Here is a 288358-nt window from a genome sequence, read left to right as displayed (position 1 = left end):
TAAGGGCTTTCTTCCTGATTTATAGACAGCTGCCTTGTTTTATTATCACATGGGGAGAGAGAGAAGAAGCAAGAGCCTCTGTCTTATTAGGGCACTAATCCCATCATGAGGACTCTACTCTTATGACCTATTACCTTCCAAAGACCCATCTTCCAAAGACCCAGCTGTAAAACTGGGAATTAGGGTTTCAGCATATGAATTTTGGGATGATACAAGCATTTAGTCCATAGTATCCCATACATGGTCCCCCAAATGACACACTCATACTCCTTAAGTGATCCATCAAGTTAACTCTATAGAGTCAAGGTTTTAAGAATTTAAATCCTGTTAAAAGGGTTGTAATTTAGAATAGAAAATATGTGAACATGGTGGCAAATTTACTCTCTTAGATAAAGAAATAAAATGTACAATGATTGAAGAAAGGTTATGATCTGATCCTGCATATCCTAGCAGGGGATCCAAGGCCTTTCACAGTTGCATGGATGAGATAGTCTGGAAGTAGTGTAAATTTCTGGTAATTACTAGTGGGCAGTGATCCCACAGGAGAAGAAGAGAATGCTCTTATGGGGCCATATGTGAAACCTACATGTCACATAGAGGTGGAGCTATAGATTTCAAATCTACAGCTATAGATTTGAAAATGTGACTGGAGAATATATTCCAAGGTTCTGTTGCCCTTACTTGAATGTGAACTTGGAATTGATATTATGTGCAAAAGGGACGCTATCTAGTTTTAATTGGACATGCTGGATGGGAATCTTTGTATTGCCTAAGCACTTTTCTGTAATAAAATTAAGCAGTGTAGAATTCTAAAAGTACAAGAACATTGTTCTTATGAAGGAAATGATCAAAGTAGGAACATTACATCCAATTCATTTACGGGATATGAGAATAGCTATTGGAGGATATAACAAGGTGGTTCTCCTCATTGTTTATACCATAGCCAATATAGTAGAGACTGTAAAAGAAGTGTAACTGGCCAAAGATGATTGGTATGCCATAATAGATTTGGCTAATGCTTTCTTTTTAATATCTTTTTGGAATCCAGTATAACACTATTTTCATTTTAGTGAAATTGTTTTCAACATACATGTATGGATTTTCCACAGGAATATTTAAATTCAAAGCATATATAATAATTTAATGTAGTGACCTCTGAACTTTGATAACCATCAGGAGCAAATTGGTTCTTTGTACTGATGATATCATAATTTCCTTCTAGACAGAAAGAATGCAGGAGAATTTATGTCTTTCATATGACAAGAAATGTCTTTCTGATAAACACAGCTGAAATATAAAGCTGTTCCAATGTGTTGAAATTTGAGGAATAAAATTGCATGGAGAAAGAGATATCCTGCAAATGGTGAGAAATGAATGACTATCTCTATTGATTTTGCCACTAAACAGAAAGCCCAAAGACAGGTGGATCTTTTGGGTTTTTGTGAAATCACATCCCCCCCCCTTTAAAGATTTTATTAATCCCAATTCACAGAGACACCAGAAATAAAGTGAATTTGAATGGAGCTCTGAACAAAAACAAACACTGAAAGATCCACTTGAAACTTCTCACCTGATAGCCAGCTGGTTTAGTAATGTCTGCAAGTAGGATATGCTCTCTGGTGACTTTAGCAGAAACTGGATGTTGTGATCAGCAGAGATCACTAGGGATTTGTGTTCAAAAGCTGCAGATATCTCAAAAGATGCTGAGGCTTTTTCAGACCTTTTGAAAGACAATTGCCAGCTTGTTACCATGGACATTTGTGAAAAGTTACACTAACAATGAATAACAACTGGGACCGGCAATACCTTTCCTGTTTTGGGTGATATTAGGAAGCATAGAGGAGTCACCCAGCAGAAGTCACTGATGAAATGGGAATATTATATTCAACTACATGTGACAAGAAGAAATTCAGGAGACATAATGTACATATATGAGTAGCTTATTTCGCTGGCTCCAAGGCCAATAATAGAGCCCTTTGCTGATCGCCTACCTCTCTATTTCCATATTACCTATTTCTATATGCACTGATTTGCTTGCTTTGCTGATGGGAGTTCTTAAATCTAGGATTGCATAGCAACTGGACTTTGGCCACAATACATCTGTTTAAAAAGTAAAAGTAAATCTGCAGAAGGGGCAGAACTGAGAGCTGTTTAATTAGGAATAAACAGGAGGAAGAACTAGGCTTGGACTTGAGTATATATTCTTGTGCCAGAGTTAATGGCATTTCCACGTAATCTTAAACATTTGAATAATAACCACACCCCTTTTCTAAATATAGAATACTTAGTGTCTATGAGATTTTGGATGAGGCAGAATTAAGGTAGGCTAAATAAGATGCCCACCAAAAAGATGGGGACACCATGCTGGGGCAAGTGCCTTAAGCAGAACTCTAAAGCTAGCTCTCGGGATTCATGAAGTAAATTGGCAGGGTGCGGAGAGTGGGATGCCTGACCAGACACATTTGAAGTAAGGAGAATACATTTCTTTCATATCTGACTGTGCCAATAATGTGGGAAGGACCTCTACTCACTTCCAATTGGGGAAAAGTTATACTTGAAGATGGACCTACCCAGAATTACCAACTTGGCACTCGACTCCTATCACGATCATTGTAGGGCTACCAATGTATATTGACTAGGTAACATTATTTTATTCTAGGTGTTGCCTATTTTGAAAAACAAGGAACTTCAGAGATACAAGGAAAACTTAGAAATGACAAATAGTTGGGGCACCTGGGTGGCTCATTTGGTTAAACGTCTGACTCCAGACTAGGTCATGATTTTGTGGTTCGTGAGTTCCAGCACCACATCGGACTCTGTGCTGACAGTTCAGAGCCTGGAGCCTGCTTTGGATTCTGTGTCTCCCTCTCCCTCTTCCCCTCCCCCACTCATTCTCTGTTTCTCTCTCTCTCAAAAATATATAAACATTAAAAATAAAAAGAAATGACAACTAGTTGATCATTTTTGTGCACATGAATGTATTTCCTCTGATAAAAGTTTATACTTCATGCCAAAAATAGGATATGAAAAATAATGTTACATAGACTTATCACCTAACATATAACCCTCAGAGTAGTATTCTTATTAGGAAATGGAATTAGCAATTAAAATATCTGATACTTAAAACTCAAGATGGAGATTTTGATGTTGGTAAGGCAATGGAGCAACATAATCTCTCAAATAGTTGAGGAATTGAAATTTGTGCTACTCTTTTTTAAAAATTGACTTCTTATTTTTAAGAAGTAAATATAGACCCATTCTCTGTCTCAGCAATTTTATTTCAGTAGAAGTGCATGTATACATGCACAATGAGACATATGCAGGAAGGATCATTACAGCATTATTCACGATAGCTCAAAACTGGAAACAGAGATTTCCACTAATAGTAAAATAGCTGGTGAGTGGCAGACCAATGATTTAGACTTAGTCAATTAATTATAAAATCCACATTGTATCTACCACACAACAATCTTTCCAAACTAAAAATCCTTCTATAATAGGTCATTTTCATGTTTCTAGAATGCCATATAATTACAACATAAGTAATCCAGTCTTAAATTTTGCATTTTAGAGCATGTATGTATTTCTGCTGGTGGCTGGCCTTGAATCTCTCCATTCAGCCTCTCCATATAGCTAACCTGATCTTCCTTACATTATGGTAGTCTTTTAAGTAAATGCCAGGCTGGGCTTCTGTAGGCCTACATTTTTAAAAACTTTTGCACAAACTCTGTCCTGATTGATTTTGACCTTCAGTTATCCTTCTCCAGGAAATGATCGTTCAACATTTCCTTTTATGTATTTCACCTGTCACTGGTCAACATATTTCTCCTTACAAATTTTGTTAGCAAAATAAAAATTAAACTATTTCTGTTTAATACGTCATTACAAAATATAATGGTATAAAGCAAAAGTACATTATCATCTTTCATGATTTTGTGCTTTGACTAGGTTCGGTGGGGCTGTGCTTTTGCTCTAGGTTTCTCATGTGTTTGCAGACAAAGTGTGATGAGTTTCAGTAATCTGAGTGTTTAATTAGATAACTAGATTTGCAAATTGTTTCTTCCCTTACAGTTCTGGCGACTAGGACAACTAGAGGTGGCCATTTATCTTTTCATGTAAGCTCTCTACATAGCTAACTTGAGTTTCTTCATTTCATGATAGTCTTAGAGTAAGGAGACTTCCTGCATGTTGGTCAGCTTCCCTGACAATATTCCAAGAGACCACAGTAGAGTTTTCAAAACTTCCTCTAACCTAACGCCAGTCATGAATTGCCACTCCTGTTATTTTAATCTGGGCCAATCCAGATTTAAAGAGAGGGAACACCTACACAAAGCTGTAAAGATACACACTACACAGAGATGTTCATTGGAAGGTGATTGAGGACTAGCTGTCATGGTACACCTCTGATTTGCAATCATTTACACCACTCCTACATGTAAGAGTTGAAAGTCCCCAAAGCATTTTCCTATTATAGCATGAGGCTCAGGATTTAAATCTAGAATGTCATTGTCCAAATAAGATTCAGGCATGGGAGAGTTTTCTCAGGCAGAATTCTTTGAATAAAATTTATCTCACATAACACCTGGAAAGTAAGGGGATGAATTTTATACGACATATATAATGGTGATACATGGATATCATAGACTATGAAAATGAGACATCCGTAGGGAGCTTTGAAAAGCTCAGGGCCATCTGGGTGGCTCAGTCAGTTAAGCATCTGACTTGGCTCCAGTCATAATCTCACATTTTATGGGTTTGAGCCCCATGTTGGCTCCGTGCTGACAGCTCAGAGCCTGGAGCCTGCTTCGGATTCTGTGTCTCCCTCTCTTTTTGCCCCTCCTCTGCTTGTGCTCTCTCTGTCTCTCAAAAATAAATAAATGTTAAAAAACGATTTTTAAAAAGTGCCCACATATTCTTGGGTATCTATAAGGTCACACACGTGTGTAAGACAGCCCACATACCCAGGCCAGTACACATGCTCAGTGTAGACCTAAAAAGGTCCTGTGGTCTCACTTCCAGATGACCTTATGGTTGGGAATGAACAGGAAGTACAGACTAAGTCAGAGTTGTATACTTTTTGGTCAAGTGTGTAAGGGATTTCACTGTATATATACCCAGCACCTCAGCAGAGACTGGGCATTTAACAAAATCTCTGTCCACTAAGACATTAGCTGACCACTTATCTTTTTATGTAGCTGACCACTAAGTTAACAGAGAATTCAATGGCCACTCAGGACAAAGAAGAGACTTCAGAGATTTAATGCAGAAAAGTCACAAGACAAACAACTACTACAAAAAATAGCAGCAAAAACAAAACCCTGGAAAGGGAGAGAATCTGATTTCCCACTTAGTCATGGTATATAAACCTTTTTTTTTATGTTGCTGTATTTGCATTACTAGCATTTTGTTGAGGGTGTTTGCATCTATGTTTATAAGAGATACTGGTCTGTAGTTTCTTTTCTTGTGCTATGTTTGTCTGGTTTGGTATAAGTGTAATGAATGACCTCTTAGAGATGGAAAGTGTGTACTTCTCTGTTTTAGAAGAATTTTTGGTAAATTATGTTCCTTGTTATATACCCAGGAGAAATGAAAACATATCCATGCAAAACTTGTTCAGGAATAGCAGCACTGTTGACAGTAGCCCACAGGTGGAAACAACCCAAATACATGAACTGATGAGTGGATAAACAAAATACCTTATATTCATGCAATGTGATATTTTTCAACCATGAAAAGGAATGAAGCACTGATATATGATATATGATATATGATATATGATATATGATATATGGTATATGATAAAACACAGGTGGACATTGAAAGTGTGTTAAGGAACAGAAGTCAACACAAAAAGCCACACATTATACGATTTATAAGAAATGTCCACAAGAGGCGAATAGAAAGCACATAGAAAGCAGATTAGGTGTTGCCAAGGAATAGTTTAGGGGGATGAGAAGTATCTGCTGACGGATGTGGGATGTGGATATGGGGTTTATTTTTGTGGCTATGAAAATGTGTTGAAATTAGGTAATTACTTATACAACTTTGTGAATATACTAAAACCTCTGAATTATACCCTTTAAAATGTTGACTTCATGGCATATAAATTCTATATTAAAAATCCTTGTAAGTACTTCTGTCTATCTTAAATGTTGTATGTTCCATCTTAGACCTTTCTGAAGTAGTAACAAAGGTGGACCACATAGCTCCATCTGGGATTTGATTTTTGCTCTGGACGCATTTCATACTTTGCAAATATTTGGTGAGGAGAGACTGTGAGGAGAAACAATCTTATTTTTCAACTTAGGAAACCACATTTCTTTATATTTACTTCACATACTTTTCAAAATTGAACATTTTATCATTTAGTTCATAATTCATTTTCAAAAATATTTTATTATAGACATATGAAAGATCCTAGACATTATAATTCTGTATTTTTCTGGAAAATCTCCATAGGTCCGTGAATTTATTAGACATTCATGTGAAGTGACAGTATTGCCACACTTCCTGCCATTACATGGAATGTGTTATTTTGCCATTTCTGGTAGCATTGTCTTATCTGTCCTTCAAGTTCTAATGAACCATTTTCTTCAGGCTCATCCAGTTGACATTAAAAGCTATCTTCAGGCTTTTGTAGCTCATACTTACTACTCAGTTTAAAACTCAATGCTAAATGTTTTAGGTTTTGATACATGGACTGCCCATTTCCAGGCATCAGATTTTATCTTAGTTTATCTATTACTGTGTAACAAAAATGTGTACAGCTAAAAAAAACAACACTTTGGAGTATGAGGAATTCAGGTAGGGATTGGCTAGGTGAATCACTTGTTCCATGTGTCAACTGAGACCATTCACTGGTACTTTTTAGGCTGTCTGGAGGGTCCAAGATGGAAGAAAAGCTTGGCTGGTTGGGCAGTTTTTTGAATGAAAGCATCTCCATGAGGTAGCTTGGACTTGCTCACAATGTGAGTAATGACACGGTAATCAAACTTTTTTTCATGGTGTCTGGCCTCCAGTGGGATTCTAAGAGACTAGGGCAGAAACTGTAATATATTTTTTTCTGAATTGGCCTCCTAGGTCACATGCTATCACTTGTAAACAGATTGTATTCTTTATAAGAAAATCATAGACAAACCCAGACTTAAAGGTTAAGGATGAGAAGAGTCTGTGAATACTGGGAACTGTGTTTCATTTGGGGAAATGGGCAGATTTGTGGAGACAAAGTTTTTCCATATTTAAAATTCCATGCTATTATCTTATGGATATATATGCAGATAGATATATAAGTTCCTAGAGCTAAACTTGCAGCTTCCTTTACTTTTAGCAGCTGGCCTACCTTTGGTTCCTTTGAACCATCTACACCCTACCCAATTTTTTCTTTTCATATTTCTGGTGTGATAGGGATTAATCAAAAAATAAAGTAACCTCACGTCATTGATTTCATTCCAAGCTGTAGGTTCTCTTTAACATCTAAGTAACAGTTTTGTTTTTGTTTTGTTTTGTTTTTTGTTTTTTGGGTTTTTTTAGATCAGCCTTAATGGGAAAAAACATTAGTTAGCTTCCTAAATGTGCAAAATCCTGTAAGATAGTTACCATTCATTTGAAAGATTCTCTTTTACACCAATATTAAGTGTAGCAAATTTTCTTTGTTATAAATAGTGTAACAAAATATAGTTTCAGTGAAATCCATTTAATCAAATAGCCTTTCACATTGTAGTTTTGGTACAAAATAAAATACATTATGTCATCATTTGAAAAAAAGGTCACTGGTCTTATACACGGTGATTTTCTGTTGTTTGGACATTTTCTTATTTTCATTGTCACACCTGACCTTTAGCTTAGAGGTAGCTTTCAGCCTTTTGCTGCTGCTCTTCCACTAAACACCTTTAGAAATAAAATGGAAGTATATTGCAAAAGCTGGCATATTTAGGGAAGTGCAGGAATACCAATGCAATGTAAAAAATGTAGAAGAGAAAGAAAATAAGGTGATTATGTATTGTCTTACCTTCTAAACATCTCAGGATGACAGAAGGTATAAAAAATAAAACTAATTGAATGTTTCTTTCAGATCTTTGTGCTCACAATTTTATGAGGTGTTGTTGTTGTTGGCTTTGTTTTATTTTGTAAGAGAAATGCAGTGCTTTCAAAACCTTTGATAGGGAAGGAAAGCTGCGAGGAGAATATATCTGCATGTGAGTAGCTATTACTATATGCAACCACTAACTTTCCTTCACAAGTATATAATACACCAAAGGGTAGGTGGACAGATTTCACAAGTCCCAATTGTTATAAAAGAGAGGAAAGAGGTGACTAACTTTTATTAAGAGACAGATGTCAGCTAAAGATAAAGACATAAGAGGTAGGTAAAATAGGTTAAATGGGCCTTAATATGTAGATTTTTTGAGCCACTAACAGAAACTTACACATCTTACACAAACTGGACTTTTGAATAAACATTAAAAAAAAAAAAAAAGCTAGTGTGGGAAAGTAAATCTATGGGTTATAAAATTTTTGGTCTGAAAATATTACTTCTAAATTTAAAAAAAACACAAGCAACAGTTGTATCTTCATTGATATCTATCATCTTTAAATCATATCTTTACATACTGTTGTAACAAATTGCCTGCAAACTTAGTATCTTAAACAAAAGTCCATTATCCGACATGTTAGGTGAGTCAGAAATTTAAGGATGGTTAGCTGGGTGGTTTAGTTCAGGGTCTCTCATGGAGTTATAATCAAGACACTGGTCTTGGAGGTGGAGGATTTCACCCTCACTTGCATGGTTACTGGCAGATGTCTTGGTTGCCCACCAGATGGACCTGCCCACAATATAAAAAGGCACCCGGCTTCTTCTAGAAGGAGGGAGTGAGTGAGAAGGTGGGTAGGACATTACACAAAAGGGAAACTGCAGCATTTTTTAATAATCTAATTCACAAATGACATAAAATTATTATGCCATTTTCTATTGGTGGACATACACAGACCAACCATGATGAAATGTGGGAGAAGACTATAGAAGCTATGAGTACAAGGTGGGAGTGGGTCATTGGGAACCATCTCGAGGTTAGCTACTATAATCCCAAATAAGATATTTAAACCACAGTACCTCTTAAAACAGACTAAAATGTCTTTCTAAAATCTCTATTTTATTCAATTTATTTTTCTGTAAATATGATAAATAATGATGCATTATGGTGGTAAGTGTAAGTCAAATGTATGAATATATATATATATATATATATATATATATATATATATATATATATATTTGTATGTGTGTTTGTGTATGTTATATGCTATTCATTCTATATTCTTTATGTAGTTTCCTCTTTCTTTTGTTCATGAAAAGAAACAGGAAGTTCTTGCTGTATAAATTTTTACATCTGAATAGAAAGTCATAAACTATTACTTGATCAGTAATTACACTTTATGAAAATCATTCCTTAAAATTAAACAATTTTTTAAGAATGATATTATATATTTATATTATTTTCTGAGTGAAGGGACAAATAGTCTCTTGAATTTTCCCCGGGCATGCATAAAAATACTCTAATACAACATCATTGTAAATAACATGTATTTTAATATGCAGTTATATTTTAAAAGATAATCTTCTCTTCTATTAACCCAAACAGTGATTGACAGGACATTCATCATGGACAATCAGACACATGTATTTTTAGGCTCTATTCAACAATTAACCACTTAATAGTACCTCTTAATTTAAAAATATCATGGAGATAAATACAGTGTTTTCTTTGAGGGATGATTCTGTGCAATTTTGTTGAATTGTAGGGTATGACAAATTAATTTTAAGCTAGCATATGTCTGAGTTGATTAGCTTATACATTATATCACTGCATTTTAAATATTTTAATTAGCCATAAAATGCCAATAACTCACAGATTTTCTTAATTTTCAAATAGTTTACAGGTGGCATTTAAAAAGTTTCTTATTAAAGAGTGTTTTTTCTTTTTCATGAAATCAGTTCTTGTGCACTTTTTTTGTTTTTGCAAATTATTGTATAGCAATAATTGAAATCTGAAAATTCCAGTAGAAAGTTAAGACTTAAATCTTAGCTATGTTAGGTATGATTTAGCTTTTATCACACATATTATCATACCCTTCCTCAAATTTGATAAGACTGATTTAAGTTTTAACTGGGATTATTTATTCTCTGTCATTACTGAGAGGGTAATTGTTGAAATAAACTCTTGGTGCAGTTTCCATGTGCTGCTTCTTCTCTCATATTGAGCACCATTTTATGGAGATAAGAATAATATTTGTACTACTGACTCATACTCTTTCTTTGTGAAAATATACCTGAGTAGCAAGTTTGCTATTTGTATATAAGTGTATAATGAGTTAGAATTTGTATTATTTATTTGCATATTTACCCATTTAAGGAGTAAAAATTAATTGCAGAATTTCATTAAGTAAAGATGTTATTTTTAGAATTAATTTTCATTTTCTCCAAAATATTTCTTTAAGAAAATTAAGATACATCCAATAACCAAATAAGTCACTTTGAATGTTACTGGATGGTGCCCAAACAAAAAGTTTAATTAGATAAGTATATAATTTTTAGTACACATGTATAAATACCTGTCTAATCCATATTGAAATTTATTTATTCAAATAAGGACATTTATATTTCCAAAGACTATTAAGTTAAACTAAATTGTCAGCCACTTAGAAAATTGCCTTACGTCAACTCCAAACATTTCTGAGGTAAATATTATTTTTTAAATTTTTTTTATTTATTATTTTTAGTTACTTTTAATATTATTTTCAGTAGACAAAATGACTTACTCAAGGCCATGCCGAAAAGAAATGGTAGAGACAGAAATGGTTGTTCTAACTTTTTGCAGGGTTTTCAAAACATCCAGAATACCTATAGTAGAAATGTCTCCAGTGGGAGAAAATAATGCATTTTCCAGTTTGAAATTACTTCTACTCATACTAATCCATCAAACTTACTCTCATGAAAGTCAAACAGACATTTTTCATTCTTTATCTTATCTGACCTACTCTTCCAATGAGGGGCCTCCTTCCTTCTTGAGACTCTTAGTATCCATATTGCAACTCTGGGTTTCCTTTGCTAATAAAGTCTTTTCTTCATCTTTTTCACTTTCAGTTTTACAAGTTGTTGTTTTGAGAAAAGGCCCATTTAATTTTCTCTTGCAATTCTATAAGGAAACTGGCTTTTTGTCAACTTCTAATTTTCTGTCCACCGTATTACTATCCTTGCATTCTGATCCTTCTCAGTTTAGAATAGGAAAAGAAAGAAATTGTTTTATGCTCCATGAAATGTGGCAGGATTTTAAAGATGGCGTATATTCGGTCGTTTTATGGTTTCTTTGGAGACAACCCGTCCTGGGGATGCCATGCTTCCTCATGGCAAACATCTGTATCTCTTTTGACTGGACTTCATCCACAGCCCTGGACATCCAGTGATCTTCCACCCTTTACCTTATAAGACCTCTTTACCTTTCTAGGAAGCCTTTTGCACACAACACAAGAGAAGCCTAAGCTGTTTGTTTCCTAGGTAGCCTGTGTCTGATTCAGGGAAATGTGCCAGCTTCCTTGCTTCAACCATCTCTGTGAATGGAGTACTTTCCAGGCCTTTTGTCTGGTGCCACAGTTGTTTCAGCCTATTGCTCTTTAGATTCCTCTGACACTGTTCCACCTCTCTCCACACTGAAAGAGAAACATACCAAGTCCTTCAAGTAATTGCATTAAACTCTTTTGTCAGAAATTCTTTAGGGAGGCAACACTCCTTCCTTTTCCTCTGGAAGCCTGGACTCAGAGTTAAATTCTTGCTAAAGAAATATTCTTTAAAAATATTATCTCCCCTCACCCTTTCATACCATTTGGACATGTGGCATTTCTATGGTTATTTAAAATCTAGTTTACCTTCTCTTAGACTTTTTTGTGTCTTGCAATATAACTTATTTAGAATGTGCCTCATCCAATATCTTTATTTTACGTTTGATTATAGTAAATAAAAAGAAATTTATGAGTAAAGGAATATCTCAATTTATTTCCCAATTCCTTCTTATGTGAAAGTTCTTCCATCCTTTCTGTTTATGAGGCAGTGAACAAAAGGATTTTCTGTTAATGCTAACGTTTTTCAGAATTTGTTAATCTCTTTGAAGACAAAAGCTACAGTAGTAAACTCAAAGACACTCGGGAGCAACGTTTGAAGTGGGGTTGTTGATACAGAGTCAGGAACACCTATAAGAAATTCAGGAGTCCCTGAGGTAACATGAAAGAGCACAGAATTTGTATTCATAGACTATCCCCACTTTTATCTTTTCACAATTAATACTTAACTTGTCTATGATATAAAAATATTTCAAGAAAATTTAGAAAAAAATACATTTTAATGAGTACTTTTATATTTTAAAGTTAAAGTAAACATCAATGAAGCATAACAGTTGTAACCAAGTATAGGTTATTAGGTAACTAGTCTCCAATATTATTATTAACATCATCATCATTGTCCCAATTTGCACTGGACATACAAGTATTAGAATATACTAGATGCAACAACAAGAGTTAATATATCAGGAACAGACATCTGTTTATTTAGTTTTGTCCCTAATAGCATTATTAGAATACTTCATTCATAGTTCCATTTACTCATGTTTTTTTTTAAAGGAAACAGATTTAACTCCTGTTAGATAACTCCTGTTATCTAATTAGTATGGCCGTATATTTAAATAAAAATAATGAAAAGAAAGTTCCCAAATATGTAGCCAAGATTGCCAGTAAGGCTGTCATTCAGGAGAGATAAAGAGATAAACAGTTTCCAAAACAAGCAAAAACTAAAGGAGTTCATGAACATTAAACCATGTCTGCAAGAATTATTGAAGGGGAAACTTTGAATGGGTAAGAGTGATCAAAAGCAAAAAAGACTAGAAAGGAACAGAGAAAATATACAGGAACAGCAAATTTATAGGTAAACAATGGCACTAAATTCATATCTATTGATAATTACTCTGAAGGTAAATGGACTAAAGGCTCCATTCAAAAGACATAGGGTATTAGAATGTATATGAAAATGAGACCCATCTGTATGCTACTTACCAGAGACTCATTTTAGGCCTAAAGACACCTGCATATTGAAAATAAGGTGGTAGAGAACCATCTACCATGGTCACAGATGTCAAAAGAAAGCCAGAGTAGCCATACATACATCAGACAAACTAGATTTTAAACCAAAGACTCTAATAGGAGATGAAAAAGGCACTATATCATAATAAAGGGGTCTATCCAACAAGAGGATCTAACAATTGTAAATATTTATGCTCCCAACTTGGAAGAAGCTAAATATATAAATCCATTAATAACAGACTTAAAGAAAATCATTGATAAAAATACAGCAATAGTAGGGGTGTTTAGCACTCTACTTACAACAATGGACAGATTATCTAAGCAGAAGATCAACGAGGAAACAATGGCTTTGAATGACACACTGGGCCAAATGGACTTAACAGATGGATGTATTGCGAGATTTCTTCCTAAAGCAGTAGAAAACACATTCTTTTCAAGTACACACGGAACATTCTCCAGAACAGATCACATATGCAGTCACACATCAGGCCTCAACCAGTAGAAAAAGACTGAGATTATACCATGCATATTTTCAGACCAGAATACTATGAAACTTGAAGTCAACCACAAAAAAAAAAATTTGGAATGACCACAAATACATGGAGGTTAAAGAACATCCTACTAAAGAATGAATGTGTTAATCAGGAAATTAAATAAGTAATAAAAATATATTTATGTATATATATGGAAGCAAATGAAAATGAAAACACAATAGTCCAAAACCTTTGGGATATAGCAAAGGCAGTCATAAGAGGTCATATATAGAAGTACAGGTCTTCCTCAAGAAGCAAGGAGAGGCTCAAATACACAATCTAATCTGAAACCGAGGGAGCTGAAAAAAGTATAGTAAATAAGGTGCAAAACCAACAGAAGAAGGGAAATAATAAAGATTAGAGCATAAATCAATGATATCAAAAATAAATAAAAAAAACCAGTAGGATGTTCAGTGATATTAAGAGCTAGTGCTTTGAAAGAGTAACAAAATTTGTAAACACCTAGCCAGACTTAACAAAAAGAAAAGAGAAAGGACACGTATAAAAAAACCACAAATGAAGGAAGAGAGATCACAAATAACATCAGAGAAATTCAGGCCATTGTGATAGAATATTATGAGCAGTTATATGCCAAAAAATGTACAATATTGAAGAAATGTATAAATTCCTGGAAACATAGAAACTACCAAAACTAAAACAGGAAGAAATAGAAAATTTGAACATACCCATAACCAGTAAAGAAATTGAATCAGTAATCAAAAAATCTCCCAATAAATAAGAGTCCAGGGCTGGATGGCTTCCCAGGGAATTCTACCATACATTTAAAGAAAAATTAATAACTACTCTTCTGAAACTGTTCAAAAAAATATAGAAATGGAAGAAAAACTACCAAACTCATTCTATGAGGCCAGCATTACCTTGATTCCAAAATCAAAGATCCCACTAAAAAGGAGAATTACAGACCAATATCCCTGATGAACATGTATGCAAAAATTCTCAACAAGATACTAGCAAATTGAATCCAATAGTACATTAAAAAAATTATTCACCATGAACAAATGGGATTTATACCTGAGCTGCAGGGCTGTTTCAATATCCACAAAACAATCAATATGATATACCATATTAATAAAAGAAAGAATAGGAAGTATATGATCCTCTCAATAGAAGCAGAAAAAATCTTTGACAAAATACAGCATCCTTTCTTGATAAAAACCATGAAAAAAGTAGTGATAAAAGGACCTCAACATCATAAAGGCCATATATTAAAGACCCACAGCTAATCACCCTCAATGAGGAAAAACTGAGAGCCTTTCCCCCAAGGAGAGGAACACAGCAGGGATGTCCACAGTCATCACTGTTGTTTAACATAGTACTGGAAGTCCTAGCCTAGCAATCAGACAATGAAAAGAATTAAAAGACATTCAAATTGGCAAGGAATAAGTCAAATTTTCACTCTTTGCAGATGACATAATACTCTGTAGAAAACCTGAAAGACTCCACTAAAAAATTTCTAGAACTGATACGTGAATTCAGCAAAGTCACAGGATATGTCAATGTACAGAAATCTCTTGAATTTCTATACACCAATAATGAAGCAACAGAAAGGAAAATGAAGGAATTGATCCCATTTACAATTGCACCAAAACCATAAGATACCTAGGAATAAACCTAATGAAAGAGGTAAAATATCTGTACACTAATAACTATAGAACACTTATGAAAGAAATTGGGACAACACCAAGAAATGGAAGACCATTCCCAGCTCATGGATTAGAAGAACAAATTATTGTTGGAATGTCTATACTACCCAAAGCAATCTACACATTCAGTGCGATCCCTATCAAAATAACACCAACATGCTTCACAGAGCTAGATCAAACAATTATAAAATTAATATGGAACCAGAAAAGACCCCAAATAGCCAAAGTCATTTTGAAAAGCTGAAGGCATCACAATTCTGGACTTTGTGCTATATTACAATGCTGTAATCATCAAGACAGTATGGTACTGGTACCAAAACAGATGCATAGACCAATGAAACAGAATAGAGAACCCAGAAATGGACCCAAAACTATATGGTCAGCTCATCTTCAACAAAGCAGGAAAGAATATCCAATGGGAAAAAGACAGTCTCTTCAACAAATGGTGCAGGGAAAACTGGACAGTGACATGCAGAAGAATGAAACTTGGCTACATTCTTACACCCTACACAAAATAAATTCAAAATGGATGGAAGATCTAGATGTGAAGAAACCATTAAAATTCTAGAGGAGAACGAAGGCAGCAACCTCTTTGACCTCAGCTGGAACAGCTTCTTAACTAGACACATCTCCAGAGGCAAGGGAAACAAAAGAAAAAAATGAATGACTAGAACTTCATCAAGATAAAAAAAACTCCTGCACAGTGAAGGAAACAATCAACAGAACTAAAAGCAGCCTGAAAAATGGGACAAGATATTTGCAAATGACATATCTGATAAAGGGCTAGTATCCAAAATCTAGTAAGAACTTATCAAACTCAATACTCAAAAAGCCAATAATCCAGTGAAGAAATGGGCAGAAGACGTGGACAAACGTTTCTCCAAAGAAGACATCCAGATGGTTAATAGACACATGAAAAGATGCTCAGCATCACTCATCATTAAGGAAATACAAATCAAAACCACAATGACATACCACCTCATACCTGTAAGAATTAACAGCTCAGAAAATAACAGATTTTAATGAGGATGCAGCAAAAGGGGAACCCTCTTGCATTGCTAGTGGGAATGCAAACTGGTGCAGCCACTCTGGAAAACAGTATGGAGGTTCCTCAGAGAGTTAAAAATAGAGCTACCCTTCAACCCAGCAGCTGCAACTCAGTATTTATCCAAAGGATGCAAAAATACTGATTTTAATGGGCATATGCACTCTAATGTTTACAGCACTACTATGAACAATAGCTAAATTATGGAATAATTTGTAATAATATAATAATTGTATATATATATATACATACACTATTAGCGATCAAAAAGAATAAAATCTTGCCATTTTTAATGATGTGGAGGGAACTAGAGTGTATCATGCTAGGCAAAATAAGTCAGAGAGAGACAAATACCATATGATTTCACTCATATGTGGAATTTAGAAAACAAAACTGATGAACATAGGGGAAGGGAAGGAAAAAATAAGATAAAAACACAGAGGGAGGCAAACTGTAAAAGACTCTTAACTATAGAGAACAAACTGAGGGTTGCTGGAGGGGAGGTGAGTGGGTGATGCACCAAATGGGTGATGGGCATTAAGGAGGGTACTTGTTGGGATGAGCACTGGGTGTTACACCTAAGTGATAAGTCATTAAATTCTACTCCTGAAACCAATGCTATACTATATGTTAACTAACTTGAATTTAAATGACATCTCAGGGGAAAAAATAGCTTCCTGTTATTGATCCCATGTCAGGTACTCACCTAAGAGCTTTGACTGCATCTCCCCATCTAATTCCAGAAATCAATAAGATAGTTACTAGTACTATTTCTATTTTACATGAGGAAACTGAGGCTTACTGAGTTTAGCACATTGTTGAAGATTACACATATGGTTGAATGGGGAAGTAGGATCTCATGCTTGTTTTATATGTGGGCACAGCACATTTAGTAACTACAAAACTCTGAATATAATTCCCTATAACATGTGTTGTTATTTCAGAAACACTTCATATATTTTTTGAATATTTCTTTATTTTGAGAGAGAGAGAGAGAACCCATGCATGTGCATGAGCAGGGGAGGGGCAGAGAGAGAGAGAGACAGAGACAGAGACAGAGAATACCATGCAAGCTTCATGCTGTCAGCATAGAGCCCAACACAGGGCTCAAACTCACAAACTGTTGGATCATGACCTGAGCCGAAACCAAGAGTTGGATGCCTAACTGACTGAGCCGCCCTGGCACCTGACACTTCATATTAATGTCAGGGTGTTTGTTGTAAGGATATTTTTAAAAGTTGAATTTATACTAAATTATCTTACCGAATTATGCAGATAATTTTTGCTTTTTAGCACAAAGGAAAATTTAATCAGACATCTACCTATATGTTTATACACATAGTTGTAGGAAAACAGGTCCTGCCAATATATTTCATTCATTTTTTAAAATTCAAGATAAAGTTGAATTGATATTTTTCAAGGTGTAATAAGTATACTTATTAATCAAATACCCAAATTATTCTGTGATTATACACACACACACACACACACACACACACACACACACACATACATTGGTCCATTAACATGAATGAGAAATAGAAGTCTGGGGAAATATGACTTAGTCAACATTGTGCAAATGAAAAATTAGGTTCTGTTTCAATCACTTGAGCTGAAAGAGTTTACAGAGTTCTAATAATACCTGCAACATTTACATCTGATCTGAATCATGTTTAGTTCTGGTGTATAAAGCAGGGAAGCTAATGTGACACTGTAGGGGGAAAATCCACATGATGAGTGATCAGAGAGCCTAAAGGGCTCCTGTTATATGTCTTAGATTTCATTTTACTTCTCATTTATGTGTAGCAATGAGGTGTGAAAATTGTTCTTTGGTTGTCTTAAGTATCTGTAAACTGCATCACACCACACTTCTTTACTACTTAATGGGAATGAGTGAGATTCACTTTACAATTAATTCCTGCATTTAAATGAAGAAAAGGTGATACCCAAATGATGTTAAACTTCCTGTTCAAGTGAGGTTTTCCAGTGAATGATTCATTAGTTCTTTCAAGTCTAGTTAGCAATAACTTCTTTTTTGTAAGATTCTTTTTTTTTCTTTTTTTTACATTGAAGAGCTTTCCAAGTACACAGTTGTACAAATTATACCCAGTAAAGATGAAATCATCTAATCGAATATATTTCACTGGAGTGATAGGTAGTCAGACCAATATCCAGTGATAATGTTTCTAGATCTAGTTTAGGGGCAATGTGAAATTCTCACCCAATAAAGAACTAAAAAACATGCAGTTTTTACTGTTGCTATTACTAAATAAAGTCCTTTGCCATGTCTAATCTCTAGAATTCATTCATAGGTATTAAATTTGTGGCTTATTGACTCTTTTCATTTCAAAAGAGATTAATAAATTTTTGCTGAATTACTGAGTTCTTGATCCTAAGAAAATGAGGATTTCAATCCCTTTACAGATGGTCAGTATTATGGATTGCCTCCAAGTTTAAAGGTATAATGAGAAATGTTTGTAAGGCTTTAAAGCGATAACATAAATTTAAATGTTTGGAATTACTGCCCTTTTCATCCCACTGCTCCATATCTTCTCATGATTATGCCAAAAATTACTTTATTTAAAAGAATAATACCTTGTCAAAGAAGTGACTTTGTCAAGTGTCAAAGAAGTATGTTCTTCTTTTTTATTTTTTAAGCTTGTTTATTTATTTTGAGAAAGAGTAACAGAGGATACAAGCAAGGAGAGGCAGAGAGAGAGAGAGAGAGAGAGAGAGAGAGAGACAGAGAGAGAGAGAGAGAGAGAGAGAATGAGAATGAGAATATCCCAAGCAGGCTCCATAGCTGTTAACACACAGAGCCTAACCCAGGGCTTGAACCCATGAACCGTGAGGTCATGAAACAGTCGGATGTTCAACCACTGAGCCACCCGGATGTACCAGAAGTAAGTTCTTTGTTAAAGGAATCAAAATTCTTTTTCCTAGACTTTTCCTCCCAAGATCTCACAGGTGTATTACAATCCTAAATTATATAAAATGCTGTTAAATAAATACTCTTTCTCAAAACATGTGGGAGTCCATCTTTAAAAAGTCTGAAGACCCTAATAAAAAATATGTATATTTGAACAATCTTTACTAATAAGAATTGAGAAATGTTTATAAAAAGTTTTTTCTCAATTGCTCCAAAGGCAATTTTTTGTTAGTTTAGAGTAATAAATATTACATTTTAAAATATTAAATGATTTTTTCACAAAGATATTCAGAAATAAATATGTGCTCTCATCTTCATCAAAATGCATATTTACAGTAAACTTAGCCTTCTTTTAGACAGAGCTTGGGAATAACACAGTAAAGGACACATTGCCCCACTGTTTTGTTAGGAAGACAAAGAAAACCCTGGATTTTTTCCTCAACTTCCAAAACACAGGTTCATTTAATGAATCTATGTCTTTGAATAGGCCATCTCTTAAATTCAAACTGTGCAGTTTTTCTCTAAATATTAATCTATTGTCTGTAATATGCTAATTATGCTATGCCAATATTTGCAAGTAATTTGGGGGAATTATAAAATGCACTCTGCTAGCTAGTTAAAATATGTTCTCCAAGACTTCCTATTTGGTGGCATTTTCTTTTCCATCACAATTATTCAAGAACCTATTTCATAATATTTTGCCACCTTCTCTTCCAGTCACCACAGTTATCCAAATATTATACTTTTTCTCCCTGTAGACATGATAAATACCTTTTTCTTTGTAGATGAGTTGTTTCCATCCTCTGTCCCTTCCTCTTATATTTTGTAGGCTTAATATTCCGTCTAAACTATTCATAGGTGATAATGAAAGTGCATAGCATGTAATGATTTGTAGTTTTGCTGAAATCTAGTATGAATCATGTGCATTGTGAACTGATACAGTGGAGCACATCTTTGGGCTAGTTACAGTAGTTAATGGAGTCCTCAGTAACTGACTTTCGTGTACTGTTTTTGTTTCTTCTTTAAACTAGTCTTCCTAAAGTTATTTTTTTTTAAGAAGGGAGGGAACTTTGATTCTTTCTTAATATGGCCATAAAATGAGAGCTAAAAGTTATTACCATAAACTGTAGGTATTTTTTAAATCATTTACGTTAACTCCCATAAACCATCAAGGTAGAGTCCTATTTTAGTTCTCTAGAAAATAGTATTTAATTTAGTTCAGTACTGTAGCTCAGTCCTTACAAAAACAGGAGATTTTCCTTTTTTTTTCCCTTTTTTTTAGGGTTCACTTCAGATGAAAAAGCTCTCCTTATGGCCATCTAATAAGTGAGCCACACCTCTGTATTCTGGATGGTCTCTAAGAGAGCCCTTCAAAGAGCCTTTATTGTGATTCTGAGCAGATAGCCCATCCATCAATTGCTTTCTTATCTTTGTTGACATGATCAACGTTCCTCTTCCTTTTCCTGAAAAAGTATTTTTTTAGTAATTTTCTTTCAATAATTAATTTATTTCATCATGAGATTAACTGTATACTGCAATTGATTCTGAGTATATTATTTTAAAGTGGATTCAGTGGAGCTGAGGAAATGCCTGAAACAAAAATGGACAAGGGACGTAAAGTTATTGCTTCTGGAGAATAAATTATTTTTCCTTTTGCCTCTACAGGGTTTAAAAATAAATGTGTAAAAAATTTGTCCCAGACAGAAAATTTTGGTGATTAGAAAAGAGAGGCTGGGGCACCTGAGTGGCTCAGTCAATTTGGGCTCAGGTTATGTGAGATTGAGCCCCACCTTGCATTCTGTGCTGGTTGTGGAGCCTGTTTGAGATTTTCTCTCTCTCTCTCTCTCTTTCTCTCTCTCTTCACCCCCCACCCCATGCCCCTCTTCTCTGCTCCCATGTGCTTTCTCTCTCTCAAATTAAATAAACATTAAAAAACAAAAGAAAAGAGAGGCTTCTACTTGGAAACTTCTGTGGAATATGTCCCATTTTCATGCCTCCATACGTGAACAAATCTAGTATCTGTAAAAAATAAGCAATAGTGATAGTGGAGATATACAGTAATAACACAGTTCATGAGTTGTATGAAATTAAAAGCTAATGTTGTTGGCAGAATCATCCCTGTGGATATAAAAAAAAAATTGTGAGCCATTAGTAATACTAAGATTTTCCCACAAGTCAGCATAAAATTTTTGATACTAGTGATAAATATAATTAACAGCGAAGAACCATATAAACAAAATCGTCGTAACTTCTACTATTTATCTTCAAAACTTGAGATTGCAATATTAAAACATTTTCTATATCTGCTTTTAAAAGAATTGTGAATAATAATCAGAAACATTCCATAAATGGGAAAATCACAGAAATACGGGGAAGGAAATAAATATTAACTACAAAAGGTTATAGTAGATACACAGTATTATTTTTGTTACAAAGTGATATTTTGAGTAGAAGAAGTCAATGCATATAATTGGAACTGTAATTCAGGGTTTGAATTAAATATAATCTATCTTACAGATACATACACAAATTTACCTCATTATGTTTCCTATCTTGTGCACTGTATTTCAAATACAATTCTAATTGTCTTGTTTGACTTATTGAAGTAAAATACATGTGCATACTCTTGAGTCACATATATGATATTATTTACTCACATGTGCAAAAGAGACAAAATTTGGACAAACACTTGCAAAATAATGGTTTTAAAATATTTTTGGCAGTGGAACTTTTTTTTTTTTCAAATAAAAATCTGGCTTTTAAAATCCATATGCTAAAAAGAAAAACAAAACAAAACTATTTAAATACTGCCGGTTCCACTTTCTCCTCTGATCTTCCTCCTCATGGTGGGGATCTCCTCAGAACTTTCAGATCTGAAACTTAACTTGAAAGCCCCTTCCCAGGTACATCCTTGAAGGTAGAATTGATCACAACTACAAAGGTGCAACAATTGACTTACTCATACAGAGCTTCGCCCTGAGCCCATTAATTAGTAAATATTTACTGAACCTTGGGTCCTTTAGTAGAATTCATAAAGGAGCAAGGAAGAAAGTACAAGTGAGTAACAGCATTAACTCCAACGACATTGGGCATAGTATATTAGGTATTAGTCCTAATAAGATACAAGTACCAAACAGAAATAAGGATAGAGAAAAAAAAGGCTTGAGGAAGAGGATGAAACAAAACAAAACAAAACAAAACAAAGCAGAGGTTCTTGAGTGCTATTTAGAGCATTTTAGTGTGGTAAAAAATATAGAAATGTTTAAAGTATGAAATATGATGGAAGCTGAATTTGTAATGTAGTATGCATTTATGTATGCTAATGGAGGAGAAGCACTACGCTTCAGCCAGCCAACCAGACATCATTAAATGTCATTTATCTTGTTTAGCTTTTGGATTGCCACGGGACTCTCTAATTCAGTGCATTTTCGATTTTCCCCTGTTCTGCCTGTGTCCTTCTGAATTCGCCCTGAAATGGGGAAGCAAGTCCAGTGGGACACTGTGTGATATCCTGGTGGGCTTCGCTGTGTATGAATGATCTTTTAATCTGTGGTGCATCCCTACTTAGCTTCTGTTGTGGAAGCTTCCTGACATTGCTGTTTTTTTTGTTTTGTTTTTTTTTTTTTTTAATTTGATTTTGCTATTCAGTGATTCCGTCACTCATGTGATTTACATTTTTGATGAGTAGACTCTTGGGAACTCTGCATACTTCAGCATTGAAGGAAGGAATGTTTGAACGTTTTTAATAGTGACTATTATACATAGCTGACAAACCAAGCAGAAAATGTACTTTATTGCTATACATCTCAGTTGCTATCATGGACATATTATTTAAGAAACAAGGGAGGCATTCTAGCTTGTATGGTGCCACAGCTCACTTGTAGGGTGGTCCTTGGTTGGGGAGGGAAAAAGCCTAGAGTCAGCAGCTGTGTGACATCAGGAAGCTTAAGCAGGGAATGTGATAGGGAGGAAATCAGAAGCTAGTTTTAAAATGTGGGATTTTTATTGTGTTTTTCATTATACTTATCCTAATATTTTTAAATAGTGTGTATTTTCTTTTTTTAATTGCAAAAAAAATGCTAGGATTTTCTCTCTAAAAGGCAATGAGGACTTTTTAAAGGCCTTAGCACATGAAGTAATTTTATATTAATCATTGCTTAAGGAGTTTTTGGCAGAATTGCTGCTCAGGTTTTGATTCCTTTACAATTACAATACTCATCTTATTTAAACTTCTAGATATTTCTTAGAATTTTCATTGCCAGTTGCTGCTTATAACCGATTTGGTAGTTTAACCATAGTATAACATAATTTTCTTCAATTTCAAATATATTTTAGGAACTCTTAGAGACTATGCCATGCTTGTTACAATTTCAGATGGGTTCATGATGTCCTGAAATTTCCTCATTAATTTGTTTAATTTAATTGACTGTGCTTATGCTTCAAATGAACTGTATATAATCATGACCATAACCATAGTTAAAAATATAATTTGAATACTATAACATTTTTAAAAAGAAAATGAATATGTGATAATAAAAATCTCAAAAGTCAGACATTTTAAGATTCTTTTTTCTTATTGGAAAACTCCCTGAAAGTTAAAAAAAACAAGCCATATATTTCTAAAGTATTTAATGGAACCCAAATTTGCTAGGAACTTTAATAATTTATGTCACTTTTAATGGTTTAATAAAATACCACAGGGAAATTAAAGTTTCTCACAAGTCCTGAGGAGGTATGGCATGCTTAAAGAGGGCACATGGGAAGTGGGGTCCAGGCAGGAAAGGGCAATGGGACCTGGAGCATGTGGCTCTGTTAGGGTCCATGGTGGAGGCCTTTGCGATTCCTGAGCTAAAGCTGGATTGGCCAATTTAAACCAAAAAGAGAGGGAGGCAAACCATAAGAGACTCTTAACAATAGAGAACAAACTGAGGGCCGCTGGAGGGGAGGTGGGCAGGGGGTGAGGGCTAAATGGGTGATGGCTATCAAAGAGGGCACTTGTTGGGATGAGCATTGAGTGTTGTATGTAAGTGATGAATCATTACATTCTACTCCTGAAACCATTATTACACTATATGTTAACTAGCTAGAGTGTAATTAAAAACTTGAAACAAAAAAATAGAACCAAAAGGAGTAGGGTTTTGGTAAGCTCCACAGGGATCTTTTCTAAGGGGCATACAAGGGGAAGACCCTAAGAGGCATGAGAGACTGTTGCTCACAAGGGGTGTTGGAGTAGTTGTGTCAGGAGCTCACATTTGCTGTGACTCTGTGGGCTGCTATCTTGGCATGCAATTATGGGATGGCTAGTCTTATTTCAAGACCTCTGTAGTCTGCATGGCCACATAAATGGATGCTAAGGCAGCACTCTCATGGAGTGGTTTAACTAAACTCTGGACTCACACATTCACCCAGGTCAATAACAAGTGAAACTGGAGTACTTGAGTAAGACTGGTGAAGTGTATAAATATCAATATATCGGTTGTAATATAATACTATAGTTTTGCAAATTTCCTTGGTGGAAATAGGGTAAAATATACACAGGATCTCTTTGTATATTTCTTAGAGCTTTGTGTGAATCTAGAATTGTCTCAGTAAACATTTTAATTAACATGGTAAAAAAATACATGTTCATTATAAAATATTTAGAAAGTACAAATAAATCCAAAGAGGAAAGTTGCCTCTGAATACATATTTGTGTTCACTGTTTTCCTCATCCTCTTCAGGGCACTTTCCAGACAGTGAAATAGTGTGATCCAGTTTCCAAATACCTGTCCCAAATAAGATAACTGTGCTAGGGTCTAAGCAAATAATATTAACAGAGAAAGAGAAAGTGTGGACTATTAGAAATATTGTGAAATTATTATAGCTTTTTTTTAAATGACTGTTGGAAATACTTCCATATACATCATAATTTATGGGGGAAACTGTAACACTTTGGAGTTGGAATGCACCTCAGTAGTCCAACCGCTTTATTTCTCATATGGGGAAACAGGTGTACAGAAGTTCAGTGATTCTCCAAGAGTGCACAGCTGCTGAGCGGCAGAGGTGGGATCATCAGTGTGGCGGTCATCCTGTGACACCATACAACCCATAGTGGTATCTAACAGCATTTTTTTAATTTAAAAATATATGTATTTTTTGTTTTCAATATTTAATTTATTTAATTGTTTTGAGAGAGTGGAAGAGAGGGAGTGAGAGCAGGGGAGGGGCAGAGAGACGAAGAGAGAGAGAATCCCAAGCAGGCTCTACACTGTCAGTGCAGAGCCCAACACAGGACTCGAGCTCACCAACCCTGAGATGCTGACCTGAACTGAAACCAACAGTAAGATGCTCAACTGACTAAGCCATCCACAGGCCCCCACATAATAGCATTTAAAAAGCATTTTTTAGGGGCACATGGCTGGTTTAGTCAGTTGAGCATTTGACTCTTGGTTTCGGCTCAGGTCAGCATCTCAGGGTTGGTGAGTTCGAGCCCTGTGTTGGGCTCTGCCCTGACACTGTGGAGCCTGCTTGGAATTCAATAAATAAACAAATAAATAAATAAGCATTGTTTATACTTAATGATTGTGCAGTTCTTATATTTCAAAATTTCACTCTCGGGTTAAGAAACACACTTTTAAACCGGAGGCCTGTATTAAACTTCATTTTAGAACATATTAAATGATTCTGGAAATGTGTGTTCTGTTGAGATCTTCAAAGTTATCAAAGTACAGCGGATGCTAGAGTTTGACATTAATTTCTCAAAATGAAATGGCAGTGTCTTATGATGGTGATGAATACTCATCACCTCATTCATAATTATTTTAAGGAGTTTGTTACTACTCATTTATTTTTCTTTTCACACAGTCTCTCATTTGAGCACTCACCTTCATGGTTTCATTCATCTGACACATCTTAGAATATTTCTCAGAATTCAGTAACTGTTTGTGAAGCTTTACAATTACTTAAAAACTATCTGTCAGTGTGTGATTAACATTAGTCAGCTATATCCTAGTCTGAGAAATTTCACTGTAAAAAGATCACATAATGTGAGGATTAAAGAAATAAGGGCATTTTTCTAAGCACAGCATGTGCTTTGCTGCATTAACATATATGCTCCCATTGCAATAAAATGGCTTATCCAAAAATGTTGACAGGTTTAGCAGAAAAACAAATTATAAATATATTAAAAGTATTAAAATACAAAACATTTAGAAAAATCAGTATTAAAAATATTTTTTAGATATATACAAAATTGAAATTTTAAATCATGGGAGAAACCTAGTGTAATATTAAATTCTTAATGCCCAGCCCCAGCCCCAAGTCTGTCTGCTTTTCTTCATTTCTATTGCCAGTTTTTACCTCTCACATTTCCTAATGCAAGAACTCTTTTTTTTTATTTTTATTTTTTTTTTTTCAACATAATACTTTATTTTTTTTAATTTACATCCAAATTAGTTAGCATATAGTGCAATGATGATTTCAGGAGTAATTCCTTAGTGCCCCTTACCATTTAGCCCATTCCCCCCTCCCACACCCCCTCCAGTAACCCTCTGTTCTCCATATTTATAAGTCTCTTATGCTTTGTCCCCCTCCCTGTTTTTATATTATTTTTGTTTCCCTTCCCTTATGTTGATCTGTTTTGTTGCTTAAAGTCCTCATATGAGTGAAGTCATATGATTTTTGTCTTTCTCTGACTAGTTTCACAGCATAATACCCTCCAGTTCCATCCACATAGTTGCAAATGGCAAGATTTCATTCTTTTTGATTGCTGAGTAATACTTCATTGTATATATATACCACCTCTTCTTTATCCATTCATCCATCGATGGACATTTGGGCTCTTTCCATACTTTGGCTCTTGTTGATAGTGCTGTATAAACATGGGGGTGCATGTGTCCCTTCAAAACAGCACACCTGTATCCCGTGGATAAATACCTAGTAGTGCAATTGCTGGGTAGTAGGGTAGTTCTATTTTTAATTTTTTGAGGACCCTCCATACTGTTTTCCAGAGTGGCTGCACCAGCTTGCATTCCCACCAACAATGCAAAAGAAACCCTCTTTCTCCGCATCCTCGCCAACATCTATTGTTGTCTGAGTTGTTTATGCGAGCCAATCTGACAGGTGTGAGGTGGGATCTCATTGTGGTTTTGATTTGTATTTCCCTGATGATGAGTGATGTTGAGCATTTTTCACGTGTTGGTTGGCCTTCTGGATGTCTTCTTTGGAGAAGTGTCTATTCATATCTTTTGCCCATTTCTTCACTGGATTATTTGTTTTTTGGGTGTTGAATTTGGTAAGTTCTTAATAGATTTTGGATACTAACCCTTTATCTGATATGTTGCTTGCAAATATCTTCTGCCATTCTGTCAGTTGCCTTTTAGTTTTGCTGATTGTTTCTTTCACTTTGCAGAAGCTTTTTATTTTGTTGAGGTCCCAGTAGTTCATTTTTGCTTTTGTTTCCCTTGCCTCCGGAGATGTGTTGAGTAAGAAGTTGCTGCAGCCAACATCAAGATCATTTTTGCCTGCTTTCTCCTCGAAGATTTTGATGGCTTCCTGTCTTACATTTAGGTCTTTTATCCATTTTGAGTTTATGTTTGTGTATGGTGTAAAAGAGTGGTCCAGGCTCATTCTTCTCCATGTCACTGTCCAGTTTTCCCAGCACCATTTGCTGAAGAGACTGTCTTTATTCCATTGGATATTCTTTCCTGCTTTGTCAAAGATTAGTTGGCCATACGTTTGTGGGTCCATTTCCGGGTTCTCTATTCTGTTCCATTGATCTGAGTGTCTGTTCTTGTGCAAGTACCATACTGTCTTGATGATGACAGCTTTGTAATATAGCTTGAAGTCTGGGATTGTGATGTCTTTCTGTTTTTTTTTTTTTTTTTCAAGATCGCTTGGGCTATTTGGGGTCTTTTCTGGTTCCATACAAATTTGAGGATTGTTTGTTCTAGCTCTGTGAAGAATGCTGGTGTTCTTTTGATAGGGATTGCATTGAATATGTAGATTGCTTTGGGTAGAGATTTTAACAATATTTGTTCTTCGTATCCAGGAGCATGGAATCTTTCTCCATTTTTTTATGTTTTCTTCAATTTCTTTCATAAACTTTCTACAGTTTCAGTGTATAGATTTTCCACCTCTTTGGTTAGATTTATTCCTAGGTATTTTATGGTTTTAGGTGTAACTGTAAATGGGACCTTCCTGTCGCTTCATTGTTGGTGTATAGGAATGCAACCGATTTCTGTGTGTTGATTTTCTATCCTGCAACTTTGCTGAATTTATGAATCAATTCTAGAAGTTTTTGGTGGAATCTTTTGGGTTTTCCATATAGAGTACCATGTCATCTGCAAAGAGTGAAAGTCTGACCCATTCCTGGCTGATTTAGATGCCTTTTATTTCTTTGTGTTGTCTGATTGCAGAGGCTAAGACTTCCAATACTATGTTGAATAACAGGGGTGAGAGTGGACATACTGTCTTGTTTCTGACCTTAGGGGAAAAGCTCTCAGTTTTTCCCATTGAGGATGATATTAGCGTTGGGTCGTTCATATATGGCTTTTATGATCTCGAGGTATGCTCCTTCTATCCCTACTTTCCTGAGGGTTTTTATCAAGAAAAGATGTATTTTGTCAAATTCTTTCTCTGCATCTATTGAGAGGATCATGTGGTTCTTGTCATTTCTTTTGTTGTTGTGATGTATCATATAGATTGTTTTGCAGATATTGAACCAGTCCTGCATCCCAGCTATAAATCCCATTTGGTCGTGGAGGATAATTTTTTTAATGTATTGTTGGATCCAGTTGGCTAATTTCTTGCTGAGGATTTTTGCACCCATGTTCATCAGGGAAATTGGTCTATAGTTCTCCTTTTTAGTGGAGTCTCTGTCTGGTTTTGGAATCGAGGTAATTCTGGCCTCATAGAAAGAGTTTGGAAGTTTTCCTTCCATTTCTATTTTTTTGGAACAGCTTCAAGAGAATAGGTGTTAACCCTTCCTTAAATGTTTGGTATAATTCCCCTGGAAAGCCATCTGGCCTGGGACTCTTGTTTTTTGGGAGATTTTTGATTACTAATTTGATTTCCTTACTGGTCATGGGTCTGTTCAAATTTTCTATTTCTTCCTGTTTCAGTTTTGGTAGTGTATATGTTTCTAGGAATTTGTCCATTTCTTCCAGATTGCCCTTTTTATTAGCATATAATTGCTCATAATATTCTCTTATTATTGTTTGTATTTCTGCTGTGTTGGTTGTGATCTCCCCTCTTTCATCCTTGATTTTATTTATTTGGATCCTTTCCTTTTTCTTTTTGATCAAACTGGTAATGGTTTATCAATTTTGTTAATTCTTTCAAAGAACCAGCTTCTGGTTTCATTGATCTGTTCTGTTTTTTTGGTTTCGATAGCATTAATTTCTGCTCTAATCTTTATTATTTCCTGTCTTCTGCTGTTTTTGGGTTTTATTTGCTGTTCTTTTTCCAGCTCTTTAAGGCATAAGGTTAGGTTGTATATATGAGATCTTCCTTCTTTAGGAAGACTTGGATTGCTATATACTTTCCTCTTATGACTGCTTTTGCTGCGTCCCTGAAGTTTTGGGTTGTGGTGTTATCATTTTCATTGGCTTCCATATAGTTTTTAATTTCCTCTTTAACTGCTTAGTTAGCCCATTCATTCTTTAGTAGGATGTTCTTCAGTCTCCAAGTATTTGTTATCTTTCCAAATATTTTCTTGTGGTTGATTTCGAGTTTCATAGCATTGTGGTCTGAAAATATGCACGGTATGATCTTGGTCTTTTTGTACTCATTGAGGGCTGATTTGTGTCCCAGTATGTGTTCTATTCTGGAGAACATTCCAAGTGTGCTGGAGAAGAATGTATATTCTGCTGCTTTAGGATGAAATGTTCTGAATATATCTGTTAAGTCCATCTGGTCCAGTGTGTCATTCAAAGCCATTATTTCCTCGTTGATTTTTTTATTAGATGATCTGTACATTGCTGTGAGTGGGGTCTTGAAGTCTCCTATTATGGTATTACTATCGGTGAGTTTCTTTATGGTTGTGATTAATTGATTTATATAATTGGGTGCTCTCACATTTGGCGCATAAATGTTTACAATTATTAGGTCTTCTCGGTGGATAGACCCCTTAATTATGATATAATGCCCTTCTTCATCTCTTGTTAGAGTCTTTATTTTAAAGTCTAGATTGTCTGATATAAGTATGGTTACTCCAGCTTTATTTTGTTGACCATTAGCATGACAGATGGTCTCCATCCCCTTACGTTCAATCTGAACGTGTCTTTAGGTCTAAAGTGAGTCTCTTATAAACAGCATATAGATGGATCTTGTTTTCTTATCCGTTCTGTTACCCTATGTTTTTTTATTGGAGCATTGAGTCCATTGACATTTAGAGTGAGTACTGAAATATGTGAATTTATTGCCATGATATCGCTTGTAGATTGGAGTTTCTGGTGTTGTTCTCTTGTCCTTTCTAATCTTTTTTGCTTTTGATATATATGTATGTATATTTTTTTCATCTTTTCTCTCCTCAGAGAGTCCCCCTTAAAATTTCTTGCAGGGCTGGTTTAGTGGTCACAAACTCCTTTAATTTTTGTTTGTCTGGGAAACTTTTTGTCTCTCCTTCTATTTTGAATGACAGCCTTGCTGGATAAAGAATTCCTGGCTGCATATTTTTCTGATTCAGCACATTGAATATATCCTGCCACTCTTTTCTGGCCTGCCAAATTTCTGTGGATAGGTCTGCTGCAAATCTGATCTGTCTTCCCGTGTAGGTTAAGGATTTTTTTTTCCCTTGCTGCTTTCATGATTCTCTCCTTGCCTTAGTATTTTGTGAATTTGATTATGATAAGCCTTGCTGGTGGTTGGTTTTTGTGGAATCTCACAGGAGTCCTCTGTTCTTCCTGGATTTTGATGTCTGTGTCTTTCCGCAGGTTAGGAAAGTTTTCCACCATGATTTGTTCACATAACCCATCTACCCCTATTTCTCTCTCTTCCTCTTCTGGGACCCCTATGATTCTGATGTTGTTCCTTTTTAATGAGTCACTGATTTCTCTAATTCTTAAATCGTACTCTTTTGCCTTAATCTCCATCTTTTTTTTCTGCTTTGTTATTCTCCATAAGTTTGTCCTCTATATCACTGATTCTCTATTCTGCCTCATCCATCCTTGCCACTGCAGCATCCATTTGTGATTACTGCTTAGTTATAGCATTTTTTATTTCATCCTGACTAGTTTTTACTTCTTTTATCTCCACAGAAAGGGATTCTAATCTATTTTTGACTACAGCTAGTATTCTTATTATTGTGATTCTAAATTCTGGTTCAGACATCTTGCTTGTATCTGTGTCGGTTAAGTCCCTGGCTGTCATTTCTTCCTGTCTTTTCTTCTGGGGTGAATTCCTTCATTTCATCATTTTGAAGGGAGAAAAGGGATTAATGATGTAGAAAAAATTAAAATTAAAAAATTAAAATTAAAAAAACATTAAAATTAAAAAAATAAAAAGACACACACACAAAATTGAATAAAGGATGTTAGATCCTAGGTGTGTTTTGGTCTGTGTGTTGAAAGTGGCTTGATAGATTAGAGAAAAAAAGGGGAAAGAAGAAAAAAAAAAAAGAAACCTTTGAAAATTTGAAAAAATGAATACCCTGGGGTAGAGTAAAACGAAATGATGGAAGTAAACTAGAATTTGCAAAAATTTACACAAAGTAAAAAATATAGTAGAAAAAATTAAAGAAAAATATTTTTAATAAAGATGAATTTTTTCTCTTTCTGTATTCAAGAAGAAAAGAAACGAAAAAAAGGAGAAAAAGAGAAAAAAGGGAAATCATTTGAAAATTTGAAAAAATGAATACACTGAAGTAGACTAAAATAAAATGATGGAAGTAAAATAGAATGAAGAAATTTACACCAAAGTAAAAAAATACAGTAAAAAAATTAAAGAAAAATATTTTTAATAAAAATTGAAAATAAAAATAAATTTGTTCTCTTTCTGTATTCTAGAAAAAGAAATGAAAAAGAGAAACAAAAAGAAAAAAAGAAAATTGAATAGATAGACCTGCTAACAGACTGAAATATGACTGAAATTAGTTCGTTTTCTCCTAGAAGTCAGACTATAAAGCACTTTATAGTCCATAAACTAAGCGGGCAGTGAGACTTCTATTCTTGAAGGACTAGGTTTGCCTAGTTGGGCGGGGCTTAGTGTAATGACTCCATTCTCCACTAGATTGTGCTGCTAGCCTACTGGGGTGGATTGCTGTGCTGCTTGTAGGTGCATATGCGCATATGCGGGAGTGGTGAAAATGGCATCATTCATCTACCCAGTCTCTAGTATCGGAACTCTGTATTCCCAGGTCAGCAACCATGCACCCATCCTTTGTCTTCAGCTTTCATCCACTCCCCTCTTTCACGATGTCCGTGACCAAGCCTCAGGTAGTACCTCTCTCCCAAATTTTGTCTCAAATGTGGCCGTTTTCACCGGCCCCTTACTTCTGAAGGACTTCAGCTTTGACCCATTCTGCCCCTCTGTGGGAGGGTCCCACCGAGCAATGGCCAAATGCCAGCCACATCCAGGAAAGTTTGCATTACTGTGCTGCTACCGAAGCCCAGAGACTGAGGCCAGGTGCCAGCCCGCCCCAGAAAAGGTTCATGAGATAGTGTAGCAGCAGCGTTTCAGGGATTATGGAAAATCACAACACACATCGGGGCCCAGGCTTCACCCTTAACAACCTTGTTACAGCACCAGCAAATGCAACAGTTCTCTGGGGTCTGCCGGGCCCAGGTTGCCTCACAGCCACTTCCAAATGTCCTTCCAGCAGTGGGACCGCTTCTCCTCATGTGGCCTTAGAACCTCCCAGACTCCACTCTGCTCCTGGGTATTTACCCTTCCCACCAGAGCACCATCAGGTATTGAGCTGTGGAGTTGCAGACTCTGTGTACTCCCCCTGTTTACAGTCTTAATGGAATTTAAACCCTCTACTTTCTCTCCAGCTGCTTTTGAGGAGGGGTCCTTTTCCTGTATTCTCCCCACCGTCTCCATCCTCTCTCCCCACGCAAAAGCACCTCCCTGCCCTCTACAGCTTCTCTGTCCCCAAGTGCACCTCTCTGCGCCGTGTACCTGCTGTACCTGTGGTTCAGGTTGTGCAGATTGTTGTGTTAATCCTCAGATCAGTTTTCTAGGTGTGGAAGATGGTTTAGTGTTGGTCTGGCTGTATTTCATGGATGTGAGACACACAAAAAACTTCCATGCTGTTCTGCCATCTTGGCTCCCCCCCCCCCCCCGCCCATGCAAGAACTCTTAAGGGACCCTCCTTTTTCCACGATTATCCTGCCTGCCACTTTTTTTAATCCACTGTTCTCTTGGCATCTTGATTCACTTTTTATCTCTTTCATTAAAAAAAAAAATTAAAAAATAAGGAAACCAGGGGTAGAGGACCTGGGAGGTGTTGAATATGTTTTATATTGGTTGTGATGGTGGCATTATGGGTGTTTGCATATGTCCAAGTTCACCAAATTGTATACAGTAAATATGTGCATTTCTCTGTAAGAAACAAACAAAAAACTACTCCTGCATTCCCATTGTCCTGACAGTAAAATCCAGAATCGAGCTTTTCACAAGGTACTGTATTAAGAAGCCCCATTTACTTTTCTGATTTCATCAAGTGCCCATTTTCCTGCCTTCACTATGCTCCAGACACACCAGCTTTCTTTTTGTTTTTTGTAAATGCCAAGTTGTTTCCCATTGTATGAACTTTGTACTGATACTCCTCAAGTTTTTTTTTTTTTTTTTCTCATCACTCAGATCTGGGATTATATGTTTCCTCATGAGAGAGACCTCCTTGATCATTCTTTCTAAAGTCATTTGCATAAACTCTCACTTTATCTAAAATAGATATCTGTATCTAAAATATCTAAAAATATTTCTGTATCTAAAATAGAAATAATGGTGTATAATTACTTGTTAATCGTTAATTATCTCTCTCCCTTTCCCCCAGTCAGGCTCCATTAAGCAAGGATCTTTTATGCCATATTTATTGCTGTATTCTCAGGATCTGTATCAGGGATTAGCACATATTAGATACTTAAATATTTCTTAATGGATGTGTACCATCTTCCAACCCTTGGATTTTATTCATCTGCCCTATGAAGTAAATCTATATAGAACAATGAAGTACTCCATTTTAGAAATAGCGTTTAAAATAATCATTTTTAACATCCCACATGATCATTGATGTATTTTCACAATTGTTGATTACAGACCGATGAATAGAAATATTGATAAATAATATCAAAAAGTCACTGCAGGCTTCTCTCCTTTTTTCATCACACACATGATACAGACAAATGATCTTTTGGAACTTACATCTATAAGGAACGTAATGGTAGAGAAAGGTCATAGCTATCAGCTAACTAGATTGAAAAGGAAAAAAAAAAACAAAAAAAATATTTTTCTCCCTAGGATTCTGGCAGTTATTTTTTTCTATTAATAATTTTTCTATTGCATATTGTTTCTTTGTCAGAGATATTCTGTGAGTCACTATCATATCTAGGAGACAATTTGACTCAAGGACTTCATGACATAGAGTTACACCATTAGGTAATTGGAAATCATTCGGTATTTGCACAAAACTAAAGACTACCCTTCAAAGGAAAATTATCACAGCTTTCAAACAATGATTCTTTTATATTCTGTATTACAGATACTAAATTGTTAGGACAAGGCACTCTCCCACACACAAAACATTACCTAATCAATTTTCCACTCTTTTATCCGCTTTCCCCAAGCACTGACAAAAAGTATTCTTTGTCAGATGCCACAATTTCATAGTTATATTGAAGCTTTCTAAAATCATCAAAATCTTACATGAAGTCAATTAAATATTATTTTTAGAAGTAATATTTTCTTACTTTGGATAAAAATGTATATTGATTGAATCCAAACAGTAGGCACAGTGTTTAGCAGGTGAGAGCAAGGAACATCATGAACATGGAAATTTTGTAAAGAAAACTTCATTATCTTATTAAGGTTCAAAGCTATTTCTTGGGGCACCAGGGTGATTCAGTTAGTTAAGCATCTGACTTTGGCTCAGGTCATGATCTCACAGTTTGTGGGTTCGAGCCCTGAGTCAGGCTCTATACTGACAGCTCAGAGCCTGGAACCTACTTCACATTCTGTGTCTCCCTCTCTCTATGTACTCCCCCACTCATGCTCTGTCTCTGTCTCTCAAAAATAAATAAATGTTAAAAAAATTAAAACAATTTATTGAATGTTGATATCAGAGAAACATGCATGTACCAAAGATTGGAGGTTATTCAAATACTTGTGTGGGTATTTATAAGGGAGGACTGTGGAAGTGGTTTTGTTTATTTGTTTTATTATTTCAACAATTATTTATCTTTTAATTGTCTAATATTTAATTTTCCAGTTCATATTTATGGCATAACTCAGTTAATGGCAAAGTTGTTTTTGGCTGCCTGCTAAGTATAAGTAGCTGTGTTTAAAAAAAAATAACAATGACACAATTAATTTTCTTTCTTTTTAAAAAAAATTAACATTTATTATTGAGAGACAGAGAGAGACAGAGCATCAGCATGGGAGGGACAGAGAGAGGAGGAGTCACAGAATCTGAAGGAAGCTCTAGGCTCTGAGTTGTTAGCACAGAGCCCCACGTGGGGCTAGAACTCAGAAACCACGAGATCATGACGAGAGCCGAAGTCAGACACTTAACCGACTGAGCCACCAGGCACTTTCTGTTAATTTTCTTTCATGATAAATTTAAGGTTATATGCACACCTAAAATGAGAAAGAAAAAATTACAAGTCGAATTTTCAAAAAATTACAAAATGCTGTAAAAATGGATGGTGATGATCCTAGTAGTAGAGACCTCTTAACATGGTTGGGAGGGCCTTTCTGAGAAGTTGAAATTTCAGGTGAAGCTTGCATAATGAGACGTCATCAGCCATGTCTTCATCAAAGCAAAAAAGCATTTCAGGCAGTGGAACCAACAATTCAAAGACTCCAGGACAGGGAAGTATTATGTAGATTCAAGGAACTAAACACTAGAGTGGGTAAGCCATAGTGAGTGAGAGAGGAACCACATTGGAGGAGATGGTGAAACAGAGACCTGTTGGCAGTTATGTGGACTTTTATATCAAGAACAATTAAATTATTTAACCAGGGACTACAGAATATGACTTTTTCTTTTGTAATTATAGTGTGGGTGTTCTGTGCAGAATTAATTTGAGTGAAAGGAAAAGGAAAGAAAGTCAGGGGACTATTAGAATACCATGGTCTTAGAAGAAATCACAGTGGCTTGGTCTAACATTGTGGGCAGTGGATGTAGAGAAAAGTGAACTGGCTCTGGTGATATATCTGTGGTAACCATGATTTTATGTAAGCTGGGGGTAGAAAAGATGGAGAGTTATTGGGAAAAGCAGTTTTGCACATACAATGTTTAAGCTTTTGCTGGCTGCATAACAATGGGCCTGGGGCTTGAGACACTTTCTCAGCAAGAGATAAAGAGTCTACAGAGCTTGTGCCAGACTTAATACCTTGTGTGGGGATATCTTTTCTTTTGTTCAGGCTTAGTGAATGCTCTCAGATTGTCTCTTCCTAAAGGATGTGTGTCACATGGCACAAGGCCAACCTCACTGGTTACATCTGTCATCTGAGAGGAGACCGGGTTCTTTTACTGTGGCACAAGGTGGGTAAATTTAGGCAAATTGCCCCTGAAATGACCATCTGGAAAGACCCACTAGCCACAGGGGACCAATGCCTACTATTGAAGCTAATCTTGCTGTGTCTTCTCTATGTAAGGTGTTATTCCATCCTGTGCCTGATTGTGTTGTGTTTCCTTCGTTAACTTCTATATACCAAGATGCAGTGAGCAGAAGTATTTAGAGTCCTACTCTGGGATTGATAACTAGTACACAGTACTCTATTCCTCTGGGATTGCTAACTGATGGATGGTACTCTTCTGGACAATAATGTGAATACTTTAAACTTGAGCAACTGAATAATGAGAGGGGCATAGTTTGGAATTGGATAAAGTCAAGAGTTTAGATTTGACTATGTTGAGTTCAAGTACGTAGGTGTATGTACCTCAGAGAAAAATGGGATAAATCTCTTAATCATCAGTAAGTCAACAGTTTTAATGTCATGAGAATGAGCTCATCTACAGAGTGAGCATAGAGAGAGAAGTTGGGTCCAGGACCAATTCACAAGAAATGGCAGCATTTTAAGGGCTGGTTAATATGGAGAAATTTTCAGAGAACAATGTGAAAAAGAAGGCAGAGAATTATATAGGAAGTTAAAATTGCGTGTTGTTATAGAACCGACGAGAAAAGTAGTTTGTTAGTAATCTGAGATCAAGCAGATTCATTGAAGTAGTTGGTGGGGATGGACGAAAGCTAGTTTGGAGTGGCATGAGAAGTGATGTCAGAAAAGGGAGGTAAAAAAATGCAGGCAATTTTTGGAAGAAGTTTGTGGAGAACTTTTGCTAGTAGAGGTATGAAGTCAACAGAGGCTACAAAATACTTAACCTAGAAAACCACAGACAGCCTGTTATGTGAATGAGAATAATCTAATTAGGGAGATATTGATAAGTCAAGATAGAAAAAAAAAAAAAGAGAATATGATATTTTTATTGAGTGCTATGGAGGAAAAGATTTGCCTATGATAGGGAGAAAAACAAACAAACAACATTTCATTCATTGTAAGGGAAGAAGTGGAAGGTAAAAGCAGACCCTGGTAGGTTCTCAGATTTTGTCATGGGGAAATGAATGAGCAGTAGTCCAAAAGTTTGTGTTTCTCAAATATGGAAAACCAGTCAATAGCAGAAAGTAAGAGGGAAGCAGAATCAGAGAAATGAGACTCTAGGAGAGAGCTCATTAAGTAACTGTGAACGTATCATGGCAGCTATTATATAATGCCTTATTTCATGATCTGCTCTAATGGTATTTGGCTGCACAGATTGATAGCAATCTTGACCTAAGTATATTCGCCAAAGTGGCTGGTAGGTGGGGTCCCTGGGTAAAGACATGGAGAACATGGATGGCTAAATTCATACTGACATTCCGACTCTTTTATGGTCTGGCCATAGTTGTTTAGTAGACATGAAGTGCTAGCAATCTAAATACAACTTTCTATGCTACTGCTATGGCATGAATGTCTGTAGACCCCCAAATTCATATGTGGAAATCTTAATGCTCATGATGATAATATTAGGAGGCGGGATTTTGGCAGATGATTAGGCCATGAGGGTGAAGCCCTCATTAATGAGATTAATGTCCCCTTAAAAAAGGCTCTGGAGAGTTCCTTGCCCTTTCTACCATGTGGGAATATGAGAAGTCTCCATCTCAGAAGAGAGCCCTTATGTGACCATGCTGGGACCCTGATTTCAAACTTCCATACGCCCAAACTGTGAGAAATGCATTTCTGTTGTTTATAGGCTACCCAGTCTGTAGTGTTATGTTAGAGCAGCTCAAACAGACTAAGACAACTACTGTGAGTTACTTGGAACATTTAAACTGTGTGCCTCCAGAATTATTAGCCAACTATCTGAAAAGAATCAAGATATTCTAAATATCCCTGCTTCCACAACTTCTACAATCACCTCCTCTCTTCCCTCACAAAAAGTATCTGTGTGAATATATGCACATATGTGTATGCATATGTCTATGTGCATATACATATCTATACCTATCTGTCTTATCTATCTGTCCATCCATCCATCTATCCATCCATCCATCCATCTGTCTATCCACACAGAGGAGAAAGACCTAAGATAGAACCTTAAATAATCAGTTGAAAATACGCAAATCTTAGGATCCATCTAAAATGTAGGGTGATCCTCAAATGATTAAGAAATGGGAAACTGCTGGGATATCTAGATATCACAGATAAAAGTACAAAATGCTTAAATTCTACTTTTTAAATATTTTCTTTTAAAATTTTTAATGTTTATTTTTGAGGGAGAGCGAGAGACAGAGCATGAGTTGGGGAGGGGCAGAGAGAGATGGAGACACAAAATCTGAAGCAGGCTCCAGGCTCTGAGCTGTCAGCGCAGAGCCCAACAGGGGATTCAAACTCAGGAGGCTTGAGATCATGACCTGAGCCGAAATCAGATGCTCAAATGACTAAGCCACACTAGGTGCCAAAAATGCTATTTTTTTAATAATATATTTTTTATATCATTCTACTCATTATCTCTATTTCTTCATCAAAGTTTTCTCCAGGTTCTGTCATATTTTCAGCCAAACCTCTAATTGATTAGAAGTTTACAGTATTCAATAATCAGTTTGTTGCCTATTTCTTGTTTTTATTTGGACAATTGTGATTTTCATCTGATGTGTTCTTTGCTAATGCCAGGTGGCTCCCATTTCACAATGTATTCATGTATTTGAGAACACACATGAGATCATTTTTCCCTAAGTTTCCTCTTCCTCCTTTGGGTCCTGTTGTTTGATAGAGGAAAGTTGACTCAGAGCCATTCTCAATGACAGTACTATTCATGCAACTGGGAACATAGTATGTGGCTATTTAAAAAAAAATGGGCCACTTTTACAGATCTATGTGATGACGTGATATGATAAATAGAAAAAAGGCAAAGGCCAGATCCTGAGAATAATATGCTAACATTTATGATTCACAGTATATGTGTACTTGTGCCCATATGAATAGAATGTCTCTGAAAGTACACTCAAACAGCTATTGACGACATTAGTATGTGCTGAGGGTGGACTGCAGGATGAGGGACATGTGTGTGGAAGAAAAACTTTATTTTATGAATCGTATCATTGAATAATCTGTTTATTATCATATTTTATTATTTGCATGCACTTACGATTATATTATATATTTTAGGGGTGACTGTGTGGCTCAGTTGGTTAAGTGTTTGGCTCTTGATTTTGGCTCAGGCTGTGATCTCACAGTTTGTGAGTGCAAGCCCCTCATCAGGCTCTACACTGTCAGTGCAGAGCCTTCTTGGGATTCTTTCTATCTCTCTCTCTCTCTCTCTCTGTACCCCCCCCCCCCCAACCTTGTGCTCGCTCTTGCTCTCTCTCTCAAAATAAATGAATAAACTTATAAAAGATAATAGTAACTATTTTAAAGAAAAAGGAGATAAAAATTACAGATATTTAAGAACCATGACACCTTGAGCATGTCTGACTTCGTTTCCCTGTTCTCAACTTCCCTGGGTAAGAGTAAAAGCCAGGGCAGGCAAGTTGCAGTTGCTGGGTCATGCGACTATTAGATTCACTTAACCATTCAGATCTGGGAATGCCTGTTCCTTGGCACTAGGGGAGAGACAAGATGAAAGCATCCAATAGCCGGACTTCCCTTGATTCTCCGCTTGAGGTGAGAATTAACCAATCAAAATGTCCAGACAAACTAATGAAACTAAATCATCTTTAACTGCCTCAGTCTGCTGAGTACCATTTCTGTTAGAAATGGAGAAAAGTACAGCATGGCTGAGTGAGAGTTGCCACCCACAGGTTGGGATTCTGGGAGCACAGATGCTACCTCCATGTCTCTTAGCACAGAAATTAGAATTTGCTGTTTCTCTTTTGTTTTGTTCTCCCTACCAATCTTCTAGAGCACAGACTACTTTATTTCATTCTCTTGTTCTACTTCTTGAGAAATAGACTGACCTAGCACTGAAGAAATGAAAAGTCATGACAAGGGAAAGAAAAATGAAAACTCACTTTTGAGTTCTAAGGCATCAGATGGAAGAAGATAAAAATACTGAAGAGTTTGTTTTTATGAGTTTTTGTTTGAGTACTTTGTGAAATGGATAAGGTCTCTCAAGGAGAAGCAAATAGAGTACAGAATATTTTCTAGCTGAAAGCTAAACATTTTTGAGGTAAAAATTCAATACATATAGTTAAAAAAAAGATAGCCAAGGAAAACCTAGCCAAATAGATGCTATTATGCTGTATGGAAAATTATTAAAGTCGAATAAGTAAAAACATTTTTTGAAGAAATTGAATGAATAACAAAAAATATCCCTAACCAAACTCCCTCAAATTCAGATGGCTTGACAGGTGTGTTCTACTAAACTTTAACATTCAAGATGACCCTTATGTAATATGCTCAATTTTAGAAAAGAGAAATGGAAGAAAATGTTTCAAAGTTAAGATCTGAATAAAACAACCATTTTCTAAAATCACATAAACACAGTGTAACCAAAACAGTTTTAGGACCATTTTACTTAAAAATATTTTATTTCCTTTAGAAATCTTAAATCCAAACTAGAAGCAACAGTATAATGAAAATAATAGTACATCACGGCCAAGTAGAACCGACAATGTTTTAACACCAGAAAATCTGTTGGTATGGTCTATCTCAGTGATGGGTTGAAAGAGAAATGCAATCATTCTCTAAAATAGTGGAGAAAATACATGATAAAATAAAAAGTAGTTATTATAAAATCTCATCATATCAGAGAAAATTCCTTAGTTTGACAAAGCCTATATAACAACTAAAATTAGGGGCTCCTGGGTGGCTTAGTCAGTTAAGAGAACGACTTTGGCTCAGGTCACAATCTCATGGTTCAGGGGTTCAAGACCCACATCGGGTTCTGTGCTAACAGCTCAGAGCCTGGAGCCTGCTTTGGATTCTTTGTCTCTCTCTCTCTCTGCCCATTCCTGTGCTCTGTTTCTCTCTCTCTCTCTCTCTCAAATATAAATAATCATTAAAAAATTAAAAATAATAAAATAAAATATCATTTATAAAATATAATAAAATTAAATGTCATACTTTATGGGAAAAATGTTCATTCATTTGGCAACAAGAAGAGAATACCTGATATTACTTCTAGTTCATAAATGAAACACTGAAAGCTCTGACTTAAGCAAATAAATAAAATAAGAACAAGTGAGAGTATGCAATGTGAAAAGGAAGGGGCAATACTTTTCCATGTCTGAAAAAAAAAAAAAGCACAAACGTAGAATAGTCACTGTCCCAGAAAAAAATAAGAACTAAGCAAAAGTTGTAGCAAGTTTTCCAGATGTAAGAGCAACATAAAAGTCAATAGTCCTAAAAAATAGCATAGAATAAGATGTACGTTTATAAATCTTGTGTTTTTTTTTAATTTGTTTACTTTTGAGAGAGGGAGAGAGAGAATACCAAGCAGGCTCTATGCTGTCAGTTCAGAGTCTGATGAGGGGCTCAATGTCATGAACTGTGAGATCATGACCTGAGCCAAAGCCAAGAGTGGGACATTTAACCAATTGAGCCACCCAAGTGCGCCTGTTTATAAATCTTATTAATGAACCAGCAATTCTGCCCTTGACTATAGACACAGAGTATATCTAAAACTGACCCAGAAAGAGTTGTGTTAATGGAAACCTACTCCTTTGTGTTCCTACATTAAGGAAATGGGTAGGTAAATGTGTAAAATAGAACAGATACTACTTGAATTAATAGCCAGCAGTCAGAAATAACAAACTAAATGTACCTTACACATCATTGATAAATCTTAAAGAAGATCCCATGGGCCAAGTATTAAGAAATAACCTAGATCAATGGCACAATACTATGTACATAAATTGAAAACTGTAAAGATTTCTACTTTTAAAGGGTGGAGATATTCATGACACAGACAAATGTTCCTGACAAAATAAACTGTAACATTTATGTTAGAGAAGGTTAAAATGCTGCTGAATAAAGGGTTTTGAGAGTCATTAAGATTCTAGAGTTGGAGAGCCAGAGATTTGAGTTAATAATCTGCAGCCACTTTTATTGCTGGGGGCATACCTGATTCTGGGTGCCATGAAGAGTGAGTATCTTGTCATTTTCCTAGGAGATAGGACCAAGTTTGAGGTAATAGAAACAAGCCATGTTTTGTTGTTGTTGTTGTTGTTTTTATAGTCTTGCATGGAGGGATGAAGTTGAACTTCAGAGTCAACAAACACATGACTGGGGTTTTCTGAAGACATTTGCACGTATGTGAAGCTTGTGGGGAGGGATGTTAAAAACAAAAACAAAAACAGGCTTTACAAGCTGAATGGTGATTTGTCAGTCTGTGCCATGGAGACAGGGAACAAAGTTCAGGGTATGCTTGGGAGAACAGCAGTGATGGGCATATCAAGAAAGTTAAGAGCCCTGGGAGGTGAAGCCTCCGGAGCAGTAATTTTATCAGGAGAAGGAACCCAACTGAAATCCTTAATTGGGTGTTGATAACATAACAAAGAGTAACCATTACATGAAAAGAAGAAAGGGTGAATCCTGCCTGGAGAAAGATACATCAGGCACTTCTACATTTTTTTGTTTTTGTTTTTATATTTTCACACTACGAGTCTATAATGTTAGAAGTCAGGATAGAGTTTATATGGTCAGGCCTATGACTTGTGTCAGGAAAGGGGATTCTGAAATATATATATAAGCATTCAATCTGCGAAGTTTTATCAAGCTTTTCATTTGAAAACTTTTGTACTTTCATGTATGTTATACTTCATTTAAAAACTTACATAAAAAATCACACATGAATAAAATAATTTTAGTTCCAATAGTTTTGTACCTGAAGTAAAGGTATTCTTAAACTTTGCAAATAGGTGAGACAATACATCTTTTGATAGACTTTAATGTTCTTAATGATGTTGGCATCTTTCCATTTCTCAAATAAACCCTTTAAGTTGTGTTATGTTATTTTAATACATTGCTTGATTTAATTTTCTACTATTGCACTTAGATTTTGGCATCCTTGTTTATAATTATTTTTGGTGATACCTTCATCAAGTTTTCTTACTAACGTTATGTGACTTCTGAAAACCATTTGGCAGATTCTCCATTTTTTGTTGGGGATCAGGGAAAACAACCCTCTAAATATTATTGAAAAGTTTTGTTTTCTATTTATTTTTATTTTTATTTATTTTTTATTTTTTAAAATTTACACCCAAATTAGCATATAGTGAAATAATGATTTCAGGAGTAGATTCCTTAATGCCCCTTACCCATTTAGCCCATCCCCCCTCCCACAACCCCTCCAGCAACCCTCAGTTTGTTCTCCATATTTATGAGTCTCTTCTGTTTTGTCCCCCTTCCTGTTTTTAAAATTTAGATAGAACTTGAAGCAGATCATTTCAGGTAAGTGGTTAAGGGAATGTGCTGTGCTGAATTGCTCAGGCCTAGCCGGATGTTCCATCACTGGGTTCTGCTTTGTTTAGAAGTACCTGAATTGAGAGTGAGGAAGGAGCTTAGGTCCCTGGAGAAAATTCTGGGCAAGGTTACCAGAGGGTGAAAGAATGTTTGATGGCAAGATCAATCACCATCCAGTAAAAATAATCAAGACAGTTTTCAATTTTTCCAGTAATATGCAAAAATACATATGGTTGTTGATTTTTTGGCATGTTTTACTATAATACCTTAATTATCCACTTTATTTAAAATATATAGTTATGCTAAATCACACAACTGTTATTAGCATAGCTTCTTTTAGTAACATATGAAGAAATTTGGAGTAAAGTCTTTATTCTAGGTTCCCCATGCCCAATGTTAGTACATCCTAGAATATCAACACTTCAACCTACCCTCTTAAAATGCATGGTAAACAGAATAATGTCCCACCAATTATGTCCACACCTGAGTCCTTGGAACCTATGAATGCATTATGTTACAGGCAAAAGAGACTTAACAGATGTGATTAAGGACACAGACCTTGCAATGGGGAAATTATCCTAAAGTATACAGGAGGCCCAATATAATCACATCAGTTTTTAAAATCCAGAAATTGTTCTGGCTGGGTAAGAGAGATGAGATGGAAATGAAGGAATGCAGATTTGAAGCATAAGAGGGACTTGATATTGCTGGCTTTAAAAATGGAGAAAGAAAACCTTGAACCAAGGAATGTGGCAATGTTTCGACTCCGGAGAAGGTCCCCATCAATAGCCAGCAATGAAGTGGGGTCCTGTAATTTCTAGGAAATGAATCTTGCTAACAGTCCAATTAAGCAGGAGATGGATCCTCCTCTTGAGTTGCAGAAGGTGAATGTAGACTCAGAAACCTTTATTATAGCCTGGGAAGACTGCAGGACTTCTGACCTACAGAACTGAAAACATAATAAATTTGTTCAAGCCCCTACATATGTAATAATTTCTAATGGCAACAACAGAAAACCACCACAAAGTATTTTATACAATAAATTCTGTGAGAACTTTGCACATCCATTGCACTTCTTAGAGCTACCAGAATTCAGTATTTCATAGAACTTTCTGATACTAATAACCTACCTGAATAAGTGATTGCTATGTTGTGTGTTTAAAGAAACTAGAATTCAGCTCATTTCACAGGATGTAGAAGATTCAGATTTATGCGGTTTTTATCATAAATGGTATCTTTTCTACTCCATCTTGGTCCTTAAATTAATGCTAGGCTCTGTAGAATACACTCAATTTCCAAAAGCAGCGAATGTAAGAAAAGAAGAAAAAGGTTTTGTGAAGACTAATGTTCCTTATTTTTATGTCCAAAATTATTGGACACGAATCCATTCTGTGAAAGTACAATGAATACTTTAATCATGCATTATTTTTAATGTCAGTTGTAAAGCTACATGAATAGCATATGACTCTTAAGGCGAAAAATTAAAGGAAAGGAAAAGAAGAGAATGGAGAAGAAATTTTCAATTCAATACTTTTCATTGTGTATCATTGAAAACTCAAAAGGGAAGTTAAAGGTTAATAAACAGAAATTTAATGCCTATCATTTTAAGACTGACTAGGCAGTTATTTTAATGACTGTCATTATCACAACATCTCTCTGTCAATATGAGGTCTGTAACAGGCAATGTAACTCTCTCTTAATGTGATGCTTTAAAGAGTGAGTGCCTATATAGATTTAAATTTCAGATGAAATCCATTTAAATGGTGGCTCACAGTATTTAATAATCTGTTTCTTTTGTATTTAAAATGTACTAAAAAGCACCATTCTTATAGAGGTCATTTATTTCTGGAACTCTTTATTTTACTTCTTGTAAAGCTATCTATTATTCATGCTTCTCTCTGGTATATAACTTTTTACTACAGTTGCTACACTTTGAACACTCAATATCCTCGTGGTCTGAAAGAGTTAATGTAGTTCCCCAGGCATCTAATTTAATACATGAGAGTGACTTGGGTAGTGATGATGAGCTAGCTCAATATATATTATAGAGAATCAGTCATCTTGTGAAAGTAGCGGTTAAATACACTTTAATTGAGATTTTTGTTACAAGTGGGGAGTTTTAAAAGTGCTGATGAATTAAGAATTCCACTTAGAGTCAGAGTTAATGTTTGGCTATAGGGCTAATGTCTAGGGTATATTTAAGGCACCATGAAAGTGGATGTAGACATAAGTAGGAATAATTCATGCATCTGATGGATGGTTGAACTAGATGACTTTAAGGTCTTTTTTAACTCTGAGAGCGCATGATTCTATGCACTATGCATATTAGTAATTTAGCCCTGGAACAAATATGCATGAGCAGTCACACTGTAAAATCAGAGCATAAAGAGGAAACTATAAAAATAACTAGAGTGTGGGGGAAGACGGACAGTTAAAATAAGAGCCCTGCTTTGAATCAGAGATTTAAAATAACTTTAAAGTGATCTAGTCTTCTGGCTAGTGATTTCCAGGTTTTTAGGATAAAGACCGGTCTTAACAGACAGTTTTATTATTTCCTAAAATGACTATATGCTATTAGTATCTCTTGAGACAATGTTATGAAAACAAAAAAAAATTTCATGTTTTTAAGTGATTTTGTGTGTTGTTAATACTTGTATGTGTGCCGCATTCTTGATGCAATCAGCAGACCAGGACACATGTATATGATGTTTTATAAAAATAATCCCAGGCTCTCCTAAAGGGCCTGGGACACAGGTTATGAGTCACCTTTTTAGAGTAACCTTTCTTAATAATATGATTATTTTAATGTTCGAGGTTGGTTCCTCAGTTGAAATTCAGAAGGTGAGTATGAAGTCCTTAGGAACCTGACATGTAGTAAATATTATTAGAAAACACACACACCCCATCCCCCTATCAACAAAGGAAGGCAACTAACAGGTTTTCCTTATACCCCATTTGCCAGGAATAGTATGAAGACCTTCATATTATACCTCACAAAAATCTTTTTTTTTTTCATTTAAAAAATTTTTTTAATGTTTATTTATTTTTGAGACAGAGAGAAACAGAACATGAACAGGGGAGGGGCAGAGAGAGAGGGAGACACAGAATCCGAAGCAGGCTCCATGCTCTGAACTGTCAGTACAGAGCCCGACGTGGGGCTCGAACTCACGGACCGAGAGATCATGACCTGAGCCGAAGTCAGACACTCAACCGACGGAGCCACCCAGATGCCCCTACACCTCACAAAAATCTTAAGAATCATTATTTCAATTACTTTGAAGTTGCCACAAAATAAAACCTCAAGATGTTAAATAACTTACTTAAAGATAAATATGTAATTCAACTCCCAAAATCTATCTGTTCCCATGTACTTTATTCCCTTCACTAAATGATACGTCTATAATGTACAGTGAAATATAACCACCATTAGAAAATCAACATGAGTATATTGGGGCATAGTGCCTTATGTTTGCAAACACATGAAGCTTAAATTAGCAACTTTCAGTAATATTTTCAGTTATGTAAGGCTTTTGATTTTTGTGTTGTAATTTATATAACACTTTTCATGTGCTACTGGGGATTATACTATCCATTTTAACACTTTAAATTATCACAGCAACACCTTAAGCTAGGTGCTAGCTTTATCTTCATTTTACACATGAAGATTCAGAGGCATAAGGAGGTTAAATGACATCTCCAAAGTCTTATGGGTAGTAAGTGGCAGAACCCAGAATTTGAGCTTAGATGGTTTAATTCTAGAATCTGTTCTCTTAATTCTTTGCTCATTGCTTTAAATAATCATATAGAATGCCTGAGTCCATACCACAAATATGCATAAGAGGACACCTGAAAAGCAATGAAAAAAACAGGTGTCCAAGAAACCCCATTTAACACCATCTGGCTGGGTGAAAAAAGGCAACATAAATACCTTTCATTGGATTGGAATTTTGCAATTCTCAAGAGATTTAATATATATTATAACATTTAGTTGCAATTTTTTGAGGGTGATGCAAGTTATTTTTAACTCTATTTTATAAATGACTGAATGTAAAAGAGGCGAAGTCTCACTTTAATAAGTTGACCTTTTCTATGGATGGATTTTATCCCTACCCAAGTCCTCTATCCATCAGGTAAGTTAGGCAAGTATTACCTTAATTGATTTACACATTTTAAGATCTCTGGGATTGGCATCTCTGGATTTGGAGATGTGTGAAATAGAAAACTTCTGGCTGAACGGATTTGACTAAATATTTTGAGACAGCAAGAGTTCTAAAGTGAAAAAGAGGTAAAATTAGTGGCTGAAGTAAATCTATTGACTCAGGTATTACCATAATTTTGGTGAAATAACAGAGCTATATATGTATGCATATAAAAGGATGTGACAACAAAATCTTTATTAAATATAAGTTTTTACATGTTTATTTTGCCCTTTTCCCAGCCAACTCCACACAGTCCTTTCCTTACCTTGTAAGGAAAATTGTCTCTGTAACTAAACTTTATTGAGTTAATGGTGCAGTAAGTGGAGATAAGGAATTTGAGATGCCCAGGGGTGAGGTGTAAAAAATATATATTCCTGGGAAAATGGAAAACACCTGGAAGGGAAAGACTTATGACTTATGATGCTAGATAGCAGTGGGATAAAGATGTGAGGAGAGACCAGCAGTATAGTAAAGAGAAAAGAAATTTTTGAGAAACAGGAGAGGGAGGCAAGAAATGAAGAGATATCAGCAGCTGCTGTTAGAAGTAATTTTGAAGAAAAGGGAGAAACTTCATAGGTGTTCATCAATGGTAGTTAAATGTGTGTGTGTGCGTGCATGTGCCCATGCTACAAGGTTGCAGAATTTTCTATTGGTTTATGTGCCTGTATAGCATTTGATATTTTTGTGAGCTTGCCTTATATATAAACCAAGAAAGGCTTCTTTTATTTAAGTAAAAAGTAGAGTGATTAAAACAACAGAACATTTGTGAGGTCTTGCTCTCCTTTGTTTTGTCATCATCCGTGTCCACTGATTTCTTAGTGTCTTTGCTTCCCTATCAAGTGTAGAAGAATTGCTATTTCTTTCCACAGTGTAGGAATTGTGTAGATGAATTAATACCTCTCAAATGATATTCTAGCTTTCAAAGTCTATTGCTCTGTGATTAGGCTATTGTTCCATATTCCCATTCAGCTGAACAATGTACTCTTATCTGTAGGGATCATTACACAAGATGCTAACCTGATTTCAGTCTCTGGTGACAGAAAGGCAGGGACACTACTTTGTCTCCTTTGGATAAGGAAGATGTAATATCTTGTATATAGAGAACAAATTGACCTTGAATACTATAGTTAATTAAATGAAGACCATAATTGAATGCCAGTTTGCACTAAAAAATGGTCTGCCACCTTCCAAGATTCATCTAAGAGCAATTGAGACAATGTGTAGGTGTTTATGGGCTCGGCATTAGGTCATTGCAAGTATTCTATTAGCAATTACCACCTTTATTATACTGCTTACAAAGAATGTTAAGCTTTCTTCCTGCTGCATGTGCATATTTCTTAATATCATAGAAAGTATGCTGAGCATTGATTTAAAAGTTACTATGGACTCAAGTCACCTGTGACAACTAAGTCACTGATTTTAGGAAGGATTCTGGAGAAATCTATACACCCTACAATTTAGAGCATAAATTTCCTGGCATATGCCATTAGTAATGTTTTCTACTGTTGAAAATAGTGGATACTTACAATGTAATTATTAATTCTAAGGAACAATTGCCAGCAGTAGTGCAGTTTTGTTCCATAAGATGTTTGTTAATACTTTCAGGTGTACAATTCAGTGATTCAACACTTCCATACAACACTCAGTGCTCATTGCTAGTGCACTCCTTAACTTTCATCACCTATTTCATCCATCCCCCACCCACCTCCCCTCTGGTAACCATCAGCTTCTCTCTGTAGTTAGGAGTCTGTTCCTTGGTTTGCCCCTCACTCTTTTTTCTTCCTTTTTCTCATTTGTTTTGTTTTTTTTTTAAGTCCACATATGAGCGAAATCATAGGTATTTGTCTTTCTTTGAATGACTTATTTCACTTAGCATAAAACTATCTAGCTCTGTCCATGTGGTTGCAAATAACAAGATTTTATTCTAGCTCATGGCTGAGTAATATTACATTGTGTATATCCATTTCTTTATCTTTTCATCAGTTGATGGACACGGGCTGTGTCCATAATTTTGCTATTATAAATAGTGCTGCAATAAACATTGGGGTGCATGAATCCCTTTGAATTAGTATTTTTGTGTTCCTTGGGTAAATAACTGGTAGTGCAATTGCTGGATGATAGGGTAGTTCTATTTTTAACCTTTTAAGGAAACTTTATACTGTTTTCCAGAGGGACTGCACCAGTTTGCATTTTCACCAACAGTGCAAGAGCCTTCCCCTTTCTCCACATCCTCACCAGTACCTATTGTTTTTTATGTTGTTGGTTTGAGCCATTCTGATAGGTGTGAGGTGATTTCTCATTGTAGTTTTGATTTGTATTTCACTGAGGATGCGTGATGTTGAACATCTTTTCATGTGTCTGTTAGCCATCTGGATGTCTTCTTTGGGAATGTTTATTCAGAAAACATATCTTCTGCCCATTTCTAAACTAGCTTGTTTGGTTTTTGGGTGTTGAGTTTGATAAGTTCTTTATACATTTTGAATACTCTCCCTTTATCTGATAAGTAATTTGCAAATATCTTCTTCCATTCCATAGGTTGCCTTTTAGTTTTGTTGATTTGTTTCCTTCACTGTGAAGAAGTGAAATCCTAATAGTTTATTTTCACTTTTGTTTCCCCTGCCTCAGGAGACATAGCTAGAAAGAAATTGCTACAGTTGATGTCAAAGAAGTTGCTTCTATGTTCTCCTCTAGGATTTTTATGGTTTCATGTCTCACATTTAGGTCTTTAATCCATTTTGAATATGTTTTTGGGTATGGTGTAGGAGAGTGGTTTAGTTTCATTTTTCTGCATGTTGCTGTCCAGCTTTCTAACACCACTTGTTGAAAAGACTGTCTTTTTCCCATTGGATATTCTTTCCTGCTTTGTTGAAGATTAATTGACCATATTGTTGTGAGTTCATTTCTGGGTTTTCTGTTCCATTGATCTATATGTCTATTTTTATGCCAGTACCATAAATTGACAAGGAAGGAGTAAAACATTCACTATTTTCAGATGACATGATACTCTATTACCGGTTACATTTTAACTTAAAAAATCAAATGTCATCTAGCCTGGGATGTTCCTCAAATTAGGCTAAGCCATTCTTAGCCCTGAAATATTGGTGGCCTAAGTTTATTTCTCCAGAGAAGCTCCCTTCCAAGCGAATTTTAAGGTTTTTCAGTATAAACATGAAGCTTTCAAGGTCATTGTCATAGTCTGAGTAAGATAGAGAGTAGATCAGGTATTTTTAAATGTCTCAGCCAAGAAGTGACAGTTGTGAGTTTTGTTTATAATTCACCAGCAGGAACTAGCCACATTGCCCTAATTGTAAGCAGGCTGGAGACTTTTGTCTTCTGGGTGTCCAGGAAAGAGAGGAGAAATGAATAATGATGAGAGTTGGTAATTGCCATCACCCCCAGAAGGGCATCACTGCATTTATCCCAATAAAATTACATATGATTTTTGCTTGCTATTAGCCAAGCTTATTGGACTTGTGATTTTTTTGAGCCCACAGAAGTAAGTTCTATAGGATTGGGATATCTTGGTTTTCTCACAAACTTCTTTAGGCTGCCTTGATCCTGTTAATTCCTAGTTACTGAAGGTTGACTAAACTTAAAATTTCCTTGCTTTTGCTATCATGGGGATTAGGAGATGAGAACTGAACATTTATGACAAAATTCACATGACAGTTTATTTTAAATTATTATTTGTATAAGGAGAGGAAACAAGTGTTTATCATTATTAACCACTAATATTTGATGAACACCTATTGGGTGCTTATCATTCTAAGAAGACTTGATGATGGTAGTAGACGGTTTAGAAAAACCTGTAAGATTAAAAAATAAACTGTTTTAGGCCAGGAGTTTTATTTTATTTTATTTTATTTTTATTTTTTTCTACATTTTATTTATTTTTGAGAAACAGAGTGAGACAAAGCGTGAGCGGGGGAGGGGCAGAGAGAGAAGGAGACAGAATCTGAAGCAGGCTCCAGGCTCTGAGCAAGCAGTCAGCACAGAGCCTGATGCGGGGCTTGAACCCACAAACTGTGAGATCATGACCTGAGCCAAAGTCGGATGCTCAACCGACTGAGCCACCCAGGCGCCCCTAGGCCAGCAGTTTTAAACTATGGTATACCTTATAGCATCCAGATGACTTTTAGTGGGGTACATATGAGACCCTGAAGTTGTATGCAAAATTTTGTAGATGTGTGTATATGTATATTTTTTCCAGTATTCTCAAAAGGATCAGTGATTTTAAAAAAAGGCTTAAATATGTTTAATTAGGAGAACATCTTTGTTTTATATTTAAGGACACAGGAGAAACAGAGTGAACAGGATTTGAAGTAAGAAATGAAAATGTCTTGCAATCGTCTTAGGTCACCAGCTTTTATGTTTGGTATTCTATCTTTTGAGTAATTATTTCATGATATCAGTATGGAGCTTAAGGCTTGGCATTCTCATTGGGCTCTATGGTCCAAAAAAATACTCCTTTTAGATTTTTTTTTTTTTTTGACCCAGCAATAAACTGTTTGCTTTTGGATTAAGCTTTTCTGTATTTTTTTACCCTCAGTGGCTCACTTATATCTTCAGCATTAACTTAGCAGTATTGCATTTATACGTAAATTTAATAAAATGAGGGAAAATATATTCATAGATATTTTAGGTTGCTTTAAGAATAAAATATTTTAATACATTTATTTTTGTGTTTCTTTTAATATGAAATAGTTCCACTTTTTCTATTAGCAATTCAGGAATAAAATATATGGTATGACCAGTAAGACTTGCCTAGAGCATGAATAAAACAACATCTGTGAATCTGTAATAGTAAATTAGCTTTTGGGTCTTATAGGGACACAGAAACTGGGTTGAGAATAATGCTGTGACTAGTTAACAGAAATGACGAATTTGAACACCTTTTCCTTTCCACTGATTAAAAAAAAATTACCAGAACATCTCTACTTCAGTTCTTACAAATTTATCTCAGTGTAGGATATCTTTTCTGTGACTACTTCCTTCAAAGCATGAAAAGGCTCAATTTTCAGAGTAACATCCTTATTTTTGTCCCCAGTGTGCTACTACTTTTTAAGTCTTACCTTTTGAAAAATAAGTACGGCAATTAGACCTGACTCATACTCACATTGACTAGTTGAAGTAAATCCATGGCAGCTGTTTTAGAAGCAAAGACAATACATTATGGAACTGGTGAAGGAATAGACCTATTTGTAAACATGTGCATATTGAACAAAATTTATTGGGAGGGAAAAAAAGAGAAAAACTGAAGGTAAAATTATTATATATAATTATTTATTTTTTTAGGTTTATTTATTTATTTTGAGAGAAAGAAAGAGAGAGAGAGAGAGAGTGAGAGAGAGGGAGAGAGCAGGGGAGGGGCAGAGAAAGAGGAAGAGAGAGAATCCCAAGCAGGCTCTGTGCTGTCAGCACAGAGCCCAATGTGGGGCTCGATTTCAGGGACTGTGAGATCATGACCTGAGCAGAGATCAAGAGTCAGACATTTAACTGACTGAGTCACCCAGGAACCCCTAATTCTTTCTTTTAATTTTTTTTTTTACCACAACCATTATTTCTTGAAAATTAAAAATGAGACCTTTATCAAATCTAAATATGATAGTATTTAGATTTGTGCCTTCTATGAGATGAGTTTGTCATTACCAGAACACTTGTGTGGAGACCCAAAGACATTTCCTCATGCCCAGAAAAATATTGTTTAGTTTTATAATCAGATAACAAGAATAGATAGAAAGATAATGTTTATGGCATGGTTTCTTTTTATTGCAAGATACTCTATGGTAGTTATTAAAATGCTGTGTAATATGGGTCAGTCTCCCTGTCTCTCTAATTTAGCAGTTAATATTGGACACATCCTGAATACATTCTTTTTTTAATAATAAGAATTATAACAAGACTTCTTTCAAAATCAAGTAATGTAAATATTAGTCACTCTCCTCAGATAGGAAATATAAGATCCAAGCATTTTGCTAACTTTAATCCTATTAGATAATTTTGTCTTTTTTATTATACTATGTGTCTATAGTGCACATATTTTTCATATTCAGTAGACAAATAGAATACAAAAATCAAAACATGAAAATGTGTCTACTCATTTCTGATATCTCAAATGATGATTTGGCATGGACCTACCAAAGAAAAGCAGCTAAAGAAAAAAAAATCATCAAGCTTAGTGAACGGTCTTTCTCGTAACTCCAATTTTCTACATATGTTGCTTAATTGGTGTACACTATGCTGTTATCTCAAAATTGTTTACTTTTCTGACAAAGGTGTTTAATGTAGCCTCTCACACATGAATGAGAGTGTTGGTTATGAGAATACAAATAGTGAACAAAAGGGAAAGACTTAAGTAATGAGAAAATTTAAATAATAAAACACTTTGAAAAAAATGAAGAGGGAATCAAGCCCGAAGAAATCACAGTTTTATGTGAGACAAGGCTACAAAAATAAATTAATTAATAACAATGAAAGATTCACACATCACCGTTATCATATCCTTTAAATGGAATTGAAAAGCTTTTGCAGTAGATTGAAATTAACAACTATAAAACCGAGTATAGGAGGATGCCATTTTGTAGCATCTGTTCTCACTTGGCACCATATGAGCAATTTCTTTATGAGGTAATTGGCCAAACAACAAATGTTGAGTTTCTATTTTAAGCCAATACATAAAAAAAAGAAAAACAGGACAATGAACTATAGTTATTCACCTATAAGGTTAACATAATATTCTTCTTTCCAACTTATCTCTTTCCATTTCAAATAGCCACAGTGCTTACTACATATAATTCCACCAAACAATGTATAAGAACTTTTTAAAGATAAAGCACTGCATTTATTATAGTGTTATTTATTAGAAATTTAGGATGTTTAAAACTGGCGATTTTTTACTGGTTGGTTTTTACTTAAAGTACTATTTGTGAGTCTTTGTAGGTTCTTGGTGCTCTATATCTGTTTCCCATAGTTACTTATTTGCAGAACTTTATAAAAAATATATGTACATATACAAAATGTTCATATGTAATTATGTAATATATATTACAAATATATATTACATATATGTAATGTATGTAATATATATGTAATGTAATACATATATGTAATGTAATATGTATGTAATACATATATGTAATGTAATATGTAATATATATTATATATAATATATATATTATATTTATATATATATTATATATATATTATAGATATCATATATATATTATATATATCATATATATAATAGAAAAATAGTATTTGGGTGACCAACCTAGTTTTTTGATAAAAATATAGTTTTTATATGTGGGGAGAAAAAAAACATAAATATAATTACAAATCTATCCTAACTTTTGAATATATATTCTTCATTAGATTATACATTTTTTGTAGGACAAGGTTTATATTTTGTTCCTTTTGCAACTTAAAAAAATTTTAATGTTTGTTTATTTTTGAGAGAGAGAGAGAGAAAGAGAGACAGAGTGCAAACATGGGAGGGGCAGAGAGAGAAGGAGACACAGAATCCAAAGCAGGCTGCAGGCTCTGAGCTGTCAACACAGTGCCAAACAAGGGGCTCCAACTCATGAACTGTGAAATCATAACCTGAGCTGAAGTTGGATGCTGTTAACTGACTGAGCCACCCAACCCCCCACCCACCTCCCCAGTTTTGCAACTTTAGACACTGCTCACCAAATAGTAGTTGCATATTGTTTTTAAATGAAATTAAAGAGAAAAAGACTTCTCAGCAAATACATTCCTCCCATTTCACAAACTATGATTGTTGGCCATTTTTAGAGGTATACATTATTGGAAGCTCTCAGCAGCATCTCTGAATAACTCATCATTGATTTTCTTTTTTCTCATAAATTAAATGGTTATAAGTTGATGGCCCCCTTTCTCTAACTATAGCTAAGAACTATAATATTCCCTTGAGATCCTACAGGCATCTCAAATTAAGCATGCTTAAAACTGAATTTCTCAATTATTTCCCAAATTATATGTCAATACCAATTATTTAATCCACATCTCTGGCAATATTTTGACTATTCCCATTTCCCAGTCTCATACAAATCCTAATGATTCTGCCTTCCTGTCACCTTTCAAATTCATGTACTTCTTTTTATCTCCTATTATTCTAGCTGGCTGTCTACTGATATCTCTTACTTAGGTAACTTCAATAGTATGACTAAACTTGAAATAACTTTGTCTTTTTTTTTAAAGTTTATTTATTTATTTTGAGGGAAGGAGGGGTAGAGAGAGAGAGAATCCCAAGCAGGCTCTGCACTGTCAGCACAGAGACTAACACAGGGCTTGATCTCATGGTTTGTGAGATCATGACCTAAGCCAAAATCAAGAGTCAGACGCTTAACTGACTGACCCACCCAGGTGCCCCAACTTCTCCTTTCAACATAAAACAAGTTACTTATTGTTAATCTCCCACTCTGTCTAGTGATCATGTGAGATGCTCTAATGAACCCTGTCTTCAAAATTCTGGTGATTGAATAGCTGTTTCAAGGGACAGTGCAAAACTTCACTGAGGTTACATTAGATGGCCAGGGGAGAAATAGAAAATGTCTTACCCCTAGCTATTAATGATATGATGATGCTTACATTTATTCACTTATCTTCTTAAGATAGGTAGTAATTCCAGCTGAATCTTGCTCAGATATTAAACAAAGCATACTTACTGTCTGAACTCAGGCAACAGGGAAATATATTAAAACTAACTATCTAGCAATTTTCTACTAACAAATTTCTCTACAATCATTGCCTTCACTTCCAACACACTCGTAAGGTCAACACAAATATAAAACTAAATATTAAATTTCAGAGATAGAATAGGGATTTTCAAGGTACCTGGGTTGCTCAATCAGTTGAACATTGAACTCTTGATTTCAGCTCTGGTCATGATCTCACAGTCGTGAGATTGAGCCCCAAGTGGGGCTCTGAGCTGGCTGTGAAGCCTGCTTGAGAGTCTCTCCCTCTCCCTCTGCCCTTCCCCTTCTCTCCCTTTCTCAAAAAATAAATAGGGATTTTAAAGTTCTCTAAATTACACAGACAACTCTGAAATAAATACAATTATTTGAACTAATAAAGATGGCAATTCTAGGAACACAGAAGCAATGGAACTCAGCTTTCGTGAAAATGGAAGTCAAAATTAACTCAGTTAATAATGTCTCAAAATACACTTATTTTTATCACTATGGCAAAAACTCAAAAAACAGAGTCAAGATAAAGTATAAATGTTAAGAGAACATTTAAAAGTATGAACTTCCAGTTATGAGACAAATAAGTATTAGGGATATAATGTACAACCTGACAACTATAGTTAACATGGCTATATGATATATAGGAAAGTTGTTAAGAGGTAAGATACTAAGAGTTCTTATCACAAGGAGAATTTTTTTCTTTTGTTTTGTTGTATCTGTGTGAGATGATGGATAGAAGCTAAATGCGTAATGTTAATCATGTCATAATATAGTTAAATCAAACCGTCATGCTATTTACCTTGACTTATACAATGATATATGTCAATTATTTATCAAAACAGGAAAAAAATTTTAAGAAGAGTAAAAGGTATGTTAATGGACTATGTAAATTAAAAAGCAAATCCTACATTGGATGGTTCCAATCAGAATATTTCCATTGAAGACATCTGTATAATACGATGCCCTATATACCTATGACTGAAAGCTATATTTCATTAAATTATTTGTAAGGTTTGATGTTCTCAATGCTTGAAATGGCATTATTTATTTGTTTGTTTTTTTGGAAATAGTCAATTTTTACTCAAAAGAGCACATATTCAATATTCCTTCTTGTGACAAATTTTAGCATTCAGTCTAATATTGGCTTCTCCTGCTTGTAGGAGGACCTCTTTGGTTACTGTCCCACAAAAAATCATCTTTTGATACTATGACCAGGATTTCTGCTCTTGTTTCCTTTCAATGTATTTGTTCTGCAATGTCAGGCAGGAGTGACAGACAGTGGTGCAGCTAAGATATCCACGTGAAAGGGCTGAAGCACACCAGTGATTTTTTTCTGCAGGATCCTGGACCACAGAATAGTACATTTAGGGATGAAAATTTCTTTTTTGATGCTCTTCCTTTTTAATGTAGATGTGTTTCTGAACTATATTATTTTCCTTCTCTCTGAAGAACTTCTTTTAACATTTCTTCTAAGGCATAAATATCTCTCAAATTTGTTTGTCTGAGAAAGTCTTTATTTCTCCTTCACTCTTGAAGTAAAATTTTGCAGGGTACAGATTTCTGTTGTTTTTTTTTTTTTCCCTCTTAACACTTTTAAATGTTTAGCTTACTCTGTTTTGTTTTGCACGGTTTCTGAGAAGTCGAATGCAATTCTTATCTTTGTTCCTCTACAGGTAAGCTGTTTTTCCCCCCTGGTTTCTTTCAGAAGACTTTTTTTTGTATCTTTGATTTTCTGTAGTTAGAAAAAGATATGAATATATATATATATATATATATATATATGAATATATATATAAGTATATGTATATATATATATGAATATATATATATGAATATATATATAAGTATATGTATATATATATGAATATATATATAAGTATATGTATATATGAATATATGTGTGTGTGTGTGTGTGTGTATACATGCATTTATCTTGCTTGATGTTTGTGTGTCCAGTGTCTGTGATTTGGTATCTGACATTAGTTTGGGGAAATTCTCATTGTTTCAAATATTTCTTCTTTTACTTTATTTCCTCTCCTTCTGGTATTCCTATTACACATATCTTTTGTAGTTTCCCACAATCCTTGGATATTCTGTACCTACCCACCCCACCCCCCCACCCCGCCCCGTTGACTTCTGTTCTCTTCGCTTTTCAGTTTTGGAGGCTTCTGTTGAGATACTGTATTCTCAAGCTCAAAATTTTTTCCTCCAGGTACCTAGATGGCTTAGTAGGTTAAGTGTCCACTCTTGCTTTCAGCTCAGGTCATGACCTCAAGGTTGTGAGATCAATCCTATGTCAGACTCTGAGCTGGACCTAAAGACTCCTAAGATTCTCTCTCTCCCTTTCCCTTTGCCCCTCTGCTTCTGTGCTCTCTCTGAAAGAAAGAAAGAAAGAAAGAAAGAAAGAAAGAAAGAAAGAAAGAAAGAAAGTCTTTCCTCAGTCACGTTCAGTCTATTAATAAGGACACCAAAAGCACTCTTTATTTCTGTTACAGTGTTTTTGATCTCTAGAATTTCTTTTTTAGTTCTTAAGATTTTTGCATTTTTGCATGCTATCTATTTTATCCATTAGATCCTTTAGCATGTTAATTATAGTTGTTTTAAATTTCTAGTCTGGTAATTTCAACATCTCTGCCATGCCTAGTTCTGATGCTTGCTCTAGTTCTGTGACATGTGATTTTTGCCATTTAGTATGTTTTGTAATTTTTTTCTTGATAGCCAGACATGATGTACTAGATAAAAGGAACCACTATAAATAGGCCTTTAGTGATGTGGTGGTTCAGTATTGGAACAAGGAAAGCATTCTGTAGTTCTGTGATTAGGTCTCAGATTTTTAGTGAGTCTGTGCCTATAGACTGAACTCCACGAGTGTTTCTGTTTTGTCTGCCTATTTAGTGGGAGAAGATGTCTAGAGTGGGCTGGAGTTGGAATTTCTCTTCTTCCACATAGAAGGCTAGAGCTGACTAGAGGTATTTCCCTTTTCTCAGTTTGGTAGGCCCTGATAATACCATAGCAAGGTAGGTTCTAGGTAACTAGTTTCTCCTGAGAGTAGGCCTTGATAAGAACAGAGTGCTGTGGCATGTTTCAATATTATTCCTCTTCCCTGCTGGAAGCACAGACAGATTTTTCTGAGATACTTATTGAAGGAAACTGGTCAAGCATCTGGAGATAAATCTCAAAGAATTGTGAGGCCCCAGGCTGAAGATTTTAAATCTCAGACTTGTTTACACTGAGCCTTCTGCAGTCTGACAATTATAAGTCAAATTTTTTACCCTATTTTTACAAATAGGCACTGGTTTCTGCCTACTTGTCAGTTGGTTCCTCTCTCTGTCTCTGCAATCTACCTTTGAATTGGGGACACTGGTTTGCCCTGTGTCATCACCTCTCTCTCGGATACTAGAATATCATTGATTTTTCAGTATGTTCAGTTTGTTACTTATTAGGATGGTGTGGTGACTTCCAAGCTCCTTACCTGTGAAACTGGAAAGTGGAATTATTCAATGACACTATTTTCTAACACTAGTTTTCTCATTTCTGTTGCTAGAATTTAGATAAAATGTCAGTTTCTGTGCAAATACCTTTGCACCTTTGCAAATACCTTTGTTGAATTCAATTATTAATTCTAATAGTTTATCTGATTTTTTTCAGCATTTACAATCGTATGCCTATGAATAATATTTTGTTTCGCCATTTTTATAGATTATTCCATTGTTGCTACTTAAACCTGTTTCTGTGAAAAAGTCAGCCTGTAAGTCTTAATGAGACTGCTTAAAATAATTATTTTTAAACCTCTTGAATTTATGACTTTCTGTTTGTATTTGGTGTTCATTGATTTCACAATTATGTGTCCCATCGTGGTATTATTTTTACTAACCCTGTGAGTTTTTCTAGTACTTACTAAATCTGTGTCTTTAAGCCTCTTAATTTCTGGACAATGTTGGACATTCTTACTATAAACATTTCTTTTATATCATCTGTCTCCTTTTCTGAGACTTCAAATTAGCAGATGTCCAGCATTTTCACCATGTGCTATATGACCTCTATGATGTTTTCTATATTTTCTCTTTTGGGTTAAGTTGGATTATTTTACTCTTAATATCTTTTAGTTTTATAGCCATTGGATTCTCTTCTGATTTAATGTTATTATGCTCATCTGTTTAATTCTTATTATATTTTTCACTTCTAAAATTTCAGTTGATTTTCTAAAATTTTAAATTAACTTCTAAAATTCTCCATATTATCTAATTTGCTAAATATTATGATTTCAATAATCTAAAATATCTTTCAAAAGATACCACCGTATAGATTCTTTATAAATCTGTTTCTCTTTCTCTCTCTCTCTCTCTTTGAGTGTGCTTTTGTTTTGTTGAGTGTGTCTTTGTCTAATAAATTATTTTTGAATGCTGGGCAATTTTTACAAGAATGAAAATCTGAGCTATTATAGACTCTGGATAATGTTATTTTCCACAGAGGGAAATTACTTTTTCTTTTGTCAAGCAATATGATAGCCATAGTTCATAGAAACTGGAGCTGAGCTATTTGTAACTGGTTTTAAGTCTTAGTGAAAGCTGTTCTCTATCGATTATCCTTAATCTTAGTCCATAGGCCTCTGTGTACCCCAGGTCACAAGAAACATAAAAGAGTGCTGAAAACTCTTCTCAGTCTCATAGCCAAGTCAGCTTATTAGTCCCCTCTCCCACCTACAACTTTATAATCAGTATATACCTCAAGAAGAATATTTCATGAGTGCTACTTTCACATTTTTGTTCCTCTCTCTTAGTTCTTGGCCCCTCAAGACTTCCGTATTTCACTTTTAAGTTACATATCTTCCCAAGAAGATAAGTTATGTGCAAGAAGATAATTTATTATGAGTGGAACAGAAACTAATATAAATCAATATGAGTGGGACTAGGCCTCAGAATCCATAATACTACTAGATGTTGTGATTTTGATGATGTGATGTTTTGGTATTGGTGATTCGTACCCAAGACATGAAAGAGGTTTCAACAAACCCCAAGACAAAGCGGGATGCAAAAACACTTATGAAAGAAAAATGAAGGTATAGAGGAGTTATTCATTTTGTATCAGCTGTTTAATATAGCACAAATGAATGGAAGGTCTGTGGGTAGAAGAAAATACACTAGTTACAAGGGTTTATCTCATCCCATGCTTATCAAGGATTGTTCATTTTAAATCTAATGACTATTAATAACATAAAACAATAGGTTTCACTAAAAATTTACCATAAAATGTATTTGGTAAGTATAAAAGCATAAGTATATTTTGCGAAGGACAATTATAGCAATATACAATCTGCCTCTTGTATAGATAACATTATAATCAACATATAAGTTTAAAAGTCACCAAAATTTTCACTAAATTATCATTTCCTTGAAAATAATTTGAGAACAAATTGAGAGTTTCTTTATAAGAGTAATTTCCTTGTTCCATTGTTTCTTTCTTGTTCCTTCCTAGGCATATATATTTATAGTTATATAAAGTTGTATATTTATAGTTATATAATTATTTTTGTAATATTCTATTGTGAATTTTTAAAAACTTTTAAATTCATATATATATATATATATATATATGCATATATTATTTTCTGCTGGATGATTACCATTGTATAAGTTTACACAAGAAGGATAATTTTATGGTTTAAAAACATGGCCTTTTTTCTTTGGATATTTAAATATAATGTTTAAATTGCTGCCATCAGTAAAATTTGAATGTGTTAATTTCACCATGATCAGGTAGCATTAGGCATTATGGTTAATTATATTAATTTGATGTAATACAATACTTGTAATGGTTTAATGAAATTTCTTAGATAATTACTGATTGTTAAAACATATATTAGAAAGCTAGCTAACTATCCAATATTCAGCAAGGTCCACTTATTTAAGCTGCCAGAACAGGTACCGATAGAATCCTCCATATGACTACTTGGGATTAGAATCATCAGTATAGATAGCACATGTTGACTTGATGATAATTATGTGAGTAACCTTCCATCTTTAGTTTACTGTATTAAATAAGCACTGGAAAAAATATTCCTACTTTTATATACTATAATTCTTGCCCAAATTCAAGACAAGTTTCTGTATGAACATATTTAGGAAGCACAATAGGAATAAGGAAGCTCAGAAAATGTAAGAGAAATCTGTTTTCAAATTGAAAATTTTACAGTGGTACAGCTTGATGAGGAAAACTATTAAAACAGTTTTGATGATATTCTTATAACTGCATTCATTACATATAGAAGCCCTGGATAAAAAATCAAGGTATTAATATTTTTAGGAACTTTTCAATTTTTATTTCCCTTAAATGTCTGATTTTTAAAGCCTCCTTAGTTTTACTTTTTTGTTTTTAATGTTTCAATTTATTTTTGAGAGAGAGAGAGCATGAGGGTGCGGGGGGCAGAGAGAGAGAGAGAGAGAGAGACAGAGAGAGAGAGAGAGAGAGAGACAGAGGATTTAAAGTGGGCTCCACACTGACAGCAGAGCACCTGATGTGGGGATCCAACTCGAACTCACGAATTGTGAGATCATGACTTGAGCCAAAGTCAGACACTCAACTGACAGAGCCACCCAGGCACACCCTACTTTTTAAAAAAATTTAAGTCTGTTTAGGAGCACCTGGGTGGCTCCATCAGTTAAGTATCCAGCATCCGACTTTGGCTCAGGTCATAATCTCGCAGTTTGTGAACCTGAGCCGTGCATTGGGCTCTCTGCTGTTAGCGTGGAGCCTGCTTGGGATCTTCTGCCTGCCCCTTTCTGCCCCTCCCCCACTCACATGCCTATTCTCTCTCAAAAATAAATAAACATTAGAAAAATTTAAACCTTTTTAATGTATTTACAAATTTCTAAAACCTCAAAATAAAAAATTCTATAAAGTGAGAAGTCTTCCTTCTACCCTTGGTTTCTTTGTTAGTTCTCAGCATCCCTTACACTATTATTTATTTCTTGTATATCATTCCTGGAGATTTTTATGACAAGCAATTTTATGTATTGATTTTACTGAAATAGAGAGGTTTCATTTAACACAAAGTATCTGTTTTTCTCTCTAATGTGAAAGGCATTTATTGAATAGATTAAGCAATTAAAATTATTTTCAAAAGTTTTATGATGAAGACAACCCAACTAAGTGTAAAACAAAAGATTTCAATTTCTGACTATATCTACAAATTAAGAGGTAATTATCATATACAATTATTAAAATTCAACTCTTTGCTTTTTGAACAAGAGGGGATTTATCTTCTTGCCTATGTCTGGACATAAGAAAACTCTAGTTCTGTTTAATTCAAGGTTCAATAATAACCTAAGACTTCTAAATTATTTTTAACTTACTGCTCTATCAGTGTATCTGTTTCCATGTAAGAAAGTGATCTCATATTTGCAAGAAGCTAACATGGTTCCAGACTTCATATTCACAGACAATAATGACTAGGCAAGGCCAAGGCCACTCATTTATGTTTCCCCTATTAAAAATCAGAAACCTTTTAATGAAGCATTTTCCTCCCTAACACATTTACTATCACATCTGATTGATCAGACTATCTCACATGCCCACCAATATACCACTAACAGTAAGGGGATTACTTTCAGAGATCTAGACAAACACACTTTACCACAGAATTATCATGTAGGAAAGAAACACTAGAATAAATTCCAGTCTCTTCTAGTAAGAAGGAAGTGTAGAATAATAACCAACAGTGTTTTCTATACTTCCTGTGATCACTCTTTTAAAAAGAAAGAAAGAAAGAAAGAAAGAAAGAAAGAAAGAAAGCAACATGCAAAAAAAAAAAAAAAAAGATTTGATTAATGAATGGTGAAAAATCACTGAGTAAATGTTTAAATAAAACTGGCTTTGAGAAAGAAGTGTGATAAACAGATGTATCTTCATTATCCACTCAATAGATATAAGTACTAATCAGCTCAGGTTGCTATAACAAAATACCATGAACTGGGTGGCTTAAAAAACAGAAATTTATTTCCTTACAGTTTTAAATGTTGGAAGTCCAAGATCAAGGTGCTGGCCAACTTGGTTTCTAGTGAGGACTCTTTCCTTGGCTTGAAGATGACTGCCTTCTCCCTGAGTCTGCACCAACCCTTCTCTGTGTTCATGCAGGGAGAGGGAGAGGGAACTCTCTGACGTCTCTTCCTAAGAAAACACAAATTTTATTGGATCAGCACCCCACCCATATGACCTCATTTAACTTTAATTACCTTCTTAAAGGCTCTGTCTCCAAATACAGTAACACTGGGGATTAGGGCTTCAACATAAGAATTTGCGGAGGTCATAATTCAGTGCATAACAATGTACTACTCTTAATAGAAATATATATTTTAGCATATAATGGTTGACATATAGATTATGCTATAGAGGGAAGTAAAGATTGCAAAACATGTTTCCAAAACTTAGAGCGGAAAAAATTCTCCACTCTTGAATTAAAGCTAAAAAGTGACTTTAAAAACTTCTCACTAACAAATATTACCATAACGTCTTTGGTAATGACGACTTGGTGCTTCCAGCAACAGTAAATGATTTAGATAGTGTTAGTGATACTTCCAATTTACCCTTTGACTGGTTTTATCACCCAAACATAAACAGGGCATGCTGCCCCGGAGCTGAGTTACTTGCTTTTTATTCTGTAGACTTTTAATGCTGTAATTCTTAGACACAAGGTCAGGAAAAGGAGAGGCCCTGTGAGGATTTCTAAATCATTGCCTTTTTCTCCAGGAACACAGCTTTAATTTCTGATCAGTTCAGTGCAGAAACAATGAGCCCTCGGAGACCTAAGTCATGAGTTCAACTAATGGTGAGTATTTGGTTGTGTTCTTCTTTAAACTATTTTAGAACAGAAACCATTTTTGTTGAAGGCTGAGCCAATAACATGTAGGGAGACAAACCCCAGGATAATATTGTTTTCCCATAGAAAGAGGCATAGTTTCAAAATTTGGAGCATCAGAAGGGGCAGTGTGGGTAGATAGTACTATTTGTTTCATGGTTTATTTACATAACAATCCCTAAAGGAGTTGTTAAATGTCACCTAGGAATTATATCCCATGAATCATAATGAGGAAAACATGAGTATTCAAATAAGGCAAAAATAAAAATAGAAGAAAAGAAGCTATTAAATTATTTAAAGAGTTGATGAAAAATCATACTGTTTAATACTTTTATAACCCTGGTGGAGCTAGAGGCTAGTCAGCAGTTTTCTGTAAGAGCTCATAATATGAAAACTTTTCCATTGGCAGGGGTGGAGGCTTCCAGTTTTAAGAACCGAGCATATTCAAAGGGTTCTAATTTTCACTTCTGGAAATGACACAGCATTTTATATCTTAAACTGGAAAAGCTCTGAGTTACTTGATTTTATATATATAAAATATATATTATATTTTTTATTATATACATATAAATATATATTTATATGTATATAAATATACACATATATACATATATACATATATACATATATGTATACATATATACATATATGTACGCACATATACATACATGTATATATGTATACATATACATGTACATACATGTATATACATACATATATACGTATATATACATATATATACGTATATATGTATATATACAGGCTTATTTTTAATCACTTTTTTTCCCTTTCAGACTTAACCCTCTCACATCAGATAAATATCTCAAAAAGAAAAACAAAAATAATGTATATGCAGCACAAATTACAATATAGCACATGATTTATATGAAAATTAGCCTTTGGAACAGGAGGTGAATAGAGATAGCATATAACATAAGCATATAGGTTAGCAGCCTAAGAAGTGTTATTTGGTATTCTGGAAAGTCTTTGTTTCTTGAGTAATATCATGGTTTACACAAATACAACTGAAACATTAATAATAGAGAATTATAATATTATTTGAAAATTCATGAACTATATTTGGATTACTTCTTTATAAACTACAATAGTGAAATTAGCCCATATCTTGTAAAATAAATTTCCCCTTGTATGTAATTTTTTTTTTTTTTACTTCAGTAAGTAGGCATTTCTGCAAAGTGTTAACATGCTATTAGTTTGTGATATGCTTATTGTAGAGATTTCCTTAATTTTCATAGTTTGGTATGATTAGTATAAAAATACATCCACTTTTACAATCCCAAGCAACCTGATATAAAATAATTACATGAATATATAGCATATAAAAGGATTTTTTTGTTATTTATTTAGTTGCTTTAGCCTATATGGTGTGACATTTCCTTTCTGTTTCAGTGGCTCATCCTAGAAACCACATTACTTGTATTTGTTATATCTCCTTAGGCTCCTGTTGGCTGTTAACCATTGCTCAGACTTTTCTTGTTTCTAATGACCTTGACTGTTTTGTGGTGTTTAAATGGGGTGTCTCTCAATCAGATTGGGGGCCCCCAAATGTGGGGAAATGATCAAGTGGAAGCCAGTGGCGTGGGAGGTGAAATAATTCACCTGGGGCAGAACAAAGGAGCTAGAAGTTTATTGAATACACTGCAAGGGAGTGGAGGGCAGGACAACAAAGGAGAGTCTATCTGCAAGGAGGCAGTGGGTGGGGGCTGTTTTTAAAGTGGAGGAGGTGAGGAGGTATGGCTACATATGGAATTCTCCCCTTTGGGGTAACTGTGACTGGTTGTAAGTAGTCCATTGGTCTGTTAGGGCCTATGGATATTTTGAGATGCGTTGCCTGATGGGCCAGTCTGTATTCAGCCAGGGGGTCTCTGTGGGCCCTTTCTACATTCCACTGCTCAAGCATGTTTGCCTAAAAGTGACCTCTATAAGTTTTGAGAATTATAGGTTAAATATTTTTTTAGAATGCTTTTCTAGAATTTGTCTGACATTTTTCTCATGACTAGATTGGTGTGAAGGGTTTTGGGGAGCCATGTGACTATCAGTAAAGGGTTATTTTGATCACATCATATTAAGGGTACATAATATTAACATGACTTAGTACTGTGATAGTGCTCTTGGTCATAGGGCTTAGGTACTGTTTGTCAGGTTTCTCTACTACAAAGTTACTGTTTTCCCCCCTTTTCATAGTGTACACATATGTATGAATATTTCTTTTTTATTTTATTTTAATTCCAATATAGTTAACATACAGTGTTATATTAGTTTCAGGTGTACAATATAGTGACTCAACTATTCCAGTGCTCACCATGACAAGCACACTCCTTAATCCCCACCACCGAGATCACCTGTCCCCTCATCCTGAATATTTCTATATGCAATCATCTGTATCTACATTATGCTAACCATGGGTTTATACTGATGTCTCCAACTCTAATCATTCTCACATGAATTATTATTTTAGCCTTTTTCTTTTCTTTCTTTTTCTTTTTTTTTTTTTAACTAGAGAGTGAGAGACAGCGTGAGTAGGGGAGAGGGACAGAGGGACAGAGAGGAGAGAGAGAGAGAGAGAGAGAGAGAGAGAGAGAGAGAGAGAGAGAATGAATATTAAGCAAGCTACGTGCCCAGTGTGAATCCTGATGAGTGGCTTGACCCCACGACCATGGGATCAGGACCTCTGCCAAAATCAAGAGTTAGCCCCTCGACAAACTGAGCCACCCAAGTGCCCTTTAGCCTTCTCTTAGCTACACATCCTCATTCCAACAGTGAGAAATGTGGTTTATATCATCTGTACATTGAATTGGTCAATTGCACTATACTTATAGAGTAGTATTAAAATATTTATCCATACTACTTTGGGACACAATTTTATCAACTAAAGTACAGTGCTTATGAGCGGTTCCTTTTGCCTTCAGTCTCACAGACTCTTTACTTCTAAAATTATGTTGGTAAGCACCTTTTCCTGCAACACCCCTCCCTGAGGTTATCCCATGCATTTGTAATACAATTAGATTCCCTTATCACAATCTGCATTCCTGCCTGGGACCTGCAATCTCCAATGATCTTTTTCTTACTTTTTACACATAAAGCCTCACTCTGTGCTACAAATTTCTATAGAATTAAAGAATGCATGTCATTATCCATCATTAAAATATCATACAAAATAATTTCACTGTCCTAGAAGTACTCTGCTTCATCGATTCAACATTCCCCTCTTACCACTAAATCTGTGTGTGTACCACTATTTCTCTCCTGTCTTCATCGCTTTGTCTTTTCCAGAATGTCATTTAATGGGAATCATACAATTTGTAGTCTTTTCAGATTGAATTGTTTCAACTACCAATATGCATTTGAGGTTTATCTGTGTATTTTAGTGGCATGATAGCTCACTTTTATTTGTTTGCTTGTTATTTATTTATTTGTTCGTTCATTCATTCATTTATCTATCTATCTATCTATCTATCTATCTATTTATTTATTTATTTATTTATTTATTTATTTGCTGGATGATATTTTATCCTAAACCGAACCTTATTCACTCATGGAAGATCATCTTGGTTTATTCTTACTTGGGAAATTATGATTGAAGTTACTATAAACATTGTGGTCATGTTTTTGTATGAATATAATTTTTCAAATCAATTGACTAAATCTGTCAGTGGTATTGTTGGGTCCTGTGGTGAGATTGTGTTTAACTTTGTAAGAAACTGCTAAACTTTCTTCCAAAGTGGCTGTACCATTTTGTCTTCCAGCCAGTCAGAGCTACACAATTGCAGGATTAATTTGCATACCCATAAGTGATTTGTGTGAACAAATTTAAAATCCCAGAGATTAATAGGTAGCCATGAAGTAAGACACACAGAGACCAAATCATAAAAGTGCAAGTGTCACAATCAAACTATGGAAGGATGGAATCCTCAATGAAAATTTTTGATTAGTTGGAGGGATATAGTTATTTGTATGTTAAAATTATAACCTTTCAGCAATGTTAGGAATAGAAATGTGAGATAAAATTTGGAATAAGAAAAAGCATTACATTGTCAGACAATGAAATCTGAGTCACAGATGATGATAGAAACAGTAATGTAAGAAGGAAAAATCAAGCTGGAAAGGTAGAAACATTCTAAATTGTTATGGAGATGTAATTGATAAGTTGGTTGGGTGTGGGAGATGAGTGAGGAGAATATGGTTTTGAATCTCTGGTATCTCTCTGGGTTTAGCAGCACTCTTAACTAGGATGCTGAATAGAAAAGTTTGGCATAAAACATACAATAAGATCAGATATATATTGAATTTAATGCGGGGTTATCCACATTTCATATAAAGATTTAGAAATCAGAAGACAATTCTTGACTGGAGAGACAGATTGGAGAAGCATCTTTCCATTGATGTTGTTTGAAGTCATGGATTCTAAGTAAAGAATGTGAAGGATGAGGTGGGAGAAGGCTGACACAGTGGTTCTGGTTTTAAAACAACTTGTAAGAGATTGAAACAAACCCATTAAGAAGATTAAGAAGTTGTGACAAACAACTGAAAATGATCATGCTTAAAGAAAAAAAAAATAGAGAAAACCACAGTAGGTACTTGTAAAAAAAATCTGTATTACAGATTTACTGTATCACAATCTCTGAGGCTTTGAAAAATTGCAGTAAATATAGTCTATACTATGAAAGACTATTGAGAGTAAATGCCATTTTGTAATGAATTGAGGGTATGCACAAGATGAGGACATTGAGACACTAAATAGAATTTATGTACTCATTGTAAAATTTGTCAGCAAAAGGAGAAAAACTGAAAGCATAGGATGGGTGAAGAATAAATATGCGTTAAATATGAAGAGGTAAAGGATGAAAGAAGATGAAGAAAAGGGACAGGATTCCTGATGGGAAAAAATTCAATTTAAATGTGTATATATTGATAGATTTACATTATATATATATATGTATGTGTGTGTGTGTGTGTGTGTGTGTACATATATATACACATACATACAGAGAGGCTAGTGGTTAAGAATGTAGGTTAAAGGGGCATCTGGGTGGCTCAGTCGGTTAAGTGTCCAACTTCGGCTCAGGTCATGATCTCACGGTTCGTGGGTTCAAGCCCGGTTGGGCTCTGTGCTGACAGCTCAGAGCCCGGAGCCTGTTTCAGATTCTGTGTCTCCGTTTGTCTATGCCCTTCTCCCACTCATGCTCTGTCTCCCTCTGTCTCAAAAATAAATAAACATTAAAAATTAAAAAAAAAAAGAATAGGTTAAAGACTCTTAGCTTTGGGAACACCAGCTATGTCACTTTGAGCCCATAACTTTACATGTGTTTCAATGTCTTCATAAGAGAGAATAATACCTACTTCCTTAAGTAGTTTGGGGGAACTCAATAAAATTAAATAGAAAAGACTTGGTGCAGTACTAGCTACAGAAGTGAACGTGAATTAGTCATTTTGTTAGTGCTATGTCTTCAGCTCCTCAAAAGGCTCTGGTATAGGAAAGGGAAAAAAATCCAAAAGTCAACACCCATCCTTTTTGTCTTTTCAACATATACTAACTAGAAAGAAAATAAACTTATATAGTCTATACCTTCATCCTTTTTCTTTTTTTATATAACTTCATCCTTTTTTTCAATAGAAATCCTCTTCTTAGTAATACTATAAAGCCCTCAAGAACAAATCCAGCATTTCTCAGCTAGCATTCCCAGAAAAAAAATCCTTAGCAGCAATACCTACACCTCTATAACTTCAAGGGTGAGTTTTTCTTCTACTTGGGGAAAAACATGCTCTTTCTGTGCTCTCTAAATACGTTTTGGCTGATGGAAATGTTCCACTTTTCAGCAATTTCAAACATTGGTTGATTTCTAGAAATGCAAATGTTTAAATAACTGGATTTTGCATTGTTGTATTTGTTAGTCAAATGTGTAAACAAGCCCATGAGGAAAAACTCACTGTGAAAGTTTCTCAATTATAATTAAGGGAAAACCTTCAAGAGTAGTTGCCTTTAGGAGCTCACCCAAGTAGAGAAATATTTAACTCCTGACTGAATCACATGAAAATTATGCTTGAAGATTAGTAAACTGCTTCTAATAATAAAGTTTCAAACCTTTTCTCTCTCTCTCTCTCTCTCTCTCTCTCTCTCTCTCTCTCTCTCTGCTGCTCTATCCTTGGCTAATGCTTTACTAGCAGGGATAAATTTATAATTGATAAATGCACAGGACGTACGTAACACACAGGAGTGGAAACAAATCTCTGATCCTTACCAATGATCATTCCAGATAAGCACACACTCTAATTTATACTTGGGTTTGATCTTTAATTATGTGAATAATCATGTTTACTCTTATGAATAATATGTAATGATTTCTTATGTAAATAAAATGTTTGTTCTTACCAAATGCCTTAGTTGTATGGTATTCACTTAATAATAAACTTGTGGATGATTTAAAAATGATATTTTACCATATTTGCATGATTGCATGTACTTTAAATTCTAATATAATATCTTTATGCTACAAAATTCGGTGTAATTATAAAACAATTGTGAGTTAAATTTAGCAGTAGGAATAACAAACCAAAACCTTTTACTACAGTGAACTATTAAGATTATTTGTTGAGTATGTGAGTGATTTTATAATACATACTTTATGATCCCTATCATTAGGAAAATATACATTTTATTTTTATGTATTTTTTAAGTTTATTTACTTAAGAGAGAGAAAGCACGTGCATGAGAGTGGAAGGGGCAGAGGGAGAGGGAGAATCCCAAGCATGCTCTGTGCTGTCAGTGTGGAGACCCACACAGGTCTTGATCCCACAAACGAAACTATGAGATCATGATCTGAGCCAAAACCAAGAGTTGGACACTGAACCAACTGAGCTACCCAGGCACCCCATGAAAATGTACATTTTAAAGAAAGCATTGTATCAACAAACTTCTCTAAATTACAAAGTCACTTTACATTATAGACACCTACCTGCAAAATGTCTATTTTTCATGACAAATGAGAGATTTGATTATGTCCATAGTATTTGAATGTCACTTATTTTTTCTTGAAATTAGAATGTTTTATATACATTGGGATTCCAGACTTGATATAGTAATTTTAAGTAATTAATAGAAATTCTATTATTCCTCAGACTCAAGTGGGCTTGCATCAGATATTTATTAACAAAGAGTTTTAGGAGTTGAGATAATTTTAATACTGTAGAAATGGAGTCAGGGAGCTGAGCTAGCTTGGGTTTTTTGTTTGTTTGTTTGTTTGTTTTGCATGTGTGCCAAAGTATACATAACATTTTGAGTATTTTTAAGTGTAGAGTTTAGTGACATTAAGTACATTTACATTATCATGCTACAGGTTTGGGTTTCGAGGATTAAATATCAAGTCTTACAGATGCATTTGTTCACAATTACTTTGTGCCTTTCAGAGCGTGTGCACTGTTAATTAGGATGATTTAACTAATTAGTTATGTTTTAAAGATATTTTAATGCTTAAAAAGGATGGGATAGAAATATTGCTTGTTAAGTAGGAAGACTTGCTTCAATTACTTAAAATAGGGTAAAACTAGGCATCCTGGACTCAGTGCCATCTGTACCTGATGTCTGGAGCCCAGGCCCCAGAGGGAGGGCCTCAGGCCTTCGGGCCAAGAGGGTTCTTGGCTTTGCACGAGAAAGAATTCAAGGAGCTATCCATTTAGAGAAAGGGACAAAAAATAATTAAGTGTAGAAGTAAGATAGGAGCTACTTCATAGACAAAGTAGCAGTCTCTCTTCCCAGATGAGAAAGAGAACCTTCTTTTGCCTGTAACAAAGAGTTTTATAAGTTTTTTCTTTTAAGTAGCTAACCATATAGGGAGAAGCTTACTCTTTAACTATGGGTTTATCATTCACATTGAGCAGTTAGTTCTTTTTTTTTTTTTTTTTTCCTTGTCTTAGGGTTGTGGAATTACCCACAGGGGGCAATTTTAAGTATGTGCATCCCAAGGGAGTGGGGTCTTGTGGTCTTCCAGAAGTCACATCTTGTGGTTCCTTTTATGACCTGCTGACTTTTAGGTTAACAGTCAGCCTAAAACCAAAATGGCTTTACTTTGGTCAACTTGCCTCCTGAGTCTCCCTTCCCTCCTGCCTCATACTCATTAGTAGGAATGATAATATGTTAGTTATCTACCTGTTAATACTTTTGTCTTATTTCTAAATTGTTTCTAAACTTGGGAAAATCAATTATTTCTATTTATTACTCCATATTCAGAGTAATACACCCTTAACAAACCATTTAAAATGGATAATATGAGAAATTTGCTATATTATTACATTGAAAGGATTCATGGTAACAACTGCTTTACCACTTCCATGTTGAGCTGCTTCTGGGAAAAAAAAAATGTAGTTCAACTGGGCTCAAGGCTAGGAAAGAAAGGACAAAAAATAGTTTTTAGAGTAGTGAATATTTATATCCAAGATATTTAATAACATGTTTTATTTTTATTTATTTATTTGAGGGGGCGGGGAGAGTGAGAGCAGGGAGGGGCAGAGAGAGCAGGAGAAACAGAGAATCCCAAACAGGTTCCATGCTGCCAGCGAACAGAGCTCAATGCAGGGCTCAATCCACAAACTGAGATCATGTCCCGAGCCAAAATCAAATCAGATGCTTAACCAACTGAGCCACCCAGGCACCCCTAAGAATATGATCTATTAATTTGGAAATGGAATCAATGTGACCACTAAGGATTGATGAAAGATGCTATTGCTGATTCTTGAAAAGGTAAACAAAGAGCCATATACTATGCTTTAGAATACTGTATGTACAATTATCACTTTTTAAAAAAAAATTCCTTACACATCAGATGTATTTTATAGGTGAATTCACTTTTCTTGGCAGAATAGAAATCTCATAATGTCATGAATTTAATTGTTTTTTTCTCTCTTCTATATTCATGGAAATTCATCAAATTAATAATTTAAGTTTTATTCTACCAAATGAGCACTCACTGTCAAGAAAATCAGGTTAAATAGATTATATATATGTATATATATTTATATATGTAAAGTGGCATGATGGGAATTTGTGTTACTGTTGAATTTACTTCAGAAGTTTTAGAATTCTCTTACATGACCGTTCATTGCAGGCTGAATAAAATGCCCCTAACCTTACCGGTCCCTTTGAGACCTGGCGACATATATTTTTCATTCTACTAAGGACATTTTGTATTTCCCACAGTGTGAGTGAGTTATCTTCAGTAAGATTATTGTATCTTTAGGTAAGACATATTAAAACTGGCAAGCATTTTAAACTCATTAGCTCAGAGTGGATTTCTACTTATTACCGCTGAATACTGCTTCCTGAACACTTATCTACATGGTATTTCCTTAGAGAAATCTTGTTGAAAGATTGTCTAAATTTGATCCATATTTAGGCTGACATTGCCATTATTCCAATTAGGAAAGTATCAGCCATTACAGTTCATTTACTGAGTGATGGCTACTATTGATGTTTATAGATTTTTTTCTTAGTGTCTTTCTTGGTCCATCAGTTTTTTGTTTTTGTTGCTTTTTAATAGAGTTTAAGTATCAAATGCAAAAAAATTCTCTTGTAATTCCCAAGGCTAATAGGAAGCAGTATGGTCTGAAAGGATGGCAAGACTCACAACAGGACAGTATTATTATTATTTATTATTATTGTTATTATTATTATTATCATTATTATTACTAGTTAGCAGGCCTAGCCTACAACGAAATGGTAAACAGTTGAAATTTGTCTCCAGGCCATCTCTTCTCTTCTGCCACCTTTCTGTTCATATACATTCCTTGACTCCTCAGATTCTCAGGGCCAGAGATGCCAGAGTCCATGCTAGACTGTATTTGTTATCTACCTTCCCTGGGAGGGACTTATTCTGTGTTCATCTGTTTCTTTGTTCCTTAGAAAAATAATAATAATTATGTAGTTACCCTGTACTCTACCTACTCAGCTAATGTGAATTATTTAATGTAGATGTGTTAACTTGAAGTAATAAATTATACCACAGTGAGGTGATCTTATCATGCTTCCCCCTCTCGCAAAGGGGATTTTCATCGATACCTTACCAGAAATTGAGTCCAATGCGTTGTCCTTCATGTCACAACTTAGCCTCTCCAGATTTTTAGTCTTGATAACTTAGTTCCAACTATAACTCCTGCTTGATTGTAGTAGCCTTGTAACTTGTTTGTGGTTACATTCTCCAGCCTCTCAGTTGGTGTAGACATTCTAAATTCTGCCGGAAACTTGTCAGTCTTTCTTTGTGGCATTTGGTGGTGATTTTTAAGGCAATAGGGCTGATTGCACATCCAACAAAACTAATGCCAGTACAGCTACTAAAAATACTAGATAAAGTATTTTTGAAATCAACTTTATGGAGCTATAACTTCTATTCATGAAACCACACCTCCATCGGTAGGGCATTTTCATTGACCTGAAAAGTTTTCTTGTGTCATTTATAGTCAATCACCTACCAATACCTTGGCCTCAGGCAACCCCTAGTGGATAAAATGTTTTTAAAAATTATTTTTAATACATTATTCATATCCACTGTGTATAAAGGTACTTAAATTAGAATATGCAAAAATATATTTCTAAGTTATTCAGAAATCATAAAAGAAATTATAACAAAAAATTTCAAAAAGGAATTGAGTTACTTTTTTAAAATCTCATATTTAAATGGATGGGATATACCTAAATAATTTTAGAAAAGGAAAACTGTATTTCTAAATGCTCATTTTTAAAGAAGAAAGAGTTTCTGAATTAAGAAAGTAAAAAAAAGATAAGTATATTACACTGGGCATAATCTGCCCCAGGAAGGTGATGTGTGATCTTGAACCAGGTACCACTTACATTTCTGAAGGGACACTTGGGCAGTGTATCATGACATCCATCCAATCCTCACAATTATCCTAAACTCCTTCATAATTGTTTTGTCTTACTTGTCTAAACTGGAAAATCCTCTCACTTGCTCTTAATTCTGAAATAGACCACAACTTAAAATCAACCATGAGGGCTTTCTTCCTTTGGAGAACTTATCTAACTGTAAAAGGCCAGGTCATCTTTGAAGAGTTGCCATTTGACTTGAGTCAAAGGAAGACAGTCAGAAGGAAGAGTGGAAGTAGGAAGTAATAATGGTGTATTACGTTATTGGAAAGAGAGTATATGCCAAATATAGATTCAAGTTGTAGTTTAGGGTGATCCAAATGGAACACAGTTTTAAGTTTTCCCTATTATTTATTTGTCTTAAGGAATCCTTAAGGAAGCAGTTTTGGAACTTGAGTTTCTTTTTTTTTTTTTTAATATTTATTCAGTTTGAGAGACAGAGACAGAGTGTGAGTGGGGGAGGAGCAGAGAGAGAGGGAGACACAGAATCTGAAGCAGGCTTCAGGCTCTGAGCTGTCAGCACAGAGCCTGACAAGGGACTTAAACTCAGGAACCACAAGATTATGACCTGACCCGAAGTCGGAAGCCTAACCGACTAAGCCACTCAGGTGCCCCATGGAACCTGAATTCTGTTTTTACAGTCTTCCTTATATTAAGTCTGGTTCTATAGCCTATATAAAGGTTATGAAGAAACTTAATATTCCTTAAATCCTTTTTTGTTTAAACTGCCTAGATTAGATCTCATGTCTCTAACTACTATTCATAAATTGATACAGTATAATTCCAGTAATAGGGAACAAAAAGTGACAAACCAGAGTGCTGTACAAACTATTTGGATTTACGGCCAGTATCCTGAATAAATATATACTTTCATTAAGATGTAATCCATATACCATATAATTCACCCATTAAAAATGGGTGAATTAAATTCAATGAACTAAATTCATTGAACTAAATTCAATGAACTAAATTCAATGAACTAAATTCAATGAACTAAATAAATTGAACTAAATTCAATGTTTTTTAGTATAGAGTTGTACAACACCAAACATCATAAAAATGTAATTTTAGAAAATTTGTTACTCCAAAAAGAAGCCTGTATGTATTGCCAAATATTTTCCATTCCTTCCAGCTGTAGGCAACCACTAATATGCTTTCTTTCTCTGTATCTTCGTCTATTATGGATATATCCTACAAATGGAATGATATAATATATGGCCTTTTTGTCACTGGCTTCTTTCATTAGCATGTTGGGTTCAAGGTTCATACATGTTACAGTATGTATCAGTACTTCTTTCCTTTTTACTGCTGGATAATATTGCATTTTATAAATATACTACATTTATCCATTCTTTATTTTAAAAAAATTGAGGGGTGTCTGGGTAACTTAGTTGGTTAAGTGTCTGACTCTTGATTTCAGCTCAGGTCTTGATCTCAGGGTTGTGAGTTCAAGCCCTGTGTTGGGCTCTGCACTGAGTGTGAAGCTGACACGCACACACACACACACACACACACACACACACACACCCATCCATCCATCCATCCATACATAAGATAAATAATAAAAATATTTGGGTTGATCCAACATTTTGGCTATTGTGAATAATGCTGCCATGAACATTTGTATACATGTTTGAGTGGATGTGTGTTTTCATTTCTCTTGGTATATATGTAAGATCACATAGTAATTCTATGTCTAACATTTTCAGAAAATACCAAACTGTTTCCAAAATGGCTGCAGTGTTTTAGTTTACATAACCACCAGCATTATATGAATGTTCACATTTCTTCCCATCCATCTGTCTTTGTTATTAGTCATGTCTTAGGCATAAAGTGGTATCCCATTGTAGTTTAAAACTGATTTTTCTGATAATTAATGGTGTCTAGCATATCCTCGTGTGCTTATTGGTCATTTGTAGATCTTCTCTGGTGTAATGTCTATTCAGAGGCTTTGCTCCTTTTTAATTAGTCTGTTTTTATGCATTGCTACTCCCAATTCCAAGTTCTATAAGAAGATTTTAAGTGAACATTTTTTTAATATATTGAAAGTTCTACAATGTGATAATTTTATTGTAAATTATATTTGCTATATTTTGCTATTTAGAAATAAAAGTGTGAGAATTGGAGTTATAATGAGAGACTTATAAGAGGCAAGAGTCAAATCAAGAGGAGGACATGTACATAGATTAATAGAAGTCCATGAAAATATCTGATCAAATATGTTGCTTTAGTATCATATATCTGAAGTTCACAATCTAATAGTTGGTTCTTTCCAGATGGAGAACTGACAAATATGCAGCCTCTGATTATAGAAGATGATTAAGTGGTTCTTTGCTGCACCCAGACTCCTACTGAAAAACAAGAGTCTGAGGAAAATTTCCAATTATTTGAGAGATGACTCAAATGGAAGATTGATCTATAAGGACAGTAGGCTAATGCAACCTGTCACTATTATTCCTTGCAACTGACTTGAAAGACAAACTTACTTGACCTACATTTTTCCTTTGCCCTGTGAACTTCCTCTTAAAGATTACCATCTGAAAGAGATGAGGGCAGGCCGACTGACACGTGATGTCATTAATAAGAAGACACATTTTTACAAAGTATTAATTTTCAAAACTTATTAGCTTATCAAAAGTTTCTTAAAATATGAATATACATTCCTAGGATACACAATAAACTCAGTTTTGGGACTTCCATAAATAGGAGTTTTTATTCTATGTAGAACAAAGCTTATCATTGCAGAAGGTGGGCTCTAGAGACCTCAAAGGTGGACTCAGATTCTGAAGAGATGATCTTAAGCCATGGTGGCAAGGTGGATTCTGCTAGATCTTGGTGGGTCTCTAGAATTATTGAAGACACCCACCCCACTACAAAATCAACAGGAAAATCTATTGATCAAGCAAAATTAAATTTATTAAACTCACTGCAGCAGAGTGAACATGGACTTGGTGAGGATAGGAAAGGTTATAGAAAGAGTTTTAAGACCTGGTTTTGGTGATTTCAGGTGGATTTTTCAAGGTAAAGTATTGACTGGAATTAAACTGACTTTATGATAGAATAGCTTTGGTTTGGTAGGCACAGCAAGGCAATGTTCTTAAAATGAGTCTTGATGATTGTGTTTTTAGGTTTGACATGTAGGCTAATGTGGTTGTTACAGACTTATTTTCTGAGACGATATACTTCCTTGGGCCTCTTTGGTCTCAGAGATGTTTAACTAGGAACCTGAAAATTTGCCTGTTTTCATCTTTTCCTGAGAGACAGTATATATAGGTTTCATTTCTCACTATCTAACATCCTTTTTTAGAGAAGGAGTGTGGAGGAAATAACATGAGAAAAAAATTGGTTGCATTTTGAACATTTAGAACTTGATTACATTTGGCTTTCATACTTTCTATGTGTAATAAATATATTTTAATTAACTTTGCTAAAATATATTTTAATTAACTTTGCTAAAGCAAGGCTTAAACTTTTAAACTTTTCTATCAAAGTTATGTATTTCTTATGGAAGTTATACAGATAAAAACCTAAGCTCATACCTCTTTTTAGGTTTCTTTGAAATGTGGTTATTTTAAAATTGTTCCAAGTACTTGAGTTTATTCTTTGGTCCTAATAATTTGATTTAACCATATGATATTTTTATCCCCACCAGTTTATTATCAGTTTTCCTATTTCTCTTATTAATGGCATGCAAATAACATGTACAGACAGCCAGTTTGGGTCACATACATAATTAATAGGATTTGCATTCTAATGATTAAATATTGTTCAATTCAGAACCAAAGGATATACAGTGATATATATCTTTTTTTTTTTCCCTGCAGTTCCTACTATCACCCTATCTCCAGAATTATTTATGTATTTATGGCCTATATTTATCTTTTATTTCTTTAAATAACTTACACTTAAGTTGTGCTGATGTCTCAAGCTTTGACATTACTTGGTGTTTTTGTTCTTTTGTGTTTTTCTCCTATCTGTAGAAATTTTAGAATCCCTTCCTTATCCTCAGTGCTGTGCTCTAAAATTTCACTGCAATGTATGTACATGTATTTCTTCGTCAGTGTGAAGTGTGATTTTAAAGAAGCCTATGTCTCTCTAAATCCAGGAAGTTGGTTTAAATGTGTTCATAGCCTATCTTCATTTGAATCTGTGGGGCTTTCTGAATTTTTCTAGTTATTCTGTATTTTCTATTTGTCCTTTATTCTACATTTTAGTCATTTCACCATTTGGATTTCTAATTTTTTTGTGGCATTTTAATTTTTGCAGTTGTATTTTTAAAATCCAAGAGATCTTTCTCACTCTCTGATAACTCCTGTTTCACCGTATCTTCTGCTTTTATTTTATCATGAAAACAGCTTCTGTAATGTACCTGAGACTACTAAATAAGGTTTAGTTTTAGATGTTTTCTTTTGTTTTCTGCATTACTTCTGTTTAGCCTAACATCAAATTGTGTATTTTATTATCTGAGATTTTTCTCTTTTTTCTTTCAGTTTTCCTCAAACTTTGGGTGACCTTCAGTTTTCCTCTCTTTTTGATAACAAGTCAATAGAAATACTCGGAAACTATGCATATGGGTCAGGCTCATCTGGGGACACTTATCCAGTAATAAGTTGTGTTTTAAGGAATATTCAAGAATTAGTTTGTATCCTGTTCTCCACTATGAAATGTTAAAATAGTTTGAGCTTTAATTTAGGAAGCCAGATCCCTTGTTAGATTCTACCATAGATTCTTCTCTCCATACTTTATACCAGGCTGTATTTTGGTCTCTCTTTTTTATTGTTGTTAGTTTTTTTTAAAAAAGTATTAACCTATAACTGGCAAATTCTAACGTGGTGACCATTTTGGACAAAGGACCAGGAAGACATGTGGGGAAATTTGACTTTTTCAATATATCCTTTTGATAACTGTGACGCCTCCTACTCCTGCCCTCCACTGAAAGTACATTCATTGATTTCAGGTCTCACAGACTATAAACTACGTAAGTGACCAACCTCATTGCTCTAACCCCTTTTTGTGTGGCATACCAATCAATACCATTCCCTCAGTTTTCCATCTTTGAGAAATTTGCTGATATCTTTTACTGCTGAGAGCATGCAACAATTTCCTTCCCATTTTCCTTTTGCTTCTATCTTACCCACTTTTTACAAATTGCTTTAATATTATTCAGTTGGGTCTTTAATAGGACAGGAAATAAACTCATAAGTTTGGCTTGACATTCTTAATCTTATGTTTTAACATTGTGCATATACCTCTATTTAATCACATTTAAAACCATTTTCACCTATGATATAAACAATGGTTAGAATGTATAAATTGTACTGTTATTGTTGAGAGGGAGTTGAGATCGATATCAGCAATCTGCTTAGAGCAGTCTACATTGTTATGGCATTCCTGGAAAGAAATTTGCCTATGTGGATCAAGATAATTAAAGATTTGGGACGCTTCAGTGGCTAAATCGTTTAAGCGTCCAACTTCGGCTCAGGTCATGATCTCACAGTTCATGAGTTTGAGCCCCATGTTAGGCTCTGTGCTGTAGGTACTGAGCCTGCTTTGGATCCTTTGTCTCCCTCTCTCTCTCCCCCTCTCCCACTCACATGGTCCCTCCCTCCCTCCCCCACCCCAATACAAACACTAAAAAAAAAAAAAAGATACTTAAAGATTTGATGCCTGGTAATTGTAACAGTCTTTCCTAAAGAAATATCTAGGGACTTATTTGAAGAACTCTGAAAAAGGCTGTTCATCACATAAAAAATAAGTTTGAAATAATTCAAATGCTAAAATATTAGGAAATTATTAAATAAGTTGTATCACTCATGCAAAGGATGTTTAAACAAATAAAAATCAAAATATGCTTAAATGATGACAATATAATATTAAATGAGAAAGCAGGAAAAGATACTATGAATTCAATATAATATACATTTTAACTCAAATATATTGAAATATAATTTTTATCAGCAGAACAGTCATTGGCAATTTTAAGTTAAAATATATAGGTATTATAAGCAATTATAATAAATATAATTATACACATTATATAATTACATAAGTTAAAAGGAATTGTATAAAATATAAATAAAAATAAACACAGGAAAGGAATACCAATCAATAGAGGTTATCTTGAGATGATAGGATTTTAGTTGAATTTTATCTTTCAAATTATCTATAATGTACTTGTAATCAGAATAAAAACTGATGCTTTTATCTATGTTTTGGGGTTTGCACTGTGAACTAATCTTAAACTTCAGAATGTCTTGATTACTGACTATTTACTGGAATGAATGAAATGAAAAAAATATAGATCTATTCATTACACTGTTCCTTTAATTTGCATGAATTTTATCATTCAGCTTTCAGGGTATTTACACTTATATCAGTGTATACAGAACAAGTGCATTGCTCTAAGACAGGATTTAATAATACAGATTCACGAATAACTGGGACTCTATCCTATTGAGACAGTTGGGCTTTATTGTTATTTGGCTTATTTTCTGCTGCCGTAGGCATTTTCATCTACTGCATAGAAAGCACCTTTACTCTGCTAAAGTTCAGCGCCATTCTGAAAGATATGGGCCTAGAACGGAGTTTGGGAAAACAAGATAAGAGCCTTTTAAATTAATACATTGACAAGTTTGAACTAAGTCATCTTCTGATATGCTTGCTGAGGAAAAAAGTTCACTTGACTGGATACTTTATTCATTGTATAAGAAGCCCTACTCGTCTTCAACTAGTCTAAATGTTGATGGCCCTGTTTTTTGCTTGTTTGGGAGCTATATATAAATATATCATATTTTCTTTTAAAAAGTATCCTTTTTTTTAAAGTGTACTTTTAAACCTGTAATGTATTTTAGTATTCTCAGAAAACTTATTTTTGTAATGAGCCTCTATTACATTTTCAGACACTGCCAAGTATATAGCAGTATTATGACACTGCATAGGTTATGGACTGTAAAGCACACTTTATGTCAGTCATTTGCAGAAAACAATTTCTGACAGTAATATAAGATAGATTATGCTATTTTTATAGAAAATTAATAATTTCTTAGTGATTAGACCTTTTTTCTTCTGACCTTTAAAATTGTTATTCAGTACAACTGGGGAAGTTTGTGCATATGCATATATCTCTTAGATCTGAATTTAAATTGCATGAGGTTTTTCTTATACAGTCTGGACACTGTGGTAGGTTTTCCAAGCTAGCATCAAGTTTTGCAGAAAGTCCTTTTAAAAAACAGTCACATGTCTACGAAATTAAGCTGAAAGGATTCAGAGCAATATAAAGAGAGCTATGTCTGTTTGGATATAATAAGATTAACTCCTATGCAATTAACATGATTCAAACCAAAAAATGATGGCAAGAATTTTTTAAAAATTTTTTAACAGTTTTTATTAATTTTTGAGAGACAGAGCCAGAGCATGAGCTGGGGAGGGGCAGAAAGAGAAGGAGACACAGAACCCAAGCAGGCTTCAGGCTCTGAGCTGTCAGCACAGAGCCCGACGTAAGGTTTGAACTCACAAATAGCGACACCATGACATGAGCGCAAGTTAGAGGCTTAACTGATTGAGCCACCCAGGTGCCCCAAGATTTTTTTCTTAATTACACTTGTTTACTTTTAAAAAATCTCAGTTTTTCAATTGTACATTTTTGGAAACCTACAACAACACCTTCAACCATGGTGTGAAAAGAGAAAAACAGTATGGCGGATCTCACGTGTCATGGGCAACCTCACCACCTTCCCTAGGAAGCAGCTATTACCAGCAAGGTCCAATGGGTAAGACGTCACTGTTTTTCAGGTGTGTTTGGGGGAAACACTTTTTAAAGAATATGCCTTTGGGACACCTGGGTGCTCAGGTGGTTGAGCATGTGACTTCGGCTCAGGTCATGATCTCAAGGTTCTTGGGTTTGAGCCCCACGTTGGGCTCTGGGCTGACAGCTCAGACCCTGGAGCCTGCTTCAGATTCTGTGTCTCCCTCTCTCTCTGCTTCTCCCCTCCTTGAGCTCTCTCTCTCTGTCAAAAATAAATAAACATTAAAAAAATTAAAAAAAGAATATGCTTTATTTATAGTATTAACTCTCTATTTTTCATAACCCTACCTGGTACCTACTTAATATCAAAGACAGTATGTGAAGTAGTTAGCATGTATGGAGAGGAAAAGAAACGCTAAGACTCTAGAATTAGGTAACATCATTACAGTTTTCTTTAAACTTTAATATTATTATATTTTTAAGACATGACCAAAATAAAAAGTCTAGCTGCTAATGTTTGTCCAACACAAACTGACAAAAGGTTGTTTAAAGTAATGGCTGATGGGAATTTTTATCCTGGAAAAACTTTATAGTAACCAGATACATTAATCACGTTCATTCCTGGATTCAAGTTAAAAATAGCTTTCCCAAGGGAGGATATTTTGAATGCCTGTGTAACATTACTAAATAAAGCATCCCTTCTCTACCAGCTGCAGGAGGTGTTTCTTTTTATTCTTTATGTCTTAGTTTCTTTTTTTTTTTAATTCCTATTCTAGCTATATTTAGATTTGAAGTTGTTTTATATTTATTTTATATGGTTTTTTATCACCTCAAGTAAAATCCTTAGAACCCGATGAGTGAGTTTCAGGATTCAGATTACTTTCATGTTTAATTGATGAAAATTTTGAAACACATTTCAAATGTGGAGAACACCTCGAAGTAAGTGACATTAATAGTTCTGCATCAAAATGTACAAATAATTACATAAAGTGGAATAAGTAAATAACAGAATTGGCTTTACATGACTTCTAGTCAAGTGTTAGATCAATTATGAAATAATGTTGAATCTTTAGAAAGTTTTGGTTTTAAGAATTCTGGATAGAAATTGTGTACTTATGTGTGTGTGTTTATTTTTATTTTTATTTTATTTTTTTGTCTGAGAAGTTTATATTGAAATTGAGTTCCTAATTAAAAAAAAAGAAAGGAAATGTGTCAGATTAGAATGTTCAAACTAATATAATGGTCAGTCTTTTAGTAAAGAAGAATCACCAAATTAAATGTTTCTTGTTTAATTTTTCATTGTTATTGGAGAATTGCAATTCCCAAAGCATTCCAAATTCAAATGCTTACATCCTGGGAATAATCAGGTACCATAAATGTATGAGGTGGTCAGATGGTCAGATATGATGTAATAGGGAATTACAGAGAATGTAAACTTGAGATGCCTTGCCTAAAGGCATCCACAGTCTCTGTCTCTGTCTCTGTCTCTCTCTCTCTCTTTGTGACACACACACACAGCCAGATGTAATCTCTGAGTCAGAAAACTATGTAACATTATAAGGAAAGAGTGGAAATAATTTGGAAGAATTTCTGATACCTCAATATTCTTTCATGTTTAGCTTACATGTGGTTGCCAGTTTTTTCTACTTCTCTAAAAAAAGAAATACCTAACCTATCATTTAATTATTCATTCATTTATTCAGTTAGTCGTTAAACAAATAATCATTCATTTTGTACTCTATGAGTGTAAAACTCTAGGGAAATAGAAATGAGTGAGGCAATTCATGCCTTAGAGATGAGCTAAACAATATGCAGTTACCATTCAGAGGTAAGAGCATGGTGCTGCAGGATTCCAAAAGATGTGCACCCATTTTATGAGTCTGATGATGTAGAGAAGCATTCACAGAAGTGACAACCAGTGGCTTAAAGGAAGAGTTAAAGCTAGTCAAGCAATGAATGAGGCAAGGGATTTCCAAACAGAGAGAAGATTGAAGGGACAGGGGTAATTGAGGAACCAAAGAGAATTTCTTAAGGGAAGAACCTAGGATGCAAATTTATTTCCTGTTTTAAATAAGCAGGGCAAAAATATAGCTACTTCTATTGTTGAGCATGTTCAATATTTTTGTCAAGTCCGCATTTTGTTTTCCCTTTCATCAGTTAAATGCAGTGTGATTTGGATGCAAATACTATTTACGTTTCTGCTCTACCTATTTTCCTTTTTCAAAAAGTTTCTGTACATCCTACACTCTGAAAAGACCAACATATGCAAAGAAAAAAACGAAAAACAATCCTCTGATTATATTTAATAAGTGTACATCAGAGAGAAAGACAGGAAATAAGAATATAAAGAGAAAATGAAAGTGAGAAAGTGACTAGTTCTTTCCTAGCCATAATTTCATAGTCATTCTGTCTCCTGTTTCAAAGAGCAAATGCAATTCGTTTTACGTTTAGGATTCAGTATTATTTTCTCCTGTTAATATATGTTAATTTTTAATAGAAACCTCCTCATATAGCTTGAAACACCAAAAGAAAAGGATAAAACTAACTCCAAAGCAAGGCGTTCAACTACAGTTTTAAACTTTCGTACAGTATCTTAATGAAATAAATTGACTTAAACAAAATTATATATTTCCCTCTTATTAAAAATTCATACAGATAGAAAAGAATATTTGCATTCCAAATGCATCCAGTGTTATGATATGAAAACTCTAACAGAGCAACAATAGCTTGAAAATCCACCGGGAGAAACTTTACACTGACCTGGGTAAAACTGCTAATTTAATTTTATCGTTTCAAATGAAAGTGACTTGAAACCAAGGGAGACTAATCTGAACAGTAAGCCTAATTGCAAATGCCTCAGTACATTATGTAGATAATAACAGCTCCCATGTGGATAATAGAAGTTAGAAGAGAACTGAAAATTACACTTTCTTTTGCCGTCTTGAAAATGAACCGATATTGAAATCTTATCTCCCGATCCACATACTAAAATGGAAATTGCTTTCCAGGTTTTACTAATTTTACTTACAGGATATTATGTGAAGTTTTTTCCCCCCCTTATGCACTTATTCTGATTAAATATAAAAATAGACTCACAGTATTTGAAACTGACAGAAAAATCAGAAAAGGGAATATCTAGTCTTGTACATGTCTGATTTCCTATGGCTTTATCATCAGCACTCATGGCACTATATAAAATATATTGAGAAGATTTCTGTTTCAAATCACTCTACATTAAGCAAAAGATATTTTGTTGATGAGCCTGTGAAATTGAATGTATCCAAAATTAGCATGAGTGCTAAAGCATACACACAAACCTTACACTATGTAACTAAACACCATAAATGCCATTATGAGTTAGTATTGAGATGTTTAGTATTTGCATTTAAATTTAAGTCATTTCTGGGGCGCCTGGGTGGCGCAGTCGGTTAAGCGTCCGACTTCAGCCAGGTCACGATCTCGCGGTCCGTGAGTTCGAGCCCCGCGTCAGGCTCTGGGCTGATGGCTCGGAGCCTGGAGCCTGTTTCCGATTCTGTGTCTCCCTCTCTCTCTGCCCCTCCCCTGTTCATGCTCTGTCTCTCTCTGTCCCAAAAATAAAATAAAAAAAATAAAATAAAATAAATTTAAATCATTTCAGCAAGTTATATCTCAAATTTTAAAAAAAGGCTTTCATACCTCAAATACAGAGATTAAAAACCAAGCGAGCTCTGGGAGAGATTATACAACTACATGTGTGGGAGTCCAATCCTACATTTTACAGCACAGCCTTCTAATCCTCACTGCAGTGAGAACAGCAGACTCTGACTCCGAAGACTTCAGCTCCTGTCCTCACCCAGACTAGGGCTACTTGCAATGCACAGGGGCAATATTAATCAATCGATGTACTAATTTTACTTTGCATTTGTTGATGTGTGCAATGTTCTCGATCTACACTCATCGGCACACATATGCACATAGAGGTGCAGATGTTCAAGAAAATATTCTTAAACAAGTTTCTTGTTTGCAAATCACAGCTATAATTCATGTCATGTTTACTGTGTTTAAAATTTTGTTGTACACGACGGTACTACTTGGGGCAGTTATTATTTTTTATTGTTTTTTTCACCAAGCTTTTTAAAAAAAAACTTTAAGCAAGTTAATGAAACATAGGATATTTTAAATTAGGTAATAGAACAGAATACTCTTGTCTCTTTTAAAATTCAGTCGATCCCCAAAAAGGTATTTATTGAAGTAAAAATTCTAGAGTCTGAGAAATTCTGGGAAATTCCAAAAGATGTTCCAAATTGGTCTATTTTACATCATTCTGGAAATCCATTCCCCTTACCCCCATCTAATAATAGGCACTTATATTCAAATGCAACTTATAAAAAGACGCAAGAAAAGGCTTGAGGGCAAAAACTTTTGTACCCAATATACTTGGGCTTTATTCAAGGGATCCACTAAATTTCAACAGTGGTATGATAACCTCAGAGCAAGTTACATAAATGAAATAATGTTTCAGATAGAGTATTTGGTTTATTTTCTAAAAGTTGTCTTAAGGCTACAAAATTCTTGAAGTATTATACTTTTACCACATTCTGTTATACGGATAAATGGGGAGGGAAATCTTACCATAAGTCTATGACATTATACATGATGGAAAAAAATATTTTTAACCAAAGCACATTTTGCCCAGATACCCTAGTCAGATTAAAATGTTTTTTATGTGTTGATACTTTCCTACTTAATATGTGAAAAATGTTGTACCAAGTAATGGGAATAATGTGTAAAACAGATACCACCCCCATCCTCATGAAGCTTACTGTCCAGTAAGGGAGATGGATAATTACACAATTCTGTAAACAAATGTAAAGGCACAGCTTGCTAACTACCATGAGCAGGACATGGTGCAGTAAGAGCATATTGGATCTGACATAGGCTGTGAGATGAGATATGGCTCTTTGGATCATCTGCTGAGGAAGTGTAATCCTAAAAATGTTTAGATAAATCCATGTCTGCAATTGTAAGGGGAGAGCTGTTCTTGCTGCAGCTATAACTTTCGATCACATACATCATTATGGACGATCTTCACAGCAATTTGATCAGCACACACTGCAAATTTAGGCATTTTGTCTGTCCCTTTTTGGCTACACTGAATACTTTAATAAGACATGTCCATAATGAAAGTTGATCTTATGTGGTTAATGCCCACACACCCTAAGATCCTGCCTTCCTACAAGCTTTCACACATCCTTTCCTAGTTGTTGAGTGCATAACTATTCAATGAGTTTCTTCAGTATAACTATTCAAGAGTGCATATGTTGGAAAATCTTAATATTTAGAAGTGAATATTATTTTTGGTTGATTTACTGGAGAAGAAATGTTTTCATATGTTCTACTGCCTTTCGGAAAACAATATATTTTGAAAAAACTAACAAACTGTTGACAATAATTGTAACTTTGTAATAGAAAGCTAGAAATTCAAACACTAGTCTCATTTTTATAGTCAGATTTGATTTTTGGTATGACTTGGGAGTAATCTCAATGCCTTGGCTTCCTCGTCAATAAAGAAGTAATAAGAATAATTACCTCTCTCTATAGGAGTCTTATGAGGATTACAGAATTAATGTATTTGCATTTTTTGAGAGTCTGAGATGAAAGTTTCTAGATGAGTATATTATTCGGACAAATGCTATAGTTAATCTCACATTCAGGTTAATAAATGTCACCTTAGATCAAAGGTTTATTTTGTGCATTTCTACAGAAATATGAAGGAAATTATTTATCTTCAATATTCTGCTGACAAGAAATTTTTTAGGTGTCAAGAAATATTACTAAAGAGTAAAAGAAATAGTCTTTGACATTTTTCAATTCTGTATTTGTGGCATTATCTACAACAGCTATACTTTACAAATGGTTTTCAAAATTAAAAGCAGTAGTACTTCTGGATCAAAAGAAAAGAAAAAAAGTACCTATCAGGACATGAACAGTTTATGCAATGAGAAATTAAAATTAGATGATATGGATCAAAGAGAAAGAAAAGAAAATGAGATCATTGGGAAGATTATAATGACAAGTTTTAGAATTTCTGCATCTCTATTAAAATTTAAGTGTCATAGCCAAATAAAAATTCTTTAATTTTTACTGAGATCAATGAAAATATCACCAAGAATCACTTATTTTAAGCAAAGATTGATCTCCCTTTTAAAATTTGTATCTAACACTAATTTAGACTCTACATGGTTTTCCATTCAGCAGCAAAAATATTTCATAATCAAACATTAGATTGTAGGTCACATGATCTTACCATGTTTTCTCTATATGATTTTACACACATGACATATCACACATACAGATATAGTGCCACTATAAATACTATATAACAGAAGTAGTCTCAACTTTTCTCAGAGTGAGAAATTTCTGGCTTAATTTTTTAAAATGTCATGTGTACCTTATTGACATTTATATTTTTGTTGGCTTTGTAAGGAATGAAATCCAGTGGTCAGACATAAAAATAAGAAAATTCCAGGGGCACATGGGTGGCTCAGTTGGTTAAATGTCCAACTCTTGGTTTCAGCTCAGGTCACGATCTCATGGTTTGTGGGTTGGAGCCTCAAGTTGGGCTCTACACTGATGGTGTGGAGCCTGCTTGGGATTCTCTCTCTCTTTCCCTGTTCCTCTCTCTGCTCCTTCCCCACTCCCTTTCTTTCTCTTTCTTCCTCAAAATAAATAAACCTAAAAAAAATTACAGCATCCATATATGCCCCCTCATTGATCTGAATGAATGTAGTTAAGCAGTGTGTTATCCATCTATTTGTAGAATTTTGTCACTGGTTCAAAAATAAATAAGGTGTACGTTCCCAAACACTTCCAGCCTGTGATGCACAGTTTTTCCAGGCTGTCACTGGTAAAGGCAGACCTCCATTGGTGAACTTGAACTAGGGTGCTAGAGTTGTTGAGGCTGTCTCTGCTGCACATTAGAGCCATGCTGAAGTTCTTTAATTCTGGGGACAGTCTAAGAATAGCCAGTAGTATTAAAAAAAATAATAAGGCAATACTGGGAATATCTGGATCTTTTATGACTGTAAGGTCTACCATGATCTGGGCAAACCAGCCTTGTGGCCCCTGCAGCTAGGATGTGGGGCAAAGTGACAAAATCCAGGGTTTGGTAGGTCCTGTATAAGTGTAAGATCTGGGATGTGTTTACACTGGTCCCTGTGTACCTCCCTGGACCCTGGCTGAATTCCACAGCCCTCACTTACTAAGTGAGCATACTTCTTCCATGCCATTTTTCTCCTTATTCCCTTCACATTTATCATATTATATTATTATTATATATTAAATATTATATATATATATTATTTCTTTTCCTCTAGTAAAATTAAATTCAATGAGGAAAGAAAATCTTCTATGATTGTTTCACTACTATTTGTTCAAGACCCAGAACAGTGGTTGGAATATAGTGGATTGTCAGTAAATGTTTAACTATTGGAGGAACAGAAGAAATGCTGAATAATACTTGACTAGTTCAATGTTAAAATAATAAGGAACTTTTTACATGCCTTTAAGAATTAAAGAATTCTTAAATTTAGACTATTCTTTTTAGATCACTTATGCAATAGCAGCCACATTTGCATTACTAAATTCTATTGATAAGAATTAGTTTTAAAGAAAACACCTGTCCCCTTTTTATTAATATATATGTATCTAATTGGAGAGAAAACTTAAGTGATTATTTTTAGACATATGAAAATCATCTAACAAGATTACTTTTTTGATTATTATGTAATCAGTTATTCACTTAGCTCACAAATTTAGGCAAAAATCTTGATTAAAATTACCACTGTTATTTTAAAATAATGTAATTCTGCTTCCTACTCTGAACCAGACACCCATTCTGCCATACCCACCAGGGGGATTTTCTTGATTAAAACACTGAGTTAACTAATCACTTCTGTGCCCTATAAATGTATAGCATATGTTGAAAATGTAATAGCATGTGGTTTTTTAAAATAGATTTTCTACTTATCCTACTTACTCAAAAACTTAACCCATATTACTTACATGTCTTTACTCAAGCATTAAAGATGCCTAACAAACTGTATTATTTGTTCTCCCATGTTATATTTATTTCCATTTTTGGAAATACTATTAATGATGCCTGCACACACTTATGGCAGTAATATCAAGGAAAAGGTTATAATCTCCATAGGATAACTGATTATCTCAGTTGTGTCTTGTTCCTTTAATTTCAAAAAATTTTTTTGATTACATGATGATTTCATACAGTCTAGAAAAAATAGAAATCATCAATGTACATATAAATATGACTGATCAAATAAATGTTAATTACCTTTGTGAATCCCTATTATCTAGCTTTATTTGTATTTCCCCACAGCATTTCTCAATAATTGTGCTTTTTTTTGTGGACGATAAAACTTATAGTTCCTGAAACACCCTTTTTAAAAATTATTTATTTATTTATTTATTTATTTATTTATTTATTTATTTATTTATTTAGAGTGAGCGTGAGCAGGGAGGGGCAGGGAGGGGGTGCAGAGGATCAGAAATAGGCTTTGTGCAGACAGCAGGGAGCCTAATGCAGGGCTCAAACTCATGAACCATGAGATCATGACCTGAGCCGAAGTCGGACACTTAACCAGCTGAACCAATCAGGTGCCCCTTTTAAATGTTTTTTTTTTTTTTTGCTTGTTTTTAATTAAAAAAAGTTTTAATCATGTTTATTTGTATAAAAGGTATCCCTTTTGAATTTTATCTCTATATGCCTATGCATGTGTGTGTGAGAGACAGAAATTCCAATTTGAGAGTAAACTGTGTTAAACTTTGTATTTCAGAAATGATGTCCAGATATGTCTATACTTCATTAAGTAAGAGTCTATTTCATTGGGAAACCAGATAAATTTGGGAGTAAGCATTAATTCTAAGGGAAGTAGGTATCAGAACACATCGACTATTGTATATAAATTTCAAATGTAGCCAATTAAACTTCAGTTATTGTTTTTAAAATTTGCAGATTGTTTAAAAATTTCTAGGTGAATGGTCATATTATCTGCAAAACAAACAAAAAAGCAAGTTGTATTTTTTCCTTTCCAATGCTTCTGCTTCTAAATTCTTTTTCTGGCCTTATACTATTGACTAAAGGCTACAGTATTATATTATTGTATGCTATGGCTTGTTAAAAATTAACATTGTTAAGTAGAGACCCAGAGTGTTGGATAGTGAGCCTTGGTTCAACAATAGATTAAAAAGGAAATGAAATAGAGAAGTTTATAAGTTACAGGTCCTGGAGATGTTAGAGGGCATGCCTCCAGGGGCCACAAGGATACATCAAGGCAGAGTGTAGGCAAAGAACACATCAGGACCCGGGTCTTGTGCCCTCATTATGAGGGTTCTCAGAGTGTTTTGGGTTACCTGAGCTAAGGCCAAATTAGTCAGTTTAAACCAAAAAGAATGGGTTTTGTAAAGCTTCATGGAGGTTTTATGAAAGTGATGTATCAGGAGAAGGCCCAGGGAAAGGGTGAGGAAGACTGCTTATGCAAAAGGCATTTGGGTCAGGTCATAACGTCAGGGTGCAAGGGATGGAGCCCTGTGTCTGGTTCCTCGCTGAAAGCATGGAGCCTGATTGGGATTTTCTCTCCCTCTCTCTCTCTGCCCCTCCTCCGCTTGTGCGCTCTCTAAAAATAAATAAACTTTTTTAAAAAGGGGCCTTTGAGGGAGTCATATAAGGAAGTTAAATTAACTTGTGACTCTGTGGGTTGTTATTTTAGACAGGAACTAGTATCAGAAGTCCCTGCAGGCCACTTGGCGACACAAAACTATTGCCTAAGGCACCAATATTATGGAACAGTTTAGCTAAATTCTCAACAGTGTATAGTTGGAATTTCTCCTTATTTCTGATTTTAAAGAGAAAGTTTATAAAGTTTCTACATTTAGGAAACAGCTCAAGTTTTTCTTCTTTATTTGTTTGGTTTTATAGTTATTTGTTCACAAGGCTAACAAATTTCCCTTAACCTAGAGATATTTGTGTGTGTGTGTGTGTGTGTGTGTGTGTGTGTGTGTGTTTAATAATGACTTGGTAGTGTGCTTTACCAAGCAAAACTTTCATTTCCAGATATTTAAAAAGCTACACATTTGGGGATTATATGAAAACATAAAAATAATTAGAAATAATATTATCTAAACAACTTCCATAAATCAATTAAAACACACACACACACACACACACACACACACACACACAAAAGCTTGATAAAGTAGAGGGAAGAAAAGGAATAACCATAGAAGAGAAAACACTTGTAGTCAGCAAACACATAAAGAGATGTTCAAAATCACTAGTAATCAAGAAAGATGAGAGAAAATCAAGATCACCATGAAATACAATTTTATGCTTGGGGCTCCTGGGTGGCTCAGGTCAGTTAAAGCATCTGACTTCAGCTCAGGTCAGGTCAGATATTTAATTGACTGGCCACCCAGGGGCCCCTCCCAGATACTTTAGTATATGTTTATGTCAATACCCTATCTTTTTATCTCGGTACTTGATTAATAGGTGTTTATTTCATTATTTAACTAACAATGAATAAAAGTAGACCATACATTGAACAATGCTTGTGTCATGAAACAAGGATAAGGATTAATCCAGTTTTGTACAGGTGTGATCTATAGACAAACCAAATTTTGTCCAGAGGCAAAAGTGAATTCCAGAGGCAAGTCTCTTTCTAAAGCTCTTTCTTGGCTTAGTCTTGTGAGAGCGTGATGAGATACTATGTAAATGTGGTCTCCAGAAAGACAGAATGCTGAGTCCTGATGGGATTAGAATGACTTGGATTCATTTCAAATTCATTCCTTGGAGAGATCCTTTCCCTGCACTCAACAATAGTGTGAGGAAGAAGGGTGTGACTGAATGACCATTGACATTTTTGGCTCTCTTCCCATTTCCCTTCTTTTGACCTATAGTTCTCAAAGGGAGTCCTTAACCAGAAGCATAGGCCTCACTTGGGAATTTAGAAATGCAAATTCTTTGGCCCCATTCTGTGTTCTCTGGATTAGAAAACTTGGGAGTAAACCAAGCAATTCCTATGATACCAAGTCCTGATGGTCTGACACTTGCTCAGGTTTGAAAACCACTGCCCTTGTCTCTGCTTCCTACTCATTTTCTTTATTGGGTACTCTTATTAACCCTCCCATTTCTATAACATTTTAAATTGTATTCAGTTTCTCTGAATTCAGAGCCTCTATCTTCCAATCTTCTCCCGTTTAGAGAGTGATCTTCTAAAATCTGAAAGCATTGTGATTTTAATGCTTCAATATCTAACAGTTGCCCTGAGCATAACATCTACACTCTTTATCACAGCATACAAATTGTTCCACATTTTGGCAGTGTCTTTCTTTGACCTTCACTTTCCTTCCACCATTAAGTTCATTTTTCAACAAAGTAAACTCTCACCACTTGTGTATGCTCCTCCATTTCTAGTGCTTGGCATTTTCTGAGACCTTTCCCACTTTTCTCCTCTTTCACTTCTTGTTCTCCTCTTCTACTTTAAGTGGTCACTTCCAGGTCTGATATAATCCTGTCTGTACAATTCCTTATCCTTGGAATTCTTGATCTCAAGTTGATTATTTCCTCTTGCTGTCCATTCTCACCCCTCCCCATTATTAACATTCATTATACTTAATTATACTTAATTTTTAAGTTGTTTGTTCTCATACATCTTAGGTTAGTTTTTATGTGCTTGAATTGTCAGCATCAGAGCATTAGTTTTCTCATTAAAATAAAGATTTAAATGTATTTCTAGAATAGATGTAAAAATAAAGTGAAATCCCACATTTAGCCCAGTGCCATTATTAGTGCCTATAATGTATTGAATGCATGAAATTTAATTTTACCTAATTACTGTAAGTTGTAAATTTCATACTTAATACTACTTTAACCATAATAGTAAATGTTCATAATTATTTTGGTTATGGTTAGATATTTGTAAATTAGAAAGACAGCTATTCAAAGAAGTTGTATATGCAGTGAATGGTGTCTTTTTTTAATGTATATCAGAATTGTTCACTTTGTTCCTATATATAATATGTAGGGTAATTGACATGTGGGATTTACAGAAATCTCATTGGAAGCTATTTTTTTTTAAGTCTGTCTGCTGGCACATTGCCAAGTGAGAAGCATGATGCAGTGAAAAACAGTCAAAATAATGCTTCATTTGACACTGCAATCACAGATTCTTGAATAATGAGTCTAGCTACTTTTCTTGATGATGTGCTGGTCTTGGAAGCACTGTGAAATTTTATTCAGAAGAACTTAGAAGTTGTATCTCATAATTAGCAGGTGCTAAATGGCTAGAATTGAATCTGGAAAATCAAGGTAAACTTGATGGGTAAACATTGGAATGTGCTATAGTCAGTGCATTAGTCTTAAACTAAGCTAGCCAACTTCTAAAGCTGCAGGAAATGAGTTTTATATATAAATATATATATAAATATATATAAATATGTATTTATATTTATATATACAGATATATATCTGAGTGTATATATATATATATATATATATATATATATATATATTCAAGAATATTTCTTTTAATGTTGGATTTCTTTTCAAAAGGAATAGAATATCTAGCGGTATGCTTATAAACATTGAAAAACCAAGAGAAAGTTTTTATTTTCTTTTTTCTCATGAGTTTTTCAGTAGTGCAATGCCTTTTTTCTGTCTACCCTGGAACTTCATCATTTAAAAAGTGTCATGTTATGATAAATTGTTTGGTGTTGAATCAATTGGATTTTGTTGTGCTTTTCCAGTAAGCCAGTATGAAGTGGCTGATAAAATCTGACATGACAAATTACAAAAGATGAGTCACCTGGGGTTGACAAAGATCAGTATTCATTTGTTTACTTCAGAAGACAGAATCTGTTAAAATGAACAATATGCAGCATTGGCTGTAAAATGTATTAAGAGAGGAAGTATGAGGAGGGGAACTCACAGTATAATAGCTAGTAAAGTGATTTGCCTAAACAAAGATATCACAAGTAACTTAACGTATTTTCTATTTGTTAAATATACATTTCTAAAAGTATCTCAAAGATTTGTGTGCAAATTTACATGCAAAGCACCACACACCTTAGCAACTGGAAAACAGTCACATTCTCTACTCCACGTTGACAAGGCAAATACTCAAAAGTTGAAGAGGTTTCCCTCTGGATACCAGAATTAGATAAGAGATGGAGGTACAAATTTATATACATAAATGTGTCCCTACAAGGGGACTCTGAAAGCACAAACTTCTCCTGTTGCATTAGGCTGTTTGTCTTCAAGTTATCGGGAAGAAAGTTGTTTCAAAGGCCCTGAGGCCTTTAGACTTTGCCCTTTACTCTGGATTGTAGGTTAGTGTTCCCTGGAGGCTATACTGCTCCCTCTTATTCTGTGTCTTAGAATCCTTTTCCTGCCTTTGAATGTGTTTTGGAAGTGAAACTGACATCCCAAAGAAAGGTAAAGGGACCCCTAAAATTAACTTTGTAAAGTTCCAGTCAAATATGTTCTTTCCTCTTGCTCCAACTTTAGCTTCAAATTCACTTTTTTTCTTTGTGAGAGAAAATGTTTGCAAACTATGCTGTGAAAGAGCTTTCATGGTTGATGATATATTTCTTTACAGAAGATTAGTGTTTGAGTTCTTCCTTTCAAGGAATTAATATCTTAAACTTTCTTTCAACCAACTCTAGAGGATTGTTCAAACATCTCTGTGATAACTGAAAAACTGATAAAATATGTCTCTAATTTTGAAATAGATACAGATATTTACCATCACACCAAGACCCCCATGCTAGTATAAAGCCCCACAATTTCTTTCCTGAATTAGTTCAATAGAATCCAAAATACCTTTCATCTGCCCTGGCCCCTCTTCAGTCTATTTTTAAGAAACAAGCCAGTGATACTGTTAAAATGTATTAGTTTATGCCACTCTTCTGTGCAAGCTTTGCCATGCTTGTAATCTTAGAGTAAAACCAAGCTGCAAATATATCTGAGAGTCTGTGTTATCTGGCTCCCCAACCCCTCTTCCTTCATTACTCCTCTTTTCCTCTCATTGACTCAGCCACATTGACTTCCTCTTTATTCTTCTGATATAACAGGACAACCCTCAACTCCCAGCCCTTACATTTGCCATTCCTTCTGCAGGGAATGCTCCTCCATAAGATGTACATAAGCCCCACTTCCTCATTTCCTTTAGGTCTTTATTCCAAAATTAGATTCTCAGTGAAATCTTCCCTGCTTGCCCTATTGACAATTATAACCACCTCACTGACCCTACTTTACACTTTCCAGCTCCATTCCTTCCTTTGTTGTTATCATTATCGTAGTTCTCTGAATTTATTTATCCTATTTACTGCTTGTTTCCTTCACTACAATGTAAGTACTCTGAGGGCAGAGATTAGTTTTCTTTCCACCTCCTAGAAGGATTATTCCAATCACTTAATACATATCTCCTTAATGATTGAAAAGATTTATGACTATTATTTTTTTTAATTTTTAAAATTTTATTTATTTTAGAGAGAGAGAGAGAGAGTGAGGCAGAGGGGCAGAAGGAGAGAGAAAGAGAATCCCAAGCAGGCTTCATGCTCAATGCAGAGCCCATTGTGTGCGGCTCCATCTCATGATCTGGGATCATGACCTGAGCTAATTCGGTAACACCAGTCTCCCAACAACGCAGGTCAAATTTCAGTTGCTGGGATATATTAACTGTGAGGAATTGCATGAAGCACAAATTTGACTTCTCTACCTCAGTCCATAAATCACTATGTCGATAACATAGATCTGCATTATGATCAATACAATCATGTCACTTCTTTCAAAGTCTGTTGAAGATTGGTTACCACACACACAGTTTATGCACAGATACTTTGCATGTAGCTATACTATTTGCCCCAAGTGATAAGCCCATGTGATGTTTGATAGAAATGGGTCATTGAATTGGCCAACAAAGATGAGAGTGTAGCCAAGAAATTAAAAGTGATGACACCGGAAGTAAATTTGGAATCCATGTAAGGGGAATTACAGAAGAAATAGCTGATCGTGGGAATGTTGGCACTGCTGTTGACGAGCTTCTAGATATAACGCCAACAGAAGTGAGTGAAGGCATACTAGGAGACACAAAGGAGGAAAGAAGTTGTGAAGAAAAGGATGGAGAAGACGCAGAGCAAGTGATACTGGCCACAAAAATACACTAAAGAAACGCTTGGAAACATTTCAGGTCACGGAAAGGGCAAAGAGTAAAATGTTAGCACTGACCAAAGTTACAAAGGCAGGTTCCAGTTTCCAAGATGTATGAGAGATGCTCTTTCTTTCTTTGTGTCCTAAATTATGTGACTAGAAGGCAAGCACCACATGGTTTAAACTATTGCTATGTAAGCAAAGAAATAAAACACTTTAATCTCATTGTTTCTAATGTTGTAAAATACAAATAAATATTAGTTGTATTTTTAAAACTTTCTAACATAGTTATAACTGACAGGAATTTTAATATTTTGACAACAATTTTAAAGTTCACCGAATAATTATTAAGATTGTAAACTGCACAGTAATTATAATGGTCCCGTACTACCATGCAAAGTGGGGAATGCCTACAGTTAGTGATTGGTAATTTACAGATGTTTATTATTTATTTTATATCAGTTGATACAAATTGGTAGAAAGAAATTGGAGGGACCTTTTATTATATAAGAGTTAGGAGCACAGTTACAGAGGTGAGAACACTTAGTCTCTATTGATCTGATGTTTTTATCTGGTAGCAACTTATCATCATAGTATCAAATATTTCAGCCATTTTTTTATGTGCATTTTCGTCTGTGGAACTGTATTACTAGATCTCTGAACATTTTTACTCGTGAAGCTTTAAACCAGCTCACAGACCCTTAAGTCAGCCCAGTTTTAAGCACTTTGATATACTGTGTTTACTAAGGTGATCTTTTACCTCTATCATTTGCCTGCAAATTCAGGATCATAGATGGTCTGTATATGGAGATTAAAGAAAATACTTGTTATTTATGATTTTACTATTTAAAAAGTACTCGATATACATTATTTAATTTGATCTTGTAGACTTGGAAATGAAGTGACTAAAATTTGGGGATATTCAATGCCATGTCATCAGCTAAGTTAATAAAGTAGCATGGGAACATAGAATTTTCTTTTCTTTTCTTTTTTTTAATGTTTATTTACTTTTTGAGAGAGAGAGAAAGAAACAGCATGAGCAGGGAAGAGAGAGAGAGAGGGAGACACAGAATCTGAAACAGAGAGTGAGCAGGGAAGAGAGAGAGAGAGACAGACAGACAGTATCCAAAGCAGATTCCAGGCTCTGCACTGTCAGCACAAAGCCCAATGCAGGGCTTAAACCCACGAACCATGAGATCATGACCTGAGCCGAAGTCAGACCCCCAACTGACTGAGCCACCCAGATGCCCCAGAACATAGAATTTTCTGAGTATAATTGTCATACGCCTTCTAGTATGTAATTAATGCTAACTGAACTGTAATATATAAAAAGCTTTTTTTCAGTCTAGGACATAGTCTACATGTTGCCCTGTGGTGATCTCAGGTTTTTTAAATTGAGATTTCTGAACTGTCTGTTGTTGTTTGTAACATTTTAGATGATTTCAGATAAGTTCCTTAGTCTCGTTCCTTCTTATAATTACTGCTTATTGACTCTATGCTAATTTGTAGAATAGAGGTTTATCATTAGGGGATCACGTATCTCCTCTACATTGATCTTTCTCATTTATGATATATCCACATAATCCAAAACAACTCCGTCCAGATTTCAAACCATAGTAATCAGGCATTGAACAATAATGTTTAAATCATGCATTAAAAATAAATATATTTCTAGGGGCGCCTGGGTGGCTCAGTCTGTTGAGCGACAGACTTCCACTCAGGTCATGATCTCTCCGTCCGTGAGTTCGAGCCCCGCGTTGGGCTCTGTGCTGACAGCTCAGAGCCTGGAGCCTGCTTCTGATTCTGTGTCTCCCTCTGTCTCTGCCCCTCCCCCACTCATGCTCTGTCTCTCTCTTTCTCAGAAATAAACATTAAAAAAATTAAAAAAATAAAATAAAAATAAATAAATATATTTCCAGCACAAAGAGGTTTTTATTGAATTCCCAGAATCACTGTTGGTTTCTATTATTTTTTGTTTTTAAAACTAAGGTTTTAATTTTATTTTTTTATTATTTTTTTTTAACGTTTATTTATTTTTGAGACAGAGAGAGACAGAGCATAAATGGGGGAGGGGCAGAGAGAGAGGGAGACACAGAAACGGAAGCAGGCTCCAGGCTCTGAGCCATCAGCCCAGAGCCCAACGCAGGGCTCGAACTCACGGACCGTGAGATCGTGACCTGAGCTGAAGTCAGACGCTTAACCAACTGAGCCACCCAGGCGCCCCTAAGGTTTTAATTTTAGAATTGATTTAGATTGATAGAAAAGTTATAAAATAATACAGAGTTCCCATTACGTTGATACCTAGCTTCTCTTTTTATTAACATATTAGCATAGTACATTTATCACAGTTAAACTGATATTGACACATTTTTATTAACTGAAGTATTTGCTTTACACATATTATTTTAGGTTTTTAAATTTTTGATCTCTCTTTTTGTTGTTGTTTTTGTTTCAATATCTTGAGGTTATGAGTTTTGGTAGGAAGACCATGGAGGTCAAGTACCATTTTCATCACATCATATCAAGGGTAAATGCCATCTATATGACATTACCGATGATGTTTTTATGGTCATCCAACAAGTCATTTTTGCCATTTTTATTCACTGTAAAGTTATTCTACTTCTCCCATCCCATGCTGTATTCTGTAAAAGAATACAGGAGGACACTACATACAGCCCATACTTAAGGACTGGGGAGATATGCGTGTCCTCTTTAAGTGTGAAATATCAGCATAGATTATTTGGAATTCTTCAGGATGGGAGATTGTTTATTCTTCTACTTTTAAATTTTTATTTTATCATTTATTTATATCACTGTGGACTAATAAATACTTACTTTATACTTTAGTTATAATTAAATTATCCTTTAAAAAAATGTTGCCTAATTATATACAACCTTGGCCATTGGGAGCTTTTAGAGTTGGCTTCTGTGTTTTGTTTTGTTTTGTTTTGTTTTACATACTCATCATTATTTTTTTTTCTTTTTGAGTGTTTCTTTATTTTCTGGCTCAAGTCACATCTCATACAAGATGCTCAAGTCACATCTCATAGATCCCATGCTCTCCAGTGCTAGAATCAGTCATTTCTCCAAAGTGTTTCTGTTCCCCTTTTTGGAGATTGGTATTAAAGACCAAGATCTGGGTAGTAACTGTGATCATTGCTAGTGGGATTTTGTTGCTTCCAGGTTCTTTCGGGTAAAAGAGCAAGGAAATGCATGTATGAATACTAAGTCAAGCATCCACACATGTGCATAAAGGTTTCTTGTGTGTATATCCATCTACATCTGTGTTAACCTAAACATGAGCCCATAAGTGAGTTGTTATTTTTATGCTTTTTAGAATATTTAATGTCTGTTTGAATTTTATTGATGAAGATTATGTTCAGTAACATATATGATTAAATCTTTAGTAGAAAAATTGAATATATATTTATAATTAAGTGTGGGTGGAACTAACATACTATTTTTGGAAAACCACTGAACTAGGAGTTAGGATTTCCAGGTTAAGGTCTCTGATCTTTTATTAATAACCTATGCTTACCTCAGATCAATTACCTTAACTTTCTGAATCTCAGTTTTCTCAGAAAATTAACTTGGCTAGATTATCTCAAAGTGACTGTCCCATTCCATGGTTTTCTATACCATGGAATCTTTGCCAAGATTAAGCTTGCTATACGTATTATACTGCTGTCTGTATTTCTGATATTAAAAGATGTGATATAGACAGAATAAAGAGAAGAGGTAGATTTAGGATTTGGAAAGACATTATTGTAGTTGTAGGAAGTACTGGATACTGTAAACTTCCTTCCTATTATCTTGATTTGACTTACTAAAATTAAACATAAGTGTTCATCCAGGTATTTTTATTTGTGAGATTACCAAATAATATACATTAAGAATTTTTATTTCACATAGCTGATTTGGAATGTTATTTAGCTTGCTCTTTTGTGGTATATAAAGTTATCTGGATATATCTGAAAGGCTTATAGAGTGACATATATTCCTACTTTCATTAAAGCAATTTATTTCTTTGTTATCCTTATAACTTAGTAAGAAATATTAAGGGTAAATATTAATTTTTTTATGTTATTTGTAGAAATGTGTTTCCAATTAATCTCCACAATACTGTTTGTGATTGATAGTATCACTCTTTTAAAGATGAGGAAACTGAAGATTATAAAGTACAGGTAAATTAATCAAAATCAGCTTTATTTATGCTTTCTATTATATTAATCTTTCCATTAATCTCTACATGGTGATATTAATATGGGAGTTATAGGCACCAGTGCCAATGAGGGCAGACAGATAATGTAAGTGATGCTTATTGGGTGAAAGAAAGATAATAAAAGCATCATGATAAATGGTGACTAATAAATTAGCCTTGGGCCATTCTTGCCCATTTAAAGATTTAATGTTTTTCAAATACACTAGAGTGTCTTTTCTTTCTTCTCCTCTTCATTCTTCTTGTAAAAGAATGAAATCAAAAAAGCAGTCATGTATCTGAAATATTCAAATTATTCAATATTTGCAGCTAATTCAAAAAGTTTGGATGGACTAAATAAGTCTGATGTGTTGTCTGGCTGCAGTTTGGGTGCTGGTAGTTTATGACATGTGCTTTAAAGAAATAGCAGAAATCACTGTAATACTGCTTTTGGTCAATGAGCATGTATATTGACAGTTGCCCCTCATGGAGCACAGGATATGCCACACTGTACATATACCTCCATTGTGCTCATGTTTTGTCATTTACTTCACACTATTTGTACTTTATTCTATCAGAACTATAAAATGCTTGATCAATACATAACAGAGGGTTCAAAATTCCCATGACATAAAATGGAAAAAAAATCATTTAAAATGTCACCTTTAGATGACTAAAATAATAGACATTTAGAAATTAAATCATGCTCGATTTATTTTTAAAGCACTTTCTCAATTTGTCACAAAAGATACATAAATAAAACAACAGGCAAAAACAACAGGCAATAGAATGATAGTCTTTCTGATTGGTATTTCTTGTCAACAACTTTATTAAAAATGAAAACTCAGATGCCTAGCACATACTAAATATTTCATAGTGAGACATGCTCTCCTCCAGAGTTCTTGGCACATATGATCAACTTTAATGCATTCATCCACAGCTACCTCTTCCAGATAGAAAAACATAATATCTCATTTTATTGATAAGGGATTGCTACCAGAGAAGTAAAATAACTTCCTAAAACCACACAGAGATTTTTTTTTTAATGTGGTTACTGTTATTATGGAGTAGAAACTCAACTATTTAAATATTATCAACACAAATAATTCTTTTTAATTTTGCCTTTAAAAAAATTGAGATCATGGATAATCTACAGAAACATCAAAGATTTTACAAGTTTCTAGGTTAGTCTTCATTTTAATTACAAAGAGGAGTAAATCTATATTTATTTGGGAAGAAAAGTATGTAAGAAGACAGCAAATAGGATTGTCTTAAACTGTAGCCATGTGTGTGTGGGATGGTGTGTGGGTGTGTGTGTGGGGGGGGGAAGTGGGGGTGTATTTTGGTGTTACATGGGTGACAATTTGGGGTTTTTTGGACAGAATATAGCTTTCACTGACTGAGAAGGTTACCCAGATTTCTTGATTTCCTTTCTCATTGTCTACCTGATCTTGTAAGCTTCTGGTTTTAAATGGCCTCTGTAATTTTGCTAGGCTGCCCATTCTGAATTCAATTGAAAAAGTAATTTCTATTGAATGATTTCTTTCATTTTCATTTATCAATCTGAGTGGTTCCTGATTTTTGAATTATTGTAGTATGAACTACTTTCCCATCCAATTTCATACCAAGATTTGGACAGATTGAAGGCCCTTTTAAAATAAAATCCTTTTGGTCACTTCTTTCCCTATAGATGCAGTTTTTCTCCCTGTTAAGCCTTTCACATATCCAGTACTGCACATATCCATCAGGAGATTAATCTGTGAATTTAACCACAGGATCTTTAAACAGTATGAGTTGGATGTGCTATGAATTATACAAGTATCTAGTTTATTTAAGTAATCTGATAAAAATATATCTCAAAGCTTATTAATATATCCTTAATAGCTGGAAACCTGCTTAGATTTTATTAAAAGAAAATCATAAAATCATAACTGCTCTATAATAATTTATCGCACCAAATATTCTGCATAATATTGTTCTAATATATTAAAAAATCTTCCATTTCTGTAACTGTTAACTAAACCACTGATACCAATTTTGTTTTTACATATAAAAATAATTACATACACAGTTATAACTGAAATTTGGGAATATATATAAATAAGTATAATGATACAAAACTTTTGTATAATACTTTGCATTATTTTACTTTATATTAGAGCAAGCAAACCAATTTTTTAATATTTGCTCTTATCTTTCTTGGTGATTTTCTGTAGTCACTTGGTCAAATTATCAATATGAAGTTAAATTTCCTTAATACTCCAGTTCAATTTGAAAGAATCCATTCTGCTTTATCTTTGTGTTCAGAACTCACCTTACCCTTGTTAAACTGCCTAAGAGTACATAAAGAGTTTTTTTTTGTTGTTGTTGTTGTTTTTTCTTTGTTTAATACCAATTTATTTCCTTTTCTGTAAGACAATCAGTTGTGTTTTCCTCGGATTTGTCTTCTAGAGTCATCGCTTCTCCTCCTCTTTACTGCTCAAAAAAGAGAAAAAATATTTCCAAAGATCTTTGATTTTTTATTTTAAGGAATGCTATATTAGAATGAATACTTGGGTTTGTAAAATATTAGTCTTAATGGGATGATCCTGAGCAAGAAGAGAGGATATATTGAAAAATAATGATTGCAAATTGAGATCTCCATACAAACAAAGACAAAGTGTAATTGAGGTCAGAAAGGAAAGAACTAAAAGGAATTAAGCTAGCAGGTTTAAAAAAGTGCAGTGAGTTGATTACCAGGTGAGCCTAAACTGGGATTCAAGCCCCTAAAAAAACTGGGATTCATGCCCTCTGTGAATGCATGGATATGCACAATGATAGTGGATGAGAGAGACTGAGGGCAACTTCTGTGTGTATGGGTCCTTTGCTGTGGCATGGGGAGACAGAGATCCACTGATATTTCCTGCCACCTAAGTCTCAAAGACAATGCCTATTTTCTACAGAGAATGAGATTAACCACAGCTAAACAGCCATGGTATATGCATGAGTCTGTAAAATCCAAGATGTGGAAATTAGGCCAGGTGACACAGATTTCAAGAAATTGACAGATTTCACCCTTTTTTCAGGACGGCAGTATGGTCTCAGCAATGATACAAAAGGTTTGATTAGCAATTAAGTGTGTTTCAACTTGAAGAACATCCTAGAGAAGAAATAAGAGCTACTTTTAAGCTCAATGGTAACTTATTAAACAAAGTTCCATTTCCAAAGTACACTATAATTCTTTCTGTCCGAAAACAATAATAGTATACTGGTTTTGTTAGAATAAGACAATTTATTGTGATCTACTGGAAAACCGTCATAGAAAATATGCAAATCTGTTACATCTAAGATGTGCATTCAGGTGTATGCAGTACAGTGTAGGGGTAAGCTCTGGTGGCAAAGAAGCACTTTCCCAGAGGAAAGCAGCAACAAGGTCAGGGGCATAGAAGGAGGTCACCTGCAAGTAGCTTATAGACATCAATAAGACAAGCAGAGTGGAAAACCTGAGTATGTTTTTTTTTTCTGTACATGGGTCTGACTCTTGTTAAATTCCAGAAACAAGGGAGATAGTAAAAGGCATCCCAAAAGAAGCTAACTATTGAAATTAAGTATTAATATTACATTACTATCTGATGACTTTGCTAGGCACATTAGATCTTCTTTCTCTATCACCGGAGGATTTAAGTCAACTTTCATGGTGTGCTCCACTCAAAATCTTTTGTTACAAGATTATCAGGACATAAATGAGACTGTGTGTCATACTAATGATTTAAGGTAAACCCTTGGGTGTTTATTCTCATTCATTTAACTCCAAGTGATTCCCATCAGGTTAAGTGTTACATTCATTGTTTATATATTAGATGACTGTTAGACAATTGTGGACAAATGGAAAAAATACACCATTTTGTGAATTTTTGTCACTTGGTTTACACAGCTAACAGGTTAAAAAGAGTGTATTTAGTTGATTACCAGTTGATAACGGGTTTCTTTTTTTTTTTGCCTTTTTTTCCCTATGGGCATTTTTAAACCTCTTTTATTACAGACAATTCTAAATTTGAGAAGCACTTTGTTTTTCTCATAACTTTTACAGGCACAGACGCAAATATGGTTGGGGGAAACTGTATAGAAGGTGCAGTGGAATTTAAGTACCTGGCACACTGCCTGATCTATGCGGCACAGTCCTTTCTTCCCAGGGCCCACCTAAATAAATGTTTTCAAACTGGTAATTTAAGAGTGAAGAAGTTCACATGCTTTCATTTGCTTTGACCTGCTTCTTCAGCAACGCATTTTGTTACTAGAATTACTTGGTAACCACAGAAAGGCACTAATGAGAAGCTGCCATGGCGATCTTGAGAATTCTACAAAAGTCTTGCTTTGAAAGATTCATTAGGGCTGCATTATCATATTGTGTTCATCTTGTTGAAAACACTGTCATTATTTCCTTTTTGGTTACATAGAATGAAAAGCCAAGAATCTTGCCATCCAAAGAAATAAAAGTTGTTTCGTTTTGTTTTTTTAATACTTGCCTCATGAACTGGAAACATATTTTGGTATTTCTGACCCTAAAGAGCTGTAGCAACTCTTTGGCTCTCTCTCTAACACTAGATGCTTCATAGACTGTAAGGCAATCACAAATTCTAGTGACAGCAGACCATTTTGTACTCCATGGTAATTCTCACCTCGCACGGGTAATGCATTGCAGATGCACCATTGTCACAGAGCTGCCATAGAGACCACATCTTTTGAAATCAGGATGAGGCTTTATGGAGATTCTAACTGTGTGTGTCATTTGCAGTGTTCTTATCCTGATGATTATTGTCATTTATGTAGTGCAGTTTAAGTTGTTTCTAAGATGCTCTGTATATTCGGCCCAGTTCATTTCAGTGTGAAACTTCAATTCAATGGTTTCAATTTGGAGCTTCCAGAGTTTAGCAAATAACCCTTTCTTGTCACACAGGTTATTTTTTAAATACAATAAACTAGATGTGTCAGTTACTCCAAGATCTGGTTTCTCCTATTCTTTTTCCATCAATCTTACGTTTGTTTTTCTTATGGTCTTTAGTCACATATTATTAAACTTTTTCACACCAGGATCCTTATAATCCTTATACTTTTCTTCTATCTTCCATAGCATCTATCACAGTTTAAGACAATGATAACAGCCCAGCAAATCAAATTCCTCTTCCTCTCCTCCTTTCTTCCTTTCTTTCATTCCATTGAACATTTTCTTACATGTAATTTGAGTATTGACATAGATTTAAAGAGTTACCAAGCTGAAATGATCACATAATCCACTAATGCTTAGCAGGGGTAAAAGACCACAAGAATCACTTGGGGGAGGGGCGCCTGGGTGGCTCAGTCGGTTGAGTGTCTGACTTCGGCTCAGGTCACGATCTCACGGTCCATGAGTTTGAGCCCCGTGTCGGGATCTTTGCTGACAGCTCAGAGCCTGGAGCCTGCTTCAGATTCTGTGTCTCCCTCTCTCTCTGCCCCTCCCCTGTTCATGCTCTGTCTCTCTGTGTCTCAAAAATAATAAATAAACATTAAAAAAAAAGAATCACTTGGGGGAGCAAAGAAAGGACAGAATGAGTGGGGAAGATAATGCATATGTAGTGACTCAGATACACTTTACCTATTACTAAAAGAAGTGTTATTAATTTATTCCCATGATTCTCAAAATATGGCCCTAGATTTGCAGGATCAGCATCACCTGACAGTGGCTTGACATACAAATTTTTGAGTGCCCCTCTAGAACTGCTCAATTAGAAATTCTGGGACCAGGGACCAGCAATCCAGTTTCTAAAAAGCTCTCTTGGTGATTCTGAGGCATGCTAATGTTTGAGAACCGCTGAAGTCCAAACGTACATTTGCACATAGGGAATGAAGGACAGAGAAGTAGGGTGGTGACTCAAGGTCATCTGGCTAGTCAGTATTACTGTGGTTGTATATATTCCAGGTTCCCTTTGCCACACCATGAGAGAACTAGTTCCAGGTTTAGATGTGGTTTTGCTTGGCAATTATTGCTCCTCCCTGAATTCAACATATCCATATAATACTTAACTTTATGTATAGCAGTCATTGAGCATGCAATAAACATATACATAATACTTCAGAATTTGAATTGGCTGAATGATTTCTGAATGTTCAGCTCTCAATCTTCTATTATACTTCATTTGACAATTTGTTTATTAAAACCTAAAATCTTCTTACAGGTATAGCTAATGTAAAATTAAAGCAGAGCTACTCATATTTTCTTTTATTAAGACATCTTGATTCTTTTTTGATAGCACACTATATTTTCACAAATCGCATCCCCTTACTCTTGCATGGTGGCATCATAAACACTTATATTCCCTTTGTGCACATTTTCCTATATTATGAACTTTTCTATTTTTATTTATACAGGTCTGCCTATAGGTTATGTTTATATTTACTTGAACTACCTGGTAGCAGAGTGCCTACATGAATACTATAGAAATGAACATGAGAAAAATGAAGCCCTAATGATTCTTACCTTAGAAATAACACTATTGATGCTGAAAATTGCACTGTAATATACCTGCTGTGGATGGCTATATGAGCATCTTTCCTTCCTCTTATTTTTTTATACTCATGAGGAGAGAAAAAATGTTTGGTTTATGAAATAAGTTTTCCAACAGAAAAGGTATGCAGACAATGGCTGAAACCTATCTGAAGATAACTTACAACCAATAAATGACTATTACATTTTCTAGCATCTTATCTCAAAAATTCCTTTAGATCAATTCATAAGTGTCACCATTAAACAGGTGGTCCAGGTCATGAAGCATGCTGTATAATGGTTAAAAGCATGGTTTTAGAAGTGCAATAAACAGAATAATGCCCCATACCCCATCCCAAGATGTCCACATCTGAATCCCAGGAACCTAGGAATATGTTAAGTTACCTGGCAAAAGGTGATTTAAGATTGCAGATAGAATTAAAGGCTGCTAATTGCCTGACACTAAAATGGGGAGATTGACACTGGAAGGGTTCTTATAAGTCAAAGGCAAAATAGTCAAGTCAGAGGGAGATGTGATTGTGGAGGAAAAGTCACAAATGCATGTTGGCTTTGAAGAATGAGGAATGTAGTCATGGGCCAAGGAATATGGGCAACCTCTATAAGCTGAAAAAGGCAGGCAAACCATTTCTTCCCTAGAAAATAACTTGGTCCTGTCAGTACAGTGCTTCTAGTCCTATGAGACCTATGTAGGACTTCTAACTTACAGAACTGTGACATAAATTTGCATTGTGTTGAGCTACTAAATTTATAGCAATTTGTTATAGCAGCAATGAAAAATTAATACAGTAAATACTATAGATCTGGACTTGAATCTCAGTTTTATTTCTTCCTAGGTGTATCCTTGAGCTACCTTCTAAAACTCTGAGCTTTAGTTCATCCATCAGCAAAATAGGTATAGAATAAGTGGCTATTAATTATATTGCTTTAGATATTTAGTAAGAAAATGTTTTTAAAATGCTTGTCATTGGCCCTAGAATATGCACACATCAGTTATTATGCAAAGAAGTAGAATTTTCTCTGATAAATGATTAAAAGTCAAATAATTTCTTTTTTAATATTTATTTTGAGAGAGAGAGACTATGAGCAAGGAAGGGCAGAGAAAGAGGGAGAGAGAATCCCAAGCAAGGTCCACGCTGTCAGCATAGAGCTCGACGTGGGGCTCAATCTCACAAACTGTGAGATTGTGACCTCAGTAGAAATCAAGAGTTGGATGTTTAACCAACTGAACTACGCAGGTGTCCCAAGGCAAATAATTTCTGGAAAAAAAATTGGGTCCTTTGAATCATGAGTGTATCACGTAAGTATACCTCAATAGAAGGCTCATAGAAAATAAACTTCTATGCCAAATGCTTGTATAATTAGATCACTCAAAATAGTTTATCATAAGGATATGCCGTTAAGTTGATTTTCTTAAGAACCAATATCATTTTGAATGAGAAGAGCACTTTAGAATTTATATAATCCCAGTTAACTAATGTCATCTTTGTTTGGGTAATTCTAGCTGTTGTCACAAATAAAACATCATTTCTCAGTGACTTAGAATTTTAAAAACTCTGTGCTAATACTCCAATGCATGTGTTGTGTTTCATTAGTGGCTTTATTCTAGTTGATTATACAAGGAAACAGTATCTTCAACTTTAAATCTTTATTAAGGCTTTGGGTTCCTCTGAATCCAGTCGGAATTTGGGAGAAAAGAGGTGAAGGGAAATATTTCCACTTTTCAACCACTTTTTTTTCTCTGGAAATTACATATTTCACTTGTGATCGTGTTTCCTTTACAGAATTATTCATATAGCCACATCTACATGTAAGCAGGGCTATAAAATACAGTTCCCAGCTGGTGAATACTGTCTGGTGACAATTCTAAACTATGCAAAGAGAAGCGTACCTTTTTGGTGAGCAGTGAATCTACCTTGACCTCTTTACTGTAGAGAAACAAAGACCCAAAAGAGGGTTCAGAACTCATCTACTGAGGACTTAAATCTGTGTATACTGGTTAGATTTTCCCATTATCCAAAAGAATAGGCAATATATTGTCCATCAATAAATACCTATTGTACCATAGTCTTAAGATGTTAAAATGATAAATAATATATATATATATATACATATATATATAATCATTTTACTCATGCTTGCCATTTTTATGGTAATATATGTTAACAATTTAAATATATATCCATTAATTTTTCATATTAATGACAGTGACCAGTACAGGAGTATCTTTTGCCTACATGAACCAAATACATAGAGATAGGTATTTTTTTTTAAAGGGTATATTTAGCACTGCTAAAATAGAGAATATTCATCTAACCTTTATTTGGGAAAGAGATATTTAGAGGCAGTAAACACATACCTGATTCTAAAAAGGATAAGTGTTTCAACCACTTCCAAATAAATGAGAGCTACATATTTATTCAATGTTAATATCACAGCTTATGAGGTTTACCTCAAGCATAATTACTGGTGGTAATTAGGAGACACAGGATTTCAGTTTTTCAGAAAAATTTCACTTCTTGAAATGTAGTGCAATCTGTTGTTTTCTCATCATTAAGCATATGTTGTTTTGGTTAATTCATAATGAAAATAAAGACCCAAATTAAAGTATCTTTTATTTATTTGCCAAGTTTTAAATATATTTTCCTTTTATCTTAGCATGAGCTATATTTGTGCAAGTCCCTTTTGACTTATTTTTAGAAGATGAATAAATACCTTAAGCAACTAAAGTGCTCTGTATTCTTCTATATCTTTCAAGAAGGTTTTTTGCTTGAAGCAAGAGTTGACATAATATTACGTATTCAACAAAAGGAAGTCACAGGAAGATAACATTATCCATAGAAGGAGGTTTACTGTGAGAGTTTTTCACCGTGCTTCCTCATTTGCATAGCAGTCTTCAAAGATGCAGTCATAGGATTCTTATAAATATGCAAAAGTAATAAAATTTAACCACATTGAATTATGATCACTCTGACTTTCAACTGTGACCCTTCATCATGCTTCGCCTCCTAAACTCAGATATACATAAGTTTGTTTTGATTCTATGCCTTTTCCCATTTTTAAAATCTTTAAAAAAGTAAGTTCCTTAAAAATAATTGCATTAATTTAGGAAATACTAAAGTTTCCATAAATTATATCAGAGGAAATTCTCATGGACTATGATTTTGCCTCCAGCTTTCAATAGGGGCATCTTGTTGTTATATGCTTTTAGATAAACTATGAGTTGTTAGTATCTATAGATCTTTATGTGCTGCAATTGCTGCCTTAATAATTCATACATGTTCTTTTTGAACTTTTAGAAATCTTTGGACATGAACACTCCACTAGAGATTTTTCTGCATAGCGGATGCTTTTAAGTATTGTGGGGGTTATAATAGAGAGTGATATAAATTATTTAAGTTGACTGGGATTCTCATTCAATAGTGTATATGTTCCACACTTCTTTTCCTGAGCTAGGAACCTAGTTAGGGGTATGTGAAAGAAGAAATAAGAATGAGAAAGGAATAAATAGTCTTTTTAACTTCTCAAGTCCATTCCACTTTCAGTAAATATATGGTAGGTATGTGTGTACTTTGTTCTTGAGCATTAGATCGGGTTTCATGCTGTGCAGTTGGCTGAGAGTTGGAGGGGGATGGGAGGAGAGGACACTTTTCTTCCCATGAGAGAAACTCATCTTGGTAGATGCAAACTTGGCTGAAGGAAATAATTTCTGGGAGATTTTCTGACAATCATTGATTCACTAGATTCTTGTCTTCTTTAAATTTGCTTCCTGCTACCTTGATGAGTCAACACCCTCTTTTTAAACTGCTAACTAGGATCTGTATATTCTTGATTATCATATCTCAATCTGACATCTTTTTAAAAATTTTTTTAATGTTTATTTATTTTTGAGAGAGAGAGAGACAAAGCACAAGAGGGGGAGGGGCAGAGAGAGAGGGAGACACAGAATCCAAAGCAGGTTCCAGGCTCTGAGCTGTCAGCACAGAGCCTGAAGGGTTGTGGGAGGTAGGGGGGAGGGGTGAAGTGTGAGGGTGGGTGGCGTGGCTGCGAACTCACAAACTGTGAGATCCTGACCTCAGCTGAAGTGGGACACTTACTGACTGAGCTATCCAGGCACCCCTCAATCTGATATCTTTACCTGAGAATGAAGCTAGATGAATTTGGAGTAAAACTGGCAATTCATATGTTCACATTACTCTCACTTTAAAATATCTCATTCATCACACATATTTAGGTAATATAATATCTTAATATCTTAAATGTGTAATATCTTAATGTGTAATATTCTTTTCTAGCATTCAATTGCTTTTGAATTGGATTATCAGAAATAAGAAAATGTTTTTTATATGAAGCAAATATTCTTATTGTCCTGGATAGGAACAAAGAAAGTTAGTTGGGTTTAATACTTCTAATTGTCATTCTTTTCCATTTTAGTCCCTCAAATGGGTATGAAATGTATCAGTTCAGATTTCCATTAAAATTTCCCTTATGACGAATATTCTTAGGGGCTCCTGGGTGGCTCAGTCAGTGAAGCGACTGACTTTAACTCAGGTCATGATCGCACAGTCCATGAGTTCGAGCCCCGTGTCAGGCTCTGTGCTGACAGCTCAGAGCCTGGAGCCTGCTTCGGATTCTGTGTCTCCCTCTCTCTCTGCCCCTCCCCTGCTCATGCTCTCTCTCTGTCTCAAGAATAAATGAAAATATTTTAAAAATTTAATGAAAAATTTAAAAAAATTTCCCTTATGACTGATATTCTTGAGTACTTTTTTGTGTATTTATTGGCCATTTCTATTTTCTCTAATGAATTGTTTGAATTAGGTCTTCTTTTTCCTTTTTTAAATTGGTTGTTTTCTTTATTCTTTGTTTGATTACTTGTAAGATTTCATTGCATATTATGAATAATAATCCTTTATTAGAAATTTGTATTGTGAAAGTTTTCCAGTCTGTGATTTGCCTTTTCATTTTCTTCAAAGGGTTTTTTGATGAGTAGAGGTTTTAAATTTGAAGAGGTACAATATATTCTTATCTTTTTAATTTTATACTCAGTGCTTTGTTTTTTATTGTCTTTTAGGAAATATTTGCCTGTTCCAACATCTTGAAAATTTTCTCCTATGCCTTCTTTATTTTTAATTTTAAAATTTGGATATATAACACATCTTAAATTACTTTTGGTAAAATGGGTGAGGTAGGGTTTGAGGTTCAACTTTTTTCATACGTTTGTCTAAATAATGTATTATATTTTTTTGTTTCTGGACTCTCTATGCTGTTCAGTTTTTTGAAATATCTAGGCTTATATCAATATCATGCTTGCTTCATTATGTAGCTTTATAATAAATCTTTTACTCAGTTAGCTTTCTTAAATAACCAAAATTCAACTGAGTGACTTTTAAAAATCTTATTGGTTTCATAAATCAATTCATGAATCAGGCAGCATCCCATCCAGCAAATAGAGGGGAACCCAATAGTGCTACAGAAAAGAAAAGGCGTTACCAAGGAGTCATAAGCAGAAAAAAAAAATAATCATTTCATGTGAGTTAACCTTTATTTGGGGACAAAAGGGTCTTATTAGGTGGATTACCTCATCTTCCTCTGGAAGATGGAGAAGATTCATGTGACAGAAAGCCTTATTGGTGATGACTACAAAAGTCCTAACCAGATAAGACTCTTTCCTGGGAAGGTTGAAACTGTAAATAGGTTACATATTAATCCCTGGTTTGGTAATGTGGCCTAGCATGAATGACTCCATTTTGGACATGTGGTTTTTCTTTTAAACCTTAAATCTTCTAACTTTGTTTCTCTTTCTTCATCATTGTTGTGGCTATTCTAGTTCCTCAGTGTGTTGTGTCATTTATTAAGTTCTCTTGCCTTTCATTTTCAAACAATCCTACTCTATCTTTGTTGTGATGCTGCAAACTACATTTCTCTTTAACAGTTATGTCCCTGTTAAGCAATGCCCATTGTGTGCACTACAGGGATATTGCAAGGTGAGGGGCTATGCATTACTTCCTTTTTTCTGGATAACTTTCCGAAATCTTGCAGTTTCTAGAAACAGCATTTCGGAATATCCACAGTGGCAGCAGAGCCCAGGCTTATACCCTTTCATTTACTCTCCCAGCTCCATTTGCACTATAAGGTCCTCACAATCAAGCTTTACTCAAATCCCTCTATGTGGCCACCACTCAGAAACTGATATGCCCTCATCTGTGGCACAGCATGTCTTCAGTATGGTCTAGAGAAAAGGACAGAGATGCTTAGAGTATGGTGTGAAAGGGTATCTCAGGCTCAGGTCCAGTAGTCAATTTGATCACATAAACCCCTTACCTCAGGAAGGTGAAAGAAAGCAGTAGTGTTCTAGAGCACAGAGCCCAGGGCCTGCCTTTAAACATGATTCTGCTTGTAATTTACCTTAAATATTCAAAACATGTAATAAGGATTACACATTTTAGGACTTGCTTTGTATAATATGCTGATTATTCAACACCCAACAAGAAATAGCCCTATTTTTCCATAAGTATTCAGGAAGAGGCAATTACTTCTACTCAAACTGCTCTATTGTTTGGTTTTGTTCTAATGAGTATATACAAGCTGTATAAAAATAAGCTAAAAAAATACATTTTCAATGCTTAAAACTTATGGTGGAATAATACAGAGAACATCCAAAAAACTCCTGTGATTTAAAATGAAAAGTAGAAATATCACAAAAGAAGTTGGCAAGGGATATGAGCAATTTAGAGAAGAAAAAAAGCAGAGACCTAACAAACATAAGGAGAAAATCTCAAACTCATCCACATTCAGATAATGCAAATTGAAACAAAATTAGCTATCACTATTTATTACTAGATCATCAAAATTTAGAAGTGTAAATAATCCATCCTAAATTATAAAAATATCTCTGCATCATAAACGTGGGATAATGATAGGAAGTTGTCCATCAAATCATCAAATAAGATTTTAGGCAAATAGTTTCAGTGTTGCATGGGATATAAAAAAGGGCAGAATATAGGACATATCCTGTAGGTGTTTGTAGACTTAGTGAAGGTAAATTTAGCACATCTATAATAGGGAAGGGGAAAATCAAATGGGCTAGGGAAAAAAACATGTGGTTTCAGTTTGAGCTGTATCTTGATGAAAGTTAAACATAAATGATCAGATAAAGGAGAACAACCAGAAACCAAAAAAGCAGGAGTCCAGGGGGAAATTAATGATTCAGATTAGTATTTGTGTCTAAATACAACAAAAATATTAATACATGTGAGAATTCCATGATAAGATTTTATGGTAAGAAAATGAAGGACAAATTCCAGGCACAGAGGAAAGTATTATATTTACATAAGAGAAGTAGGGTGTCCATTAGATAATTATAGTCATTTGCTCAGATTTTTGGAATCTTTTTTTCCTCCAACATTCCTTTCTCTCTTCCTTTGCTCATGCCTGAAGTTTCATCGGCTGTTGGAGTTAGTCTTACCAAGCCAGCACCTAACTGTACACCCCAAACAAAGATCTCTATCAGGGGACATACACAAGGCTCCAGGAAAAAAAAAAATAATAATACATGCCTAAAATATGCAAGTTTTAAAGACCAGGATTTTACTTTGTTTTTCTGTGCTTATTCTCCTTCATATTCCTTTGTTTTATATGATCATTTTATATATCCACTATTTTGTGCACACACACACACACACACACACTTTCTAAACAAGTAAATGGATTAGCCACTTGCATAGTTTTGATTCTGTAATGTATCAATTCTAAGTCTACTGATTACAAACATTCTGTGGGAAGAGTCCTAGAAAGTCATTTTACAGATACTGTTGGGTGTAGAATTCTATTAGTTCAGTGCCAAGAGTCTGTACTCCTTTGGTCACATTTTAGTTTGTTGCTCTAAGAATAAGATGAATGGAACCTTCTATGCTTCTAGAATTGATCTGAAGTACTTAGTGTGGATTGCTTTTACATAGATTTGTCTCAGTGTTAAGATGCATGTATGTAAAAAAATGAAGAAACTTGTTTAGTTGAAGACTGATTTCTGACAAGTGCATTTTGTAGTTAATGATTAGAGCTTCAAAGTTTTACTAAATTGAGATTGGCTTTCTAGTTACTATATCTCATGCATCCACTCTTACAGTTAAGTATTATAGGTCAGAAATGCCTACAGAGAATGAAGGGTGGGGTCAGTTATAGGAATTGATTTGAATGAATTATTAATATAACAAAGGTAAGAATGCCATGAAAAGCACCCATTTGCATTGTGTGATTAGTAAAGAATCAAAATGGAAAGTCATTTTAGGAAAAAAAAACAAAAGCTGCTCTTAGCATCATTAACAAGTGATAGCATCATAACAAATACTGATTGTGCCCTATGTATCCATCAGTGTTTTCCTGGCCAAGGCTTGTGTTGCCAATACATATTCTTCCAATTATTGTCTTCACATGTTATTGAGTTTTAAGATAGAACAAAATTCTTCATTTTGTACCTGTAGTAGCATTTGTAGCATTTAACTAACATACGTAAGTAATATTATCTTAATCTGTTGGGGTGCCTGGGTGGCTCAGTTGGTTTAGCGGCTGAACTCAGCTCAGGCCATGACTTCACAGTTTGTGGGTTCGAGTCCTATATTTGTCTCAGTGCTGACAGTGCGGATCCTGCTTTAGAGTCTCTGTTTCCCTCTCTCTCTGCCCCAATGCCATTCATGCTCTCTCTCTCAAAATAAATAAACATTAAAAACAATTAATTTGTTAACATTCTCATTTGCCCAAGAAGAAAATTTTTCACCCAATCATATTTCATTTAAAATTATTTCTATCCGGGACGCCTGGGTGGCTCAGTCGGTTAAGCAGCTGATTTCGGCTCAGGTCATGATCTCGCGGTCCATGAGTTCGAGCCCCGCATCGGGCTCTGTGCTGACAGCTCAGAGCCTGGAGCCTGTTTCAGATTCTGTGTCTCCCTCTCTCTGACCCTCCCCTGTTCATGCTCTGTCTCTCTCTGTCTCAAAAATAAATAAATGTTAAAAAAAATTTAAATTATTTCTATCCACATGCTCAGAAAATGCTTTTATTTCATTATATTTCATAAAGTATTTTTAAAAGTTCAAATGTGTGTTAAAATATATTACTATTTCACTCACATAGTAATGTCCTGTGGTTAGAAAAGTCAGTTCACATTTATTGCATTCATTTTAGTCTCTGATTAGATCTTAACTGAAACATTTTGAGTTGCTCTAGGCTAGAACACTGAGAATGGAAACAATGCCTCTGCTTATTTCTTTTCCCATTGTATAACTAGAAAATATCTAGTGGGATCCTTGTTTGTCTGTACTCCTGGGGAAAAACCACATCAGGGTCTTTTGTTGCCCAGGGGTCAGTTTCTGGCATCAAGTACAAGGCCATGTAATAAGTGACACTACCTTTATTATTATTACTTCCTGTTTTCTTTTAAATACTCAAGGATATACATTCCAATTTTTTTTTTTTTTTTTTTTTTTTTACCAGTTGCTAGCCTTTGCTTCTTTTTTAACCAATGGAAAGGACCACCTGACCAAAACTTGTAGCTAGTCTTGTCCCAGATGATATAAAAAACCCAGATCTTAGGTACTAGAAATTTAAGGAGTTGTAGTGTAAAACTCCAGGTATCAACATCAAATGGCTCCTACTGATGATCTGTTTCTAACCATGTGGTACAGTGATGATAATTGGCCTCCTCTCTTTTTCATTGTGCCTACTATACCTTCCCAGGAACTGTTGCAGACATTTGTTGCTTTGGCCTACTCTGCATTGTTTTTCCTTCTGGTTGAAACGTACCTGCTTACTTTTGGAAAAACATATCTTTTCCTGTTGCTTGCGCTCTTGGGCTACCACATTGATCCCTTATTTTCAATCCATCAGCAAATTCTGTTGGCATAATGTTCAAATTATATCCATAACTGGCCCCTTCTTGTCTGCACAGTTACCACTGCCTCTTACCTGAGTTATTTCCAGAACCTCCTTACTTGTCTCCTGGCTTCCCAAGCTTAGCTCTCTATAATCTGTTCTCCAAATAGCACCAAATATGATTTTACTAAAAAGTAAGCAAAACCATATTATTTCTCTTCAAAATTCTCCATTCTTTTCTCATCTTACAATAAAAATCAAAGTCCTTGCTGCGACTTCCAAGATCAGGCCTCCTGCACCCTACACTGCCCATTCTCCTACTACCCTTCCAGTCACCTGGGACATTTGCACTTCTTATTCCTTCTGCCTTAAAAATTCTTGGTCCAGATGTATTCATGAATTGCTCCCTTACTTTCTTCAAGCTTTTATCCAAGTATTGAACAGTGTTCCATATCAAGAAAGCAATCATCACATGTTTGCTGAGGTCTGAATGACTGTCAGTCAAGGTTTTCTGTCCTCCTCTGACAAGGGATGGTCACTTATCCTAAGAATATCAATCTCCAGCTTTGGTCTTCTTCTTCAAAATTACTTTGGCTATTCGGGCACAAAAACAGACACAGAGACCAATGCAATAGAATAGAAACCCCAGAACTAGACCCACAAACGTATGGCCAACTCATCTTTGACAAAGCAGGAAAGAACATCCAATGGAAAAAAGACAGTCTCTTTAACAAATGGTGCTGGGAGAACTGGACAGCAACATGCAGAAGGTTGAAACTAGACCACTTTCTCACACCATTCACAAAAATAAACTCAAAATGGATAAAGGACCTGAATGTGAGACAGGACACCATCAAAACCCTAGAGGAGAAAGCAGGAAAAGACCTCTCTGACCTCAGCCGTAGCAATCTCTTACTCGACACATCCCCAAAGGCAAGGGAATTAAAAGCAAAAATGAATTCCTGGGACCTTATGAAGATAAAAAGCTTCTGCACAGCAAAGGAAACAACCAACAAAACTAAAAGGCAACCAACGGAATGGGAAAAGATATTTGCAAATGACATATCGGACAAAGGCTAGTATCCAAAATCTATAAAGAGCTCACCAAACTCCACACCCGAAAAACAAATAACCCAGTGAAGAAATGGGCAGAAAACATGAATAGACACTTCTCTAAAGAAGACATCCGGATGGCCAACAGGCACATGAAAAGATGTTCAACGTCGCTCCTTATCAGGGAAATACAAATCAAAACCACACTCAGATATCACCTCACGCCAGTCAGAGTGGCCAAAATGAACAAATCAGGAGACTATAGATGCTGGAGAGGATGTGGAGAAACAGGAACCCTCTTGCACTGTTGGTGGGAATGCAAATTGGTGCAGCCGCTCTGGAAAGCAGTGTGGAGGTTCCTCAGAAAATTAAAAATAGACCTACCCTATGACCCAGCAATAGCACTGCTAGGAATTTACCCAAGGGATACAGGAGTACTGATGCCTAGGGGCACTTGTACCCCAATGTTTATACCAGCACTCTCAACAATAACCAAATTGTGTAAAGAGCCTAAATGTCCATCAACTGATGAATGGATAAAGAAATTGTGGTTTATATACACAATGGAATACTACGTGGCAATGAGAAAGAATGAAATATGGCCTTTTGTAGCAACGTGGATATAACTGGAGAGTGTGATGCTAAGTGAAATAAGCCATACAGAGAAAGACAGATACCATATGGTTTCACTCTTATGTGGATCCTGAGAAACTTAACAGAAACCCATGGGGGAGGGGAAGGGAAAAAAAAAAAAGAGGTTAGAGTGGGAGAGAGCCAAAGCATAAGAGACTTAAAAACTGAGAACAAACTGAGGGTTGATGGGGGGTGGGAGGGAGGGGAGGGTGGGGGATGGGCATTGAGGAGGGCACCTTTTGGGATGAGCACTGGGTGTTGTATGGAAACCAATTTGACAATAAATTTCACATATTGAAAAAAAAAATAATTAAAAAAAAAAGAATATCGGGGCGCCTGGGTGGCGCAGTCGGTTAAGCGTCCGACTTCAGCCAGGTCACGATCTCACGGTCCGTGGGTTCGAGCCCGGCGTCGGGCTCTGGGCTGACGGCCTCACGGTCCGTGGGTTCGAGCCCCGCGTCGGGCTCTGGGCTGACGGCTTGGAGCCTGGAGCCTGTTTCCGATTCTGTGTCTCCCTCTCTCTCTGCCCCTCCCCCGCTCATGCTCTGTCTCTCTCTGTCCCAAAAATAAATAAAAAACGTTGAAAAAAAATTAAAAAAAAAAAAAAAAAAAAGAATATCAATCTCCATTTCTCTCTCTCTCTCTTTTTTTCTCTCATTCTCTTTGTTTCCATGGAAATTGATTATGGCATGTAGTGGATAAGATCAAAAAGAAGTAAAACTCATTCATGATAAAAATGCTGTCTTTGATATTCAGAGATTAGAGTTTTAAACATGAGCCCCATTGTTTTCTGGGTAGTGTCAGATTTTTAATTGCCACTTATGTACCTTCAGTATCATCTCTTCTTTTTTCCCAGTTACTCACCCATGTGTGTAAACAACTCTAGAAGTATCGCAATCCCTTTATTCTCTTTCCAATTCTGCCTGTTTCTTAGGCTCTCTCTAATCTTTAAGGGCAATAGCCCAGCCAGTAGCAGAGGCAATCACTATATAGGCTTGCTTTTCACATTAGGACAAACATTTTAGCATGAGTTGCCACATACAGACTATTGGCAGTTATGATGGACTGTAAGAAGTAAAAGTATGAAAAATACCAAAGATTTGGTTAAAAATGTGGCAAGTTCTTCTATACATAAGTAGGTAATGTACATATAATATGCCAATATACATTGAATTTTTAACCATACATGCATTCTTCTAATCCGTATTTTTTTCTCATATTAATTGCTATACAAAGTCATTATATTTATGCGATGGTTTCCCCTTTTCCCTTGCTCAAAACTCCACATTAGAAAATGTGAACTTCTTTTATTTTTCTTTGAGTTCACCATTTTAGGTGGCCCAAAAGGTATATAAATGATCTTTTGAACCTCTATCAAGTGAATACTGGCTACAAGTGAAGACATGAGATCTTTTAACATAGAAAGTCAAAAGGCATATATTCATCAATTCACTAATTTAACAAATATCAATTAGCCCTGTACTATATACCAGATATTCTTACAAGTGCAGGGATACAGTGGTGACTAAGAAATGGTCTGTGTTGCCATTTTGCTTGATAGATATTTGCCCACTTGGAATAAAATACTCTATCAATTTTGTGACATTTTTCCTCAGAAGATAATGTATATTATTAATATTTTACCTCTGAATTAAGTATTCTTTTTGTAATTTATTGTTTTTGTATTTTTCCAATTTTATTAGAAATAAATAGATTGTATCCCCTTTCAAACTATCTTTGCTGTGATAAAAAGAGTTATTTGTCAACCTTATTTCTTTTTTTCTGGAATAAATATCTGATTTTATCTAAGGAAAATTGGAATTAAAGTAATATGCACTACTTCTAAAAATAGATGCTCAATCTAGTGGAGGATAATTACATGGAAAAAATATTTTTAAAAGATTTAAGTAATTTTAAATGCAATTATGGATTATCTGAATCCATAAAGATTAAAACCATAATATTTAGAAACTAAAACATAACATCAATGTTATTGCTAGTTACTATTGTTTTAATTTTGTATAGTGCTGGACTTTGGTAAAAACAAATTAATAGACTATGATAAATATAAATACATTTTGCTTTCTAAAGTCCATAACTATAAAAAATGAAAACCTATTTTTTTCTCCAAAGTTGAGTGTTTGCATTTCTAACAAAATTCACTCCTAGATCAGAGCATACTTTTCCAGTATAAGCAATTCCAAATTCCCCTGATGACAGCATGAATACGTATAGGAGTGTGAATAGACTGAATAGGCAAGTTACAAGCAACCAGACAAGTGTCATCATGTCCAATCTGCCATCCTAAAATAATAATTTCCAAGAAATTTAAAATCGTGTATATTGATTCAAAAATTCTTTTATCTCAGAGAAAATAACCACATTTTCTTAAATGACTTTAAAACTGTTTCTTCAGAAATGCATTTTCCAAGTGTAAGTGATTTTGAATGTCAAAAAAAGAAACTTAACTTTCTACAATTAGAGTTGTGATAAATTGAAGATGGATGAACTCAGTAGATTAAACAGTAAGTGAAGAAGAAATTTATTTCAGTGTTTTGCAATGATACTGAGCTAATGTCTAATTGAGATGATATATTTTAATGTTTCTGTTCTCCAAATTTTACAACAGTGTATTGATTTGGAATTTTCCCTGAATAAATGTCAAATCCATTTGACCCCACTTTGTCAAATGCAGAAATATTTCTAATTCTGAAATCTTCACTGCTTTGCATATATGAGTTTGAAATGAATCTTAACTACAAATTTTTGGTTTTGAGGCTAGTCCAACAGCCAATACCCTGTGTGATAATTTTCTTATCATTCATTTACTTTCATAGGTCTCATTAGCCCCTGTAGTTTTGATAAAATGTGGAAAACTTTAACACATGCATATTTGTGTCTTTGGAAGTTTCCCAAACATAAGGAACAATAACAATAACCAAAACTAAAAACAAGTATCACAGAATTGGCCCCACTAGTTTCCTTACTCCATTACCTTTCAGTAATTTGTCTCATCTGGCTTTCAAAATATTTCTTGTATAGAAAGCCAAATAAATAGGGTTTTGATGATTTTTAATCTTTGAAAATTCATTAAAGAATAATATTTTCTCATTTTATATTGGATGGGTTGGGGCCGGTTTTGTTTTCTGCATGTTTTATTTCCAATTTAGACAACTATACAGTAATTTGTAATATTTGGCATCCTTTTCCGTGTCATTATTTTTCATTGTTCTTCAAAATAAAACTTGAATATTTTTTTTTCAGTTTCAGAGCTTTTTTAAAAGGTAGATTATTCCTTTTTTATTTTGTATGGTTTATTTGGGTTGAGTTTTGGAACTCACTAATGTTTTTGTGTTTCTCAATTTAGTGCCATTTATACCCTTCATTTATTTTTCATTAGTAATTCTAGCCCATTTATCACATATTCAAAACATCGCATATCTCTCACTAAATGCTGAATAATATCTACTTGTAAATCTCACAAATTGAACACAAAAGATATGTTTGGCTTATTGAAGATAGAGTGTCAAAATCAGTGATCACACGAAAGGTTGAAAATTTATAAAGCAAGTCAGTATCATGGACTGTGATCAGGGAGGAATGGTGCTCCTTTTATTTTGCACATAGAAATAATACATATAGAGATTTGTAGAAGGTGGGCTGAAACAATATTAGAAAGATCAGGATTCTCAGAAGACAGGGCATCTAACCACATTCATAATTGTAGGGAATCTGAGGAAGCACATATCACAGAACTACTGTTGACATTTTGAACAGTGGGACTTGCTCAAACTGGCATTGAAAAGGCATCCCAAAGGGAGGATGTACTGGGTTTCCAAGGGCCCAAATGTCCATCATCTGTCAGACATCCTTTCTCATCTCTGACTTGGGTTCATTTCACTTTATTTCTGGGACTCCAACACCATGCCAACCATGGCATCTGACAGAAAACACAACAGATTGGGAAAATAAAAATAAATTTTTATAGCTGAACTTTCAAATCACTTTTGTGTTCTTTTGAAAAGTCTGTCATTTCTGTTCGAATGCCTGTTTACTAAATCCCAGATGTGCTGGTTGGTATTCAAAAGGGGTTACCATTCAGTGCTTGATAAACAATATGGATAAGTGATATCTCATTCACTGTTCCTCAAATTGAGTTGCTTTGCTTTACCAGTCTGCTTTAGTAATCAGCCCCCTGACTTTATGGGCAACCTGTCTAAGGCATACCTCTTTTAGCCACAGAGTATTTATCTTATCACTATATGATAGGTAATGACCCATAACTGCTTAGACATAAAGTTCCATTGTCTATTTTTACCTGGTTTTGTTTATGTCTTGTTTTAATTTCATCTATACGACTGGTTCAGGGAAGTTCCTTTGCATATTGTTTTATATTGTAATAGATCTGAATATAACTTAAGAGTTTTCATTAAAACCCCAGAATGGATAGAGTCATGGAAATCTTTTTTTTTTTTTTCCTTTTAGAGAGAAGGAGAGCATAAGTGGGTAAGAGGGGAAGAGAGAGAGAGAGAGAGAGAGAGAGAGACTCTTAAGTAGGTTCCATGCTCAGTGAGGAGCCCAATGTGGGGCTTGATCCCATGACCGTGGGATCATGACTGAGCCAAAATCAAGAGTCAGATATTCAAACAGTTGAGCCACCCAGGCACCTTGAACCATGGATATCTTAAGAAAATAATTTTGACTCCTCTTTTCCCAATACTGTGTATCACAATGGATTGTACAATACTGCCTATAAAATAACATAAAACAGAGATTTAAGTTCTTTTAGTAATTTTTTTCTTTTGTAAATGTTGTTTCTTGGATATTATGACATGTTTGCTGTTGTGTATAGATTGCCATGTTTTAGAAGGGATTTGTGGTAATTTTCTTAGTGTATGATTTATAGTTAGTTATTATTTTCTTATCTTTTTGTTGAAGTCTTTCAGTTAACCAACCATTAGCATTGATTACTATGTATTAATATGCAACATCTTAATTCTCTGGTGTTTGATATTGTTATAAACTACCCAAATCTCATTTTATTGTGATTCTTGGAGTTAGGTCCATATCAGGAAAAAATGTATTTCATAGTCCTTAAATTCCCTGCTACTTTTATAAACCCCAGTGCTATTATTACTTCATTGAACTATGTGAATCAACTTAAACAGCCAACAACTCTGAGCAGCATGTGGTCCACAGATAAGTTAAGATGGGTCTCAGCATTCTTATCATCTATTGAAGGTGACAAGCCATGAATAAAAGGAATCAAAGCAAGAATTGACAGAGGACTAAACATGATACACTGATCAAAGAGAATTGGAAATAAAGGTTAGAGGTACAAAGAACAGAGAAGAAGTTGAGAGGGCAAAAGCAGAATGCCAAGACTGATGATTGATACAACTAAACCTTAAGGGACAGGGAGGTGCATTTTGGCAATTTGAGGAGATGGAATATGAGGAGGTTGATCCTTAAGGGTGGAGGACTGGAAGACTGTGCAAAAAGGCATAGACACAGGCGAGCAAATGGAATTGTGAAAAGATATGATTAGGCCATTTTTCTTATCCGTGATTGTGTATATAATAGGAGGTAAATCCAGATGAAGAGTTTGGGTGCCAAAACTCTGAGTATTACATATCAAGTTAGGTAGCCTAAGTTGTATGAATTCCATATGATAAAACATGATTCAGAATAACTGGTAGGTGGCATGTAAGTGAATCCTAATAACCAGGTTAGAAGCAGGAAGAAAAAGAATACTCCTTTTAGTAATTCAGGTGATACACAGAGGCCTGCAACAGAGTGTTAGCTGAAAAAAAAATAGGAATGGCTGAGAGAGAAGTTACTCAGAAACCAAAAAGTAGATAATTAAGGTAAGCCTGAAATTGGTTTGTCAAGAAAATTATGAATTCAGTTTTTGAAATGCCAAATTTGAGATGAAAATGGACCATCTCAGTATGGCTTTTTAGTTATTTTAGATAGAAGGTCAGCATCCAAGGAGATTAAAAACAAGGGACATAGATTTTAGAGTTGAGCTTTGAGGTTTCTATGAAATTTTGAGAGCAAAGCTCAGTTAATAATTACCAGTGAAGTTTACTGTAATGCTAAATCCTTTCACAAATGTTTGTATTGAAGAAAATGTCTTTTCCTTCACAAATGGCTAAATTCCAAAACCTCTCCCCCATTCCAGCTGCCTGGGAGATCCATGCCATAGTTCACAGATTCAAAACCATCACTGAAAAAATGAGCTCCAAGAACTCTTTCTACTGCCATTAGAGTAGCAGCAGGGTTTTTATGAATTTCTGTATGACATAAACACATTCCCATATGATGGGGACATGTTTTCTTTTTAAAAGCACTTATCTCAATATCACACACCATTTATGTTCTTTATGTGTTCTTCCACTGATTATTAAGAATTTCCACAGGTACCTCATTGTTTACTCATGATACACGTACCAGGACAAGTATTTCAAACTCTCATTTTATTTCTTGGTAAATACCCTATTTTTATATATTTACTCAGTCCTTAGAGTAACAATCAGTGTTTCTCTTTATTTACAGTAAAAGCTCTTTTGAAACAGTAAAAAACAAGTAAAAATGTAATGTGATATATCTCATTTAGATTTAGAACTCGTGAAATCTAAAATGCTGAAGGAAATTCTGGTTATTTGAAATTCACTTGTCTTATAAGCTATAACCCCTATTAATATTATTAATTTTAACATTGCTGATACCAGATATATTCCAATATTAATTATATTCTAATAATATTATTAATATTAAATATCACTGATACCAGAGTTGTGCAAAAGCTTTATCTTGCTCAAGGAGCCTAAATTAGATTAAAACTATTTTATAACCTATGGAAGACTAGGGAGGCCCTTATTTGACTGTCATCATCTTTAAAGTTGAAAGCCATATTTCTGGTCTCAAGGATCCTAGGGTGAGTGAATCCATGCTAGACTCTTACAGTGATGGCTTAAATAAGGATGCAAATTCTGTTCCATTCCTAACATAGAGAAATGGAGCTATTTTTCTCTCTCTCTGAAACTGGGGTAGCCTTGTGACCTGACTGGACCCATAGAATGTGATGAAGTGACCTTGTATAACTGCTGAGACTGTACCTTAAAAGCTCTGCAGTGTCCACCTGGAACACTTGACATGTTCTCTCTTAGAAGCCAGCCACGTGTCAGGTGTCTGACTGTGTTGACCCCACCATGCTGTGAAGAGGCCATCTACGTGACCCTAACCAAGTCACTTAGCATGCTAATTTAAAAATGAGAATAACATCTTCTCTACTTTCTTGATATTATGAAGATTAAACAATTGGTCAAAATGAGAATGTTTATATTAGTGTATATTTATTCTTTGTATATATTTCTGTATTTTTTGAGTATGTATTTAAAGGTAAAACTTAATCTGAATACATCATGGTTCTTTTAGTATTTAAAAAGAAGAGCACTCCATTTATTTTTACCAATAATTTTCACATTGGATACGGAAACTAAGCAAATGAGTAATAATGAAAAACACAATGAGGGAAAAACATTAAGTGTATATCACTATATATTTTTTGGCATGTTGCATGTGTGTATGTGTGTGTATATATACCTCATATATTATGTAAAATTCTGTACAAATCATTTACAGCTAAGATTTTTATAAAATTCTATATGATTCCCTCTTGAAACTTTACCTCCTTCTTGCATTTACTTTTTGCTTCCGTCCATATTTCAAATACCTGAGTCAGTACAACTTTATTCTAGGCCATTCTACCAGCATACCTGTCACTTCAGTTTTATATACATATATGTTATTCTTTCTCAAAAATCTCATTACTCTGGATATAGATTTTTTAAGTTACAAGATTAAGGAGTAATGCTTATATATTTTTAATTGAAAACAGTCAAGTGTTATAATTAAAGCACAAATAAAAATGATTAGCCACCACACAGAGTTCAGTATCTCAGTGCTATGTCCTAATAATAGTTTTTTACATTAGGAAATCCATGCAGGGATCTTCAATATCTCAAAAGCAGAGGTTATAATGTTGTTTTTGAACACAGTACAATCTTGACTCAGCACATTAGTGACTGTGTGTTCTCTTCTGCCTTATAAGTGGAGTAGTGGTGTGGTCATGGGAAGCTAGTCTGTGAATATACAGGAGGCCTGGGCTTCAGTCCTCATTCATCTGCTTTCCAATTGGGTAGCTTTTCTGGCTCTGTTTACTCATTTATATAATGGAGAATATCATTACCAAAGATTTATAATTACAAAACAGGAAACGTTACCTATGAACAGGTAGGAGTAGGTAGGGCCAAATAGGATTCTCTGTGGTGTGGCAGTGACATTTTTAGCATAGATCACTTGCTAATAGATAGACCATCAAGATGGACTGGAATGATGCTCCCTGGGGTGTGATCACCATTGATTATCTTATTCCTCTCTCCCTGGTGATAATCTGAACAATTTATACAATCAGAAAGAAATGATATTACCTGAGTTAAAAAATTAAGAAGATAAAGAATTGAACATTAGGAGGAAAATAGGCACTGGAGGATATTTGCTTATTGGATAAGACCATAACAGTTTCTGATTTAAAATTTACATCTTTTATTCTCAATGTACACTGGAGTTATTTTATTTTGTCAGTTTGTGACCTTGAGAATCCATGGATTTAATGGATCTTAGTATAAAATGTAATCTAGAATTATAGAAATTTGCACACCTACATTTGCAAAAGCAGTTTATCTTGGCCAAGACTATGCTGGCAGATGTGGCATTGGTTTTGTATTTACATTATTTGTAAATACCAGAAACCAACATGAGTTTAATAAAAGAAAACTTTATTTTTAGGATTCCAAATGCAAAAGGCCAAAATATATTTAGGACTCGGAAAACAAGTAGAATAGGAAATGGAAATGCATTGCAACTTCAAGATATTCCTACCTGTGTTTCTCAATATTTACTGTATTATTGTGTGTGTTGTTTTGTTTTGTTTTTTTTTGTAATCTGTTTTTTGGGGTTTTTTTGTTGTTGTTTGCCGGCAACTTTGTCAAAGTCCTGGAGGAAAATTGGGCTATAGTACCCAAGTTTTTAAAACTTATTTTTTCTTTTTTATTTAAGAGACCAGCATATGTTAAAATACAATCCCTTAAAAACCTATCACCTAATAGCAATTTCAAATTGTGACAAGTGGATTCTGATTGTCTTGGGCCGGGTCACCATTTCTTGTGTAGGTATTTGTGGTTTGGGGATTGGACCCGTTGTACCAATACTACCAGTGAAGATTTAAGCCAGTAAATTGGAGGGTAGAGGCATGGATTTGACAGGAAAAAATGGGATATTGGCTTGGACTGGAAAGTCAACCTAAAAGTGTCTCCAGGTCACTATTAATGGAGACCTAGAGGATTATGTTGATTTGTCCTATATCAGGATCTCTTTGAGACTATCATTATTCTAATATTATTTCTGATGCCTTCTTCCTTTATCATTAAGGTTTCCGTCAGAGAGAAGTGACCTATTTGATTTCTAGCTGAGAAAGCATGTAATTAAATAATACCCTTGGGCTCATTCTATTTTCCTGCCTTATCATGAAATAAGAAAGAAAGGTCTCCTGAAGGAGAATTAAAGAAAATGCTGATACATAGCAAATGATAGTTCAGTTTGCTTCCAAGGGCAATTCTCTTTCTACAAAATAAGTGAATATGCTGCATTAGAGAACTTTGGGGTGGGGGAAACTATATAAGCATTATAAATGTTGTAATGTAGGTATTTTTTCATTGTTTCAGAACAAAAAGAATATTAGGTTTTTTCCACTGTTTCTGTTTCATTATCAGTAGCAATGCCATTAGTGGCAGCAGCAGCATTTGTGATTTCAATAAAAACAGTACTAATGAAGTAAATATATGCTGCATACTTGGGATTACCTCAAAAATGAAGATTTTATTTAAAAGTCTTATTTTAAAAGAGACTTATTTTAAACTTCAAATAAGGATGGATATACTATCATTAAAACAGAAAACATGTAAAATAAAAGATTTAAATGTAAGGCAGAAATTTGAAGGTTATGATATTCATACTACACACCAAATGGAAACTATATTTTAATTCAAATTTCATTCTTTCTCATATTCCCCTACTTTTTATATGCACTAGTAGGAGATGAACAAAACCAAAAATAACATTAGTAGTGAATTAACACAAAAATATTGCTTACGAGGACTTTGGTTGTAAAGAGGAGATTAAACAAAAAAGAGACATGAAATTAAAAGCTACCTTAAGGAAAGATCCAGAAGGATCTTAACAATAAGCATGACAGTTTCTATTTGTAAAAAGTATCATGCACATGGTTATTGTGAAGACATACTGATTCAGTTAGTTTTAATTTCTAAGCACACTGAGATATTCAAGGTGATGAAAAACAAAAATAAAAAAATAAATAAGCAAAACAAACCCTAACAAACAAGAAAATATACTTGTAAATATTTGGAAAGTAAAAGCATTAGAATTAGATTAAAATTGAAGGTGACTCTGATTGATCATCCTATAAAATAAATAGACTACTGGTTAATTGACATTAAGAAATGGTTTAATTCATGTATTTGTTAACAGCTTATAGATTACCTGCTCAGTGAAGCCCTGAAACAGATAATTTCCAGTTTAATATTGAAAAATATTAAATTATTTTAAAAATCCATTTTATAAGCCAATAGTATCTTTCACTTTTGTTTTTATTAGGATATTACAACTAACATTACATCACAAAATAAATTATTAATAAGATAACACGTTAGTTTAATATTCAACCAGTATTTACTGAATACCAAATAGTTATAAATCATGTTATAAATCCTGGAAAGCCATCAAAGATATAAAAAGCATACAACATGTATGAGTCACTATAGCATATTAAAATAGCAAATGTATCCAATACACAAGATTAGAAAAGACTAGCGAATAAGTGCTAATGTACTTAATCAAAAGTTCTGGTCCAAGGTATAGGTTGACGTGCTAATTGAGAAGAAGCACTGGATAGGTAGATAGGTAGCACTGGATAGGTACCTCTTCTATTGAGAAGAAGCACTGGATAGGTAGCACTATAGGTAGATAGGTTGAAAGCATTATGATTGGTTATGATATTTGGCCTTCTCCAACTGGTCATAATGTGAAAGTGGGCACAAGTATGAGGTAAGGTATCAGTTATTGATTTAGGGCTGACTGGGGTCCATGGCCATACTGTGTATGGTTCAGCTTCTTGGATTGGTTCTATTTTTATACGTGGTCTGGCATTGTCTGTTTATATATTCAGTCTCCCATTACTACGGCAATGACATCCTGTCATTATAAAGGTTCTCAGGAAGACTTATAATTCTTTTATATCATCATCCTCATACACTTTTTCATCACACATTAACCTATTTTATCAAACCCTGCAGCACATTTGAAAAAAACGGTAGTAATAATAAATGCCCAAAATAACTAAGTTTAACATTATGGATTAGTTATTTGTGGTTTAAATGGCTTTATTTTCTTTACACTTATTTATCTATTTTTGAGAGACAGAGAGAGACAGAGCACAAACAGGGGATGGGCAAAGAGAGAGAGGGACACAGAATCCAAAGACAGGCTCCAGACTCGGAGCTGTCAGCACAGAGCTCAATGCAGGGCTGGAACCCACAAACCGCGAGATCATGACCTGAGTTGAAGTCCGACTCTCAACCGACTGAGCCACCCAGTCGCCCCTAAATGGCTTTATTTTCAAAGACGGACATCTGCTTTATGGGGAGGGAAAGAATTAAAGTTAATTTTAAAAATATGTGTAATATAATAGATTTTTAAATTAAATATATTCAAGTCACTAGGACTTCTAAAAGTCACAAAACACATAGAGCAAATTGATAGAATCATGAAAAGGTTTTGCATTCTTTTCACTGAAGAAGTGAGAAGAGTCAATGAGAGAGTAGAAATTTACTACTAAGGTTTAATAGGGCTAGGCTCCATGTTGGACATGTTATGTACCCTGATCACTGCCCTCCTCCTCACCTTGTGATAGTGAAAGGTAAACAAAGTATCCAGATGATATAGGTGGAACCACTTTTCATCTCTGTAACTCTGAAAGTTCTAGAGGAGATTTTGGGAAACCAAGGTAAAAGGTAAATTGGTAAGGTCATAAGAAAATTTATTTGCATTAAGAATGTAGGAATTACCTTACATTTTTATATTCATGAGCATTTCTGAATTTTGAGAATTTACTCTTTCACATATTCTGGTTATGTTAATGTTGATATGATTGTATATATGCATTGTTTTTCTTGTTTTCTTTATTGGTAACAGTGCCCAAAAAAACCTTTAACTGAAAAATTGAAGAGGCTCATTCTCCTTGTTTATTATGTAAGTTGCTCAGGGACCTGGAAATTTAATTAGCCAATTACTTGGATGACCCTCTCTATTCTTACTATTACCTAGCTTTCAGTACAAACAGACCATGATAATAGAACAGAGTCAATATTCACTGTCAAGTGTTTGTTAAAGCTATATAGTATTAAGTACTCCTATGATAATTTAGCATTGAATATTCTATAAGAATTAAGTACTTCTAAGTGGAAGTCCTGCTATCCATTATACATAAGAAATAATCCCTGTACTCCAGTATATGAATGTTATGGAAAGCTAGTCATGTGAATGCATAACTCTCATAAAAGATTAAAAGTGTGTAATGTCTAGAGGAACCATAAAGTCATATGTTTTCACATCAGACAGCATGTGTTTTCACTGGAAGTCAAAGAATTCATGGATCAAAGATAAAACTTTATGGAGAGGCTAAGATTCAACTAGAAATTAAGAAAAGAATAAATTTCCATTTGGAAAAATATGAAAGGGGCTGAGGAAGGATTTTTTTTTTAGAAGGAAACCATGTGATCAAAACATAGAAGCTAGAAACTTCTTTGGCAGGAATTTTGATTTTTCTGGGGTAGAGTGATAAAACACCTCAAGAGAGACAGAATATTGAAATCTGAATGCCCTAACAAACACTTGTGATGGTTTCTGAACTACTGAAGTGACTTGAGCTTTACAAAACATGTTTGTGTTTGAGGAGATTCACATAATGCCCATCCCTACCTCTCTAACATTTAACTTGGGTGATGATAAAGTCAGTGCACAGAAAACTGTGCCACAGATAAGATAGCTTACATGTTTGAAGGAACACATACTTTACTGATTAAATCTATGGTTTTGCCATAACAAAATTATTGGAATATTTTCTACTTTCGATTTCAAATAAGATCAACAAATTTTATTTTCTGTAGTGTAATTTTAGAACTTTGATTAATACTGCTTTTAAAAATTCTGTATTGTGTGGCACTTGGGTGGCTCATTCGGTTAAGTGTCCGACTTCGGCTCAGGTCATGATCTCACAGCTCATGGATTCGAGCCCCATGTCTGGCTCTGTGCTGACACCTTAGAGCCTGAAGCCTGCTTCACATTCTGTGTCTCCCACTTTCTCTTCCCCTCCCCTGCTTATGCTCTGTTTCTCTCTGTCTCTGTCTCTTTCTCAAAAATAAGTATTAATTTTTTTTTCAAAATTCTGTATTGGTTCATAGTATAACTGGCAAAAAAATACAAAAGTTTCAAATCCTTGATGACCAAACTCTGTGCACTGTCTTATTCCCAAAAGGACCAAGAGTGCAAAATACTTTCTGTTGCCATGAAATAATTGTTTTTGAAGATACTGTAGTCAAGGTAAAGTTGTCTAGAATTATTTGTTAGGTCCTCATTCTGGGTGAGTCACATTAATAACCATCATTACAGAAGCAGAATAGAATTACAAATAATGGTTGTTTTGAAAATAGAGATTTAGCAGAAACAGCTAATGGGCAGCTTCTATTCAACTTGCAGTTTGTATTTCTCATCTCATGACAGAATGTTACTGCAAAGAGGATGAAAAGGAAACATGTAATTTTTATGATTTTATATTTCAAAGAAAAGGTAAAAATTATAAACCTCTGAATGAGATTTGTTTTTTTAACTGGTCATGGCTGTCCAAAAGCAAGGATGTACTAAGGTAAGAAGATTACCATATGTGGTCTGAAGCATGTTACAAGGAATAAGACTTTTTAAAACTTGGGCATAAAAAGCTGTCTATATTGTTGTTGCTTAACATTACACCTAAAAATCATAATTAACTGAGAAAAATGACATTAACATTTTGACAAAGAAGTACCAACGTCTTGTCTTTCATGAGGTCTGAATGGCTTCACCCCCCTTCATAACCCTCTGTCCATCTGTCTGTTGTACAGTAAAATCTTGGTTTGTGAGCGTAATTCATTCTGGAAGTGTGCTTTTAAGGCAAAGCGCTTGTATATCAAAGCGAATTGCAAGAACCATTGGCTCGGTTGTGATCACGTGACAGTCGGTATCACATGCTACTCATATCGCAAGACATCACTCATTTATCAAGTTAAAATTTATTGGAAATGTTTGCTCATCTTGCTAAACACTCTCAGAGCAAGTTACTCTCAATCCAAGGTTTTACTTTTATTTTGAACCCACCCTACCAAATGCCCATACGTCATATGTTATGGCTGATATTTCTGTCTGGAAAGTATTGAATCTTTGTTTACCTTGAAGGAGAGCCACACTTACCAATGGTCATGCATCAATATGGAGATAAGACAGCTGAGGGTGTCAACAGTCCAGAGGAGAAAATACCAGTGCTCCAAAGAGAAATCTCATATAGTAATTTGTACAAGGTCAACACACAACATGATTTCCTCCTCCTTTGTCTCTAATCAGGTCTTCTAACCCCCATGATTCTTTCTCCTAATGACACCTACTCTGAAACTTCTGAGATGACAATAAGCTTATTTCACAAATGCCCATTCTCTTAATTTAAGGAAACTTGCTTTGCTCATACCCAATAAATTATTTTCCTTTTACTTCTATATGTAGTCTGTCAAATTATACTTTGCAAGTTATTTACACCCATATTAAAATCCATATAATATTTTTTCTGAGGTAATGATTGTACATATTTTTCCAAATCTGTATGCTTTGATTTTATTCTACTAAAGTATACATAACATAAAATCTACCACTTTGATCATTTTTAAGCATAGTATATAATATTTTTAAAGAACTGTCTTTAGGTTTGGACTTGTTGAATGTTTAATTCTGGTATTTACTAGCTGTGTGGCATCTGCCTTAATTTTTCTTTATCTCAATTTCCTCATCTTCCAAATGAGCATAACTGCAATTGATCTCACTTACAAAGAAAATCACAATCTCTATCAGTTCTGTTCTCCTTCTACAAATCATGCTACATTTCTGTGGCTCATTCAGTTTTCCACTCTTCTAGATGACGATTTCATTCTTTATTTCTCTTGTCAAACATTCAACCCCTTTTCCCTCATCCACATTCTGAACTGTTGACCTTCTTTCTATTTTGCTAAGAAAAAAAAAATTAGAAGAAAGTTTCAGCAAGCTCCCATCATCACATATACCCTCATTTGTATTTTTGATCTTGTAATCTGTCTTCCCTCTAAATATCTTATAATCTGCCTTCTCTCTAAATATTTTTGAGTTCTCTGCTCTTCACAGAGGACAACTGCTTCATTTGTATACCAGATCCTTCCCATCTCCTCTACTCAAGGCTGTCACTCCAGATTTCTCCCTTCTTTTGTACATAATTATGTATTTATTTCCTCCCCATCAAGAAACATACAAGAAATATATAAAAAATATTTTTTCCACTTTAATAAAATCTTGTAACCCATTGTCTTCCCCCAGCTACTACCCTGTTTCTTTCCTTTCCTTTCTTCTTGAAAGTGTTTTCCATATTTGCTCTCTTAATAAATCATCTTCTATTTACTGAAACATTCTACCAAAATTGTTTTCTCAAAGTTAACAATAACATTTGCTTTGCTAAATCCATTGGTCAATTTCGTCCTAAAATACTCCCTTCACTAGCATTCTGAATTCAACATTCTCTACTCTTCCTCTCCTCCACTGGCTACCTTCAGTAAGTGTTTTGCTGATTTCTTCTTTATCTTCCCATGCTCCAAACACTAGTTGGCCAACTCTTGGACTTTCTCCTCTTGCTCTTATCCAGTCTCATGGTTCATTGAGTATCATCTATTTGCTAACAACTCCCAAATTTACATCTTAAGCTTTGATCTCCCCCTGAAATCCAGGCTTATGTCTGCAGCTGCTTACTTGATATTACACTTGGCTGCTTAATTGGCATCTCATATGGAACACATCAAAAGATAAACTTCTGAGAGTCTCAGTATAGTCTTTCCCATCTCAATAAATTGTAACTTCTTCCTTCCAGGTGCTCAGTATAAACTTTTCAACTCCCCTCCTTCCCTCACATCTGATATTCAAACCTTCAGCAAAGTTCTATTGACTCTGCCTTTTATCCAGTTGGAGACTACTTCTAAACACCCTCTTCTTCCCCACAGTGATTAAGGTCACTACTCTGAGCCATCTTCAGCCCTGAATGAGTTATCACAATAGCTTCCTTTCTGATATCCCAACTTCCCTTCTCCCTTCAGTCGTTCTCATCATGGAGCCAAAGTCGTTCTCAGGGGGTATATGTCCCTCTTCTGCTGAAATCACCTCAAAGCCTTTTTATCTCACTCACAGTGAAAACCAAAGTTGTTAAAAATACACATGAATATTTTGGGATCTTATAGCTCTTTCCCATTTTTTCTTCATCATCTGAAACACTTTCCTGTGCTTCCTCATCTTAGGCTACACTGTCTTTCAAGATACTCTCAAACAAGCCAGACATCCTTCCTCTGAGAGATTTTCCTTTTGTTGGGATGCTCTTTAGATATTTGCATTACTCAGTCTCTCATCTCCTTTAGATTTTTATTAAAATATCTTCTAATTAAGGAAGACCTGCTCTAACTATCCAATCTAATTTTCTAAAAATAACATCTACAAATAACATTTGGTATTTTAATAATTTTTTATGTTTGTATTCTGACTCTTCCTTCTTCCCACCACCACCAGCACATAAGATCCATGAGAGTGGAAACTTTATCCTTTTTTTTTTTTAGAGGTGTTATGGAAATTGTGAAAATTTAAAAGTATCTGTAATATAGTTATTATACATAGGTATTATTTGAATTGTTACCTATCTTAAAGGTTGTTGAAAAATTAGAGGACATAATGTGCATAATCCCTGAGTGCATATGGGATGTAACAGAAATTTAGTACATGCTTTCTATTATTAGGACATGCCCTGAAATCTCACACAGGTAATCATACTTTAGGATATAAAGCTGGACACCTCAGTCCATTGAGAGAAGGAGGCACATTAATCTCTGTGTTGGTACATTGAGGGGCATTTGATTGACAGGGTCAACAGTAGAATGGTTCTCTGTTTAGGAAAACAAAGTAATTTTAAACTTAAGAGACTAGGTCACTGGATTGCATATTTAGATATTTTTCTAGAATAATTACTTTCTGTGCTTCCATTAAATTAAGCATTGTATAGAAGTCTATGCCATTTCATTATGGTTTTGTATCTGTAATACAAATTTTGTAACACAGGATTAATGTTACTAAAGTTATATCCAGTCTTTATTATACATACATTATTATACATTATTATATTTGCCATCTACAATTAATGTTTAAGTTTTCAGTTTAAAATTAAAAAAATGATATCGTCTACTTTTCAAACAAACCCTTTATAAAGATTATTTCAGGCAGTTTTGTATCAGTTTTTGTATATATTTAATTTTATGAAATGAGAAGTAAAGTAAAACCCTATTTCTCTATTTTAAGATTGATACCCCAAATCCTTGTACCAGTTAGTGGTGACAAAAACTGAAATGTGATGGATAGCAAATTAACACCTAATAGGTTGGATGGGTGGGATAAAAAAAGTAAAATTCTTTTAATGTTTTCAAATTGCTCTTCTAGCAAATTAATATGTTTAATACATAGAGATTATAGTTTGATTCTAAAAGTATTTTACTTAGTAATTTTATGAAGTATTGCCACAATCAAAATGAAATAACACGTATATTTAAAAATTTTTTAAACATATTTAAAAAATATATTGTTATTTTCTTTAAAATGGTTTTGATGGGAGTGTTAGTCAGCTCTTATAAGTATCTTCAGGTTAGAAACATATGCCTCAATACTCACAGCATCTAATTTAAAATCTGGTACATTCCTAATGATCAGAAAATTTATTTGATGTAATTTATTGATTTTTTTTAAAAGTCCCTTTTATAATATGGCCAAGATATGTTTTTATACATTATAGTATATGTATAATTTCCTTACTCTTCCTATTCTCTTTATCAAAAATATAAAGGCTTAAAATTATTTTAGGATAAATATTTGCAGATAAGGGAAACTTAGTTATTTAATTTGTTTATAGAATTACTATTTTTGGGTAGACTAAATGCTGACTAAATAACAGGCTATGTGCCTCCCTAAAAAATGTTTACAAGTCAAAAAGATATGAGGCTTATTTAATTTCTATCAATAGTGTTGTAAAACATATGTTATTGGAAATAGCCAGATATTTTTACTATTAGTAGAAATTAAAGATATTTTGAGCAAAATAACTCTAGTGGAAGAGAAAATGTAGCATTTTTAATTTTTTTTTATTATTTAGTTTTGAGAGCGAGAAGTGGGGGGAGAGAGAGAACAAGCAGGGAAGGGGCAGAGAGAGAAGGAGACACAGAATCCAAAGTTGGCTTCAGGCTCTGAGCTGTCAGCACAAGAGCCCGACCTGGGGCTCAAACCCACAAGCTGTGAGATCATGACCTGAGCTGAAGTCAAATGCTTAACTGACTGAGACACCCAGGCACCCCTAAAATATAGTATTTTTAAACCTGAAAACCCAGAAAAGGAACAAATAAATGTTTTTCTTATGTATTAGATTTATAAAGGCAAGTATTAAGGTTTTAAATTTTAAACATGAGTAAATTCTAAAATTCTAAATACAATGAGTAAGAGTTGTGAAGAGAAATGTCTTCTAACTTACTGTGTCTACAGTATAGTTACAGTGTTTTCTACGTTGTATTGCCACAATATCCTAGCTAGAAATTGGCTAAAATAGTTTTTCCAGGAGTTTATTGGTGTTTTGTTTTGTTTTGTTTTGTTGTTGTGTCATTTTTGTTTTGTTTTGTTTTGGTTATTGTTAAAGCATATTCTCCAAATAGGTGATGACTTAGTCAAGGGCATCCTGACACTTTTACGTAGATAAGAAAGAAGGGGCATAGGGACTTCCTGACCCATCGTAGGTGTGATATTTAGGTAAGAGTTAGGTATAGTATTCAAGTAAGAATATGTATATCGATGTATACATTCATCTATAGTGAACAAACTGGTTACGGGGAGTGGGAGGACACATGGGGGGAGGGATGGGTAAAATAAGAGATGGGAATTAAGGAGAGCATTTGTGATGAGTACTAGGTGTTGTATGGAAGTGTTGAATTACTAATTGCACACGTGAAACTAATATTACATTGTATGGTAACTGGTATTTAAACAAAAACTGAAAAAAAAACTACGCTGTAAAAAAAAAGAGTAGGTGTAGTCATTCTATTTGAAACTTTAATCAAAATTAGACATTTTGCACAACACGTTAAAATTTTACAAAATTAATATAAAATTGTAAACTTATATAAATATAATTTTAATCATCTACCAAGAAATCTAGCAAGCACTTAAATATCTGTGCATCAAGAAAGCACCAGTCATGGACACTTTTTTTTAAATTTTTTAATGTTTGTTTCTGAGAGAGAGAAAGAGAGACAGAGTGTAAGCAGGGGTGGGGTAGAGAAGCAGAATCTGAAGCAGGCTCTGGGCTCTGAGCTGTCAGCACAGAGCCCAACGCGGGGCTCAAACTCACGAGCTGTGAGATCATGACCTGAGCCAAAGTTGGACGTTCAACCGACTGAGCCACCCAGGTGCCCCTCATGGACATTTTTACATTGAATTTTACCAGACTTCAAAGAAATGAGATTCCCTATCTTATACCATTTCTTTTCTGATATAATAGAAGAAGAAAATCTCCCACGTTGTTTATAATGTTAATTGTAATCTCCAAAAATGTCTGCACAAAATAATATCTTCATTAAAATAGAAGTATACTTAATTCATCTATGTATAAATAAAATAATACATTGTGACCAAGTACGTTTTACATCAAAAGAGCACAGGTGATAAAATAAGAGAAAAGTATTCATACATATATGAATATTAAGGGAATGTTACTTTCTGTTCATGTTAAAAACATTTACGTGCAAACATGTTTTTTTTTTAATTAATCGAAATGTCTACCTAAAACCTCTAGTAATTGTGATTTAATATTGAAACATTAGAATCATTTTCATGCTGATTAAAAAATTGCGATTGAGAAAAGAATGTTAATTACCAGAGCTTCTATTCAATATTTAATTTCTAATTCTAACCAACATAATACAACAAGAAAACAATGTTATAAAGGTTAGAAAGCAAAAACATAATCATTTGTAAAAGGTAGAATTATGTATCAATAAAACCAATGTCTGCATAGAAACTTACTTCAATGAATGACATTCTAAATGTGTGCACATGCTGAAAAATCACTATAAAAAAGTCAGTTTTTTTTATATACAGTACACATATAAGAATAAATAAGCAAATAAAAAAAAGTTTAAAATCTGAATGGCCTCAAAATACAAAATAAACAAATAAATAAAAAGTTAAATACTTCTTCTAGGATGATCTTCTTGGAACTCTCTCTTGGCAGACAAACTATGAAATATATGTATATGTTACACATGCATGTAAAGAGATGTATGTGTGTATACATGTACACTCTTGTAAATGTATGCTATATATCACTCTACCTATAGTTTTTTTTTTTTTAATTTTTTTATGTTTATTCATTTTGAGAGAGGGAGAGAAGGGAAGGGGCAGAAAGAGAGAGGGAGAGAGAGAATCTAAAGCAGGCTTCATGCTGTTGGCACAGAGCCCAACCCGGGGTTCCATCTTACAACTGTGAGATCATGATCTGAGCCACAATCAAGAGTCAGAGGCTTAACTGACTGAGCCACCCAGGCACCCCAGTCTACCAATATTTTAATGACTTTATTTTATGGCATACATATAAAAAAGCTGTTTCAGACTTTTATTCTCCAAACTCCAGCTGCAGAATCAGCTTTAAAAAAGTTGTCCATTTGTTTTGATGTATAAACTGGTAATATATAGAAACTAGTATAGAAACTAGTAATATGGGTCCAAAAGTAAAACTTGTGCAGAAAGGAATACAGACAATGTCCTCTTACCCTTCTATCTTTTCACCCTTCTTGCCACCCACTCTTTGTAGGCAATCAGTACCATTAGTATTTAATTTACCTTTATTTTTATTTTTGCAAGAAAAAGAGTAATACATTTATATTTTTGCCACTTTTTTATTAAATGTAAAAATTACTCATTATAGATATTCTTTTGTACTTTGCTTCTTTCATTTAAAAATATTTCCTGGAAGTCACTCCCCATCTTTTCAAAGAGATCATATCATTTTTTAAGGCTACACAATACTTCATTATGTGGATGTACTGTCTATTTAATTACTCTCTTATCATTGGGGATTGTGTTACTTTTTTTTTCTTTTTCTGTTTTTAATTACAGATAATACTGCCTGAATAAGTATGGAAATGCATATTTTCAATTTGTTTGATGTATCTTCAGCCTAAATTTATGAAGTGAGTTTGCTGGGTCAAAACTTAAATGCTAGTGTACTTTTGTTAGATGTTGACAAACTCTTCTGTGGTTTGAAGTATATATGACACCTGCTTATCCACAGATTCATGCTCAGACTATGTTGTTATCCATATTTTTAATTTCTAATAGATACTTAAATTTTTTTATCAACCTGACAAATGGAAGTTAAAAAACGAATCAAAGTGTGATTTAGTTTACATTTCTCGAATTATGAGTTAGATTTTTGTTATTCATTTTATTTTTGTTTTTCAAATACATTCAGGAGTCAGCCTGAAAAATAACCTACAATGATTTTGCCTTCTGCTATTAATTATATCCTTATATAGTCCGTTTCCACATGAAACAGGACTGACTTTGTAATTAGTAGCATACTAGATAGGTAGTGGTGCTGGAGTTCTGAATGTATGCCATAAAAGGCAAGCCAGCTGTCTTCTTGGACTCCTGCTTTGTTCAGTCTGTGAGAATCCAACTAGTATGCTGTGAGAACACATAAGCTATCTATTGGAGAGTCCCTTTTCAAGGACAATTGAGTTCTCCCATCAACAGCTAATTGTAACTTCCAAACCTGTGGGAGTGAGTCACCTCAGAATCAGATCATCCAGCCCTATTTCAGTCTTCAGATAACTGCAACCCTGGCTGATATCTGAATACCACCTCATGACTCAAATCAGAAATGCCCAGCCACTGTGTCCTGTTCTTGGTTCTAGGTACGGGGGTTCCCCAGTTTCTGTTTGTCTGAAACTGTCCTTTATTTGCCATCATATCTGAAAGCTATTTCCCACTGGAAATAAAATAGTATATTCCCAGTTATTTTAGCACTTAGAAGATGGAAATGCATTTCTCTTGTGAATACAATGCTCAGTTATTTTGTTGCTCCTTTAAATGTGAATTGTAGTTTTTTTGGTTACTTTTAAGCCTTTTGTTTTGATTTTCTTCCTAAACAGTTTCATTATGATTCTAAGTGTGGTTTTCTCAGATTCCTCCTGTTGAGTTTTATAGAACTTCTAAAATCTTTGTAAATGGATATCTTTTGCCATTTTTTTTTTCAGTTTTATCAACTGTTTTTCTGCTATCTCTTCTAATAGACTACTCCATTATCTTTCTCCTTTCCTTCTGGATCATATATTTTCATTTGACCCACTGTCTAACCTTTTTATTTTTCCTACTGATCTATCACTCTGTTCAAATATTGTGTCTTCAGTTATATCTGATTTGCTCTTAGTTTTGTCTGTTGAATTTATAATTTCAGTTACTATATATTTCAGTTTTAGAAGGTCCACTCCATTTATTTTATAAATCTCAACTTATTGCTGAAATTTTGCTTCTTATTTATATTTTAACCTTATAATTAATGCTATTATTATGGTTAAAGACAATATTTGAAAATAATGATGATCTGGTTCATCTAGGAGCCTTTTTCTTTTCTTTTTTTCATCCTTCCTTCTTTCCTCTTCTTTTTTTTTTTTTCTGGTGTTTCTCTTGGTCTTATTTTCTGGTATGATTCTAATTTTGTATTAATGTAGATATTGCATGTGAGTTTCTGAGTAATGTCATCTTCCTTACAAAAGTGTTTATTTTGGTTCTGGAGGCATTTTGAGAAGGGGATGATGATCAGAATCATTCCTGGATTGGGTGATTCTAAGGAGTTTTGTTTTTGTTTTTATTTGTTTGTTTATTTTTTGATTGGTTGATTTCCAAATTGCTCTTCCTTTAATGTGTCTCCCTTCATGGTCTGTCCTGAAACCTTACTGTTTTTCTAAGGATCCTATGCCTTTTATGCACAGTGGTCTCCATAAGAATCTGCCAAAAGCCCTGTTTGGCTTCTGAGATTCTTACCTACTACACTATACCTAATTTTCAGCCTTTTTAAGTTGCTACACTCAAATAAAAACACATTGTAAGGGAAAAGTGGTACAAAACGTAAGATTCCTTTTGACTTTTTATTTTCTCCGAGATGTTATAACTTCAATTCATAAATGTCATAAACATCAACTTGTGTCTCCTCAGACTCTGAATGCAGGCTCTTACTCTCTTAATTACAACTTCCTACTCAGCTCTTCACATCTTTACCTGATATGCAAGTATCTTTGGGGGAAATTAGCAAAAAAAATAAAATTTGCCTCATTTTGTTTCTTCCTTACCATTGGGATATCAACTCTTAATTCCATTTAAGTAAGAATTCATCCTACAATGTACTCTTTTGTAACCAGAAGTAAAAGTTTTCTTACTGCCTTGTTTGTAAGAATCATAGCATTAAATTGTAACTTATGATTTTCTTCTTGATTTTGTGAATTTGTATATTAGTTTGTATATAACTTTTAAAATATAATTTGTATATAACTTTTAAAAATTATTCATTTAAATATTGATAAGGGAGGTCTTCATCTCTACCTCTTTCTATATTCTTTGTCAATAATTCTTTATTAAGATGTCACTTTTTTTTAATTTTTTTTTTAACGTTTATTTATTTTTGGGACAGAGAGAGACACAGCATGAACGGGGGAGGGGCAGAGAGAGAGGGAGACACAGAATCGGAAGCAGGCTCCAGGCTCTGAGCCATCAGCCCAGAGCCCGATGCGGGGCTCGAACTCGCGGACTGTGAGATCATGACCTGAGCTAAAGTCGGACGCCCAACCGACTGAGCCACCCAGGCGCCCCAAGATGTCACTTTTTTTTAAGAGAATCACCTTTCAGATCATTCTGCATCATTGTCATTGTCCATTTCCTTTCTTTGTAAACCTTGTTAGTGATTTTCTTTTTTTTTTTTTTCTTTTTTTTTTTTTTTTAAAATTTACATCCAAGTTAGTTAGCATATAGTGCAACAATGATTTCAGGAGTAGATTCCTTAAAGCCCCTTACCCATTTAGCCCATCCCCCTTCCCACAACCCCTCCAGTAACTCTCAGTTTGTTCTCCGTATTTATGAGTCTCTTCTGTTTTGTCCCCCTCCCTGTTTTTATATTATTTTTATTTCCCTTCCCTTATGTTCATCTGTTTTGTCTCTTAAAGTCCTCATATGAGTGAAGTCATGATTTTTGTCTTTCTCTAATTTCACTTAGCATAATACCCTCTTGTTCCATCCACGTAGTTGCAAATGGCAAGATTTCATTCTTTTTGATTGCTGAATAATACTCCATTGTATATATATATACCAAATCTTCTTTATCCATTCATCTGCTGATAGACATTTGAGCTCTTTCCATACTTTGGCTATTGTTGATAGTGCTGCTATAAACATTGGGGTGCATGTGTCCCTTCGAAGTGATTTTCTTTTTTCTGTTGAGGCACATTAAAAATTTTAATTTTCTTACTTGTATTGGATATTTAATTGTGTTGTTTTTGTAGTGTTACAATTTTTAGGGATATAGCTGTCCTGAATGCAGTGAGATAAATAATCACCACTTTATACAATAGAAAAAAATATACATAATAGTGTATCTTTTGATCCACTATGTAGTGATAATGTTGGGTGTTGATATTGATATGCCATTATTTGTAAAGTTAACTCATTCAGATGGAAGTAGCACTTTATGAGTATCAGGAGTTTGTCCATGGTTCTTACTGCCTTTATAGTCTAGTCCATATTAATATTTCCGAAACTCAATTTATAACCATCTCTGAAATTATTTTAAAGAGATATGTATGATTTTTAACAGTAATTACATACTTGAAAATTTGAATCATGCTTTAGAACAAATCAGAATTTGTTAGATGCCATTATTTTTATGCATAGTGATTTCTCTCTATATATAGTCTAAGAAAACATGTAAGAAAGTAAAAAATAACAGTAGACACTACACATCTGTCAAACTAAAAACAACAAAATAACTGGAATTTATCTACATAATTATTTTCCCAGACTATCTTAAATACTGAATTTTGTGGGGATTGTATAAACATCACTATCTATCCTTTTATAATTACACAGTGCTTAAACTTTTGCTTGTATGCAGTATTTCCAGAGCAGAAATTTGTATTTGTTCACGGGACTGCTTATTCAGTCTTATCCAACTAGAAGAGAAGTAACTTCCTCTCTGTTATGCTCTAATGGACACTATTTGGCAAGTGTTTTTCAACAAGCTTCACCCTATTCCTAAAAGAATCAGGCATTCTCTAGACAGACGAAAGACAGTAAATCAACTATAGTGTTAATCAATAAAAGTCATCAGCCTCTGAAGCAAAACCTGTCTATTGTAATATGTAACAACTAGCTCTTAGGTGGACTTTAAAAATACAGCTTAAACAGTGAACAGAGTTGCTCTGCTATGCTATTTTTTCCACTTTATTCCAAGTAGCATTAGAATTTCAGATGAGACTAGAGTTTAAACAGATTGTTTGACAGTATGTGCACAGATGAGTATGAAAAGAATATGGAAAAGAACAAAAGAAGCAATGGAAATTGTGAAAAAAATATTCTATGCAATGTGATGTAATGAAAGAAAGTAATAAGCCCTGCAGTATAATTCCAAATAGGACTTTGCATGTGAAATAAAAATCTGTTTTTTTTTTTTTGTGGCTTGTATGCCATCCAAAGATTTTATCTAATTTCCACATCATTTTCTGTTGGGTAATTTCTCATCCTGTAAGTAACTGTTGATTTGTTGATACAGTTCTATTTCCTTTTGAAAATTTATGTTTGCTTGAATTATTTGCAGCTTAGGCTTCAACAACATACGTTTTCAAATTAATTGATTTCATGAAGTACTTAAATTAGTAGAAAAACTAGAATGAGGATCTAACATTGAATAATTAAACAAATTATTAAATTAAAGAAATCATTAAATTAAGGAGATTATTAAAGAATTTACTAAATAAGATTTAAAATAGGTATGTTTTGAGGATGTTTGGGGAGAAAAAAATGAAAATCAAAAATAGCAAAATCTACAGTGAACCCATGTAATAAAGAGTGGATGAACATTTATTTGGGACATATATTATTTTTATCAGTTATTTAAAAATTTTTATCATGAGAAATACAATTATTTTAACTGCTTTCTAATGTAATGAACTCCTCTAATGCTAAATACAAAAATTTTAATGGAAAGTTATTTATAAAATGAAAAGTCTGTGATAATTACACTTATGATTATCAAAATTTCTAATAATATTCAACTTAATAAAATAACATTAAATAGGGGCTCCTGGGTGGCTCAGTCGGTTAGGCGTCCAACTTCGACTTAGATCATGATCTCACAGCTAGTGAGTTCGAGCCCCTTGTCAGGCTTTGTGCTGACAGCTCAGAGCCTGGAGCCTACTTCAGATTCTGTCTCTGTCTCTCTTTGCCCCTCCCCTGTTCATGCTCTGTTTCTCTCTCTCTCTCTCAAATATAAATAAACATTTAAAAGTTTCTTAAAAAATCATAAACATACAAAGATTTCTAAATGTTAAATCTCTAATGTTGCTAAGCCAGAATGGAATAAAACAATAACTATGACAAAAACAACTAATACCATTGTTTACTTTATAACATGTATATATTTTTTGACATGTAGTCTCTACATTGCAAGTCTGTAAGTAGTCTTATATTTGAAAAACAAAACATAAAACTTTAGGGTATATTTGGCAATATTCTTGCATCTGATCTTCAATTATCTAGAACCCATAGGAAGCAAGATAGGTTTCAGACTAAAGGACTCATATGAGCAACAGTCGGTTTGGGGAGTAGGGGGATGTAAAGTATAAAAACATTTGCTGTGATGATCCCCTTATATCACTAGCTACTTAACAACTAGGCAGAAAGAAGCACTGGGAGTAGCGAAATGTTTGCAGTGTTCTATCTGCTGGTTGGTTCAGGCACAGGAGAGCTAGGGACCTCTCACCTGTTGGGACCTCATAACCTGGCTCTTGAAGGAGCTGTGCCAGCATTAAGCACTAAACTGTATTAACTCCAAACAACATCACAATTGGAGTATGGAACAAAGTTGTATATTGTGATTTGTCAGATTAAGACCTGATGATGGCTGAAGTTCAGGAGTTATACTGTGGAATTGCTTTTTTGGTTACTGTAAGATTCCTCAATTAAGGATTCAGTTAACTTACTTATTTGAGGGGTGCCTGGGTGGATTAGTTGGTTAACCCACTGACTTGGGCTCAGGTCAAGACCTCATGGTTCATGGGTTCGAGCCCTGTATAGAGTTCTCTGCCACCAGTGCAGAGCCCTCTTCGGATCCTTTGTCTCCCTCTCTCTCTGCCCCTACCTCCATCATGCACTCTCTCTCTCTCTATCTCAAAAATAAATAAACAGTAAAAAAAAGTTACTTATTTTTGTAATCAAGGGATATATGTAAAATCTGATAATATATGTATAGATATTCATATTCAGTGTCTAACAGTTGATATGTATCCTCTATTCCACTTTCCCAAGAGATTCATTTCTTGGTCTTTTTCCACTACTACACATGATAGCCTCCAGGCTTCTAGAAAAAAAATGGTCTGTAAACATGTTCTTGCAGAGAGACCAAGTGTTGTCTAGAAAGTATTTACAAATCAGATTGTTGAGTGTTTGTTTAATGATCTTATACTTCTCAGAAACAAGCTCTTTTAAACATGTTTATTCACTCCTTAATATGATATAAAGCCTTGTTTGAAATAAGACTAATGGAGTTTAATTCTCCATCGCTGCTAAAGTGATTGTAAACTTTCACTTAACAATATTACGTCAGCTTTTTCTGGGTTAAGAAATGGGCCCAGCTAATAGTTGAATCTTAATTACTTTCCTTACTATAGTTCTCTCTTTTCACACATTTAACCATTTAGAATCACTGTGAATTATTCATTTATGTTGGTGTATGGCTTTTATTTTTTTTAATTTATTCATTTTTGAGAGAGAGTGAGAGAGGAGAGAGAGAGAGAGAGGGAGGGAGGGAGTGGGGAGGGGCACAGAGAGAGGGGGACAGAGGATCTGAAGCGAGCTCTGCACTGACAGCAAGTGAGCCTGATATGGGGCCCAAACTCACAAACCACGAGATCATGATCTGAGCTGAATTTGCATGCTCAACTGACTGAGCCACCCAGGCATCCCTGATGTTTGCTTTTTATTTTATTTTTATTATTTTTATTTTTTAAATTTATTTTTAATATAATTTATTGTCAAATTGGCTAACATACAGTGTGTACAGTGTGCTCCTGGTTTTGGGGTTAGATTCCTATGATTCATTGTTCATAATACCTCCAGGCAGGCAGAGTTTTTTACTAGTTTTCACTGTCATGTTCTCTCTGTGGCACTTGGAACACACGAGTCAGCAACTGTTTTCAACATCATTTGGACAGTTCACATCCAAGGTCACAGGGTAGTAAGCTTAATTATAAGACTTAAACTTCTATCATGAGACCAGTAATTTTTTGTCTTGGTTGTTAAACTCTACAAAAATAACATGTCTTTTCTGTCCCAGCAATTGAGTTAGTTATTTACTGTTTCAACTTACATAGCTGACTGACAAACCCTAGGGGTTTCTAAAAAGTCTATAATACAAGTGTTAACAACCATGCTTTAAACTTCTAACTTGAGTATAAAATGACTGTAAATGATGATAAATCTCAGTGTGTGTGATATGACCGATTTATAGTGTCAAAGCACAGTCTTCTGAGGCCGAATCCTGTCATGTATTTAAAAATAAAAGCTCTGAAAACTCCAGAGTGTAAAATGAAACTTAAGAAAGATCTTGATAATATAAATCTCCCTGAAACTTGTGAAAATAATTTACTTATTTAATTTTATCTCCCCTTTTTTTGCATCAGCAATGAAAGTAGCTTTAAGTGAAACAGTGAAATATGCTAACACTTTCATATCAATTCTGATGGAAATGCCTTCTTAAGCAAATTTCTTATTAAGTTGGATAGCATGATGGCCATATGCTTTATTTACAGTAGTATTTCAATTATTTTTTAGTAGTAATATTTCATTTCTATACTTTTCATTCCTTCATACACAGTTGGAGTAATAAACATGTATTATAAAGAAAGGGAAACACTAGAGCAGAAAACTAGTTGTAGTATTTTTATTACGTGTTATATGATAACCCATTTTTTTATTCAAGCAATCTAAGTAAAATGAAACTTAACCATTAAAAATAAAATTGAGGGGGGCCTGGGTGGCTCAGTCAGTTAAGCGTCCAACCGGCTCAGGTCATGATCTCACGGTTTGTGAGTTCGAGCCCCATGACAGGCTCTGTGCTGACAGCTCAGAGCCTGGAGCCTCTTCAGATTCTGTGTCTTTCTCTCTCTCTGCCCCTCCGCTGCTCACGCCCTGTCTCTCTCTTTCAATAATAAATAAAGGGTAAAAAAATTAAAATTTAAAAAATAAATAAAATTGAGCAAATATTAGAAATCAAAATTAAAATTCCTTCTGAATAACTTTATTTTATTGATTCTTTTTAAAAAAATTTATAATGTTTATTTTTGAGAGTGAGGCAGAGACAGAGCATGAGTTGGGGAGGGGCAGAGAGAGAGGGAGACATAGAACCTGACATGGGACTCAAACTCATGAACTGCAAGATCATGACCGGAGCTGATGTTGGACACTTAACTGATTGAGCCACCCAGGCACTGCTGAATAACTTGATTTTAATATATTAACTATTAAGTAAATGGATTAGAATTAGTATATTCAGAATATGGTAAAGATTGTTTCAAGTTAGTGGATTGAGCACTATGACAGGCAGCCTTTTCTTCTGTTTCTAAGTGATAAAGTCACTCAATGGCCCAGATTTCATGAGGCATCTCTGAAAAATGGCCAGTGGATTAGATAATATTGAAGAAGTTAACAAATTTTTTCTAAGTATATAGGATGATATACTGGGGGAAAAAATGATTGGTCACAGATACTCAAAAACTAGAATATCTCCAGACAGAGGAAGGTAACTTTCTTAGGAATACTACATAGCAAATTACCCTAATTTGAGGGCATGTAAAATACAGAAATTTATTCTTTCATAGTTCTGGATGCCAGAAGTCCAAAATCATGGTATTGGCAGGTATGTACTCCTTGTAAAGTCTCTAGGAAAGAATCTATTTTTTTCGCCATTTTCCAGCTTCTTGTGGCTCTGAACTTTCTTTGGTATTCTTTGACATTCACATCCCTGTCAGATTCTGCCTCTGTCTTCACATTCCTTCTCCTCCATATGTCTTATCTTCTGTCAGTGTTTTTCTCCTACTCATTTAGTGCCCATTTGGATAGTTCAGAATGATACCCTCACTTAAAACTTAATTACATCTTTAAACATCTTCTTTCCAAATATGATAATCCAGGGATTAGGATTTGGATATATCTTTTGGAGGCAAGATTTATTATATTATCAGAATCATTTCTGGTAATTTTTTCCCACTGTTCACATCTCCTCAGAATAAGGATTTAACAATAAAATAGTCTTTTAGTCATGAGTAATAATTTCAGTTATGTGGTTAGGAGAGGGCAAAGACACACGATTAGGTTTTGTTAGATCCAGTAGGCATGAGGAAGTCAAGATTCTAAATGATCAAATACTAAAGCATAATTTTCAGCAATAAATTCACCATCATTGGAGGTAAGATGGAATATACCTCTTGTGGCTGTATATCCCATATTTCACTCCTCCACACACATATATACTGCTTCAGTAACAATTAGTAAAGGAAAACCATGTTTTGAATCACTAAGTATTTACAAACAAATTAAAATGTATGAAAAATGCACTCATTTGAGACTCACCAAAATTTAAGAAGAGTGAACAGAATGCAAAAGCAATATAACAAAAGTAACCAAGAAACAATTTCATACCCAAGAACAAAGATTTAATAGAAAAAAAGGCATCACTAGAATAAACATCATCAATGACCTTGGCAAAATATAAGACTAAATCTCCACCACTAACTAATAAAACCTGGGTTTAAAGATTGAAACACCCGCGTCGGGCTCTGTGCTGACAGCTCAGAGCCTGGAGCCTGTTTTGGATTCTCTGTCTCCCTCTCTCTCTGCCCCTCCCCTGTTCACGCTCTGTCTCTCTCTGTCTCAAAAATAAATAAACGTTAAAAAAAAAAAAAAAGATTGAAACAAACAGGGGCACCTGGATGGCTCAGCTGATTGAATGTCTGACTCTTGGTTTCAGCTCAGGTCATGATCTCACAGTTAGTGAGTTCACTGGCAGCACAGAGCCTGCTTCGGATTCTCTGTTTTCCTCTCTCTCTCCCCTCCCCTACTCACACTGTCTCTGTTTCTCTCAAAATAAGTAAACTTAAAAAATAATTGAAAACAAACTAACAGCTCTTCAAAGGTGTCAGAAAACATCAAAGAGAACCAGAAATCAAGGGGCTAAGATCTCAGAGAATAGATTAAGACACTGAAAGAGCCCCAGATTCATCAATGATATTATGCTTTAGAGAGTCTAATCATTTTCTGACTCCTGAAAAATATTTAAAATTTAAAGAGAAAGTAGTAACGTAGGTCTTACTGAGTTCTAAGTGAGTCAGGGAGGTAATAATTATACACAGTTCAGCACTACCACACTGCCAGGGCATGAGGCATTATAATCATGGAGAAAAAAAGAACTATAAAAAATGCATGAACCTAATATTTTATAAGCAATCGTGCGCATAAGGCATTGGACAACCCCTAAAGGTCTATTGCAGGGAGTGAGAAGCAGACAGAGCAGAAAGCAGTTGTTCTGTGCCTGAAAACTTAATCAGAAAATTCTGCAATCTGGAAGCACTGTGCACACACTCTATTGGGTCTTTTCTTGGGAGAACTCAAATACAGTATTCAACTCTTGTTAGCCTGGTGTTGAGGGGAGAATGTACTTTGTTTTTTTTGATTTAGCCTTTGTCTTAGATAAGCACCAGGTCCCTGAGTCTCAGCTATGAATTTTATCTGTGCCCCTGCCCTTCTCTAGATGTATTTCTGGGCCCATCTCTTAGATTTCCGTTCCTCTTCCAGGGGCAAGTTTTTGTTTTTAGTTTTGTGTTTCTGTTCCTTTCCTTTCGACATAATATGTTTACTTCAGTGCCCAATAGTGATAGTACTTATGGCTCTCAACGTCCACATATTGAAAATTTTCTTCCAGAAGGGATAGAATGGAGAGAGAAAGAAGTAGAATTACGTACCCTTCATGCAGTAGCTGCCATTCTTCCTCTAAGTCTGAAACATTAAGGGCATTTTTGTACAACTTTATCCAATAATTTCCAGGAGCACCTGATGGGGCTCAAGGAGAAAACCCTAAAGAGGAAGTAGACTCACCAGTTTCTGTGGCCACAAGGGCTTCACACTCCCTCAGCAATACATGCCTGATGTCGACCAGTTCACAACCTATGCCGAATAAACGCTTCTTTGTATCTCATTGTCTGGTAACAGTGCTTGCGTCCAATCTTTCCCTGTGGTCATCTCTTCAAATTTTGCTCTATTTGTTAGCCAGAAACCTCATTGCCTAAATAGGTTTTAGGAAAGTTGTGAATTTGTAGCTTGTCTGGCTAGCTTTCTTTCTAGGTATCTTTCTAGGTATCTCATCCCTGAGCACATACCAAATGTCAACAATAGGCTTCTAAAAAAGAATTATTGTATACGTGTTTCTGACCCCCATACCACTACTTTGTGCCAAAGGGAACTTGGAATATTAAGTTCTGGAGATTGTATATTTATATAGTGGTTTGACTAAAGCTTTATTTTTTCTCCCCTATTCTTTCTCTTTCCTTCCATTTTAGACGGGAAGCAGGTCCTAATTATGTAATCAATAGAGTTCCAATATTTTCTTTTTTTTAACGTTTTTAAAAGTTTATTTATTTTTGAGAGAGAGAGAGAGAGTGAGAGCAAGCAGAGGAGGGTCAGAGAGAGGGAGACACAGAATCCGGAGCAGGCTCCAGGCTTTAAGCTGTCAGCACAGAGCCCGACACAGGGCTCAAACTCAAGAACCGTGAGCTCATGACGTGAGCCCCAGTCGGACGCTTAACCGAATGAGCCACCCAGGAGCCCCCAATATTTTCTTGAGGTCTGATATAATTTAGACTTTTTCCACTATTTTTTTCAGATACAACTAACATAATATCATATTAGTTTCAAGTGTACAACATGATGATTTGACGTATGTATATTCAGAACTGTCATGTGAACACCACACAAGTCTACTTAGCATGTGCTACCACACAAAGTTATGCACATTTTTCTTGTGATAAGAACTTTTAAGATCTACTCTCTTAGCAACTTTCAAATATATAATACAGTATTATTAAGTATATTCAATGTTGTACACTACATCCCCATCTCTTATTTATTTCACGACCAGAATTTTGTACCCTTTGACCCCCTTCACCCATTTCAACTATCCTCACACCCTCCCTCTGGCAACTACCAATTTGTTCTCTGTGTAAATTCCTTCTTTTCTTTAAAAAATTTTACATATAACTAAGAACATATGGTATTTTTTCCTTTTCTGCTTGATGTTTTACTTAGCATAATGCCCTCGGGCTCAATCTATGTTGTTGCAAATACCAGATTCCCTTCTTTTTTATGGCTGAATATAAAGAGAGAGAGAGGGAGAGAGAGTTAGTTCTTGAGTTAGTGTTTTCATTTCCTTGTGTTAAATACCCAGAAGTGGGATCACTAGATCATATGGTAGTTCTATTTTCAATTTTTTGAGTAACCTCCATTCTGTTTTCCATAGTGCCTGTGCCAATTTACATTCCCACCAAAGGTTCCCTGTGCTCCACATTCTCACCAATGCTTGTAGGTTTTGTTTTGTTTGTTTTTGATAAAAACTTTCTAACAGGTGTGAGGTAATACCTCATCATGGTTTTGATTTGCATTTTCATGATTTGCATTTTCCATGTACCTATTAGCCATTTGTATGTCTTCTTTGGAAAAATGTGTATTCATCTCCTCTTCCCATTTTTTAATTAGATTGGGTTTTTGTTGTTTGTTTTTTTGGTTTTTTGTTTTTTTTTTTTTTTTTTTTTGGTATAGATTTATATGAGGTTTTAATACATTGTAGATGTTAACCCCTTATTATATGATTTGCAGATATTTTCTCCAACTCTGTGAGTTGGCTTTTCATTTTGTTACTGATCGCCTTTTATATAGTCCCACTTGTTTGTTTTTGCTTTTGTGGTCTTTGCTTGTAGTGGCAAATCCAAAAAATAATCGCCAAGGCCTACGATAAGGAGCATACCACCTATATTGTCTTCTAGGAGTTTTACGTTTTCAAGCCTTACATTAAAATCTTTAATCCATGTCAAATTGACTTTTGTGTATGGTGCAAAATAGTGGTCCAGTTTCATTCTTTTGCATGGGGCTATTCAGTTTTCCAAAGACGATTTATTAAGGAGACTTTTCTTCTAGTGTATATCCTTGGCTTTTTTTGTCAAAGTTAATAGACAATGTATGTATGGGTTTATTTCTGGGCTCTCTATTCTGTTCCACTGAAATATGTATCTGTTTTTATGTCAATACCATGCTGTTTTTATTATTATAGCTTTGTAATATGCTTTGAAATCAGGAAGCATGGTGCCTCCAGCTTCATTCTTTCTGAAGATTACTTTGGCTATTCAGACTTTTAATTAAAATTCTTGAACATCTTGGTAGTTATTTTTAATAAAAACACATATCTCACGTCATGTGTAAAGAAAAAAATCCAGTTAGAGTTACAAATGTCAAAAACATACAACCATACACGTATGACAATGAAATATGGGTGAAATTCTCTTAAATCTCAGGGCAGGGAAATGATTTCTATCCAAGATTTTAAATATCCAGAGGCAACAAGTAAAAAGATGAATTTGAATTTGAGTATGTAAAAAAAATTTAAAGCTTCTGCCTTGTGAAAATCAACATAAAATAATTAGTGAAAACTGTGAAATTGGGAAGAAACTTTTGCAATATTCAAAACAAAGTACTAATATTCCTAATGTTAAAAACAGGCTTAAAACTGATGGATTAAGTAGCAAACCCTGATTGAAAACAAGAGAAAAATATATGAATAGTTAACAGAAAAGACAGAAAAATGGGTTTTGAAAGTATAAAAACATTTTCAAACTCACTCATATTTAAAGAAATTCAATCAAAACAATGAGATACTGTTTCTTACCCATCAAATTGGAAAACAAATTAAAAGTATGAAAATAGAGTGCTGATGCGCTGTCAATGTCAACATTGCCGGTGGAAATGCAAGCAGGTACGTCCCTTGTGGCCGGAATTTGACAATACCTAAAAAAACTACACATTAACGTAACTTTTGACCCAGAAATCCTACTTTAGGAATCTACCCTGAAGATTTCTGTCTTATACATTGAAAATACCTTTAGGCAAAGTTATCATTGTAACATTATTTGTAGTTTCAAATATTGTAAGTAACATAGTGCTTATGTAGAAAAAAATAGGTTGAATAAACTGTGTTAGTCTATGGCGGTTTAAGCTTCAAAGGGGCTGTCAAGTGCTTTAATAATCCACACTACAATGGAGAGTCCTCACTTGAAGCATAGGCTTTAGAATCATTTTTGTTACTCACATGTCAGTGAATAGTATGAGCCTAATTAAAATTGTGAACTTCATAAGGGTGTTATAATTACTGAAAACTGTAACTTGTTGCTGTAGTAATAGGTGTTAGAATGGGTTCTTTGTGATGGTCTGGACTCTTGCATGCAAAGGTGTAAAGATTTAGTGAGGCCTTTAAAAAGTATCACCTGAAATGTTTTGGAAATAGATTTTACAGATTCCTGGACAGGTGATGTGAATCCTGTGAAGTCTGCAGCCCCACCCTATGGAGATGGCGCCTGAGTTTTGACTCCTAAATGATTGTGTTTAGCCATGGCTTTCCAAAGATTCTTTTTGCATGATGTCAATCATAAGAAAGTAGAATTTGGTCTCTGTTATTGTTTTAATTCAGCTTTAAATGACACTTTCCTGAGCTAGTAACCAAGTAAGATTTTAAATTAGGTTTCACTGATCTATGAGGGCAAGAGAAAATATAATCTATTTACTACAAATTGTGAATGATTATTTATATTTATATATGTTTAAACTTTTATCTAGAATATAAGAAATATATTCTATATTTTTATACTTTTTTTATGGAGAGAGAGAGAGAGAGAGAGAGATAGACAGAGATGCAGGGCTCAACCCCATGACACTGGAATTATGACCTGAGTTGAAATCATGAGTTGGATGCTCAACTGCCTGAGTCATCCAGGTGCCACAATCTAATATTTTAATCATATTCACTCCTTAAATGGTAAGATCATGGGTGATTTTCCTTTATTTTTCTTTTCAGTAAAATTTAAATACATAGGCATAAAATGGAATCCATTTTCTCATACACTGTAATTTTAGAATATTGACATTTCACCATATTTGGTTTATAATTTAATTTTCTTTCTTTGGGGAACCAAATACTAGTAACACAGGAATTTTCTGTGTCCCTCCTTAACCACATTAATTTGACTTCCAAAGAAGCAAGCATTCTCCTGAATTTTATTTGTATCTCTGCAGTTTATATATTTATATTTTTACTAATTATATATGTATCCGTCAGCAGCATATAGCAGATGCTCTATTAACCGCTGATAAAGCTATTTGCTGATTTTTAGCAAGTAGTTTTCCTCACCTGTGTAAAATACATTGTTTCCACAGAATATTGAATGCTCACAGTTCATAATGTACTCCCTGCTAATGTTACTTCATTCACCAAATGGGTTGTAGTTTTAACAAAGCTTTGACATTTTTATTCTAAATCTATTTATGTCATATATACTTCATCTGAATTTATTCAACTTAATTAAGTATTATACAATGCAGGAAATGCAAATAAACAATACTTTTTTCCTACAACTAAATTTCATGTTTTGAAAAATCCCCCCTAAAAAGTTTAGCACAAGAAAGACACGTTCATAAAATTGGGGGAACATATACAAATCTAGAAGCATCTTATATTATACTTGGATTGATATGGAGATGTTTTTAAATTCTTGCTGTAAATAAAATAAACTGGAAATTGTCTATAATGCTGTGTATTATAAAATAGAAAAGAAACCTATATGGAATTATACAATAGACTCATACTCAAAGAAAAAGCGAAGCATTAAGTCCTAAAGTAAACTATTTATGATTAAATAAACATCTTTTGAAATGAAAAAGTAAAAATGTATATATTTTTAATGATGTAACAAATGATGGGTAACAGTCAATGTGCATAAAGGGCTTTTATGTAATTTTATTGATTTAATATATTGATTATATATGCATTTTAGATATTTTTGATATCATTATGCTTTTAGCATCTATCCATGTCATTGTGTACAGATATATTTTATCAAGTACACACATTATTCTTCCTATGTCATATATTAGTCATTTGTTCACATATGGATGTATACTTATATATTTATACTTTTAGTCACATGCAAGAGTTTCTCAGGAGGTAGTGTTCTTTTCTTGACTTGGACATTAATCAATTAATTAGCTTTTAGAGTTTCTAAATTAGACATTATATTTATTAAAGTTTTTGACATGTTATTTTGGGGAGGGGTTAAGATTTTTCCTTCCAATTTTAGTTTCTTAGATATTTCTATCATGAATGAATAACGAACTTTTTCTAATAATGTACTGATTGAATAAAATTTTCCTTTGTAAAATTTTTATTTTTTTCTTGAACACTGAAGCATTCCTGCATTTCTGAAATAACCTCTCCTTGGAGTAGATTGCTTTTTTTAAATGCTGGATTTTTTGCCTAATATATTTTTTAAATACTTTAAAGGAACTCTCTGGTTTTTCTTATATTGAATGCCAGTAGTTTATGATAGTCATATCAGTCTCAAAAACTGACTTGCGTATCTTTATTTCTGTTTCTGTTGTGATCTATAGGGGTACTTGTTTTCAGAAGAATTTAGAAAATTCAGCTTCTTGGGGCACCTGAGTAGCTCAGTTGGTTGGGTGTCCAACTCTTGATTTTGGCTCAGGTCATGATCTCACAGTTCGTGAGTTCAAGCCCCTCATCAAGCTCCTTGCTGGCAGCACGGAGCCTGCTTGGGATTTTCTCTTACCCTCCCTCACTTACCCTCTCTCTCTCTCTCTCTCAGAATAAATAAATAAACTTAAAAGGAAAGAAAGAAAGAAATAAGGAAAGAAAGAAAGAAAGAAAGAAAGAAAGAAAGAAAGAAAGAAAGAAGAAAGAAAGAAAGAAAGAAAGAAAGAAAAACAATTCAGCTTTCAATCATCTGAGTTTTTTTGTTGTTTGTCATAGTTTAGGATTATGTGTTAATTCTGTTTTATCTATTGATATAGTTAGGTTTTCTTGGTCTTCAATAAGTTAATATTTTGATGATATCTGTCTCACCTAATTTTCAAAAAGCTGTTGACATAATATTCTTTTTTGTCATTTATATTTTACCTCTATGTTTCCATTTTTATTCCTAACATTACATATGAACATATACTTTCATTGATTTTGACTATAAAAAGTTTACCTATTTTATTCATATTTCACAGAAATAGTTTTTATTCTACTACAATGATATCTGCATTTTTATTCACTTAATTTTCCTGTTTTATAGATTACTTATTTTAATGCTTAATGTATTTTCAGTCTTTCAACTGCTTCTGTTACATGTATTCACATAGCAAGATTACATTCTAAATAGTTACTAACATCCTTCAGTTTGACCTGCAATACTTTATTAACTTATTTAAGATATTTATGTATTGTCTAATTTTTGACAGTAATCATTTTAGATATTTGAGATATGTCAATATTAAAAAACAGAAACAGAATTTCCCCTGCCCCTATGGAGCTCACAGTATTTTTTTTTTTTTTTTTTTTTTTTGGTGGTGGGGGCAGTGGAAAGAATAAGAAATAAAAAGAACAAAAATAATAAAATTGCATGATTATGTTAGAAAGTGAAGAGTGCCATAGACAATCTAAAACAAGTGAGGATAAGAGATTGGGAGGGAAGTGGTGATCCAATGAGATGTCAGATAGGAAAGGTAGAGCATGTCTCACTGAAAAGGTGGCATTTAAACAAAAACTGAAGAAAGAAGAGTTAGTCCAGAAGTTAGCCAAGACTACATAACTAGATAATAAATCTGGCTATTGTTAAGTACAGATTAAAGGGACATAGGGAAGAATCAGAAATGCTTTCAGAGATAATGGTGTCTGTGAACAGCTGGTAGCAATAATGAGATTGGACATAACTTGTATACATTTTCAAAGTAGAGAATATAGGATGTACTAATGGACTGGATATGGTGTGACAGAGGAATAGAGTACACAGTATGATTCCACAATACTTGCCAAATGTATGGATGATTAGCAGTGGAGAAGAGGTGATCTGTATGCAAAGGAAGAAAATATTTTGAATTTTGGTTTTTAATGTGTTGAGTATGAGAAAAGTTGTGCACATCTAACTTGAAATGTGGAGTAGGTAGTTGGGATTTTTTACAGTTCAAGAGAAGTTTATGATAGAGAAATAAATTTGGAATTTGTCAACGTAGAGATGTTATTAAAATCATTAGAATGGATGCCACCTCCAAAAAACACAACATAGAAAGAAAAGAGTACCAAAGGCAGAACCCTGAAGAATTTAGGTAAGTTCAGATAAAAGAGAAGAAACCACCAAACAAAGATTTTAAAAGAACAACTAGTCAAGAAGAACACAAAGAGAATCTGGTGTTTTGAAAATAAAATGAAAAAAGTGCATCAAGGAAGGAGCTATCAGTTGTATCAAAGGCCATGGGAGGTTTGAAATGTGAGACGTGTAAATGTGAAAATTTACCTTTTGGACTAAGCACTGAGATATCATCATTGACTTTCACAAGGACTTTTGTGTTGCATATGGTACTCTAGTACAAGTCAGAGCTTAGGCCATCAAAAGACTGAAGAATGGGAGAAGTCAGGGGGGAATCATGGATTATAGATTTTAAAAAGGTTAAGGAATTGTGGGCATTGGGCACTACACTGAGTTAGAGAGGAGCTGATGGTCACAGATTAGGATACATGAAATTGAAACTATAGAGAAATTACAGTAATTGACAATTGTAAACTCTTTGGCATAACCATTGGAGTAAGTGGTTAAAGGAAGGATATGGACAAAATAATTGGAGGATCAAAGTTTAAAGAATGAATGGCTAGAGTATAGAAAGGATTATCTGTGTATATATCAAAGCTTCCAAGAATTACTATCAAAGTGGTATGTAAAAGAGGAAAAGTGAGAGAGTAGCTAAAATCGTTACAAAATCAAGGGTGACGTCCCAGGACCAGCATATGATAATGGCAATGAGATGTGGTGGTTAATATAGCTTGATGACCTGAGAAACAGAGCTGGAGATTTTAGGAAAAATGATTGTATTAAATTTTGCTGTACAGCAATTAAATAAAAATTTAGGACCATAAAAACACAACAAATATTTATGAGAGTTGGTCAGGCATTTAAGAGTACCATTTCTTCATGTTTCTGCCTTGGGAATCTCTCTTATGACGTTGCAACTTTTATGTCATCCTTGACTGGGTCATCAGAGTTATTTTTATTGGACCTGCAAGATTTATTTCTAAAATTGCTCACTCATATGATTGGCAAGTTGACGCTGATGGGTGGAAGAAAATCTCAGTTAGTAAAAATATGGACTTGTGGATTTGTCTATAGAGCTGGTCTATGGGTCCTCAGGACATGACTGCCAGATTCACAGCAAGTGATTCAAGAGAAAAAAGGCAGAGGGTTCAAAGTCTTTAATGACCTACTCTGAAACTCACACTTTTATCACTTCCCACATTGTGGAAGAGGACTACACAAAAGTGTGAATACCAAGAGATGAGAATTATTGGGGATTATATTTGAACATGGCTACCAAAAAGGTGGGAATATGTTCTAAATTTTATTTTGGAAATATAAGAATACGAGGGTGCCTGGGTGGCTCAGTTGATTGAGTGTTCAATTCTTGATTTCGGCTTAGGTCATGATCTCATGGTTCATGAGTTCAATTTCCTCGTCAGGATCTGCATCTGGGATTCTCTCTCTCCCTCTCTCTCTGCCCCTCTCCCCAAATTGTGCTCAGTGTCTCTCTCTCTCAAAAATAAATAAATAAAATTTACCAAATAGAAATGAAAAAATAAAAGAATACCTAGTTCATTTACAAAACAGTGATATAAGGACTCAGAAAAATAAAGCCACAACTGAGAAAAATAAAGCCATCCATGAGAGACACTATGAGGGAATTCACATACTAATTACTGCATCCTGGTGATAGTTGAATTGCAATTTGAACAAAATGAATGAAGGGACCATTCAGGTAATATGTTGACAGTATAAAGATTTTATGCAAAACTCTTATGCATAACATTGAATTTCAAGGAATAGAGTAAAACATTTTAAAAAGTTGATATAAGACTGCAAAAGGAGAAATAATAGAGATGTATAAAGCTTTACTGGATTCAGGTGTAAAAACAAGTAATATTTAGATAAAAAGATAACATGGCAATTTAGGAAGTTTCTTGGTAACTGAGATAAACAAAGACATAATGAGATTTGTTCTAATGGATTTTTGCAGATACTGGTAGGAAGGATTTGAGTAATATGGCATATGACCCAGGGAGTTTCTGGGTTTCTCTTCTTCATTGGGTATATAGAGGTCCAAGGGAAAGTAAGGTTTTGGCCCCGTGTTCAGTCCTATCCTGAGGACTCTAAGTTTCTAGGAGAACTGGGCTTAATCCCAGTTGTTTTATAAGAGGGTTTTAGTTGCTCCTCTAGGAGAAAAGCTACTCTAGCTCTGTGCTTTCTTTTGCTAGCGTTTGATGGACTGAATGACTAATGAGGAAGCTGGATGTTACACCAATGTGTGGGTCTCTTCCTCAACCATGAAAATAGGAGTAGAGGGTTTAGGGGAAGAAACATGCTCTTACTTTCATTTTTTTTGTATCTACAATTATTTTGTAATTCCGATTATGATTTCATTTTTACTGGAAGAGCTTTTTAGATGTATTTATTTTTAAGTTCCCAAAATGCAACAGGATGGGGAGGGGCTTTTTAAAATCAGTGATTTTTTAATTGAATTATATTATTTTTAAAGAAGAGGATTTGTATGGTGATGACTACTATTTTTGTCACCATTTCTTATAAATATGACTTTCTGTGCCCTAAAAGATGATCACATTTTGGAAAAGGGTTCTGTTTGATAGTGGTTGTGGGGTTATTACTAACATATTGAGATCTATCTATGTCATCATATGAATGCATATTTGTTGCTATATATGTAGATATAAATATATACATTTTGTATTTCGTGTTATAAAATATGTATTTATAATATGTAGAATATTAATATGTATTCTGTATAAACTGCTGTTAAATCAGTGTTCTTAATACTTATTTTTTCTCCTGGCTGGTTCATTTTGAGACAAATTGATGTTAAATATACTTTTATTACTTGAATTTTAACATTCAGGTATTAAAATTTTTAGTCTATTGTAAAAGGTATGTTACAATACATGCTTTTTATATCTTGATGAGTAATTATATTTAGATACTGTCCTTTATTTCTATACTCTTCTGTTTAAATCCTCATGAGATTATTATATTGCCTTTCGTTTATAGATTTGTCTACAATTTTTCTCAGCCCATTCCTTGATTTTCTACCCTTCTGAATCATGATTTAGGTAAGACCTTTTGAAACAGTGTATTGCTGTAATTTTAAAAATACATTTCAAGAGTCTGTTTAAATGAGTGATTTTTAAACCTTACATTATGATCACTAATATATGTGAAATTGTCCTTAACATGTATACTGTTTCTATTGGTCATCTTTTCTTTTTCTCCTTTTCTGCTTTATTTTAGATCATTGGTTCTCAAGTGAGGCTATTTTTGGTTGTCCCAGCAGTGACAGTGAGGGGTGCTACTGGCATCAACGAGGTATGTCTAGGGATGCTACTCAACATCCTACCACGCATAGGATACCCTGCCCAACAAATGCCTTACCTAAAATATCCATATGCTGAGATCTATTCAAAAATAAGTGTTCTGTATTCTATTCATTTTTTTTGATTCTATCAATTTGACAGAGATTTTTGAGATTATTTTAGTTATTAAAACAATCTTTAGAGGATGTCGAAATAATAGATATTTTTATTCTCTTGTAGTGCTAGAAAATAGTATTTTGAAAGACTTAAACTAATGCGGTTTTAAAGTGTATTTTTAACCACCCCACACTGAGTTATTGTCAATATATTTACAGAGTAGTTACATACATATAACATATGGATGTTATATATTTATATTTATATTTAAATATTTATTTCCATAGATTTTACCATTTTCTTTACTTCTTATACCCCGTTCTTTCCCTCTGGGTCTCCTCTCCTGCTTGCTGAGTTGGATGGCATATTATCTGGCTTTCATTACATCTAAAACTTTTAATTTCACTTACATTATTTAATAATAGTGCAGCTGGAATAAAATTATATTCATAATTTTCATAGTAAATTCCCTTCAGCACTTTTAAGATTTTATTAAAATAACACATTTTTGCTCGCTGTGATCAGAATGTTATCACTAAATGTTATTTATTACCACCATCCTTTTTACTTGCTAAGTCAGTCATTTTGATTCTGTCTTAGTGGAAATTAGCTTTTGACCCATTTGAAACCCATTACAGTTTTGTTGTTATTTAGTTGGATAACACATTAAGTTAGTTCTGAAAAATTATTGGTATTGTCTTGTGAAATGGTATATTAAGTTGTCTGTAAATTTCTGAAATGATTATTAGAAGCCTAATGGACCATTTTTTTATCTCTATAGTTCAAATTCTATTTTGTGTTTTCTATCTTATAATTCCTTTGCATAATTATAACGTTTTGGGGATATGCTTGAATTCAATTTTTACTTCATCTGTCTAGTTTTAACTTTTAATTCTCCATTAATTATATTTTTATCTTAAATATTCAGATTTTTGGAATCATAGAGACTGGAACTTCTGTGTTTAGCTTCATCAGATATACTTATTTTAATTTTTACAATGCCCTCTTTTCCCTTTATGTATTTTCTACATTCTTATCGCTGTTTACCTCATGGTCACATATGGCAAGTCAATATCTAGTGTCAGTGTTCTAAGAAAAAGAGAAATTAAGTTCCAATATCTGAAGCATATCTATCTTTTTAAAAGGTTATCTTGGAATTCCTACCCCGTTGTGGTTCCAATTACAACAGTGGAAAAAAAGCAGTCAGTAACTTTCCTCAGAAAGAGGCCCCAGAAAACCATACAAGAACTTAGAAAAGTGCATGTATGAGTTGTAATGGGTAGATTGCTACTGCCATTAAAGTGCTTTGCTCGAATCTCTTTGGAAGCATTTTATGGGGAGTATAGCTGACTTTCAGCCTCCAGCTGTAACCCTATTAGTTCCATCACATACAGACCAAGGCCTGTTTCTTTTGGGCTCTACAGCCCTGCTTCTTCCAGGCTGCACCCAGCCGAAGACTAAGCCTGATATGGAGTCCTAGGTTCATTTGACTTCTGTCCACTTTAGGACTCCATTGAGGGGTGGCTCATTGGCCAGGTCAGATTTTTCTCACAACTGGCATGTGGACCAAGACACTTCCTACCCAGACCTTCTTTTTACAGTTGTTAATCTTGCATCATTATCTGAAAGCTCTCCATTCCTACCCCTGCTCTCATGGTGACCACCTTTCATCTCGGAGTTTGTGAAGGCATTTTCATTAGTTTCTGGATATGTTGTCCAGAAGATTTTGGATTCCCCAGTAGTTGGTCTAATTAGGATTTGGAAAGACCCAAATCTGTGTTGCCACCACTGCCACCATAGTCCCCAAACTCCAACCATTAAGTTTGTACAGATAAAGATCTAATGTTTTTTTATCAGCTGTATCATCCATATGATATCCATATTCTAAACAAATACTGAGGTATATAATTTTCTTATTTATTCAGTAATTTTAGAACACATAGTGGAAATGTGGATTCTAGAAAGTTACTTCTAAGCACAACTATAGGTAAAGCACAGAGAAACTGAGTCCAGGAGAGTTGACAGTATAATTGCAACAATATCAATAATTTTGCCATAATTAATGGGCTGAATTTATATATAAAGCAATTTTTTAGACAATTTCTGCTGCTAATAAAATTATAAATAGGAGTAGAGGAGTCATAATATATTTCTCTTATTCTAGGAGTAAAAGCTCACTATAGTGTTAATCCAGGAATTTTTAGGAGTTAACATTATCATCTCCACAGTGAACTTTCTTGTATTCAGCAAACTTTGATAATTCTGCCAGTGAAGATATGTACTCAGATTTTATTTATTATTTTACATTTATTTATTTATTTATTTTGAGACAGAGACAGAGGGGCAGAGAGAGAATCCCAAGTCAGGCTGCATATCCGGTGCAGAGCCTGACGTGGCGCTCAATCCCACAAACCACGAAATCATGACCTGAGCCAAAATCAAGAGTTGCACAATTAACTTACCACTCAGGTACCCCAGTACTAAAATCTTAGTACAAAGAATATCAGTATCCTTGAGCAAATGAAAAGTGACATCCTTTATTTTAGCAAGTTATACATAAGATATTCATTTGGTATATATAATTTGTAGAGAGAAAGAGAAAAGGTATATTCAGTTGGAAATCCTATGCCATGGCACACAATTCTGACATAAAAGGAAATGGCATTGTAAAAATTGAAGTCATTTTGACTGAGAGAAGTAAAACAGAGGAAATTTCTAAGTAACAGAAAGCAGTTAAAGCTGCCCTTAGAGAACTGTAACTTACATAACTATAATTTACTGACACTTAAAAGAGAGATAATAATTTGTGTAGACACTAAGTTTGGCAGAGCTATGGGGATAATATATCTTTTTCAATATCAAACATTATTTAATTTTTGATGTCAAGTCTTTCCTACCATATTAACTTTTTATACTATGTTTTCCTCAGTGACCTTGACCAACATGTGAGAAATAATCAACCCCATTTTCCTATGACTTGAAAAGGTGTCAGTGTAGTATATGTCCTCATTGTTACTTGAAAGCTGTATCCTCCTTAACAAACAAAAAAATGAATTTTATATTAGGCAGATGTGAAATCAACCGAAACCATGAGTTTTAGTCTGCAGAATATTTTAGATTGCAACAAAATAGTTAGTTTCTGTTTCCATCCAGTGGGATTTTGTGAGATGGAATTATTGTGAGATAAAATTCATGGTAGATGAGACAAAGGCAGGGTAGTCTGAGACCTAATCTTGATTTCTCCACATTTAATATATTTATTTTTAGAATTATATATAAATGTTATCCCCCAACTTTCAAGCTGTTAAATACATTTGTCATGTGGCATGTCACTAATTGCATTAGTATTTATTTGATCACCAGATTGCTCATATGATAGTCTTTAGAAAATGCATTTTTCTACAGTAACTTTTGGGAATCCTTGCTTCCTCCAGGATACTAGGTTCACTGTTCACTGCTTAATTTTGAAATGAAAGTAAATAAGTGCTTGATACTTTATCTCTCTGGCTTTACAACCAAAGCAACCTGCGTCTTACCACTTTAGTATGATTCTGGAAGAGACTTTTCAATTTTGTTTTTCACGTTTATTCATTTTTTGAGAAAGAGAGTGTGATCAGGGCAGGGGCAGAGAGAGGGAGACACAGAATCGGGAGCAGGCTCCAGGTTCTGAGCTGTCAACACAGAGTACAATGCGGGGCTTGAACCCACAAACCACGAGATCATGACCTGAGCCGAAGTCGGACATTTAAACGACTGAGCCACCCAGGTGCCCTGGAAGAGCCTTTTCAAACCTTCCTAGGGAGAAAGAAACTCATGTTTTCTTAGTCACTACTGCACATGGATCACCAACACTTTGGACAGGCAAGGAGATGGGAGAATTTCTCTTAATTCACAATTAAATATCCTATCATTTCCTCTTTCCCACCCCACCAACAAAACGTGCCACCAAAGCCATTTTGAGTGATGTCACTCAAGGCATTTTTTTTCTCATCTGTTAAATGGCAATGGTATGGGCTTGAAAGGACTGTTATGAGGCAGTATATTGGAACTTCCTAAGAAAGTAATAAACTGCCCAAGTGGCAGCTATGCTGTGATGTTCTGTAAAATCTTTGCACACCTATCATGAATCATTATTTCAAATTGACAAATTAAAGACAAACAAATGCACAGATAACAGACAGCCAGTTACCAGCAGCCTAAGGAGGTCCCCACAATGAATTTTCCCTTCTTTGATTTTTTTAAGTCATTTGGAATATGACCATTGGTGAAATACATTTAAAACAAAACTTTACTAATGTCCTACACCCAACCAAAGAAAGCTTCAACTAAATCACCAGTATTCTTATTTTGAACATTTTGGAAATGTCTCTTCGTCTATTTTTTCCACAGGTATATTTAATGGGATTATGTTAGCTTTTGATCCATAGGTTACCACCATTAATGTTTACATTCTCTTCATATGATACAAAATTTATATTATAAACTATATAGCATATATAATTTATATATTATATACTATAAAATTATAAACCTAATCATTTTATTATAATAAACTATAAAATCCCTTAAATAAACCTAGACTTCAAGATTCTAAACTAAAGCAGAATACTTATTGTAATTTTTATTCTTTTAATATGAAATTTATTGTCAAATTGGTTTCCATACAACACACAATGCTCATCCCAACAGCTGTCCTCCTCAATGCCAATCACCCACTTTCCCCTCACTCCCACCCCCAATCAAACTTCAGTTCATTCTCAGTTTTTAAGAGTCTCTTATTATTTACCTCCTTTCCTCTCTAGCTTTTTTTTCCCCCTTCCCCTCCCCCATGGTCTTCTGTTAAGTTTCACAGGATTCACATAAGAGTGAAAACATATGGTATCTGTCTTTCTCTATATGACTTATTTCACTTAGCATAACACTATCCAGTTCCATCTACGTTGATACAAAAGGCCATATTTCATTCTTTCTCATTGCCACGTAGTATTCCATTCTGTATATATAAACCACAACTTCTTTATCCATTCATCAGTTGATGGACATTTAGGCTCTTTCCATAATTTGGCTATTGTTGAAAGTGCTGCCATAAACATTGGGGTACAAGTGCCCCTATGCATCAGCACTCCTGTATCCCTTGGGTAAATTCCTAGCAGTGCTATTGCTGGGTCATAGGGTAGATCTATCTTTAATTTTTTGAGGAACCTCCACACTGGTTTTCAGAGCGGCTGCACCAGTTTGTATTCCCACCAACAGTGCAAGAGGTTTCCCGTTTCTCCACATCCTCGCCAGCATCTATAGTCTCCTGATTTGTTCATTTTAGCCACTCTGACTGGCGTGAGGTGTTATCCCAGTATAGTTTTGATTTATATTTCCCTGATGAGGAGTGACGTCGAGCATCTTTTCATTGGCCATCTGGATGTCTTTACAGAGGTGTCTATTCATGACTTTGGCCCATTTCTTCACTGGATTACTTGTTTTTCGGCTGTGGAGTTTGGTGAGACCTTTATAGGTTTTAGATACTAGCCCTTTGTCGGATATGTCATTTGCAAATATCTTTTCCCATTCCGTCAGCTGCATTTTAGTTTTGTGGATTGTTTCCTTTGCAGTGCAGAAGCTTTATCTTCATGAGGTCCCTATAGTTCATTTATGCTTTTAATTCCTTTGCCTTTGGAGATGTGTCAAGTAAGAAATTGCTGCAGCTGAGGTCAGAGAGGTTTTTTCCCGCTCTCTCCTCTAGGGATTTGATGGTTTCCTGTCTCACCTTCAGTCCTTCATCCATTTTGAGTTTATTTTAGTGAGTGGTGTAAGAAAGTGGTCTAATTTCATTCTTCTGCATGTTGCTGTTCAGTTCCCCCAGCACCATTTGTTAAAGAGACTGTCTTTTTTCCATTGGATATTCTTTCCTGCTTTGTCAAAGATGAGTTGGCCATACTTTTGTGGGTCCAATTCTGGAGTCTCTATTCTATTCCATTCGTCTATGTGTCTGTTTTTGTGCCAATACCATGCTGTCTTGATGATTACAGTTTTGTAGTAGAGGCTAAAGTCTGGGATTGTGATGACTCCCGCTTTGGTTTTCTTCTTCAAAATTACTTTGGCTATCTGGGGTCTTTTGTGGTTCCATACAAATTTTAGGATTGCTTGTTCTAGCTTCGAGAAGAATGCTGGTGCACATGTGATTGGGATTGCATTGAATATGTAGATTGCTATGGGTAGTATTGACATTTTAACAATATTTATTCTTCCAATCCATGAGCATGGAACGTTTTTCCATTTCTTTGTATCATCTTCAATTTCCTTCATAGGCTTTCTATAGTTTTCAGCAAACAGATCTTTTAAATCTTTGGTTAGGTTTATTCCTAGGTATTTTATCGTTCTTAGTGCTATTGTGAATGGGATCAATTTCTTTGTCTTTCTGTTGCTTCATTATTAGTGTATAATGTACTAATTTCTGTACATTAATTTTGTATCCTATGGCTTTGCTGAATTCATGTATCAGTTGTAGCAGACTTCTGGTGGAGTCTGTTGGATTTTCCATGTATAATATCATGTCATCTGCAAAAAGCGAAAGCTTGACTTCATCTTTGCCAATTTTGATGCCTTTGATTTCCTTTTGTTGTCTGATTGTTGATGCTAGAACTTCCAACACTATGTTAAACATCGGCGGTGAGAGTGGACATCCCTGTCCTGTTCCTGATCTCAGGGAAAAAGCTCTCAGTTTTTCCCCATTGAGGATGATGTTAGCTGTGGGCTTTTCATAAATGGCTTTTATGATGTTTAAGTACATTCCTTCTATCCCGACATTCTCGAGGGTTTTTATTAAGAAACGATGCTGAATTTTGTCAAATGCTTTTTCTGCATCGATTGACAGGATCATATGGTTCTTTTCTTTTATTAATGTGATGTATCACATTGATTGATTTGTGAATGTTGAACCAGCCCTGCAGCCAAGGAATGAATCCCACTTGATCATGGTGAAAAATTCTTTTTATATGCTGTTGAATTCCATTTGCTAGTATCTTGTTGAGAATTTTTGCATCCATATTCATCAGGGATATTGGCCTGTAATTCTCTTTTTCTGCTGGGTGTTTGTCTGGTTTAGGAATCAAAGTAATGCTGACTTCATAGAATGAGTCTGGAAGTTTTCCTTCCCTTTCTATTTTTTGGAACAGCTTGAGAAGGATAGGTATTATCTCTGCTTTAAATGTCTGGTAGAACTCCCCTGGGAAGCCATCTGGTCCTGGACTCTTATTTGTTGGGAGATTTTTGATAACTGATTCAATTTCTTCGCTGGTTATGGGTCTGTTCAAGTTTTCTATTTCTTCCTGTTTGACTTTTGGAAGTGTCTGGGTGTTTAGGAATTTGTCCATTTCTTCCAGGTGGTCCAGTTTGTTGGCATATACTTTTTCAGAGTATTCCCTGATGATTGATTGTATTTCTGAGGGATTGGTTGTAATAATTACATGTTCATTCATGATTTTATCTATTTGGGTCATCTCCCTTTTCTTTTTGAGAAGCCTGGCTAGAGGTTTATCAAATCTGTTTATTTTTTCAAAAAAACAACTCTTGGTTTCATTGATCTGCTCTACAGTTTTTTTAGACTCTATATTGTTTATTTCTGCTCTGATCTTTATTATTTCTCTTCTTCTGCTGGGTTTAGGCTGCCTTTGCTGATCTGCTTCTATTTCCTTTAGGTGTGCTGTTAGATTTTGTATTTGGGATTTTTCTTGTTTCTTGAGATAGACCTGGATTGCAATGTATTTTCCTTTCAAGACTGCCTTCGCTGCATCCCAAAGCATTTGGATTTTTGTATTTTCATTTTCATTTGTTTACATATATTTTTTTATTTCTTCTCTAATTGCCTGGTTGACCCATTCATTCTTTAGTAGGGTGTTCTTTAACCTCCATACTTTTGGAGGTTTTCCACACGTTTTCCTGTGGTTGATTTCAAGTTGCATGGCATTGTGGTCTGAAAGTGTGCATGGTATGATCTCAATTCTTTTCTACTTATGAAGGGCTGTTTTGTGACCCAGTATGTGATCTATCTTGGACAATGTTCCATGTGCATTTGAGAAGAAAGTATATTCTGTTGCTTTGGGATGCAGAGTTCTAAATATATCTGTCAAATCCATCTGATCCAATTTATCATTCAGGGCTCTTGTTTCTTTATTGATCCTGTGTCTAGATGATCTATCCATTGTTGTAAGTGAGGTATTAAAGTCCCCTGCAGTTACCACATTCTTATCAATAAGGTTGCTTATGTTTGTGATTGTTTTATATATTTGGGGGCTCCCATATTCAGTGCATAGACATTTATAATTGTTAGCTCTTCCTAATGGATGGACCCTGTAATTATTATGTAATGCCCTTGTTCATCTCTTTACAGCCTTTAATTTAAAGTCTAGTTTGTCTGATATAAGTATGGCTATTCCAGCTTTCTTTTGACTTCCAGTAGCATGATAGGTAGTTCTCCATCCCATCACTTTAAATCTGAAGGTGTCCTCAGGTCTAAAATGAGTCTCTTGTAGACAGCAAATAGATGGGTCTTTTTTTTTTTTGAAATCCATTCTGATACCCTATTCTGAATTCCTTCAGTTTGTTGGGGAAAATCTTTATCTCCCTTTCTATTCTGAATGACAGACTTGCTGGATAAAGGATTCTCAGCTGCATATTTTTTCTGTTCATCACATTGAAGATTTCCTGCCATTCCTTTCTGGTCTGCCAAGTTTCAGTGGATAGGTCTGCTACTACCCTTATGTGTCTACCTTTGTAAGTTAGAACCTGTTTATCCCTAGCTGCTTTCAGAATTCCTTCTTTATGTTTGTATTTGCCACTTTCACTATGATATGTTGTGCAGAAGATCAATTCAAGTTACATCTGCAGGTAGTTCTCTGTGCCTCTTGGAGTTCAATGCCTGTTTCCTTATCCAAATCAGGGAAGTTCTCAGCTATGATTTGTTCAAGTACACCTTCAGCTCCTTGCTCTCTCTCTTCTTTCTTCTGGAATTCCTATGATACGCATATTGTTCCATTTGATTGCATCACTTAGTTCTCTAATTCTCCCTTCATACTCCTGGATTTTTTTATTTCTCTTTTCCCATTATTTTATCTTCTAATTCACCTATTCTCTCCTCTGCCTCTTCAATTTGTGCTATGGCTGTCTCCGTTTTATTTTGCACCTCATTTATAGCATTTTTTAGTTCCTCATGACTATTTCTTAGCCCCTTGATCTCTGTAGCAATAGATTCTCTGCTGTCCTCTCTACTTTTTCAACCCCAGTGGTTAAATTATGACTATTATTCTAAATTCTTGTTCTGTTATATTGCTTAAATCGTTTTTGATCAATTCGTTAGCTGTAGCTGCTTCCTGGAGTTTCTTTTGAAACTCCATTTCGTCATTTTTGTTAGTCCTTGTGGTGGCTCCAAACTGCAGGGCACTTCTGCTGTGCCGTCTGGAGTAACTTGCGTTGGTGGGCGGGGCCACAGGCAGACTGGTGTGTACCTTATCTTCTCCTCTCCCAGTGGCAGGACTCACTGTGGAGTGGTGTGACCCCTGTCTGGGCTACTTCCACACTGCCATGCTTGTGGTGCTGCCTCTATGGGATCTGGCCCAGGGCATATTAGCTGGGGTGAATCCGCGAGGTGCACAGGGGCAGGAGTGTTAGGCTTAGCTTGCCTTGGGGTCAGTGGTCCCCTGTGGGAGGGACCCTGCAGCACTGGGAGGGAGGCAGACTCTTAGGATGGATGGATTCACAGAAGCACAGGGTTGCAAGCAAGTTCAGTGACAGGAACCAGTTCCCTTTGGAATTTCAACTGGAGGATAGGAAAGGAAAATGGCGCTTGCCAGCGCCTTTGTTCCCCTACTGAACTCTGTCCTTCAGGGGCTCAACAAGTCTCCCTCCTGGTGTCCTCTCGCCCTCCCACTCTCCAAGAGCAGAGCTGTTGACTTTTAACATTCCACATGTTAAGTCCTGCTGGTTGTCAGAACTCATGCAGTCTGGCCCCTCCGCTTTTGCAAGCTAGACTTCAGGGGCTCTGCCTTGCCCTGCGGGCTGCCCCTCCACCGCCCCGGCTCTGTCTCACTAGTCCATGTAGCATGCGCTGCCTCTCTGCCCTTCCTACCCTTTTCTGTGGGACTCTTATCTATGCTTGGCTCCGGAAAGTCCATTTTGCTCATCTTCTGGCAGTTTTCTGGGTTATTTAGGCAGGTGTGGGTGGAATCTAAGAGATCTGCAGGATGAGGTGAGCCCAGCATCCTCCTATGCTGTCATCTTCCTGTCTCCATGCAGCCCTTTGTTTGTTGTGAGGAAGTTGTTCATCTGTTTTCTGTTTTTCAGGTCGTTTTCAGAGGGAATTTTTGCACATGTAGCTGTAGACTCGGTATGTTCATACAAGGAGGTGAATTCAGGATCTTCCTATGCTGTCATCTTGGACTGCCCAGATCACGAGGTGAGTGACAAAGGATGTGACTCGGGAACAGCCAGATGGGGAAGAGGAGGTATGCAGCAAGGGCAGGCAGCTTCCCTGAGCTCGCCAGGCTGCCACTCTCCCTGCAGCTCCACGTGGTCACCAATTGGAAGCTCCCTTATTGTAATTTTAAATTGTAATTAATAGGCATTTAGTATATTTGAATTGCTAAATGAAAGTTTTATACTACATTTGATGCTTAGTAATTTCAGAGTTACCTAAGAACAAAGGAAAATTGGAAGGAAAAAAGGCTTTCAGAGATTCAGAAGAAGTAACAATAGAAAATAACTAACATAATGAGAAATAATCCTTTTGGATCGCTTCACTAACTGAAGTTATGGTTACCCTTTAAACTACATAAAACCTTTAAATATATTAGGGAGTTTAAGAGAAAATAATGATGAAAGGTACTGTGAGTCATGACAGGATTTGAAGTGGCTACATGTATCAAACATGAGCAATGGCCTCTAATGGTTATATCAGAAACTACATCTTCAAAACTTCCTTGTAAGATTAAATATTATTTAAAATGGTATAAAGAAGATGAAAGGCGATAAAAGTAAAATATAATGGGCCAAATTTAGAAATTGTTATTATTAGTTGTTGCTCCTAATGTAGTACTTCTAAAAATCCACCTTCTCTCTGTAATGAAGAGGCTGAGTAAATAATCTCTTAATTTTTTTTTCTTCTGTGATTAGACTAAGAATTGCGTAGTGGGCTTAGAAATCACCCCCAACTCTGAATGACTTTTCATTTCATACCAGATTCCTTCCCAACCAAGTTACATTGGAAATTGATGATTCATCTTGAAATTAGGCCCATGAAGTTATTGAGTTGGTCAAGTTGAAATCTTGTTACAAAATGCTATAAACTTACTGTTGAATGTAAAACCTTTCACTGTAAACAAAATATGGCATAATTTAAAAAAAGCTGAAAACAGTTGGAAAATTTTCTGAAAGAGAAACTGAATGAAAGAAACTTCTTAGTGAAAGCCTACTAAAACAGATACAAATAAGCAAGGAAACACAGTAGCAGAAATTCAACACCTACCATTATATCTTAACAGGTCGAGAAAGAAAACAAATTTAAAAATCACTACCACTCTTAAACTCTATAATATCTACACTTCTCCCAGTATTAGAGGGGAAGAAAGGGGAGTGATCAAAATCTGATATTCATTCTTATTACCACCCAAAATGATACTGTGGAAGACCCATCTTGAGTATGTGGGCAGGAAGTATATAAAGAGAGGTTGAAAACTCCTCTAGCATACATGTATAACTACCATTCAGTGTGTCACTGCTGCTATATCCATCACTATTCTTTAAAGCTAAGAGGATACTTATAAAGAAAAGGCAGCTAGTTTAAATTGCTCTTGAGACTTTCTCTTCAACTCATGGATTAGATAGATGTGATTTTTATTTTCTAAATATTTGGAGATTTTTTGGCTACCTCTCTAATATTGACTTCTAGTTTAATTTTGTCTCAGTCCAAAAGCGTATTATAGTAATTTCTGTTTTTAAATTTATTAAGGTTTGTTTTATACTCCTGGATGCAGTTTACATAGATGTCTGCTCCGTTTGTACTTGAGAAGACTGTGTATTCTACTGTTAGATGGAATGCTCCAGAACTCTCAAAGAGATCCAAGTGATGGACAGTTGTTTGGGGGTTATCTATTTTTTTATTCATTTTCTGGCCACTTGTTCTGTCAATTTCTGAGAGAGGCATGTTAATGTCTCCAATCATAATTAAAAATCCATTTATTTTTCCTTTTGTTTTTATCCATTATTTCCCCATGGGTTTCGATACTTTTTTTTAATGTTTGTTTATTTTTGAGAGAGAGAGGGAGAGTGACAAGAGTGTGAGTGGAGGAGGGGAAGAGAGAGAGGGAGACACAGATCCAAAGCGGGCTCCAGGCTCTGAGCTGTCAGCACAAAGTCCAACATGGGGCTCACATCCAGTACGTGAGATCATGACCTGAGCTGAAGTCACTCAACCAACTGAGCCACCCAGGCATCCTATTTGATACTGTCTTGACACATGGATACAAATTTAGGATTCTTTAGTCTTTGGGTAAAATTTACCCATTTCATCATTTGTTTCCTATCTATCTCTGAAAAAGTTTCTTGTACTGAAATGTAATTTATATGAATTAATATAGTTTCTTGAGATTTATTCTGGTTAATTATTGCATCTTTCTTCATCCTCTTACCATACATAACCTATCAGTATCATATAATTGTAATGGATTCTTATTGACGAATATAGTTGGGTCATTATTGTTTTATATAAGATTCTCTTTTGACTAGTGGGTTTAGATCATTGACATTCACGATGACTATTGATGTGACTGGATTATATTGTAGCATCGTGTTATCTGTTTTCTATTTTCTCCATTTGATCCTTCCTTGTAACTTTTTTTCTCTTTTTCTGTCTTCTCTGGTTTTAATTTAGCAGTTTTTAATGAGCCCATTTAATCTACTTTATTGGTTATATTATCTTAACACATTTTTTACTGGTTGCTCTGGGGTTCACAATATACATTTAAAAATAACCTGCAACAGTTGTAACATAATATTATATCACCTTGTGTGCAGTGTAAGAAACTTTTAATTGTGTAAAACCTATTCTCTCTTCCATCCCTTATGCCATTGTTTTCCTGAATTTTATGCTGTAAACACCTAATATATAATTCAGCCTGGTTTTTATCAGTTATGTTTTCAAAAACTACAAATAAGAAAAAAATACTATATGTACTTTTATTTTTTTTCCATTTTCAATATTCTGATGTTCTATTTTCTGAATGATCCTGTCCCTTTTTCCTAAAGACCATTCTCAAACATTTCTTTCACTGTAGGTCTAATAGCAATGGGTTCCCTTAGTTTTTGTTTCTTTGAAAGCATTTATTTCTCCTTAAATTCTGAATAATGTTTTCACTGGATATAGAATTCTTCATTGACCACTTTTTTATTCAGCACATTAAAGATACCACTCTCCTGTCTTGTTTAAGGTTTTCTGATGAACAGATTGCTATAATTCTTAATCCTTGTCCTTCTATAAATAGTATATTGTTGTTGTCATGGTTGTTAATATTTTTTCTTTTCATTGGTTATCATTGGTTTTTAACAAGTTAAATATGATATGCATAGTTTTGCTGTCTCTTAGATTTGTGGTTTACTCTCTAACTTTGGAAAATACTCAGCATTATTTTCTTCTATATTGTTATCTGTTTATTCTACTTTTAATATTCTGATTACCTATGCGCGTTGAATTCTGACATTGTCACAGTGAAAGTAATGGCTAGAAAGAGGGAGATTGATTGTCTCTGACCAAATGTTAACAAAAACATCTACCCATGATTAGGAGTAAATTACAATACAAACTGATATTTCAAGTAACAAATGAGTTATCCTTGTCATTTTCTATCAACGAGAGCACATTTACTAAGAATTTCTCACCAGAAATATAATGGGAGTCCTGAAATACAGTTGCAGATGGATTTAGATCATTAGAACTGCTATTTTTAACTCAAATTTTAGCCTCCTTAAATGTTAGCTTGAGTTCTAGGCTTATTTCCTACTATTTCAAATCATGGGCATCTCACATCTAGCTGAAGAAGAGATGAATTTATTTTCATCATTTTTTTAAGTTTAGAGAATAAGTTTTTTTCCATAAACTATCCCCTCAGCAGGCAATTTTTTTCTTTTTGTGATATTAATCAAGATTGACTAAAGTATGTATTTGCTCACTGTAATGGAGAGTGGAAAAGCTAATATCTGAAAATAATAGCTTTCATAGTAAAAGATGAGCTCAGTCAAGAAAATATGTAGATAAAAGGTTTTTGAGTAGGTAAGTATTGACACTATCGAACACACTTTTCCCCAAAATCTCCTGCAATGGAAGAGATGGATAAAATCTACAGTGCTTAACCCATCAAGTCGCAATTTCAGTTTATGGACAAGTGTCTTGGATTACATGGATGTCCAGTATTACCACCTCAGTGACGTCATCCTCGTTCATGCCATCAAGATTTCTCAATGATTGTAACAGACTTGGAACTGTGTTCTCAAATTCTCAACTTAGGACCTATCATCTCTTCTCCTTTCAAGGTATTTTACCGGTCTGCAGTTCAGGGTCTAGGATTTTATTTTATGTCTGTCCTTGATAAAATACAAGCTGAATTAGGGTAGGGATAGTTGGAATTATTTTTCATTATGTATTCTCATAACCACTGGAACCTAGGAAGTACTAATAAATGTTAAAAAAATTAATGAATGTTTTACCAGAAAAACCATTTTGACAGAACTTATCTTAGATATTGATACTATATATGGAAAAGATATGTGAGGGCAGCTATGCAAAAATGCTACCTGAGGATAAAAAGGAAACTAAATGCATATATCAGATAAATTGCTTTTGGAAATCAAATCTAAGAAATTCAGGTATTTTCATTCAAGTTTGTTGTACAATGGAAAAATCTAAAAATAAAATTAATTTTTAATATATTATAATAAAATAAAAAGGGATCTTGACAAGCTAAGTAAACTAAGAATGAGAAAAACATCACTAGGAATGAAAATGAAAGGTGGAGTGAGAGATGTGAACATGATGGAGTAAAGACGCTCCAAAAAGCCACAAAAGTAGCCACAAATTGTCAGAATTCCAAAAATTAACCTGAGACTTCAGCCATGAGGTGGCATTTCATCAAGAAAAATGGAATGGCTGAATCTTAGCATCAACAACATGCTTTGTGGTATTTCATTTCTTCTAGTTTCATCCACTACTTGATGTCTAAAGAGTAGCCTTAGAAAGATAATAGGCCATACTCCTGGTATCAGAGGAAGCACAATAGCACTGCAGCTCTTTCCAAACTTTATTTCCAAAGAATAGTAATTACTTGACCCGAGTTGTGGTTCTCTGGAAGACTCTACTAAAATAACTTATTTTATTTCACCTTATTTGAACTTGCTGAGTGCTAAAAGCTTCTCCCCAAGAGGTATTTGTCAAATGTTATAACACCCTGACCGCCTAGAGTGATTTAGAAGAGTTGGGCACACAAAAGAGTAACCAAAATCTTGAAAAAAAAAATTTTAATGTTGATTTATTTTTGAGAGAGACAGAGACAGAATGCGAGTGGGTTAGGGGCAGAGAGAGAGGGAGACACAGAATCCAAAGCAGGCTCCAGGCTCTGAGCTGTCAGCACAGAGCCCAACGCAGGGCTTGAACTCACAAGTTGTGAGATCATGACCTGAGCCGAAGTCAGACGCTCAAACGACTGAGCCACCCAAGAACCCCAGATTAACCAAAATCTTAAAAGGGAAAGGTGAAGAATGAGATGTGTATAGGGGCTTTAAAAAAACCTGACATATTCCTAGGAAACATCATGCATTCAAAGAGTTGTGTTCATGTTTAGGGAATTAAAAAAAAAAACATGAGAAGGTCTTAATGATATATAGATCTTTGATATATCCTGAGGCTCTGCACAGCAGAAAATGAAGGTTAAGTCCGGGTTCAAAATTCCTGGTTGTGTGTTGAAGATGTGTCCTAACAGTCACACATAGCCCCTCAGCAAAGACTGGGGGATTTATTCCAAGAATTTTTAAAAATCCATAATTAGTTATTATCTGGTCACTAACCAAACTAAAATAAATTTAATGGCCACACACTATAAAGAAACAGACTTTAAAATTTGTTTAGAAATGTCATTAACTAAATAACAAAAAAGTAAGCAGCAACAACAAACTCTGCATAGGAGGAGCATCTGATTTCCAGAGTTGTACCTTACATTACTTGAAACACACATTTTTCATCAAAATATTATGTTATATATGAAGAACCAAGCAAGTATTACCCATCCAAAAGAAAAAAAAAATCAATAGGAACCATCCCCAAGGAAGCCTCAATTACTGTAAATTAGCTATTTTAAATGTGTTCAAAGAGCTAAAGGAGATCATGTCTAAATAACTAGAGGAGCACATGAGAATGTTCTGTCAACAAACACAGAATATCAATAAGGAGATAGAAATTATGAAAAAAGGATCAAATATAAATCCTACAGTTGAAAACTACAGTGGCTGAAATAAAAATCCAGTAGAAAAGATCAACTGCAGACCTGTGCAAGCAGAAGAAAGAATCAGCAAACCTGACAAAAGATAAATTCAGAGTATCCAGTCTGAGGAATAAGCAAAGAATGAAAAAAGATAAATGGAACCTCAGAGACCTGTGGGAAACCATCAGATGCACCAACATCAAGTGGACAATTGAAAGAACTAAAGGCAGAAAGAGATATTTCAATAATATTTGGACATTTCAATTCCCAATTTTCAATAATGTATAAAATAAATAGGCAGAAAATATAAAAAAAATAGAAGACTTTAACATTATTAGTGAACTAGAACTAAAAGACATTCTACCCAACAAAAGAACACATTCTTCTCAAATACTCAAAGAACATTTTCTGGGATAGACCATATGTTTCTTAATAAAACAAGCCTCAAAAATTTTAAAGGATGGAAATCATATAAAGTACGTCCTCTGAGCATAATAAAGGAATTAGAAATCAGTAACAGAAGGAAATTTAGGAAATTTAAAAATATGTGGTTCTTAAACAACAAATTAACCAAAGAGTCAAATAATGAACCATAGTGGAATTACAAAATACTTGGTAATATCAGTATTTATTGCAGGCAATAAAATTAGTGCTCAGATGGACATTTACAGCTATAAATGTTTCCAATAAAAACGAACATCCCAAATCAGTAACCTAATCTCCTACTTTATAGTAACGGAGTAAAATTCAGTAATCCAATGCAAGAAAAAGAAGGAAGAAGTAAATATTAGACAACAGCAAAGATAAAATATAGAGAAAATTGAACAAAACCAAAAACTGATTCTTTGCAAAGATACACCCAATTCCAACCAAGGAAAAAGAAAAGTTTCAATTGTTGAAATCAGGAATTAAAAATGTATCTTAACTACAGACTTTACAGAAATAGAAGTGGATTATAAGGAAATGTTTAAAAGAGGTATATGCCAAACAATTAAACGATAGTCCATTTCTATAAAGACATAAACAGATTGAATTAGTAATAAAAACAAATTTACAAAGAATCATTCAGGACCAGATGACCTCACTGGTACATTCAACCAAATAATTAGAAGAGTAACACTAATACTTCTTAAATACCTATTTGTTAAAAAGAAGAAATATAGGAACACTTCTTAACTCATTTTAGGAGGCCAATATTATCTTGGTAAAGTCAGACAAAGTTCTCACGAGAAAATATAGTATGCCAGTGTCCTCTATGAATATTGACACAGATATTCTCAGCAAAATATTAGAAAAGCAAATTTAAAGGATTATATATATGATGTATATATATACATACATATATATGTAATACAGTATTATATACTATAAACAAGTGGGAGTTATCTCACAAATGTGAGGATGGGTCAACATACAGAAATCAATGTAATATACCATATTTATAAAATAATGGGGGAAATGGAAAAATATTTACATATTTATCATAGTAGATGCAGAAAAATGTTTTTGATAGAGGATAGCTACAGAAAATCCACAATCAACACCATTCTTAATTCTGAGAAACTGAAAGCTGTTACTTAAGATCAGGAAAAAGACAAAAAAGTCTGCCCTTGTCCATTTTATTCAACATGGTATTGGAAGTTCTAGACAGGGCGATAAGAGATAGTTTTACTTTTTACAATCAAGTCTGAGTATTTTTATTTCTTTTGCTTGCCTATTTGCAGCTGACATGATTTTATACATAAGAATTCTTGAAGAATCCAAAAAGATAATAAAATGATAAGTTCAGCAAGGTTGCAAGACAAAAAAATTAATGCACAAAACTCAATTATATTTCTATATGCTAGCAATTTATAATTCATTCATAAAGTTAAGAAAACAATTCCATTTATAATAGCATGAAAAATAAGATAATTAGGAATAAGTTAAACAGGGAGGTAAAAAATTTGTACACGTAAAACCACAGGAAATTAAAGACCTAAATAAATGGAAAGACTCCTCATGTTTATTGATAGGCAGTCTTAATGTTAAGATAGCAATACTTCCTATACATATTCAATATAATTCTTATCAAAATTCCAACTACTTTTTTTTTTACAGAAATATACAGGATGATCCTAATAGTCACATAGATACTTAAGAGACTGAGAATAGTACCCCCCCACACACAAATCTAGAAAAAGTAGAAATCTATAGGACTTATGTATCCCAACTTCAAAACCTAGTAACACAGCTACAGTAATAAAATGTGTTACTAACATAAGGATAGACAAAACAATAGAATAGAGTTTGGAATCCAGACATAAAACCTCCCTTTTATAGTCAGTCGATTTTCAACAAGGGTGTTAAGAAAATTTAATGGTGAAAATAATCACCTTTTTAACAAACCATCTTTTTATCTAGTTGCTGGGACAACTGGATATTCATGTGTAAAGGAATGAATCTGAACCCCTACCTTCTACCACATATAAAAATTAACTCAAAATTGATCACATATGTACATTATTTTTAATCATGACAACAAAATTATAAAACTCTTAAAAGAAAACATAGTTGTAAATCTTTGCAATATCATATTACGGAGTTTTCGAGATAGGACACCAAAAATGAAGCAACTGAAGAAAAATTACGATACACTGGAACTCATCAAACATAAAACCTTTTGTGTATCAAACAGAATGGAAGAAAATATTTGCAAGTAATACATATGATAAAAGTCTAGTATCCAAAATCTATCGAGAACTCTCATAGCCCAACGTAATAAGATGCATCAATTAAACATGGGAAAAGTATTTCAATAGATATTTCTCCAAAGAATATATACAAATGGCCAATAAGCACATGTAAAGGGACTCAGCATCATTGTCATTAGGAAATAAAAACCAAAATAATACATAATGTGCTACCACTGCACACACAAAAACCAAAAAGGAAATGGTATAATAATGTAAAAACAAATATAAAACAAGAAGCATTGCCAAACATGTGGAGTAATTGGAACTCTCATGCATTGCTTGTGGAAATATGATTTCAGTCAAAACAGAAAATGGTTTGGTAGTTCCACAAAAAGTTAGACTTGCTACATAACTTAATGTTTCACTCCTTGGTATATAGACATCAAATAACAATTAAAAATTGAAAATAGGTACTCAAATAGAAATTAATACATGAATGTTAGAACAATATTCATAAAAGCTAAAAGATTGAAGCAGCCGAAGGGTCCATCAACAGATGAAAAAATATATATTAATATGAATACATATATATATTATATTATATATTTTATATGCATATAGATTATACTATAATCATACAATTATGTAATATATAATTATATTAATAGAACTTACAATATATAAACATATATATTTATATAAAATTCATTTTATAAATATATATGAATATTATTCACTTATAAAAAAAGAATAAACAATTGATACATACTACAACATCAATGGACCTTGGAATCATTATGCTGTAAAAGAAGCCAAAGCCACATATTTTATAATTCCATTTATATAAGATATTCAGATTAAGCAGATCCATATAGTCAGAAAGTATACTTTCCCCCTGGGTGCAAAGGGGAAGGGGGAGAGAAAGTGACTGATAACTGGAATGGGGTTTCTTTTTGGAGTGTTAAATATTCTAAAATTACTTGTGATGGTTGTACAACCTTGGCCATATACTAAAAACCACTCAATTTTTCACTTTAAAGTGGTGGATTTTATGTATTTAAATTATATCACAATAAATATACACTTACATACATGCAAAATTGTGCAAAAATCTAGGAACATTATAATTGTCAAAATTCTTAGGATGGATGGTATGTTGAAAACCCAATAATTGTGATCGCTACATGAACTCAGGAAATATCACTATCATAAGGCTTTTGCAGTGAGGTCAACAATAAATAAGTGAAAATCTATAGTAACAGTGTTGCATTTTTAATACACAATATATCTAAATATAGACCTAAAGCTAAAGAGTTTTGTGAATTATGAATAACAGAATATAACAGATTGACTCATACAGGATAGGTGATATAAAAAATGTTGCATCTACAAAAATACCAATTTCACACAGTTTACCACAAAGATGTAATAGAGACAAAGTAAAAATTATATTTTAAAAAGTGTAGAGAAAGAGGTGACAGAAAATGATAGCATGTCAATTTCTGTATTTTTTCCTAATGATGTGACAAATTATATAGTCAAACTGATAATTGCAGGAAAATTTTAATGTCTTATTTAAAATGATAAACATTAAAGATAAAGTAAGCTATGTTAATAGAAGAACAAAATATAATTAACAATAATTGAGAGATTGAAAATGGAAAATTGAGAGGAGGTAAGGAAATATTTTAACTGTAAGAATTTTCTGATCTTACATTCTTAAAAAATGTAGCTAAATATTTGACACCAGAAAGGGAATAGGAACCTAAATAGAATGGAATTAACAAAAAAGAATAGAACCAAATTCATGTTAGACTTTATAATTATATTTGAATCATAAATTAGTGGCAAAAAATTGGACATTTCAACTGTTTTTATCATAACTATTCAGGATAAAACATGGTTCTCCTCTTCCTTGTGTATGTCAAAGATAAATAATTACAGATGATTTGTAAAAGAAGTCATAAATGCAACACACCATGTATGTTGTATATTATACATTCAGTATTTGGTATTATGTTTTTGGAAAGAAATATGATGTCAATCAAAATGTAAAACGTACATTATTTTATTTTATTTTAATTTTTTTTAACGTTTATTTATTTATTATTGAGAGACAGAGAGACACAGAGCGTGAGCAGGGCTGGGGTAGAGAGAGGGGGGAGACACAGAATCTGAAGCAGGCTCCAGGCTCTGAGATGTCAGCACAGAACCCGACGCGGGGCTCGAACTCACAAACTGCCAGATCATGACCTGAGCCGAAGTCGGTTGCTCAACCAACTGAGCCACCCAGGCGCCCCTTAGATTCAATAATATAACTTCTAGAAATTCATCCTGGATATTCACAGAAAAAATAGGAAAACACGGAAATGTATTCACAGAATTTTTTCATATAGCCAAAGTTTGGAATTGACTTGAATGACCATCAGTAGCAAATTACTTTTTTTGAAAAGTATGTAGGGTATACGTGAAGGAGATTTATTTACTAATTTCAGAATGTGAGCTACAAGGACAGGGATCTTCAGAATTTTACAGGAACAAGGGTGCTGGCAGATGCCCTTTCCCTTCCCCTCCCTCAGTATAGACAGCAACAACCAGACCTAACATTCCATCTCTCTTGCTAGTACTACATGCCCTACCCTCACATTGCCCCTCAGCCTCCCCTCATCCAACCCGCTAGCCTCAGCAGGCTCCCTCTGGAGTGGCTCCTACCCCACCACACCCTGCAAGCAGTCCCTGCAGGAACCTCCACCACCTTAAAGTGACTCCTGTCTGCGGAGGGGGGGAAATAAGCCCACACACCAGTGCCCCTGCCGTTCCTGCAGCCAGGCCTTGTAGCTGGCTACAGAAGGAGCAAGATTTGCCCTTCTGCTGCCTACAGCTGTGGCAGAGAGGCTTATTGTAGACACCTAGTCTGACTCCTGGCCTCTCTCACAAAGAGCCTGCAGTGGTCTTGGGCCTCTCAATAACACAGGAACCAAACCCAGACCAGTCAGTGCATACACAGCAGGAAAACTGGGTCAGAGCAGCCAACTGAACTGAGAATAAACATGACTCAATCACAACAGTAGAGTACAGACAGCTCACCCAGGAGACACCCTGGATGCCTGGTGCTGGTGACCAGGGGCACTGGTAAAGAAAGAAGGCCCATCTATTTGCTGCCTAGAAGAGACTCGCTTCATACCTAAGAATACACACAGATTGAAAGTGAAGGGGTGGACAAACATATTCTGTGAAAATGGAACCAATTCAAAAAAAAAAAAAGCCAGTGTAGCAATATTTAGATGGATGAATGGATAAAGAAAATGTGGTATATATATACAATGGAGTATTACTCGGCAATCAAAAAGAATGAAATCTTGCCATTTGCAACTACATGGATGGAACGGGAGGGTATTATACTAAGTGAAATTACTCAGAGAAAGACAAAAATCATATAACTTCACTCATATGAGGACTTTAAGAGACAAAACAGATGAACATAAGGGAAGGGGAACAAAAATAATATAAAAATAGGGAGGGAGACAAAACAGAAGAGACTCATAAATATGGAGAACAAACTGAGGGTTGTGGGGGGCGGATGGGCTAAATGGGTAAGGGGCATTAAGGAATCTACTCCTGAAATCATTGTTTCACTATATGCTAATTTGGATGTAAATTAAAAAAAAATAAAAAGTAAAATAAAATAAATAAAATAAGATAAAATAAGCTTTAAAACGAAGGCTGGAGTGAGAGAAAAGAAGAGCACTACATACTGATAAAGTGATGAATCCAAAAAGAGAATGTGTTAATTATAAATATCTATGCACCCAACATTGGAGCACCTAAGTACATAAAGAAAATATTAACAACTATAAAGGGAAAAATTAGCAGTAACACATTAATAATAGGGACTTTAACTCCTCACTTATAACAACAGATAGATTATCCAGACAAAACAACCAGGAGACCGTGGCTTTGAATGACACATTATACCAGATGGATCTAACAGATATATATTGAACGGTCCATTCCCAAACAGCAGAATATATATTCTTTTCAAGTGCTCCAGGACAGATTACATGTTAGGCTACAAAATAAGTCTCAGTAAATTTAAGAAGACTGATACCGTGTCAAGCATCTCTCCCTACCACAAAGGTATAAAACTAAATTTCAATTACAATAAAAAATCTAGATAAAACCACAAATACATTGAGGCTAAACAACATGCTACTAAACAATGAATGGGTCAACCAAGATATCAAAGAGGAAAACAAGAAAGAAATACAAATGAAATGAAAGGAGAACAGTCCAAAGTATTTGGGATACAGTGAAAGCAGTTCTAGGAGGGAAGATTATGGCATTATAGGCCTTCCTTGAGAAATAAAAAAAAAATCTCAAACAACTTAATCTTACACCTAAAGGAGTTAGAAAAAGAGGAACAAACAAATCTTAAAGCTAGTAGAAGTAAGGGAATAATAAAGATGTAAGCAGAGATAAATGGAAGAGACTTTTTAAAAAATCAGTGAAACCAGGAGCTGGTTCTTTGAAAGATAAAAAAAGTAATAAAAATTTTGGAAGGCTCATGAAGAAGACAGAGAATTCAAATAAAATCGGAAATGAAGGAAGAGAAATAAGAACTGATGCCACAGAATACACAGAGAATATTATGAAATTTATCTGCCAACAAATTAGACAATCTAGAAGAAATGGAAAAATTCCTTGAAATATACACTCTTCCAAAACTAAATCAGAAAGAAGTGGAAAATTTAAACAGACTGATTACTAGTAATGAAATTGAATCAGTAATTGAAACACTCCACTAAGCAAAGCCCAGGACCAAATGGCTTCACACTTGAATTTTACCAAACATTTAAAGAGTTAATGCCCCTTCTTTCTAAACTATTCCAAAAAAACATAAGAGGAAAGAAAATTCCCAAATTTATTCTATAGGCCAGCATTACCGGGATATCAAAACCAAACAGCAAACTACCCAGAAACACAGAACAAATACTGGCCAATCTCTGATTGACATAGATGCAAAAATTCTCGATAAAATATTAGCAAACCAAATTCAACAATACATTAAAAAATCATTCATTATGATCAAGTGGGACTTGTTCCAGGGATGCATGGGTATTTTAATATTTGAAAATCAATCAATGTGATGCATCACATTATTAAGAAAGGGATAAACACTGTATGAACATCTTAATAGATGCAGAAAAAGCATTTGACAAAATATAACATTTGTTCATGATAAAAACTCTAAGGGGGTTTAGAGCAAACATACCTCAATATACTAAATGCCATATATATATATATATGATGAGTAACATCATACTCAATGGTGAAAAAGAATTTCCTCTTGCCACTTTTATTCAACATAGTAGTGGAAGTAAGTACTAGCTATAGTAATCAGACAAATGAAAGGCATCCTAACTGGTAAGAAAGAAGCAAAACTGTCACTATCTGCAGATGACATGATACTATATATAGAAAACCCTAAACTCTGCTCCCACCTAAAAAAAAAAAAACACACTATCAAATAAATAAATTCAGTAAATTTTCAGGATTCAAACTTTATATAGAGATATCTGTTGCATTTCTACGCACTAATAATGATATAGCAGAAAGGGAAAGTAAGAAAACAATCTCATTTATGATTATATCAAAAATAAAATACCTAGAAATAAATTTAACGAAGGATGTGAAATACCCATACTCTGAAAATTATAAAACACTGAAGAAATTGAAGACAACACAAATAAATGAAAACATATACCATGCTCACGGATTGCAAGAATTAATATTAAAATGTTCATACTACCCAAAGCAATCTACAAATTCAATGCAATCCCTATCAAAATACCCATTACATTTTTTTAAAGTTAGAGCAAATACTAAAATTTGTATGGAACCACAGAAGACCTCAAATAGCAAAACAATCCTGAGAAAGAACAAAGCTGGAATTATCACAATTCCAGATTTTATGAAATACTACAAATCTAGAGTAATCAAATCATTATGGTACTGGTATAAAAATAAACACATAGATCACTAGAACAGGATAGACAGAAATATACCCACACTTATATGGTCAATTATTGTATGACAAAAGAGGCAAGAATATACAACGGGGAAGAGACAGTCTTTTTAACAGTGATGTTGGGGAAACTGGACCACTTTCTTACACCATATACAAAAATAAACTCAAATGGATTATTCTGACCTAAATGTGAGACCTGAAACCATTGAACCCCTTAAAGAAAAAATAGTAATCTTTTGGACATTGCCTTTAGAAACATGTTTATGAATATGTCTCCTCAGGCAACGGAATCAAAAGTGAAAATGAACTATTAGAACTACACCCAAAATGTTTGCACAGCAGAGGAAATCACCAACAGAACAAAAGACAACCCACTGAATGGGAGAAGACATTTGCAAATGATATATCCAATAAGGGGTTAATATCTAAAATATATAAAAAATTATACAAGTCAACACCAAAACAACAAACAATCCAATTAAAAATGGGCAGAGGATGGACACCTGGGTAACTCATTTGTTTAAGTGTCCAGCTCTTGGTTTTTGCTCAGATCATGATCTCATGGTTTCATGAGTTGAAGCCCCACATCAGGCTCTTTGCTGGCAGCACAGAGCCTGATTGGGATTCTCACTTTCCCTCTCTCTATGCCCACCCCCCAACTCATGCTATCTCTGTCTCTTTAAAAATAAATAAGCTTTAAAAAAAATGGGCAGAGGAATGGAATAGGTATTTTTCCAAAGAAGACAGACAGATGGCCAACAGATATATGAAAAGATGCTCAACACCACTAATTATCAGGGAAATACAAATCAAAACCACAAGGAGATATTACCTCACAACAATTTGAATAGGTATTATAAAAAATATATAAGAAATAATAATTTGGGGGAAGATGAAAAGGGAACCCTTGTGTACTGTTGGTGGGAATGTAAATTGGTACATCCACTCTGGAAAACAATATAGAGGCTTCTCAAAAATTAAAAAAGAAATACCATTTGATCCATTCATTGCATTACTCCATATTTACCCAAGGAATATATATATATAACATATATTATTATATATGATATATATATATGTTATATATATAATATATGTTATATATATGTATATATATAATATATGTTATATATATAATATATGTTATATATATACATATATATAACATATATACATTTTTTATATATGGAATATAAAAAACAAAAACAACAACAAAACAACCAACCAATGAAACAAAAGCCAGAAACAGATGCTTATACAAAGAAAGAAACCAGAAGGTTTGCCAGAGGGGAGATGGGAAGGGGGATGAGTGAAATAGATAAAGGGGATTAAAATGTACTTTTAGTTATAAAATAAGTCACAACAAAATAAGAGATGATAAGTACAACATAGAGAATATAGTCAATAATATTTAATAGCATCGTATGGTGACAGATGGTTGCTACACTTATGGTGAACACCAAATAATGTATAGAAGTGTCAAATCAGTACATTATATACCTGAAACTAATATAAAATTTTATATATATATTTAAATTTAAAAAAGATAAAGAGAAAATGCAACTAAGTTTCCCATTATATTATTATGAAAAATTATTTTATTATGAGTATAGTAACCTACATAAAACCTTGAATTATAACTTGATATTTGTCATTTCCAACTTAGAATAAAATATCGATTTTGTATTATCTGGGTAGAGCTAAGTTAAAGTTCATCATACACCATTGATTTCCACTAGTCAAAATGGCATAGAAAATAATCTCACTCTGGACATTAGAATCACAGATTTTCCATGATATATTTGCTCTCAGAACAATATTCTAATTAAAAAACCAAAAAAGAAAACACTGAAAAATATACCAAATCAGTAATCAATGTCATTAAACAAAACCATTATTTATCATCAACATATTATAAAAATATAAATTGAACACCTAATGTTTTACTTGAACACTTAAGGTTTTTATAATAAGGAATGTAGAACATGCTAAAATATGTTCATTTCAAAGTCATAAAATCACTGATGATCAAATTAAGATTAAATCTTTGCTGGTATATATTCAAAATTCCTTAGTATTATACTTCCTAATTCTAAAACAGTATGATATTTTTAGAATGCTGTTTGGCATCATTAATGGCTAATTCAAATTTCATAATTCAAGGAACTTGAAAAAGAATAAAATTTGGTAAATCCTTTAAACCAGTACACGTTCAGATATATGTTTGTTCAGATGTTCTGTGGTTCTAAGAAATTTTATAAAAAAATTGTAATTCTTGGTCAACTAACAAATAAAAACCAATACTTATGAGCTTCTTAACAGTATTTACATATTTTACATAGAATAAATATATACACACTATAATGATCATTTGATAAAATTTGTAAAATATTATAAATCAATATATACTTATATTTTAATGTCAAGGACAACTGATGCATCTTCACAGACTTCAGAAAAAGTTACTGGAAATTTGTATATCAGAGTGCTGACACAATTATATGAAAATCAACCTAAAATGAAAATCCATATAATATATGTAACTGAAAATATTACTTAAGGCAATGGGAAAATACCATAATATCACATGGAAAATTTTGTTAACAAGTTTTCTTTAGGATACAATCCTTATAATATCTCTTATTTCTACATTTCAAAAGTAAGAATATTATCAACAGGCTTGGATACACCCATGCAGAATAAGGATAACTAAATTATCAATCTTTATTTGAATGCCTACAAAGTTACAAGCTTCTAATTAGGTGAGCACAATGAAAGAGATAAAATGTCCAAGGAATATTTTGCCTAGTAAAGATGACAGGCAAGTAAATAATTTCAGTATGTCATGAACTCTATGACAGATTAGAGTATAGGCTTTTATGGTAGTTCATGCAAGTGTACCTTTTATGAAGAAAGGAAATAATGAGTGAAGCCATGTGGAGTGAGTTGTCCTCTAAATTGAACCTTAAAGTTGAATGGGAATTGGTCATGTGAAATTGGGGGTCAAGTTGATTCCCCCAGATGGACCAATAAACGAAATACCACAAAGGCAAAAAGAATGGCACATTCAGAAGGGTAAAGATGTGTGCACATCTAGGCGTGATGTCCAGGGAAGGAAAAGGTAAGAGAAAAGTCTCAAAAAGTAGATATGTTAAGATCTTAGGTGTCTCGCTGGTAGCCAGAACTTTAGAAATTGTCACTGTGTTACTTCTCTAAAACTCAAATTTTTCCAGTTATATGCCAGTTGTGTCATATAACCAGATTTTGTAGCCATATGGAATAAACTGAAAATAATTTCATACTAGAGTGCCAGCCTGCCATTAAAATATATGAAAATATGAGGCCAAGAGCCACATCCCACTGTCAAGACCTGGAGGCCACAACAGATAACTGGCAGTTCTATTAAACCACCCAGAGCATTATCCCATCATCTAAGGAGCATAAGTCTCTTATCTGTGCTTTATTACTCAAAAAGCTTCTGACATATTTTAGAGGTAGATTTCCAAACGCAGATATTTCAAAAGGCTATCATTTTATCTACTGATAATAATGGCCTGAATGTAAACAAGGGATATTTCCAATGTATTTACCTGTGTCCATAGTAAATGTGAAACACTCCATTATTTTTAAAATATTAAAAACAATACTAAAATGCTGAAATAAAATGACTGTATGTTTATTTGAGTAGTAGCATTTATAACTGACTTTGACATTTTGAATTTTGTCCTAGTTTTTCTATTTTATATAAGTAGGGAGAAGGGGAAGAGCCAAATGAACATTTACTTGAAATGACTAAGTAGTAAACTAACCAGCTACTGCTTCAAGATGTGATGCTCCATTTGGATATGCAGGAAGTATCAAAACCATGAACATTAAACAACAAATCATTCCTTAAAAGCCTGGTTGGGTACTGTCATCATCTATGGAGAGTATGAAAAGTACAGACTCTCAACAGAGTCTCCCAAGATAAGGATTGAAAAAACTGGGTAGAGACACAATCATTTATATTTCTACTGAGTGCTTCAGATGAGATTGAAACCACACGCACACGCACGGTCATTTGAGAAACGGAGCTACAGGGATTACCTTTTCAGCTTAGATCTGAGCCAGGAAATAAGTTTTCTGTTTAATGTACACATTAAAACTTTTATTTAGATCAAATTACAGGCAAGGGCCCAGTGGGCTCAGAATTTAGAGATAACAGGAGATATGTAGCTCTCCAAATTGAACTAATTATACAATAACTATAGTTATAGGCAATTTTCAAAACATTAGTGATGAATCTTATAAAGTGAAATTTGTGAAGGTAAAACAGAATGTTAATATGGACTCTCCCCATTACTGTTTTGCCTGAACCCCAAAGTCAAAGAATTTACAAAAGATTACAAATATCCCCTCATCCAGAAGAAAGGTGAATGACCCTTTACACTTTTTACAGATAAATTCTGCCCATGTTAGTGATCATCTCTGTCAGAGTATAAAATGATGGGATTGAACTTTGCAAGGGAAGATTTCATCAGAAAGTACTGTCAGCAGAATATATTTTTTCCTCAAGATCAAGATGGAAAGGGAGAGGGAGAGAGGGAGAGAGGGAGAGAGGGAGAGAGGGAGAGAGGGAGAGAGGGAGAGGAGAAAGGAAGAGAGAGAGAAAGGTTTTCCTCACACCTCAAACTAAGAGAAAGGGGGTTATGAAATCATTCAAATAGTTAAGTTTTTCATACTGCCAGGAGATCTGGAAATATTATCCATGTGACAAAGCTTATAAAAAATCATTATTCTAAAATGTGGCAAAATAAGGCAAACATTCTGGGGCCAAGTCCTTTTGGTATACAATGATGACCAAAAAATACACAATAGTAATCTAAAGTAATATACATACTTGATCTTACTTTGTATGATTGATTTATAGTTTTCAGACTAAGTAAAATTTCTTCTTGTAGACTTTCCTACTGTACTCACACAAAGAAATTCCATCTGGTGGAACAGATTGCTCTGAAGATTTATGGCCTGTTGAGCATTAACCAGTTTTATATCTAACCCAGCAATGCTATACTAATATTTCTTTGTTAAAGTGACTATAAATAATTTAGCTTCTCTGATATCTGTTGAACCAATTATAATAACTTAATTTCCCCCTCATTAATTAATGGGTTAAATAAGATCATATATTGGCTCATTTTATGTTTGCATTAAAGCTATGATCTTACCTTTTTGAAAACTACTGTTTTTCAAGCGTAATAGCGTGGCAGTGTAAAAAGGGATAACTATATCACAATGATCTGTCTGCCTCACTAGGATTGTGGGGAGGGAAATAACCTCATCTGGGAATCATTTCTCACAACTACTTCCTAAAGAATCAATATGATTTCGTCATAGAGTTGTACATGGTGTTTCACCAAAGCCTTCATTAATAATGGGTTATATAAAACATATGATGTATGTTTATTTTATATTAACTTGAGGGTAAAATTTTACTTTTGATAATTATATTTTCATAGTTTTGAGTGGTTGAGGAAGTATATCCTGTAAGCTCTTTAAGTGTAAACAAGTCTTTGTAGACTCCCAGAGTATTGCAAGCAAACCCAGAACTTTACCCTTGTATCTCTGTTTCCCTGTCTCATTTACTCCAGATTTTTACTGACTTTGACTTTGTGTTTCTGTTTTTCTAGTTCGCTGGTGGCAGAGGTCTGTTTAGGTAAAAGATGACAGAGAATTAGGTAAGGACTGGAAAAACTAGTTCATTTTTTTCTCTCAGTGAAGCTATTAAAACATCTTGTTCCATGATAGCAAGAGAACAATCTTGTTTACCACTGTATCCCAAATGTCTGTCAAAGAGTTTTGCAAAGAGTAGGCATTCAATAAATACTTTTCTAGTAAGTAATATTTTTGCTTCCGTGAGTCTGTTTAGTTTACTCTTTGTTCTGCTTATTACATTAATAGTTAGTAATGTTTCTGCCCATTAATTGCACCCCCTTTCTCTTCTGAGTTTAGCAAACTGTATTTTTAATGAAGAGAATTAACTCTCAAAATTCCATTCTATGTGACCATGCTGAGGTCTTATATAGCCACTATATCCTATTTAATGGAAGGTGCTCATCTCCAAATGGCAAAATAGCTTTTGATAAATATAAACATCAAGAAAAATATAATTATAGATAGAATTCTACCAACAATAGATTCTGTTTTCTGACAGGTTCTTATCGAAGTGTGGATATATTTATGTTTAATGTCTGGATTAGAAATATAGATGGACCAATTTGTTTCAGTACTGCTGGGATATATTGAGCTGTTAGAAAACTGGCAAGATCTCTAATAAATTAATGTTTCCATAATACTATAATGTTTTTATGAAAATTGATATGGGGTCAGAAAAGAAATGTTAGCAAAAATAACAAAATATAAAGTTTTAGGTATAGTAACTAATATATAATCTCTGGCTCTCTATTTTATATCCTGAAGCCCTGGTGTAGTATACTGTGTTTCTAATTTTTCTAAATTATAAATCTAAGTCTTCCCTAAATACTTACTCCTTGAAATTCTCACTCTCTAATATTAAGTTTTCTCAAAAACTGACAAACCGTTCAGAGGTGTTTTCCATGATTGTACATGTCTATACTTCTGTTAAAATGTACTGCAAGGACTCAAATGGGAAAGAACATCTTAAACCATTTCCTCTTACCGAAGCATATCTGTCACTTAATATTTACTTAAGCCACTTTTTTGATAAGGCAAGATCATGTTAACTAGAATGATGTGCCCCGAGAAGATTAAATGAACCAACAATTATAATAAAAACCACTATTGTTCACTGTACATATAGAATTCACACTATAATGAGGTAGAAGCAAAGTCATCCACACTTAAAAACATTCTAACACTTCAAAATCTGCATATCAAAAGTGAACTTTCTACTTTTTGCCTCAAAGCTTTTTTTTTTGACTGTGCTCCAAAAAATGGCTTCAAAATTCATTCACATCCTGGGAGAGATTAATGAGTTCCTCTCACTTCTTATACATTTTGTTCTGAAATTCTCCCTGCAAACTATAATCAGACTTCTCTTTTTAAAACCCAAACTATTGTATCGATTTAGAATATGATTTTGCAGTGGGTTCTTTAGGGTATTTATATGAATAGGTCAAGTTGGCATTGGAAGTATTAATCTAAAACATCAAGAAACAGGTTGAAAGAGACAGATTAAGGAATTGTCAAAACAAATAATATGCACCCAACAAATTAAGAAAACAATTAAATGGCAGTTAAAACAACTAAACAGTAATAGAAAAATATTGACAAACTTTATGAGCAAATGTATTACAATTTATTTCAGTCAGAGCAGATATCCATTTTGTGATCATAGCCATTGATAAGTTTGGTGGAAGCTATGGTGACATGAGTATGCACCTTATATTGGACATAATAATTCCTGGATATCATTAATCAAGTTTAGATAAGCCAATCAAAATGTACTTTGGTTAATGTAACATAAACAATAAGACATATCAATGTAAGATAACACATTTAAAAAAAGAAGGATAAAAACCATATGATCATCCCAATAGGTGCAGAAAAAGCAGGTGAAAAAAAATTTAACATCAATTTATGATAAAAACTGAAGGGAGTATATACAAAGGGAACTTCAACATATTATATAGACCATAGATGATAAGCCCACAGCTAAAATCATGCTAAATAATGAAAATCTGAAAGTTTTTTCTCTAAGATAAGGAAGAAGACAAGGATGTTCATTCTCACCACTTTTATTCAACATAGTATTGGAAATCTTAGCCAGAGCAATTAAGCAAGAAAAAGAAATAAAAAGCATTCAAATAAAAAAAGTCAAATTGTCATTTTTTGCAGATGACACGATATTATATACAGTAAACCTTAAAGATTTCACCAATAATTGTTAGAACTAATAAGTTCGGTAAAGTTACAGGATACGAAATATACAAAAATGTGTTGCATTTCTGTACACTATCAGAAACAAATTAAGGAAACAGTCCAATTTGCAATTGCATCAAAAAGAATTTAGAGGGGTGCCTGGGTGGTTCAGTCGGTTGAGCGTCCGACTTCAGCTCAGGTCACGGTCTCGCGATCTCGCGGTCTGTGAGTTCGAGCCCCGCGTCGGGCTCTGGGCTGATGGCTCAGAGCCTGGAGCCTGCTTCCGATTCTGTGTCTCCCTCTCTCTCTGCTCCTCCCCCATTCATGCTCTGTCTCTCTCTCTATCTCAAAAATAAATAAACATTAAAAAAAATTAAAAAAAAAAGAATTTAGAAATAAATTTAACTGGGGAGATGAAAGACCTGTACAATGAAAGCTGTAAGATATTGGTGAAAGAAATTGAAAAAAGACAAATAAAAAGATATCCCATGGTTATATATTGTAAAAATTACTATCACCCACATATTATATCCCATTAACACTACCATATTACTCAAAGTGATCTACAGATTCAATTCAACCTCTATCAATATTCCACTGGCATTTTTCACGGAAATAGAACAAGTGTAACACTTGTATGGAACCACAAAAGACCCTGAAGAATCAAAGAAATCTTGACCACCCCCCCCATAAACAAACACAAAAGACAAACAAAAAAAACTAAAGCAAAAAACAAAACTGAACACATAATTGATTTCAAACTACATTACAAAGCTACAGTAATCAAAACATTATAGTACTGGCATTAAAAAGGGACACATATCAATGGAATAGAATAATAGACAGCCCAGAAATAAGCCTATGCATATATAGTCAATTAACTACAAAGGAGTCAAGAATATACCATGAAAAGATAGTCTCTTCAATAAGTGGTGCTAGGAAAACTGCACCACTATTTAACACCATATACAAAAACTAACTCAAGGTGGTTTGAAGACTTGAACATAAAACCTGAAACTATAAAAGTTTTATTTTTTTTAATTTTTTAGGCTTATTTATTTAAGTGTGAGCAGAGGAGTGGCAGAGAGGGAGACAGAATCCCAAGCAGGCTCTGCCCTGCCAGCACAGAACTCAACATGGGGCTTGAACTCATGAAACTATGAAATCATGTCCTGAGCTGAAACCAAGAGCTGGATGCCCAACTGACTGAGCCACCCAGGTGCCCCGAAACTATACAACTTATAAAAGAAGACATAGGCTGTAAGGACCTGGATATCAGTCTCAGTGATGATTTTTCAGTTGTGAAATAAAAAGCAAAGGAAACAAAAGCAAAAATAAACAAGTGGGACTGCCTCAAACTGAAATCTTTCTGCAGAGTGAAGGAGAGCATCAACAAAATGAAAATGCATCCTATGAAGTAGGAGAAAATATCTGAAAATTGTATCCAAGAAGGTCTTAATATACAAAAATACATAAAGAACTTATACATCAGTTGGGAAAAAATAAACTTATTAAAAAATGGGCAGAGGGACCGAGTAGACGTTTTTCCAAAGAGAACATAGAAATAGATAACAGGTAGATGAAAAGACACTCAACATCACTAATTACCAAGAAAAGGAAATCAAAACCACAATGATCTCACACCTATTAGGATGGCTATTATCAAAAAGATGAGAAGTAACTAATGTTGAAGAGGAGGTGGTGAAAAGGAAACCCTTGTGCACTGTTGAGGGGAATGTAAATTGGTGTAGTCACTATGGAATAAAGTATGGAGTTCCCATTAAAAATTAAAATAGAACTACTATATGATCCAGAAATTCCACTTCGGTGTATTTATCTGAAGGAAATTAAAGCACTAACTCAAAAAGATATATGCCCTGCCATAGTTATTACAGCATTATTTACAAAAGCCAAGACATGGAAACAACCTAAGTGTCCATCAATGGATGAATGGATAAAAAATGTGATATGTATTTATAGTGGAACTTACATATATATTTATACACACACACACACACATAACTGAATATTATGTAGCCATAAAAAAGAATCTCTGATACTATAGATGGGCCATGATGACTTTATGCAAAGTGAAACAAGCGAGAGAAAAACAAACTGTAAGATCTCATTTATATGTGCAATCTAAAACAAAACACCTCATAGATATAGAGAACAGATTGGTGGTGGCCAGAAGAAGGGGATGGGGGTGGGTAGAATGGGTGAAAGGGGTCAAAAGATATAAACTTCCGACTGTAAATTAAAGGTTGTGGATGTAATGTACAGCATAGTGTCTATAGTTAATACTGTATTGTATATTTGAAAGTTGCTGTGAGAATAAAATTTGAAAGTTCTCATCACAAGAACTGTGTAGTAATGCATATTACCTCAACTTATTGTAGTGATTATTTCACAGTATATACAAGTATTAAAATATTATTTTGCACACTTAAAACTAATGTTATATGTTAATTATATCACAGTAAAAGAAAAGGAATAGGGGCGTCTGGGCGTCTCAGTTGGTTTAGAGTCCACCTTTAGCTCAGGTTATGATTTTATGGTTTGTGAGTTTGAGCCCCACGTCAGGCTCTGTGCTGATAGCTGGGAGCTTGCTTCAGATCCTCTGTCTCCCTCTTTCTCTCCTCCTCTCCTGCTTGCACATGCTCTCTCTCCAGAATAAATAAAATTAAAGAAAAAATAATAATACATACACTGACTTGGACTCATCCATTTGAAATCATCGTTCTTCTACAATTTTAAAGGAAGTTAATGAAAACCTAGGTTATATTTTATTTCAATTGTACAATTTTCTATATATTTAAAGGTAAACCAGATGCTCCTTAACCTATATAGACTTATATTCCATATAGTAATGAATTTAACTTAAATTCAACTGACCCAAAGTGACAGGCTCTACTCCCTCTTAATCATTAAACCCTAAAGCAAACATTGAATGACAATATTTAAAGTTATTGTTGTTTTCAAATGGAAAGCCCTTTCCAAATTAGGTGATCATCCAAAAACAAACCTAGAGCATATTACTCGATAAGATTTAAAGCCACTTTAAATGATCACTGGAGGAAAAAAGTGTGCATCAATTTTCAAGGTTCTAAAAGGTAAATTAATTCCTATCTTGGCATTTATTCTGAAGAATCCCTATGTTAAGAAAATTATTTTATCCTAATTTTACATGTTATATCAGACCAAGAATGTTTATTTTTTTAGTCAAATTTTTATAGTAGAAATATTTCTTAGGTTTTCCTCATTCTATCAGTTTAATTAAGAACATTAAATAATTATGTTGTCACCTAAAATACTTAAATTTGAAAAGGTTACCAACATGATTTTCCCTATGTCCTCTTTTTAATAAGGGTCCTTATTTCTAAGCATCCATGCTTTGATTTTCAGCATTTTAATTTGCAAAAGTCACTACGGGAGGTTTGTGTACAGAGAGATTGTGTCCTTTTATAATGTTGACATTATGTTTTAAATTTTTAATGTAGGTTTGCAGTAACTCAGTTTGAAAATTGGATGAAATCAACGCTCCCACAAACTAAATTTTTCATTAACTTAGTGGAAAGCCTAAGGATGTCTATAGTTGCCAATATACAGTTACATTTTCCTATTTATCTATTCAAACAGTTCCAGAAAAGGTGAGATTGAATTTTAACAGTGGTTGGGATGCTGTAGATATTTATCACTAGAAGGATAAAATAGTCTTTGCAATGATTTCACTGCAAGCCAAGAAGAGCAATCAGAAATATTAATTATGACAGAAAGTGAGTGCTGTTAGACATAGGTCTTTTTTTTAATGTTTATTTATTTATTTTGAGAGAGAGTGAGTGAGAGGAGGAGCAGAGAAAGAGGGAGAGAGAGAGAATCCTAAGCAGGCTCTGTGCTGTCAGTGCGGAGCCCGACCTGGGGCTTAATCTCACAAAATGCAAGATCATGACCTGAGCTGAAATCAAGAGTCAGACACTCAACCAGCTGAGCCATCCAGGTGCCCCAGATAATAGGTCTTAAATAGCCTTGGAGTCTTAGTTTTACTTAAGGAAATAAAAGGAAAAAGTGCAAATGCACAAAGAATGTTTTTCTTTAATGGGAATTTTTTTTTTTTTTTTTTTTTTTTTTTAGTTTTATTTTATACATCTACCCATCACATAGCTGGTCAAAATAATCACTATTTAAACTATTGTTTTAAAAATTCAATATTCTATTACTTTTAAACATAGGAATGTCTTAGAAATTACATAAACTAAGGTAGACAGTAAGTACAATAGAAAAACAGCCACTTGTTTTTGGGTTTTTTGTTTTGTTTTGTTTTGTTTTCCCCAACATGGACCCCAGTAATACTTCTCCAATTCGCACAGGGTCTAATGTTGGGCAAGTGACACATTTCTTATACCAGAAGGTTTATATACAAATGAAGCTCTTGGATTAGGATATATCCATGATCTTGTAAATTTAAATCTCGCTACACAGTTTCCTATTTACTTTCTGCAGTGGTAAAAGTTAAAAGCCTCATAACCTTTCTATTTCTATGGTCAAAATTAATTGAAACAATCCATAAACACTTTCAAGTTGAAAAAAACATCATTTATTGAAGCAGTGTAGTTCACTATTTGCAGTTTTTCTGATCTATCATAGATCTAATGTGACACTTGCCTAGGTGACATCAAAACTACATGTAGTGTTTTCTTACAAGTGACTCTGAGAGACTCCATTATACCACAATACACCAGACTCTTACTAGACTCAAATAAAGACTATTTCCTAAACAAGGAACACTGGGACTTGTTTTAATAAACTAAGTTCAGGCCTATTAGGAATTTTTGCTTAATTAGCTCAACTTAGGTGAACCCCCACCCCCATCCCTCTTCCTGCACTTAAAAATTCCTAATTGTACCACTTAGCAAACCATGCAATCACTTCCATCATGGGTTTCCTTCTCTTGGAATTAATAGACCTAGTTTCATGCGTATGTTTTGTTGTTGTTCTTTGTTTTGTTTTGTTCTTACCTTCAGTAATCCTCTTACACTTTAACAGTATAAAGGAGCCACTCAGATTTCTTCAGAAGTTTCACTCACAAGTACTGTGCTACTTGTCAACAGAAAGTGAAAACATTAGCTCTCATGGGTTCTTTTTTGCTCAGCTTAGTCTTCTGCTGGTCCCACACTGAGTGAGTCTTCTATAGAGAATTATAGTCTCCTGTGAGAGTTTAATTCATTAAGGCATTTTTCATTTTTTCCCTTAAAATGTTTGTTTTGCTTAGTTTTCTTTTTGTCATTTTGGCAGGAGAAGAGAAACTAGTGCAGACTTTTTCAGAATTTGTGTTTTTCATCTGTAAAAGAAAATCTTTCTGTGTCTATTCTATGTGAAACATGGTACCGCCAAGTTTTAAACAAGTTTTTCATGCTTTTAAATAGAGTGTTAATATGGTTTTACAAATATAAAAAGGGAGAAATTTTTATATGATATTTCAAGTAAAATGAATCATTTAAATTAGAGTATTTTGATAATATAATTTTGCCCTGGTTTTACCAGAATATAAAAATGTAAGTGTCAGGGTGCCTGGGTGGCTCAGTCGGTTAAGCAGCCGACTTCTGCTCAGGTCATGAACTCTTGGCTCATGAGTGAGAGCCCCGTATTGGGCTCTGTGCTGACAGCTCACAGCCTGGAGCCTGCTTTGGATTCTGTGTCTCCCTCTCTTTCTGCCCCTCCCTCTCCCCTCTCTTTCTCTCTCAAAAATAAATGAACATTAAAAAAAAATGTAGGTGCAATCTAGGTTGTGCAATATTTACTGTCTTATAGAAAACATAAATAATCAAAACTTCCTATTCTCTATAACAAATTTACTAGGTTTAGGCTACTTTAATTTCATAGATGTTTAAGATTAACCTAAGGTTATATTAACAGTGAAAAATGTAAATTATGAATCCAAACAAATTGAATTATAATATCCAGTATCTTCACAAATTAGATTATTTCTGGTAGCTTCAGACATGGTAAAATTTACATGAAACTACAGAGTTTCCTTAATAGAATTACTTAGACCAAATGCCATATTTTGTAGGATGGTTTTTAAATCAGTGCTAAATGAATTGTTCTTTAGGGATGCCTTAAATCTAATTTCTGAGATACCTATTTGGCTTTGAAAATCTGAGAGATCTTATTGATTGAATGGTTTTAATTAAGAAGAAATGCAATAAAATCAAATTCCTAAGATGGAGAGAACAAGCATTTAGACTTATGCAATAGCTACTTATTACATTCTTTCTTACATCTTAAGTACTTTGTTCTTTTTTATTTTTAAATTTATCTTATCTTTTTGTTATAAGAACACTTATCCTGAGATCTACCTTTCTAACAATGTTTTGAGTGTATAATGTAGTAAGTACTGTTCACTATAGACACAATGTTTTATGGCTTATCTTTAGAATTTACTCATCTTGCATAAGTAAAACTTTATACCCAATGAACAGCAACTCCCAAACACTCCCTCCCCCAGGCCCTAGCAACCACCATTCTATGATCTATGACTCTATTTTAGGTATCTCATATAAATTTGAATCATAGTTTTCTGTGACTGGCTAATTTCACGTAGCATAATGTCCTCCAGGTTAATACATGTTGTTGCATATGACAGGATTTTCTCCTTTTTAAGGCTGATTAATATTCTGATTGTATGTATATATCCAAGATTCTTTAGCCATGCAGCTCTTGAAGAACCTTCAGGTTGTTGCCATATGTTGGATAGTATGGATAATGCAATGAACCTGAGAGTGCATAAATCTCTTTGAAATCTTGACTTCAATGATTTTGGATATATATCCAAAATTGACATTTCTGGTTCATATGATCTGTTTTTATTTTATTTCTTAAAAGTTTTTTCTTTTTTAATATTTATTTATTTTTGAGACACAGAGTGTGAGCGGTAGAGGGGCAGAGAGAGAGGGGGAGACACAGGACAAGAAACAGGCTCCAGGCTCTGAACTGTCAGCACAGAGCCCAACACAGGACTAGAACCCACAAACTGTGAGATCATGACCTGAGTGAAGTCAGACTCTTACCAAATGAGCCACCCAGGCGCCCCCGTATGATCTGTTTTTAATCTTTTTAGGAAGCCCCATATTATTTCCCATAGTGCTAAACCATTTTACATTTCCACCAAGAGAGCATAAGGGTTGCCTTCTCTTCACATCTTTGCCAACTGTTCTGGTCTTTTTCCATAATAGCCATCTTAACAGGTGTGAGGTGATATCTCATTATGGTTTTTATTTGCATTTTCCTCATGAAGAGTGATGTTGAGCACTTTTTCATATACTTGTTACCTGTTTGTATGTCCTCTTTGGAAAAATGTCTATTCAGTTCCTCTGCCCATTTCTAATCAGATTATTTGTGGGATTTGTTTTGCTATTGAGTTGTATGAGTTCTTAATATATTTTCAATATTGACACTTTATTAGATACCATTTGGAAATATTTTCTCCCCTTCTGTAGGTTGCCTTTTCTTTTTGTTGGCCATTTCCTTTGCTTTGCAGAAACTTTTCAGTATGATGTAGTCCCACTTGTTTATTTTTGCTTTTGTTGCCTTTGCTTTTGTTGTCAAACCCAAGATTAATCATTAATACTGACATTAAGGAGTTTCCTTCTAGGAGTTTTATGGTTTCAGGTTTCACATTCAAATCTTTAATCCACTGTGAGTGACTTTTGTGTATGGTGTATGATAGTGGTCCAGTTTCATTCTTCTTTTTTTTTTTTTTTTTTTTTTACGTTTATTTATTTATTTTGAGAGAGAGGGAGAGTGAGCAAACAGGGGAGTAGCAGAGAGAGAATCTCTGACATCACAGGGCTCAGGGCTCAATCTCATGAACTATGAGATCGAGAGTCACTTACCTGACTGAGCCACCTAGGCATGCCTAGGTTCATTCTTTTCATGGGGCTGTCCACATTTCCCAACACCATTTATTGAAGAGACTATTTTTCCTCATTGTGTATTCTTGGCTACTTTGTAGTAAATTAATTGACCAAATATTCCTAGGTTTATTTCTGGGCCTTCTATTATGTTACTTTGATCTATGTGTCTGCTTTTATCCCTATAACATACTGTTTTGTTTATTATAGCTTTGTAATGTAGCTTGAAGTCAGGAAGCATGATGCCTTCACCATTTACCTTTCTCAAGATGGCTCTGATTATTCAGGATCTTTTGTGGTTCCATACAAATACTAGGATTATTTTTTGTATTTATGTGAAAAATGCTGTTGGAGTTTTTTTTTGTTTTTGTTTTTGTTTTTTTTTAATCAGGATTGGATTGAATATGTAGACTGATTTGGATAGTATTGACATTTTCACAGTATGAATTCTTCTAATCCATGAGCAGTATAACTGCTGATGCTTTAGGCTGAGGCCTCAAATAATTCACAAGCTGAGTGACAGTATAGTTTTCTTATGTATATGTATGGTTTTAAGATAATTTCCAATGACTTGTTTTTGGATTCACTGATTGTTCATCTATTCAATCAAGTCTGTGGTTGAAGCTTTCCATTGAATTTTTCAATACAGTTATTGTATTTTTCAGTTTCAGAATTTGGTTTATTTATGTTTTTTCTTTGTTGATAGTCTTATTTTGTTCATGCATTAGTATCCTTGATTTTGTTTAGTTGTCCATCTGTGTTCTCTTGTAGTTCACTATTAAGAAGATTATTTTGCATTATTTTTTAGGCAATTCGTAAATATCCATTTCTTTAGAGTAGGTTACTGGGAATTTATTTTGTTCCTTAGGCTGTGTCATATTCCCTTTATTCTTCAAGTTTCTTGCTTTGCATTGGTGTCTGTGCATTTGAAGAGACAGCCATCTTTCTTGGACTTTATGGATTTTCTCTAACAGGGAAAAAGCTTGACCATTCAACATGACTAGAAATTTTTGGAAACTCTGAAACCTTTTCTATGCATGTATATACTGTACTCTTTCCCTCCCTTTGGAGAAGTCTCCTTAACTTGCAAGCCATGGTAGCCACAGGAGGCAACCTGCCCAATTCCCCCAGTGCCAGGGACTGCAAGTTCACAACATTGGAAGCCCATTCCTCTCTTCTCCTGGGGAGGTCTCAGGGTTGTATGACTATCCATAGTCTCTCAGAACTGTGCCACCTACCATAAGCTAACATTCTTTTCCCTTGTTCTTAGCTGCCCACAGACTGTGCTCCTATGACATAAGACAGAAACAAATACCTCAGGCCAAAGTGATCTCTCTCAGTACTGAGTACTGGAAAAGATAACATACATGTACAAAAATAAATAAATCTTTGTGGTATTTCATACTGGTTTTCCTTTCACCACTGCAAATTTTAAAAAGTAAATTAATTAAAATAAAACAAAAAAAAACCTTTTAGGTAGAATTCACTGACTATAAATAGTTCTCTGTTTTTTTCTCAGATTTACTATATCCATTTTTAATAGACTATTTTTTAAAGTAGTTTTAGTTTCATAGTAATGCTGATAAAAAAGTATACATAATTCCCACATACCACCTGCTCCAACACGTGCATAGCCTCCTCCATTAACAACATCCCCCATCCAAGCCAGCACATTTATTATAATCAATGAACCTACATTGAAACATTGTCACTCAAAGTTTATAGTTTACCTTAGGGTTCACTCTTGGTGTTGTACATCTGTGGATTTGACAGATGTATACTAACATATATCCATCATTAGGGTATCATACAGAATGGTTTCACTGCCCTAAAAATTCTCTGTGTTGCACCTATTCATCTGTCCCTCCCCACAACCTGTGGTAACGACTGACCCTTTCACCATCTTCATAGTTTTGCCTTTTCTAAAACAACACACAGGTGAAATCATATAGTATGTAGCCTTTTCAGATTGGTTTATTTCATTTAATAATGTACATCTAAAGTTTCTCCCTGTCTTTCATGATTTAGTAGCCTGTTCCTTATTAGCATTAAATAACATTCCATTGTCTGGATGTACCACAGTTTATTTCTCCATTCACCTATTGAAGGAAATCTTGGTTGTTTTTACATTTTGGCTATTATAAACAAAGATTCTGTAAACATAAGTATACAAGTTTTTGCATAGACTTAAGTTTTCAGCTCACGTGGGTAAATGCCAAGAAGCACCATTGCTAGATGGCAAAGTAAATGTTTACTTTTGTAAGAAATAGCTAAACTGTCTCCCAAAGTGGTTGTACCATTTTGTATTCCCACCAGCAATGAATGGGAGTTCCTGTTGCTCCACATCCTAACCAATATTTGGTGTTGTCAGTGTTTTATCAGTTTTTGCTATGTGTGTAGCATTATTTCATGGTTATTTTAATTCACAATTCTCTATGTGCCTATGATGATGAGCATCTTTTCATATGCTTATTTCTCATAAGTAACATGTCTGTTCAGGTCTTTTGTTCATTTTTTAATTGGTTTATTAACTTTTTTATTGTTCATTTTAAAGCATTCTTTGTAAATTTGGATAATTGTCCTTTGTCAGATATATTTTTGTAAATATTTTCTCCCAGCCTGTAGTTTGTCTTCTCATTCTCTTGACTTGTATCCAATTCTCACCTTTATTAAAGCTGGGCATACTGGAGCCACATGTCAATCAGGGTTATATAAAAGACTTGGCTAGTGTCTGTTCATTCTAGAATATTAATAGTAGTGTCAGATATGGTTCAATTCTAGTCCCATATCTCCTACTTACGAAATGTGTAACCTTCAGATTTTACTATTAAAACCTTTTAACATTTATCTCATCAAATGATTTTTAATGAGAATGAAATAGCATATGTGTTATCAAAGCTTTGTCACAGAATGTAAAGAATAGAATCTATGCAGATACATAAACTAATGGTATGGTGTTAAAAGGATAGATGAGGAATTAATTAAACAGTGCAATCTTAGCTGGTGCTCACTCAGATCTCATAGAGACCGTAATACTGTTCAGGAACCATATGATCATTTAGGAGACAGTACAGCCATGTGGCCATGGTTCATTTATTGCTTCCTTAGCAATAGCTATACATGATTTGCTATTCTAGTGCTTCTTCTGCACTCTTTGTTTGTATTGTTCAGCTCTGGATCTTGCCACTGCCTTTACTCTATTTCTGCATGTTTTATGCAAAACTCTTCAAGACAGGACTGATTAGTTTGGCTGGAAGAACACATATACCAGCATTATTATTAACCTCCTGAATCACTGTATGGTTTGATGGCTTTGGGCCAGATATATTTTCCATGCCCAGTCAGCTGTTGCAAGAATAACTGAGCCCTATGCTCTGGAAGAAAACACTCTGAACTTCCTAAAAATTCACTATATACATACATATATATATATATATATATATATATATACACACATTTATTTATATATATATTTAGTATATATACTATATATACACAATGTGGAGTTGTAGGCATGGTTCAACTAATAGTGTCATGAAAAATACTAAAAAAAAAACCTGTGTCATTGTCTTTTGTATACAAAACTAAAATGCTAATATCTATCAATCTATTTATTTGCTTATTTTGTGAAATTTGAGGTTTTCATATCCAGTAAACTGTTACCAGTTGTAAAAAAATATCTACAAAAATATATCTGACAAAGGACAAAAATATATCTGACAAAGGACAATTATCCAAATTTACAAAGAATGCTTTAAAATGAACAATAAAAAAGTGAATAAACCATGTTACCATGGTTGCCAGGGATCTATATATCTATATATTTATATAGATATATTTTATATATTTATATATATATATTTATATTTTTCAAACATATAAAATGTATATACAAAATTTAATATTTTGTACCACTATACCTCTATCCCCTCCCCTCCCCTCCCCTCCCCGCCTCCCCTCCCCTCCCCTCCCCTCCCCTCCCCTCCCCTCCCCTCCCCTCCCATCCCCTCCCATCCCATCCCATCCCATCCCATCCCATCCCATCCCATCCCATCCCGAGAGAGGGAGGAGGGGAGAGGGGCAGAGGGAAAGAGAATTCACCTGAGTTGAATCATGACCTGAGCTGAAATCTAGAGTCGACTGCTCAACTGAGCCACTCAGGTGCCTCACTATACCTCTTAATCACTGAATTTCAACCATGCTGATTTTATTTTATTTTATTTTTTTTAAATTTTTTTTTAACATTTATTTATTTTTGAGACAGAGAGAGAGAGAGCATGAACAGGGGAGGGTCAGAGGAAGAGAGAGACATAGAATCTGAAACAGGCTCCAGGCTCTGAGCTGTCAGCACAGAGCCCGACGCGGGGCTCGAACCCACAGACCGTGAGATCATGACCTGAGCCGAAGTCGGACGCTTACCGACTGAGCCACCCAGGCGCCCCCATGCTGATTTTATATCTGAAATTAGAAAACATGTCTCTTCCACAGGGGCTTTGTCTCTTTTTTTTCTGGGAGCATTCTTTCTAGATATTTTAAAGTTGATCTCATCTAGTAATTTCAGACTCAGCTTAAACATACTTCCTAAAGCATTAGACTTTCCCTGGCCAACCATCTAAGGTTACTCCCTATTCAATTACCAGGTTTTATTTTCTCTACATTATATATCCATCTAAAATTGCTTTACTCTTCTATTTGTTATTGTACTGGAATATATGCACCATTAAGGCCTGGATTATGTCTTCTTTGTCACCCTGAATCACTAGCATCACACATTGGCTAGGACAGAGTAGATGCTTACCTGATGATATGAATATACTAATGGGTTATTAGCAGAGATTTAGAACACTATTCCCCTCAATCAGGTAACGTATATCAAACACCTTGACACTACCCTGTGTAAAAAGTGGTGTTGACAAATGCTCCCCAAAATTGAATATATGAAAATGCCTTTTTTTTTTTAATTTCCTAAGACAGGACTCATATATATTCCATCAATGTGTGGAAGCTTCATTTGCTGTTTGGTTTTCCAAGCATTTTGAATGCTCTCAAGACCCTGAAATTCTGCTAGTGTTGGAGTGGGAGTACCTCACAAACCATTGCAGTGATGCTACAGTCTCCCCAAAGCCTAGATTCTATGCTCCAGGCAACAAAAAAACACAATAGTGTGGGGGTGCCTGGATGGCTCGGTCCGTTGAATGTCCAACTCTTGATTTCATCTCAGGTCATGATCCCAGGGCTATGCGATCAAGCCCTGTGTTGGGTTCTCTGCTGAACATGGAGCCTGCTTGGGATTCTCTGTCTCCCTTCCTCTCTGCCCCTCCCCTGCTCATTCTTTCTAAAAAGTTAAACACACACACACACACACACACACACACACACATACACACACACATACACAATAATTTGCTTTAATTTTCTGAAGTCTGGAGAGATCAGTTTCCTTTTAAAGTTCCCATAGCTTGCCACATGGTAACAGTTTACTGGATAAGAAAACCTCAAATTTCACAAAATAAGCAAAGAAATAGATTGATAGATATTAGCATTTTAGTTTCGTATACAAAAGACAATGACACAGGTTTTTTTTTTTAGTATTTTTCATGACACTATTAGTTGAACCATGCCTACAACTCCACATTGTGTATATATAGTATATATTCTAAATAAAGTAAAAAACAGAATGAGGGGAAGCACAGAAAGAAATGAAGGAAATGAAGTAAGTTAAAACTTTGTATATTTTTCTTAGAGAGTTTTAACATTAAGTATTAAATTGCAAAAACATAAAACATATTTTTTTTCTTTTTAGTTTTCTCTGCTAACCAGCAGAACCAAAATGTGAGATCACTTTACCTGTTCCTGTGATTCTTAATGTAGACTATTTTATAAGAGTAGTTTGCACAGGAAGATTCCTGAAAATATTTTTTCACACAGCCAAGATCAAGTCTTTCTGGCAAAGTAATGGAGGTGCATTTCTGTATTAACAGGTTTTGTTGCCAGAGATCTTGTTTGTTTTTATTTTATTACTGTGTGTGTGTGTGTGTGTGTATGTATATATAGTGTGTGTATATATATATATATATATATATATATATATATATATGTGTATATATATATACACATATATATATATATATATATGTGTGTGTGTGTGTGTGTGTGAGTGAGAGAGAGAGAGAGAGAGAGAGGGAGGACATGCATGAGGAGGGGAGAGGCAGAGAGAGAGGGAGAGAGAATCTCAAGCAAGCTTCATGCCCAGTGTGGAGCTTGATCCAGGACTCAGACTCATAACTGTGAGATCATGAAATGAGCTGAAATCAAGAGTTGAAAACTTACCTAACTGAGCCACCCTGGTACCCCAAAGATCTTGTTTCTAATGCAGGCATCAAAGAAAAGAATATGAACAAAGCAAATACCTTGTATAGAATTGTAGCAAAAAATGGTCCCTCAAAATCTGAAGACAATAGAAATGAATGTAAACAAAATGTGTAAACTTATTTGTAATAAATTTTTATCTGATATAAAGCCATAATTCAAGAAGATAGAAGGTAATAGCCTGTACATTGCAATATCTATTGAAACAGTGTTGACATGAATTTCAGGTCCTGGTAGAAATTACAGAAGAATTTTTAATATTATGCCCTTGGAATTAAATTTAAAATTGACTCTTTGCTACACTGAAATCAATTTTTATTATTTCTCTAATGGTATCATTTTGGAATTATAAACAGGCAATTTAATCAGAATAAAAGGGATTAGTTTACATATGTATATAGTTGTATCCTTTATTGGTTTATATATAACTTGAAGGAAATTGGAAAAATATTTTAGAACAATATCAATTGGGAGTACAAATAACAAAATCCATTCTGAGTAGATCAGTAAAATATGTTAGATTGTTCACAGATTCTTAGGGAGATCCAGAAAGTTGTAACTATGCCCAAATATGCCCATTAACACAAATGACACCTGCATCTGGGTACCAGCATTTCTGTCACTATAGTCCATGAAGAATCAGGTCTTCATTACCACACTGATTGACACCAAACCCAAATCTTGTTCACTTGTATGTGATTGATGAAACCTGGGTCATAAACCTGCACCTTAGATATAGAGAAGTCTGCCATTATAAGTTATCGGCCCTTTGTAATGGAAAATGAAGACATCAAATACAAGGAGTTATTACAACATTCCCAATGTTATGAAAGCACAAATAACAAATATATACTATAAAATCATGCCAGAGTTTATTAACAAAACTGCTTCGTACAACAGATAATTTAGATTTAGATATGATGACTTGAGTTCAAGGAAAGATTTCTGAAATTGAGTTCAGCTTTCTGGCCAAATGTGACATGTAGAGCTGTCCTCATTATCAGGATTAGAACTGAGTTATAACTTTTTCTTAAGTCCTGATATACTAATTCCCTGGAGTAATTCTAATTTCCCTAAAGAGCCCTCAAAACTTAAGCTTTTCACTTCAAACCCGCTAGAATGGCTAGAATAAAAAATCAGATAATAAGTATTGGCAAGGATGTGAAGAAATGTAAATCTAATATAGTGCACATAGGAAAGTAAAATCATGAAGACACTTTGAATGATGGTCTGGCAATTTCTCAAATAGTTAAACACAGAGTTAATATCCAAGAAATTCTAAGTTATGTATTCAAGAGAACTGAAATATATGTCTACACAAAACTTGCACAGGAATGTTTATAGCAGTATCATTTGAAATAGGCAAAAAGTGGAAATGTCTCCAAACTAATAGATGGATAAACAAAATATAGTATATCCAAACAATGGAATATTATTTGGTCATAACAGTGCTACATGCTACAACATGGATGATCTTTGAAAACATTATGGTAGGCAAAAAAAAAAAAAAAAAAAAAAAAAAAAAAAAAGTTACACAAGAGCACATATTTATTTATTTATTTATTTTTAATTTTTTTTTTTTTAACATTTATTTATTTTTGAGACAGAGAGAGAGCATGAACGGGGAGGCTCAGAGAAAGAGGGAGACACAGAATCTGAAATAGGCTCCAGGTTCTAAGCTGTCAGCACAGAGCCTGATGCAGGGCTCGAACCCACGGACCGCGAGATCATGACCTGAGACGAAGTCGGACGCTTAACCGACTGAGCCACCCAGGCGCCCCAAGAGCACATATTTATAATTCCATTTATATGTAATGTACAGAACTAGGAAAATCTATAGAGGATCTAATATATAACATGGTGACTATAGTTGATAACACTGTATTGTATAATTGAAATTTTCTAAGAAAGAACATATTTTCACAAAAACAAAGATAATAAATGTATGTATGAGTGTGTATGTGCATACACATATATATGTGCATATATATATATATATATAGAGAGAGAGAGAGAGAGAGAGAATATATATGTGTGTATATACAGGGGAGAAAGGGAAGGAGAGAAAGAGACAGCAACAAACAAATAATTATTTGCAGTTCTAGACCTAACATTACTTTTTCCTTAAAACCATCAATCAATGACCAATGAAATACTTGTGTTCATTTGACTACTTTCAAAATTCAAATGTATATGACATAATTTTTTCACTGTTACTATCATATCCATAAGGATGCCTGGCATATAATAAGCACTTAAAATATGTGTATTAAATGAATAAAGAAATGAATAAGGTAAAAAGAATAAATTTAGGCAATATCAACAAATTGATAAAGAAAGATTACTAAACATTTTTAAAATGTTATGACCTTAAAATGACTGAATAAACTCAGGTAACAATCAAAATACTGGCATAGACAAACTTATCAGCTTTAAATCCTGAAGGCAGAGAATGGTCGAAATTTAAGAAATTTGATACCAGATGATCATTACATAAAGGAAAATATTGTTAAATAAAGAATTAAATCTGTAGATTTAAAAAGGCACACTGAAGAACAAGAAAAAAATGGTGTAGAAAAATAAATAGTGAGTTATATAGATCATATTATTCAGCAAAGAATTCCCTTCACTGCTCCCTATATCAAAGAACCACTTTCTGCCCCATTGATGTATGGCCAAGTAATGGCTTTGGGAATATGAATAGATGTATGGTGGCCTTGTTTACAGTCTAGGCCTAAAGTGATTTTGAGAGATTCTGCAGGTCCTATATAAGCCTATGATTATTGCCTTAGGAATCTATGATCCAATATCCAGGGCCCTATTTGCCCGGATCCCAAAATGAGATACACAGAATAAATCCTCCCCAACCGACCAGCAATCAACAGCCTGAGACAGAGTTGCCAAAGCCAAACTCAGGTATATGAATGATGCTTATCCTTATATGCCACTGTTTGGTGCAGGTGGTTATATACTATTACTGTGGCAAGAACTAACTAATATCAGATATTGCACTTTTGCTTTTAAATTAAAGGAAAACAAAAAGATTCATGAGAAAACAGGCATAAAAAGTAAATCCCTTTAAAAAAATCCCTTGTATGAGAGCAAATAAGTACAACTGTACCAAAAAGAATAAAATACCTAGGAATAAACTGAAACAAAGAGGTAAAAGAGCCACATTCTCAAAACTATAAAACATCTATGAAAGAAACTGAAGGTGACACAAACAAATGGAAAGATATCCCATGTTCATGGATGGGAAGAATTAATATTGTTAAAATGTCCATATGGGAAGAATTAATATTGTTAAAATGTCCATACTACCCAAAGCAATATATATAGTCAATGCAATTGCTGTCAAAAGACCAATGTCATTTTTCACTAAACCAGAACAAATAATACTAAAATTATAGGAAACCACAAAACACACCACATAGCCAAAGCACTCCTGAAAAAGAACAGAGCTGGAAATATCACAATACAGATTTCATGATATAGTACAAAGCTATAGTAAACAAAACAGTATGGTTCTGGCACAAAAATAGACACAGATAAATGGATCAGAGCAGAGAACTCAAAAATAAACTCTCACTTATAAAGTCAATTCATTTGTGACAAAGGAGGCAAGAATTGGGGAAATGACGATCTCTTCAATAAATGGTGCTAGGAAACTTGGCCAGTGCCATGCAAAAGAATGAAACTAGACCACTTTTTTATACCATACACAAAAATAAACTCAAAATGGATTAAAGACCTAAATGTGAGACATGAAATCATAAAAACCTAGAAGAGAACACAGGCAGTAATTTCTCTGACATCAGCCATAGCAACATTTTGCTAGATATGTCCCCTCAGGCAAGAGAAACAAAAGCAAAAATAAACACTCAACTACACCAAAATAAAAAGCTTTTGCAAAGTGAAGGAAACCATCAACAAAATGAAAAGACAACCAACTAAATGGGATATTTGTAAATGATATATCCAATAAGGGGTTAATATCTAAAATATATATGTGTGTGTATATATATATATATATATATATATATATATATATATATATATACCTTACACAACTCAACACTGAAAACAAACAAATGGACAGAGGACATGAATAGACATTTTTCCAAAGAAGACATACAGATGCTTCGCAGACTCTTAAAAAGATGCTCAACATCACTCATCATCAGGGAAATGCAAATCAAAACCTGTCAGAATGGCTAGTATCAAAAGGCCACAAATTACAAGGGTGAGCAAGGATATGGAGAAAATGGAACACTTATGCACTGTTGGAGGGAATGTACACTGGTGAAACCACTATGCAAAACAGTATGGAGTTTTCTCAAAAAATTAAAAACATAAACACCATATGATTCCGTAATTCCACTACCCCTGTATTTCCCACCCCCCACACCAAAAATAAAACTACCAATGTGAAAAGATGTATGCACTCATAGGCTTACTGCAGCATTATTTACAATAGCCAAGGTATGGAAACAACCCAGGTGGACATCAATAGATGAATAATCAAGGAAGACAGAGTGCCACAAGGAATAGGAACAACCAGTAGAAGCTGGAGAAGTCCAGAAAATGGATTCTTCCCTGGAGCCTCCACAAAGAAATGCAGCCCTGCTGACATCTTAGTTTTAGTCCAATGAGGCTAATTTTGGTCATCTCACCTCTGGAACTGGAGGCTAATAAATCTTTGTTAAGTCATACACACACAAAGAAGAGCAATTTGGGTGGTCTCCTCCACATAAATAGCAAATGTCATATGACAATGGAGCAATGTTTGCAAATTTTTCAAAACAATTTTAACACCAATATTCTAATCAAATCATTTGTAAGCTTATTAAAACAATAGTGATGTAATAAAGATGAAACTATTCAAAAAAGGTATACATGAGAAAATCTTGGCGAAAGTGCTTGACTGGATTTCGGCCAACAATAAAATCAACCCAAGTAAGATAATTAGGAGTGGAAAGCTGTGGTAAACAAAACAGACAACTGATAATGAGCAATTGGAATGATTTTCACATAACTTAGGTCCAAACAGGTAAGTATTATAGAAAGAAACTATATCTTAAATACCATAACTTTTGAAAAATAAAATGAATATAATTGTCCAATAGGAAGTAGAAAAGCAGAAGAAAGAGAAATCACAGCAATAAATAAAATGTGTACTTTTCTGTCATTGTCCACAATCATGTTATGTTTATTTTCACTCTGTTTTCTGACCCAAGATAAAATGTTGGTGAATATTCCATGTGCACCAAAAAAGGAAACATTTTCCACTGTTGGGTGAGGTACTCTATAGATGTCAGTTATATCCATCTGGTTTATGGTGCTGTCAGTTTTATATTATTTCTCTAGCATTTCTGTCAATTACTACAAGAAGAGTATTAGAAGTCTCAATGAAAACATTGGATTTGTCTCCTCTTTCTATTAAATCCTTATTTGCTTCATGTATTTTAAAGCCCTTTTGTTAGGTACATGTACATTTTAGATTATAATGTCTTTTTAGTGAATTGACTTTTTTATTATGTAATATCCCTTTTATTGTTGAAAATTTTCTTTGATCTATAGTCTGTCATTTGATACAATTTTACTTCTGCCTGAAGAACATTGTATAGCAATTTTAAAAAAAGTTTTCTTGCAAAAGGATTCTCTTAGTTTTCTTTAATCTGGGAATGTATTCACCTTCCTTCTTAAAAAATATTTTCATTGGATATGGATTTCTGGGTTGACAGTTTATTTCAGCTCTTTAAACATGTTGTGCTACATTTTCCTGGCCACTATAGTCTTTCAAGAGAACTATACTGTCATTTGCTTTGCTGTTAACTTTAAAATTTTCCACTAGCTCCTTTCAGCATTTTTGCTTTGTCTCTAATTTTTAGCAGTTTGATTATGATAGGTCTTAGTATCAATTTCTTTGTATATTATTGAAGGAGGTCATGAGAGGACATGATTGCCATTTGACCCCAGAGCTGGACCTGGGCAATCAGAGGATCCTCACCCCCCACTCCTGACTTTGGAATGTATGTTCTGCCCACCATTTCCATAATAGGAGCCCATTTTAAGTATGCAAACTTGAGAGAGTAATATGTTACTGAGACCATCTAGACTATGTACATGACCTGAACCCTCTTAAGGCCTTCTATGAACTTTTAAGATCCTCATGGGCAGATCTTTTTGTCTTGACCAAAATTATGTTCTGTATGTAATGTAGCCTTGTATGTAATTTTCATTCCTTATTAAACCTATCACCTATCACTCTGGAGTGGTCCGCCCCTTCCTTCCAACTCTCTGCCCTTCTCGTGTATGGGAGCTGGTTTTGGATTTGACCTGGGAACTCAGGTTGCCAGTTGTGTATACTGTTTAGGGTTCATTTAATTTTTTGAATCTATGTATTTATGTATTTTGCCAAATTTGGGGTTTTTCTAGGCTTTTTAAAAATTTTTGACATTTTAAAAAATTTTTAGTTTCTTATTGAATTTTTTTCTCAGTTTCTATCATGGGTAGTCTCTTAAAGGAATCTGACATACTATTTATATTTTTCAATCTTTTCTCTTTTGGTCATTGGATACTTTATTTAGGTTTAAGTTCCCAACTCTTACCTTTGTCATCTCCATCCTGTTATTGAACCCAAAACACTAAAGGAGTTTTCTTTTTTAAAATTTCCATTTGAATTATAAATAATGTTTCCCTTCTTTATATCACTTATTACATTGCTGAGAATTTCTATCTTTCCATTCATTTGACAGGTGTTTGTCCTTATTTACTGGAATATTTTTACAAAGTGTTGCTTTCAAGTTTTTCTCAAATAAATGTAACATCTGTGGTCTCGAATTTGATTCTGTTGGTAATCTTTTTCCATGTGAATTATTTTTCTGACTCTTTTTATGCCAAGCAATTTTGGATCATCTGATTTTCATTTTGAATAGTATATTATGAGACTGTGTCTTGTTTAAACCCTATAGAGTATGTTGGTATTTTTGTTATTTTGACAGAAAATCAACCTAGTTGCTTGAGACTTTAAGTTCTGTGGGTCATGGCTTTAAGTGTTGTTTTCAAATCTTTGCAGGGTTATTCAGCGCTGTCTCATTGTGCCCCACCCACTGTCTAATCTGGGATCTTGGCAGTGGTCTATCTCATGGTTCAGTTTCCAATGTCTGTGCATGTTGTTTAGATCAGATTCACATATGCACGTCTTAGAGGTGAGTTCAGGAGTTCATATACAACCCTAAGGGGTTGCTTTCTAAGTGTGTCTGTGTCCATAATCCCCTCCCCCTACTTGTGGTACCCTCATGCTTCTTTTTGTTTTTTTTTGTGTGTGTGTGTTTTGTTTGTTTTTTGTTTTGTTTTTTCATTACATTTTGGCCAGAAGCCTGCACCTTTATTTTCCTGGATCTGCTATGAACTGTGATTCAAGAGACAAGATGGAGAAGGAAAAACCACAATAGTGACAGAGATTTGTTTTATCCTAGTGGGACCAGGTCCTCTAATTGGAATAAGTTTCCCTACCTTAGATTTCCAGATACTCCAGCTGCCCTTTCACTGCTGCTGCTACTTCTACATCATAATCTTGTTTGGGTGCTGACACATAGGAGAACAGAGAAAAAGTAAACTTTTGAGGGTTCCTCCCACTCACTGTGAATGACAGGAGACCCTTTTTCCTCAAACCGAAACTAGAGGGTTTATCTTTGACCACACTTGCTCAGACTCCATGCTCACTTCTAGGTTTCAAGCTGCACTAAGTGCAAATCAGGGTATAGCACTAGGGGAAAAGTGCCAAACAACACTCTCCAGTCATATTTTGAATTTCCATTGTATTCCTCGATATACCTGCTACTGTTTACTTTTCAGAGCCCTCCAATAGCTGTTCCATGCATTCTGTCCAGGTTTTATAGCTGTTTACAGTAGGAGAAATGGTGGAGTGTGTTTACTCCACATTATGTGGAACCAGAACTCTTCACCTCATCCATAATATTTTTATTCTATCAAAAAGTATAATCATTAGTCCTAAAAGGAAGAGGTCACTGAACTTGGATTTTCAGAATAACACATTTTCAGGGCTCTCTAAAACTTGATGTGTTAAATCTTTATTTATTTTTTTAGTCTATTTTTTTCACTGTAAGCATATGAAAAATTAGCCATAGTTCAAGCTTTTTCAACTAACCAGTCTCTGTATACCTTAGAACTTCCTTTCTTCAGCAGAAAAATGAATGAGCCAGAGAAAAATATTCTAATATATTTCTTTCAATCCAAATCATTTTATTTAAAATTCAATTTAAGTAAACCTATAATCCCCATATTTTAGTCTTTATTACTTCTCTATGGTATATTAAGCTTGGATCTTTTTTTCTTGATAAAAATATATCCAGTTCCATATTAAAATTATCTTATTCACTTATGTGCTGAGGCCAAATGACTCTGATTCATGAGAGCACTTTGGGTACATGTCTTTTCCTAACTCCACATTCACTGATGATATATTAGTAGTTTGGATTCAGCTACAGTAGAAATATTTGATTAACACAAATTTTCAAATGGTATAAGTTGGATCTTCTCCCCACCCCATAACTAGTTATTAAACAGTTACCAAAACAACCCTGCTTATACTTCTCAAGAATAGAAATTTGTACTTCATATAAAAATTATTTTGTGGAATATTTCAAAGATTGCAAAGGTTATCAAAAGGTAGATTAGAACATAGTTCTATCATATATTAGATATATTAGTTCTTCTTGCAATACAATCTACTGTCACAGAATTTGGCTGTTATTGTTGAAACAATGCCTAGTATTTTCTGACACCCTGTCAGATTTTGATTACAAATAAATTAAAATTGTACAAATAAATTGTACCTTACAAAGCCAAAACCATGGCTATTTTTTCAAAGACTCTATTCATTAGTCTAGGAGTAAGGCTTGCAAATATTGCTTATAGACCCTATAGATAGAGCTTATATGCTATATCCAACTATAAATTTAACTGAATTGGAGAAATTATTTGCACATCTGTAGCAAATTTCTTTCCAACTAACATTTGAGCAGAAGAGCTTGTGAACATAGTTTATTTGAATCACTTTGAGAGAAAGTAATCTTTTGCTTTTAAGAATCCCTCTTCTAGTTACAGTTACCAAGACATGTTTCCCCTTGCTGTGGTTAGAAGTTAAATGGAGGAGGGGTGCCTGGGTGGCTCAGTCGGTTAAGCATCTGACTTTGGCTCAGGTCATGATCTCCTGCTCTGTGAGTTCGAGCCCCGCGTCGGGCTCTGTGCTGACAGCTCAGAGCCTGGAGCCTGCTTCAGATTCTGTGTCTCCCTCTCTCTCTGGCCCTCCCCTGTTCATGCTCTGTCTCTGTCTCAAAAATAAATAAACGTTAAAAAAAATTAAAAAAAAAAAGAAGTTAAATGGAGGAAGGCAAGAGGGTGGTGCATAATAGTCTTGTATTGAGAAGCAGGGAGTGATAAATAGCTCTCATCCAACACACATTTGCCCTGGTGATTTTATCATTGTACCACAATTAAGTTATGGTCCTCATGTTGAAGAGTCAAAAACCAAATTTCATCAAACAAGTATGGGCCTTCTACCTGGGGAATGGTTCACATAAGTGAACCTGAAGATTGGCATATGAAAACAGAATACTAACCATATTTTACCAAAGTACCTGAACCCAGCTATACAAATAGGCAGAGCTACATGGAATATCAAATCATAATCAGAAAATTATTAATTTTAATCAAATGCATTTACAATGGCATCAGTTCTGGGAGTCTAATCTGTTCATCTCTGCAAGAGGATTTACGTATTCACTGAAGCTATAATTACTGCTATCAGTGGATGAGATAACCTGGGCTGGCTCCACTAAACTTATTCTGGAATCCATCATCCAAAATCTATTGGCCAAGGCTGTTACTAGGACTCATCTGATCTGACAACTTTATCTGATATTCATATTGAAGCAGTCTCTTCTTTATATCAATGTTTTTTTTTTTAAATCACATTTTATATTTATTCAGAGTAAAATGAAAGTATTCCCACATACACTTACACATGTTTAAATTCTTAGGGAGAAGTAACAAGCCAATTTATAATGAGAGGTTTTCTAATGTTTTTTAATTAATGATGTCGAAATAAGTTTGTAAGCAGAACACTGCTGATTATGTGACTCGTATAAAGAAAATACTGTAATATACTTATTTATATTTCTCTCACCCCTACCTCTAAAAGCATTTGATGCAGTTAATAGGTAGAAATAGAGCAAAATAGAATATTCAACAAAATAAAACAATCATCTTTGGTAATGTGATAGTTGTGATTGTGTGGACTCATTTTTGCTGCTGAACATAGAAAGGTAATGAGATTAAAATTTTATTTATTTTTTTAAGTTTTTATTTAAATGAGATTAAAATTTTAAAAAATACATCAAAGCTCAAAAGACAATACTCAAGGGGTGCCTGGGTGGCTCAGTCGGTTGAGCATCCAATTCGGCTCAGGTCATGATCTCACAGTTCGTGAGTTCGAGCCCCACATCGGGCTCTGTGCTGACAGCTCAGAGCCTGGAGCCTGCGTCGAATTCTGTGTTTCCCTCTCTTTGCTCTTCCCCTACTCATGCTCTGTCTCTCTCTCCTTCAAAAATAACTAAAACATTTCAAAAGTTAAAAAAACAACAACAACAAAGGACAATACTCAAGTGCCAGAAATAAATTCACCAAATAAACACTGCTCACTAGTTGAGGAAATGATAAAGAAAGCTTGATGCCTGGCTGGTACTGAAAAGGAAAGAATTTTATTTGGTAGTAAAGGACTTGCTTTTCTTAGTAAAGATAACATGATTAATCACTTAATGTATATTATTGACCACAGGCTGAAAGGACCTCTTACAAAAACCCAGATCTTATTCCTTTTCAGATTACAGGTGGTTAACACGGACAGAAAATGTTTCAATTTTTATAAAACTTTACTGAAAAACATAAGAAATAGCTTACAAATATTTATGAAAGACGTTTTTCTACACTTTACTCTCAGTAGTATACTCCCTGATTTCCAAATACACATCGGGCAACAATTCAATTGTTTTGCATTAAGGACTATAGACATCCCAAGTGAAGATGAAGGAATTCTCATTGCTCTGTCTCTAATGTCAACTAAGACAACTTCACATTTAAGGTCCTTCCCTTGATATATTCTATTTTCAAATATCAATTTCTGTGAGCAAAACCCAAATTAAACTACCTTAACCAAGAAATGTGAATATATTACTTCACACAACTGGCAACTAAGAGATTTGTGGTTACAGCAAGCTTCAATCATGAATGGACCTATCGACTTAAATTAGTCTCAGGCCTTTGATTCTTTCCTCTTTCTTGACTCCAGTAGTCTTTGTTTAGTTTCATTCTTCAAGGATGATCTCACTACTTGTTGAGTGATCTGACTACTAACTTACACCTCAGTAGTCTCAGAGTCTAACATCCTTCTTAGGAATCTATCTTTCCTGACAGCTCAGACACACCATGTATAGGAAGATTTTCTCAGCGTGGGCTTCACCTCAACTTATGAAATAATCAATTGACAAAATGATGAGGTTCTTTTGTTGCTCTGACCTGTGACACAGGCCTAGCCTCTCTGTTCAAGATATGAATTTGCTTCATCTAAGCTGTGTTCCCCTCAGGCAGAGAGGTATGGAGACAGATAAATCATTTGATATTCACTAGAGATTCCTTTCCAAAGGTATTTTCCATTTGCCCCATTAGATCCATTCCCTACTACTTTATACTCTTCTCTCTATAAGAAGCAAACCAGGACAGAATAAATCAATGAGCACCCTTTTCTCTGTTTTGTTTTGTTTTTCCCAAGCACCAGGCTCCTTAGAACTGGATCTCAGGAAGGAAGAGAATGATGCTGATTATTTTGCCAGATCCTCTATGTGGAGTCACTTCAGGCTAACTGCATCAGTCACCTCAAGGTCACAGCTTTTCTCATGGTACACTTTTCTCCATTAGTCACCCTTTTCAACTTTACTCACATCTGATGGTGCTATTTGCTTCCTCTTGAAAACCCTATTGACAGAATATGTTTGTTTCACTGGTCTTCATTGGTTTTATGTTTTACTGCCTCTTAATTAATTCATCTTTATTATTCCCCCCTTTTATTCTGATCAATGTTATCATTAATTTGCTGGCAGAGTAGTGGAATGCTTTCTTTCTGTATTTTTTAAATCTTTCTATGTATCTGGATTTGTTTTTCTAATCTCACAATTACTTGGACTACCAGTACCCTTAAGGTAATGTTTTCTTGAAAGATAGCAGCAATTATTCTTCAAATTCTTGACTTTTTCTAATCATAGTTCTGTTGTATTATCTACATAAGTAGAAAAGAATGAAATACCATTGCAAAACTGTGTCAAAATTAAGATATTTAAACAGCACAAACCACTGACCTCAAATATAATTCCCTATGTGTACATAATATTACAACTTAAGAACTATTCCATAATCAAATCAAAGTCTGATACATAAGATCAAGCTCAAGGAACCCCATGAGGAATAAGTAAGTGTCATTACATTCCAAGTCCTAATAAGTCTTGCTCTCATGGCTTCTACTTCTGATTAATAGCTCCCTTTTTAGCCCACATGCATGATCTCATGAGGAACTCCCTATAATCAGTAGACTAAAGGAAAACAAAGTTGAACTTTTCCCCACCTACAGGTAGAAAATAGCAAGAAAATAGAAAGACATCCTTAAACACTAGTGCTGAAGGAGAATCTCAGTAGACAAAAGTTCAAAACAGATGGCCATAATCATCTACAATGATCCATAAGCCACTACCCATTTGCTGGTTGGATGCCATGGAGTAGGAAACAACACAATTCATAATTTAGTGATAAGAGTTTAGGGGAGGAGATAAGCAAAAGGACATCTTAGTATAGACAGAAATCATAACCACAACAGAGAAGCTATAAATATCCAGATAGAAAAGATGAATGTTTGATAGCCTCTCTTCCCAGAAGCCTCTTTGGTTTCTCAGTGGCCTCTTGAATAAAGTGGCCATGGTGACAGGAAGTTAGTTGTAGACTTTAAAACATAGTACTTCCTTTATCTGAGAGTTAACTTAACTAGAGCTCACTTGCCAGTAGTTGTCATTAGCTATAAGCTCCTAACATGACACCATTTCCCTGGGACAAACCTGTCACTTGATACCAGGTCTATTAACTTCCATAGGAAGTTGATTATCTTGTATACTTTCATGTTAGAAATAACAGCATCTGCATTCCCTCAGAACAAATATTCATTCTGGGTAGAGACCTGCTTTTCCTGCCTTATCTAATGCCCTATTCATGATCACATACCATCATTTACTCTAAGCCCTGTCATATACATAACAACCTTAAAGATACTAAAGAGCTGAGGGATATTTGAAGAAGAGAATCAGCAGGATAAACACTTAGTGTGACTGGGCAGTGTCCTCTTGGATGTGTTATATGCTCTGTACCAGCGATCAGTAGGATAGTGTTCTTTATCTCAGCAATTGTTCATATCACAAACTTAATTTCCCATCAGCAGAAGTTTTGTATCCTATCTTCACAACATTAGGCTATGATGATCTGGAGTCATGGTTACTAAAGAGGAAGGTTATTTGAACTAAGGGACTCAAGATTGATTCCATTTAACCAGAAGCTACACATTTTATTTTCCTTCTGTCACTTGAACATTAGGTAAAGAGAAGAGATTTACTCTATTAACTGAGTTGATTCGTCTTAATTGGAGTTCTATTATTCAATGGAGGCAGAGAGAAATAGGCCTGGAATCTAGGAGATTCTCTTACTACATCTGTGTTTTCTGGTTAAAAAAAAAAGTAATGAAAAAATGGAACTACTTCCCACAGGGAACACTACTTAGGGCACATGATCTTTTGGCAATTAATTTGAGGATGCACCAGGCAAAGAATTATGATTGGCTATTGTCCTAGCTGAAGAGGAGGGAATGTGGACAGCAGTGAAAAGGGAAGTTTTAATTGCCAACTAGGACAATGCAACTTTTTGCAAAGGGAAGGACTGTAGTGATTATGCATATTTTTTTCTTTGTATTTATGTACATGTAACTTTGTAAATAATAACAAATCCATTTTTTCATCTTTCTCCCTGTGGTTCTCATATTATCTAATGTACATGGTATCACTAGAGATTGAATTTATATTTTACTTTTTAAGTTTCAAGATACCAAAGAGGGATAGTGACTGAGCTGGAAAAGAAATGAACATTATCCAGAGATTAATAAATAAAATGGCATATGGGATTTTCTATTTCCCTTTGTCGGAAGATGATTATCCCTTTGACTATACACGGACAGTTCTGACAAGTTATGCAAAACATTATACTATTACTTTTGGTCAGGTGTTAAATATGCATAAAATGGGTGTGCATAGATGGTAATTTCACAAATATGTGCATAATACAGGACCATCTGAGGTCAATTAGGCACCATTTTCACCTGCGAAATAGAAACTACATTTCCCAGAATCCTCTTCACTATATGATTATTGGATAAGATTTCCCTATGAGAGGGAAGGCTGGGGTGAAGGGGAAGCAATTATTCCCAGGCAAAGATGAAGTTCACCATAGCACTCTGACAAGTTCTTGAAAACCACCCTCTTCTCTGGAACAGACTTAACATTTTGTGGGAGCCTCTCAAAAGTCCTCAAGGAATGTAGCAGCTTGTGGGCAGACACTTGAGGAACTCTGGTTTAGTTCCTCAGGTAAGAAAAACCTCAATGTCAACTTTTTGTGAACTTCTGTGGCATAACCCCGAAAAACTGGTGGAAAATTTCCCTAAATTTCACTCCTCAAGCAACTGCAAAGTCAGGTAAAGGCTTCATTCTATATTCAATGTAGAGTGGCTTGTGTTTTCCTGGCTGAATCCAGACTGAAATTGGAGTGTAGTTCCTGGAGGACTGCAAATGGAATATATGTTTTCTGCATCTATTTAGTGTTTAATACATAAAAATTGTTCAATCAACTGTATGTCCAGATTGAATCTGTTCTTAACCTCACATGGAGAAAAAGCTCAAAAAAAGTAAATGGTAGGGAATTTTAGGAAGAGATAAAACTGTTGCTTCCATGCAATCACCTTCCTACACTGAGAAATAATCAGTCAACAATCCTCTCTTGAGAATTCAAAGGTCCTGAATTATTCAGACAGGCCATTGTAGCACTGACTGTTCCCTTACTTTTACCACATAGAATTTCCACCGATAGCTTAGATCCCCTGGTATTTCTATAGGTCAGTTGCCTCAATAATGAAAATGCAAAAAACAAAACAAAACAAAAACACCAAGGAAAACTACAACAAAAAATTTTCACCAGTAAAATGAAATAAAGTATGCAAGAGTTGTAATTAACCTTGCACATTACTATATTTCTATATTTCCTAGAAATCTTGTCTTTAAGTACCTCTAATATTGTTTCAATACCTTTAAAAGTCAATTTTTGCTAATCTCTTTCCTGAAATGTACATTCTTTGACAGATTTAAAATTACATAGTCATAGAAGGTTTTGTCCAAGCTATACTATAGAATTCACAGTTTGATAGTCACATGCATGCACAGAATACGTTTGATGGCCTGGATCCTAAATCATGTCTGCTTATGTGTTTTTTTCATTTATTTTTTCTTCTCCTAAGATGACTATGAGTAAATGGCAACATTCAAGCCAGGAAAATTGAGATTTTGGTTGAGGGTAGATAATCTAACATAACAGAAGTTGCGAACAGACTCTACATTTTATAATTTAATATCAGAAATACCAACTGGAAAGCAGTCAATAAGAAATTATAGAATTTCACTGACCACATTTTGAGAATGATTCATTCAATTCACTTAATGTTTTCCATAACTAACCACTTACTTGCAAGAACTAGCAGGACATACTTTTTACTGACAGTAATCCTTGCTTTTGGTTACAAAAGTCTGTTTCAGCTAAACTAAATTGACATTTATATCACTAACTTAGCAGGTATGAAATTTTAAGGAGTTCATTGCTCTGCCCTGAGGGGCAGCAGCATCACATAACATAAAAGGCTTTGATCTGGCTTCTAAGGTAGAAGGAAAGAAAATGTATATACAAGTACCAGTTCTTTTTTTCATACAGCAATTTAGCTGCACAGTGGACTACACTGTTTTTATTGTGCACAGAAAGGTATATTTTGATGAATGGATTTATAAATACATATCATCTGGTTGGATTCAGCTGTTAATAAGTGTAATGAAAAAAGGGAAGTATCAAATTAAGCATGATTAAACTTGGGAAACAAGCCTTTTATAATTCTTAATGTTTTCTTTAGAGTCTAGATAAGAATAAAACTTCCCTGAATTCACAACACATTCAAGATACCTGTGACTAATGATAATAAAGGCAGAAACTAGTATGATTCAGTATTATTGTCTCACCAATATTACTATCCAGGTTATTAAATTTGGATGGCCCATTTCTTCTTCTATACTGTACTTATTATATTCCTATCCTATTAGAAAATAAATTGTTTCCTATCTAATATTGCTGCAAAGCTATTTTAGTGTATTGTAAAGAATCTATGATCCTGCTCTTTTGATAGATTCTATTGTTTTTTTTTTCATTAATATTGATTAATGAAATGGTATTGTCCTCCCCTTTACTCTAAGTCCGCTTACTTTCAGGGATTTGATCATTTAGCTGTTGCTTCAATCCTAGTCTTAAACAGATTTCTATTTAAATTCTCTTCTCTATTTATATTTGGTCTAATTTTTAGAACTCATTCTATTAAGGTTCCAATATCCATTTCAATATTAAAGTTATTTTATTTTTATGGACTATTATGAAAACAACTGCCTTTGAACAATTTTCTACGTTTCAGGTTGCAATAATGTCATTAGTACATATTATTTAAATTAATAATCTAGGGAATATCTGCTAATACCTACACTACTGAATAAACTGAAAATATTATATTTTTTCATAAATGTTTAATGTTTTCTCATCTATTTATAAATCTTTTCAAATAATTGGGTTTGAAATGTCATAAACATTATATGGTTATATTATGAATATTCTTTATAATATTCATTTAGCATGGTGCCTGGCTGGCTCAGTCTGGAGAGCATGTGACTCTTAATTTTGAGGCTGTGAGTTCGAGCCCCATGTGGGTAGAGATTAGTTAAATATATAAATAATTAAAAAAACAAAACAAAACCATGTGCATTTAGTTATCTTTAACTGGAGGCACTCTCACAACAATTTGAAATGTATGGAGTAAGATTTACAAACCTATTTTTCTTTGTACACTGAAACAATCTTTGCAATATATCCTAAAAATTCTGCTTCATCAGAAAAATATATTTTTAAAATATCACCAGATTTGAAGAACATGAGAGTGGTGAATATTTATTGTCTTTTAAATAATGTATAAGTAGGCTAGCAGGAAGTGAGTGACATTGGATTTTGTGAAAAGTAAGAAAATATAATGAGAATGCAAGGCCTGTATAAAATAAACATATTTTGCATGATACAAGGAAGTAATGATATTTCTCAAGGAGATCAAAGATAAATCATGAGGTTGTTAATAAACTCATAAAGTAATTTTCACCAATTAAAATCACAGCAAGTTTTATAACTATTTATACTATTAAGGTCTTTTAAATACAGAACTCTAAAGAGGAAAAAGTCCCCACTCCTCATATAATCAATCAGTATTGATGAGTTTGAAAATATAAATGGGTATGTTTAAAATTCAAATGTATAAAATGAAAAGGAAAATTCCATACTCCCTCCCACATTTCCCTATTCTTATATGTGTACCTACTGTTTTTTGCATTCCACAATAAGAAACAGACAGCTAGATAAATAAGTAAATGCATGTAAGTTCCTATCTTTTGATAGCAACAAATAGATTTTTTATACAACTTTTTTCTTTTAGTATATATACATTGTACTATAAACCTTCCATCTATTGCCTTTTGCCACAGTATATTTTGGGTATATTTTCAAATCAGCATAGTAAAGACATAACTTGTTTTTGTATATAAATATAAATGTGCACACACACACACACACACCCCAGAATGTATTTAAATAATCTCTGCTTATTAAACTTCAGTTATACTTACTTTGCTATTATATGCAGTTTTGCAAAACGTATCCTATTGTATATAAGCATATTTTTTAAGTATAACCCTATGACATATTTCTACATCTAGAATCTATTGTTTATAATTTATTTTGTATAGCTGTCAGTTTTGACCCTAAAGGTGTTGAGTTGCCATGAATCTACTCCCTAACTTATCTCTTTTTTTTTTTCCTCTGTCTCTCATTTTCTCTCAATTATCAGGTATCTCATAGCTTAAAAACTGCTATCTCATTTGTATTTTTTTTAATTTACAGGTGATGCTATATGTCTTTCTGTGTATATACTAATATTTCTAATTGCTGCTATTTTACTCTCAATTGCTGACTTATATCCTTTCATAATTGGCCTATTTTCTAAATCTTGGTTGAGGCTTTTTTACATTAATAGAGTTGTTTTCAAAAATACTTTGGTTTTATTACTTTTATTTCTCCCTTTCTTTTCTGTCATTATTTTGCAAAACAAAAGTATTTTGTTCCACTTTGTAGCTTTTCATTAAAAGCATTGAAAAATAATTTCTGATTAAATCATTTCTCATTTCTGGTTGAAAGGATTTCTCCACCTTAGGATCATAAACATATTAAAACTGTGTTTTTTATCTAGAATAGCATTAACTGAAAGTATGTTGTGAGCCAGATATATAATTTAAAATGTTCTAGTAGTCACATTAAAAAAAGTAAAACAAGTAAAATTAATCTGATAATATATTTTATTTCAAATATCCTAATTATTATTTTAACATGTAATCAATGTAACAGTTATTAATGAGATATCCTGTAGTATTTTATGATTGGCATATTTTAGACTTACATGACAAATTGTAAAGTTTTCATTGGAAATACTTGATCTGTATTTTACTTTTCATTTTTTTTTTGTTTTCTTTTTTTTTCTTTCCAAGATTTATTTAAATTCACATTAGTTAACATAAAGTGTAGTATTGGTTTCGGGTGTGGAATTTAGTGATGTGTATTTTAATTTTATACAATTTACAGTTTAAAATTTAGATGACATTTCAAGTTTTTCCAATCATGTGTAAATATTTTCTAATAACTGAATCAAATATCAGTTTTTAATTCAAATATAAATTAAATAAAATTAAAACTTGAGTTGCCAGTTACACCATCCATATTTGAAGTTCTCAAAAGCCATATGAAATTAGCAGCTCTCACATTAGAAGCACTGTTCTAGAAATTGTGCACTTTAGTCATTTGAATGGCTAATTTATCTATTTGAATGATTTTGGGATCCAGCTTCATTTTTCTCCCAAAGAGTTAAGCATTTTTATTAACATTATATTTTTTAATAAAAAATTTTAAATAAAATATTTAAACAAAAATTTTTATATAATTTTTTAATAAAATTTTTTCACCACTAATTTTTGTCAACAAAATTCCTATTCTTTGGGTCTATTTCCATATTGTTCTTCTGTCTCACTGAGTTTCTTGCCTATTTCTTCTCTGCATTTTTTATTTCCTGATAACTCTGGTATAACCCAATTCTGCCTTCCTGTTTGTATTTAAATAACTATATAATTTCTTCCTAAAGTGCTCTGAAGAAACTGTTTTCATTTTAGCTCACATGTCAATTTTAATATAGTTGGAGTAGATACCATTGTAGTTAAAAAGCATTCACGTTTTTCCACTTTCACTGAGAAGTTTGGCTTCACTTTTTTAGTCATACTTTTCTAACTATGTATTTTTCCCCATTTATAGGAATCAGATTTATTGTTAAATTCTTCACTAAGAATGCTGAGTTAGAGCATTTATCTCCTTTAATTTACTGTATTCTGGTAGGCTTTTGAGAAATTCCCCAGGTATACTGCAGCACATGTGTTCATTTTGCTCTCCAACACCCCAAAATATTTTTGCATCAAAACTAAATGATCATTTAGTCTCCAAATATTGAAGGCAAAATATCATCCTCTGTTTCAAATTCAACACTGCATTTTATGTAACTTTTCTCTTTAGGCTCCTGGACATCCTTGTGACATGTAACCGGCAGCATCAATGCCACTAATGGTCTCTCCAGTGGCATCTCCCAGATCCTGGCTGGGTTTTATCAGGGAATAGAGCATCTTTCTTCAATTTCTTCCATTTTTCAGTTTTAATTACTTCAGTTCAAGTTTATATTTTTGGATAAAGTGATGCAGGTAAAGGAAGAACTGAATTATTCTCTTTGATAGGCCCACACTGGAGTCTTCCCACCTACATGTACATTCTACACAAGCATGAATTCCACAGTGTGGCAAGGGTGTGCTGTGGGAGAGACGCAAACACAAGGAACTTTCTTACACCTTTGTGGTACTGGTGGGGGTGGGGGCAGTTCTTAATAATTGCTTCATTTTTGTAACTTATTCTTCTCTTCATATTTTCTTGGTAAGCCCCATTTAACAGTGTGTCACATTCTAAAGGAGCATACATTCAGCTCCAAAAGACTTTAAAATGATGTAACATTGATGCAATGTGCTTGAAAAGGAAGTTTGGAAACTGTAACATTCCATCCTTAAACAAGGCACTACTGTTGTAAAATTGGTCTTTGGACAGTTTTTCCCTCAAAGTTCTTATCATCTCAAGGGCTGCTCCTTCAAATTTGGTGTCTACCCCAAATTAAAACTTGAGTTGTCATCTGTCTGTAATTCTTTCCTTTCACTTTGCAGATATTAGCTATTCTCTGATAAACAGATTTAATTTCCTTTTAACGTAAACCAAATATGCTTTTCCTCGATTATTCCACTTTTCTCTACTTCTCCATATCAAATGACAATGGAAACAGAACTATGTAGAGAGAATGCAGAATTATCTGAATAAGTATATATGCCTTACTATTTTCCATGTTATATTTATGAATATATATGTGATATGGATTTCTTTACCTGTCACAGAAAAAGTTTTCAAATTATTCACCATACAGAGATTATATCTAAATATAGATTTACACAGGCCTCATCTGCCTTTTTAAGCATCAGTTATCATCTGATAGTTATCATTATTCACTATATTATTGGATTAAGATAAAATATTGTCTAAACCAGACAGTCTTCTCCACACAAATTAAATACTAGGTACTAACACTTGTTTACTTTTTAGTAAAACTGTTTCTTCTAAATTGCCAAAATGCCTATGAGTGAAAATTTTTTTTCCAAAGTAAATGATACTTTATATAACACCAAATACATTTCTTGTTGGGGGGGAAGAAGGTAGGGGCACTATTTGGTGGTTTGGAAGTCATTCCTAGTTTTTTATTCAAATTCTCAATAAATTATTCATACTCATAGACTATATCCAAGGTCAACTCTATTTGTGTTTAGATGAAATTCCTAGGATCCAAACTAAAATAGGATCTAGCATTTGTGAAGTTCTAGAAAAGACAACTTCCTTCATCTACTAGTGCTTCTAATATTTCTAAGTTCAAGCTCCACATTGGACTCTGTGCTGATGGCTGAGAGCCTGGAGCCTGTTTCAGATTCTGTGTCTCCCTCTCTCTCTGCCCATCCCCAACTCATGCTCACTCTCTCTCTCTCTCTCTGTCAAAAATAAACAAACATTAAAAAAATTTAAAAAAAGACAAGAAATAACAAGTGGAAAAATAAAACACTCGTTCACTGTTTGTGGGAATGTAAACTGTGCTTCCACTGTTCAAATAGGTATGGAGGTTTCTCAAAAAATTAAAAACAGAAATACCATATGATCCAGTAATTCCACTCCTGGGTTTTTATCCAAAGAAAATAAAAACACTAATTAAAAAAGATATATGCACCCTTATGTTTACTGTAGCATTACTTACAATAGCCAAGGTATGGAAGCAACCTAAGGGTCTGTTAGTACATGAATGGACAAAGAAGTGGTGTACACACACATGCACACACGCATGTATACACACAATGTAACATTACTCAGCCATACAAATGGCATTACTCTTGCCATTTGCAACAACATGGATGGACATAGAAGGTACTATGCTAAGTGAACCAAGTCACAGAAAGACAAATGCCACATGATTTCACTTCTATGTGGAATCTAAAACACAAAGCAAATGAATAAAGGAAACATATACTCTTAAATACAGAGAACCACCTGGTGGTTGCCAGAGGGTAAGAGAATGGGTAAAACAAAGGGGATTAAGAGGTACAAACTTCCAATTATAAAATAAGTGAGTCACAGAGATGGAAACTATCCATAAAATAAAGTAAGGCTAATTTCAATAATTACTATGGAAAACTATTGCTTTAAAACCTTTTAAGATGCTAGTAGGAAACTCCACAGGCAAAATGGAAAAGTCAGGAATTATAGGCTGAATTGAAAATTTAGGAAAAGATAACTTTGGAAAGAAATACCTGAAAAGTAAAATATCAACAAGATACAGACAGTAGTACTAGACATAGCAAATGCTCTGATTATCAGAAACGAATATTTCCAAATAGCACACTTGCTACTACATATTCCCAGAAAATTGAAGTTATTTTTATATTTGAACAATATGAAATCCTAAAATACAAATCCCAAAACTCTATGGACCTCATATTATTCATTTTTCTAGAAAAGAGAGCTCTTTTTTTTTTTTTCTGACAGGTAGTCAGTCATCTTTGCTTCATTTGTGAAGATACTTGACAATCTAGACTGTCCTCATATACCTGGCAGAATTTAAAAATACGATTATGCATGAGACAGTTAGTCTTAAATATGGTATTGCACAGCACAGGTAATGATAGAATATTTAGTGGAAAAAATAAAGCCATGTGAATATTTTTTTATGAAAGGTATAAACAAGATCAAAAACAGACCTTTCCCTTTACCTATACCTAATGACAAAGCCAGACACAGTTCCTTCCCCTTTCATCCTTCCTGTCATGTTTTTTGTCCCAGGAGTAATTAGAATTAGAATGCTGTGTCCCCCAGAAACTAGCTCGACACAGAGATAAACATTTCCCATTCAAATAAGTGACTGACACTCCCCCTACATACAAAATAACTCTGAGTGTAAAGCACCCTGACTATAGCTTTCTTCCCCTCACTATAAAAGTTGCTAAGGCAAAAAATACTCTTCTGAGACACTTCGATTTTCAGATATAGCCTGTTCTGCTTATTGCAGTGGCCCAATAAAATCATCTCTTAATTGTCTGAGGAATTTTGTCTTTGACAGTGCCATCCATCTCCATCAATAATTCTAAACAGATAAAAGAATAAGTAATAGCATTTGAACTGAGGCAAGTGACTTAAAGAATGAAAACAATATGGAGGAAACAGATGAATCTGAAACACATATTTCATTGTCAATCAGTACTGGACAGATAATACAAAATTCTACATTAATAACTTATATGCATGGGAGTTTGAACTATTTCATAAGATCAATTTCAATGAACACTGCCTTGAAGAACTATTTCTAGAAATAAAGGGAGAATATTGTTGCATACAGAAATGAAGAAGTACAAGACTTACCATTCCTTCACTACTATATAATCTTCAGTTTTCTTCTCTAAACAAGTCTATTCTCTACCATCTGCTCTATTTTATTGCTACCATTTTTGCAATATATCTAATAAATAGAAGAGATGCACAATTTACCAGAACTCTCAATATGATGTGAAATCAAAGAAATTAAAAAGGAGCAGTACTAAATTCAGAATGACAGAATTATATTGCAAAATTCTAGTATAAAATTATTTATAATCTAAACCACATATATGTATCTTGTTGACCTCATTCACTTTCTATTTCTTTTTTTTTTTTTTGTAACTTCTGTGATTTTCTTCTCATGTCCCAATAATTGGACCCATATACAATGCCTACAGTTTATCTTTTGTTTAAAAATTTTCTTTGTCCTGTTGACATCCACAGCGAGGCACTATTTCTATCTTCTTCAGTTACTGCTAGACTTCCCTAGTTCTCGCTTAGCTACAGATTGTCTGACGAAATGGAAGGATAGATCATAATTCAAATGTCTTTTTGTAATATGTGTATAAAGACAATAAACCTTAAATTTTTAAATATTTTTCAAAATTGTCAAGGTCATAATAAAACAAACAAGACTTAAATACAGTCACAGATTGGAAGAAACAAAGGAGAAATTATAATTAATAATTAAATATAATGTGCTATTGTGGATGGAGCCTGGAGCAGACAAAGAGCACTATTGGAAAAAATATGAGGAAATGTGAATCAAGTTTGGAGTTTAGCTGATGGTAGTACACAAATGTTGGTTCTCAGTTTTATAAAAATATATCATCATGCTGTAAAATTTTATAATTGGCAAAAAATCTAGATGAAGAGTGTATGAGATAAGATAGAGAATTCTATCTTTCCAATTTTTCTGTAAATCTAAAATTACCACAAAATACAAAACTAAAACTAAAACACAACATTATAGAAGTACCTACCTTATTCTTCTTCAAGAAAACCTCCACAAAGTTATCTTTTTCTGAGAGACTGTCTCAAAGTCCTGACTATGCTCACTGGGAGAGTTCTCGTTTGGATTTGATGATGTCACTCAATGCTCTCAAACCTGGAAATCAAAGAAATGATATTGTCTATATTCTCCATCGTGACCATCATTCTGGTTGAGGCTTGTGCTCTTGGCCCTTCTTCCCCACTCTGGGTAGCTTTGGGTCACCCTCTCTCAGGAAATGTGCCAACAGAAAGTTCTTTAGGAAAAAAAAAGTCTGAAGCCTCTCCTTTTCATATGATTCAAACTCTATTTTATTGCAACATTTGGGACCCAAACCATTCTATCATTCGTTGCCATTTCTAACCTGTAACAACCCTATTAAGTCACACGTGTACTTCCTCCAGCCAAAATCAAGTGAGAATGAAGATGCAAAAGCTATGATTCATCTACATCTCAAGCTCAGCAATTCATCAGATATAACCAGCATGTCAAATTCACCTGAAGTGCACACACAGAATTCTGCTCTTTTATTGTTACAAACAATAGTTGAGCACAATTTTCTCTGAGAGGTTCATGAAAAGTCTCTACTAAAAATAAAAACAAAGCAACTATTCAATAATGGTCAAAAGTGAATATTAATCATTGGTTATTTGATGGAGTTGGTATTCATCATGTTCCTTAACTAGCGCTAAATCTGCATTTACAACTCTGCCCTGAAACAACTGAACTGGTGCTGTAAAGTCTTGCTAACAAGCTGGGCTCTGGTGAAGACACTTCGTAGCAAAATGTATAATTTGAATCTGAAGAACATATACACTTTTTGACCATATGAAGCAAAGGTTTCATTACCACCATGTTCTGCTTCCATCAAGTATTTAAACTCTTCCCTTATTTTTTAATGATTAACACTTTAGAGTCGGTATGATGTGCCATTTCTTCACAGGCCTTCATGTCATCTACGAAGTTTGTTTTATACATATATAGAGCCAATGGCTGTATAGGAGGCAGATGTGACTGGGAGGCCTTTTAAACAGTTGAAAATCCATTCATATTGTTATCTGATTCATAGGCCATGAAAATTAATATTATTTATGTTCTACATGGCTGCCTTTACTGCAGGAAGTTAAAAGGTTTGGAGAGAGATGGGACATTTAAAGGAATTATTTTTTCCAACTTGGAAGAAAGATGGCATGTAAAGGAGCATTAAAAATTCATAGATGTACAAAGTGCTTTTGGATTTGCTAATTGTTTTCAAAGATTTACACGGTATCTAGAGAAATATAAAGTTATGAGCTATAATAAATTTTTATGTAATTTAAAAAATTGATTTGGATCATAAGCACTTATTCACTAGTATGGATGTTATTGACTTTATGTAAGAGCAATAAATATTTTGCATTTAAATTAAAATGGTGCATTACATTACTTGTATCTGCATCTACCCACAAGGCTACTGATGTATGACTTTATGCCTGCAAATAACAAAACGGGGGCAGGCGACATTAGGAGCAGTTATTTCTGTTGCTCTATTTTTTTTAATTAAAAAAAATTTTAATGTGTATTTTTGAAGGAGAGAGAGACAGAGTGTGAATGGGGGAGGGGCAGAGAGAGAGAGAGAGGGAGACACAGAATGTGAAGCAGGCTCCAAGCTATGAGCTGTCAGCACAGAGCCCGATGCGGGGCTGGAACTCACAAACTGCAATATCATGACCTGAGCCCAAGTCGGATGCTCAACTGCCTGAACCAGCCAGGCTCCCCTCTGTTGCTCTATTTTTTTTAAATTAAATATTATTTGAAAACATAACTTATGCCATATCATTAAAGAAAATTATTAAAAAGATCATGAATAGGGGCATCACTCAGTGAGTTAAGTGTCCAATGCTTGGTTTTGGCTCAGGTCATGATCTCATGGTTTGTGGGTTCAAGGCCCGCATCAGGCTCTGTGCTGGCAGCATGGAGCCTGCTTGGGGTTCTCCCTTTCTCCTTTCTCTGCCCTTTTCTGTTTTGGCTCTCTCTCTCTCAAAGTAAATAAATAAAACTTTAAAAAAGGTAATGAATATTCTCTTAAATGTTTATTAGAAACAACAAAGTATCTTTTTATTCCATATACTTAATTCTCTTTGGTTCATGTACCAACCACATTATTTTCATCTGTTTGTTCATTTTAATGAAACATACCCCTCCTAAAAAAAGATACAAAATATGTTATATATTAGAGTATATATAATGTCTTCTTCATACACTCTAAACACAAAGATTATATAACTTCTTCACATTATAAAAATAGCTGTTTATTAAATTTTTAATTTAATTTCAGTATAGTTATCATATAGTGTTATATAAAAATAAATGTTATGTGGTGGCTAGGTGGCTCAGTGGGTTGAGCATCTGACTTCAGCTTAGGTCATGACCTCACAGTCCCTGAGTTCAGCCCCGCGTTGGGCTCTGTGCTGACAGCTCAGAGCCTGGAGCCTGTTTCAGATTCTGTGCCTCCCCTCTCTCTGCCCATTCCCCACTCACGCTCTGTCTCTCAAAAATGAACGTGAAAAAAATAAAAAGTAATAAAAAAATAAAAATAATCCTTCTTTTACTGATTGTTTTTTATTTTTCTTCCGAAAACATTTATTTATTTATTTATTTATTTATTTATTTATTTGTTTGTTTGTTTGTTTATTCATATTGAAAGAGAGCAAGAGAAAGCACAAGCAGGGGAGGGGCAGATAGAGAGAGAAATAGAGAATCCAAGCAGGCTACGTACTGCCAGCACAGAGTCTGATGCAGGGCTTTATCTCATAAATCATAAGATCATGACCTAAACCAAAACCAAGAGTCAGATGCTTAACTGACTAAGCCACTCAGATGCCCCAATTTACTGATTGTTTTTTAAAGGACATTAGTCACCAAGGAGACTAAAGAATATCATACCTTTCTAATTGCTTATGTTAGAGAAGACTGATAATTGGAAGAATGACAAAAATGCTTATAGACTGCAGGCATGATCAGACAAGGGGGGTAAAATTCATCTTTGATAGAGTGTTAGGTCCTTTTCATTGTCAGAAAAATCCATTAGAATAGAGTAAGACAGATATTATCAGCTCATTTGAGAGTATGTATATTCCTTTGATTTAAAAAACTTTCATAGTTTCTTTAGAGGTTTCATATCTAGTTTGCTTTCCTTACAAGTATTTTAACTCTTGTTCCTCATAAAAATCTGGATTTCTGAAGTAAATGCAACGTAGGGTCTTACGAAGTCTATAAAATGGATCTATCCTGGAGCACCTGGGTGGCTCAGTTGGTTAAGCATCTGACTTCGGCCCTGGTCATGATCTCGTGGTTTGTGAGTTCAAGCCCCACATTGGGCTCTGTGCTGACAGCTGGAAGCCTGGAGCCTGCTTCTGATTCTGTCTCCCTATCTCTGCTCCTCCCCTGTTCATGCTCTGTCTCTCTCTGTCTCAAAAATAAATAAACATGAACATGGATTGATCCTTTCTTCTGGATTTTTTTTTTAAGTTGAGAGGGAGAAAGAGAGTGCACGAGCAGGGGAGGGTCAGAGAAAGAGGGAGACACAGAATTGGAAGCAGGCTTCAGGCTCTGAGCTGTCAGCACAGAGCCCCAGGCAGGGCTTGAACTCATAGACCCAAGATCATGACCTGAGATGAAGTGGACACTTAACCTACTGAGCCACCCAGGTGCCCCCTCGATCCTTTATTCTGGATTCTGATAATGCAGACCCAATCTTCGTAATTTTTCTGTACTCATATGTCCCCATATTTTAAATACTTGAGAGTGAAATCTAAAGATCATTTTACCAATTTCCCCCTATCTTGTCATGTTCATAATTATTTCCTCACTTTCTCTTCCTTATCTTCTAAATTGAAATGAACTAGTCACACGTTTTTCTAGCATAAATGAATAGTTTGAAGATAACTATGAAAATGGTGAAGGTTGGCGTTTGTGTTTCTAAAGCATGCTTATGAACCAAATATTCTAGGTAAATGGAACTAACAACCAATTTCCAAATCACTGCCTACTATATGCCATACATTGAGCTAGGCACTGTGTATATAATGGTGAATACAACTATTTATGATTCTTGCCTTAAAAAATTTACAGTCAAATGACGGAGTAACTTCAATAACAAAACCCACAACTGTTAAAAGTACATGTAAAGAGTGGTGAATATTAGTACATAGTTCGATTTTAATTATGGAAATTTTCACACAACTGTACTTAAATAGACACAAAAATATCCATGTTTTGGAATAAATCTAACAAAACATATTCAAGATCTAGACATAAAACACTAAAATATATTCAGAAAAAATAAGGTCCGAAATTAGTGGAGTCCTATACCATGTTCACAGTTTGAACACTAAAAATATTAAAGGTGTATTTTCTTCCAAAATTTATCTATAGATATAATGTCATCCCACTTAAAAATCCTACATATGTTAGTCAGGTTTGATTAAACTGAAAGTGGGACTACCTAGGAAAAAAAAAAAACTGACAAATCAAACTTCAAAGTTCAAACAAAATTCTAATCCAAGAAGATACACATGTAAAAGTTAAAGGCCTAAGAAAAAAAGATTCTAAAAATTAGTAAATACATTCTTCACTAAAGAGAGGTTTATTTTTAATTTTTACTTTATTTTCCTTTCTATATATGTTTACCATATTTAGCAAACAAAACTCCATGACCCCTAGTTAAATGTAGATTTCATATAAGCACTGAAAAATCTTTTTTTCATATAATTGCATACATGCAATACTTAGAAGATACATGTACTAAAATATTTTGTGTGGCTTATCTAAAATTTACATTGACCTGGGTATCTTGTATTTTATCTGACAACTCTATTTCTTGGTAAATATGTAAGAGAAAAAATGCGTATGGGCACCAAAAGAAAATTATAGTAATGTTCATAGCAGTATTATTTGTCAGAGTTCTACACTTGATACAACTCTATCATTGGTAGAATGATAAAGAAACTATAGTATATTCACAGAATGAAATACTATAAAGTACTTTAGATGAACAAACTACAGCTAAAGTGAGTAAGAAAAGTCCTAACACTGAATACACATTTTATGATCCTTTTATAAAAGTTCAAAAACAGGAAAAATTACATTTAGTATTCTGAGGTGCTGCCAATGTTGGATTTCTTGATCTTGTAGGTATGTATACTTAGAAGTGATTCATTGATATCTATATGTATACTTTTCAGTAAGAGTTATAATTCAATAGAAAATACTACAATTCACAGCTACACGCATGCAGCATAATTGATTTTAAGGCAAAGAAGCTTTACTAGAAATAAAAAAGGTCACAATACCACAGTAAAATATTCAGTCAACCCATGAGATGTGAAAATTCTGATATTGTGTTTAGGTTGTAATTAGTTTTAAAATAGTGAAAGTAAGAAAATGGCAAAACAGCATGAAAGTTTCTTTTGTGTCTCGCATCCATGAAATACAGCCAGATCAACACTAAACCATCCTGCGTGCCTAGAAAATTGATTTGAGGATTAATACAACAATCTTAAAAAGTTGAACCACAGAACTCAGCATGTACATGGCACCAAGAGGTGAAATGGGGGAGAGAGAAGCTGCAGAGGGAAGGGAGCTGCTTTTGCTTACAGAGAGAGGAAAGAGATAGAGGGGGAGAGTATGGGAAAAGCATCCCCCCCAAGAGCCTCTGGAGAGAAAGTGGAGAAGTGGAAATAGCCACGGGGACTGAACAAAAAGGGAGAAAGGAGAAAGGAGATGGTTTAAATTCCATTAAGACTCTATATAAACATGGAAAGGGAAGAGTCTGAAACTCTGCAGCTCAATACCTGGCGGTGCTCTGGTGAGGAGGGCGAATCCTGAGGAGCCAAGTGAGGTCTGGGGATCCTCAGGCCACACAGGGAGAAACAGTTCACCTGCTGAGAGGATATTTGGTAGAAGATGTGTGGCCACCCCACAGGCAAAAGTCCCAGCAGACCCCAAAGAACAATCAACAGTCACTGGTACTGGAACAAGGCTATTAAGGGTGAAGCTTGGTGCCAGATGTATGTTATGATTTTCCATAATCCCTGAAACTCTGCTGCTACACAATCATGTGAACTTTTTCTGTGGTGGTCTGGTACCCAGCCACAGTCACTGGGCATCGGCAGCAACACGGTCCTGCAAACATACCTGGGTGTGGCCAGCACCTGGCCATTGCTTGGTGAGACCCTTCCCCAGAAGTTCTGAGCAGGTCAAAACCACAGTCCCTCAGAAGTGAGGGGTGGGGACACACAGCCACATCTGAGATTAAACTCAGGAGGGAGATGCCACCTGGCAAAGTGACGACTTGTACACAGACAATGTAAAAGTGGGGAGTGGACAGAAGTCAGAGACAAAGGATGACCACGGAGAGCAGAGTTCTGATACTAGAGACTGGGTGATGCCATTTTAGCCACTCCTATGCATGTGCATACACACATATAAGAGCCACAACAATCCACCCAAGTAAACTAAGCAGCGCCATCTAGTGGAGAATAGAGCGTTACACTAAGCACCGCCCCACTGGGCCAACCTCTCTCTTCAGGAATACCACAAGTCTCTCTGCCTGCTTAGTTTACGGACAATAAAGTGCTTCAGAGTTTGACTTATAGGGGAAAACAACGTAATTTTAATCGTATTTCAGTCTGTTCACTGGTCCATCTATTCACTCCTTTTTTTTTTCTTTTTCATTTCTTTTCTTTTCTTGAATACACAAAGAGAAAAATTTTATTTTCAATTTTTATTAAAAAGGTTTGCATCTAATTTTTTTCTACTATATGCTTTGCTTTTTTGTAAAAGTAAAAATTCTATTTTACTTCCATCATTTCATTTTATTCTATTTCATTGTATTCCTTCTTTCAAATTTTCAAACATTTTCCTTTTTTTCCCCCTTTTTTCTCTAATTTATAAAGCTCTTTTCAACACCCAGACCAGAACACACCTAGGATCTAGCATCATTTATTGATTTGTGTCTGTGTGTGCGTGTGTGTGTGCGTGTGTGTGTGTGTGTGGTTTTTAATTTTAATTATTTTTGCCTTATATATCCTTTTCTTCCTTCAAAATGATGAAATGAAGGAATTCACCCCAAAAGAAAGAACAGGAAAGAAAGACAGCCAGGAACTTAACTCAAATAAAAGCAAGATGTCTGAACCAGAATTTGAATCACGATAATAAGAATACTAGCTGGGGTCGAAAATAGATTTGAATCCCCTTCAAAAGTGATTTGCGGAGATAAAAGAAGTAAAAAATAGCCAGAATGAAATTAAAAATGTTATAACTGAAGTACAATCTCAAATGGATGCCATGGCAGCAAGGATGGATGAGGCACAGCAGCGAATCAGCAATAGAGAGGACAACCTTATGGAGAATAATGATGCAGAAATACAGCGAGACTAAGGCAAAAGAGCAAGATTTAAGAATTAGAGAAATTAGTGACTCATGAAAAAGGAACAACATCAGAATCAAGGGGTCTCAGAAGAGGAAGAGAGAGAAGTAGGGGTAGAAGTGTTATGTGAGCATCATGGCTGAAAACTTTCCTAACCTGGGGAAAGACACAGACATCAAAATCCAGGCAGCACAGAGGACTCCCATTAGATTCAACAAAACTGACCACCAACAAAGCATATCACAGTCAAATTCACAAAATACTCAGGCCGGGAAAAATCATGAAAGAAGCAAGGGGAAACAAGTCCTTAACCTACAAGGGAAGACAGAGCAGGTTTGCTGCAGACCTATCCACAGAAACTTGGCAGGCCAGAAAGGAGTGGCAGGACATATTCAATGTGCTGAACTGGAAAAACATTCAGCCAAGAATTATTTATCCAGCAAGGCTCTCATTCAAAATAGAAGGAGAAATAAAGTTTCCCAGACAAACAAAAATTAAAGGAGTTCATGACCACTAAACCAGCCCTGCAATGAATTTTAAGGGGAAATGAGGGGAGAGAAGATGGGGGGGAAAAAAAGACCAAAAGCAACAAAAATAGAAAGGACCACAGAACAGTACCAGAAACTCCGAACTCTACAGACAACATCATGGCAATAAATTCATATATTTCAGTACTTAGTCTAAACATCAATGGTTTAAACGCTCCAATCAAAAGACATAGGGTAACAGAATGGGTAAGAAAACAAGATCCACTATTTATTGTTTACAAGAGAACCACTTTAGACCTAAAGACACCTTCTGATTGAAAGTAAGGGGATGGAGAACCATCTATCATGCTAATGGTCAGCAAAGAAAGCCAGAGTAGCCATACTTTTATCAGACAATCTATACCTTAAAATAAAGACTCTAACAAGAGATGAAGAAGGGAATTATATCATAATTAAGGGGTCTATCTATCAAGAAGACCTGACAATTGTAAACATTTATGCTTCAAATGTGGTGGCACCCAAATATATAAATCAGTTAATCACAATCATAAAGAAACTCATTGATAATAATACCATAATAGTAGGGACTTCAACACCCCACTTACAACATTGGACAGATCATCTAAGCAGAAAATCAACAAGGAAACAATGGCTTTGAATAACACACTGGACCAGATGGACTTAACAGATATATTCAGAACGTTTCATCCTAAAGCAGCAGCATTTTTCTCCAGTGCAAATGGAACGTTCTCCAGAAAAGATCACATACTGGGACACAAACCAGCCCTCAGCAAGTACAAAAAGATTGAGATCATACCGTGCATATTTTCAGATCACAACGCTATGAAACTCGAAATCAACCACATGAAAAATTTTGGAAAGGTAAGAAATACCTGGAGACTAAAGAATACCATACTAAAGAATGAATGGGATAACCAAGCAGTTAAAGAGGAAATTAAAAAGTACATGAAAGCCAATGAAAATGATAACACCATAGCCCTAAATCTCTGGGCGCAGCCAAGACAGTCCTAAGAGGAAAGTATATAGCACTCCAGGCCTTCCAAAAGAAGGAAGAAAGTTCTCAGTTATACAGCCTAACCTTACACCTTAAAGAGCTGGAAAAAGAACAGCAAATAAACCCCAAGAACAGCAGAAAACAGGAAAGAATAAAGATTAGGGCAGAAATCAATGCTATTGAAACAAACAAAAAACAGTAGAACAGATTAATGAAACCAGAAGCTTATTTTTTGAAAGAATTAACAAAATTGATAAACCACTAGTCAGTTTGATCTAAAAGAAAAAGGACCCAAATAAATAAAATCAAGAATGAAATAAGAGATCACAACCAACACAGCAGAAATAAAAACAACAATTAGAGAATATTATGAACAATTATACACCAATAAAATGGGCAATCTGGAAGAAATAGACAAATTCCTAGATACATATACACTACCAAAACTGAAACAGGAAGAAATAGAAAATTTGAACAGACCCATAACCAGTAAGGAAATCAAATTAGTAATCAAAAATCTGCCAAAAATGGCTTTCCAGGGGAATTCTACCAAAAATTTAAAGAAGAGTTAACACCTATTTTCTTGAAGCTGTTCCAAAAAACAGAAATGGAAGAAAAACTTCCAAACTCTTTCTATGAAGCATTACCTTGATTCCAAAACCAGACAGAGACGACACTAAAAAGGGGAACTATAGACCAATTTCCCTGATGAACATGGATGCAAAAATCCTCAACAAGATATTAGCCAATGGATGAAAGACCTAAATGTAAGACAGGACCCCATCAAAATCCTTGAGGAGAAAGCAGGCAAAAACCTCTTTGACCTTGGCTGCAACAACTTCTTACTCAACATGTCTCCAGAGGCAAGGGAAACAAAAGCAAAAATGAACTCATTAAAACAAAAAGCTTCTGCACAGCAAAGGAAACAATCAGCAAAACTAAAAAGGCAACTGACAGAATGGGGGAAGATATTTGCAAATGACCTATCAGATAAAGGGTTAGTATCCAAAATCTATAAAGAATTGACCAAACTCAATACCCAAAAAATAAATAATTCAGTGAGGAAATGGGCAAAAGACATGAATAGACACTTCTCCAAAGAAGACATCCATATGGCCAACAGATACATGAAAAAATGCTCCACATCACTCATAATCAGGGAAATACAAATTAAAACCACAATGAGATACCACCTCACACCTGTTAGAATGGCTAACATTAACAACTCAGGCAACAACAGATGTTGGCAAGGATGCAGAGAAAGAGGATCTCTTTTGCACTGCTGATGGGAATGCAAACTGGTGAAGCCACTCTGGAAAACAGTATGGAAGTTCCTCAAAAAATTAAAAATAGAACTACTCTATGACCCAGCAATTGCACTACTTTTATTTCTCCAAGGGATACAGGCATGCTATTTCAAAGGGGCACAAGAACCCCCAATGTTTAGCAGCACTATCCACAATATCCAAGGTATAGAAAGAGCCTAAATGCCCATCGATTGATAATGGATAAAGAAGATGTGATATGTATATACAATGGAGTATTACTTGGCAATCAAAAAGAATGAAATCTTACCATTTGCATCTACCTGCATAGAACCAAAGGGTATTATGCTATGCGAAATTAGTCAAATAAAGACAAATATCATATGACTTCACCCATATGAGGACTTTAAGATACAAAACAGATGAACATAAGGGAAGGGAAGCAAAAATAATATAAAAACAGGGAGGCAGACAAAACATAAGAGACTCTTAAATATGGAGGACAAACAGAGGGTTGCTGGAGGGGTTGTGTGAAGGGGGGATGGACTAAATGGGTAAAGAACATTAAGGAATCTAGTCCTGAAATCACTGTTGTACTATATACTAACTAACTTGGATGTAAATTAAAAAAAAATAATTATTTAAATTGAAAAATAAATAAACCATGAAAAAACAGCCTCCCCCAAAAAATAATAAAATAAAATAGTGAAAATAAAATTAACATTTTTAAAAATTGACAAGACTGCCAAATAATTGGAGGTTTTAACATAACTTTCTCCAAAAGAAGTTATAATATAGATTTAATAACACAAAATTAAGCTTAATCCAATGAATATAAAAAGAATATTGAACTAAAAATCGAAGCGTATGCATTCTTTTTCAATATATAGAAAATATTTACTAAACTCACCACTTACAAGATCATAAAGTCATGTTTCAATGAATTTCAAAGAATAGGTGACTTTAAAACTATTTTTTTTCTGCCTATGTAGTTTTTAATAAAAAATGGAAAAATAGTGGGACCTGGGTGGCTCAGATGTCTAAGTGTCTGACTCTTGATTTTGGCTCAGGTCATGGTGTCAGGGTTCTGAGATCTAGCCTCCCATGAGGCTCCACACTGGGCATGGAGCCTGTTTAAGATTCTCTCACTCCCTCTTCCTCTGCTTCTGCCCCTTACCAAATCACGCATCTTTGGACACCTGCTCTATAAATACATAAATAAATAGATAGATAAATAAATAAATAAAATAAATGACCCTCCATATATTTATATATTAAAAATACACTAATGAGTCAAAAAGAAATCAAAGTAGCAATTGACAATGCTACCCAGAACTGAAAAAATAATTTATATATCCAATTACTAGGATTAAATTTATGTGGTATACAGAAAGATTTTTATAGCATAAAAACCAATATGAGAAAGAAGAAAGGGTATAATTTATTGATGTATATTTTTAAAAATACAGACAAGACAGTCTTATTTTAGATATAAATTGTGTTATGTTCCTATCCTGGTATATGGTTGCAATGGACCAAAATTGAAATAAACCACATGACTTTCATTAATACAGTGGTAGTGAACCTGTAAGTCAGAGAATACATACATAATGTATTAACATAACACATGTCAAATGCTTGCTTAGGATTACCGGTGTGTAATATTATTTTTAAAAAGAGAATGAGTGAATGATAAATACAAAACCCTTCATTATAGTTACCTCTAAGAGGAACAAGAAGAATGTGAAGGAGGAGGGGCACACAGGTAAAAGATACTTTTAATTCCTCATTTCTCTTATTTTGAAAAAAAGTTATACAAATATGACATGGATGCATCACCTTTGTCAAATGATTCAAGCACTGCATTGAAAGTAGGTTATATTGGGGCGCCTGGGTGGCGCAGTCGGTTAAGCGTCCGACTTCAGCCAGGTCACGATCTCGCGGTCCGTGAGTTCGAGCCCCGCGTCAGGCTCTGGGCTGATGGCTCGGAGCCTGGAGCCTGTTTCCGATTCTGTGTCTCCCTCTCTCTCTGACCCTCCCCTGTTCATGCTCTGTCTCTCTCTGTCCCAAAAATTAAAAAAAAAAAAAAAATTAAAAAAAAAAAAAAAAAAAAAAAGAAAGTAGGTTATAAAGTGTAAGTCTCTTAACTTCCCTCTTAGCACTAAACTTTTCTGTGACCATGCTTTTTAGACATTTTTCTATTCATTAAAAATGAATTTAAACTATTACCTATGTATATATAAGCATATAGTTGTTTTATTACATAAATTATATGGAAGCATTTCTACTGTCTTATTAACCATATGTCTTATAGATCTTTTAATATCAGCACTGAAAGCTTGGTTCTCCTTTTTCCTAAATAGTTGCATAGCAGTCCAAAATATAGATAAGACAAATATTTTAAAGTAACTCCTTCTTGAAAGATACGTAGGTATTTTTTACTGAAATTTCATTTTTATAGATACTAAATCAAAGAATACTGTTTATTACACAAATTTTTACACATACACATTTTTAAGAGGAGAATATGAGAATTTAGATTGTATCTTATTGCATAATCATATAATAACATTTCAGAATCTTTCTCAAGGGCATCTGCTTCTCCTTCAATCAATGAGCTCTGAATCTGAATGGTACAGACATGGAAACTAAGTTAGGTATCACTGTTTTCTACTGTAGAGCTGATGTTCATCTTTTTCTCACCAGGTCTTGTGATTTCCTAAGAATATCATGTCTCTGAGCCATTACCACAGATCTTTGTGGGCTAAGGTAATATATCTTATGGTATCGCTAGCCAATGTGATAACTATCCTTGTCTTTCCTTTGTCTTGTTAGTACTGACACTTGTCTTCTACTATTCTGGAATTCTATCATTCCCATGAACTCTAAGGACTAGAACCCAGGTACATGACGGCCTCTCCACTGCCAACCCTGATCTAGAGCAAAGGGTCACAACTAAGCCTCTAAAAAGTAATGGTGACCCCTTGCCTGGAGTATTCCTTATTACTTTAATGAAAGGAATATTTTTAAGCATTTATTACAGAATATTTTCAGCTGTGGGTCTCGTAATAAATCCATTCTAAAATTCCCTAATCCTTGAGCTTCTGGAGTTATTCCTTAAGATTCTTCCAAAGCTTTTCTAGCAAACTATTAAATAGGAAGACTTAAATGGATTGTTTAAGTCTGCCTTGTCACACTTATGATTGAATTTTGACCCTGAGTTTTATTAATGTTTGCCTTGTGACTGCCAGGCTTCCATAAATGATACTCACGTTAAACATGGCCATGACTTTTCCAGTGTGTTTTGAGTGATGTTTGTTGACATGAATCTTTCATTCTTTCTTTATGGCTTTAAGGCAGCTAACCAAAAGAAGACAATTTTACATTTCTTACCACTACAATTGAGCTTATACTATTTTAATGCTAGACTTAGTGCATTCCCCAATGCCACCTTTTCTAGTTCACTAATCTGTCACACAGGATAGGTTTACAAATGCTAACGCTATTGTGTTCCAGAATCTCCTACTGAACGTCTGCTTTCTAGGGCAGAGAGACCATCATGTGCTTCACTGCAAGCGGAGCATGAGGTTAGACTTGGATAAAACTAGGTTATTGTGAGGTGCTACCAGCAAGCACAAGTGAAGGAGTGGAAAGAGGAAGAGTCAGGGAAGATGGAAAATGAGTATAAGAGTGATTAATGCCACAGGAAAGACTTAGCTGTGACCTCTAAGAAGTAAAAATGTCCTCCAGTGATGCCAACCTGAATGAAAAGAAGCCAGTGCATTTATCCAGTGACTCCCCCTCCCCTCACTGGCTTCAGAGGCACTCTTACAGGCATTAACAATCTCACATTTTATGTTGTACATGAATGTGGTCAAATTAGATTGTCTCAGCGCCAAAGGGACCCTGAGGCAGAAAGTGGAAAATTGAGTGGCACACATTTGAGATGGAATGCAGCCAGTGCATTCCAGAATGCAGAATGAGCCTTCCTACAGCTGCCTTGTGAAACCATATATAAACAGAGGAGATATGATGTGAGAGCCAAAGGTATCTGCCACCATGGACAGCACAAATGATATCTCTTGGCAAGGGCTCCTGGAAACTAAATGGTATTCTCATCATATTTATGATGTAATGTCTATCAAAAGTTATTATAAATAAATTTATATTCATTATTTAAATGTATATGTAAAAGATGCTAGACCAATTTTTAATTCTGACCTAATAATGCAGGTATGAGTCTATTTATACAATTGTATTTGTATTATTATAGTTAGGAATACTAGAATCATTTTTTTAAGATGACACTTTTTTTTTTTTTTACTCTGTGATACAAGAACTTTGTGATTTTTCCCACCTGTATTTTGATGAAACTTAGAGCTATGGTTTATATTTATGTATGAAAAGAACTTGAAGTAAAAACACTTGACCCTGGATTCATACTATTCAGTTGTCATACAGAATGAAAAATTTAGTAACTACAATATCCAGGTAAATAATGTTACACTGTTAACTCTTGATGGAAATCAACAATATTATTTTAAAACAGCTACACATGTCAACTTTTATGAAAACGAGTCATTGTTCTTAATGTTAAAATATTAAATATGAGTTGGATACTACTTTATTATAGAAATATATAAACACTATTATATCTTTGGGTTTATAGCTTAATCAGGTCATGGCTGTACTGCAAAAATTTCTTAAATTGATTTTTTTTTTAAAAAGCAAATGAACAAATCCTGCGAATTGTTGTTTGCATGTTTGCTTATTTTAATGTGGTATCCATTAGAGAAATATTTTACTTTAGGTAATTTAAGGAGAAAATATTAAGAATCCATTAGGTAGGGAGACTTTCCAGTGATTTCCTTCAAGATCTTTTCCAAGATCTCCTTCAGTTGAGATCTTTTCCTTTTATTCAAAAAAGATGTATTTCTACTTTGATGAACAGAATAAGAGAATTTTGCTAGGAATACTTCCTACTACCTAAATAGTATCAAAATGCAGGCTTTTTCTAAGATATTAAAGTCAAAAAACTACCTGATTTTTTCTAATACATTCCTTCTCCATTTTAATTAACAATATCAGTTTCTATAATTTGTATGCAATAGCTATTATTATGAAAACATATATCTGGCAAGCTCTATTCCTGAATTTATAGGAACCTCCTCTGGCATATTTTAAACTTAAAATACGTGATTTAATATTGTTAGTTAAACTATGGTACTATGCTTCTTACCACTTAGAATTTTTATTTTTAACTTATTAAAAGATCTCCTTTGGACTTAATTTAGTCATATTCTTATCATCTATAAATCCTAGCCATATGTAACAGGGAAAGTATAAGTGAAATAAATTGGCTAAGATGTTCCTAAACATCTCTGGGATGCCTGGGTGGCTCAGTCAATGAAGCCTCCTACTCTTGATTTTGGCTTAGGTCATGATCTCAGTTTCATGAGTTCCAGTTCTGCATCAGGCTCTGTGCTGACAATGTGGAACCTGCTTGGAATCTCTCTCCTCTCTCTCTGCCCCTTCTTCTCTCTCTCTCTCTCTCTCTCTCTCTCTCTCATACAATAAACTTTTTTTAAAGATGTTCCTAAACATCTCTACACTTAGAAAAAAAATATGTGATTTAACACTGATGCTCAAAATTTTTACATTTTGGTTTTTTTTTTAGTCAATTCTGAAACATCGTAATTTAATTCGATTGTACATTCATATCTTTTTTAAAGTTAAGAATAATTTTATCTATTGCACCACTGCATTTTGTTCTGGGTGAATTTTTCTTATACCTTTCTGGAAAACTCATTCCTTGTGTTTTTAATGTGAAGTCTTTCATCACTTGTTTTCATCTCTTATTACTCCAGCCATACATTCATAAAGAGTTGGTGGATTTGTCCTCTCTATAATATTGATCTTTGTTTATATGGTTTTCTTTTTTACAACAGTAACAAAAAAAAATTTATTCTACATTAAGTTTTTGGTTCCTTTCCTTTGTTCCATGTATCACCATACTTTCTTTTAATCAATGTGTATGATTTTGTCATGTTTTCTAAATATCTTCTTCTTAAAATTATTTAAGAATACAGGGAAGGTGGTGGTGAGAGGGGATGCTGGGCTTACCTCGTCCTGCTGACTGCTTAGATTCCACCCACATCTGCCTAAATAACCCAGAAAACCATCAGAAGACTACCAGAATGGATTCTATGGAACCAAGCATAGACAAGAGGCCCATGGAAGAGGGTAGAAAGGGCAGAGAGTCAGTGCATGCTACAAAGACTGGCGGGAGGGAGCCAGGGCGGTGGGGGGGGTAGCCTGCCCAGCAAGGCAGAGCCCCCAAAGTCTGGCTTGCAAAAAGCACAAGGGCCGGACTGTGTGAGTTCTGACAGCCAGCAGGACTTATCATCTGGAATGTTAAAAGTCAACAGCACTGCTCTCGAAGAGCAGGGAGGGTGAGAGGACACTGGGAGGGAGATTTGTTGAGCCCTGGAAGAAAGAGTTCAGCTCAGCTTGGGGGGGTGGGTGGGGGGAAGTGCTGGCAAGTGCCATATCCCTCTCCTATCCCCCAGCCAAAATTCCAAAGGGAAGCTGTTCCCATCACCGAACTTGCTTGCACCAGGCAAATGCCCAACATTGTGCTTCTGTGGATCCATCCCTCCAATGAGTCTGCCTCCATCCCAGTGCTGCAGGGCCCCTCCCACAGGGGACCACTGACCCCAAAGCAAGCTAAGCCTACCCCTCCCACCCCTGTGCAACTTGTGGATCCACCCCAGCTAATACGCCCTTGGCCAGATCCCATTGAGGCAGCACCACAAGCATGGCACTGTGCAAGTAGCCCAGACAGAGGTCACACCACTCCACAGTGAGTACTGCCCTTAAGAGAGGGGAAGATAAGGTACAGTCCAATGTGACGGTGGCCAGAGCGGTGGGCTGGGGGCAGACATTGGGTCTGACTGCGGACCCACCCACCAACACAAGTTACTACAGACAGCACAGCAGAAGTGCCCTGCAGCTTGGAGCCACCACAAGGACTACCAAAAATGACAAAACGGAAGAATTCTCCTCAGAAGAAACTCCAGGAAGTAGCTACAACTAACGAATTGATCAAAAACGATTTAAGCAATATAACAGAACAAGAATTTAGAATAATAGTCATAATTTAACCGCTGGGATTGAAAAACCAGAGAGGACAGCAGAGAATCTATTGCTGCAGAGATCAAGGGACTAAGAAATGGTCATGAGGAGCTAAAAAATGCTATAAATGAGGTGCAAAATAAAACCGAGGCAGCCATAGCACAAATTGAAGAGGCAGAGGAGAGAATAGGTGAATTAGAAAATAAAATAATGGGAAAAGAGGAAAATGAGAAAAAGAGAAATAAAAAAATCCAGGAGTATGAAGGGAGAATTAGAGAACTAAGTGATGCAATCAAATGGAACAATATCCGTATCATAGGAATTCCAGAAGAAAGAAGAAAGAGAGCAAGGGGCTGAAGGTGTACATGAACAAATCATAGCTGAGAACTTCCCTGATCTGGAGAAGGAAACAGGCGTTAAACTCCAAGAGGCACAGAGAACTACCTTCAGATGTAACTTGAATCGATCTTCTGCATGACATATCATAGTGAAACTGGCAAATACAAGGATAAAGAGAAAATTCTGAAAGCAGCTAGGGATAAACATGTCTAACTCACAAAGGGAGATCCATAAGAGTAGTGACAGACGTATCTACTGAAACTTGGCAGGCCAGAAAGAAATGGCAGGAAATTTTCATTGTGATGAACAGAAAAAATATGCAGCCAAGAATCCTTTATCCAGCAAGTCTGTCATTCAGAATAGAAGGGGAGATAAAGGTTTTCCCAAACAAACAAAAACTGAAGGAATTCATCACCACTCAACCAGCCCTACAAGAGATCCTAAGGGGGATTCTGTGAGTGAAATGTTGCAAGGACCACAAAGTACCAGAGACATCACTACAAGCATGAAACCTACAGACATCACAATGATTCCAAACCCACATCTTTCAATAACACTGAATGTAAATGGACTAAATGCTCCAATCAAAAGATATAGGGTATCAGAATGGATTAAAAGACAAGATCCATGTATTTGCTGTCTAAAAGAAACCCAATTTAGACCTGAGAACACCTTCAGATTGAAAGTGAGGGGATGGAGAGCTATCTGCCATCCTACTGGAAGTCAAAAGAAAGCTGGAGTAGCCTTACTTATTTCAGACAAACTAGACTTTAAGTCTGTAACAAGAGATGAAGAAGAGCATTCTATAATAATTACAGGGTCTATCTATCAGGAAGAGCTAACAATTATAAATGTCTATGCGCCAAATACAGGAGCCCCCAAATATATAAAACAATCACAAACATAAGTAACCTTATTGATAAGAATGTGGTACTTTCAGGGAATTTAATACCCTACTACAACAATGGATAGATCATCTAGACACAGAATCAATAAAGACACAAGACCCCTATTAATACATTGGATCAGATGGACTTGACAGATATGTTTAGAACTCTGCATCCCAAAGCAACAGAATATACTTTCTTCTCGAGTACACATGGAACATTCTTCAAGATAGATTACATACTGGGTCACAAAACAGCCCTTTGTAAGTAGAAAAAAAAATGAGATCATACCATGCACACTTCCAGATGACAATGCTATGCAACTTGAAGTCAACCACAGGAAAATGTGTGGAAAACCTCCAAAAGCATGGAGGTTAAAGAACACCCTACTAAAGAATGAAAGGGTCAACCAGGCAATTAGAGAAGAAATTTAAAAATATATGGAAACAAATGAAAATGAAAATACAACAATCCAAATGCTTTGGGATACAGTGAAGGCAGTCCTGAGAGGAAAATACATTGCAATCCAGGCCTATCTCAAGAAACAAGAAAAATCCCAAACACAAAATCTAACAGCACACCTAAAGGAACTAGGAGAAGAACAACAAAGACACCCTAAACCCAGCAGAAGAAGAGAAATAATAAAGATCAGAGCAGAAATAAACAATATAGAATCTAAAAAACTGTAGAGCAGATCAATGAAACCAAGAGTTGGTTTTTTGAAAAAATAAACAAATTTGATAAACTGTAGCCAGGCTTCTCAAAAAGAAAAGGGAGATGACCCAAATAGATAAAATCATGAATGAAAAAGGAATTATTACAACCAATCCCTCAGAAATACAAGCAATTATCAGGGAATACTACGAAAAATTATATGCCAACAAACTGGACCACCTGGAAGAAATGGACAAATTCCTAAACACCCACACGCTTCCAAAAGTCAAACAGGAAGAAATAGAAAACTTGAACAGACCCATAACCAGCGAAGAAATTGAATCAGTTATCAAAAATCTCCCAACAAATAAGAGTCCAGGACCAGATGGCTTCCCTGGGGAATTCTACCAGACATTTAAAGCAGAGATAATACCTATCCTTCTCAAGCTGTTCCAAAAAATAGAAAGGGAAGGAAAACTTCCAGACTCATTCTATGAAGTCAGCATTACTTTGATTCTTAAACCAAACACCCAGCAGAAAAAGAGAACTACAGGCCAATATCCCTGATGAATACGGATGCAAAAATTCTCAACAAGATACTAGCAAATCGAACTCAACAGCATATAAAAAGAATTATACACCATGATCAAGTGGGATTCATTCCTGGGATGCAGGGCTGGTTCAACATTCGCAAATCAATCAATGTGATACATCACATTAATAAAAGAAAAGAAAAGAACCATTTGATCCTGTCAATCGATGCAGAAAAAGCCTTTGACAAAATTCAGCATCGTTTCTTAATAAAAACCCTTGAGAATGTCAGGATATAAGGAATATACTTAAACATCATAAAAGCCATTTATGAAAAGCCCATAGCTACTATCATCCTCAATGGGGAAAAACTGAGAGATTTTCCCTGAGATCAGGAACACGACAGGGATGCCCACTCTCACCGCTGTTGTTTAACATAGTGCTGGAAGTTCTAGCATCAGCAATCAGACAACAAAAGGAAATCAGAGGCATCAAAATTGGCAAAGATGAAGTCAAGCTTTCGCTTTTTGCAGATGACATGATATTATACATGGAAAATCCGATAGACTCCACCAAAAGTCTGCTAGAACTGATACATGAATTTAGCAAAGTTGCAGGATACAAAATCAATGTACAGAAATCAATTGCATTCTTATACACTAATAATGAAGCAGCAGAAAGACAAATAAAGAAACTGATCCCATTCACAATTGCACCAAGAAGCATAAAATACCTAGGAATAAATCTAACCAAAGATGTAAAAGAACTGTTTGCAGAAAACTATAGAAAGGTTATGAAGGAAATTGAAGAATATACAAAGAAATGGAAAAACATTCCATGCTCATGGACTGGAAGAATAAATGTTGTTAAAATGTCAATACTACCCAAATCAATCTACACATTCAATGCAATCCCAATCAAAATTGCTCCAGCATTCTTCTCAAAGCTAGAACAAGCAATCCTAAATTTGTATGGAACCAAAAAAGACCCCGAATATTAACAGGAATATTGAAGAAGCCCAAAGCAGGAAGCATCACAATCCCAGACTTTTGCCTCTACTATAAAGGTGTAATCATCAAGACAGCATGGTATTGGCACAAAAACAGACAAAGAGACCAATGGAATAGAATAGATACTCCAAATTTGGCCACCAAAGTATGGCCAACTAATCTTTGACAAAGCAGGAAAGAATATGCAATGGAAAAAAGACAGTCTCTTTAACAAATGGTGCTGGGAGAACTGGACAGCAACATGCAGAAGAATGAAACTAGACTACTTTCTTACACCATACACAAAAATAAACTCAAAATGAATAAGGATCTGAATATGTACAGGAAACCATCAAAACTCTAGAGGAGAAATCTATAACCTAAGCTGCAGTGATTTCTTACTCAACACATCTGCAAAGGCAAGGGAATTAAAAGCAAAAATGAACTATTGGGACCTCATGAAGATAAAAAGCTTCTACACTGCAAAGGAACAATCAACAAAACTAAAAGGCAACCGAGGGAATGGGAAAAGATATTTGCAAATAACATATCAAAGGGCTAGTATCCAAAATCTATAAAGAACTCACCAAACTCCACACCCAAAAAACAAATAACCCAGTGAAGAAATGGGCAGAAGACATGAATAGACACTTTTCCAAAGAAGGCATCCAGATGGCCATCAGACACATGAAATGATGCTCAACGTCACTAATCATCAGGGAAATACAAATCAAAGCCACAATGAGATCCCACCTCATGCCAGTCAGAGTGGCTAAAATGGACATATCAGGATACTATAGATGCTGGACAGCATGTGGAGAATCGGGAACCCTCTTGCACTGTTGGTGGGAATGCAAACTGGTGCAGCCACTCTGAAAAACAGTGTGGAGGTTCCTCAAAAAATTAAAAATAGACCTACCCTATGACCCAGCAATAGCACTGCTAGGAATTTATCCAAGAGATACAGGATTGCTGATGTATAGGGGCACTTGTACGCCAACGTTTATAGCAGCATTTTCAACAATAGCCAAATTATGGGATTTCCATCAATTAATGGATGGATAAAGAAATTGTGGTTTATATACACAATGGAGTACTATGTGGCAATGAGAAAGAATGAAATATGGCCCTTTGTAGCAACGTGGATAGAACTGGAGAGTGTTATGCTAAGTGAAATAAGTCATACAGAGAAAGACAGATACCATATGTTTTCACACATATGTGGATCCTGAGAAACTTAACAGAAGACCATAGGGGAGGGGAAGGAAAAAAAAGTTAGGGAGAGAGCCAAACCATAAGAGACTCTTAAAAACTGAGAACAAACTGAGGGTTGAGGAGGAGTGGGAGGGACGGGAGGGTGGATGATGGGCACTGAGGAGGGCACCTGTTGGAAGGAGCGCTGGGTGTTGTATGGAAACAAATTTGACAATAAATTTCATATTAAAAATTTTTTTTTAAGAATACAAATTAGATACATTATAAAATATTTATTTTAACAATTACTTTTCTTATAGAATTTTCTTCAATATTTAAAATTATGCTCTGTTTTCCAGCTGTTTCAGATCATTTTTTTGGATTGGGATTTTGTTTCTATTTATTCATCCTTCAACAAAGAGGGTTCTAGGAAGAACCAGTATCCACCGTAAGCTGCAAGGGATGTTCTCATTTTCTCTTGATTTACTGGAAAAAACAAAACAAAACAAAACAAAAAAACCTGTTCACAAATCAAGTAACTAGTCATTGATAAGCATGTGCATCACTGAAATTCAAGTTCCTAAGGCTGATCCTAGCTTCTACTGAAATTGTTCCGGTTGGTGGTTGGGTTCACTTTCTGCTCATTTTAAAGATGTAAAACCCTTGTTTATACACAAATTACACATAAAAATTGACTATCTTAACAGGCCTTGATCATAAAGTTCTTAATGTCTTTCAGAACTACATGGCTTAGTTATCTAATATTTCTGTATCCAAAAGTGTAATGATTTCCCTAACAGGTCCCTCTCTAGCCATACTCATATTGTATACCAGGAGTTTAAATTATTGAATGGGAATGGAAACAAAGAATCTGTTTGAAGTGGTGATTAGCAGGATTTCTGTAGTATAACACTTGTATAAAAATGGCCTCTAAAAATCTATAGATTATAGAAAATGTGGCAGACAAAACCTTTTTACTACATTTTAAAAAGTCACCAACATAGTTTGTGGTGCCTGGGTATCTCAGTCAGTTGAGCATCTGACTTTGGCTCAGGTCATAATCTCACAGTTCATGAGTTCAAGGCCGGGTTCAGGTTCTCCACTTTCAGCATGGAGCCCACTTTGGATTTCCACTTCCCCACTCACACTTTCTCTCAAAAATAATACACATAAAAAAAGTCATCAGCATTGTTTTAATTTTTTAAATCTTTATTTATTTTTTTATTTTATAACTTTTTTTTTAACGTTTATTTATTTTTGAGACAGAGAGAGACAGAGCATGAACGGGGGAGGGTCAGAGAGAGAGGGAGACACAGAATCTGAAACAGGCTCCCGGCTCTGAGCTGTCAGCACAGAGCCCGACGTGGGGCTCTAACTCATGGACCTCGAGATCATGACCTGAGCTGAAGTCGGCCGCGAGATCATGACCTGAGCTGAAGTCGGACGCTTAACCGACTGAGCCACCCAGGCGCCCCTAAATCTTTATTTATTTTTGAAAGACAAAGAGAGACAGAGTGCGAGAGGGGTAGGGGCAGAGAGACAGAATCTGAAGCAGGCTCCAGGCTCTGAGCTGTCAGCACAGAGCCCCATGCAGGGCTCAAACCCACAAACTGCAAAATCATGACCTGGGCCAAAGTTGGACACTTACCTGACTGAGCTACCCTGGCACCTCAAAAGCCACCAACATTGTTTTAAGTAAGGAACATTTGTAGTGCAGCTAAGTCACTGTCATTTCATTTCCAGGGCCTTGAATTTAAAATGAGACTGATGTCAATATGGTAGTTTTAAGCATCATCATGTGTGCCTATTTATAAATTGAGAACCAGTGAAGCAAGAACTACTAGTCTGCTGCTAAGACAGGAAAATTCTGCTAACTATGATTTAATCAACATTGGATCTTAAATTCTGGATTTGCATTCAAACATACTGGAAACTAACTTCTGGGTTGAAAAAATACCAATAAATCCTTTGTAGTCTTGAATTTATTAACTGCCTTATATCTGAGATTTCTCATTACAAACACTTTAATTTTATCTCCAGTTATGGGGTTATCCAGTGACAGTGGGATGAAAGAATACCATGAACTCTTAACAGTTCTTTTACTAAGTTTTATGGGCAAAGCTACAGCCTGACCATTATGCACTAACAGTTTTATTTAAGGTTTTTTAAATGGCCAGATTTTATCCATAATTATACATTACAGCTTGAACAAAGAATATAATATTTTTATAAGACTAGCCATCCCATCTGACAAATGGAAATTACTGAACAAGTCATTTGATATATATTACTTATTAGTATTAAAATAATTGTGATTCATGGCAAAGCCTACTCAATGTTGTAATTTCAGTTCTTCATTGTCATTCTTAAAAATCTATCTGAAAAATAATAGCTCTTGAAAATCATATCAAGAATAAAATTTGCTAAACGAATGACTCTCTTTGGAAATGAATAAACAGCTCAAGAGCTTAGCAATCAATCACTGCAATGATACTATAGAAATATAATTTTCTGTTCCATTAGTATTCGGATTATTTGCTGTATTTTTCTGATATTTAATATATTGGTTTGTTTAAATTATTATGAACAGTTATTTTATACTTCTGTTTATTTCACTATAATATTTAGCTTAATCTATAATTTCAGTGACCTTCTTTTGTTTATATATAAATGCTCTTTCTAGGAGATCTTGCCAATTACCAACTGCCTTAATTACTGAATAAATAAATGTAATGAGAGATTCAGTACAATGTATTTGTTTCTTATAAGATAACTGGGTGAAAGTCTATCAAGATTTCTTATCAGATATCTTTGTCTTTTATTTTCAATGAAGTGAAATCTGATGCCATTAGCTTATTTACCAAAGGCTTATAAATGATATTCATTAATCTCACAGATAGTTGATATTCAAAAATTGATTTGATATTATGAAAAACTATATGCCAATAACTTAGACCACCTAAAAGAAATGGATAGATTCCTAGAAACATATAACCCACCAAAACTGAAGCAGTAAGAAATAGAAAAATTTAATGGACCGATTACCAGCAAGGAGATTGAATCAGTAATCAAAAAATGTTCCCAACAAGCAGAAGTCCAAGAGCAAATGGCTTAAGAGGGGACTTCTACCAAAAGATTTAAAGAAGAGTTAATATCTATTCTTCCCAAACTCTCCCAAAAAATGAAGAAAACTTCCAAATTCATTCTGTGAGGCCAGTATCATCCTGATGCCAAAACCAGATAAAGACACCTCAAAAAAGATAACTATAGGCCAGTATCTCTGATGAACACAGGCTCAGAAATCTTCAAGAAAATACTAGAAAACCAAATCCAGCAATACATTAAAAATGTCACTCGCCACAATCAAGTGGGATTTATTCTTGGGATGTAAGGATGGTTCATTATTTACAAATCAACCAACATGATACATCACATCAGTAAGAGAAAGGATGAAAACCGTAAGACCATTTTAAGAGATACAGAAAAAGCATTTGACAAAGTAGAACATCCATTCATGATATAAAATCCCTCAACAAAGTAGGTTTAGAGGGGACATACCTCAAAATAATAAAGGCCATATATGAAAAAACCACAATGAACATCATACACAATGGAGAAAACGAGAGCTTTCCCCCTAAGGCCAGGAGCAAGATAGTGATGTCCATTCTCACCACTTTTATTAAACATTGTACTGGAAGTCCTAGGCACAGAAATCAGACAGCAAAAAGAACTAAGAGAAGACCAAATCAGTAATAAACAAGTAAAACTTTCAATATTTGCAGATAACATAATACTATATATAGAAAACCATACAGACTCCAACAAAAAGCTACTAAAACTAATAAATTCAGCAAAGTCACAGGATAAAAAAAGATCAATATGCAGAAATCTGTTGCATTTTTAAAAATTTTATTTCATTTTTAATTGGTCTCTATACACAACATGGGGCTTGAACTCACACCCCAAGATCACCACTCATGCAGTATTGAGGGGAATGCAAACTGGGGCAATCACTGTGGAAAACAGAATGGAGTTTCCTCAAAAAATTAAAAATAGAACTACCCTATAATCCAGTAATTGCACTCCTGGGCATTCATCCCCAAATACACAAACACTAATTCAAAGGGATATATGCACCCCTATGTTTATATCAGATGTACCTTAGCCAAATTACAGAAGCAGCCCAAATGTCCAACAATTATTTAGTCATATTATCTAATCATAAATAATATTGTTTATGTTAATATTAGTCATAAAATATTATGATTAAATAATTTATTACACTTATAAAAAGAATGAAATCTTGCCATTTGCAAATGTCCAATTATTTAGTAATATTTTTTAGTCATAAAATTATGTTAATATTTGTCATAAAGTATTATGACTAAATACTTTATTATTTACTTGCAAAAAGCAATGAAACCTTGACATTTGCAATAACATGAATGGAACTCAAGAGTATAATGGTAAGCGAAATAAATCAGTCAGAAAAAGACAAGTACAATATGATTTCACTCATAGGTGGAACTTAAGAAACCAAACAAATAAGCAAAGTAAAAAGAGAAATCAAGAAACAGCTTCTTAACTATAGGAAGAAACTAGAGTAGAGGTAGATGGGCAAATGGGTTAAACAGGTGACAGAAATAAAGGAGCACACTTGGAAGAGCACCAGTTGTTGTATTGGACTGCTGAATTACTATACAATACATCCGAAACTAGTATAACACTGTATGTTAACTATACTGAAAGAAATATAATTTAAAGAATGATTTGTATTATACTGAGAGTTGATTCAAAATTCTTCTTGTTTAGATTACTTAATATCTATTTTGCACACCTAGAAGATAAGAAAAAAAAAAAGGTGTGTGTGTGTGTGTGTGTGTGTGTGTGTGTGTGTGTTTAATGCAGCAATGTGCTTGTAGCTGTTAACAGGCTCTCCAGAGAGGACAGGAACTGATTTGTAGCATTTGACAATTTCTCTGATGTAAACTGTCCCATCAAGGACAATTTTTGTGCTCCTCATGTGAGGTCACTAAATGAGGAGTTAGGAAGGAATAAATACAATCACTTTCATGAGCCTATAAAAGCTGATACTGATAGCCACCATGACATTAAATATGACAAAGTTTTTTACTTAAAGTTTATAATTAGGTAAATATATTAAAATCTCCTGAATGTGTTTTAAAATGTATGGTGGTCTATAATTGAAGGTTAAAAGTTGTTTTGTAGTAATAGGTGGCCTTAAAAATAAGCTTTTGTTATGCCCTTTGCCAGGTCTTATGCTAATGTTTCAAATTTTCCCATACTTTCTACCCAAAGATTCTTTCAAATGTCACCTCCTCACCCATCTCACTCCATTTGTTCATAATTATTAGAGTTTCATCACACCCCAGCAAATGGTAGCTGATCTATGTGCTATTTCCCTCATCTCCTACTTGATACACAACAACATTTTCTAAATGTTCCTAAGTACTTAAATATGGGTGTACACCTAAAAAATAGACCACAAAACAACAAAACAACAAATGATTTTTAGTAAGTTTAGTAAGTTTTTTAGTAAGTTTAGAGCAGGAATGGCATTTATTGACTTTTCAAGTGTGTCAATTTAATTATTATATTATAATATGTGATTAATAAAATCATTAAAATTACCTTCTGATATGAAAACCTTCTTCTGTTAGGAATTCACATAAAGCACCAAATGTATATTACACTGAAATATTGGAAACCAGGAGGATTAGGTGGAAAATGGAGGAGGGATGCTGTGAAAAGGGAGGTAAACATTTCAATAACATTTACTAGGTATTAAAGGAAAAACAAATTCAAAATGTCTTTCCTCCAAATATGCTGGCACTTGCATAAAACACTGGAGATATCTCACCTTGGGAAATAATTTATAGCTGAAGTCCTCACTTCTTTTCTGTAAGAATTGGAATCATGCAAATATAGAAAATGTGCTCAAGATCCACAAACAATCTTAGTGATTTATATTTCTGCTCAAGATCTATTATTTTATCAAAAGAAAAAGCTCAAATAAAAACTTCAGAATCAACCAAGAAACAGACTCTTAACTATAGAGGACAAACTGATGGTTCCTGTAGGAGAGGGGGGTTGAGGGATGGGTTAAAGAGGTGATGGGTGTTAAGGAGAGCACTTGTGATGATCACCAGGTATTGTATGTAAGTGATGAATCACTAAACTCTATACCTGAAACTAACATTACACTGTATGTTAATTAAGTGGAATTTAAATACACATTTGGACAGAAAAAAAAAGCCAAATGCTCACCTTCATCTAATATAAAACAAGAATCTATTTATACACACAGGACATAAATTACCATTCTTTTTGTTTGTTTATTTATTTTGAAAGAGAGCATGCAAGCACGCAAACGGGTGAGGGGCAGAAAGGGAGAGAGAATCCTAATCGGGCTCTTCATTTGTCAGTATGAAGCCAGATGCAAGTTTAAATCCATGTACAGTGACTTCATAACCTGAGTGGAAACCAAGAGCCTGACACTTAACTTATTGAGCTATCCAAGCACCACAATTACCATTATTTTCTGTCTATGCTAATGCATACAGGTTGCTTAGATCATGGGTGATTTACATTTACTCAAGTTACACTAAGTAAATTCAGCAATACAGGTAATTCTAATTACCCAAGTATTTGCTTTCCAAACAAACAGTATGGATGTTGTATAGCAAAGAGAAAACATCAAAACAAAATAATTCACCAATGACAAAACAACTTAAAAAAAGTAACTATCTCTCAAACATCCACACCCATCTGAAATGTTTGCCTCTTCCTGAATGGAATATGAACAGATTTGTACATTTGTAGGCTTAGAGTGTGGCTTGTTTCATGTGGTTCAACACTTTTGAGATACATCCATGTAGATGCATAGGGATGTATGTCTCAGCAGTCTGTTCCTTTTTATTAACATATGGGTGTGTTAACGAAATATTTATTTACTTATTTATTTAATGTATTTAATTGCAGTTGATGGGCACTTGTTTTTTTTTGGGGGTGGTGGTGGCTATTATTGAAATAGCCCTTAAATGTATTTGTATACAGGCCTTAGTGTAGACATTTATTCTCATTTCTCTTGGGTAAATACCTAAGGGGATTATTGGCTTATGTAGTATATTTTTGAGCTCTTAAGAAACTACCAAACTATTTTCCAAAATGGCTATTCATTTGACCAGCTTTCTGCTTATCTCCTCAGTCACTTCAAAACCCAGTTTTTCCTCATCTTCTCAGGTACTTTGGAGTGTCTTGTCTTTTTTTTTTTTTTTTTAATTTTTTTTAACGTTTATTTATTTTTGAGACAGAGAGAGACAGGGCATGAATGGGGGAGGGGCAGAGAGAGAGGGAGACACAGAATCGGAAGCAGGCTCCAGGCTCTGAGCCATCAGCCCACAGCCTGACGCGGGGCTCGAACTCTTGGACCCAGAGATCGTGACCTGAGCTGAAGTCGGACGCTTAACCGACTGAGCCACCCAGGCGCCCCTCTTGTCTTTCTTTTTTTTTTTTTTTTTAATTTTTTTTTTCAACGTTTTTTATTTATTTTTGGGACAGAGAGAGACAGAGCATGAACGGGGGAGGGGCAGAGAGGGAGACACAGAATCGGAAACAGGCTCCAGGCTCCGAGCCATCAGCCCAGAGCCTGATGCGGGGCTCGAACTCACGGACCGCGAGATCGTGACCTGGCTGAAGTCGGACGCTTAACCGACTGCGCCACCCAGGCGCCCCATTGTCTTTCTAATATTAACTATTCTCATAGGCATGTGCTAGTATCCATTATGGTTTAAATTTGCATTTCCCTAATTAATAATTTTGAACATTGTGTCATGGGCACAGTGCAATTCATATATATGCCTTGGTGAAGTTCTTTGTTCATTTTTAAATAAAAAATGTTGCCCCATTTCTTTTATTATATTGTTACCTTATTGTTGAACTTCAGGGAAATTCTCCATATTCTGCATTCAAGCTTTTTATCAGGTAAGTGTTTGCAAATATTTTCTTTTGGTCTATGTCTTGTATTTCATTTTACTAAGTGTCATCCAAAGAGAAATTTTAAATTTTAATAAACTTCAGTGCATACATTTTCCCTTTAATATTTGTGCTTTTTACAACCTAAGAAATTTTGCCTAACCCAAGGTCACAAAGCTTTATTTCTTATGTTTTCTTCCAGGGTTGTTTTTTTTTTTTTTTTTTTTTTTTTTTTTTTTTTTTTTTTTTTTTTTTTACTTATTGAAGCCTATGATCCATCTTGAGTTAATTTTTTGTATATACTTAAAGTAACAGTGAAGGTTTATTGACTTCAAATTCCCAATGTTCCAGCACTACTTATTAATAAACATTATTTTTCTTACATTATTTCATTTACATAGTTCTTAAAAATTAATAGACCACACATGTGAGGGTTTAATTTTAGGCTTTGTGTTTTGATTTATTGATCTATGCCTATCCATACAATACTGCATCGTTATGATTACTATAGCTCTATAATGATATTTGAAGCCAGGTAGTACAAAATTCTCTCACTATGGTTTTCATTAGATAAATATAAATTAAAATTACAACTTCATTCCTCCACACAACTCAAATATCTAGGATTTTTTTATTCATCAATTTTAAATATCAGTGAGAATCTGTGGTAAGTGGATTTATTATACTTGTTTGTAGCACTGTAAATTTGTCCAATATTTTAGAAAATTCTATGAAAATAACTTCTAGGAATATAAATATGCATTGTCTTATAGCCTAGAAATTCTACTTCTACATAATAGGAGTCAACTTCAACTTGATATAAAAAAAATTCCAAGAACTGTAGATCATAAATGGCAATAGATGTTCTTACTACTATGCTTACAATGGGTACTTCAGATCAATGCAAATAAGTGAATTACATCTAGATACAACTTAGATAAGTTGCATAAACATAATGTTGAGTGAAAAAAAAGCAAGAATCAGAGGATAATATAAAAAGGACAAAAACCTGTCTATAGTGTTAGAAGTCATGGTAGAACCCACTTTGGTCAGGAGGTGGAAATAGTAACTAGAAAAGATAGTAGCGGTTTTCTGAGTGTTAAATTTTTGTAGGTTTGGATGACAGTTATCTGAATGTATTCACTTTGTAAAAATTCACTGACTTATTCATTGTACTCTTTTCCATATGTATACGAATTATTTCAAAAATGTTTATTATAAAAGGGCCTCACATTTCATTTAATAGAAGGACATCAATATAGAACCCTCATAATGTATTCAGTGGAGTAACTAAGGAGCACAGAAACTTTCTAAGATAACCATTTGCATTCCAAAAATAGAATAAATTCAGGCATCATATTCTTCCATATGAAATAAAAAACATAAACTATTTCTTAAGGTCTATGGGCAGAAGCAAGGCTATCATTCCACATGTTTTAAAGGGAGTGTAGGCTTTAAAATAAGGGTATATTTTCTGTTAGGCTTTTTTGTGAACATCTACTGTCCTAATTTGGATACTGCTATTATATAATTGTTCACATGCTCAAAGTCAGAGTTCAGCAAACTTTTTCTGTAAAGAGCTGGATGGTAAATAGTTTAGGCTTCCTAGTCCACATGGTCTTTGTCACAACTACTCAACTCTGCTGTCATAGAGCATTAACGCCCAGGAATAACATGTAAACAAATGAGCTTACAAGTGTTTTAATAAAACTTTTGACACTGAAATTTGAATTGCATATAATTTCACATATATTTAAATATATTTTTTAAAATCTTTTAAACATTTAAATATTTAAAACACAGGGGGGGCTGGGTGGCTTAGTCAGTTAAGCATCCTACTCTCAGTCTCAGCTCAGGTCATGATCACGGTTCATGAGATTGAGCTCCATGTCAGGCTCTGTGCTGATAGTGTGGAGCCTGCTTAGGATTCCCTCTCTCCATCTCACTCTTTGCCCCTCCCCTATTTGCACTCCTCTTTTTCACTCCTCTTTTTCACTCCTATTTTTCAAAAATCAATAAACATTAAAAAAATTAAATATGAAAGAAATTCTTGTGGAACATACAGAAATAAGTAGTGAGCTATATTTGGCCCATGGATTTCATTTTGTTTACCAAATATTAGCTTTTTTTCACCCTTTTCAATTTTGTCTGTAGTGTTCTAGTCTCAGGGCATAACATCCTGGAATCTGCTTGATTTTTTTTTTTTCTTCTCTGAGGCCTAACAGAAACCAAAGAGAAAAAAATTCCTGTATGATGGTTTCCTTCTAGTCAAGAAGCTGCTCATACACTACTTACTGGTCACTTAGTCATTAAGCTACTCTATTCTGCTGTAGTGTATGCAAATTTTACTCCAGAAATAGCAAGGACATGTTTAAATATATCTTCTCTAGAACAGATATTAAGCTGACTGCAGGGGCCTGGCAATACTCTGATACTGTTTGCATATTTTATGCATGAATGTGCATTGTTTATGGAGACCTGAATATATCACTTTCATCTGATTTTAAAGAAGTCCATGGCTCAGAAGATTTTAGGTAGCATGGTTAAATCCCCAACAATATGACAACTTATAGTCAATTAATCTTTGACAAAGCAGAAAAGACTATCCAATGGGTAAAATAATGTCTCTTTGGGAAAAGTGGACAGCAATATGCAAAAGAATGAAACTGGACCACTTTGTTACACCATACACTAAAATAAATTCAAAATGGATTAAAGACCTAAATGTGAGACCTGAAATCATAAAACTCCTAGAGAAGAACACAGCCATAACCTCTTTGACATTAGCCATAATACCTTCTTTCTAGATATGTCTCCTAAGTCAAAGGAAACAAAACAAAAATAAACTCTTCTACATCAAAATAATTTTATTTTATTGAGAATAAAAACCTTCTACATGACAAAGGAAACAATCAGCAAAACTAAAAGGCAACCTCCTAAACAGAAGATAATTTCAAATGACATCTGTATCCAAAGTATACAAAGAATTTAGAAGACTCAACACCCCAAAAAAATGAATCAAAAAATGGGCAGAAGACAGAAGTAGACATCTTTCCAAAGAAGACATATGGATAGTCAATAGACAGATGAAAAGATGTTCAACATCACTAACTATGAGGGGTATGCAAATCAAAACTACAATGAGGTATCAAGTCACACTGGTCAGAATGGCTAAAATCAACAACACAGGAAACAACAGGTGTTGGCAAGGATGTGGAGAGAAGGGAACCCTTTTGCACTGTTGGTAGGAATGCAAACTGGTGCAGCCACTGTGGAAAATAGTATGGATGTTACTCAAAAAATTAAAAATAGAACTACCTTATGATCCAGTAATTGCACTACTAGGTATTTATCCAAAGGATACAAAAATACTAATTCCGAAGGATACATGTACCCCAATGTTTGTAGCAGCATTATATACAATAGCCAAATTATAGAACCAGCCCAAGTGTCCATGGACTGATGAATGGATACAGAAGAGTGGTGTGTGTGTGTGTGTGTGTGTGTGTGTATGTGTGTGTGTATATAATATTTGATATAGAATATTGAACTATATATATTATAGGATTATGTATATATATACATATATGTATATATATATGTGTATATATATGTATATATATGTGTATATATATATATATACACATATATATATATATACACACATATATATATATACACATATATATACATATATATATATATAATGGAATATAACTCAGCCATAAAAAGAAAAATCTTACTATTTGCAATGACATGGATGGAGCTAGAGAGTATAATGCTAAGCAAAATAAATCAGAGAAAGACAAATATCATATGATTTCACTCATACATGGAATTTAGGAAATAATTTTTTTTTCTAAAAAAAGGAAATAGAGAGAAACAAACCAAGAAACAGATTCTTAATTATTGAAAACAACCTGATAATTGCCAGAGGTGAACAGGGTGAGGTGATGGGTTAAGTAGGTGATGGGGATTAAAGAGGACACATGTCCTGATGAACACCGGGTTGTATGGAAGTGTCGAATCGCTATATTGTACACCTGAAACTAATATTATAGTGTATGTTACCTAACTGAAATTTAAATTTAAAAACTTAAAAAAAAAAAAAGAGCCCAGCATTATACCTATGCTCCTAGTACCTGTAAGGGAGGAAATGGCCACAATGAGGACTAATATATGTTGAAACGGGAAGAACAGAAAAGCTTAATTTAGAGAAAAAGAGTTACGTATTCTACAACAATATGCACATTAATGAAATTTTATTGTTTAAAAATATGAGGGGCGCCTGAGTGGTTCAGTTAGTTAAGCATCTGACTTTTGATTTTGGCTCAGATAGTGATCTCATGGTTCATAAGATTGGACCTACATTAGGCTCTGTGCTGACAGCATGAAGCCTGTTTGGGATTCTCTCTCCCTCTCTCTCTGCCCCTTCCCTGGTCATGTGTATGTGTGTGTGTGCTCTCTCTCTGATGGTGTTTGTTTTGCACATGGAAACACAACTATTGCCCTGTTTTTGTATGTCATCCGGCTTAAATCACTTTTTTTTTTTTAAATTTTTTTTAACGTTTATTTATTTTTCAGACAGAGAGAGACAGAGCATGAATGGGGGAGGGGCAGAGAGAGAGGGAGACACAGAATCAGAAGCAGGTTCCAGGCTCCGAGCCATCAGCCCAGAGCCCGATGTGGGGCTCAAACTCATGGACCGCGAGATCGTGACCTGAGCTGAAGTCGGATGCTCAACCGACTGAGCCACCCAGGCGCCCCCGGCTTAAATCAGTTTTATTGAAACACTAGGATAAGTACCCCTGGGCTGAATAGTCCATCTGGTTTCTAAGACTATCTTCTTACACAATCAGCAAAATCTCCTATGTACCTTCTTGATGTCACACATGTGGTTTCTTTTTCCTATTGCCTACCAGCAGTGTTTGCACTTACAACATTTTCCCTTTGTTTTTGCTTCAAGGTCTCATATCTGGAAAGCCATGAACAGGGCAAAGTCAGCTGTCTGTTCATCTTCTAACACAAGTTGTTTCTTAGAGGACAGTCCTTTAAATGAGAAACCTTCAAGGATAATTGCTTATTATAAATGCAACTATCAAAGAGGTAAGTTTTAAAAATCAGCCTCAAAAGGACTTGTTCATAATGAGAAAGTGATTCTCATGATTAAAGATAATGTTCTAATCCACAGGTGTTTTTTTTTTTTGTTTTTTTTTTTTTTTTTTTGCTGTACCTATCTTACCAATATTGCTAACAGTCTCCTTTTTCTCTTCCCACTTAACATAGTATGCAAGAAAACTTGCTTTTGAATGAAATGTTTTTGGTTATTTTCTTCCCATTTGTAGATTCAAATATCACACATATTTACATTTATAATTACATTCGTAACAGTTACTGTTAATTTACTTTTCCTCATTCAAAAGCACATTGTAGATGCTTCAATTCTAAATCACTTAGATCTGAATCATATTGTAAATTATTACATTGCATGTATTTTTTCATAACTGACTTTACTAAGGAATATTTAGATCAGGCTTTTTAGAAAGTATTATGGCCTGGCAGTCTATTGACATAAATCCTTTTAAACTAAGTGTTTTTGATGTTTTGTAGGCTTATTATTATTATTATCTCACTTGATTTTCCTTGACTCTGAAAAATGTTCTTGTTTTGGGGGTAGTGATTTCTTCCATTTTTTCTACTTGGTATATTAATTACTGAGCTGTTAGATTTTCTGATTCTAAAAGTCAGTATCTTTTATACTTTATTTTAAAATTTATCACGATTTCTTTGATTCTTAGGAGTGATGTGTTCTATTTATTTAACTCATTTAAACTAAAGAAACTGATTTAATTTAAGAGGGAAAAACATCCTTATGAAGTAGATATAATGACTATCTATATTTTACAGATGAGAAAATCGAGGCACATAGGGGTTAAGTAACTAAGCCAAGGTTATATAGTCATTGTAGAGTTTATAGTCTTAACCACTTAGGTAGAATATTTCTAGTATAGTTTTGCTTTTGGCTCTGGCTTTTAGAAGAATTCAAGAAATCAGTCTATTTCATCATTTTATTGTATCAGAAAACTTTTTTTTTTTTTGCTATTCAACATTTCTATTTAGTTTTTATCTCTAAGTTTGTTTTTTATTTTCACTTATGATTTCTTAACTGAAATTGCTAACATCTCTATTTCTTGTTGAATTGATAGTTTTTAAATTATGTTTCTATATTTTTTAAAGAACTACAATACATTGTTTTATAACTATATTTGTTAGTATGTAAATATTTTCTTCATTTAACTTGTTTTACCAGTTTATGTGTTCAACTTTTTACAGTAAAAGTTCATTTAAATAGCTAATAAATAAAAACTTAATATGGATAAGTATGGAATTTACAAGTTAAAAATGTTATATGTTCACTGCCTTCATTATTTGAATGTGTGGAACCAAAGTAGGAGACCAGGTTGTTATTTTATTTTTGTTTATTTTTGTTTACTTTTTTTTTTTTTTTGGTAGAATACTTTGTTGATTAAATTTAAATCTGAAGTACACTTTATGGATTTGGATGCATGGAGGCTTCTCAATATTTTATTTTCGTCCATTCTTTTTAAGTAATGTTATTCAAAAATATTTTTGTTCACCATGTTGTCTCTTTATTAAGAATGCCAATTATTCATGCTCTGCATTTCTTTTTCTATTATTAGAAATGTATTGACTTCTCTCCCTGTTTTGGAGTAGTTTTACTTGATTTGTTTTATTGCTTGATTTAAACATGATGTACTCTCATTCCTTTGAGATGCTTTTTCCTTTCTTTATATTTTTGGAGATCCCCAGCTTCAAAAAAGCTACTTAATTTTCTTGCAAAATATGACCTAGTCTTTACCATTTAAAATGATGTTTAAACCTCTCAAGTGACATTGTAAGTTAATTCCTGAATTAACTCTTCCAGATTGCTTTATTTTTTTATACCTGAATTCATTAAAAGAAATTCTTGAAAGTGTAAATATGTTGCAGGGTAGTATATATCAATTTTTGTTCTGTTTCCTGCATAAATATTCATCACCTCTGTGAATATAATTTAGTGTATTTTTTATATTGGAGAATTTCGCTTATAGATAGCTATACTTAGTTGCTATTGAGTTGAGTTTTTAATTTTACTTTTTCTAACATTTTGAATTCTCCTTTAAGAACATGAGCTAGAGATTACTATTGTCATTTAGGTGTCATATTCCCATGCTTTGCGAACTCCTATGTCCTCTCATATACATGATATCAATCCACCTGCTGAATTTAGACATCCCTAATTCAACTGATCAGCAAATATTTATAGCTGTCATATCTAGTTCTGTTTGCCAGATCAGAGTTTGTTTTCATGAGCATGACCTTTTGTCTGCATAATAATGATTGATATAATTATTAAAATTTCAAAATTACTTTTTATTTCATGTTATAAAACAGTTACAATGATGAAAATAGTTATGTGCACATGTCTCAAACATTTAGCATAATTAAGAGAATGTTGGAAATAATAAGACCTGCTAATGGTATCAAATCATTGAATGCACATTAGATGCATGTCTATTAGAGGTGCACACAATTATAAACAAAAAGAACAAAATAAATTATATTAAAAATCCTAGAAATAAATCATCTATTATTGTGTCCATCAGGGAAAATGAAATCTAAACACTTTATATTTTTAGGATTTTTTGGTATTAATAACCTCTCCTTTGATGCATATATTGGTTGACTTTTGCATATTAAATATCACATATTTCCAGGATTACATTGTCCACAAAATGATGAAAAAAAAACTAGAACCATGAACAGATTCTGCTAAAGATACTTACTGTATCTTTTCCCCATTCTTTTTTTGTTGGAACATTGGAACATTAGTGTTTGTGTCTAATGATAGTTTTCTACATCTCTCTTTCAAAGTAAGTGGTCTGTATTCCATGTATTCATAGGGTTGCAGCTGTTTCCTTCCTTCAAGTTTTCCTTACCAATTTTGAGATTCTAGACTTAGATAAGAAAAGGTACATAGTGAAAATGATGTTCCTTTGTAGTTATTGTCATTCAAAAGGATATTGCAGGGGCTCTCAGCACAGAGCTTGCTTCACCTCTCTCTCTGCACCTATCCAGCCTGCACGCTCTCTCTCTCAAAAATAAATAAACATTAAATAAATGGACATTGCAATATGAGAATAAGAAATAATTTATATTTTTATAGTGCTGGAAATGTGTACTCAGAACTGGCATTATCTTGGTTCTAACTTTCAAAGTTAAATGTTGTGGACATGAAGTCCCAAAACTGGGAACCTTTCTCTCCAAGTCTAAGAGATCGCTCTCTTTCTTCTTTCTGTCTGATTTTATTATTCTGAAGCATAGTTTAACTGATTTACCACTGGTCAGATTGAGTGCTCATTGGTCCTCCATGACAAATTAACTCTTTTCTGAAAGACTAAAAATGTCTTTTACTCAAGTATGAAACAAACTTTGCTTTATTTTAAGAATCTTTCCTTGGTAATTGAATTCAATCCAATCTTGTTGCTGGCACTTTAATCCAACCATCTCTGTAACTCAGTTGATCTCAACTTTCATTGCCCTGCTTGAGACAGACACTGATGCAGTATAATCAGGCAAATACATTCAAATGATAAAAGTCTCAGGTAGGAAAAATGCTCCTTATCAGAACTATCTATCCATGAGAGGCACTCCACCATTCATATTTTACAGCTGTGGACTTGTCCTGAGGGATAAATGCATTGAAATTTCCTGTTAAAGATTAAACACTAGTCTCCCAAGAGGACAACATCTATTCAGCTATTTACAACAAGGTTGTAAGTCAACACCAAGCAGCTGTTCAGTTTATTTCCTCATACAAGGATTCTTAGCTTCATAGTCTAATGAATCAACCTGAGGTTGATTTAGCCCTGCAATCACGGCAGAGTTATACAGTTTATTTGTGACTCAATAACTAAAGAGGATCCTTGCCATTTTCTCATAATATAACAAGTAAATCAATCATAAATTCATGACAGATGCAGACTCAACAAATTAGAGAGTAACCTTAGGAAAACATAACATTACTTTAGCTTTTAAAGTTGTATAAGTCGTTTTGTAAGTCATTTCTGGATGAAAGCAAAAGAAAACAAGTCATGGCCTTTTCCAGCATGTTTAAAAGGTGAATTAACCCGAAGGGAGCAGACTTGTTTCAAGTAATGAGTGTGTTGAGAGAAACGGTCACAGGCATCATGAACCACAAGAAAACAGAAAACTGAACTGGCTGAGAACAGTATGAAAGATAAGTGACTTTGAATAAACTTGTTAGGAATAATTCTCTAGCCATGGAACATCAGGTGACTATGTGGCCATAATTGCCCATCATGTGAACTAGGTAGTGTCAGACCCACCAAATAATAAATTTGGGTAAACCCAATAGCAATCTGTCATAAGATGGGGTATACATATGGGATTAGGAATAAACCAAAAGGGACTGGGTGTTATATGTAAGTGATGAATCACTACATTCTACTCCTGAAACCAATACTACACAATGTGTTAACTAACTTGAATTTAAATAAAAACAGAAAAAAAGGAGCAAACTAAAAGGTTAATGCAAGCTGCTCATACAGATGGCCCAGATCCCATGCCATCAACAAATGTTTTATCATAACTTCTTCAGCTCACAGGTATAACCATGAGAATGCCATGTGAATAGCTGATTAAAAGGGGGTAAAAGTTCAGGCTTTGTTGAAGGTAGGGTCAGGTCAATATGTAAGTGCAGGCTGAAAATGGTTAATGGCTGTGCAATGGCACCATTTAAGAGTAGCCTAAAAGAGACTGGTAAAGAAATGTTGTCCTAATGGGTAGAATTTTGTCATCCACTTTGTGTGAAAATACAAGTGGCTTGTGGTTAGAATATATATGAACTCACAGACAATGGTGTGATGGGCTGAATTATGTCACCCCACAAAATGCATGTAGTGAAACTCCCACCCCCAGGACCTTAGAATGAAACCATACTGGGAGATAAGTTCTTTGAAAATGTGAATAAGTTCAAATGAGGCCATCAGGAGGGGGCCTAATCCAATATGACTTAATATGACTTGTGTCCTTATAAGAAAAGAAAGACACACCAGAGATGAACACACAGATAAAAGGTCATGTCACAACATGGTAAGAAGGCGACCATCTTCAAAACAAGAAAAGCGGTCTCAGAAGAAACTAAACGCATCAAAATCTTGATCTTGGACTATAAGAATAGTAAGAAAATAAATTTCTATTGTTTAAGCAACTCAGTCTGTGGAATTTTGCTCTAGCTGCCCTAACAAACTAATATAAATGGAAAATAACTTGACTAGTTGAAAAAGAAAAGTTTGGAAGGACAGGGAATGAAAGATTGGAGACATGAAGATCTGCATCCTAGTTATGTTCAAGGAAATATGGAAATGGGAAATTAGAGAAACCATACTAAATAATGAAATACACAGAATAAACCAAACAGTTGACGTTAACAGGCACTTTCATGGCCTCTCCAGTAATGGCACAATAGTTGCTACTGTGACAAGGAGAGAAGCTATGTAGCTCACCAGAATTGATCTAACTATTGCTTCTGTCTATTGCTCAGTCTTACAGCAACAGAGACCACCCCACAGCCTTTGATACAGCACCATTTATTGAAGAAGCTAACAAGTCATTTGGTGGCAAACTAATAACAGTGGGCTTTTTTTCACCTGGACAAGGGAAACATTTTATCATTACTGGGATAGACCCATGTTTTTGTATGGGAGTGCCTTTCCTGCTTGTAATGTTTTACATAGCAACAGTGTCGAAGGAATTACAGAGTATTTGATCTGCTGATAATTGCATCAGACCGTGGGACAAACATAAGAGTAAAAGATATGTGGCAATAGTGAGCCCTTGATTATAGGATCCATTGGTGCTTCTGCATATTATGCCACCTTGAAGTTGCAAGCTTGACAGAGTAATGTAATGGCCTATTGAAGATATACATGAAGTATCATTTTGAAAATGATTCCTTGAGATTATGGGGAGCAATCCTCCCAAACACCATAAACCAATCAGCATTATATTGTGAGTTATCTCCAACTGGTCAGTTGCATTAGTTTGAGAATCAAGGAATGAAATTAGCAGTAGCTCTGTTTATCCTGCCTCCTAGTAACCTTCTTAGGAAATGTGTGCTTTCCACCCCTGTAACTCTGGGCTCTTTGGCTTCAGTGGCCCAGTGCTTCATAGGAAGAATACTTCCACCAGGTAACAGAACAATATTCCCATCAAACCTCCAAATACAGTAAACTTCCAATCACATTGTACTTCTCAAGACCAGTAGGCTAGGATAAGAGTCAATCCTGGCAAGGGGAAATTGGCCCTGATCATCAAAAGGAGGTAAGGCTTTTGTTACAGAATGGGGAGGATAGAGAAGAATATGTAGGAAAACCAGGTGATTCACCTTATTGTCCTTTGGTATTCCCTTGACTAATTTTGACTGTGACTGGAAAAATAAACTAATTCCACCCAAGAAAGAGAAAGTTCTCTGCTAGTTGATTATACAGAGAATCTAAAAAGGATCGAAGAGGAGATGGTGATGATATACAGTTATGCCAACAAGAGACGCTTCAAAGTCAGGGTTTGTACTTTACCAGACTAACCTTCCTCTTACAACTTTGTCCCAGGAAATGAGGCCCAACAGAATCTGAAGAAGCAATCTTCATAACATTATGTGAATCGAGTGCATCCGAGTGCCTTAAGAGACGGACTGTGGTAGATTTTATGGTGAACAACCCAGATAACCCCTTCAGCACAGAAGCAGTCGTTACTTTGGCTGCTGGGAGTTTTAGTGATTTATAGCTCTTAGCTGAATCTCTTTCTGAGACTTACCTTAGCTGTGGAAAGCGGCTTCACCCAAGGTCATTCCTCCTCTCTAAGAGAAACTTGTATTTCCTATCTAGTCAATATTGGGTATAAAAGCCTACCTCCCTTACCCAAATGAGGAATAATTTTGAATGTTCAATATTAACAGTAAAGCTCTTGCTGGAAAAAGAGATACTTTTGAGTGATTAAAGTTCAGTCTTTATGCATTTTCTCTTCTAATCTCATTTTCTAGTTAATTTATTCTCTCTACCAGGTTATATATAACATGTATACTCTGATGGGTCAGGACTTTATACCCAGACCAAAAGTGTATCTTATATTACTATATTTATCTATATTTTATTACCACTTACAGATCAAGTAGGTATCTCAAACTTAATAGGTCTATAAATGAATTATTAATAGCCCCCACAAATCAGACCCTTTTCCAGCATTCCATATCTCATGCTATTTCTATCCTTCCTGTTTCATACAGTTCTTTTAGATGTCTCTATTGTATCATACCCTAAATGGAATCTATCGGTATGTCTTATCATTGGCACTTTGGAAAGATCCAACATCTCATTACTTTCCACTACCTGTGCTACTATTACCCTAGTCCAAGGTACCATCTCATCTAATCTGTATGACCTCATTTGCATACACAATTGGTTTCTTCCTTCCACTCCTGGCTATTTTCAGTATTTTCTTTATAGAGCAGCCAGAGTGATCTTTTTTAAAATAATGGATTCATTCTACTGTTTCTCTTTTCAAACACTTCAAATATAACGTTTAAGTTTTCCTATGGATTACACTTACGAGATCAAGAAGCATAGTTACCTTGGGGCGCCTGGGTGGCTCAGTTGGTTAAGCATCCAACTTCAGCTCAGTTCATGATCTAACAGTCCCTGAGTTCGAGCCCTGCATTGGGCTCCATGCTGACAGCTCAGAGCCTAGAGCCTGCTTCAGATTCTGTGTATCCCTCTCTCTCTCTGCCCCTCCCTTGCTTGTGCTCGGTCTCTCTCTCAAAAATAAAAAAACATTAAAGTTTTTTTTTTTTTTAATTTAAAAAGAGGCATAGTTACCTCTTGTCTTACCTCATCTCTAAGTATCTTATTTAAGCAGACAAACATGATCTGCCTAACTTAACATCTGTAGGTTGATAAGCTAGGTGATTTCTAAGAACACTTCTACACCTCATATTTTATTGTTTGAAAATGAGAGAAAAAAGCTGGGGGTAATTTAGAAGTACAACCAAGACTCATAATATTCATTACCACTGCTAACAGCAGTTCAGTTCCCATGCACAAGACACCAGGTAGTCAATTGTCGACAAAGTCACAATGGATATGGACAACTTGAAGGCAGGTGCCATATCAGTCCATTCTTATTGAGGAGTAGTACCTGTAAACATTGTTATCTCAATTGAAGAGAAAAATATTTTGTCAAATGCATTTTTCTAAATTTCACATGGTAAATTTGAGATATGTTTAAGGAAAATGTTACCTATATAGGTAATCATAGCACCAATGTTATTTGTTACTCCATATTGCTTTTCTTAATTTTTTGAGTGCATTAGTCTTAGGAGATCATTAATTCACTTTCACTCTTCTCATTAGCTCTGACTATGAATGGATACGTTACTAGATGGATCAAGCTGTAAAAAGTCTGAGCTGTCGGGGCACCTGGGTGACTCAGTCAGTTGAGCCACCCAGACTCTTGATTCCAGAACTCTTGATTCTGCCTTAGGTCATGATCCTTGGGTCATGGGATCAAGTCCTGCATCAGGTTCCCCACTGAGCTTGGAGCCTGCTTGGGATTCTATCTCCCTCCCTCTCTCTGCCCCTCTTCCCTGCTAGCTCTCTTTCTCTCCTAAAAAGAAAAAAAAGTTGATCTGTCATAAAGACTACCATGATATCATCAGACTATTTTATATACTTTGTCTTCCTCTTCAAAATGTAAGAGATGCCCTGAGGGTACATTAACAATAAAAAATTATAAATTATTATAACATAAATAAAAAATTATGAAGGAGATAATGTCCATAATTTAAATATTGTTAAAATTTTATGTAGTTAACTTTTATATTTTACATTGGACTATCATACATGTGCATATTTGAAATGTGCTGTATTTAGTCCTAAAAAAAATGTTTTGTGTTTTTACTTTGACCATATGTCAACAGCCTACAGTAGGAAAAAAATTCACATGTCTTTTACTTTACATAATGTGTGAAAATTGATAAAGACAGGCTATTTATTTTACACTATCAAGTCTTATGGGAAAGTTTTCTTTCCAGTCTTGGTATCAACATAATTATTATGAATTGCTATTGCTATTTTCCATTAAGCTCTGGTAAGAATTCCTTCCTCTACTTTACTCTCTGGGTAGATGCTTTCCTTCTGTTAAAATGCAAGAGCTGCCTAAAATGCTGGTAATCTCAGCCACTTCATTCCTGGTGCCAGGAGAACACAGCTTTCTCTTTTCCCAGTCTATAATTTCAGTGGTGAAATAATGCATATATGTTATGCCCTAGGACTAGACCAGAGTTTGTAGTTTCAAAACCATCTTCAAATACAAAATCTTGGGTTTAAACATATTTAAGTATTTAATAGGTATATTAAAAATTTCGAAAGCCATCTGTGGAATCAACACAATTTATATCAAAATTCCAAAGGTATTCTTCATAGAAACAGAAAAACAATCCCTAAAATTTGTGTGGAACCACAAAAGACCCAAATAGACAAAGCAAGCCTGAGGAGGAAAAACAAGACATATCATACTTCCTGATTTCAAGCTATATTACAAATCTATAGTAATAGAAAGAGTATCAGTACTGACAAAATAATAGACCCATAGCCAATGGAACAGAATAGAGAGCCCAGAACTAAAACCCCTACCTATTTGGTTTACTAATATTTGACAAGGGAGCCAAAAACACCCAATGGGGAGAGGATAGTATCCTAAACAAATGGTGCTTAGAAAACTGGAAAACACATGCAGAACAATGAAATTGGACCCCTATCTTTCACCACTTGCAGAAATTAACTTGAAATGGATCAAATAATTAAACATAAGACCAGATACCATAAAACTCCTGAAGAAAATGTAGAAAAGAAGCTTCTTGACATTGCTCTTGGAATGAGTTTTTGGATAAGACACTAAAAGCACAAACAACAAAAGCAAAAATCAACAGATGAGATTACATCAAACTTAAAATCTTCTGCACAGCAAAATAAATAAAATAAAATTGCAGTCTAAAAAATGGGAGGACACTTATACACAAACTATGTATCAAATATAGGGTTAATATCTAAAATATATAAAGAACTCCAACAACTCAATAACAAGGAACAAACAATTTGATTAAAAAATGAGCAGAGAAACTAAATGCACGTTTTTTTTTTTTTCCAAAGAAAACATGCAAATGGCCAACAGGTACACTGAAATATGCTCAATATCACTAATCATCTGGGAAATTGAAATCAAAACCACAAGGAGATACTACCTCACATTTGTTAGAATGGCTATCATGAAGGAGACAAGAGATATCAAGCATTAGCGAGGATGTGGAGAAAAGGAAATTTTATACACTGTTAGTGGGACCATAATTTGGTTCACCCACTATGGGAAACAGTAGGGAGATTCCTCAAAAAAATTAAAAATAGAACCACCATATGATCCAACAGTTCCAGGTTCTGCCATATGGTCCAATGGTCCTAGGTATATACCCAAAGGAAATGAAAAGAGAACATCAAAGACATATATGGAATCTCATGTTTATTGCAGCATAAATAGGAAAAATCCATGCCCATTCAAGGGATAAATAGATAAAGATGAGGTGGGATATTATTTAGCTATGAGGAAGAAAGACATCCTGCCATTTACCATGACATGGATGGACCTTCAGCACATTATGCTGAGCAAGAGAAGTCAGAAAAGACAGGTATTATATGGTATCAGTTATATGTACAATTTTAAAAAGCCAAAGTCACAAAAACAGAGAAGAAAATGGTGGTTACAAGGAGATGGTGTGGTAGTAGATAATATAGTGAGGTTGCTTAAGGGTAAAACTTGCTAAGAGTAGTAAATAAACCTTAGAGATCTAATGCACACTATGATGAATATAAACAATACTGTATTATAACCATGAAACTTGCTATGAGACTGGAACTTCATTATTCCATCCACTAAAAAGAAACGATAATTACATAAGGTGACAGAAGTGCTAATTAAAGCTACAATAGCTATCATATTATGATAAATAACTATATCAAATGAACTTGCTAGACACACTGTTGCATGTGTGTCAAATATGTTTTAATAAAAAAAATTCCTCCTCCCTTCGTAACCTGACTTTGAGCCATACTTGTTTTTAGGCAATACTTTTAATAAGTGACGCCACAGAACCTCATTATCTATGGCCACAAGTCTTCTCTCATTATGTCTGTAATATTAGCACAGATGTGCTCATCCCACTGATGACTGCCAGCAATTTATCTTTTTATTTCTCTTGATCTTATACTTTCAATTCTGCTTATTTACCAAAGGTTGTTTTCATTTTATTCCTTTTTTTATCTATGAATTTCTACTTAAAATAAAAAGTTTATTTATTTATTTTGAGAGTTAGAGAGAGCACAAGAGCAGGGGAGGGGCAGAGAGAGAGGGAGAGAATCCCAAGCAGGCTCTACACTGTCAGCGCAGGGCCCAACGTGGGGCTTGAAATCATCAACGGTGAGATCATAACCTGAGCTGAAATCAAGAGTTTGACACTCAACTGATTGAGCCACTCAGGCATCTCTCTACTTCTCTTTTTAATGCTTATATGACATTCTTTTTAATTTTATTCCTATTTATTAGAAAGTTTAAAGTTTTCTTTGTACCAGCGATACATTTTGATGCTGAATTTATTTTTTTCTTTATCTTTTCCTGGGACATTATGTTGCAACTATTTATTTCATGCATTTGTAGAGTTGAATTTTTTTATATATAGTAGTTTTCACTGGTGGAATAAAATATGGCATTTAAAAAAATAAATTTGAGATTTCTGAGGAAAAGAGAATTAATCTTTATTAATTTTCGGCTTTATTTATATTGTTGTCAGAAATAGTGGCCTACATAAGTTCAGAACTGTAGTTTTAAGTTTGTAGTTTTTTGGTGTTTATTTTTTTATTTTTTGATGTTTGGTATATGGTGATTTTTGATGCTGCTTTCTTGGAAAGATGGTGGCTCTCATTGATTTTAGCTTGGTTAATTCAAAATTAGGTAACCAAGGTTTATTTTATGAGGAAAAATGGATTATTACATTAATTATATGAATTAAATAATAAGAATTATATCAAAAATAATAAGATGAGAAAAATTGATTAAGTATATGAATTAAATAAGAATTATATCAAAAATAGTAAGATTTCAGTATCAGATCTATAATTAATTAGCAGACCTGCAATCGTAGCCTAATTCAGACCCTACAGCCTAGACACTGAAAAGGCAAGTAATTCAACTGCTCCATATTTCAATTTATTTTTCTGTAATAATGAAATAATATATATTATTTTGCCCAACTATTAAATTATTATAATTATACTGCAGATCCAGGAAAACCTCTTACACACACCAAAAATTTGGCATGATGTTGAGACTCATTATACACACTCACACACCCAGAGCGTATGGAAAAGTTCATCACTCATATAATGATACATCCTGTGGAAAACCAATATGTTCCCAACCATGTCTAAAAAGGGCATGAGAGAACAGAGAAAGGAAACTGGCTTGGTGTGTTCATTTGGGATGGGGCTGGGGTGAAGGTTCCTACTCATGGCTTGAGCTTCAAACCAGTGACAAAGGAAGGGGCACCCTGGCTTTCTTACCATCTTGTCCAAATGTGGGGCAAAAGGGGAAGAGGGAGGGATGAGATTTAAAAGTGACAGCTGTCAACACAGATATATGGAGTCAGATTATTAGAATAAGGATTATATGTGACAATATTTGCAGATTGCTTAGGTAGTGGTTATTTTTATTATCATTATTATTATAATAAATAAACGATTTATTACCTCAATTTCTTGCCCAAAATCTGTGAAAGAAGGAAGGTATCTGAAGTTTCAATGAGTTTCCAACAAACTTGAGCTATAGCTAAATTGCCATATGACAAGAGCAAAGACAAACTCTGTTTTGGTTCACCATCTTTACACTTTCCATGATTTCCTCCAATACTTTCTTTGTAGCTATCCAATGTATTCCTACTTGTGACCATATTAGGATACATATAGTCTACATACATGGAAAGGACATCCAATGAAACTTTCTTAGCATATACAGCTAACAGGAATTCATAGAAACAATAAAAATTCGAATTATCTGGGGAAATATTCTTTGTATTTTGCATTAAATCAGACCGATTCTCCTTTTTACCTACCATTGATTTGAATTAACAAGGAAGGTAAGTGAACTACATATTTCATAGTTTTAGCTGGTTAGTATATATAAGCATGCCATTTTTCTATTCCTGTTTACTAGAGATATGTAACAATCTAGGGCTAGTGATAGTGTTAAAATGTATTATAAAGGTTGTTTCTCATATCTCAGAGATGCCATTGCCCAGCGATTAAATCGTATAATTATTTTTACTTTATTTTTCAGGGGAGAACAAAGATAATTACTACAATATACCAGGTGTATTTTAAAGGATTGATTCTTCATCTCCCATCCTCACTTCAGACCAGTCTAATTTGATTTATTCCCTTCGACTACTTGATAGTGCTGTGGCCTGGCACTCTCACTTTCCATATTGCCAGATGTACAGTGGTCACTTGACTATCCTCATATCACTCTGCCAGTTAGCACTGTGCAAAATATTGACGAGTCCATTACTGGGGTGGAATGGAGTGTATTTTTTTTCTCCAGCCTCATTTTCTGCTATTACTCAATCTCCTTAAGTCTTATCCTATGTTCCACCTATAAATGAAGACTGTCTGCAGCACTGGTCCTGGACCTTCTTTTCTCCTCTACTTTTTCTCTGAAGCAATCTAATTCATCCCATTATTTAAATGGCATCTATCTACCAAGGTCTTTCAAATATTAAAATTTGGGTCATCAATTTATGATGATGAAAATACTATTACAAAAATATTCCCCCATATTCAACATATTCATTTAGTTGTGGAATGCTGAATTTTAAATGTAGGTTAATTTTACTGCTATTGTTGATGGATTAGCTTTAATTGTAAAGTAAGTTTTTCTTTAACCTACATACTATGAGAATAATAAATTTCCATAATTTTAGCATATCTTTCATTTTGGAGATGTGTCTAGTGACAAATCCGTTTACAGCTGTTTAAAACAATCTCAAATTTATTGAAAGGATAAATATGTCATCAATAAAAAGCAAGGTTTTCCCTCATTAAAATAGAACGGAATTATTTTTTAAAATGTGTTGTTTTTCTTTTTTTTCCTCTTTATCACTATTTCACACTCTCAGGCAATCTGCAGAGGCTTTAGGGGTGCTTTGGCATGATTAAATTTATGCCATATTAAAGTGTAGCTTGATTAGTAAAATTGAATAAAATGAGATTATTAATTAAAGATGGAATTTGTTCTACAAATTTCATAAAAAATAAAGCAGTATCTTTCTGTTATTATTACTGTGCCTGCTTACCACATGTCATTAGGTCTTTATTTAAGAATACTAATTTTGTTACCACTGAGCTAATGAGTTCTCCCATGCAAATTAAAATATGTGGTTTTCATTATCTTATCTTTCACCACTGTCAGGAAGAGTTTTTATAATATTTGACATTTCAGTGAATTTTAGCAAGTGTAGGGATACTTAGAATTACTGAACCATCGTTTTCTTTATCACAGGAAATCAGAAATATATTTTGTTTTTATTCTATTCTATTTCATCCTGGTTTGATACAGTGAATAAAAAAGAGAACTTCCAGACAGTTTTAAAGACTTTATAAAAAATGTAAAGGGGTCTATTTATTTTATTAGAAATTTCATTTCCCAGTTGCTTGGCTAATCCTTTCTCTATTTGTTATTTTATTGTTCTTATCTTTGGTAAGGTTTTTTTGTTTTGTTTTATTTTTAAAAAACAAAATCAATACTCATGCTATAGTATTAAATAAATCACATCCTCAACAATGGAATACAGGGGTACCTGGGTGGCCTAGTCAGTTAAGAATCTGATTTCAGTGAGGTCATGATCTTGCAGTTCTTGGGTTCCAGCCCTTCATCAGGCTCTGCACTGTGGGGAGCCTGCTTGGGACTGTCTCTCTCTTCCCCCCCCTCTCTCTCTCTGCCCCTCTCCCACTTGCTCTCTCTCTCAAAATAAATAGACTTATTTTTTCTAAAAGAAAACAATGAAATACAAATCAACAACATCCCTGTGTATAAAATATTTCTAGAGAACACTGTGTGGCAAAGATGCTTACTATAGGAATAAAAGGGAAGTGTTCCAAGGTGTGCTAAATGATGATTCTATCAAACTACCCTAGGATATAGGTCTTTAGTATCTGTGTTTTCTCTTAACGTGTTTGCCAAACTGCCATTCTTAATCAGAAGGGCTTATTACTCCCCAAATAATTAATAATAAAGTAACTCTAACTAGAAGAAGACAAGGTTCCCAATTTGGGAACATTTTGCCCCAGGCCTTTTCTTTAAAGATGATAGATAGATAGATAGATAGATAGATAGATACATGATAGAACACGAGATTGGTAGATTATCCTAAAAAGTTTGGC

General features: G+C 34.5%; 1 long non-coding RNA gene and 1 pseudogene across 3 annotated transcripts; both read left to right on the top strand.

Moving 5' to 3' along the window:
• The window catches only part of LOC128778384 (aprataxin-like), a 3688-nt pseudogene extending 2713 nt beyond the window's left edge, over positions 1–975 (top strand).
• A 47285-nt stretch (positions 976–48260) lies between these two features.
• Positions 48261–201504, top strand: LOC109267647 (uncharacterized). 3 transcript variants are annotated; one of them, XR_008423788.1, is made up of 7 exons: positions 48261–48503; positions 66023–66101; positions 165511–165572; positions 165751–165825; positions 176262–176373; positions 196813–196860; positions 200074–201504. It is a non-coding gene; the product is annotated as an uncharacterized LOC109267647 (long non-coding RNA). The 3 variants fall into 3 exon arrangements; XR_002080214.2 differs by lacking the exons at positions 48261–48503; positions 66023–66101 and adding an exon at positions 85471–85705; XR_008423789.1 differs by lacking the exons at positions 48261–48503; positions 66023–66101; positions 165511–165572 and adding an exon at positions 85471–85705.
• Positions 201505–288358: the final 86854 nt, after the last annotated feature.

The sequence above is a fragment of the Panthera pardus genome, unplaced genomic scaffold, assembly GCF_024362965.1.
Source record: "Panthera pardus isolate Hobbes unplaced genomic scaffold, ASM2436296v1 HiC_scaffold_2, whole genome shotgun sequence".
Classification (NCBI taxonomy): Eukaryota; Metazoa; Chordata; class Mammalia; order Carnivora; family Felidae; genus Panthera; species Panthera pardus.
Note: the sequence above shows the minus strand (reverse complement) of the source record. Positions and strands in the feature narration are given on the sequence as shown.